This window comes from Pomacea canaliculata, linkage group LG8, assembly GCF_003073045.1.
Source record: "Pomacea canaliculata isolate SZHN2017 linkage group LG8, ASM307304v1, whole genome shotgun sequence".
NCBI classification, from domain to species: Eukaryota; Metazoa; Mollusca; class Gastropoda; order Architaenioglossa; family Ampullariidae; genus Pomacea; species Pomacea canaliculata.
In genome coordinates this window covers 6,417,136-6,637,439 of record NC_037597.1, presented here as the reverse complement: position 1 = coordinate 6,637,439, position 220,304 = coordinate 6,417,136, and the positions used below count along the sequence as shown (strand labels likewise).

At 39.4% G+C, this 220,304-nt stretch overlaps 15 protein-coding genes and 2 long non-coding RNA genes across 23 annotated transcripts in view; 9 read left to right on the top strand and 8 right to left on the bottom strand.

Moving 5' to 3' along the window:
- The first annotated feature begins 19,784 nt into the window (after nt 1–19,784).
- LOC112570338 (cytochrome P450 3A24-like) lies at nt 19,785–28,467 on the top strand. Its single transcript, XM_025248728.1, has 14 exons — nt 19,785–19,849; nt 20,833–20,929; nt 21,716–21,768; nt 22,440–22,515; nt 22,942–23,056; nt 23,593–23,680; nt 24,279–24,430; nt 25,042–25,163; nt 25,465–25,543; nt 25,777–25,934; nt 26,439–26,527; nt 26,801–26,938; nt 27,369–27,525; nt 27,833–28,467. The coding sequence occupies exons 1-14, from the start codon at nt 19,785–19,787 to the stop codon at nt 27,911–27,913; spliced, it is 1,470 nt and encodes a 489-aa protein (XP_025104513.1). The 3' UTR covers nt 27,914–28,467.
- A 7,095-nt stretch (nt 28,468–35,562) lies between these two features.
- On the top strand, nt 35,563–57,368 carry LOC112571315 (cytochrome P450 3A24-like). 3 transcript variants are annotated; one of them, XM_025250226.1, is made up of 15 exons: nt 35,563–35,677; nt 35,875–35,985; nt 45,708–45,804; nt 50,772–50,824; nt 52,514–52,607; nt 52,936–53,061; nt 53,575–53,663; nt 53,859–54,010; nt 54,754–54,875; nt 55,136–55,214; nt 55,464–55,621; nt 55,784–55,872; nt 56,202–56,339; nt 56,854–57,010; nt 57,194–57,368. In XM_025250226.1, the coding sequence occupies exons 2-15, from the start codon at nt 35,921–35,923 to the stop codon at nt 57,272–57,274; spliced, it is 1,500 nt and encodes a 499-aa protein (XP_025106011.1). In that variant the 5' UTR covers nt 35,563–35,677; nt 35,875–35,920; the 3' UTR covers nt 57,275–57,368. The 3 variants fall into 3 exon arrangements, with proteins under 3 accessions (XP_025106011.1, XP_025106014.1, XP_025106012.1); XM_025250229.1 differs by lacking the exons at nt 45,708–45,804; nt 50,772–50,824; nt 52,514–52,607; ... (8 more) ...; nt 56,854–57,010; nt 57,194–57,368 and adding exons at nt 36,236–36,332; nt 36,774–36,826; nt 37,493–37,586; ... (8 more) ...; nt 42,303–42,459; nt 42,686–43,318; XM_025250227.1 differs by lacking the exons at nt 35,563–35,677; nt 35,875–35,985 and adding an exon at nt 45,236–45,543.
- On the bottom strand, nt 54,710–63,777 carry LOC112571319. Its single transcript, XR_003100795.1, has 7 exons — nt 63,671–63,777; nt 62,559–62,718; nt 62,093–62,179; nt 58,886–61,110; nt 56,824–56,960; nt 55,152–55,202; nt 54,710–54,845 (listed from the first exon to the last, which is right to left on the bottom strand). It is a non-coding gene; the product is annotated as an uncharacterized LOC112571319 (long non-coding RNA).
- Nucleotides 60,995–65,836, top strand: LOC112571316 (cytochrome P450 3A19-like). Its single transcript, XM_025250230.1, has 10 exons — nt 60,995–61,113; nt 61,430–61,518; nt 62,139–62,290; nt 62,581–62,702; nt 62,910–62,988; nt 63,361–63,518; nt 63,660–63,748; nt 64,038–64,175; nt 64,408–64,564; nt 64,954–65,836. The coding sequence occupies exons 2-10, from the start codon at nt 61,430–61,432 to the stop codon at nt 65,032–65,034; spliced, it is 1,065 nt and encodes a 354-aa protein (XP_025106015.1). The 5' UTR covers nt 60,995–61,113; the 3' UTR covers nt 65,035–65,836.
- Nucleotides 65,837–67,673: 1,837 nt separating this feature from the next.
- On the top strand, nt 67,674–80,128 carry LOC112570337 (cytochrome P450 3A6-like). The gene is made up of 14 exons (XM_025248725.1): nt 67,674–67,993; nt 71,961–72,057; nt 73,271–73,323; nt 74,030–74,123; nt 74,663–74,788; nt 75,026–75,114; nt 75,520–75,671; nt 75,848–75,969; nt 76,195–76,272; nt 76,729–76,923; nt 77,158–77,246; nt 77,539–77,676; nt 78,228–78,383; nt 79,022–80,128. The coding sequence occupies exons 1-13, from the start codon at nt 67,920–67,922 to the stop codon at nt 78,316–78,318; spliced, it is 1,398 nt and encodes a 465-aa protein (XP_025104510.1). The 5' UTR covers nt 67,674–67,919; the 3' UTR covers nt 78,319–78,383; nt 79,022–80,128.
- A 1,662-nt stretch (nt 80,129–81,790) lies between these two features.
- LOC112571317 (cystatin-like) lies at nt 81,791–85,367 on the top strand. The gene is made up of 3 exons (XM_025250231.1): nt 81,791–82,232; nt 84,787–84,840; nt 85,112–85,367. The coding sequence occupies exons 1-3, from the start codon at nt 82,008–82,010 to the stop codon at nt 85,226–85,228; spliced, it is 396 nt and encodes a 131-aa protein (XP_025106016.1). The 5' UTR covers nt 81,791–82,007; the 3' UTR covers nt 85,229–85,367.
- Nucleotides 85,368–85,714: 347 nt separating this feature from the next.
- On the top strand, nt 85,715–86,603 carry LOC112571318. The gene is made up of 2 exons (XR_003100794.1): nt 85,715–85,841; nt 86,314–86,603. It is a non-coding gene; the product is annotated as an uncharacterized LOC112571318 (long non-coding RNA).
- A 2,500-nt stretch (nt 86,604–89,103) lies between these two features.
- LOC112570112 (cyclic GMP-AMP synthase-like) lies at nt 89,104–106,727 on the bottom strand. Of its 2 annotated transcripts, XR_003100586.1 has the most exons (4): nt 106,112–106,727; nt 90,963–91,167; nt 89,264–90,611; nt 89,104–89,228 (listed from the first exon to the last, which is right to left on the bottom strand). XR_003100586.1 is itself a non-coding variant. In XM_025248352.1 (3 exons), the coding sequence occupies exons 1-3, from the start codon at nt 106,590–106,592 to the stop codon at nt 90,179–90,181; spliced, it is 1,119 nt and encodes a 372-aa protein (XP_025104137.1). In that variant the 5' UTR covers nt 106,593–106,727; the 3' UTR covers nt 89,104–90,178. The 2 variants fall into 2 exon arrangements, 1 of the variants encoding a protein (XP_025104137.1); XM_025248352.1 differs by having other exon boundaries at nt 89,104–90,611.
- On the top strand, nt 106,659–112,545 carry LOC112570114 (protein cornichon homolog 4-like). The gene is given in 6 exon segments (XM_025248354.1): nt 106,659–106,835; nt 106,838–106,857; nt 107,459–107,527; nt 108,177–108,289; nt 108,794–108,934; nt 109,351–112,545. Coding segments are annotated over 6 exon segments (426 nt in total). The 5' UTR covers nt 106,659–106,783; the 3' UTR covers nt 109,382–112,545.
- A 1,349-nt stretch (nt 112,546–113,894) lies between these two features.
- Nucleotides 113,895–130,199, bottom strand: LOC112570115 (WD repeat-containing protein 26-like). Its single transcript, XM_025248355.1, is given in 14 exon segments — nt 113,895–120,553; nt 121,142–121,315; nt 122,571–122,700; nt 122,911–122,989; nt 123,149–123,294; nt 123,888–124,010; nt 125,864–126,004; nt 126,485–126,623; nt 127,089–127,245; nt 127,429–127,526; nt 128,004–128,140; nt 128,298–128,354; nt 129,336–129,435; nt 129,779–130,199. Coding segments are annotated over 14 exon segments (1,707 nt in total). The 5' UTR covers nt 129,973–130,199; the 3' UTR covers nt 113,895–120,521.
- A 1,105-nt stretch (nt 130,200–131,304) lies between these two features.
- On the bottom strand, nt 131,305–137,952 carry LOC112570110 (BTB/POZ domain-containing protein 17-like). The gene is made up of 4 exons (XM_025248350.1): nt 137,433–137,952; nt 137,108–137,182; nt 136,401–136,773; nt 131,305–135,606 (listed from the first exon to the last, which is right to left on the bottom strand). The coding sequence occupies exons 3-4, from the start codon at nt 136,755–136,757 to the stop codon at nt 134,512–134,514; spliced, it is 1,452 nt and encodes a 483-aa protein (XP_025104135.1). The 5' UTR covers nt 136,758–136,773; nt 137,108–137,182; nt 137,433–137,952; the 3' UTR covers nt 131,305–134,511.
- A 137-nt stretch (nt 137,953–138,089) lies between these two features.
- On the bottom strand, nt 138,090–141,199 carry LOC112570111. Its single transcript, XM_025248351.1, has 2 exons — nt 140,223–141,199; nt 138,090–139,963 (listed from the first exon to the last, which is right to left on the bottom strand). Exons 1-2 carry the CDS (start codon nt 140,404–140,406, stop codon nt 138,975–138,977), a joined length of 1,173 nt encoding a protein of 390 aa, XP_025104136.1. The 5' UTR covers nt 140,407–141,199; the 3' UTR covers nt 138,090–138,974.
- A 77-nt stretch (nt 141,200–141,276) lies between these two features.
- On the bottom strand, nt 141,277–145,771 carry LOC112570336 (NADP-dependent oxidoreductase domain-containing protein 1-like). The gene is given in 6 exon segments (XM_025248724.1): nt 141,277–142,072; nt 142,652–142,847; nt 143,159–143,216; nt 143,218–143,495; nt 143,718–143,920; nt 145,070–145,771. Coding segments are annotated over 6 exon segments (1,173 nt in total). The 5' UTR covers nt 145,348–145,771; the 3' UTR covers nt 141,277–141,912.
- A 99-nt stretch (nt 145,772–145,870) lies between these two features.
- Nucleotides 145,871–150,035, top strand: LOC112570113 (protein FAM50A-A-like). The gene is made up of 5 exons (XM_025248353.1): nt 145,871–146,157; nt 146,956–147,095; nt 147,707–147,818; nt 148,504–148,573; nt 148,881–150,035. Exons 1-5 carry the CDS (start codon nt 145,965–145,967, stop codon nt 149,389–149,391), a joined length of 1,026 nt encoding a protein of 341 aa, XP_025104138.1. The 5' UTR covers nt 145,871–145,964; the 3' UTR covers nt 149,392–150,035.
- Nucleotides 150,036–150,777: 742 nt separating this feature from the next.
- LOC112570109 (phosphofurin acidic cluster sorting protein 2-like) lies at nt 150,778–200,038 on the bottom strand. Of its 4 annotated transcripts, none has more exons than XM_025248345.1 (23): nt 199,917–200,038; nt 198,610–198,697; nt 197,160–197,252; nt 192,165–192,290; nt 176,893–177,046; nt 173,972–174,135; nt 173,631–173,690; nt 173,159–173,316; nt 172,796–172,850; nt 172,113–172,190; nt 169,928–170,170; nt 166,210–166,314; nt 165,678–165,781; nt 165,110–165,264; nt 164,801–164,911; nt 164,116–164,218; nt 163,297–163,339; nt 162,196–162,241; nt 161,402–161,540; nt 160,886–161,059; nt 160,437–160,561; nt 159,902–160,009; nt 150,778–158,895 (listed from the first exon to the last, which is right to left on the bottom strand). In XM_025248345.1, the coding sequence occupies exons 1-23, from the start codon at nt 200,021–200,023 to the stop codon at nt 158,780–158,782; spliced, it is 2,655 nt and encodes an 884-aa protein (XP_025104130.1). In that variant the 5' UTR covers nt 200,024–200,038; the 3' UTR covers nt 150,778–158,779. The 4 variants fall into 4 exon arrangements, with proteins under 4 accessions (XP_025104130.1, XP_025104131.1, XP_025104132.1 ...); XM_025248346.1 differs by having other exon boundaries at nt 197,160–197,249; XM_025248347.1 differs by lacking the exon at nt 169,928–170,170.
- A 9,723-nt stretch (nt 200,039–209,761) lies between these two features.
- On the bottom strand, nt 209,762–216,609 carry LOC112570876 (2-aminoethylphosphonate--pyruvate transaminase-like). The gene is made up of 8 exons (XM_025249560.1): nt 215,942–216,609; nt 215,195–215,332; nt 214,704–214,804; nt 213,520–213,760; nt 212,691–212,855; nt 212,261–212,420; nt 211,686–211,846; nt 209,762–211,016 (listed from the first exon to the last, which is right to left on the bottom strand). Exons 1-8 carry the CDS (start codon nt 216,120–216,122, stop codon nt 210,865–210,867), a joined length of 1,299 nt encoding a protein of 432 aa, XP_025105345.1. The 5' UTR covers nt 216,123–216,609; the 3' UTR covers nt 209,762–210,864.
- A 1,773-nt stretch (nt 216,610–218,382) lies between these two features.
- LOC112570870 overlaps nt 218,383–220,304 on the top strand; it is a 7,476-nt gene continuing 5,554 nt past the window's right edge. Inside the window, exons 1-3 of the mRNA XM_025249547.1 lie at nt 218,383–219,016; nt 219,644–219,771; nt 220,110–220,251. Of these exons, the coding sequence (XP_025105332.1) occupies nt 218,914–219,016; nt 219,644–219,771; nt 220,110–220,251 (373 nt within the window). The 5' untranslated portion in view covers nt 218,383–218,913. The remainder of the gene's footprint in view (nt 219,017–219,643; nt 219,772–220,109; nt 220,252–220,304) is intronic.

Sequence of the window (220,304 nt, the reverse complement as noted above, 5' to 3'; positions counted from 1 at the left end):
ACACAAGAAGCATCGAGCTCCTCCTTCACGTGACCAGTGAATGCGATATACTAGCAGTTGCCTTCCTGTTTAGTAAGCTTCAGACTCCTTTCAGATTCAAGAAAGAAGAGGCCCTGCTTGCAAGAATAGAAGCAGAAGAAAAAAAATGAAGTTCCTTCACGCCTTACCCACGCGAGAGCTACAGAGATAAGGGGAGGTAAAAGGCAATCATGCGCCTGAGGCCTCCGATCATGTGAGAGGATTCCGTAAACAAAGCGCTTCAGACAATATACTCGAATGCCGAGTATGTTACAACAAATAATTCGCAACCAAAAAACTGTAATAAATGGAATTTCATGTTGGCAAGGAATGCTGAACATAACGTGTGAAATTCCTTACTTTGACATTAAAGCAGTGGCAAACTTATCCACCCATATTTTTACCCGTTGCTCTTCCCATCTACAGACCACAACCTGACATATCTGTTCACAAAGTACATTCCCTGAATGATAATGGAAATTCATTAACGAGCAGCATCACGACCAAGATAGATGGGACTGTCTGTGCAGACCAATAATGATGCAGGAAAGTAAACAATGAGGTACGTATAGACCACTCAACAACATAAAGATGAGACTTGAGAGTAGAACGTACAGCAGTGGATGAAGGTATGAAGGGATGTAGATACTATGAACAGTGTCAGATGGAAGTGTTGCATGATGGTGGGCATGGCAAAGAGTATTGCCAGGGAGTTAAGAATAGTAATTCAGTGAAAGTAATCTTGCGCTCAGATATGTTTTCAGAGAAGGTTTGAATGTAGCCTTGTAGTCCGAGTGGCGAATGTGATGAGGAGGAGAGCTCCACTGCTCAGCAGCACAGAGGCAGGACATCCGTTGTCCGTGTCTGGCTGTCTTTGTGGGAGGGAGGATCGAATGCAGGAGGGGAAGGTGGAGAGGTAGCACTGGAAAGCTCGGCACAGCACTTAGGTGGCCCTCATGCTAAAAGTTATAGAAAAAGACAAGACCTTCCGCCGAATATTCCATTACCCAAAAACCTTTACAGTCCGATAGTTTTTATCAGGTCATAGTCAGGCTTGGTTTGGTCTGTAGGTGAGAGGGCGCTTGGGGAAAAAAAAAAACCCTGAGTGGATAAGTTTGCCATTGCTTTTGTGTGGAAAGAAGGAATGTCACAAAAAATTGTTCTTTAGGGATCTTCGGGCATTGTCGCTTGACTTTCCGAAAGACTGCTAAATGTTTGGGCTGCGTGTGTACTCGGGCATGTCAAACCGGCGGCTGGGGCATTACACAATGGGTAAATATTATCAGGCATTGTCTGGGTAGCTTCGTCTCTCTAATCTGTGATTAAATAGTAGAGTTACCAACATCACTAATAAAAAGTAAGAAAACGTCAGCAGCTAGCTGTTAAAATTATTTTATTTATTATGCTAGTTTATATAAAAAAAAACAAGACACTTTACTGAAACGTTCGCAAAATAATAATAATAATTAACGTACTAAGAATATAGCTTTTTTAAATTCATTAGCTTTTATGTTTATCACACGTGACCTCCACAATCAAGGATTCGTACCCAACGAATTACAAAACTCAGTTGCACAACACATTCCTAATTTGAATTTCTTCTAAGTATCAAATGTATTGAGGTAGTCAGTTTAATGAAAAACAGTTTACAACACAATTTTACAGCTGTGTGAGATAAAACTGTTTGAAATAAGACACAATTTGGAGCGAGTAGGTACGTTTTCCTTAAAAATTGGTGCATTCACTATTAAAATAATAAGATGCACAACTGCACGATGTCCCAGCCCTGTCCACGCGGCGATGGGCTGCTGCAAGGTCGGGGTGGGTGGGTCGGACTGGCTGTACCACCGGGCAAGAGCACCACCACGGCTGCAAGCAGGGTGGGTGGGTCACGTGGGTGGTCACGTGCCCAGGACATGCACCCACGTCACGAGCCACTGAAATTAAGTTTTATATCTGTCCAGCCTGTCGGCCTTGCACGAATTTAACATCAATATAGAAAGAGATTGAAAAGCATGAACACATGCACTTCAGGTGGCTTAATTATGGAATATTTGAATGTTTTGTTTACCGCCATTAGTGTCTACAAACAAACAAAGGTGTGCATAATTTCAGACCTTTACCCTCATTACCATGGTGATACCTTTGATTAGTGTCTGTGTATGGGAATTAGTCTTCTGGAACTCAGTCTTGTTGAATGGTTACCTGAGGTTTATAATCAGTGGCATATAGATGTGTGGATCGTGTGAATTGTTCGATGAAAACAATAAAATTCGAAAAAATTAATGAAATTATTCAATGTCTTATTGCGTTTGATGTGTTTATTTACATTGGACGAAAGTGCACGTGTGTGTATATATATATAAATGCAAGGAGAATGTTTATATGATTTTGTTTGCTGCAGAAAGAACTCAGAATCAATTTCCCTGAAAACTATCCATCTTTCTGTCGAGAGTAGTATCACTGTGTAGTATGGTATACAGTATACAGTGTCAACTATCAGGAATTGGCTGTGCTGCCCATAATATGTACACAGCGCCATACAAACTGCTGCAGACTGTCTACCAACAGACATGGAATCAATAATATGAACATTTATTATTACGAATGTGATGAGGAAGAGAGCTCCACTGCTCAGCAGCACTGAGGCAGGACGTCCGTTGTCCGTGTGTGGCTGTCTTTGTGGGAGGGAGGATGGAATGCAGGAGGGGAAGGTGGAGAGGTAGCACTAGAAAGCTCGGCACAGCACTTAGGTGGTCCAGATGCTCACATTTATAGAAAAAGACAAGACCTTCCGCCGACTAGTCCATTACGCAAATTGAACCTTTACAGTCCAATGGTTTTTATCAGGTCATAGTCAGGTGGTGGGGTCTGTAGGTGGGAGAGCACTTGGAAAAAATCCTGAGTGGATAAGTTTGCTATTGCTTTTGTGTGGAAGGAAGGAATGTCACAAAGTTCTTTACGGATCTTTGGGCATTGTCGCTTGACTTTCCGAAAGACTGCTGAATGTTTGGGATGCGTGCGAGCTCGGGGATGTCAGTCCAGGGGCTGGGGCAATACAAAGTGGGTAAATATTATCAGGCATTGTCTGGGTAGCTTCGTCTCTCTAATCTGTGATTAAATTGTAGAGTTACCAACATCACTAATGAAAAGTAACAAAACGTCAGCAGCTAGCTGTTAAAATTTTTTTATTTATCATGCCAGTTTATAAAAACAAAAAACAAGACACTTTACTGAAGCGTTCTCAAAATAATTAAGTTTGAAGACATACTGTTTTTTTTTTAATCCATTAGCTTTTATTGTAAATTTGTTTATTTCTAAATTTCCTTCTTTAGAACAGTTGTAAGTTTTAGAAACACGCTGTCCACCCAGCCTCACCCACATATACATATGGTCCGTTAGTGGCCACAACAAGGTACAGGGCGATAAAAGTAAATGTCTCTTCGACTCTTGTTAATCTCTATTTCTTATTAAGGTATAATCAGAAATATTGTACGGCGGTATATGCATCATCGCATAGATTAAATCTCCTCTAACACCCTTCACTTCAGACCCCGTGTGGAGAGTCAGATCGGTCACCGGCTTCCTCCCAGCCCATGATGGCACAGTCTTACCAATGAGAGGAGGGACTGATGGAAAGGGGGGGCATAAAGGCAGGGCTGGGGATTCTGGCATGGCACCGCACCCTCGCCAGGTCCAGAGCACCACCCTGGCTGGAAGGCAGGGCTGGGGATTCTGGCATGGCACCGCACCCTCTCTTGGCTCTTGGCTCTTGGCTCTTGGCTCTTGGCTCTTGGCTCTTGGCTCTTGGCTCTTGGCTCTTGGCTCTTGGCTCTTGGCTCTTGGCTCTTGGCTCTTGGCTCTTGGCTCTTGGCTCTTGGCTCTTGGCTCTTGGCTCTTGGCTCTTGGCTCTTGGCTCTTGGCTCTTGGCTCTTGGCTCTTGGCTCTTGGCTCTTGGCTCTTGGCTCTTGGCTCTTGGCTCTTGGCTCTTGGCTCTTGGCTCTTGGCTCTTGGCTCTTGGCTCTTGGCTCTTGGCTCTTGGCTCTTGGCTCTTGGCTCTTGGCTCTTGGCTCTTGGCTCTTGGCTCTTGGCTCTTGGCTCTTGGCTCTTGGCTCTTGGCTCTTGGCTCTTGGCTCTTGGCTCTTGGCTCTTGGCTCTTGGCTCTTGGCTCTTGGCTCTTGGCTCTTGGCTCTTGGCTCTTGGCTCTTGGCTCTTGGCTCTTGGCTCTTGGCTCTTGGCTCTTGGCTCTTGGCTCTTGGCTCTTGGCTCTTGGCTCTTGGCTCTTTGCTCTTTGCTCTTTGCTCTTTGCTCTTTGCTCTTGGCTCTTGGCTCTTGGCTCTTGGCTCTTGGCTCTTGCTCTTGGCTCTTGGCTCTTGGCTCTTGGCTCTTGGCTCTTGGCTCTTGGCTCTTGGCTCTTGGCTCTTGGCTCTTGGCTCTTGGCTCTTGGCTCTTGGCTCTTGGCTCTTGGCTCTTGGCTCTTGGCTCTTGGCTCTTGGCTCTTGGCTCTTGGCTCTTGGCTCTTGGCTCTTGGCTCTTGGCTCTTGGCTCTTGGCTCTTGGCTCTTGGCTCTTGGCTCTTGGCTCTTGGCTCTTGGCTCTTGGCTCTTGGCTCTTGGCTCTTGGCTCTTGGCTCTTGGCTCTTGGCTCTTCGCTCTTCGCTCTTCGCTCTTCAACAACACATTATCATCATCAACACATCACAACCATCATCATTACCAACATCAATAAACATCAACACATTATCAACATCATGAACACATCATCATCATCACAACCGTCACCATCACCACCATCAACAATCATCAACACATCATCATCAACACATCACAGCCATCACCATCACCATCGCCATCACCATCACCATCATCGCCACCACCACCACCACCATCACTACCACCATCACCATCCCCATCATCAACATCAACGAACATCAACGTCATCATTATCATCATTACATGAACACATCAACAGCATATCAGTGTCATAGGGGATTTTCAACTCCTCCTTTATTCAATTTAGTTAATCAACTGTTAATTCAATATTTCCCCAAATTCTCAATAATGTTTAGGATTCTGTTCTGTGAGGTTCACACCAACACACAAATCTACACTTCCTTGAATATTCCTCCTTGAAAGCTCTCCTAAGCTTTGGGCCGCTGGGGTTGACGAGGGTAACACCCACTTCCCTCGGCTGACCAAGGTACGATATAACACATAATAATTATCATCTCATAGCATGTCATCAGTTAAAGCATATATCTACTTTCAATACAGAATTGCAGTCAATGTTTCAAAACAGTTTGTCAAACCTTTTTATCTTTAAACTCCAATCAAAACCAGAGCATAAATCACAGAAATATTCAAATTGTTTTAAGTTCAGACCAAACATCATAACACAGCAAAAAAATTAGTGAAAGCCCCAAAACTTTTTTCATAAAAGATAGGATCCACTGCTTCCGGTTACTATATACACTTTCAGACACAGAGGAAAGAGTTATGAACGAAAGACAAGACTCAACAGTAGAAACATTCTGAGGAGTGAACTATACAATCTCCACAGACCTGTAAAGCTGGAGACGGGGTATGCTGCACACAGCCCCCACAAACTTTAAACTTTTTAAACTTAACTAACTTGCTACACCAGGGATGAACATATATACTACAAGCCCAATGGCAGATGGCAGCACATCATCATCAACATATCATTATCAACACAGCATCAATACCATCATCAACACCATGATCATATCATCATCACCAACACCATCATCATGAACACATCACTATCATCATCACAATCATCACCACATCAACTACCTCACAACCATCACCATCAACACCACACCACCATCAACACAATCATCAGCATCAACAAACATCACGAACAAACATCATCAACAATCATCAAGATCATCCTCAACACATAAACACATCAACAGTATATCAATGTCATAGGTGACTTTCAACTTCTCCGTCATTCAGTATAGCACATAATAATTATCATCTCATAGCATGGCATCAGTTAAAGCATATACTACTTTCCAGACAGAATTGCAGTCAATGTTTCAAAACAGTTTGTCAAACCTTTTTATCTTTACATTCCAGTCAAAACCAGAGCATAACTCACAGAAATATTCAAATTGTTCTAAGTTCAGACCAAACATCATAATATAGCAAAGAAAATTAGTGAAAGCCCCCCAACAAAGGGGCAACAAAGTTTACATAACTTACTTCAAAACACATACATTATTGTAAACCAAAAATAACATATCAGTGACATAGATGACTTTCAATTTCTTCGTCAGTCAGTTTAGTTAGACAGCTGTTATTTTAATAGTTACCAAAATTCTTACTTACGGTTTGGATTCTGTCCAGGGAGGTTCACAGGTACACACACATCTGCACTTCCTTGAATAATCTTTCTTGAAACTTCCTTGAATATTCTTCCTTGAAAACTCTCCTAAGCTGGGGCCGCTGGGTTTGACGAGGCCAACACCCCCTTCCCAGGCTGATGATGTCGTTTCCCCAGAGCAGCGAGTGTCGACGAGGTGGACACGCCCGTTTACGAGATACACACTGGCAAACTCCTGAACAGGGATGGCTGACGAGGCAGACATACCTGACTGCTGACGATACACTTCAGTATCTCCGAACCGCAGGTGATGACTAGGCAGATACACCCGGCTGGCGACGATACACTTCAATAACCAGGAACAGCGGGTGCTTGCTGGGCAGATACACCTAGCTGCCGATGATACTCTTCCAATCGTCGTTCTTTCCTCGTTAATACCTTGTCCTAGGTAACTCCTCTCCTGGGTAATTCCTCATCCTAGGAAATTCATCTCCTGGGTAATTCCTGAAATGCTTACTTGGCTAATGAATATTCGTCTTGCACTTAATCATTTTTACAATAACAACCACAACACTCTTTCCGTTATCATCACTTATACACACCACTTATAAACACTTATAAATACCAAATAATTCTACTTAGACAACTCGCACAAAGAAAACTCGATGCTAACTAACTATACCCTATCGCTATTCTCAGTTCCACGCTAAGAATGTAAAGTTTCTTATACTTACGTCTGTCTACTTGCTGATCATAATGGGATGACATCATTGAACTATGTCCGATGACTAGTGGCCACACTGAAAAATTAAAGAAAGTCGAAGATAACACTTACAATTTCCGTCAGTCCGTGGTCTCCCGATATACGATACTCTCACAAGAAATGTTCTTTCCCACCCAGTCACTGCTAGGCAGGTGCGCGGACACACTAACAATTATACTAACACTGCACTGCACATATTGCCATGGAAACACTAGTGCTGGTAGACACTTCCAGACTCTTTGGCCAGGACATTAGTGGAAACGTCGACAGGATGCTCGATTCCTAGGCGACCGACAAGGGAAGAAACTGTAGGGCTACCCGGATCGGTTCGAGCTAACCATTCCCCCCCTCCACCCCTGGGTGGGTGGTGTAGGTAAAAGGCTCTCAGGCCCTCCTATAGTTAGGGATCCGTCTCAGAGGGTCCTCCTTAACCATTCCTCCATATTAATTCTTGTAACTTAATTACTAATGAGACTCTACCATTCAGGGCTACTATTAGTCTACCTCGTGTTAAACTCATCACGTGATTTCTTATTGAACGTTAAGATTTTTCTCATTAAACAATTTAACAATACTTTTTCCGTGATATCAGAATTTAGAATTCATGACTATATAAAAGCATATTGGTTTACCTTACCTGGGCAAGGAACTGAAAGCACAGATTCCCCTGTCTGTATTCACACCTGCACAGGTAGGACCAACCGTCTCGGCGGCTGCGTTGGGAATGTCACACACTGTTCACTGAGCGAAAAACCTGGAGGTGAGTTGTCGTTACTAGTGTCACGTGTCATCAGTGATGCTCCTGCACGGGGTTTACGAATTAGACCTTTTTTTCTGTTATTCTCACGCGGTACACACACTCGCGAACTACGCTTACAAGGGAACTAAGACATTTCCCTGACACACAACATGATCCTTACCTTGTAATCATCTTGTAACTATCACTTGTTTTGCTTAGTTTTTTTCTACTCTTTTGTTTATTTTTGTATGTGAACACACTTGTTAGTATCTCTGCAAGATAAAAAGCGTTTGAAGCATGTTGTCATTCCAAAATACAGCCTGTCTCTGGTGTATGGTCTGGGTGGTTCTAGGCTCCAGTTGTCTCATTCTTGTAAAGCTTTAAAGTTTATTTCTTGTTGTTGTCACTTATATCTCTGTCTTTCTCTTCATTAAATATTAATAATCAGATTTGTAAAACAAATAATTTGTGTGGAGGTGATCTCAATGCGCTGAGCACAAACGAATAAACAGCAATCAACCATACAACAAACAAATTTTTGTGTGAAATTTATACCAGTCTCTTTGATAACGTTTTCAAAGGTCCACCTGAATCAAAATTTTGTTCAATTAACTTATTTAAGCTATTAAAATAGTACTCAAGCTAATAACCTGAGCATTTTGACGATGTGCCCCACTAAACAACTCATTCCAACTGGCAGACGATCAACTAATCAAAGGGACGTAAGACATGAAAAAAGGTTTCGATTGTTATCTCCCATTCTTCAGTGTTTTGTTTACCTGATCGGCGCTGAAAAATTGTTTTCTCAAGGTATATAAATATAATTGTTACATTGTTATACTCAGATCGCATCGTCTTCGTCATCTATAAACGGAAATAATATGCAGCGACAAAGAATGTATAGAAGAAGTATAGAAGAAGATTTTCAGTTTGGTTTTTAGAATTGTTAACAGACTTTGCATGCAGATTCCAGATTCCAGATTCCAGACTCCAATTTTTATTGAATATTCCTGAGCCCATATCAAGGGGAACAACCGCAGCCATCATAATTAACATTTTTGTAAACTGTAGTGTGGAAAAAAAACCAATTAGCTTTCGATAGTACAAATATGTAAGAAGTACAACAACATTACTATTTTATATCCCAACATGAAAGTAACCGAAATTAATTATGTTCACATATCTACATAAACTAAATGGATAAAAAAAAAAATGTAGAATTCAACTAGGGCAAATGAAAATTTGAGGCTGCGTTGCATGTGAGGTCCTAAGTAGGACTTAACATCAAGACCAAACATTTTGGCTTAATTTCCAAAAAACCTCTGTTTACTAATGTGCGTGTGATAGCGTGAGAACATGAGTCTCGTCACCAGGTCTTAAGTGGGAAGTTCAAAGTTCACATTAAAAAGCGAGGCTGACTTGCAGGTAAGAACGTCAATTTAAGATATTTTCCAGAAGTTACATCCAATCCAGCCCCAGGGTGTGCGACTAGAGATTTGTGGAATTCACGAGGTTCTGAAATCCTTGTGTCAGCTTGCGTGAACGCTTATTGGCTGTGCTTGTAAAAGTTCTTACATTAATTGTTAATTGACGGTCAATTCTAAAAGTTTAATACAGCACAGAGAATGATCCACGTGTTTCTGAAATTATTATTCAACAAAATGCAAAGAGTCCGCTCGAGATGACAGTGTGTACACTACAGGGTCAAGTACACAGTTCACGTGCAGCTCGTCTCAGGTATGGGTTCCTCGTGTCGGCGACAGTCGGTCACGTGTCAAGTACAGTGGGCTGAAAGGTACTCAACGGAGACGAAAAACTTGCTTTATACGTTAAAATGTATTTCTCTATCATCTTTGCATTAAAAAAAGCATTGACTTATGAGAGAAACCTGTTTCTGGTTAGCCGATAGCCGAGTGGTTTCAAAACTGTCGACCGACCGGTTCGATGCTGTGTACTTCCTTCTGTTAACTCAGCTGTTGTAAGAGTACCTGACTTGTTAAAATGAAGGAGGAGAGACAGGTACCACCCTCCTGAAAAGCTGGCCCCGAGAAAAATTTTCCCAATTTGGCCATGTGCGTGCACAGTAAGATTAACCCCAACTAACCCTAACCCCAAACGACACTGTTGTGCGGGCACTGGGCTGGAGTAATAAGCCGTTGATGTAACTGTTATTCCACGAGAAAATGGTGATAGAACTGATAAATATCTTTCACTGAACAGCTGCATGAAAGCTTCAACAAGAAGCCATGAAACTAGTTGGAAATCAGTCAACTCTCGACAGCCACGTGTTTCTTGCTCATCGGCTAGAAGTGGTGATTTTTGGAATTAATTTCTCTAATGTGTATATCAATGTTATGGGCTGACTAATTTGTCTACTGTACCACTCTAGTTGTTCACTGCTGCTAAGTACACAGGCAGGGAGTTAACTGTGGCGTGGAGTTTCCATGTCGGAGGTTTCGGTCAAAGGTCAATCCTAGGAAGAAGATTAGTAGGCAGTGTTCTGTATCCCCAGGAACTTGTGGATGTTCAGATCATGTCTTGTGTGCTTGAGAAAAACAGGCTAGGTTGACAGTTATTGTTAGAGCACGCACGTTGTCAAACAAACCGAACTTTGTAGAATATACTCATGCATATAACAAAAAAATAGGAAGCGCAAAGCACTTCTTGTGAATAGAATGCAGGCTGACATTTGTTTTGTCGCTTTCATTATCTGATGACACATTGATGGAACATGATGTTAAGTTACCGCCGTCTGCACAACCACCGCCTAGAAAAATAACAGTTGATGGCAGCTCATTTTTCTCCTTTATTCTGTTTTCTCCCAACCTTCATTTATGAGGTGATGCGCTTGTTCTTGTGAAACAGCCTCACAACGAGATTCTAGTGGTTAGTAATGCGAGCCCGAAACCATCTATGTCTCTAACGGTTTTTTATTTCTTCTACCAACTTGTCTACCCGTTCCTTTTTTTCTTTCTTTCTCTTTTTTTCTTCTTTCTTTCTTTTCTACTGCTCTATCTTTTCTTTCTTTTCTCCTTTCTTCTTTACTTTTTCTCTTTTTTTTACATTGCTTTTATTTTCTTTCCCTTTTTCCTTTCTTACTTTTTTCTTTTTATTTTCTTACATTTGTTCTTTCGTTTTCTTTTCATTTTCCTTTCACTTCGTTTTTTTTTTCCTTCCTTCTGTCTGTTTTCTCTCTATTTTTACCATCCTTTCTTCCTTTCATTTATTAATCCCTTCATTTATTCTTTCTCATTGCATCATTCTCACAAATAACACTTTTTCAGTGACACCCCCCCCCCCCCAGTGTAAATAACGGTTATTTTGTGCTTCTTTATTTTGATGCCTGTTTAAAATACCCAGCAGAGCTCGCGAGTACACAAAAGCGTGCGTGAACGTGCCGTGTGTGAGGTGCACTGCCGTGGGAGAGGGAATATGAATGAGGGTGCAATGGGGAGGAAAATTGACTCTGTGTGTGAGAGAGAGAGAGTGCAAGTGAGTGGGAGATGGTCTTAGAGCGAGAGGGAGGAAAGGTCGGTCAGACGTGGGTTGAAAGACAAAAATAATGACGAGGAACTCAAGAGACAAAGGGACGATGGGATTGAAGGACGTTGTGTTTTTTTTTCTTTAAGAAATTACGATGAAGGGGACGGAACTGATGAAATATGGAGACGGGGAGATAACCACTTTCTGGAGCTTGCACGCTTCCTCTTTGCGCTGGTGCAGCAGCACAATATGGCCGCCTTCTGGCCGCGGTCATGTGCGCTTAGTTACGTTTTCCCCAACAGTCTCGCCGCCATCATCATCATCATTGCCAGGCGTCTTTGTTACAGACGATTTCCTCTTTACCTTTGTTGTCAGCGCTGTACCTTGTTGTCAGTGTTGTCATACTCAGTGTGACTGAATTCCCGTGTCGGAGCTAACATCGCCTGCTTCACGAACAACAATGACAGTCTCTTAAATCACGTGACTGACAGTACCTCGTAGCCGACCAATTGCACGTTACTAAGCAGACTTCACTGTCTCCTTCAGGTTTACGTGCAGCCACAGTATACTTAACACATTCAGCACTTCTTTCTCTGATCTTTATTTTCCTGAATATCAGCAGATTATGGCCGCAGATGGCTGATTATGGCCTATTATGAACGATTATGGCCGCGGATGATAATCGACCATCGTCGGCCATAATCGTCTATAATCGGCCGTCCGCGGCCATAATCGGTCATAATAGGCCATAATCGGCGGCCATAATAAGTTATAATCGGCCTACGTATTAGACCCTTTTATTCTTTTATTCTCACTCGGTACACACACTCGCACACACTCGCGAACACGCTTGCACGGGAAATGAGTCATTTCCCTGACACACAGCATGATCCTTACCTTGTAATCATCTTGTAACTAGCACTTGTTTTGCTTAGTTTATTTTCTACTCTTTTGTTTATTTTTGGATGTGAGCACACTTGTTAGTATCTCTGCAAGATATAAAGCGTTTGAAGCATGTTGTCATTCCAAAATACAGCCTGTCTCTGGTTTGTGGCTTCCTCTTAGCACTGGTGCAGCAGCACAATATGGCCGCCTTCTGGCCGCGGTTATTTTCGCTTCATTACGTTTTCCCCAACAGTCTCGCCGCCATCATCATCATTGCCAGGCGTCTTTGTTACAGACGATTTCCTCTTTACCTTTGTTGTCAGCGCTGTACCTTGTTTTCAGTGTTGTCATGTTCAATGTGAGCTACCATTGCCTGCGTCACGAAAAACGAGTACGGTCTCTGAAATCACGTGACTGACAGCACCTCGTAGCCACCAATAGCACGTTACTGAGCAGACTTCACTGTCTCCTTCAGGTTTACGTGCAGCCACAATATACTTAACACATTCTGCACTTCTTTCTCTGACCTTTATTTTCCTGAATATCAGCAGAATGCCAATCACAATAACATTTATCTCAGAAAATAAACATGGAGTATCGCGTTTAAAGATAGACAACTTAGCAGGAAGTTTTCCACGCCTACTCAAACAAACTTCATCCCCACTGATCACAAACGAACTCATTTCCCCTCATCTATCCCTATCCCCACAAAATATCTTAACTTCACCTCCATTCCCTCTGTTTGTTAGTTTGATATTCACCTCTACTTAACTAGCAAAACGCGCGTGGAGAGTTGACAGTGCAGCAACCCAGTCCACTAGATGTCATTGGCCCTCAGTATGGCTTCTTGCGATGTTAATGTTCCGTCGACACGTTGTGAAAGTAGTTGGAACTTGCTCGGCTCTGTCGTCGTAGATGAACCTTCAAGGAATGGGAGTGGAGACGAGACTTTGCAGAGTGTTCACTGCACGCCGGTGCTAAACAGAAAGGCGGCAGATGTTTGCGGAGTTGGGAGGGGGACGCAGCTAAATACGAATTATTTATCTCGCTAGAAAAGATATTTGTTGCGAACTTCCGAGGTCAACCAATTTGCACACGTCACATTCTGCCGACTAACGCATCCCTGTTCTAACGTCTCTCACACGTCACCCTTCTCTCTAAACGTCACTCGTCGCGCAACACAGGAATTTCTACTTCCCCCTAGTCTGATAGTGTGACTTTCTATTCAATTAGCTAATTGTTATGACTGACATACAGTTGTTATAATCCTTCACTCCATCTTTGTACATCTGATGTTCTGCTTGCAATGACACGCTCTCTAATGGGAAGGGGGTAAGTGAAGAAAAGTGCAGAAGATGTGATTATGTTCTCCATTACACACAGAGCCAAAATCAATGTTTGTGGTTCATGTGATCAGGTAATTGGTATTTTGCACACTCGGAAGTAGGGAGGTTACAAACAACAACAAAGAGAGGCAACATGAACGGACTACAACCAAATAAAGTTTTAATTATCATACAGAATTCATGTCGAGCCTTCAATTGAGACTGGTCATGTCGATATCCCCAGTTTATCGATTCTTTTATCGATTCTTGTATGGGCACATCTTTCGCATCCTTTACAAGATCATCATATGTGTGTGTTGTTTTTTTTTTAATCTTCACACAGATAAATAGGAAATGGGCATCCTTGTTTTCCTAGTCCACGTCAACAATGGCAGAAAATCGAGAAAGTTGCTGGTGGTGTCTTTGTCAATAGTCCTACTCCCTTTTCACTTGGAGTGCTGTCCAATATACACAGACGCTTTCTTTTCCCTTGAGAACAACGATTTCTGCCGGCCTTCGCACTGAGTTTCGACCTCTGACTGGTAGCCCCTGTTCTATCCGCATAGTCTCTCGAGCTTTACGACAGCTGGAAGTTCGTTGTCACCGACTGGTCCCTTCTGTCAGGGTCCTCTGACCCAATCCTTACCGAGTCTTTACCTTGCTGGCTTAAGTCTCAGTCTGGAAGAAAAATCACTTGCAGTGAAAAAGCTTTAAACTCTTTAAATTAAAATAATTTAGTATCTAGTCTAGTCGTTTGGTCACTTCAGAATATTAAGAATATACCTTTCTTTTAAAAATCTGAACACGCCTATGAGGTAAAATAAACCAGTTAATGTGAGTGTGAACATATGTTTGTCTAGTCGTTTGGCTTCTGACAGTAGAAGATAATGATCTAAATATCTTGTTAGTAAATTCATGAAGCTGTAGAGTTTATGATACATAAGTACATAAATATTAATATACAACTGGGAAGTTGGCACAAACAAAAATAATGTCACGGTTCACTTCGCGTTGTAAGCAAGTCAGTGATAATACAAGAATATATAAGATACATATAAAGTATAAATGAATAAGCGGTAGAATGTATCTATCTCACAAAAATCACAAAAATCAGTATTCCTGACTGAAATTTTGACGATGGCGATGACTAGCTTTTTTAATCCTAGTGGGCAGTGTGCTCACACTTACAAAAGAAGCGCTAGATACAAGAAAAAGATGAGCGGAAGAAAAGAATAAGGTTTTGTTTTGTACTAAACTTAAAAACATTAAAATTTGCCGATCACAAAAGGAAACTAAATCCATCTGACATAAATTATTTTAGTTTTTACACTGACAACGCGGATCAAAGTGTTCTTATCATGGACAGAATACGGAACCAGCACACACAAAAAAGATAAAAGACTTTCAATGAATGGATAATAATAAACGTTTCAAGATTACTCGAATAACTGTTCATCTTGTATATGAGGTATACTCTTTGCTGTCCACGTTTAGCGATATGTTTACTATTTACATCTCATCTCATCAGGCTATTAAAATCAGCGCCTGAGTACCTAAAGTTGTCAACAATCGCAACAGATGTATCGTCTATTGCGCTGGAAAACAACAGCATTTTTACCTTTCCTAATTAGCACTTATCGGAAGCGGAACACTGGTATATTTTAAAGTGTTGTAAAATTGCACATTGGACGGAGCAACCGGTCAGTAATCGACTTGGTTTCATTATTCTCCAACCCCAACTTCACTTGTACAAAGAGACCGAGTCTCTGGCCAAGAGTGCAAGACTCGGGAGGAAGGACACTTGGGTTCGAGAACCTTGGTGAAGGGTATGAGTCAGGGACAAGGGTCTGTCGGAGACTGACGGGCACCTAAGGAGGAAAGTTGTCGGCGCGTCGTAGGTTTACAGCTGTAAAAGGTGTTGAAACACCACATACAACTGAATAGCATAGTAATGCAGGACACGCCCACATATTCCATCTGAATCCTGTGCTCTGTTCACCCGTGTCAATGATTTCGCTAAACAGATGTGAGAGATTACGATGTCGTTATCAGAAACAAGTCACTTCCTTGACTTTGCCACCAAAATTATAGTGTACAAAAATTATTCAAAACATTTTACGAGTTTTGATCACTTACACCATTATGTCTGTCTGATTATTTTACTCATAGGGTATACTTTTAGATGAAAGAAAAACATTGACTTTATCGCATGCCAGACATAAAGTCTCCAACACAGTAATATAATTCTCTCTCATGTTAATTTTATATTTTTTGCTCTTTTGCAAAGGTAGTAATCACTTTGGGGTGAATGCAAACTACTAGGAGTCAAAAAGTCTTACGATACTCTTACAAGACATAAGATTCATTATGGCGAGATACAAGAGGCTGTCAGTCAATGGGGACAATAGACCATAGAACTAGGAAGACCGCACACAATGAAAAAAATGTGTGAAATAAAAGTGACGAAACTCACAATAGGTCAACGGAGACAACCACAACTTTTGTCCATCTTAAGCCGATAAATCGAATAGACATCACCTTGTGAGACTGATGAGAAAACTTTGAACCTGCTTTTCTCAAAATGGCCGCTGTGATTACTGGCATAAGTAATTCCCTTAATTCTGGGACTATCAGAACAAAGCTGGAATCAAATGAAAGATATAATCCTGTGAATGTTATAACTATAACATCTGAGATTTCCAAGCTATGAACATTTTGTGGTGGCGAGTCACATATGGCAGTAAAGCTTATGGATTCATGGAAAGATTTTATTACTTATTGCTATTACATCGTGTTATTTACTACACAGGAAACAGGTCTTCAGCTCTCGACGAAAGCGGGACGACATCGTGATGTAGACGAAGAAATTCACTGATGAATTCAACGTGGTTATCGCCAGGCCCACCCCGTGTGTTCCGAAAAACACGCTGCTGTATAAACCCTTCGCACTGAACTCTGGGAACGAAAATCGTGTCAAAGCCAGGGAGACATTAGGTGCCGTGCACAGGACGTAGAGGCAGGAGACCATCACCAACGTTTTCATCAACACTGACTGGCCTTTCAGGTAGGAGCTGCTGCTGTCAACACAACAAAAACATTGCCTAAAACAATAAAAACTGTGTTAAGGCTAGTTAAATTAAAAACTGGTTTCAAAGGATTTGTTTAATATCTTTCTTAATTAGCTTCAATGTATATTAGTATGTGACAGGGTGTATCTACTAATTCTTGTTTCGATTAAGCAAGTTTGTTTCTTTGTCATAACTTTCCTCTCGACCATACTATTCAAATTTTATGTCGAGTAGTGATACTACTCCTACTACTACTCCTACTACCAATCTCTAATCCTAAGGGCAAGCTCAAGGCACTTCACAAAAATAGTATTGTAACTATAAAGTTTTTACAATAAAAAATGTTATAAAAATAAAGAACATCCATTAAAGATTCATATAAAAGTGTTAAAAATTATATTCGACAAAATTATACAGCACATTAGCGAGATTAAAGAATTAGCTGGCATACAATAGCATTACATATATTAAGAATTGAACATTACTAAAGTTATTTTAACATTATTTAATTAACAAACCAATAAAAAAAATGTTTTACGCGCAATACTTTAATGTAAATGCATGTAGAGTGTACATATATTTTCCAGCTATCTTATAATATAATGCCAAACCGCAATAGTAATATTCAGGAAAATTTTTGTTAACAATAGTATACAAGTATTCTTCTTTTATATGGCAGATGTGATTATAAGTTATTGGTGCTGACCTGGCTGTTAGTTTTCTCCAAGTTAAGGCAGCTCGCAGTTTGATTACAGTCGTGACAGTCGCTAAAAATACTACAGTAAAAGTCACGAAAGAGATGACTGATAAGACGATGTTTTCAACGATGCTAAAAAAGCTGTTACTAAGGTACAGGTCTGTGAGGATTAGAAAATACTCTCCAGTAGCTGGGTCCTTCGTGGGTGAAACCCGTTCTTTGATAAGGTATACGCCACATAGACCTTGAATGAGTAAAACTGTTGCCGAAATAATTATCGCCATAGTTTTTGTAGTGATGAGTGTGGCGGCCTTCATGGGAAACATCACACACACGCACCGCTCAACGGCGATGATCATCGTCAGACACCCGGACAAGTAGGCGAAACCATAAGCAAAATTTACTGTATGCTTCATCATCAATATTTTCCACAACTGCTCTTCTCCAGGTGTGTATAGTCGTACAAAGCAGTAGGTGGAGGAGAGAAAAGTGACTGTGCCATACGACAGGTCGGTGAAGGCGAGACAGAAGAGACAGAGGTTCATCCGGTCTCGCAGTCCCTGACGATAGAACACGATCATAGACACGATGTTGGCCGGAGTTCCAAGAAAGAAAAGTAGTGGTATTATGTTACAGAATACTGTCTCTGAGATGAGTTTCAATGTTTTGGAACCAGTAACACTGTCCCCACTGCTCAGTGGGTTGTACGCCACAGACACATTTATCTTTGAAGTCATGTGACCCACACTGAAATTCATCGTCGGGTTCTTGAACGATCTTATTTTAAGTTCATTCAACTCGAAAAATTAGCAAAAACGTAAACACCCAATGTGTTTTAAATTTGTCTCAAAGGTATTTAGTGTAAAACATTAGTAGTAGTACTGTGGTTTGCACCCACGCCATCAGTGTAAACACATGACTGCAGACTGAATGAAGAAGAACGGGCTTTTATTTGTTCTTTGCTGCACACGATAATTCGTTAGTGTGGTAGGCGTGTATACATGTATTGTTTTACAAGGAAATTGGTATGAGCAATTTTGTCTTTTCCTACAGCGTGTGAATGTGTGTATGCGTGCATGTATGTGTGTATAAGAGTGAAGACAGAAAATATTTGTGTGTGGTACGATAAAAACATTTTGTGTATTTGTGTACGTTTGTGCATGTGTGTGTGTGTGTCATGTATGTTCGTGAATGAAATAATATTTGAGTGTGGTTTAGAGAAACTATTTCTTATCAAATTTAATGAGATATCTGGATACAATTTATGTAACGTCATTGCAATTGATGGTACCGTATATAATGAACATTAATGATCGATATGACAAAAACGCGAAAGGTCTCTCTCTCTATATATATATATATCATACACAGGGAAACTAAATAAAAAACAAAAATATTACAAGAGAAATGATCTGAGATACAAAGAAATTTTCATAATAGTAATTTTAAAGGAAAAAAATGACTCCTTTGTAAACGCCCTTAAAAGAGAAATGTAAATGATTTTATGAATTATTTAATACTCCCGTAAAAGCAAATGACATGGCTTAAATTTAATGTATTATGCAAACATAAAAATATTTTTCCTACAGTGTTTTTTTCTTGCCATGCTGTGGGTTAAATATATATATATACACATTAGGCTAATTAGATTAATATTTATTACAGAATTAGTAATATTAATTTGGTTGAACAGTGAATAACTGAGTCCTAAGCTTGAAGAGGTCACAAGAAGACTTCCGCCTGTATTGTCGGTTCTGGACAGTCCAGTTTAATTTAAATTACTACTGTATATAGAACAGACACAGAGGTAAGTCATGGTAGGTAACTGTCAAAACTACAGAAACACCTACGGTTATTTCCCTTTAAACAACCCTCCCTTTATTCATTTTCTTTTAAGGAGAAAAAATGAGCAATTCGTATGCAAGATGCATATTCTACAGCATCACTCCTCTCTGAAATTCTAGGGTCATGCAAGTGAAAGGTGAACTGCCCTGTCCTACTTGTAAAAGTGCAGAAATCGGTTAGAGTACAGCTGTACCCAACGTCTATGCACCCTGCATCCAACCAACTGCGATTAGCTGCTTCTATAATTATTAGGAGGGAGCATACTGGAGCAAGGTTGGTGTAGCATGAAGGTTGACGTGTCCTGTGCTATATAAGCCTTAAGCTCCCCTATAGACACTAGACCTCAGCTGAACTTTCATCCAGCAGACGAGGTTCGTTTTCCAGCTCAGTTAAGCTCAGCTCTTGCTTGCGTGGAAGCTTTTGCATAAATGTTTTTGTCCTATTTCACATTTTGAGGGCGCCAAGGCATTGTTGTGCAATGAAAGGAACTGCGGAGGTTACATGAAGGCAGAAGCCCGAGTACGAAATAGCAGAAAGTTTACTATGTTTTTTAAAAAAACTTTTTCAGGGCAAAGTGATTACTGCGAGGCTCACATGACAACTTGCACAAGATGGAAATAACGGACTGGATTGTGGCTATTGGGATGGTTCTAGTGATCCTTGTGCTTCTGTACATGTAAGTAGCAAAGTCATGACAATTATGTACATTTACATTTTTCGAAACATTACCTACTATTTAATTTTCTTGGACTATTAAGTTCTATATGTATGCAGCCGGCACTTCTAATCAAGAAAGTGTCTGCCTCTGTGTATGTGCGTGTGTCACGGACCAGTCTGTTAGGAACAGGGGATTGTTGCCCCTGTCTTTTGTTTGTCAGAGATTATTGCCCTTACCAGTATCGGAGAGTGTTTTTGGTTGCGTCGTGTTTAGCGTCAGAACAGACGTCATTTTATGACGTAGTTTTAGATTGTGGGGAGAGTGAAAATTTTTGGAAGAAGCAGACGACGGGACAGGCGTGAAAGTGGTCTGACTGTACGTGTGGAACAGGGACCGGTAAGAAGTAAATTAGTTGCTTGCCCAGTCAAGGAACTACGAAGGGACTCATTGGGAGTGTGGAATCCCAACGTAACCGCCGGAGAGGTGATGAGAAGCGGACGGAGAAGATTTTTGGAGAGAGAGAGAGAACGGACGGAAAACTGAGGAACTGTCTGACTGTACGTGTGGATACAGAGACGGTTGGGAGAAAGGACGAGTAGCGGACTAGAGTGTATGGATTGTCCGTTTTGGGGAACTTGTGCATGTGCAATTCAAGGAGGATTTCATTTTGGGTGTGAGTAACAAAGACTAACGATTTATTCAAAACATACGACAGTTTGGAGTTACAGGTCGCTGTGTGGAAGACCTACGGACTTTGTGTATATTTAGTTAATGTTGATTGATTTAAAGTTTCGTTGCCCTCGACAAATCTTTGTGATATGTGATTGAAAGAACACGCAAGGGGACGCGTGTGTGTAGTGAGTGAAAGTGTGATCTAAAACAGCGTTTCCCTGACAGCGTGTAGGGAGACGGGGGTTTATTAAAATGGTAATAAATGTTGTGCACTCTGACGGACGGTAACATTTATGATTTGCACGCATCGTTTCAACTATTTGCCTCAGGTATGGCACGTGGACATTTTCTTACTTTTCTAACCTCGACATCACAGGACCTAAGCCTGTTCCCTTTTTTGGAAACGCCCTGGAGATATGGAGGAAGGTAAGACCTAATATAGTAGTAACAGAAAATATTGTCATGGCTCTAGTATTGAAAATCGATAAGACCGAGACCGAGAAACAGAGAGAGAAATCAATAAGCTGGCAACATAATTTGTATCACTCTATCCCTCAAATGTGTGTGACTGCCACGAGCAGTTAACCTGATTAGGGTACATCAGGAAGAGAACATTTTAATACACTGCGTCCAGGAAATGGTTAGCGACACAAAAAATTAGACGAGTGAAGCTTCTTCTAGTTGTTATTGTTGTTGTTATTATTATTATAACAGTTAGCGGCAGAAAGTAAACCATTTACCCTGGTAAGTTATTATATAGCAAACAAAGCCGTCGTTGTAGTTTCCTCATTACATTATCAACCCATCTCTGCTCTCTTTTACTTGTCAATAGTTCTAGTTGTCTTTACCATCTTTCGACAGTGAAATCATATAAACACGAGATGGTTGATGTGAATTAAACAGGACTAATAATACTTCGACGATTTTACACGAATCTCTAAGCCTTTAAATGTCAAGCATTATTACACAGCCCTTCGCAGTTCACCTGCTGGACCTATGGGCAACTTTATCAATGAAAAGAATCGGGACACTGACTACCCGACAAGACAGAGTGTCCCCTGTAGCTTGCTCTGTCCTTCTCTTACACTTAAGTGTGTGCAGGTCTAGGGTCAGAAAATGCAAAGTGATCTGTAAGAGCTAGACATACAAAATGTGAAATCTGGTTTATCTCAGACTGATTTGTAATGATATCTCAGTGACACATGTTTACAGGGATTATTCGAAGTTTCACGAGACTGGCAGAGACAGTACGGGAAGATCTTTGGGTAAGTTTTTTTTTTTCGCAGTTTTTTTGTATTTTTCAGCGAAATCATAAATGCATCGATATGTTAATCTAATATTGGACGATATTAATATAATATTAAAATCATGTTGATCCAACATCATAATGCAGATGCACAGTCTTATGTAGGCAGGCTCTGTCGTCACAGCTCACTAGTCACATATCATCAGCTGTCATCAGGCAGTGAACTGACCGACAAACGGATGTTAAACGTTTGTCAACCATTTACGAGGTCTGCCGTCTGATGTTAATAAGGGTTAACGGTGTCCTATAATAAGTGAGTCAGGGCTGGTATTTTCACCTTGTACAAGATCCCAGATTCCTTAGGCACTTGTTCTCGAATGTCTTGATTTTCACATTTCACAACCGTAAAGCAGAATTGGAACTACGACGGATTTGTACAGATTTCTTTGCTGATATAAAATACTCTTGAGTGAACCTCCATTTACCAACACGATCACTAATGGTGTTGCATGTGTCGTTAAACTAAATGATCTTTAACATGTGTCAGTGAAGACCATCACAGGACTGTTACAAGTGTAATTCATGATGTAATAAACTTGGTGGAAAACTTGGTTTACTTGTCCTCTAGTATGCTCTTCAGTTCTTATCTGTATATCATTCTGCTTTCAAAGTGTTCTATTTTATGAGGAGACCAATCATACTCACAACTGACCTAGACATTGTGAAGGAAGTGTTCCTGAAAGACTTCACCAACTTTACAAACAGGGTAATGAAAACATTTCAGATCGCTTCCTTTAGGGCAACCTGTGATTAAAAAAAGCGTACATGTACTCAGTACTGTGTTGATGGATTGGCTAGATAGTGCAACAATGAATGTTGATTTGACAGAATTTTACAGAGATGTAAGTCTTTGTTATTTAAAAAAAGTAATGTACTTTCATGGATTTCTGTTAAATCAAGACAATACTGCGTTAATCTAATAGATAATAGATAATAACAAGTACAGTAGATGGTGTCCGGTCACTTAATCCCCAGACACTTCATCCCCGACACTTCATCCCCGACACTTCATCCCCTAGACTTTTAATCCCCAGACACTTCATCCAAATAATAGCTTGATGAATGCAAGGAGCAACATTACTTCCATACCTAACTAGCTTTCTACAATGTGCTGAAAAAAATCTGTAACCAGGGGAATGTTTCCAAGAGAGCAAAACCGTACCCAATGGAGTTCAGTCTGGCATTTGCAGAAGATGCAGACACATGGCGACGGTTGCGCCACACTATGACCCCGACATTCAGCACTGGCAAGTTGAGACTGGTCAGCAACTCACTGATAACTCTCTAATGAAAAATAGGATTCCTTGTATTGATGTGTGCAGCCTGTTTCCCCACCCATGGTTGCATCTGGGAACTTTTAACATAAACGGATAGAGTCACCTTGCGCGTACAAGTGCGTGAGTGTAATAGATATATACAGTATTTCATAGAGAAGGAAGGGTAGAGCGAGAGAATTAGAGATGTGTGATGTCATCTAGAACAATGATATCTATAGATATTATATCCAAGATAATTATATTATTCTTTTGTGTTTGTTGCACTGATGCAATCTGACTAAAACACGTCCCACAAATATGATATTTATTTATTAACATACCATTCTGACTACTTACAGATGGTCTTTACTTAGTAACTCACTATACTGACTGTACTGACAGATGGTCTTTACTTACTTATTCACTATACTGACTACTGACAGATGGTCTTTACTTAGTAACTCACTATACTGACTGTACTGACAGATGGTCTTTACTTACTTATTCACTACATTGACTACTTACAGATGGATCACATATCAGCCGGTGTTGTGAGGGCCTGTCTCACTTTCTGCAGAGGCTGACAGAGAAAGGAGAGCTTGTCGATGTCAAAAGGTCTGTGAAAGTATGCACATGGTGTGAAAAAGAAAACAGACAGACAGACAGGACAGACTATTTAAAGGGTGGAGGACTGGCGTTGACCTCACAAAGATGTTGACCCCTAGAAACGTAGGCAATACAACAACCTGACTGCTCAACATGTACCAATTACCGTTACCAAGAGACATGTTTTTCCCTGATCTTGCCATTCGCTTTAAAATTATAGATATGCATATTCGTCATTAAACAGTTGACTAAATTTTTTAATCCTAAACTCTAAGGCCATGAAGGTCGTGAAGTCGACATTACTAATTGGATTATTGTCTCATGCAAATCTTAAAACTTATTTGTGACAAACTTAATCATTTACGTTCCTGTTTTCATGTTTAGTCATCTATTATATCATGGGTCTAAGGCAACAAAGCTGTAAACTTGTAAACATTATGCTAGCATACCTTTAAGTTTTTGCTAGTAGACCTTTAACATTAGGCTAGAATACCTAAACATTGAACTAGAACACCTTTACATTCTGCTGGGAAACCTTTAACATTATGCCAGTGGACCTTTACCTAAAGTGAAGTCATCACTGACCACGGATCTCTGTGTCCACTAGGGTATTTGTAGCCTACACTATAGATGTCATTGCCGGAACAGCCTTTGGCATGGAAACGGACTTTTTGAAGAATGAGAATGATGCTTTCTTGCAAGCGGCTATGAACATGTTAAGAAAAGCGAGTACTTTTGGATTTCTTGAAGGCTTTTTAAGTGAGTAAAAAATTATGCAAATACTTGTGTGCATTTATTTATGCATGTCAAAAGTTTCTGATAAAGACTTCATGAGTGTTCTTCATTGGTTCTCCGATGGACTGTCAGGCTAAAAGCTTCTGTGGTACAGCTACATAACTAAATACGAGACAAATTCTTAAATTCTACAGGGCTTCTGCTAAGGCTAAATTCTTTGGGGTCCCAGGGACCCCTTCTTCAGATTTTTAGGGGTCCCTGTTCTTCGCCCAAATTTGAATGGGACCCCATTGACGAAAATTGAAGGGGTCCTCCGAACTTTTAATGCGTACTGTACGCAATTTTTTGCGTAAGCAGAAGCCCTGATTCCATAATTATTATTTTGAAGAATTAAGTCGCAGATTTTAGTGCGTAATAGAATAATAAACTGTCATAATCAATGATTAAAAATAAGCATCTCTGTACATGTATGTATTATTGACGTGATAGGTGACACCTTCCTGAGGTTCTACACGAAAAACAAATTTTCCTAACCAAAAGTCAAATTACAGCCATGGTTTTCATTGAAAGAACGAAAGATCTTATGGTGGTGCTATTTTACCAGTCTGCACTCACCCAATGTTATCTTATTGCAGTGATTTTTCCGTTCCTTCTGCCAGTCTTTTCATTTTTCGGGGGGACCAGCGTTTCAGCAGGAAAGGACCTTGCTCAGATAATTGAAAATCATCTAGAGGACAGAAGGAAGAACGGCGCAAACGTAAGTCACGTGACCGCTAACGTAATCCGGGAGTCGTAGCAGTCATTAGCTATTCTAGTGGATGTTTGACACTTTAATTTCCTTGAATTTGCGCATTTGTAATGCGCAGCATCAAGACCCAAATATTGTTATTGCAATCTCTACGCTGATATCGCTCTCCTCCTTGCTGAGGAAACTGGACCTTCACATTGTACCCTACGCTGTGTGAATATTTCATGATGCTGGCTAGAGGTTACTTCCTCTGTACTTAGTTCAGTGAAAGAAAAAGTAGAAGCTACTGTAATAAGATGTATTATTACAGGTGAAAGTGGACTTCCTGCAGCTGATGCTGGATGCAGAAGCATCAAAAGCCGAGGTAGCCGCCAGGCCTCAAGACAAACGTGAGTAGTCAGAGATTAATTAGAAAGATAAAAAGCGATAATGCAAGGCATATGTAAAAAAAAAAAGTACGGTGTCTGATCTGAGGACTGAAAATGATTGTAAATAATTGTGACAAGAAACGGCTGCTCTCATACACTATCTTTGTGTTACAGTAACACACCCCAGCGCACAAAACTTATTACACATCTTAATTTCCAGGTGCCTCAGAATATATATAATGTATGATTAACAGATATGACGAAGGTTGAAATCATCGCTCAGGGTATCACTATTTTACTGGCTGGCTACGACACGACGGCGGCGACCTTACAGTACATGGTCTACTTACTGGCCCTCAATCCCGACAAGCAGGAAAAACTATACAAAGAGATCATCGCAGCTATTGGTGACGTAAGTGCACGTGACTCCCACAGGAACTGACTAGAAATATCCGCTTCACACGATTTATTCCAAGCACTTAAACGGTCTTTTAGTGTCCATAAAACAATCTTTAATAAAGAATATCAACACGTGATAAGAAATAGCAGATATCAGAAACGTTTTCCTCTAAGAAATTTACAATACAGCAAATGTAAGACTATTAATTAATATTGATAGACTGTTTTATGAGCCGTTTCGTGACATACGAACAGAAGAAAATTAATGTGACAAAGGTGTCAAACCATCATAATATTTGACCTTCAGGCGACTGGCATAGACTTTGTCCAGTTTCCATCCAGAACACTTCTTTGATATACAAATAGCTGTCTGTTGACTACGTGTCTAATATATATATACACACTTGTGTCTGATATAGCTGTACATTGTATAAGGCTAGAGACCCCAATAAAAAATCAGTTTGCGGAAATGCTGCAAAAACACAAAACTAGCAAAAAGACGATAATTATGTTCCAGGCTCCACCTACCTATGAGAACGTGATGGGCATCAAGTACCTGGACAATACTCTTCGGGAGACGTTGCGGTGTTTTCCCCCTGCTGTCCTGTGAGATCTTTATGATTATACCTTATTGTCACCTTGTCGTTTCGTTCAGTTTCCAACCCACCCAATAGTTACTCATATCCCGCCATTTTCAAGTTATTGCTGACGAGTCACTTTACTACACGGTTGATGTCTCTGTAATGGCTTCACTCTACCGATAGCTCATCGACTTTCTCCCCCACAGGACACAGTGAAACGAAGCGTGAAATTCCTGTTTATGTTGATAAATCTAGGTACGTCTTTTAAGTTACTCTAAAAGTTGAACACTTCTTCCAGGGTTGCTCGTCAGGCAGCGGAGACAAGAACTATCAAAGGTGTTGTTATTCCAGCTGGAAGCGTTATTGCTGTTAATATCTATGGCGTTATGCAAGACGAGGATATCTTTCCTGAACATCACAAGTTCATCCCAGAGAGGTGGGGAGAACAAATAAAAGACTAGCAATGGCATTCATCAGATGCTGCTGTCACTCAGTTTTGCTCCCCTCACTAAGAATTCTGGTTAAAAAAGGAATGACAGGATTCGCACTTACAACTCTCGAATCAGCTTTGTGAATATGAAGCTCTTCATAAATATTTGTATTATATACTAGTTAACTAAAGAGTATACACTTGTTTGCAGTTAGATGTCTAGCAAAGAAGCTGTCAAATGGGTAAGCAGTGTTGGTTACTTGACTGACCGATTGACTGACCGATTGATCGATTTCAGAAGGTTACTGAGTCATCTCATAATTATTGTGATTATTAAAAACGTTAAATGGATTATAGAGATTTGTAGAACGAAAAACACTTTAAAAAATCAGAAACTATTCATTCCTGTCTTCCTCATCATCTGCTGTTTTCTAAGGTTCGACGATGAGAACATCTCGACTCTGTTACGAGAGTTGGCTTTCGGGGCGGGTCCCCGTCAGTGTATCGGCATGCGACTGGCGCTGTACGAGGCCAAGATGGCGGCTGTAACGATCATACGACGGTTCAAGTTCATTAAAGTTCCGGAAACAATAGTAAGTAATTAATGTGCGCTGAAAGAACGTGTGATTTCGACTTCGAATGTGTGTTGGTGAAAGTGGAAACAATTGTCTCGTTGTGTTCAGAAGTCTAAGAATTCTTGATCGCCTCTGTGGCCTTTAGTTATGCAGGTGAATGAAAAGTAATTGTCGACAAAGGACACAAATAAAAAAACAAATCCTTCTATAACTATAGACGAAGGGCGCCCACAAATACTTGTGTGTTTACTAGTCACAGCTATTTTAATTTTTCCTCCGAATATTACATAAAAATTACTAAAGATTTCTATGAACTCGTTCTTAGGAAACCATCTCTTTCAAGAAGTCGTCGATGGTGTCCTCGCCTATCAAGCCTATCCTAGTGGGAGCGGAACTACGCCAGTAACCAGTAAACCTCCCATCTCCGGAAACCTGACGCAACCAGTCAACCTTCTGAGCTGTCTGAGACTTTCAGTAACCGGCAAACACTTCAACCTCTTTTGTATCTTGTAGAAAACAGTAATCCTTGCACCACTTTGCAGACATACGTAGGCCAGGAAGCATTCTTAGCTTTGGGAAACCTTAAATAACCAGAAAACTCTTGAGTTCTCTAGAGATATACAATAGAAAAAACAGCACACAGCAGTCTGGTATCCAACGGAATGCACACATTCGCTTCACACCGCAGTTAATCAGACGAAAACCACGCAGTTGCTTGTGATAAGTTGAAGAAGGTAAATTCAGCAAACAGCCGTTAAACACAAGTCAGGTGAAAACCACTCATTGCTTCCCACAGTAGTTAAGAGCTAGCGAGAAAAGAACCCCGCACAGTCGCCATAAGAAATTATAACATTCATTTTCGTATCAACTGAACAAGATTGTTTAACTTTACAGCATAAACTTTTAGTATTTAATATCAAGTATCTGACATAATAAACAATTAATGAGTGACTCGTTCTCACAGAGGTTTTTCATCACCAGAGGTAAAAGTGAAGCACATGTTTAGCGCGCACAAGTTTGAATGAGAGTATGAAGGAAGAAGAGAAGGAGAAACGATGCCAGCATGGGTGTGTTTAAAGTAAAGAAAATTTTTTTCTAGGAGGTAGAAATTGAGGCCAGTGCTTGCCAGAGTCGTGTAGCATCGCCCTGTGCATTTCCACGAGCTGCAGACTGGCTGTCAACACTCACTAGGTCATAGCCACCGAGAAAAGGCGAGCAAAAACATTTGTTCCTCCTTGTAAAGGGCGACTTGTACCACTAAACAACTCGCTTACAATACAACCAAACTGTAAATGAAGCTGTGTAAAGTCGAGGGCACACCGTGGACTAGACAAGGACTAGGTTGTAATGTACCACGAGTTTAACGGCTGCGGCTGTACATTTGCATAATTGAAAGGGCGGAGACTGTTTCGTGTACAGACTTGCGTTGAGGAGCAATGCTTATAAACAAATGTCTTTTAGTGCCAGTCTTAAGGATTCGAGGATTTGGTAAATGGCGAATATGGAAGGGAAAGAGGTTTCACGGTATTGCAGCACACTAACTACAAATATGGTGACCCTATGTGAAAGAAGATGAAATCGTAAAAGAAAACTCGTATAAAAAAATTCACGATGCCGCATACAGCACAGATACCGTTAAGATGCTGCACAGGTGAAAATGAGTTCACATCAAAACCGGAAGAGGACAAACTATTTTTTCTATTTGTGTGTGTGTTGGGGGGGGGGGGTTCATGGCAAATTCTCATGCCGGATCATGCAAGAGTAGAGGATAATTGAATGCTGTCCCCGTTAGGTCTTACACTTGTGCCAGTACATAGCTCGGTGAGGGTAAAATTGTACCGGGCCAGGTAACCCCGGGCGACTGACCAAGTGATTAACACGATAAATGTGTGATTTGAATAACACATACGCTCGTAAGGAAAGTGCTCTTCACACTTTAGAGAACAGCGAGATACAGACAACATACAAAGAACGGAGAGATAAACAACTGTGCTGATGACTGACAAAAGACAAATAGAAGGGAAAAAGAGCCGAAAGTATTGAGATTCTACAGAAGCAAACGAGCAAGGAAGTAGCCAGTAGACTAAAGAAAAGTGTGTGTGTGTAGGAGGTTGGGGTGAAGACTAGCAATGAGTGGACTGTTGTTGGGAGAAATTCTGAAGGAAGAGATAAGTCTTTAGCACACTTTCAAAGGATTCAATGGTAGGTGGCGCATATGGAAGAGGACCATATATTGTTGTTCTGGTGACAAGAATAGTTAGGATAAAGTCATCAGACGGAGAGCACAGTTTTCTGGTTGATACGTAGGGTAAGGGAAGTTTAGAGAAATACTTCAGAAGCCTGCAAAGTAATTTAAAAACACCAGCACAGACAGTTTGTACTGAATGCAACTGCGGATGGGTAGCCAGTGGGGAGGTGTGAGATGGTCTCGTTTCCGAGCTCTAAGCACCAATCGAACAGCACAGTTCTGTACTTGTGGAGTTTATGAACGATACATGAGCGAGCAAAGAGTTGCAGTAATCAAGCTCAGTAAGAGCAAACGCACAGACAAGAGTGTTGGGAGCGCGTGTACAGAGAATGCCCATCTGGGTGTTATCAGATATGAGTTGAATCATGCTAGTGCGGATCCAGAAATCCAGTAGGGGATGTGGAATATTTGAAGGAGCAGACAGTGGTCGAAAGTGTCGAATGAAGCAAAGGGTCAAGTAAAGTTCTTGTAGAAACATCACCACTGTCGAGGGAAGATATGTCTAGCACAAACCTGGACAAGGGGCTGCCCGCAGGCCGGATCCGGCCCGCCTCCTGTCTCTGACCGGCCAGCCCGCTTGGCCCGCCCGCCAGTATATATACTATATATACAGTATTGGGTAAAACTGAGTTAACTATATTAGTCCGGCCCTCTAAAACCCTCCCAATTTCTCATGCCGTCCCTTGGGAAAATTAATTGCCCACTCCTGAAGTAGAGGCAAAATTCCGAGTGAATGCGGTCCTTCAGTTGTCCAACCCAGACTTTTATTCAGCAGATAATTTATCAAAGTAGGTACGTCTCGAATATAGATAAATATGACTAAGATCGCGTTTTATCTATTTCAACAGAAGCAAACATAGTTTTCCTTTTAAAATGTTGGATACAAACTGTTCTGGTGGTTGTTTGTAGCTCAATTTGCTAAAGCGCCTGCTAGTGAGAATCGTATCTCAGCTCCGATGCACCTGTTTCTAAACGTGACACCTGTTTACCGGCTGACTTTCGGTGGTTTTCTACGGATAATTCCTTACCCATGCGTGTATACTTTTCCCTATAATTACTGGTTGTGTTTTTACTGTCACTATGTCCAGGTCAGCTGCAAGGGCAGGTGCTTCCATTCAAATCGCTCCACTACCTCTACACTAAACTGGCAGTGCCCAATAGCTCTAGAACAAATAAAATAATTGTGCTTCTACCCGTATTGTTTATGTACGTATTTCGGTCTTTTTCATCTACAGCACAGGTGCCATTTTAGGACTGTTAAGTCCCAGGCATTACAAAATTGTAGTAGAAGCTTTCCAAAAGATGAAGCAGTTTGATTTTCCTTTTCTTAATGTTTGTACAAGTCTCAAAGAACAGCAATATCATTATCAACTTCTTTGTCAAATCATGCAGAATTATAGTTTTCCGTTGTAGCCGTAAAATCACCACCAAGTAGGTACCAGCAGTGTCTCTCAAAACTACAGATACAATGTAGAATGCACTGTTCAACAAGGCAGGTATTCGATTTGACCTGAATATCATACAGTGGCCCATAAACGCCACAAAACACATCTCTATCACTACCAAAATCTACTTTATCAAACTTCAATAAAACCAAATCGTCGACCGTACATAGCAGTCAATGTACAAACTCACTAAATAGATTTTTTAAACTCAAACAAGGATACCTCCAGAAGCTCGTCCTCTAGAGGTTAGTTTAGAAGTAGGACTGAAGTATTGTTCAGTCAGAGAAACACTCCAGCCTACTGCTAAATTAAAAAAAAGTCTCTGTACAATATACAATGTCATACCCGTGTACAAAATCAGGATTGTTTATGTTCCAGTTCAAGATATGAACGATTCTTACGGGTAAGTCCGGTGTTGTGTCCTGTTGAACGAAGCCACTGTCCGAAACTAGCGGATGCCACCAAGAGCCAAAACTAGGCATTGTACCTGTCTCATTTATAGTAAGGTCAACATGTGCCAAATGAAAGCCATTATTTTAAGTGTTTAAGACTTGCTGGCGCGACATCATGCTGGATAAACTAACGTTCAGTAGCTTTATTATTATTTTCTATTTATTTATGCTTACCTTGATTTGGTCTCTTTTATGAGTCAATGGAACTAATACTTCACGAAATATTCCTACTCATTTTATTTTTGTAGCTTAAAAAGTGTTTTAAATGAGATCGCGGTGCTGCTTACTACGCCGGAACATCATCTTTAGTTCGTGACGAAAGCGAGACGACATGGTGAGGTAGACGAAGAAGTTGACCGATGGGTTGACCATGGCTATAGCAAGACCCACTGTGTTGGTTGCGAAGAACAGGTTGCCGTAAAGACCATCTGCGCGGAACTCTGGGACAGCGAAGCGAGTCAAGACCAGGAGCATGTTAGGCGCCGTGCACAGAATGTAGAGACAAGATACTATAACCAGCATCCTCATCAACACCGACTGACCTTTAAAGTAGAAGCGACCGCTGTGGCTACACAAAGGAAAATGACAAAACATAACAAACGAAATATTGTTGCAATGAAGGCGAAATTCAGTATATTTTGTCTTTAGATTGCCAAGAAAAGTAAAATTACTATTTGCTTTAAATTGTTCACACGTTTCAGATTTGTGAAATATGCTTTACAAATATTAGACAACTTGATGCACTTCTGGATTAAATTTTTATATTTGTGCAAAGCGTAGCAACGTACAGAAAAAAGAAAAGAAAGATGTGGCTAACGAGGTAGGCCACGAACTTGTCTTACTGGACTGCTGGCAGACGATTTTTCCCCCCACTTAACTTCTAAACCGAGGTTGGTGTGTGCAAAGCTTCCGGTTTATTCACATTTCAGATTAACTACTAAAACGAGGCAGGTGTGTACAAAACTTCCGGTCTAGTCACATTCATTGTTGAAGCTCGCCGAGACTAGAAGCAGAGAACTTCGCAAGAGGCTAAGGCTTGGTCTCGGCAGATAGCAATCCACCTATACACGTCCGTGGTTAGTTTTTACGTGATCCATGTTTGTCGACCACCGTGGAAATATTGATACAAATACATAAAAGTGTAGAATGTTTCCCTAATGCAACAAGATAGGGGACTGCTCTACAGGAATATCTTGAAAGAGTCCTTTTTACCTGGGTTTTACAAGGGTTCATTGAAATGCATCTTTCTGATGCCATACGACTTTTTCAATGTGGACAACAATCTGAGTTACGACTTTACCATGAACAGACAAATGTATATCCACATTTATTCATCGAAATAACGTATTTCTGCATTAAGGTGAGAAATGTGATTACTGACCTGGTTGTTAGTTTTCTCCATTTCAAAGCGATTCGTAGTTTGATTACTGTCATAAATGTCGATAAAAATATCGCGGTGAAAGTCAAGAAAGAAACAACTGACAAGACGATACTTTCGACAATTCTGAAAAAAAACTGTTGGTAAGGTACAGGTCCGTTAAAACTAGAAAATATTCTCCAGTGATCGGATCTGCCACGGATGAAATGCTCTCCTTGACGATGTATACACCGCACAGACCTTGTATCAGTAACAGTGTTCCCGAAATGATTATCGCCATCGTCTTCGTGCTGATGAGTGTGGCGGCCTTCATGGGAAACATCACACACACGCACCTCTCTACGGCGATGATCATCGTCAGACAACCGGACGAGTAGGCAAACCCATAGGCAAAATTTGATGTGTGTTTAAAGACTAACATTTTCCACAACTGCTCTCCTCCAGGTGTAAGTACACGCACTAAGCAGTGGGAGACACCTATTAGCAGTGCTGCTACATACAGGAGGTCGACGAAGGCGAGACAGAAAAGACAGAGGTTCATCCGGTCTCGGAGTCCCTGACCATAGAAGATGAACATGCTGAGGATGTTGGTGGGTGCCCCGATAAAGAAAAGTAGTGGAATGATGCGACAATGTACGGTTTTTGCAATCAGTTGATATGTCTCATAATCAATGATACTACCACTGCTCTTCGGAGTGAGGTTCGTTGGGGTCACATTTATGTGCGAAGTCACATGATCCGTAATACAGCACATAGTTCGGTTATTCGAGAAATTGATTTTTTTTATTCTGTGAAAATAATTGTATGTCGCTACAAACAAAGTAAAGGGATAATTATGAGTTGTCAGAGACACAGTTAGTCTAGAGAGTAATGATACAACTCTGTGTACAGAATAGAAAAGCTTTGGCTTATATTTGCTTTCTACAAAAAAAAAAAAAAAAAAAAAAGTCGGGGTGGGTGGAGATAGGCGTGTGTATATCTATCAGGATACGAAGTTTGGCGAATCCATGTGTGTCTCTGTATGTATGCATGCGTGCGTGTATGTGTGCGAAACTGCGTAAGTATATATGTTTCTGTATACGGATGTGTGGGTGTGGTGTAGTAAAAAATGTGTCTTTTATTAAAGAAAATATCCATAATACGACTACCACAAGTACACTCAACATTTGATTTTTAAAAAAATTTCATTAAAAATAAAAAAAGATAAAGATTTTATACATTTTTTATTCTAAAATTTCCTTGGAAAATTATATTTCAATGTCAGTGCGGAAATTGGATTTCATAGGAGCTTTTATTTTTAATGCAATGACCTGACAATGAGTATTATAACGTGTGTCTGTAATTTACTTTGTATATGAGTGAGTCGGTTGTAGAACCAAGCGGGCTTAATGTGTCATTGTCTTTATAATTAGTGTAGAAGGGCTCGGTTGGATGGTGTTTTGTTGCCGATACTCTCAGAACAAGGCGGCACTCGGAAAAAATACAAATGTTGAATCTCTGCAGGCAAAAGTCTATGTGATCAATTAAAATATTTTTAAAAGTTTAAACCCTATAGGTTGTACCGCATATTCTTATATTCGTACCTACGTACTCTACACCTAAAGAATTTATTAGAAAGTTCATCATCATCATCATCCACTCCTTAACGGGTACTATCTTATCACTAGTTACTCCAGTGCAGGTCGTTTGGGAGACACAACAGCAGCCATTGCGCGCCACCTGCGACGATCTTGCCCAGTGTTTGATAAAGAATACAATTATCATTTACTCATTTTACTGACTCACTTTTCCCCTGAACGAAACTACCTTTTTAAATAAACCAATCACAGCCAGCCATGCAGAGAGTTTGAAAACAGCAAAGACAAAACCGCAATAACTACAACAGCAGGTTCTGATCAGCTGAAAAGCTAAAATGTGAAAATCCTTAAAGTATGAGTTCATGCTATAAAATATTGTCGGTTCTGGACAGTCCAGTTTAATTTAAATTACTACTGTATACAGAACACACACAGAGGTAAGTTATGGTAGGTAACTGTCAAAACTACAGAAACACCCACGGTTATTTCCCTTTAAACAACCCTCCCTTTATTCATTTTCTTTTAACGGACAAAATGAGCAATTCGTATGCAAGATGGAAATTCTACAGCATCACTCCTCTCTGAAATTCTAGAGGTCTGCTGCTAATATTCACGACTACCATTTAGAAAATTCACGAAGAAATAACAAGGCTGCGCTTTGAAACCAACTTTTGTTGAGTGTAGTCAGCGAACAATCTATTTACAGAAAACAGACGCTGCTGAGATGCTGCTCAGATTTGGCCGACATCAAAACCTACGGAGGTCAAAGGTCAAGCTCACGTTTTGGAGGCGTGGAGGGTCATGAATAATTATCCAGCAGGATCATGCAAGTGAAAGGTGAACTGCCGTGTCCTACTTGTACCAATGCAGAAATCGGTTAGAGTACAGCTGTACCCAACGTCTATGCACCCTGCATCCAACAAACTGCGATTAGCTGCTTCTATAATTATTAGAGAGGGAGCATACTGGAGCAAGGTTGGTGTAGCATGAAGGTTGGTGTCCTGTGCTATATAAGCCTTACGCTCCCCTCAGACACTAGACCTTAGCTGAACTTTCATCCAGCAGACGAGGTTAGTTTTCCAGCTCAGTTAAGCTCAGCTCTTGCTGCGTGGAAGGTTTTGACATGAATGTTATTGTCCTATTTGATATTCTGAGCATGCCAAGCACTGCTGTGCAATGAAAGAAACTGCGGAGGTTACATGAAGGCAGAAGCCCGAGTACGAAATAGCAGAAAGTTGACTTTGTTTTTTTTAAAAAACTTTTTCAGGGCAAAGTGATTACTGCGAGGCTCACATGACAGGGACTTGCACAAGATGGAAATAACGGACTGGATTGTGCCTATTGGGATGGTTCTAGTGATCATTGTGCTTGTGTACATGTAAGTAGCAAAGTGATGACAATTATGTACATTTACATTTTTCGAAACATGACCTACTGTTTAATTTTCTTGGACTTTAAATTCTATATGCATGTAGCCGGCACTTCTAATCAAGTAAGAAAATATCTGCCTCTGTGTATGTGCGTGTAGGGGGGAGGCGGGGGTTTATTAAAATGTTAATAAATGTTGTTCACTCTGACGGACGGTAACATTTATGATTTGCACGCATCGTTTCAACCATTTGCCTCAGGTATGGCACGTGGACATTTTCTCACTTTTCTAACCGTGACATCCCTGGACCTAAGCCTGTTCCCTTTTTCGGAAACACTCTGGAGATATGGAGGAAGGTGAGACCAAAGATAGTAGTAACAGAAAATATTGCCATAGCTCTAGTATTGAAAATCGATAAGACCGAGACCGAGAAACAGAGAGAGAAATCAATAAGTTGGCAACATAATTTGTATCACTCTATCCCTCAAATGTGTGTGACTGCCACGAGCAGTTAACCTGATTAGGGTATATCAGGAATAAAAAAAATTAATACACTGCGTCCTGGAAATGGTTATACACAAATAATTAGACGAGTGAAGCCTTGTACCATGTTTTTTAAAAAATTATTATTATAACAGCTAGCGGCAGAAAATAAGCCGTTTGTCCTGGGTAGTTATTACATAGCAAACAAAGCCGTCGTTGTAGTTTCAAAGTGATCATACAGACATACAAACTGTAGAATCTGGTTTATCTCAGGTTGTGATTTGTAATGATATCTCAGTGACACATGTTCGCAGGGAATATTCGAAGTTGCACGAGACTGGCAGAGGCAGTACGGGAAGATCTTTGGGTAAGTTTTTTTTCGCAGGTTTTTATCTTTTTCAGCGAAATCATAAATGCATTTGATATATTAATCTAATAATGGATTACACTAATATAATATTAAAAGCATGTTGATCCAACATCATAATGCAGATGGAGCATCTGCACATGCACAGTCTTATAGGCTCACTAGTCACATATCATCAGCTGTCATCAGGCAGTGAACTGACCGACAAACGGATGTCAAACGTTTGTCAACCGTTTACGAGGTCTGCCTTCTGCTGTTAATAAGGGTTAACGGTGTCCTATAATAAGTGAGTCAGGGTTGGTATTTTGACCCTGTACAAGATCCCAGATTCCTTAGGCACTTGTTCTCGAGTGTCTTGATTTTCTTCGACGCACCGGCAAACAGAGTTCACATTTCACAACCGTAAAGCAGGATTGGAACTACGACGGATTTGTACAGATTGCTTTGCTGATATAAAATACCCTTGAGTGAACCTCCATTTACCAACACGATCACTAATGGTGTTGCATGTGTCGTTAAACTAAATGATCTTCAACGTGTGTCAGTGAAGACCATCACAGGACTGTTACAAGTGTAATTCATGATGTAATAAACTTGGTGGAAAACTTGGTTTACTTGTCCTCTAGTATGCTCTTCAGTTATCTGTATATCATTCTGCTTTCAAAGTGTCTATTTTATGAGGAGTCCAGTCATACTCACAACTGACCTAGACATTGTGAAGGAAGTGTTCCTGAAAGACTTCACCAACTTTACAAACAGGGTAATGAAAACATTTCAGATCGCTTCCTTTAAGGCAACCTGTGATTAAAAAAGCGTACATGTACTCAGTACTGTGTTGATGGATTGGCTAGATAGTGCAACAATGAAATTTTGATTTGACAGAATTTTACAGCCATGTAAGTCTTTGTTATTTAAAAAAAGTAATGTACTTTCATGGATTTCTGTTAAATCAAGACAATACTGCGTTAATCTAATAGATAATAGATAATAAATAGTACAGTAGATGACAGATAATAGCTTGATGAATTAAAGGAGCCACATTACTTCTATACCTAACTAGCTTTCTACAATGTGCTGAAAAAAATCTGTAACCAGGGGGAGGTTTCCAAGAGAGCAAAACCGTACCCAATGAACTTCAGTCTGGCATTTGCAGAAGATGACACATGGCGACGGTTGCGCCACACTATGACCCCGACATTCAGCACTGGCAAGTTGAGACTGGTCAGCAACTCACTGATAACTCTCTAATGGAAAATAGGATTCCTTGTATTGATGTGTGCAGCCTGTTTCCCCACCCATGGTTGCATCTGGGTACTTTTAACATAAACGGATAGAGTCACCTTGCGCGTACAAGTGCGTGTGTGTAATAGATATATACAGTATTTCATAGAGAAGGAAGGGTAGAGCGAGAGAATTAGAGATGTGTGATGTCATCTAGAGCAATGATATCTATAGATATTATATCCAAGATAATTATATTAGTCTTTTGTTTTTGTTGCACTCAAGCAATCTGACTAAAACACGTTTCACAAATATGATATTTATTTATTAACACACTATGTTGACTATTTACAGATGGTTTGTATATAGTAACCTATTATGTTGACTACTTACAGATGACCTTTACTTTGTAACTCTTATACTGACTGCGTACAGATGGTCTTTACTTACTTATTCACTACACCGACTACTTACAGATGGTCTTTACTTAGTAACTCACTATACTGACTACTTACAGATGGTCTTTACTTAGTAACTCACTATACTGACTATACTGACAGATGGTCTTTACTTACTTATTCACTATACTGACTACTTACAGATGGATCCATATATCAGCCGGTGTTGTGAGGGCCTGTCTCACTTTCTGCAGAGGCTGACTGAGAAAGGAGAGCTTGTCGATGTCAAAAGGTCTGTGAAAGTATGCACATTGTGTGAAAAAGACAGACAGACAGACAGACAGACAGACAGACAGGAAGACTATTTAAAAGGTGGAGGACTGGGGTTGACCTCACAAAGATGCTGACCCCGAGAAACGTAGGGAATACAACAACCTGACTGCTCATAATATACGTTACCGTTACCAGGAGACATGTTTTTCCCTGATCTTGCCATTCGCTTAAAAATTATAGACAGGCATATTCGTCATTAAACAGCTGACTAAATTTTTTAATCCTAAACTCTAAGGCCGTGATGATTGTGAAGTCGACATTACTAATGGGGTTATTTTCTCATACATATCTTAAAACTTATTTGTGACAAACTTAATCATTTACGTTCCTGTTTTCATGTTTAGTCATCTATTATATCATAGGTCTAAGGCAACAAAGCTGCTGAACAACTTGAAGTTCCATTACCCCGCCCATCTATGTGACAGATTTGTAAACATTATGCTAGCACACCTTTAAGTTTTTGCTAGTAGACCTTTAACTTTAGGCTAGAATACCTAAACATTGAACTAGAACACCTTTACATTCTGCTGGGAAACCTTTAACATTATGCCAATGGACCTTTACCTCAAGTGAAGTCATCACTGACCACGGCTGTCTGTGTCCACTAGGGTATTTGGAGCCTACACTATAGATGTCATTGCCGGAACAGCCTTTGGCCTGGAAACGGACTTTCTGAAGAATGAGAATGATGCTTTCTTGCATGCGGCTATGAACATGATAAGAAAATCGTCTACTTTTGGATTTCTTGAAGGCATTTCAAGTGAGTAAAAAAAATATGCAAATACTTGCGTGCATTTATTTATGCATGTCAAAAGTTTCTGATAAAGACTTCAGGAGTGTTCTTCATTGGTTCTCCGTAGAACTGTCCGGCTAAAAGCTTCTGTGGTACATCTACGTAACTGAATACGTGACAAATTCTTAAATTCTATAATTATTCTTTTAAAGAATTAAGTCGCAGGATTTTAGTGCGTAAGAGAACGATAAACTGTCATAATTAATGATTAAAACTAAGCATCTCTGTACATGTATGTCTTATTGACGTGATAGGTCAATCAACTCTCCTGAGGTTCTACACGAAAAAACAAATTTTCCTAACTAAAAGTCAAATAACAGCCTCCGTTTTCATTGAAAGAACGAAGGATCTTATGGTGGTGCTATTTTACCAGTCTGCACTTATCCAATGTTATCTTATTGCAGTGATTTTTCCGTTCCTTCGGCCAGTCTTTTCATTTTTCTGGAGGACCAGCTTTTCAGCAGGAAAGGACCTTGCTCAGATAATTGAAAATCTTCTACAGGACAGAAGGAAGAACGGCGCAAACGTAAGTCACGTGACCGCTAACGTAATCCGGGAGTCGTAGCAGTCATTAGCTGTTCTAGTGGATGTTTGACTCTTTAATTTCATTGAATTTGGGCACTTGTAATGCGCAGCATCAAGACCCAAATATTGTTGTTGCAATCTCTACGCTGATATCGCTCTCCTCCTTGCTTAGGAAACTGGACCTTCACAATTGTACCCTAGGCTGTGTGAATATTTCATGATACTGGCTAGAGGTTACTTCCTCTGTACTTAGTTCAGTGAAAGAAAAAGTAGAAGCTACTGTAATAAGATGTATTATTACAGGTGAAAGTAGACTTCCTGCAGCTGATGCTGGATGCAGAAGCATCAGAAGCTGAGGTAGCCGCAAGGCCTCAAGACAAACGTGAGTAGTTAGAGGTTAATTAGTAAGATAAAAAGTGATAATGTGAGGAATAGGTAAAAAAATACTGTGTCTGATCTGAGGATTGAGAATGATTGTGAATACTTGTGACAAGAAACCGGTTGCTCTCATACACTGTCTTCGTGTTACAGTAACACACACCAGCGCACAAAACTTAATCTTAATTTCCAGGTGCCTCAGATATATATATGTATGATTACCACAGATATGACAAAGGTTGAAATCATCGCTCAGGGTATCACTATTTTACTTGGTGGCTACGACACGACGGCGACGACCTTACAGTACATGGTCTACTTACTGGCCCTCAATCCCGACACGCAGGAAAAACTATACAACGAGATCATCGCAGCTATTGGTGACGTAAGTGCACGTGACTCTCACAGGAACTGACTAGAAATATCCGCTTCACACGATTTATTCCAAGCACTTAAACGGTCTTTTAGTGTCCATAAAACAGTCTGTATTAAAAATATCAACACGTGATAAGAAATACCAGATATGATCAGAAACGTTTTCCTCTCAGAAATTTTCAATGCATCAAATGTAATACTATTAATTAATTGATATTGATAGACGATTTTATGAGCCGTTTCGTGACATACGAACAGAGGAAAATTAGTGTGACAAAGGTGTCAAACCATCATAATATTTGACATTCATCGACTGGCAAAGACGTTGTCTTCAGTTTCCATCCAGAACACTTCTTTGATATACAAATAGCTTTATGTTGACTACGTGTCTAATATATATATACACACTTGTGTCTGATATATCTGTAAGTTGCATAAGGCTAGAGACCCCAATAAAAATGAGTTTGCGGAAATGATGCAAAAACACAAAACTAGCAAAAAGACAATAATTATTGTTCCAGGCTCCACCTACCTATGAGAATGTGATGGACATCAAGTATCTGGACAATACTCTTCGGGAGACGTTGCGGTGTTTCCCCCCTGCTGTCATGTGAGATCTTTATGATTATACCTTATTGTCACCTTCTTGTCTTTTCGCTCAGTTTCCAACCCACCCAATAGTTACTCATTTCCCGCCATTATCAAGTTATTGTTTTACTACACGGTTGATGTCTCTGTAATGGCTTCACTCTACCGATAGCTCATCGACTTTCTCCCCTACAGGACACAGTGAAACGAAGCGTGAAATTCCTGTTTATGTTGATAAATCTAGGTACGTCTTGTAAGTTACTCTAAAAGTTGAACACTTATTCCAGGGTTGCTCGTCAGGCAGCGGAGACGAGAACTATCAAGGGTGTTGTTATTCCAGCTGGAAGAGGGATTGCTGTTAATATCTATGGCGTTATGCAAGACGAGGATATCTTTCCTGAACATCACAAGTTCATCCCAGAGAGGTAGGGAGAACAAATAAAAGACTAGCAATGGCATTCATCAGATGCTGCTGTCACTCAGTTTTGCTCCCCTCACTAAGAATTCTGGTGACCAAAGGAATGACAGGATTCGCACTTACAACTCTCGAATCAGCTTTGCGATTATGAAGCTCTTCATAAATATTTATATTATATACTAGTCAGCAGTTAAATGTCTAAAGTGTATACATTAGTTTGCAGTTTGGTGTCTAGGAAAGAAGCTGTCAAGTGGGTAAGCAGTGTTGGTTACTTGACTAACCGATTGACTGACCGATTGATCGATTTCAGAAGGTTACTGAGTCATCTCATCATTATTGTGATTATTAAAAACGTTAAATGGATTATAGAGATTTGTAGAACGAAAAACACTTAAAAAATCAGAAACTATTTATTCCTGTCTTCCTCATCATCTACTGTTTTCTAAGGTTCGACGATGAGAACATCTCGACTCTGTTACGAGAGTTGGCTTTCGGGGCGGGTCCCCGTCAGTGTATCGGCATGCGACTGGCGCTGTACGAGGCCAAGATGGCGGCTGTAACGATCATACGACGGTTCAAGTTCATTAAAGTTCCGGAAACAATAGTAAGTAATTAAGCTAAGAATTCTTGATCGCCTCTGTGGCCTTTAGTTATGCAGGTGAATGAAAAGTAATTGTCGACAAAGGACACAAATAAAAAAACAAATCCTTCTATAACTATAGACGAAGGGCGCCCACAAATACTTGTGTATTTACTAGTCACAGCTATTTTAATTTTTCTTAAGAATATTTCATAAGAATTACTAAAGATTTCTATGAACTCGTTCTTAGGAAACCATCTCTTTCAAGAAGTCGTCGGTGTTGTCCTCGCCTATCAAGCCTATCCTAGTGGGAGCGGAACTACGCTAGTAACCAGTGAACCCTTCATCTCCGGAGACCTGTTGCAACCAGCCAACCTTCTGAGCTGTCTGAGACTTTCAGTAACCGGCAAACACTTAAACTTCTTTTGTATCTTGTAGAAACCAGTAATCCTTGCACCACTTTGCAGACATACGTAGGCCAGGAAGCATTCTTAGCTTTGGGAAACCTTAAATAACCAGAAAACTCTTGAGTTCTCTAGAGATATACAATAGAAAAAACAGCAGTCTGGTATCCAACGGAATGCACACAGTCGCTTCACACCGCAGTTAATCAGACGAAAACCACGCAGTTGCTTGTGATAAGTTGAAGAAGGTAAATTCAGCACACAGCCGTTAAACACAAGTCAGGTGAAAACCACTCATTGCTTCCCACAGTAGTTAAGAGCTAGCGAGAAAAGAACCCCGCACAGTCGCCATAAGTAATTATAACATTCAGTTTCGTATCAACTGAACAGGATTGTGTAACTTTACAGCATAAACTTTTAGTATTTAATCAATGTCATTTTATATCAAGTATCTGACATAATAAACCATTAATGAGTGACTGGTTTTCACAGAGGTTTTTCATCACCAGAGGTAAAAGTGAAGCACATGCTTAGCGCGCACAAGGTTGAATGAGAGTATGAAGGAAGAAGAGAAGAAGAAACGATGCCAGCATGGGTGTGTTTAAAGTAAAGCAAACAAGTTTTTTTTCTAGGAGGTAGCATCGCCCTGTGCATGGCCACGAGCTGCAGACTGGCTGTCAACACTCACTAGGTCATAGCCACCGAGAAAGGCGAGCAAAAACATTTGTTCCTCCTTGTAAAGGGCGACTTGTACCACTAAACAACTCGCTTACAATACAACCAAACTGTAAATGAAGCTGTGTAAAGTCGAGGGCACACCGTGGACTAGGACAAAGGACTAGGTTGTAATGTACCACGAGTTTAACGGCTGCGGCTGTACATTTGCATAATTGAAAGGGGCGGAGACTGTTTCGTGTACAGACTTGTGTTAGGAGCAATGCTTATAAACAAATGTCTTTAAGTGCCAGTCTTAAGGATTCGAGGATTGGTAAATGGCGAATATGGAAGGGAAGAGGGTTTCACGGTATTGCAGCACACTAATTACAAATATGGTGACCCTATGTGAAAGAAGATGAAATCGTAAAAGAAACTCGTATAAAAAATGTCACGATGCCGCATACAGCACAGATACCGTTAAGATGCTGCACAGGTGAAAATGAGTTCACATCAAAACCGGAAGAGGACAAACTATTTTTTCTGGAGGGGGGGGGGGTCGTGGCAAATTCTCATGCCGGATCATGCAAGAGCAGAGGATAATTGAATGCTGTCCCCGTTAGGTCTTACACTTGTGCCAGTGCAGAGCTCGGTGAGGGTAAAACTGTACCGGGCCAGGGTAACCCCGGGCGACTTGACCCAGCGACTAACACGATAAATGTGTGATTTAAATAACACATACGCTCGTAAGGAAAGTGCTCTTCACACTTTAGAGAACAGCGAGATACAGACAACATACGAAGGACGGAGAGATAAACAAATGTACTGATGAGTGATGAAAGACAAATAAAAGAGAAAAAGAACTGAAAGTATTGTGATTCTACAGAAGCAGACGAGCAAGGAAGTAGCGAAAAGTGTGTGTGTGTAGGGGGTTGGAGTGAAGACAGACTAGCAATGAGTGGACTGTTGTTGGGTGAAATGCTGAAGGAAGAGATAAGTCTTTAGTAAACTTTCAAAGAATTCAATGGTAGGTGGCGGATATGGAACATGAGAACTGCACAGTCGCTGAAAATCCTGTGACCATATATTGTTGTTCTGGTGACAGGAATAGTTAGGAGAATAGTTAGTCATCAGACGGAGAGCACAGTTTTCTGGCTGATACGTAGGGTAAGGGAAGATCAGAGAAATACTTCAGAAGACTGCAAAGTAATTTAAAAACACCAGCACAGACAGTTTGTACTGAATGCAACTGCGGATGGGTAGCCAGTGGGGAGGTGTGAGAAGGTCTCGGTTCCGAGCTCTAGGCACCAATCGAACAACACAGTTCTGTACTTGTGGAGTTTATGAACGATACATGAGCGAGCAAAGAGTTGCAGTAATCAAGCTTAGAAAGAGCAAACGCACAGACAAGAGTGTTGGGAGCGCGTGTACAGAGAATGCCTATCTGGGTGTTATCAGTTAGATATGAGTTGAATCATGCTAGTGCGGATCCAGAAATCCAGTAGGGGATGTGGAATATTTGAAGGAGCAGACAGTGGTCGAAAGTGTCGAATGAAGCAAAGGGTCAAGTAAAGTTCTTGTAGAAATACCACCACTGTCGAGGGCAGATATGTCTAGCACAGACCTGGGCAAGGGGCGGCCCGCAGGCCGGATCCGGCCCGCCTCCTGTCTCTGACCGGCCCGCCCGCTGGCCAGCCCGCATATATATATATACAGTATTGGGTAAAACTGAGTTAACTATATTAGTCCGGCCCTCTAAAACAATCCCAATTTCTCATGCGGCCCCTTGGGAAAATTAATTGCCCACCCCTGGTCTAGCAAACACTGCGATAGGCTGTTTGCTATGATTATTACAGTGAGAGGGTACCAGAACGAGGTCGCTAAATGGTATGGGCGGGTTCCTTGTCTCTATATAAACATTCGATCCCGTCGAGCACCAGGCCTAATCTGAACTTTCAGTCAGGAGATACAGGGACTTGCACAAGATGGAAGTGACGGACTGGAGTGTGGCTGTTGGGATAGTTGTCATGATCCTGGTACTTTTGTACATGTAAGTACAAAGTGATGACAAATATGTACAATTATTCCAAATATCATTTACATGTCTTCGAATTTCCATTTCCCTTGTATGCAGTTGGCGCTTCTAATTAAATAAGAACGTGTGTAGGGGGGAGAAGAAGTTAATAAAATGATGTGCACTATCATTTGCCTCAGGTATGGCACGTGGACATTCTCTCACTTTTCTGACCGTGACATCCCAGGACCACAGCCTGTTCCCTTTTTCGGAAACACCCTGGAAATTTGGAGGAAGGTAAGATCTAAGACATTATTAATTGGAAATATTTATTGCCATGTCTTAAGTATTGAAATAGGTAATTGATACAGACAGTCTGTACAACAGACACTATTTCTACTACCCTTGGCTAGACTCTCGGTGGGAGGTAAAGACAAGCTTGCCTCCTAAACGACTAACGGAAAGGCAGATTTGCGCTGGCGAAGCCTCATCTCTCCCCTCACTTCACTTTGCTCTTGTTATTGGAAGATATATATGTGGGTATAGATTGCTCTAAAGCAGCGGTTCTCAACCTGTGGGTCGCGACCCCCTGGGGGGTCGCGACGTGCCTACAAGGGTCGCGAAGGTGGTCATTTTTTAAAAAAAGTTCTTATACTGGTATTAGTGAAATAGTTTACATTGTGTAACCGAGTGTGCGGGGGCTCAAACTCCAAATCTCTTCTCCCTATTCAAGTACACTGTCTCGGCATGCAGTGACTTCTCACTTCCAAAACTCAAAACACAATCCCTCTCAACAATTAAGTCTCCAATCTCCCCTCTCACCTTTTGCCCTCTCTCTCTCCCCAATCTCTCATCGCTGACTACCCTCTCCCTCTCCAGTCACACCTCTCTCTTTGTTTTTAAACATCTAAAAGGCACGCATTCAGGAAACGTCCATCATTCACACCCTTTCATTCGCACGTGCTCAGTCCTAGTACTCGATAGGTCCCTGACAGAAGGCCATGACCAGACAATGCGCTGCGACTGGATAAAGACAGCAGTTTTAATCAAAATTTTGGATGCAAGTACACGTGTTTGTCCTGAAGAAGATAGCCATGGATAAATTTGTGCTGCGAAAAGGAACTGATTGCGGTGGTTTTTTGAAAAGAAAAAGTGAAGAAACGAGCGATGTGCAAGTTTTGGGTGCTGGAGCCGATGAAAAACCAGAAAGGCCTGCTACGAAAGTAAGAAAGTATGACAATGAATACTTGAAAACGGGTTTTACAAACATTATTGTTGATGGTAAAGAACGGCCACAGTGTGTTGTTTGCCTCGCAATATTAGCTCCAGAGAGTATGAAGCCAAACAAACTACGGCGCCATTTGGAAACTCAGCATGCGGAATTAGCTTGCAAACCTCTCGAATTTTGAACGAAAATTGCAAGAATACAAAAGAGACAAAAAACATTTGTCTCACATACATCAATTCCTAAGAAAGCTTTGATGGCTTCGTATCAAGTTTCCTATCGCATTGCTCAAAACAAAAAAGCACATACGATCGGAGAGTCATTAATATTGCCTGCAGCAATGGACATTGTAGGGACCATGATAGGAGAAGATGCTGCTACGCAACTGCAAGCCATTCCTTTGTCAAATGACACAGTTCGCCGAAGAATAACTGAGATATCTGAAGACGTGTCTGATCAGTTGATCAGTCGTATAAAAAGCAAAAATTTTGCTTTGCAGTTAGATGAAGCTACTGACACTGCAGGTGACTCACATTTGATTGCTTACATTCGTTACGTGTGGGAAAATAATCTTCTGGAAGACTTTTTATTTTGCAAGAAAATTGAACGCAGAGCAACAGCCCAAGATTTTTTTGGGATTGTCGATGACTTCCTTAAGGACCAAGGCATTTCCTGGAGTTCCTGAGTCGGCTTGTGCCCCTGCAATGGCTGGAAAGAAACAAGGGTTGCAATCTCTTATTAAAAAGGTTGCTCCAGATGTAGTTTGGACTCACTGCATGATCCACCGTGAAGTTCTAGCTTCCAAAGATTTGAGTGTTGAGTTGAACACAGTGCTAACAGATGTCATAAAAATGTTGAACTTTGTGAAGAACAGTTCTGCCAGATCTCGCCTGTTTTCTCTGATATGTCAAGACATGGGAGCCGACTATGACGCCTTGCTCTATTACTGCGAATCAAGGTGGTTGTCGCGTGGAAAAGCTGTCGCAAGAGTCTTTGAATTGCGGGAAGAATTGTGGGTGTTTCTGAAGGAGAACTCTTTCAACAAGGCTGACCTGCTTAAGAACGACCGATGGCTGCTGCTAATGGCATATTTATCGACATATTTGAGAAGCTGAACGTTTGAATACTTCTATGCAAGGAAGGACACCACCATATTAAAACAACTGACAAGATGAATGCTTTCGTCCGAAAAATTTCGTTGTGGACGCAAAAGATACGCAAGGAAATATTTTTGATATGTTTCCGTGCTGGTGTAAGTGCAAGGCTGACAACTTGAATCTTGATCAGGTGAAGAAGGTAATTATTGCCCATCTAAACGGACTGCAAGAAAGGTTTCAGCATTATTTCGCTGAATTGATGTGACTAAATACGATTGGATTCGTAATCCATTTCTGGCTGATCCTAGCACAAGCGGGTTGTCCACGCAAGAAGAAGAGCAGCTCATCGACCTTTCGAGTGACCAATCCCTGAAAATGGTCTTCAAACAACACCAGTGCCAACATTCTGGATTAGCATCAACGGTGAATATCCTCTCCTTTCTGAGAAAGCAATGAAAGTTCTGCTGCCATTTTCAACTCGTATATGTGTGAGCAAGGATTTTCAGCATTGGCAGCACTGAAGTCGAAATACAGAAATCGTGTGGACGCAGAGGCTGAGCTGCGAATAGCAGTGGGTACGAACATCGCACACAGGTTCGCTTCTCTGTGCAACAGCAAGCAGGCTCAACCTTCTCATTAATCAAAGTGAGTGTCCAATAAAATAATATTTATTAGCTTTAGTAAAATTTCATTAACAGTTATACTTCTTGCAGATACGAACTTTGCTCTTCCGTTGTTGAATTGCATTGATTTCCTCGACGCGGCGTTCGAGGTTAGCTAAAGCTGCCCCCCCCCCCCGCTCTTCCACGACCTAGCCGGCTAAGGGGGGTCGCGGACGTACCGGTGTTCGTCAGGGGGGTCGCCACATGTAAAAGGTTGAGAACCGCTGCTCTAAAGTGTATTTACTTTTCATTATCCATGCTTGCCTTTATCGCCTCATGTACTTGAAGAGGCAAGTCTATGCCTCAGTAGTTCTTTGTTCTACTCCTAAACAAGTCTTAACAAACTCATCTGTATTACTTCTCTATACATATTTCCTTCTCTTTAACTCCACACTCGAATGTCTATCTCACATCGATTATCTCAACTTCGCCAACTACGTCTGACCGATTCGATCATTTCGCCACACATTAGATCGTTGACAATGCCAGAAATAAAACATAAATGTAGAATAAAATAAGTAGAGAATAGGTTTATGTATGTTACCTTGGCTAGGCCGAAGATTACTTCTTAAACGTCGACTTCTAAGCGTATTCCGTTAACACACAAGTCAGCTTCCTTCAGCCGTCATGTCAGCCAGTGTCGTCTGCTTCTTCTATTTTCACTAGAGTGAACTCCCCTTGTCCAATGTTTATTTCGACGTCCGCGCTTTTTATCCTAGTCATAAACAGTCGCATATGCAGCCAAACCTGACAATACGCTATACAAATCTTTTATTATTATTATTATTATTATTATTATTATTATTATTATTATTATTATTATTATTATTGCTGCTTTAAGATTTTACTTCTGGTTCCACCTCAAACTATGCTACGAAACTACGAAATAACCGACTACGTGATATACTTTTGGACTTCATATTTTGAAAGCATTCTACGATAGAAGAGAAACTGAGAATGTCAGAAAGAAGAAGGAAAAATAAAAACTAGCGACATAATTTGCATAATTTCTTCACTGAAATATTTGTGAGTGCTATGAAGTGTCAACCCGATAAAGGTACCTCAGGTGCACAAAATTTCACTACAGTCAAATCTCCCTACTATGCCACCTACCGGGACCGAGCAAAAGTGGCATAGTAGCGAGAGTGGCATAATACGGAGGGTTCGTAAAAACGGCTTTATTTGCTTAAGTTACCCGTCGGTCCAAAGCTCTCAAGAATCGTCGGCTGGCGCTAGCTATCTCCTCTCATTCTCCCCCTCACCTCTTCATCCTCTACCCCTCCCAACCACATCCACGCACCTGAATCCTGTCGCTAGTCGACCCCCTTCCGCTCTCCCTCTGTCACGTGACTGTCACCCGGCCAGCGACCACCCCCCATCGCCAGCCTCCACCCTCCCTGTGTGCTATGTTCCATCCCCACTAACTGCGATGTCCCACACTACCATACAGTATAGTAATCGAGCACTGCGCGGAATTTCACAACTTGTGTCTTTTAACAGTCACAAAAAAGTGGCATAGTAGCGAGAGTCTGGGGCGGCATAGTAAATTTTTTTTTACATTGAATTTATAGTCGGGACCGAGCAAAAGTGGCATAGTACCGAGAGTGGCATAGTAGCGGGGTGGCATAGTAGAGAGATTTGACTGTATTTTGCTACACTGCCGGCGGGCATGAATACACTGAACTCGGCGAAGTGTTAGATCAAATGTTGAGACAAATATTACAGCTGGAAAAGGTTAGCAATACAAACAAGGCGAGATTGTTAATTATTATTATTAGAACACTTGGTAACAGAAAGCTAACTGGGTAGGCTGGGTAGTTGTTATAAAGCAAACAAAGTCGATGTAAAAGTTTCCTCAATAGTTGTCACTGTATCAGCCCATCAGTGCTCCCTTTGAGTCGTCCATAATTCGTGTTTTTTCTCATCTTTCAAAAGCATAATGATACAGCCGAAGATCGATGTGCATTAAAACGATCTATTGATACACCGAAGATTTTGCACGAATATCTAAGTATTCACATGTAAAACATTTTGTATTCAGCCTTTTGTTACTAATTTGCTAGACCTATGGGCATTTTTATGAATGAAAAGACACGAGGTACTATGCACACCCATCAAGACAGAGTTGTCCACTGTAGCTCGGTCTGTCATTCTCCTAAATATAAGTGTGTAGGTCTAAGCTCAGAAATCACAAAGTAATCTGAAAGAGACACAAACTATAAAATCTGGTTTATCTGAGAATGTTATCTGTAATAAGTTGTCGGTGGAACATGATTACAGGGCGTGATCGAAGTTGCACGAGACTGGCATAGACAGTACGGGAAAACCATTGGGTAAGCTTTTTTTTTTCACAGGCTTGAGTCTTTTACATAAGTGTGGATATTAAAATAATTCTCTGACTGGATATTAAACTAACGCTAAGGGCATTTTCATTCCTCATCATAGTGCCCATGGAGACTTTACACGTGCACGGTCTCTAAAATAGTCCCTTTGGTCACGGCTCACTAGTCACATATCAATAGTTGTGATCAGCCAATGAATTAACCGACAAACGGATGTCAAACGTTTTCAACCACTTAGGCGGTCTGCTGTCTGCTGTACGCGCACCTTGAAGGTGTTGTCCAGCTCGTCTACCAGATGTGACTGTCAGTTAACATCAGTTGACAGCCGAAAGTTTCACGCTTTAACGACATTGAAGTGAAATTGAAGAAGTACTCCTTAAACGGATCTAGATCATTTATCATGAGAGGAGAAAAACCAGATGGAAAGACGACTCTTAACCATAATGGCCAACATGGTTTAAGACTTTCTGTTTATACATTACAAAGAAAAAGCTCTCTTCGTCCTTTTACTGGTAGTAGTCGTTGTGGGGAGTACATGGATAAATGCCCCAGGTGACAGGGTCCCCACTCAGGTGTCTTAATTGGGTGATAGCAGGTGCACCACGTGACGATCAGCCCACTCCTTCAGTTCGTCCTCTGGCCACCGCAACGTTCAGCTCCTTTCAAGACAGTCCTCGGCAGAGTGTTGTGGAGGGTCACATGACCAAATCAAATTAGCTTACTTTGCTTTATTGTCGCAAATAATGGCTTATGGCAGCGGTTCTCAACCTTTCACTTGTGACGCCCCCTGACGAACAAAGGGACGTTTGAGAACCGCGGCTTTATGGTGTCCTATAAATGTGTCAGTCATGCTTTGTCCCATGTAATTTGTCTTTTCTCTCAGTACGAGATACTAAACACATTCCCCAGGCTAAGGTGACCAGATGTCCCGCTTTTGACCTCGTGTCCCGCCTGCTCATAAAATGTCCGGGCGGGACTCCCAATGTCCCGCTTTCTGGCAAGTCTCTCAAATGCCCCGCATGTCTTTAAAAATCTGATTACCGTACACTGATTCGCATCCACGCCTTTGGTTTTGGTGTTGTCTTGTTGATCCCGATTTACTTTTCGTTGCTCTGCGGGCTCCGGTGTTTGACCCGTGACGATAATGACCTGATGGCCGACATCTTATTGCACGCGCCGCTGGTACATCGCCGGTGGTCGTCTGCTCGTTCCTCTTAAGGTGTCAGCTTCTTTGGTTGCGGTTGTCCGAGTTGAAATGATTCATACAATAAATATATATGTATTTCCCTACAGGATTTCCACATTTCTGACAGATAATTCATGGGAGTGGGTTACATTCGTAAATAAATCACGGAACTTTGTGTTTCAAACATCGAGAACTCAAGTGACGATCACCCTTTTGCAGGTTTCATATGATAACATTTTTTCATACTCTCAGGATTACTCAATATCTTCCCATTATTCTCCTGATATCACTGACCTTATTGTCTGGAGTCGTTACCGTTACATCTACAGTGATGATGATATTATTATTATTATTATTATTATTATTATTATTATTATTATTATTATTATTATTATTATTATTATTATTATTATTATTATTATTATTATGTGCATAATGCTTCTTTATTTGGTATGCTCTGAAGTTCCAATCTGTATTTAATTCTGTTGCCAAAGCGTCTACTTCATGAGCAATCCAGTCCTATTCACAACAGACATAGAAATTATGAAGGAGGTGTTCGTCAAAGATTTCACCAACTTTACAAACAGGGTAATGTAAACATTTCACATCGCTTATTGTTAGCTAGGCTGGGCGGTATACATTTAAAATTAAATATAGTATGAAGAAAAGGTGTGGATGTGGGAGTAAAATAAAATCTGGAAAAGAAATACCAGTTTTTAGAAGTAAACACAAAAAGTGTAAGTAATTTCATGGCTTTCTGTTAAGAAGACTCCACAAAACGAGGACAACGAAGAACTCAGTGTTGTATTAATCTGATAAATAAAAGATAAAGACGATGAATGCAAGGAGTCATGTGACTTCTATAATACTTTTAACAGCTTTCAATAATATGTGTTTTAAAAAAATCTGTGAGCAGGGAGATATTCCCAATAGAGAAAAACCGTACCCAATGGAGTTCAGTCTGGCATTTGCAAAAGATGACACATGGCGGCGGTTACGCCACACTATGACCCCGACATTCAGCACTGGCAAGTTGAGACTGGTCAGCAACTCACTGATAACTCTCTAATGAAAAATAGGACTTGTTGTTTGATGTTTGTAGTTTGTTTACCCACCACTGACTGCATCTGGGCACTTCTAATATAAGCCGATAGAGTCAAGTGCGTGTGTGTGTGTGAGAGATAGAAAGAGAGAGACTAATACAAAGCATTTGATAGAGAGGGAAGGGTAGAGCGAGAAAACGAGAGATGTGAAGTGAACTATAGCAATATCTCTTGATATTATATGCAAGATAATTATATTTGTCTAATTCTTGTGTTTATTGCACTCGGCGAATTTGACTAAATCACCTCCGACAAAGATTTTTTTTATTTATAGATATTTATGTATTTATTTATTAACCTACTATTCTTCTTGTTTCTAATCACCCTGAGTGGATCATAGAGCCGCAACTACTAACCTACTAGGATAACTACTTACAGATGGCTTGTACTTAGTAATTCACTATACTGCCTACTTACAGATGGTCTTTACTTACTCACTATACTACTTACAGATGGATCCACACATCAGCCGGTGTTGCGAGGGCCTGTCTCGCTTTCTGCAGAGGCTGACTGAGAAAGGAGAGCTTGTCGATGTCAAAAGGTCTGTGAAAGTCATCTTTTTTATTTTTTTTAATTCTCTTTTCTGTCTGATCTTGGATTATCTGAGGCAAGAGAGCAGCTGAACCAAAGTGAGATCTCCATCGTCGCACCTTTATATAATAGCTTTGTTACTGGTGCTAGTAGACATTTAACTTCAGTGAAACCTTCACTGACCACGGCTGTCTGTGTCCACTAGGGTATTTGGAGCCTACACTATAGATGTCATTGCCGGAACAGCCTTTGGCATGGAAACAGACTTTCTGACGAATGAGAATGATGCTTTCTTGCATGCGGCTATGAACATGATAAGAAAATCGACTACTTTTGGATTTCTTGAAGGCTTTTTACGTGAGTAGAGAATATTTTAGTAAATAAGCCCCTGTCCTTACTCCTTTGAATGCACATGTGTGCGCGTGAATGTACACGTGTTCATGTTTTTTTAAATTTATATTAAAAGAGAACTCAAATGGTTCTGATAAACAATTTATTCCTGTTCTACATTGATTTTCCAACATTATACTTTGGATTGTCATGCTAAAAGCTTACGATAACAAAACAAACCATTGTTTGAAAGAAATGAATAACTACGAAATGAAAAAAAAATTATGAAACGAAATAAAATGAAGTAAAAATTATTGAATTTTATAATATTTTAAAACCTTGTCACAGCCTTTTGTGCGCAATAAGCTTGAAATCTTTTAAAGCGAGTGATTTATGATTAAAACTAATCTTCTCTGTATTCAAAGTATGCACCTGTGGAAGTGTTAGGCGACTCTGTCCAGTAGTTTCACATGAAGAAATGTTTCATTGAAAACTCCATATAAAAAACGTTGGATCTCACGGTAGTGTTTTTATAACCCAGTCTGTAACAAACCCCCATATCACTCATAAGTACGGGTCTAATGTTATTACACAGATTCCTTTCAGTGGTTTTACATGAAAGGCAATCTTGGCCTCCATTTACAGAACGGAGGATGTCATGGTGGTGCCTTTTTATCACAGTGTGAACACACCCACCAACACATCCGTGTGTCACATTCTTAGACTGTGTTCTCCTTCCACACATATCACACAGTGTCCTCTCATTGCAGTGATTTTTCCGATCCTTCGGCCAGCCTTTTCGTTTCTTGGGGTGACCAGCTCTTCAGGAGGAAAACACCTTGCTCAGTTGATTGAAAATCTTCTACAGGAAACAAAGAGCAAGGGCGAAGAGGTTAGTCATGTAACTACTGATGTAATCAAAAGGTCGTACCCGTCTTTTGTACAATTTTCTAGGAAATGTTTGACAGTTTCTCAGGAAAGGGAACCTTCGCAAATTTACTCTAAACTATGTGAAAATGTAATGATGCTAGCTAAAAACCTATTTGTCTGTACTTCACTAAGTAAACGAGAATAGTGGAAACTAGTTTAAATCTTGTATCTACCAGAGGAAAAGGAATATTATTACAAGGGAATCTACTTTAACTATTACAGGTGAAAGCAGACTTACTGCAGCTGATGCTGGATGCAGAAGCATCAGAAGCCGAGGTAGCCGCAAGGCCTCAAGACAAACGTGAGTAGTTAAAGGTTAATTAGTAAGATAAAAAGCATTTGTGTAGGACCTAGAAGCGAAAACAACGGTATCCCATCTAGGGATGAGAATTATTGCAAAAACTTGTGAAAAAGACACTGGCTGCTCTCGAACGCTTATTATTCGAACAGTTTAGCTCACAAAATTGGATACATTCTCAATTTCTAGGTTTTCAGATATATATATAGTTGATGACGTACCTCATATATATAAAATGTATGATTACCACAGATATGACAAAGACGGAAATCATCGCTCAAGGTATCATTATTTTACTGGCTGGCTATGAAACGACGGCGACGACCTTACAGTACATGGTCTACTTATTGGCCACCAATCCCGATAAGCAGGAAAAACTCTACAACGAGATCATCGCAGCTATTGGTGACGTAAGTGCACGTGACTCCCACTTAAACCGTCTTTTAATGTGCATCTGTTCATCTTGATTCGAAATACCAACACTTCATAAAACAATATCAGATATGAGCAAAACTGTTTTCCTTAAGTAAGAAAACAACAGTTACAGCATAAAAACAGACTTATTGTTCCAGGCTCCACCTACCTACGAGAATGTGATGGGCATCAAGTACCTGGACAATGCTCTTCGGGAGGCGCTGCGGTGTTTCCCCCCTGTTGTCCTGTGAGATCGTGTTTTATCTCTTACGATTATACCTTATTTGCCATCTTGTCTTCTGGCGTTTTTAATCAGTTCGCCATACACCCAAAAATCTCAGTTACTCATATTCCCTGTTATCAAGTTATTAATGAGGAATCATGTTGCCAGACGTTTTACGTTTTATGTCTCTGTTAAATGTTTGAACATAGCGATAGCTTACCCCTATCTTCGTCCACCCTGTTTCCCCGCATGTTTCCAGGGCACCCTAAGCCTAAGGGTGAAATTCATGTTTATTTTTATAAACCTGGATACTTTTTTCAAAATTACCCTCAAATTCTGAGCACTTCTTGCAGGTTTAGCCGTCAGGCAGCGGAAACGAGAACTATCAAAGGTGTTGCTATTCCAGCTGGATGTGAAATTGCTGTCAACATCTATGCTGTTATGCAAGACGAGGATTTCTTTTCCGAACCTCACAAGTTCATTCCAGAGAGGTGGGGGAAATTTTTTTTAAATAGCAAGAGCATGCTTCAAATATGCTGTCACTTAGTTTTGATCCCCTGCGGCCGTAGTTATAAACTGAGGATAATTGGATGCCCTGAGTAGAAATGGGACAACCAAAGGCAAACGAAGTTTATCTCCGAAGTTTTCAAGAGAGGGTCCAAAGTAGTAATAAAGTCCCATGGAGGCTTCTGGGTCTGGACTCAGCTTTGCAACCACTAAGACAAGATGCCTACCCCTGATTTACCCACTTTTGTCCCGCAACAACTTATTCTTGCTTTCTCACTACGATGTTTGCATTGTTAGTCGATTGATCGACCAATTTATTGATTAATTGACTGATTAATTGATCAATTGATTGAGTGATGTCCTGAAACACTCAGCATCAATGTGACTATTTAAAACACGTAATGGATTACAAGAGATTTGCATATATCTTAAAACACTAAAAAGGTCAGAAACAGTATTTATTCCTACCTTTCTCATTATCGTTTGCTGTTTTCCAAGGTTCGACGATAAAAACATCTCGACTCTGTTACGAGAGTTGGCTTTCGGGGCGGGTCCTCGTCAGTGTATCGGCATGCGACTGGCGCTGTACGAGGCCAAGATGGCGGCTGTAACGATCGTACGACGGTTCAAGTTCATTAAAGTTCCAGAAACAGTAGTAAGTAATTAGATAATATGGAAGAATGCGTGATTCGACTTGAAATGCGTGTTGGAAAAGGTGCTTTGCTTTGCAGAAGTAACTGTCTAGCTGTATACGTGAGTGATTGACAGAATGCTGGACTAGTTCTGTAGATGGGCAAATATAAAAGATTACTAAAGATTTCTATGAACTCGTTCTCAGGAAACCATCTCTTTCAAGAAGTCGGCTATGATGTCCTCGCCTATCAAGCCTATCCTCGTGGGAGCGGAACTACGCAAGTAACCAGCGAACCTCCCATCTCCGGAGACCTGGTGTAACCAGCCAACCTTCTGAGCTGCGTCCATAATGTTTACTACAAAACTATGGAAGCAAAAAAGCACGAACACCAGTCATATGGCTGGATAAATCACATTCGAAAAGAGTTACATCCCTGAGTATAGAAACAGAAACAATGCAGGTTTACAGATTTAAATTTTTCAAAAACGATAGAGGTACGAGTACACAGGCAAAGTTTGCTAGCAATTTTTCATTATTTTAGAGCCTGTTTCTGACAAATAAGTTTTTATTCTTCATCATAAAATGTGGTATTTTTTTCTTTGTTCATTCTTGCACGATGTATAAGCATTAAAATCCACCAAATCTCATATCACAGTGATGATCAATTGTGCGTAAGCCTGCTTACAAGTGTTCCTTTTGGAAATATGATTTCATATACTTAATCTCATTTGGATTTAGAAGAATGTGCAATTTCAAAGTGAAAAATGGTGGAAACAGTTTCTTTCTCTTAACTTTAATAATAGTTTTGATACTAGGACTAACTGCATAATCAGTTTGTAAACTTTATCCTTAATAAAAGATTTTTGTACTCTTCAAAGTAGTCCTGTAATACATTCAAGACTCTGTTTAATCAGTGCTGATTTATTACCAAAACTCACGTTTCCAAGCAGCAAATACACTATTTTAAGATTAAAAAACATCGTTGTAGCTACGTCTAGAGGTAGGTAAGGGTAGGCACGACCTTGCAGACGTAAGGAAGTAAGGTGACAGAGCCCTCGCTAGTCTCCGAGAAAGGATTATCGCCTCTTGCTTGCTGCCTATCCTTCTCCAACCCTCTGTGTTATCTATTATGTCTATTTTCATTTGGCAAGCCCTCCTAACGACCCTCTTCACACCTTATGCCGATGCACTACACGACACAAGTCAATATTTTCAGGAACGGAAATATATCAATGCAGCTTCCGCCATTCAAAACACGAACCATTTGCTGACAAACCAGATGCAGGTCAAATTGATTGACCTTTCTCTACCATCTTCCCGCTCGTAACACATAAAGGCGATTCTGTGGTGTTCATTTTCTGTTTTTCATGTCATCGTGTCATGAGATTTAATAAACTACTTTCGTTTAACTTCAATAATCGATTTTACGAAAATATAAACCTCGTTTGGAAGTGCAATGATCACAGTCTTTGCTTTACAAATTTTCGTCAAGTTTTTTCGCTGACAGTTACTACGCAGCGCGATACATTGGATGCCCTGACTTAAACTTTTGAACTTTAAAGAGCGGTATTGCATGAACATAAGCTTATTCATTCCTTTCATAATTATCTGCAACCTTTATGTACACATGTTTGCGGAGATTGCAGTTATCACCTTTCAAAAATAACCCCTCTTTATATTAAAATAAAAATAGAAAAAGTGACTGCTGAAATACAAAGTAAGTGCAACGATTGGAAATGTACTAAGAGTTCAGCAACCGGTAGCAATAGTAGTTTTTTTTTAGTCATTGTGCAGTCAAACAATGGAACTCTCTCCCTTTCCATAGCCGCCACCTACCCACCATTGAATCCTATAATCATGCACTGAAAACACACCTCTTCCGTAAACATTACTTACCTACGTGCAAAGGAAGGAAACCAGTGCCGGAGTGTTCGCTATTTGTATTCATGCAGCGAACCCTGTTTAACCGAGACTGGGCAAGCTGTGGCTGGCAGACATATCACTTTCATCCTATTAGTTTACGACAGACATCAAATTATGACTAAGGTCAAACACCTCTGTATAAATTCTAAATTATTGATTTACTAAATACTACGTGGCAAACGTGTAGCTCAGTTTAAAAATTACTGAAGTTTAATATAGGAAGCAACAAGTACTTGCTGTCTACTTCATGTCTGAATTTGGCTAAAACAAAGTACAAGAGTACGAGTGGAGGACTTCAAGCAAAGGACAGAGGGGTCTGTGCCTCCGTTAGAAAGTCAGCTTATGCACGTCCATTTGACAACAACCTCACAAACGGTCAGGCAAGAGGTTTAACTTGCACGAGCTGTGTCAGACCTTTGACCTCGCTGTGAACTACATCAGGAAAGAGGGACTGCTGCTAGACACACCTGACAAAATCATACACAAGATGGACATAATGGATTTGGTTGTGCCTGCCGGACTTGTTTTGCTGAGCCTCGTGCTTCTGTACATGTAAATATACAAATGACATGGTTAATGTTTTAGGTATATGGTAACAAGTATAAAATAGCAATTATCCATATGGTAGATGATAGTGATAATTAAGTATATGATAACTGCCATATATAGTAACAAGTAGGTAAATAGTAGTAGGTATATAATAACAATTTGGGAGATGGTAACATGTATATAGTGATTTACAGCATAAGCTAATACTTGGTTTCTGTTTATACTAAACATAGTTTGACATAGAAGGCAGTGACATCTTGAGTATTATGTAACTTTCATTGTCCACCAATTGTTTTCCTCCCTTGCCTCAGGTATGGCACGTGGACATACTCCCATTTTTCGAACTGTAACATCCCAGGACCACGACCTGTTCCATTTTTCGGAAACACTCTGGCGATATGGAGGAAGGCAGGTGTCTCTTAACTTTTGAAGACTAAATGTCACCGTTTGTTGTCATGTTCTCGCCCTTTGATCATATAATGTTTTTACAAACACTAAATTACAAATAAACTCACCTACATTCCTACAGGGCATCTTCGAGATAACTCGAGACTGGCATAGACAGTACGGGAAAACTTTCGGGTAAGTTGTTTCAAGAAAAATTTTTTGCATGTTTGAAAAAATGTTTAAATTGATTACATCTAAATAAATAGTGATGTATTTGATGCATGAATTTGATTGAATAACAACATTTGTAATTTACTCTGCTGTCCGTGAAGATATTGTGCATCGTCCCTCTCAGTTGTGATAGCACTAAGTAGCATCAGATGAAAATTTACACTTTAACAAGATCGAACTCAACTCTTACGTAGTCCACAAAATGTAGATACTTTATTTCTATGTTGCAAACAGCAGGTGAGATGCGGACAATTCATCGAAGCCTTAAATAATCTCATCAAAAATGTGCACATCCAATGATAATCCCTGTATTTCTTTTCTTGGTGCATCTCTATAACGAGGACACGAACACTGTGTCGTTGAGGGAAGTGTTTTGATGTGACTTGGAAGATTGAGTTGAAAAGTAGAACTGGTGAAATAATTGATTGCAACAAAATAGTAGAAACTAACTACAATGAGAGAGTATATATATATATCACAAAACACAAACAAATAAGATGTATGTCTATAATATAACAGTCAATTTTCAGTAGTTAAGCCCAGCCTGTGTTTGGTTGTACTTGTCCATTAAGCTCAGACCTTTATACTGTTTGTTTTCAAAGCTCTACTTCATGAGAAGTCCGATCTTAGTCACAGCAGACTTAGACATTGTAAAGGAGGTGTTCATAAAAGGACTTCAACAACTTCAGGAACAGGGTAATAAATCAATTTCTGAGCATTTTTCATTATCAATCCGAGACTGATAACAGCTAAAGATAATCTGATGGATTGGTGAACATTATATTTTAACCTAAAACACAATCCGAAAAGGGAAAAGGGAGTAACTTTTAACAAGGAAATTTTTTCACTGCTAATCATAAATTATATTGTTCTCTATGACCTATGCTTTCTAAATTTTTCTGTGAGCAGGGGAGTGCTCTTCTAGTTCAACCGCCATACCCGTTAAACTATAGCGTGGCTTTCACGGATGACTACACCTGGCAACGGTTACGACAGACTATGACGTCGGCATTCAACCCCGCAAGCTGAAACTGGTCAGAAAAAACTGCCATGGTTTATAAAGACAGTAGAGGATTTATTGTGTGCATACTTGTAATCTGTTGTTGTAATATTAGTCTCTGTGTGTGTGTGAGGGAGAGAGCAGAGATACAAAAGAGAGATAATGGGTTGATGTGTCTAAATATATATATATGCTTGTGCTGAAGAGAGAGGTGCGCGATGTTAATTACAATAGATGGAAATTACAAATGAAATAATCTTTTCCCAGCTTTATGTAGGATTTCCTTTTCGTCTCTACGTTTATTTCACTCGTGCATAGCAGTTCACACGAAGATTGGTTTTTATTTACAGATGGATCGACATGTCAACCGGTGTTGTGGCGCTGTATCTCGCTACCTGCAGAGACTAACTGACGAAGGACAACTCGTCCATGTCAAGCAGTTTGTAAACTGTCTTAAAGCGCGCGCGCGTGCGTGTGTGTGTGAGAGAGAGAAAGAGCTTGTATACTGTCTTTAAGCGTGTGCGCACGTTTGTGAGAGTGAGAGACTTTCCTTAACTGTAGTCGTATAAGACATCTGATTTTCACAGACATTTCCAGACATGGAAAGCAGTAAAAATGTAATGTAACTATGGAGGATACACAGTCGGTTGGATCAAACCTCTGACCATGTATGCCGTGTATCCTACATTTTGTTAAACCTGCAGAACCGATAAATTATTGTATCATATGTCTGTAAGTACTTTTCACTTTTTTTCAAGCCCAAAAATTTATATTCGAATTTTTGAATTTTCTGATATGTCTCTAAAGAATCTCTTGGCTTCTCCTATGCCTGCTTCGGACACAGAATGTAAACTGTTCTCTACGGCCATATCTCAGGTCGAGGGCAACGGAGGCGCTAAACCTCTTGCTGTAAACTCAGCTATGATGTATGTCTCTATAATAACTCTGTCACTCAGCAGATGGTGAATTCGAGTAAAGAATAATGGAGACTGAAAATGATCCACATAACAGACCTTGATTGAAGTCCTCGCTGGCTACTTTCCCTTGTCTGTCCACCAGGGTCTTTGGGGCCTACAGCTTAGATGTGATTGCTGGAACAGCTTTTGGCATGGAAACAGACTTTCTAACCAATCAAAACGACGCTATCTTGCAAGCTGCTTTGAATATTTCAGGGAAACAGTCTCATCTTGACATTCTTCAAGGATTTTTAAGTGAGTAAAATTTTTCCCATCTTTAAGCATCCGTGTGTCTGCATGAATGCGTTGGTCTGTCTGTAAGTTTGCTAGTGTGTGCGTCTCATATTTGATATTTAGTGCGTTTAAACAAAAGAAACTCAACTGAATGATTCTGAAATAACATGTCTGACATGTTTATATTGGTTTCCAACATTAGCCATTTGCATGCCAGACTAAGAGGTTCCGAGCGGGAAAAAAAAAAAAAATAAAGCTGCTGTGTGGCTACCTTATGAAATATACCTACACAACAGTGTATCTCATTGCAGTGGTGTTCCCGATCCTTCGACCACTCTTTTCATTTCTCAGCGTGAACGAGTCTTCAGCAGTGAAGGATGTCATTGGGCTGATTGAAAGCCTCATTCACGACCGGAAGAACAACAGCCAAAGCGTAAGTCACGTGGCCGCTAGCATGCAGAAAATAAACAAATATCGGCAAATTATTGAATTTTCTAAGAAAATGCACCTATCCACATTTAGAAAGAAATGCTTGTATAAAATGAGCGTGACTAAAAATGTTTTTTAAATGTTCATTACTTAGTACAAGAAAATTGTAAAATCTACTTTAAACGTGTAAATATTTAGGTTATTATTGCAGGAAAGAGCTGATTTCCTACAGCTTATGTTGGACGCAGAGGCATCAGAAGCAGAGGTAGCCGCAAGACCTCAAGATAAACGTGAGTAACATTGGGTTTCTTGCCATCTGAGGACAATTGTGTAAGTGTGATGTTCTCTCAAGCAGGAATGAAACGATCGGAAAGACGCACGTCCTAATGTCTTCGCCAAAATTATTTACACTCGCAATTTACAGATTCGCGAAGCAAACGATACAAATTTGTTTTTCTAAACAACTGCTCAAAGAGAAGTGACATTTTTTTTTTTGTATTTTCAGTCTATTCCATTTTTTATTACGGTGAAATATATTCTTTATTACAAAGCCATACTTTACGAAAATGAATCTGAGTATTGTTACTACGAAATAAAATACTGTTTTAATGGTCTTCATACGTTTGCGAGCTTTTAATCATAGATTGCATGGTGTGCCTCAGATATGACGAAGGTTGAAATCATCGCACAAGGTATCACCATTTTACTTGGTGGCTACGATACGACGGCGACGACCTTACAGTACCTGACCTACTTACTGGCCCTCAATCCCGACAGGCAGGAAAAACTATACCACGAGATCATCGCAGCTATTGGCCATGTAAGCACAAGTTTTTCAAATAACTGTACATACTAATTCTTTGTCTTGGAAAGCCCACTGGACATCAGTTTGCGAAATTGGCATAAAACACAAAGACTATTATATTTATTAGTATTTTTCAAATCAGACTTACTGTTCCAGGCCGCACCTACCTATAATAATGTGATGAGCATCAAGTATTTGGACAACTGTGTTTGGGAGGCGCTGCGCTGTTTCCCTCCTGCTGTCACGTGAGATTATAGTTTATCTCAAATGATTGCATTTTCTCGTCAGTTTGTCTTCTTGCTTATTCTCTCGTTGCTCTGTCATTCCATGCCATTTTGAAGGTGATGTAAAAGTTATTTTACCAGATAAAACTGAACAAAAAAAAAATATTTCGTGGAAACAGATGTTTTAATTCAGCTGTACCCTACCTCCCTGGACCTTCATTACCTGCCGTATATACTTCTCTACTTACTATATACTTACCTGTATACATCTATATACTTCCCTTACTTATTTGGCAATAACGTCTTTCAGGATTATTCGTGTGGCAGCAGAGACGAGAACCATCAAAGGCGTGCTCATTCCAGCTGGAATCTGCATTGCTGCTCTTTTGTATGTCATTATGCAAGACGAAGAGAACTTTCCAGAACCTCACAGGTTCATTCCAGAGAGGTAGGAACACCAAACAACAAGATACAGGCGAGAACAAGCTTGCCTTTTCGCGTGCAAACGTCATAAAGACAGAATGATACCGCCCTTGTCAATCTTGTACGAGCAGTCAGCGAAGGTGCTCTGTAAATACCTAGCAAACAAATTAGCATTCAGACAATGTATCTGCTAGCTATAAGTCAACATGCTTGTTTGAGGAAAAGCTGCGAAGCAGTGTATGTTTGTATTTTCTCAGATTCGATGACAACAGCATCCCGACTCTGTTGCGGGAGTTGGCCTTCGGGGCGGGGCCTCGTCAGTGTCTTTGCATGCGACTGGCGCTGTACGAGGCTAAGATGGTGGCCGTCACACTCATTCGACGGTTCAGGTTCATTAAAGTGCCTGAGACACCCGTGAGTACTTTTAAGCACAACAATAATGTGTGGTGTCGCATGTCAATGATAGCCCTATGTATCAGATGACTAAAACAGCAAGGGACCACATGGGTAGCTTAGCCAGACAAACAACCTGAGTCATGTTAGAAATATTTCCATCGACTCATCAGCTTCTGTTTTGTTTGTGCTAGACTTTTGTCTAAATCTTTCTACGGTATAGAAAAACTAATATATGTTTTACATTTGTCTGAGAGTCAGTGAATGAGTTAGACAGTGAATAAGTCGTTATAAACAGATTCTGTAAGAAATCACCAACCTAATGAATGAAAGAATACACGCTAACAGTTACACAATCTTATTTAAAACACTATTTTTGTGATTATAAAAACTTAAATTTTTTTTCTTAGGAGACTATTTCTTTGAACAAGTTTTCATGGATGTCCTTCCCTGACAAGCCCATCTTCGTGCGGGCGGAAGCACGGAACTAACCAGGAAACCTCAGCTCTCTCGAGACTTACAATAACTAGAAAGCCTATAGAATTTTCCTGAATCATACAGTAATCAGTAAACCTTCACCATTCTCTTAACTAAGGAATTATATATTTTTAAAATCTAACGATTGAAAATCTGCGGATGACAAATACGAGATGCATGTCATATTAGTAGTAGCACGAATTTATCAAGTGTATTTCCCCATGTAGACGCAGGCTTAAATCCATACCACACCTGTAATCCTTTGCACTTGGCTCTCACGCAGTGTGATAACAGGCATACCATGCAATTAAAAACATTTATAAATAATTTCTAGATAAAGTTTTTCTGTCACACCCACAAATTGTAAACATGTTTTTCATTGACTTGTTTTCTATAAAAGTATCCTTACTGTCATCAATATTTCGCTACACATGTCAAATATTTGTTCTTCTTAATCATTTGTGTTTTGGAAAATTTCGAGGGACTTTGTTTTATTCAAGTAATAACACTTTTATTTCTCAAGAAATCTTCACCTATAATTTGTCGAAGAAAACAATAAACTACCAGAGATAAAGGAAGAAGTACAGTATATGTTTTTCGCAGGCAACACTGAATAATTTTAAGGCTGACAGGGCATTCTTGGTTTTGTAAGTCCTGCACGGTATGACATTGAGAAGACATAGGCAAGAACCGAATTTTCTTTTATTTCATTCACTTTGTAAGAGAGCAAACATCAATGAAATTATTTACCTTAAGTGGCGACATAATTAACCTGTAGCCGACCTCCCAGACTTGCAGACCTTCGTTAAGTATACTTGCCCAGTATCCATGACTACCAAACGTGAAATTTGTTTCCTGTTTGTAAAACAGATGTACAACAGGCGATAACAAGCAATTGTGTCTGCATGAACAATTTTACGTTTCAGTCTATGTCGCTTTGTGCTAAGTACTACAAGGCTGCATAACTCACATGCCAGTTGGAGCAATAATATTAGGCACACCAACACCATAAGTTCTGACTGTACAAGTCTTTTGTTTATAAATCTCCTCCATGTGTTCGACACAAAACAAAAACCCCAAACGAACTATCGTGACATTCGTGACCAAAAGTCTAACGAAGCGGCATCGAATTTTCTGCCGAGAACAAAAGACAAATGACTACATAGTAAAGGTGGTTACCTCCCTTACGGTTCTCGTAAACCTCCTTCTCACAAAAATAACAGTGCAACCTTGTCTAGTTTGGGTATGTGACCTAGCACAAATCTCTAACACCCTCCTTCAAGTCTCACTAAGTTTCGGACCACTTACCATGGAACAATCTCCCATGTAACGCAGCAAACTGTTACAGGGTAGGGCATCAAACATTATTTTAGGACCTTCCTTTGCCTCCAAAATGCCTATAAAATGACGATGAGAGGTCAAAAGAATTGACTCAAAAATTTGCTACCTGTTCAGCATTATTTAGTTAAACACCTTAAAATTACATTAAAACTACAATGGCAACAACACCAGTGGATTACTTTGTTCAAAGATCTACATACACAGACCTCTGCTTTGTTCAAATGTGCCAAGCAAACTTCGTCCCCACACCCTACTCAAGAATTTGCTCAAAACATTTCAAAATCGACTGTTCTCCAGTCACTTACACAGTACAAGCGAGTCCTGGACTTTCAATAGAAAGAAGAGATCTTCCTACATCAGTGCCAGCTATACAAAAAGCACGAACTGTTAAAACCAACTACGACTGCTGGTAAAAAGTTTAAACAAAGATCAAGCACCAGATTTACAACATCGACGCTTTCTACACCCTTCTACTCGACAAAAAACATCGTGACACGGTGACAAAACAACATAGTCGTATCATTATCTAGCACAATGATAGCAAGAACTGACAGTGTGAGGTCCCCGTTAATGTGCAAGTTTCAAACAGCTAAAAAATAATTGAGGGTGACCAACAAATGACGAACTTAATTGGGAATACGTACGTGTATCAGCAAGTAAATATCAATTTTGCAAGCAGCTAGACGAAGAAGAAATAAGTTTTTACGTAGATAAATATGTACAGTATCAAATTATTATGTTATCTTTTTATGTAAAAAGTCTTTATCTGCAGTCAGCTATAAAATAAAAATGCAATGCTTGGAATTAACAAACTATCAAATAAAAAATTATAGGAGCTTATTAAACGCACATTTAAAATGTGTTTATATTTTATTAACAATAACACACGTGAAAGATTTGAGTTAGATCGCCAGTGTTGTCCATAGGAATGTTATTACCATGGGAATCCCATGGGAATTATTATTTTTTTAAATGAGCTAAACACGATCATAAAGAAAAAATTGCTGGACTCGGTTTGTCCTTTCAGAGCTTCAAACAGACCCGTTACGAGTGTGACTTTGTGATATACAAATCTTGTGTTTATGATCTACATTTTTCAACTAAGGACAACAATAATAAAAGGTTTATACTTAGCTCCGAAGCCAAATGCTTTCATTCCAAAGACGGTCCGGTCGAATACGAAACGATTGCAGCGCATGTCATTGGATTAAAAAATAGTTTATATATATATATTTTATCTCTGCATTGGCCATTGTGAAGCTATTGTAAAAGGAAATCCATTTTGTGGAGGAACAGCGGTCATTCAAAAATAAAAGTAGGCGGTCTGTCGAGCCTTGCCTCGTTCCTGCATTTCACTGAGGTGTGGGTCAGACGCCACGCGCGGAACGTCAGACGCCAGCGAGCCGCAGGACGAGGTACAGAGGCAGTTAGACTGACCCTGACTGAAGCTAATCACATATTGCACTGCAGCACAACGAGTGTTTTATCATCCTCACAGAGCACTAGAGAGTTTACATCTTGTGTTAAACTCGTGTAAACTGCTTTAAGTGACTGTCAAATGGAGATCAGCTGTGCCATGGACTGGCTTTTGCCTGCCTCTTTATTCTTGCTGGTTGTCCTGCTCGCATATATGTAAGTATACACACGTATCTTCTTTTTCTCTATCCTATGAATAATCTGAGTCTAATTCCTTGCATTTTTTTAGAGGACTCCAGACGGAGGGAAAAAATGTAGAAGCATAAAAAATGCACAAGGGTGTGGTTAGCACTTGTATATTGTGTAAGGCTGTTCTGAAGAGATCTTCTGAACCTGTGCTGCAGAAAAAGCTGACAATGCGACATCCAAATCGCACCATACTGTCCTACAAACACATTCCAAAATCGGAGAACTACTTAACGCAGTAGTCTGTGGTGCTGCGGCAGGTGACTCGTACAAACCCTGACATATATTGTAAGCCACATATTGCACTACTCCCGTAGATTATTTTAGAGATAAATAAAGTGTGCCCCAAACAAGCATGCACACACTCATACACTGTGCCTAAAACTAAGCCGCTATCGGCAGTTCAATACAAATTCACAATTGTTGAAATTATTCCTACTTTTGACAGTAAATTATTTTAATTCATGCCTGTACTGACGACATATTTTAGCCTATCGCCATCTTGTAGCAGAAGTGACTGATGTACCCATGGTGTACCCATGGAGTGCTGTCACAGATCTGGTCCGAGTGCTAGGACTAAGCGCGGCCCTGCGTACCGTAACGCGGGCGCTCACCGCGGATGCCCGCGGGCGCTCACTCACGCCCTAGAGAGCCTGTGATAAAAAATGGCGGCTGACAGCGAAGTAGAAAATCTAATTTTGTTTATGGCATATTTGACGGAATTAATAGAAGCAATCTATTGCAGCGCCAAACAATATACTTTTAGTGGCATTCATTTGAACTAAAAGGAAAAAATCCATGAGAATTAAAGATTATGTGGAAAGAACAATGCGGTAGTCAAGCATATCACGTAAAAACAAACGACGAGCAGACTTTCTGTTGTTGTCGTCCCGATTCGAAGTTTCAAGGTCGAAGGCAAATTCATTCTACCATCTCTAGAAAGACATGACGATGAAATCTGAACTTTAAATATCCTTCTTTGTCGTTGCATATATCTATCTATTGCAAAATACTTATTTATTAGAAGATCCACCGTGAATATCATCTACACGTCTAAACTTACAACCATGGCGGCCATCTTTGCGCCGTGCGTAGTACCTCTCAGCTACGCGTGCGCCCGCGTGCGCTCACTCAAATTTCGCTGCGGTCCGGCCCGCCGTCGTAGGCGCCCGCGGGCGCACGCGTGCGCCCGCGTTGCGGTACGCAGGCCGGGTTCAAGGACGAAAGAGCGTGAATGACGTCAGTTTTCTGAATGCGTGTGTCGATGACGTAAAAAAAGAGATGTGACGAGTGGGGTAGAGAGCAGTTGGGAGAGCAATGGCGAGAGGACGTGAAGCTGGATGTTTAATTGTGTGTGGACGATATTTCTCGTGTTACTTGAAGTGAAGAGCCATTGCCGGGACAGTGTGCTGACACTGGTTTATACAGGACCGAAGAAACGCTTTGCAGTTGGTGGTGGCGTTACTTGAAGTGAAGAACCATTGCCGAGACAGTGTGTCTAAAGCAGGGGTCTCAACACGCGGCCCGCGGCCGAAGTGCGGCCCTCGATATGTATGTTGTGCTTGGTGATTAATTCCGCAGTGAAAATTACCCCCGTTATTAGTACAGAGACAACGTCAACTTATTTTAATAAACTAAACTGCCTGTGCATGTAATAAACTACACTAAATGTAATTAATAATTATAAAAATTTATTTTAGCATTTAACTGCAGTGACAGTAGTGTTCGTAAAATTTAATGAAAAACATTTCTTTTCGTGGTGCGGCCCGCTGACTGGCTGTTACTTTCCACTGCGGCCCACAGGCTAATATGAGTTTGAGACCCCTGGTCTAAAGGAATATTACCGTCCGCGTTGTGTTATTTCAACGTATCAATGGTCAGCCATTACGTTATTCACTGCTACATTAAGGAAATATAACATTGTTAGGACTTTTTATTTACGTAATTTTGTTTTTGTTTAGTAAAAGTATGCAAATTCTTCAGACAAGCCATTTTATTTTTTTGTTGTTGAAAGAACACCTGTTTATATGGCCCCGTGAGTGTGCTCGAAAGGGAGTGAGCGAGAGGCACACTTCGGGGTGTCATGACATGCACTGAGCTGCAAGGTTACTTGCATATCACAGACACCGAGAGACACGGACTTCGGAATGTAAGGGGACTCATATCTCCTATCTTCAAGGTTACAAGGTCCTTGCAGTTTCGGCTACGATCAGCTAAAAAACTCTTTTTGCAACATTGTAGGATTACTAAACAGATTGAAGAAAGCTATCCTTGCCTTAGAATTAACAAGTACATGTACTTTATTTTTCCGATGTAAGACTATTTTGTCGACAGTCATGAAGGATTTAATCAACTGGATAGTTCCTGTTGCCTTGGCGTTTTAATTCTCGTTCTTCTGTATGTGTAAATATACACAACAACAAAACAAAGGTTTTTTTTCCATATTTCATATTACGCTTGTTGTTTGTTATGTTTCATCTTTTTTATCACAGCTCTCAATTACAGAACTATTTCTCTAAGATACTTTTATGTTGGTATTGTACCATTAGCTTACCCTACGGTGTTGTGATAAACATTTTGATGCCGGTATCTTTATGGTGCCAGTCTGTGTGTTATGCCATGTCACTAACTTGTACAATGTAAGATTCTAGACCACGATATTCCACGTTTTATCGTACATTTAACTATGTGTCGCATAGTTTCTTTTTTCCGTTTCGTAAAGTGTCCTGTACTTTGGACCAGCTAAATAATAGAAAAAAACGCCAAGCAAGCAAAACGGGCAAGCTGGGATATTTATATTTTTCAAGCGCAGCCTTTGTGAGTTATAAAAATTAACTCTTACAAAAGGTTGTTCAGAAAGGTTTGAATGAGACTTTACAGCGCAAGTTATATAAATGCATAACGTGTGTGTAGTACACATATAATTTTGTTGACTGAGGATGACTGAATGAGGCTTAACACGATGAGTTCAATCCACTAAGACACGTGACCTATTTTGTTTAATCTCTCCTTTAAAAATTGCACTGCACACCAATACAACATCATGGTAGTCAGCAGTGTACGTCTATACAGTGTTTTACAATGTTTAGCGTTTTCCCGTCAAACGCGATACCTTGGCTCGGGAATCTCGACATCATGGCGAAAATTAACATAGCACCGCAGAGAGACATGAAATTTTCCCACTATCATTCAATTAAAATAACAACAATCAGCTCGCGAACCCCCCAACCTTTTCCTTCCTGAAAAAAGTACTTAGCGACGTGCGAAGTAAAGTACAAAAATGAGTTAATAAACATTAAAGCAACACAAAATACATACATTCAACCAATCATCAAATATGCAGAGTGAAATATAAGGCTTAAAGCCGCGAAAGTCACCTCGACACTTTCACAAACACCACTGTCTCCCCCCGAAGAGTTTTTAAGTGCTTGTTGACTGTAAACGAGTGTCTAGATAAAAGCTGTGGGAGACTTTCCTGTCCCCCTACCCCACAGAAAAGGTAACCCATTACATGAGTGTTGATAATTTCTTAAGCAAAGGGAGCTTCCATAGGGACATCCTCACTCTTTATTGAATACGTGACTGCTTGGCTTTACCCTGGTTGATTTCTACCACTGACTTTTCCAACTGTGATGTTATTGTAAATTGTTGATCTGCGGATAATTTGAGTTAAGTTTGTGCATGCATGGCATCAGTGCAGCCCAGTAGTGAAACACTTGTACAGGTCATGTCCCTTTGCTAACTCGACAGCTCATGTTCAGCAACAGGTGCGCTTAAAGATCCCTCGCTTTCTTCTCTTTCCTTGTTCCCTCTCTCACTCTCCTTCTCCCACCTGTACTGAGGAATGTCCTTTGGACATTTAGTAAAGTATGTAGTGCATGTGATATTTTTACATCCGCAATCGTTTATACATTTACATGATTTCTTCTGGCCTTAGATATGGCACGTGGACATTTTCAACCTTTACCAGGAACGAGATTCCAGGACCACCCCCTCTCCCATTCTTCGGACATGTGCTGGAATTTCGGAGAAAGGTAGGATAGAAAACGTTGTAGACGCCATTTCGTCGTAATATTCATATGAATAGATATATCTGATGTTTTCCTGTGTCAAGCTTGGCTTACAAGGCAAAAGGTTTCAATGAAATAATACAAAATGAAGTCTAGACTCATTATCTCAACACAATCCTTTCAATATACATTAGAGGCTGGGGTATACAGCACTCTTACTGACATAACGAAGAAATCGTGAATCGTTGTGTGCCTTCATCCTAATGATGTCCCTCCGTATTCCTCCCGCCACTGTTACCGTCAGCAACTAGCCACGACAAACAATTTGAGAGCTCGGAGTTTCTTTTCTCTTTCTCTTAGAAGGAATTTTGTTCTTGTGACTAACCATATTATTTTCTTAATGTCTGAAGAAGTAACGTAGAAGGTGTGAATCCTTCCTCTCAACAACCCTCCCCCTTTCAGCCAGCTAGCTTTTTGAAGACCTGCCCATGTGTGGGAAGTCCTGGTTTTTCACCCTGACAGTGTTAATAGTGTATTTTACTAGAGTGCAGCGGCCTTCGCTAGCAGGATCCCGAAGGTCACGCTTGAGTACGCTCTAGGTGCACTATGGGTACATATACAACCCTTAACCTATGTATCCATAATGATTATTGATCCTGATTTTCCCCGTCCTGGAAACTCTGGCTACTATATCTTGTGGAATGTCGATACTGCAGTCTAACTCCAAACACCCAGAAGCAGTTTTGAGATGAAATCCTTGCTGACACTTATTTAACGACTAGGGTAGACGAAGAAATATTCTGATAACCAGTTCCGGTACTACTGTTAGGCGAACCCTGTGACTCCAGCCTCGTCGCCTTCCAGTTGGCGGTTGTAATAAAGCAGATTACAAGACAGTAAGTAGCACAAGCATCTACGGTTGGAACAGTTTGACAAACCGGTTCTTCCTCTGTTCGCCCGACCTTTAAGGTACCCATAGACAGACAGTCGTGCCTGGTTATGTGGCCGAACCAGACAAGCTTGCGCCACAGACTGTCGCGAGAAATGGTTCCTGGTGATGCGAGGCTACCCACCGTGTTCTGTACAGTGTAACTGGTTTAATATGAGCTGGACACAGTAGGAACCATAAACACTGGGAACAACTGATAAAAAAAAAATTATGACATTCAGCAAACACGCAGTAGCAATGCCACCAATTTCTGAGAGAAATCTTAATCTGTTTTTAATAACTTTCCAGGGTATCTTTGATTGTGTTCGAACCTGGAGAAAAAAGTATGGGAAGAGCTTCGGGTAAGATTCGTGACAAATAATGTGTGTCAGCATGATGCTGTGTGTAGTAATAGCTCATACTTTTTGAATATTGAAAAATTGCTAGACTATTTGACTTGAAAAATATTGCTAGACGATTTGATTGCATCATAATTCAGATTAGTGATCACTTGTTTTGTGGTAGTCACCAAATAACTACCCAGTCAAAAAACTTAAAACGCTTCTTGATACAAAGACTGAAAAAATCATTGACTAGTGGCACATCTTTCTAATGTTTTAGGCCTCAAATCTATTAAGATAATCATTTTTTTAAGAAACAGCATATTTTAGATATTTTAGAAACAAGAATTGTTCTTATAATAATAAAAGTAAAACTGTTGTAGCCAAATGTTTGTTGCTGTCAGTACAATTACTCTTATATGAGTGTGTACATATCAAAGGCATAGTACACGTTTTTTAAATAATGTATAAATTTGCTTTTTTAGAAGAGTTTTAAGTTTTAGAAATATGTGCAAATAACCCCAGAACAGAAAAAAAATATACCATCATTGTTCTTTCTCGTGGCAGCTGTTATACTCTGCATGTTCTCTATCTTGACATAATTCTTTGTGCTGACTACATACAATGTCAAACAATCCGAAATTTTGACAAATGTAACTCGCTGAATTTGCGAGGAAAACTCTCGAATATCATGTTCATCTCTTTATATTTTATTGTTAATTTTAAGAATCTACATGATGAGACAACCACTGCTGCTCACCTGTGATTTGGACATCGCGAAGGAAGTTTTTATCAAAGACTTCGCAAACTTTACAAATCGGGTAAATCACGAAAAGCTTTAATTTACATTGTTATAACAAAACTGACAAATTTTATTGTCTTCCCTTCGTTCTTTAGGTACAGTTCTGTAGAATTATGCTAAAAATAGTTTGAAGTTTGTGACTGAGATATTGCTCCACTGTTAAATATCAGATGGACTAAAGAAGCTATGTTGTCATCGTGGCACGTAGCTTCTGTAAACTGTTGTTAACTCTGAATTTAAACACTGTTTAGCTCAGAGAAGTGGAATCAATTTTTTTTTACCTCTCTTATTTCTCTATTGTAATGTTACGTGAGGAGCTGTCACTTTCAAGTAATAAACTCTGTTTACTGCAGTCAGATTATTCTTAACATTTAAAAGTATTTAAAACTGAGATAATAGGGAACTTATAGTCCTTTACTGTAAATGTACTTTCTCTTTGCTTTTTATCCTAATTTATAATGTTCAGAGCCTTACATTATATAAGAAGATAATTGTGCACATATAGAAAGAGTTAACCGAAAATAGGGCACATACATGGAGACCGTTTTTTGTGTACAGGGGAATAAGAGGGCAGACACTTTTACCTACCCGTTGAACCTCAGCCTGCCTTTTACTGAGGATAACACATGGAGGCGGTTACGCCACACCATGACACCGACATTCAGCACCGGCAAGTTAAAACTGGTCAGCAACACTTTTATTCATTAGTTAAGTATGACTAACAGGTTGATTTGTAGAACAGCCATCAGGGCTTTACTTTAGTTGATATTTTTCTTCTTATGATAGCACATCTTGTTAAGGATCGGATGAGAGTTTATTTGCATTTTATTGTCTGTGTAGCGTGTTATTACTAACCTAATGAAAAGTGGTTTATATTAAGATTGCGGTTACTTTTAAATTAACACCTAGGTACGTTTACAGATGGCTCCCTGCATCGCTCGATGTTGTGAAAATCTGTCACGTGCTCTGCTCAGAATAACTGAGAAGCAAGAACTTGTGGATGTCAAAAGGTTCGTTCATTTGAACTATACCATATTACATTACACAAGCACGAACAATGTGGGAACGCGCGTAAGCTCTCTCTTTCACACACACACAACACTATATATATATATGTAAGCACGCGAAGAAATTAATATACATACATATGTGCATATGCACACAAAGGGAGTAGAAAAACTGGGTGCTAAAAATTTTGTATATTGAGTAATGTTATTTTCATTATTTTTTGAATGAAAATAACATTACTGTCGCGAAAAACTTTCGACAAACCATTTGTTTTTGTGTTTTTTTTACAATAAGCATCAAGCAAATAAAAATGCAATAAGGAACGACTTTTGAGCTATTCCTAGAGCTCTTGGTATATCACCTCTGGCATGTAAGTGTTTTCTTATTTGTGTCTGTTCTGTTTACAGGGTTTTTGGGGCCTACACCATAGATGTCATTGCCGGAACCGCATTCGGGCTGGAGACAGATATGCTGACCAATGAGAATGAGGCCTTTGTGCAGTGTGCCATGCAGATGATAAGAAAACAATCCTCTCTTGGCTTGCGAATAGCATTTTTCAGTGAGTAGACAAAGTGTTCATGAAAACATTTTTATGTGGGCAAAGAAGATTGTAACTAATGCATGTTTTGCGTTTGTCTGAGAGTGAGAGAGTGAGTGAGTATGTGGCTATAGATCATAATATGTATTTTAAAATAACAAGCACAAAATAACAAAAAGAACATGCTCTCATTTCAGTGCTTTTTCCGTTCATCGGACGATTCCTAAGGTTCGCAGGTCTAACAAAATCTTCCTCAGAAGATCACATGATCCATTTTATTGACAAAATCATACAAGAAAGGAGGAATAACGGCGGCAGTGTAAGTATGGTATTGTATCATGTATTGCATTATGTATAGTGTATTGTACATTGTATTATGTCACAAAAAGTGCTGCAGAATTACTTCGTCTGGAGATTTTTCACAAACATATTCTCGAAACCGTATAAACATTAATCATCTATATCAATTTTTTTCTATTTTAAGATCAGCTGAGCTGACAAAGATGTTGTGGAGCAGCTTAATACACTAACAGTATAATTTCAGGACCGAAATGACTTCATTCAGCTTCTTCTTGAAGCGGAGGCCTCAGAAAAGGACATTGCGCTAATCCTCAAGATAGACGTTAGTACCTGTGCAGTGTAAAACTTTACAAGTGTATTCTAATATTTTAGCTTTGCATTGAGAATAGTATGGTTTGTAGTATTTCAAATGTTTTGTAGCATGTTGTGAGGGATGTTATAGACAGATGTAAAATTTACACTATACATAAATACGAATTTAGATTATCACCATAGCGGCGATGTAAGCGATGACTTATCGTCATAGAAGATAAATTTAGGAAGGAGAATCAAGTTCAAATAACTATAAAGCGCTTGCACAAGGGAGACAAAAGCGAAATTATCAATGTTTGTCTTGAGACGGAGTGTAAAACAATATAGCAAAATTATATAAAAGTATGTTTTGTTGAAAATGTATTTCCTTGCAACCGGCAAGTTCGTTATACTGGAAAGTTAAGTTCAATGGAAATCTCGTACGTATAAAGTATGCAGAAGACTAAAACATTTGTGGTCTTTATAGTGCACGCAAATACTGATTGATCGCCATTCTTTGTCAGAAATGACGAAGGATGAAATTATCGCACAAGGTGTGACCATCATCAATGCAGGCTACGAGACGACGGCAACAACTCTACACTTTATGGTGTACTTGCTGGCACTCAATCCTGACAAACAGGAAAAACTCTACGACGAGATCATGAAAGCTATCGGCAACGTAAGTGCATGTAGCCATCTTTGGTAATTTACCCAAGCAAATGAGTATGCACATGATCTTTTAAAAAATCAGTAGGTTTGTAAAAGAATGTTCATGAAAAAATAATTTCTCTTCATTGTTTGCGATGCAGCTGACATCTGGTGTCACACAGATTTCTTCTAGCACTGATAGGATCACCTTTTACTGTGTTGTAGGTAGATATAAAAAAAAATAAAACCTAAATTTGATTTTCAGGACACACCTACCTATGACAATGTGATGGGCATCAAGTACCTGGACGACACTCTCAGAGAGACGCTTCGCATGTTTCCACCTACTCCTATGTAGGCTTACAAAATATGTACATTTATCTGTTTGTGGACTTACAGTATTTTCCATTTCTTCCTCCCTTCCTACAGAAGGATCCAACAAATCTCAAACTGACCTCAAGTATGCTCAAGTCCAACATCAGTTTTCAGCATTAACCTCTAACAGCTAGCTGTTCACTGCCTAAGACACGAGAGAGAGCCTTACACTGCTGCTGATTTCACTTACAGTGCTAACATCAATACGAATGACAACACCCTGAAAGTTAAGCTAATTAGCATCACTCAGTGTTCCCATTGTTTGTTTTAGGCTTACCCGCAGTGCTCTCGAAACCCGAACAATAAAAGGCTTGACCATAGAGGCCGGAAGCACCGTTGGCGTTGCCTCTGCTGCCTTCATGCAGGATGAAGAGATCTTTCCTGAACCTGACAAGTTCATACCAGAGAGGTAAAACAAACGGATCCCATTAACTGCTATATAACAGTGACACTGACATCGCTAAACTTCTTCATTTACCAGTACTTTCTTGTGTATTCATATTTCCCGAGAGATGTCTGTAAACACGCTCTCAATTCGCCTCATAGTCATCTGACCTCAACGACTCCGTACAGTCATCTGAGGAAGGCAGCTGCTAAGTTTGGTGCAGAACAACTGGACTAGCCACACATCACCCGCTGTCATGTCAGACATATCGTATCACTCAAACTTATGAATACCTACGTGTGTGTTTGTTTGTTTGTTTGTTTGTTTTTTTAGTCATGTTGTTGGGTCACTATCATCTGGTTGGTGCAGCTCTTATCTGTCCACATAATTTTATTCAGTGAATGAGTTCGCTAGCGCACGTTACTTTGTGGCTCAACATCGCTGTTCTAGCAAGTAAATATACTATCCCTAGATAACTATGAACAATGCTAGCATTCATTGTGCACTCACTAAATTGAGTGGGACAATCTTTGTCAGCGAATGTATCATCTTGCTTTTGAATGTGTTTTCACCAGATTTGACGACGACAACATTCCGACCATAGTACGCGAGTTGGCCTTCGGGATGGGCCCTCGTCAGTGTATCGGCATGAGACTGGCGCTGTAAGAGGCCAAGATGGCCGCCGTCACCATCATCCGACGTTTTAGTTCCTTAAAGTACCAGAGACACTTGTAAGTGTTTAGCACACATTAAGTGCCATGTGCATGTGCACGTGTTTAAGTGTGTGTGTGTGAGTGGACTTGTTACTGGACACTTATTCTCAAATGCGGGAGTGTGTCTAGTCAAACAGCAGTGTAATAAATCTAATATGTCTGATAGTATATAACTATGTTCACATAGTAACAATCAAGCCAACGACAGCTTCAGAGAAAACACTCTTACCTAATATCTACAGTTCCGAGGTATCAATGTCGTCGCAGTTGTATTACCGTGAAGTGAAATCGGTGTGCAGTGATGAGTTTTCGAGAAAGCAATGAACAATCTACTAGTGATAGAACAATACAGGTTGTGGTCTACACATTCATATTATAACGCAGTTGACTGTATGCCTTACGCTCCCAATAGTAACAACAAAGTCTGGGAGAAGGGAAAAACTGAAAAAGGGTTACGATAGCCTTTAACCCAAAATGTATCAGATTTACTACCAGGCAAAGTTTTTTCTTAACAGAAATACTTATAGATCGCAGTGCTTAGGCTCAAGAAAATATATTCTTATGTAAGAATTGTAAGAGACTAGTAATAGACAAAAAAACTGGGGTTTTTTTACCTGTTCAAGTGTAAGGCCCTGACGATTCTATTCTCTTTGCAGGACACGATTGTACTAAACAACACCGCAGGGCTAGCCACCCCTGTCAAGCCTATCTTTGTGAAGACGGAGCTTCGCAGCAACCACTAAACCTGTCAAAGAGACAACAGACACGAAAGAAATCCTGCTCAAAGCTCTCTGTATCAAGAGAAAAGAACATCAATATCAAGTTTTCTAATGCCTTTAGCAGATCCATTGACTTTTTTGAAATGTTCAAACAGAGGCGTGTCATCAGTACTCAAAACAAAAATTAGTTTATGTTACACCAGAATATTAAATTCTAATTATCTTTTCAGTTTTACACTTTTTATATACCCAGAGAAACTAAAAGTATCATCATCGTCAACAACAGCATCAGCAGTCATTATAAAGCGTATATTCAAAATGTACGAGGCTCATCTACTCAGATATGTTATCATGTGCCTACATTATTTCACTTTCCTCTTCATTGGTGTCACATAGTATTTCCACTAATCACTCTTGTCACAGGGTTTGATAATGTGTACATGGAACGAATTCCTTACCTTCGTCTGGAGTGCGTATTTAAATTACATAAGTATGCAAAGTGAATCCTGGTTACTCGGATTCCATAAACTATTTTTGTACTTTTATTACTAAAACCAAACGTCGCACAGGACATTCCTTGACTTACATGTTTACTCAAATAAGTGTTTTACTTTTCTCAGCATATTCAAAAAAGATACTTTACTATATGTGTGTGTGAGTTTGCTTATTATTCTTTGAAATGTTGATAAACTTTACACCTGGCGCAAAGGTGATATTTTTAGCCTAGTCGCTATTAAAAGTGAAAGGACAAGCTGCGTCTAGGTACACGAACATGAGGCAGTTATAATAACCCTGACTGAAGCAAATCGCATGTTCCACTTGTAGTCTGAACCAGTTTGCAGCAGAACGAGTATGTTCTCGCCCTCACATAGTGCTAGAGAGTTTACATCTTGTCTTATACTTGTGTCAACTGCTTTGAGTGACAGTCAAATGGAGATCAATTTTTGCCTGCCTCTTTATTCTTGCTGATTGGCTTGCTCGTGTAAATTAAAGTATACACACATAATATAAAAGCAATTAAATTTATTAACTTAATTAACTTAATTCTAACAGGTTTTCTTGTTTCTTTCGTGTTAGAAGCTGCAGTACTTGTTTTTTAACCCGACGGAAAATAATTATATTGTCTGTCTAATGTATTGGGACCATTCTGAAACTAATTTCTGCTGCAGCTTCTTGGCATATCGAAGTGTATTTTAGAGAAACACATCAGTATACTAATTATCGTTCATTTTGTCATAAAATACTGCAGTCCCCTGCACGAGCAATGTTCCTTCTGTCACCCCATGGCCCCAACTACTGTCCACAGCAAAATGGTACATAGGACATGAACAACACCTACCAGTCTCTAGAATCCACTGCGGGATAACGTTTCAACACTTCGCGCACCTCTAAGTATACCATTCTGGAATAGTCACCATTCCAAGAATATACTCTGTGCAGAGGCTTGACATCGACCAGCCTAATCAGCCTCTCTTTACGACTTGACCCTTGACCCAGGTAGCAAAGCTTCCGTCTAGGACCTGGTACGAATTTCAATCTGTGTCCCCATGATTCTCTTCACTCGCGATCGTTCAAGAGTACCACACACACACGCAGACCATTTCGCTATGACAATCACTACAGAGGTAGTACGGGACAGATACGTAGCCATTCTGTCTTTCCACTGTTCATAGCACCCACTTTTTTCCCCTCCTACAACCTGTTAACAAGAGCAAGAGGCGCCACAAAGCCCTCTAGCAAGGCTATAATTAAGAGCGATAAACCGGCCTCACACGTTTCAAACCCTTAAATTAAAAAGGGCTAACCAGGGTGTTTTCAACTCAAACATTTTTTAAAAATTTCATAGGTCAAAATCAGACTATCGAGATCGTCAGCGCAAGCAATTATTTTTCTATCAACCTCTCCCAGAGGTAAAAAGGGGTGTAGGACACTTTTTGACTAAAATTGGATTGTCCTTCAGCGGTACACTCGGTACACTTGTTTACTGCGAGCTGTTTGACAGTCGAACAGAGGAACTCCAACACTACCTGTCGTAAATATGCTTTATTGGGGATTTAGAATGACCCACCCCTTCATACATCCACCTCCACGAACACACCACACTTTTTCTCTTGGCCAGTGGTTTCAAAATGAACAAGTTATCATCAAGAATTTTTTAACCAATATCAAGATTATAAGAAGTCAAACTGCTTAATTACTGACTCACTGGTGCTGTTGTATAATTGATTGAGAACATGAGATCATCCCTTCACTGTCTTGCAGTATTTTTCTCTGCAATGATGTGTCATTTTCTGAGGATGAAGTATATCTAGTGTAGTCTCTTTTGGTCATAATTGTACTTCTTACAATGACTGGTTAACTGCTTGACTGTTATGACAGGGGAGAATGATATGTTTCACGCCGAGCCAGCAGTGAAGGCAACATCACGGCAAAGCAACCAGCTCTGTAAACAGATGCCACATGCAGAAAAGGGCAGCATGCCTAAGACGAGATCTGAACCCACGACATCTAATCCTCACTGTATTGGTGACAGCTGCCCGCCAGACCGCACGTGCGTGCGTGCGAGAGACATGTGTTTGACATAATTAGAGATTTTTCTTTTTTAAAAAGACGAGGCGAAAAGAAAGTCACCTTTGTGCATTCTGTATTAAATGCAACTGTACTAATGAGCAGATTAATGTAACAAACTATAATATGAAATAACTGTTGTGTTGTTTTTTTTTAAAGCTGACTGGCCTGTTACCAACTCAAACATTCATCTCATTCTCCCAGCCGACGTCTAAGCTGGAAGGAAAATGCGCAACCCTCCATTGAAGTGAGATCGCTGCATACATAAAGACTTTCTACCAGGCCCGCCCTGACAGCCACCTCACTTGAGTTTCGGCAGAGGAAGGTGTAAGGCCGACATTACAAGTCCAACAAAATGGCGACGTCGCAGCTTCTGGTCTGTGCGGTGGCTGCAGTCATCTTGGCCGTGGTTTCTGGTCAGCTGGCTGGCGGGATAAGCAACGTGAATTTGTCTATGGACGCTGAACCTGTGACCTTTGCTGTGGACGCCATCAACCTGAAGTTTTCAGCCCTCGCTGCCTCTACGAATGACACCTACACTCCACGACAGCTCGTTGCCATCATTAACGCTCAGCAGCAGGTGAGTTAGTTAAACATTTTGGTAATTCGAAGTGGCTCGCATGTGTGTGTCTGTGTGTTAATTTATTTCACTGACGTGTTAAACATAATTTTACAATGATGAACAATACAATTCGTTATTTTAATATCAGTTTAGGACATGAGCAAGCATTTTTCTGTGGACTGTTCTATTTTCCTCCTGTGAACGTGTCAATAATGTCACCCTCGCTGCTTTTTATTTCTAAAGTAATGCGAGTTTCGAAAGAAACTGCCTCAGAGCCGAGTGACCTGACTTTTGTCAAGAATAAAGGCCCGGCAGTGAAAGGATCCAGGTTTTGTGAATGTTATTTCGCAATCTCTCTCATTCACACACACAAACACACCGCACACAAGTACGTGTTCCACTTATCGGTTTTCAATAACAGGTCTTTGGATGAGCAGCTTGTGAAGCTAACAAATAGGTGAGTCGACGAGTATTTCAGAGAAAGGGGGGTCAAAATAGAAATATATTTATTTAAAAGCACCATGTAAGTTTTAAAAACTCTGCACATACATAATAGAAAGAACAAATATCGTCCAGAAATGATTCATAAAAGAGATTACAGCTTATAAAACCCTTGTGTATAAAAATACATTTTTGAAAACATTTTCACTTTTCTGTCTGTTATTTCAATCTTCAAATTTATTTGAGAACTGCGAGATATTTAACAAAAGACAAACGAAAGGCACATAAGGACTTGGATATTTTGGAGAAAGGAATAGTTTGCATAGGTCTCAATGCTTAGACTCCATAAAATAAAGTCAATATGGGATATTATTTTTCAATAATGGACGTCTGTGTCCATTAAAAAGAAATAGCGAAATGAGAATATTGTACAGTGGTTTCGAGAGGCTAAGCAAGTAGGGCAAGTAAACAGTGATCTCACCTTAGCAAGTAAAGCAAGCGAACATTCATCACACCTTGCTTACTTTAAATGTAGAAAGTGCAAAAGTCTAAGAACATGGTAAATACTAGCTCCCATGGCAAGTGCTAATATTTTGAAACAAATGTCTGACATCATACGCGAGAAATTAGTGCACGAACGCCACAGCTTCCACAAACCAGCTAACTGTGCTAAACAGCTAAAAGGATATTGTATGGTTTGTGCAAGTTCACAAGACTGCAAAAACCGTTAGGATCACTGTCAGGAACGCTGTTTTTGATCTCACTTTCACTCACTACACTCACGCGTCCCCTTGCGTGTTCTTTCAATCACATATCACAAAGATTTGTCGAGGGCAACGAAACTTTAAATCAATTAACATTAACTAAATATACACAAAGTCCGTAGGTCTTCCACACAGCGACCTGTAACTGCAAACTGTCGTATGTTTTGAACAAATCGTTAGTCTTAGTTACTCACACCCAAAATGAAGTCCTCCTTGAATTGCACATACACAAGTTCCCCAAAACGGACAATCCACACACTCTAGTCCGCTACTCATCCTTTCTCCCAACCGTCTCTGTATCCACACGTACAGTCAGACAGCTCCTCCGTTTTCACCGTTCTCCCTCTCTCTCTCCATAAATTCTTCCCTCCCCTCTCCCGTCTAAAACTACGTCATAAAAATGACGTCATAAAACTACGTCATAAAAATGACGTCGGGTTCTGACGCTAAACCACGACGCAGCAAAAACACTCATATACTGACTGGTAAGGGCGATAACCTCTGAAATCTCTAAACAAAAGACAGGGGCAACAACCCCCTGTTCCTAACAATCACACTATTGACATGTCGCTCACCAATGTTATCAGACTCGACCATCGAGAAGAATGACAAAAAAGATTGTGTGGCAGTTTTGCAACCCCTGTTTCGTTATTACAACGGTCTGATATCTTCTGAGGATTAAAGGGAAAAAACACTGAATGCGAAAATGAAAAGCTTACCTTCATACTGAGACATTTTTTCCGCTGACAAGGTATTTCTGTTTTGCAGGTTAGCTGTGCAAAATAGAACTCTTCTCCTGAGAATAATGTCCATGGTGAACTTTGCTGGCTTTTATGGTCTTCAGATTTGCGTATGCTTCACGAAAAAATGTCTTGTAAAGCATTTTAAAGTTTCAGAACAAGTAGCATACATTTGTAGCTCCCGCCATGGCGAGCCCAGCCCTAGCCTGCGCCATCTTGCATTTGTCTGGAGAAGCAGACGATGTGACGTAGCTTTGAGTGACAGCGTCTTGTCAGTTTCACTGCCTTCCATTGTGAATCTTTGTTTTGCTTCGGCGACTAGCAGCTCCCTGCATTCTGCGACTAAACTCGTTTCCTTGAATATTTTTAGAATGAAGAGACACGTAGGAGACACACGCTTGACACTTTCATTAACTGACGATAACTAACCCCTCGCCGCCCCACACATTTCTCATTCGGTCTATCGTCTAGTAAAGCTGACAGTACCAATCAACTGGTGAGGATGACAAGTGTGTGGGAGTGTGCCTGCGTTTATGTGTCTGTCAAGTGTGCACGTTCATTCTAACAGGTGCACCAATGCTTAAAAACTCTGTAAGTTAAAACAAAGATAACATTCCATTGTTGCAGGTGGTCAGCGGTATGAACTACATCCTCACTCTTCTTGTGGCAGCAGGGCCTCAGGTGAGTGCTAGTACATAAATGTACTGATGACGTCAGAAGAGTCCTTGTACTAAAACTGGTATGATACCGGAGTGCTGGGGTCAGGTAAGATATCTGGTATGTATCGACAGGTAACAGAGATGTCTTTCTTGTAGATTCTCGACAAAGACCAAGCTAAAATATTTGAAGGGATATCGATGTATGCGTTTAATTAGCTATTTTTCTTGATGATAAGACTGAATAATTTAATGAAGCGGCATCCTCACAGATCAAAGTAAACTCTTTTACGTAGGAGTATGTTTGCAACGCCACCGTGTGGTCCCGAGTATGGCTGAGTGGACCGGAGCGACTGAGCATCACCAACGGACCTGAGTGTTCCCGCCAGCACCACGATTATCAACAATCCTGATCCTACGACGACAGCGACGACGACGCAGCCCCTCCGTTGATGCAAGGCACCCTAAAGGCTCTTGAGTCTGCAGTTAACAAGCTTAACGACGGCGAGTACTCGTACAAACTCCACGACCTGGCCAACATCAAGGTGACTCAAAGGTAAGTAGAAAAAAATGGTTATTACTTCTGATCACAAACTTGTATTACTGGACTGGTGGCAGACGATTTTTGTATGAGGTATTGTTGGTGAGATTACTAATAAGCCGCAGAAACCCGGAGAAGATCCGCGACGACCAGCTTTGTGACCAGGCATCACATCCAGAGAAAAAAAAGTGTCCCGATATGACATCTGAACCTAGCATATTACGATCTTGTGGCGACAAGCCATTGTTACTGATGTGCTAGCGGGCCTCTCACTCCAGCGCAGATGATGCATGTGTTGAATATTGTCAACATGTTTTAGCTACTTAAGGAACATCACCCACTTGATGCAATGTGTTTCAGGTGACCTCGTCAAAGACATTCTTTTACTTTTGGGACTTGCAGCTTGAGAAGTATGAATGTTCTCTCTTATCTCGCTTCCTGGCGATTATGTCCAGAGATTACAACTGCTTCCTCGGCAAACCACGGTATGAAGCTACAGCTATGCTACCTTAGTCACATGATCAGGTCAGAAATCATAGCACAGATGGATCAGGATTTATTCTGATGACGAGTTTAAGATAGCTCATGTTACTCAGACCATAGATACCTGTATTCAGGCAACTGTCCTCGTGATACCTTTTTGATTACGACGGTCAACATTTCAAATTGTTTATTTAGTTTGAAAGTTATAGACCTACGGTTATTATTTTTCGTATGTTTTCTAAAACAAAGTAAAAATATTTAAAGCAAATTTTCTGTTACTTAATTTCACCTGTTGCTGCCATAAAATTGTTGACAGAATGTCCATATTGGTTTATTAAAACGTTTTTTAAAATTTATTTTTGGTCTGTTTCTACTACACGCAGCCACTCTTACCATTACCTACATATTTCTAACTGTGATGATGGCCTTCTGTGTCATTTTTTTTTTTTTTGACTTTTTAAAATTATGTTGCAGGTCCTCACTTGCTCCCTGAAGGTATCGCGACAGATAGTCTGGTTTTTCCCAGTGTATGAGGTTGTCTACTTTTCCTGCTAAATGATGGTCAAAGGCGATGGATCTGTCCAGCAGCATCGGATTTACTTTAATATTTGTTGTATAGACTTTATGTTCACGTGTTCCACGAGTTATGGCTTATTTCAATCCTCGATGATAACTACTCGTTTTATTTCACAAGTTATTTCTATATTCAGAAATAATAAAATTTGACGATTGGCAGAGATTTAATTAAAAACGTGGAAACAAAACTTAAAGACTTAGAAATGTTGTGTGCTATCAGTTCTTGTGAATTATCACCGACTATATCAATCTCATAGAATGTGCTAAATGTTCTGCAAAGCTGCAATGACCAAACACCAAGTACGAGAACTCGTGACGGATAAGATCTTGCACAGGTTATCTCCCATTCAGCTATGGCAAGCGTGCAACATGTGACGATGCATTCATATTGCAGCCTATATTTGTCTTTCAATACTCTAGTAATACTTTAGTTGTACGTTTTAATACGAACGTCTGTAGCTTTCTCTTTTTATGACCACTTGTTTTCTCAAACTGATAAGTCAAGAATGAAAGAGAAGAGTCTGGACAAAATCTTTTATTTATGTAGCAAAATAACAAACTTAGAAACAAAAGCAAAATAAGTGAAATAGAAATATGTGAGATGGACCTAGTGCGCTATGCTTGAGGTCTTTCTTCTCATCCCGACCACGTGGCAAAGCAAAAAGCTTGGCGTCGGGTGTGAACATGGGTGAGTCAGCACCGGAAGAAACGTAAACAGCTAGTGACCGTAAAGGGCCCACGTGCGCACGAGCGTGTGACAAGTTTGCTTTTTTAAATATTGAAAGTTCTAGCAGGGGTAGCAGGGCGCAAAAAAATTCAGACCATCTGGCGAGTTCTCTCACTTCCTGGCGAGATAGACAAGTCTACCATGTGTAGGGAATGAGGAAAGGTTTGAATGGCGATCGCTCCCAACGCCCGAACATACAGATACAAAGTAAAATCCACAATAATATTTACATATCTCAAAACATATTTCCGGTCGCTACCCTAGTAGCTCTTGTAAAAGATAAGGTTTTGGCCAGTCGAAAGCCTGAACTGCCCTTCAGTTGCACCTTCATTTGCCCAGCTCTGATCACCCAGTCGATAATTAGATTGGCCGAGTTCCTGACCGTTTTCCGGGTAGCCTGGCGCTACCCGTTGTAGCCGGCGATGAGTCATAAATCGACCTTACCATGACCGCCCGCCGGCTGTCAAGGAAATTATATGGAATTGCCCTTTGACACAATTTTCTTATCTGGTTTTTTTTTTTCAAGCTTTTTTTTTGTGTACTTCTTGGACCCTGACCACTATCTTAATATTTCCAGCCGTACGGAAAGGCTCTTCTTGTTGTTTGTTTACAGATCGTCGCTTTCTGACCACATCGCGAACGGGACCTCTTCACAGATTACAGTAAAGGCGACTTTGCCTGCTTAGTGATGATGTCGAGGGTACCTCAGTGTGCGCTCTATAGACTTTGTGTTCATCAGTGACAGTATGCTACCATGGGATACTTATATTTCAGGTGTCATTTCAGTCACTAGTCCTACTTGAACGATGTAACATTTTTTTTACATACAATTAATAATAAAATTAAATGATCTATGTGGTATTCAAAATGAAAATAAACTCATTTATGACTTTAAACTGGCTCTATACTACCAGTTCTTGCACATTATTCACCGAGTATATCAGTGCTTCAAAGCAGGTGCTAAATGTTCTGTTAAGGTGCAGCAGCCACGACAACTCGTGATGAGTAAGATCACAAATTATCTCCCATATAGCTAAGGCAAGTGCACAGCATGTGACAATGCAGCCCCTTAATAAACACCTTGAAGCTTATGATGGCTTCTTTTCTCTAAAATTAAAGCGAAAAAATTTCGGATAACGGGAAAGTCATAGTCGTTCTTAAACTATTTGTTGTGCTTTATTGATAATCCTCCAAAGAAGATTAAGAGCAATAACATTATGTGATGTCTCTCCTAGCTACAATTTATTATTCCTATTGCTGCCACACCAATTAAAAATTTTATTTTTAAAGTCTTTCATATAGCTAAAGATGCCAGCAAGAAAATATTGATTCTTTAGAAAGTAAATAATTGTCAGCTTACTGAGAGTCGTTAAAATCTTTACTTACGAACGTCTGTCTTTAGATATCTACAACTTGAGACACCTCGGATTTATGCTCCTTAAAACCGATAATTCTTCTCAAATATCTGTCCTCAGACTTGTTAAAAACTAGGCAATTACCTACAAAGTGATATATCAACTGAACGTTGAAGCATGGTAGATATGATAATCCATTTTGAATGTAACTTCAGTAGTTTCGTTTTATCCCTGTTCTTTGTGGCTTTGATTTTTGTAAGTAAAACGAGGCATTTTTATTTGGTGCCAGACAGCTTCTCTAATACCTGTTAAAGCTCAATGCTGGTTATCTGGGCTGTAGGTATTAGGTCATCAGGTCAGCGACCTTCTGGTCATAGACTCCATCATCTTGTACACACCCTGGGTGAGATGCATGAACCCAGATAATGATTTCTTGACGAAACAAACAACAGTTGTGTGTATGGCACCAAACTTTAAAAAAAATTAAACGCGTTTTTCTGAGGTTTACTGTGAGTATAATGCTCTTAAAGAAATCATTAAATACTGCAGTGAATTTAGTGCAGCCTGAAAATAACAAAACACTACAAACAAACAGAAAACAACAGCGAGAAAAACGACTATTTACTTCATAGCGTGAACTGAGACAATGTTTTTTGTCACTCAGCCACAGCCAATCAAAAATGTGCAAACACAGAGCAAAGCCCTTCTACATCCATATAAGTTAATGTGACCTCTGATACTTTCACACATTCCATTGCTGTGAGACCTCCGAAACTTTCACACATTCCATTGCTGTGAGACCTCCGAAACTTTCACATACACACATACCACTGCTCTGAGATCTCGATACTTTCACACAGCCACACCTTCATTCGAAACCTGAATGATACTTCAGTGAGACCAGGGAAAATGACACGTGTACACTTACAAATAAAATGGCTGAAGAAGAAGCATACTGTAGCAAAGAATGTTTGGACAAACAATGTTATGAACATCTAAGAACATTCCGCGAACACTAATCACATTTGATGATACAAACAAGCCGCGACTTAGGGAGGAAACTTACATTTCGTTTTGTTTTGTTGTTTTTTTTTGTGCCAAGAATATAATTCTGCGAGTGTTAATTGTTATAAGCACTCGTTAACAAGGGCTTTATTGGACTAGACAGAGCGACAAGGGGCAGAGGTTGGTTTCGTCCTATTCTATCCTTCTGTATTTGCATGCATACAGCGCACATCAAACCTCTGTTTTCTCAGAATGTAAGTGCAGAACCCAGTAATGGTGATGTAACCGTGTGCACATTTACTAGGGTGTGGACACACACATACGCACTCACACACACAGCTACCTGTCTATAATACTATTGAATATGACAAGATGCCCGCGATTATGGACTGTATGCAAACAGTCATACCTCCTAAAACATTTCTCACCATTACTCTTCCTGAAGCCCTGAGAGAGTTTCTATCCGAATATTTGCCTGTCTGTGTTGTGTGTTTGCGAGAGAGTGATTCTCGCGAAGCCACCCAGCTACCTCATTGGGCGAACCTCCGTAAATGCACCCGTACGACGGAGAAAGTACATATCGCCGCCCATACCATCTCAAACCTTCTTTGCCCGCTTCCACCCCACCCCACCATAACCCCAAATCCTTTTTTGTTGTTGTTTTTTTAAAATGTCATCAGCACTGCAGACGAATGCTCTGCTCCGGTGCCAGACAGAACTCGTTGTGGATGTCCCGAAGGCGTGCGGCGGCCTCCAGGCATTGCTGCGGGGTGTAGTGGGCCAGCAGGTTGCACGAGGGGACGAAGAAGTGACGCAGCTCGCGCTGCTCCAGCGCGTGGACGAGCCAGCACAGCACGGCCAGCAAGCGCTCCCCCAGGCGGGCAGCTGTCCAGCTGCAAGGGTCGGGCCACTCGCGCCAGGCGTGCAGCACGGCCGTCGTCAGGTGGTACGCCGACAGGGGGCGGAAGGCGTCTGCATCTGACGTCCGCAGCATCCGCAGCACGCGATCCACTTGCTTCATGACGCCTTGCGGCGAATCGATAAAGCTGTACGACAGCAGGTATTTCTCCGCCCGTTGAAACGAGATCCTCCACAGGGTCTCCTCCTGGCTGAACCCAGGCAAAAATTAGCATGGATTACAAGAAATGGCCAGAAAAGACCCACACACAAAGACCTCCATAGTAGTTACCTTTGAAACTCTTATCTCTAAACTGTTCAAGTCTGTAAAATTCACATTTCAACTGAATTTTGCGAAAAATAAACAAGCACTCCACTGACCCCAAAACTTTTCTTTTAGGGTATGTTTCAAGGACGGATGACTTTATTTTTAATCTAATTTTAGCTATTGGTCATGCTACACTGATTAAAGATATTAAATACTCTTCAACTTTACAAAAAAAAAAAAAAAAAAAAAAAAAAAAAAGGCAATAAGTCTGAAACCGCGTTTCTTTGCACGAGACCTGTAAGGACACTTTTGAGGAACGGCGAAGAATCCCATGTGACGGCAGTGTGACGTCACTTCCGGCGTCAGCCAGGATGTGGTGGCATCTTCTTGACCCCATGCGTTGGCACAGTATGGCCACATGTTGTGGAAATAGATAGCCGGCACCAGCTGAACAAAGTAGGTGTCGTGGAATCGAACGATCTTCACCTGAGTGTAAGGATCTGCGACAGAGAGCACAAAGTATGTTTGAAGACATTTCATAAAAGCTGGACAACTAACGCCCTCAGTTCGTTTTCTGTTGGCCTCAGCGACGACCGACTTCCACTTTCCCTTGCAGGGGTCTTAATTAAATTAGCATTCTTAATAGGAACGATTAGCTACTACGCAGTGTTTGAGCCCATGCCGTGCATCTGTTTCGAATGTGGCAGACTTCAGTCAGCCCTCGTGTTCACAGGCTATACTTCCCTGGTTTTCATTTATTTTTGGTTTTGTCATCAATAATTAAATGTGAACTTATTTCCGTTTTGAGGCCTTTTGCAGAAAATCGCAGAAGACATGAGTAGAAAAAAAAACAACCTAAAAGCAAACGCACAAAGTATTTTATTTTTATCATTCACTACCATAAATATGTTCCACAATTTATATTTAGTGAAAAAAATTCAGTGCAATGACGAACTGTATTAATATGTTTAGGGAGCCCCCCAAGCTTTTCTGCATTAGTCGACCCCCCTGAGTGTATTAAATCATAAAACATACACATGCCTATTAAGTGCATTGCTTTCTATTTGCGTGAGTTAATTATGGTCAACAGCATGTTAATGTTCTGGGGGCCTAAAGCTATTAGCGGGGTCAAGCCACCGAGGCCGACTGTAATTATTCAGTGCAACATGCTACAGCAGCATTTTGTTAACGGGACCACTGCACCTGCACCCACAGCCAGCGGTTACAGATAAATGCGGTTAGCGGGACTGCAGGTGGGGTGTGTGTGTGGGGGGGTGACAGCCTTGAGGAGGGCGGAGTAGGCGGAGGTTACTTCGCACATAAACGTGTTTGTGTCTAGGGTGCTTCTTGGCGGCAGTGTCTCTGCAAACGGCACGCACTCACACGCCAGCTCGCCCACCGCACTCGACATCTTGCTCAGGTCATGGTCAGGGTCAAGGGCAAGGAAAGTGCCGTGACCCCCGCAAACCGTAAACAAGTCTGTACTGACATGACTCGCCGTTGGGAAACTGCTGAAACGTGTGTGTGTGTGGAGGGTGGAGTTCGGGGATAAGAAAGAGAAACCGAGGGATGATAATAAATATACATTCGTACAGCGCTCGGCTGTGACACGAGGGTCATGTCTAAACCCTCGACATAGGCAACATGAACAGTAAAACTTGCGCAACAAATGAAAAGTGAAGCTGTAAATATGACATGGAAAACAAATCTTGTGGCTTCAAATGTCCCTACTTAAAATGTCCTTGCAAATGTCCCTTAAGAACAAGTTTAAATGAATAATTTATGTCTGCTTGTGAAAGAGGGAGCACGATTCCAACAAGCAGATGTTGAACGAGGGAGCATTCTTTCATTTCACATAAATAGAAACAATTAAAGAGTGTCTTGCAGAAGTATGATTGGAATTTGATAATTTATGGAGAAAGAGCAGAGCCTATAAAGAAGCAAACAGTGCAACCAGTATACAGCCTGTACAGGGTGTCGAGGAGAAAACAAAGAAAACATTTTGCACGATGTCCTTGGCGTGCCTCAAGCAGGGGGTCGTGATTCCGAGTTTGGGATAATGAGGTACAGAGGACAGCCAGACAAGGACAGAATTACAGACAGTAGCCCTGTCATCTGATACACCTCACACTTCTCTATCCGACATTCAGATATTGCACACCACTTCAGTCTGTAAAACCCCATCTTTTCCTATCTGTGAACTCGTGATGTTGAGTGTAAATTAAACGTTTTATTTTTTCATCTGCCATTCACATTAAATTGTATGAGCTGATCGGTGGTGTGGTGGTGAAGCCGTGTACACGTCTTATGGATTGGGTACACACTTTCCCCATGATGCAATAGGGAATAAAACACCTGTTGGAACCCAACCTTAGTGTGCACACCAGAACCTATACAACACTGCGCCTGACAATCAATGCAATCAATGTGCTGATTACTTAGAGTGCATATATATATATACACACAATATATTCACACATCTGACAGTCAGAACTCATTGTGCTGAGCACGCACCACAACATAAGAAAGAATCAACAGTCAATAATGTCAAGGTTTCTTTTGTCCTGCTCTCCTCTGTTGTTTTACAACCACCAGTTACTTCCGCTCAAGCTAATCCAAGGCGCAAAGGACAGAATCGACGACGGGTGACGACTGTAGTAACGCACGCCTTGTGCAAACACTCGTCTCGCGGAAACTCAGCCTCGTCAGCTGCTGCAACGTCATCGAGCGAACGTTGGGAGGTGAGCAGAGACGAGCGCACGAACACCAAGACATCGACTCTTGCCTTTCCAACACTCCGCACTGGTCGTAAAGGGTAAAGGTGGTTTCCTATTCTTTATACCTATTGGGAGGCGGGGATGGCGGGAGTAAGCTGTTAGAGACACAGTTTTCTCGGGGACCAGCTTTTTTTTGTGTGAGGATGGTGCTCATTTCTTTTACCTCCATTTACCTTTTACCTCAGGATCACCAATAATTAAGTCGACAGCACCCACACGGGTTTTGAACCGCTTCGTCATCGGGTTAGGACGCCAGTACTTTGACCCTCTGCTTTCCCTGCACTGTTCGTTCTCCAGCTGATGGCACTCAAAGCCGTTCTGAACCGGGCGTCTGGTAATCAAGTGACTAGGGCAATTTTTTAAAGATGAATTTCCTTTGTAAACACCATCCAAATATTAGCGCAAATTCCAAAATATGTGTCGTGTTAAAGACCTATATTTCAAACTATATTTCTTTCACCTGTTAATCTCTCTTTCACTCTTTCTGTGTGTGTGTGTGTGGGTGGGGGCAGGCCTGCATGTTTGTGTCTGTTGTGTGTGTTGAGTCTGTTTCGAAATTTCTAATTTCCAGTAAGCCGCAAAAAAAATTTTCTGGGGCTTAACACATCTTGATCGACGGGCAAAAATCGCTCAATATATTCAGGTCGCATCCCCCAGAAACCTCCCCCTCAGACACACACACTTCTGGCCCCAGCCCCGCTCACTCTTCCCGCGATCTTTCCCCAACAACGTCGACCACTGCACTCCAGAGACGCGCACGCGCGGATGCCTTGACGACAGAGCACCACGACCTCCATGCGACTACCTGTTGGGATGGCGACTCCCGAGGAGATGCCGAGTGCTTCCCCTCTCGTCTACCCCCTGCATGGAGGACGGCCCTGTGTGCGGTCGATGACTGCGACAACGTGTTTACCGCGTAGTTGAGGCCCATCCTGGCTCACCCACAACCGCTCCCTGGCTCACCCACCACCGCTCCCTTGGCTCACCCCCCCCCCCCGCTCCCTGGCTCACCCACCCCCGCTCCCTGGCTCACCCACCACCGCTCCCTGGCTTACAACTGGCCTTTGACTTTCGCTTTTAATTGACAAGGTTGGAGTTCAGGTCAACAAATTATGTTTTCAGAGCACATATAATATTTTAAATAAATATATAAAATAATATATAATATATATACAATATATGCCCAATAATTGTGGTCAACAGTATTTTAAATCGTAGACAAGTAACGCCACTTATGTCAGATACATTCCCTGTGTGTGTGTTCTTAACAGTTTTAAATACTTTAGAGCCACCCTTTCCAAAATTGGTGGCTGCCGGCGGACATTCGCATCAGGATCGCAGCAGCAATGGATGGACTGGAGAGGATCTGGGAAACAACACGAGGTTTACTACCTAGGACAGGCTGTACAACTCCTGCTGTGTGGCCACCAGACGTGGACTTTGCTTGGTGCTACTGGAAGACGAGTCCAGGCATCATCTACCTCTACCTCTCATTCAAAGCTACAACCCCAGGTGGAAATTTACAACGGTGTTGATATAAGGTACACAGGCCCAGGTAACAGCCATCTTTACAGGTAAAAGCAAGGTCTTCACGAGCTTGCCGGGGGCAAAATGCTGGTTGCTGCTGATATTGTTTACTAGAACTCGATAGCTAGTGCAGAAAGAACTCAAAGGAGAGTCAAGCTCAGTGAAGTGTCCGTAACTTTCCTTTTGACATCCTGTAAACAAATCCCTAGTCACTGTATGCGTGTTTGTAACACAGCCCCTGCCCCCAGACTTTAGCCACAAGAGAGAGAGAGAGAGAAAAAAAAGTAAAAGTGTGCAGGGAATAGCCAGCAGGCTGGTGAACACCACCACAACCTTTATGATGGTAACGCTACATGATGTTGATCATTATGCTTATTATTATATAATCGAGAAAATCCTTTTAACAGACTAAATGAATCTCCTCAATTAAAAGCTATTGAATACCTGATGTTATGTCTGAAATGGAGCAAAAAATATGTCAGACATGAGCATACCGATGTCAGATGGTAGAGGGTGGAGTGAGTGACCTTTCTAGGGCGCATTCCTCCTCCACCCCACTATGCCCCTATTAATTCTGTCTCGCCGATAAAAGCAAATCACGCTCAGAAATTCGTTTTCTTATCTCGTATAAACCAAACATGTATCCTCAGGTATGACAGGACTGCGATAAGTAGCCCAGTAGTCTGTCGTGACGGACACATACAGGACTCTATCATCCATTGCTCTGTAGTTTCGGAGGCTTTCGCCTTCACCAGACAACCTGGCCTGCACACCCGACATGCAAATGAGTGACAATGTCAATGTTTATACTGCTATTCCCACATGCCATCACCACGATACAATGATAAAGGTATTACCACCAGGTAAACACAACGAGTATGATCTAAAAAAAAAAATAATGGTGACAGGTGTTGGGAGAGGGGGAGGGTGTTTTACATTGTCAGCAACCTAGGTACTGTCACAGCAACTGGCCAGACATTGGTGCCACAATAATTTTATGATGATATTATTATTACTTACAAAGCCATTATAAATCGCATTTCCCTGCATGGCAATGACATCAATGTTCTTGAAAAATAAGCACCACAAGAAAAAGTTTGCAAAAAGGATGCAGGTGAGGGTTAGACAGTGGGACAGCGGGAGGCAGCTACTGAAGAGTGTCGGCCAATTTTTCATAGCTGCGAAAAATGGTCATTGTGCAATGCAACAGTGACAGAACACTTCGTGAGACGGAGATGAAAACCAAATCCTTTAGCCACACCTCCTCATCGTCTGACTGATGTGTCCGCTTTGACAGTAGTTTTGTCCGGGTATACGTGTACTCTCTGGCTGTGACACCCGTCTACAGCGTATTTGAATGAGGAGAATGTATTTCCGGTTTAGTTCCCTGCATCTATCTTACTATCGACACCCGCACCCTCCAATCTACTAGGTGGCAGCACGTTCTCCTGACACCAGACTATCATGTGCAGGATAAAGAAATAACGAGGAAAGGGTCACGTGACGCCTTGCTCGATGGCAATAATGTGGCTGTGATCTGGACACTAATAAACTAATTAACTGATGGAAGTGGGGTGGGGGAGTTGGAGGAGAAACCCGATGTAGAATACGATGAAACTTGCGACAACTTACAGAAAATAGTTCGAAGTAAAACTGATGGTCGCCGTCCCTAGGGTGATGTCTACTGCTTTCAAGAGGATGACGAGCGTAACGGCTACATTCAAAAAACATTCTCACAAAAGTAGAAACGGAGAAAACCGTAGAGGGAATAGGAAATTGTGTGCAGCGGAGTGAAATTAAAAACTCTCGCGCGTCTTTCAAACTTCTATCTATTGCTAATCTTTGCAAAGTCAGTAGCAGATAAACATTTAATTAATGACAGCTGTTAGTCTGTGTGTGTGCGCGCGCGCGTGCACGTTCTTTATGTGTGTATGTATATGTTTCAATGTCTGCACAATCTGCATACTTTTCGCAGGCATTTTAATTTGCTCAAGTAGTTTAGTCCCTTACAATCTTTGAAATAAGTTTTCCTTCACCTTCTTGAAACACAAATTTCAGAGAGAATCTGTTAATACTTAGAGACCAACAAGTGGCGATACAGAGTTTAGTTCTACTATGTTAATACCACTTCTCAAGCTTTTCTCTCTAAACACTGCGAACTACTTACTCCTAACTTTCCCTCTCTTGTTTCTGCGCATTGTTTACTCCTCACTGTCACTCTGTAAGCCCAAGGTGAGGAAGTAAACAAACAAATGGCGGCCAGATCCGACGTCATCAGAAGATTAAGGAGGAGAATGTTCCTGGGTGAGCGCGTGATATAAACACACACAAAATCGTGACACCCAAACATATATCTATCTTCAACATGTTTTGCGTACCTTTGCCTCCTCCTACTCGCCTTCAAATCTCTGCATCTGTTATGCGATCTGACTGAGAAGCGGTCTATATTCGGGCAAGAGACACTCCGGTAAGGTGTAACTACGCTGGGTGTTCACATGCACCAAGACTGGGTGTACACAGGTACCAAGACTGGGTGTACACATGCACCAAGACTGGGTGTACACAGGTACCACCAAGACCGGAGATATTCTTTGTATGCAGCGCGCGACGCACACGAGCATGTCCGATACGCATGACAGAAAACCTAGACACTGTGAAAGATAAGCAGCTTAATGCCTGATGAAGGTAATCATCTCTCTTGTTGAGAAATAGGAAATCTCTTTAGTGAAGCTGTCAGCACGCTCTGTTTATGGCACGAGTGATGGTGTTGATCCCTGTGACAGTGCAAGATTTGTTGCCCCATAAATACACCAGGCAGTACAGGCAGTACAAGCAGTACAGGCAGTACAAGCAGTACAAGGACCACGAATATACCAGTCCGAGTGACAGTCAAACGGTTTGTAGTAACCAACGCGGGGACTAGTTTGTTCTGCTATTTATTATAATGTCTAAGTTGTTTTATGGTATTTTCAATTAGTTTACTAATCACACTAGCTTTTTGCTGCTGCAGACCATCACCATCATCGTTTTCATCATCAAAAACACCAACACATCTTTCAGATGTGAAAAAAAATGCTTATGAGTGAATCATTAGGAAAAACTTCAGCCCTCTTCACAACAAATAAATAATTAATGTTAATCAAATCACATTCTTCCGTAAAAATCCAATCCCATGGGGAAATTTGCATGTCGACTCGCCATTAGAACCACAGAGAGAGAGAGAGGGGATTATTGGGGACAAAGGAGTGGGGCAGATAATAGTCCGCCGCTGCACACAATGGCCAATGGCTGCAATCAATCAAGCCAGGGGCGACTTTACCGACTTTCTACCGCCCACGACCAGTCGACCTGACGGCAGCTTCGTGACTGTCGTCTACTGCCTGCCACTTCTCACTGATGACCCAACAACATGTGAGTCTGTGTGAGGGAGATAAAGAAAAAAAAAAAAAGAAAGAAATATACATGTCTAGTCTTTACTGTACACCAGCCTCTCCACGCACACAAATCATCTACTTCTGACACAGCTCATTTCTCCGCGGCCTTGCGAAATTCCTTTTCTCTGATGCTTTCAAGATACGCTGGAATCTGATCTTGCATAAATAAATTCTCGCAAGGTTTTCTGCCTCATCCATCGCGATGTAAGAGTCAACAGATAAACACATCGCGGATCGTACAAACTGTTTAGACAACACTGATGCACACTGCCTGAGTGTAGCGAGAGTTATTACAAGCCCCGCACCTTGGACCTACGGACTTCAAAACTAAGGAGATATCCGACCTCAGCTGACCTTAATCAATAGTTATTGAATTAATTGTCACCGTGCCCCAGTCAGGAAAGGAAGAAGGAATTCCTGAAGAAAACAGATCGATTTGGCGTTTCTTCGCTAAATGCGGGTACAGTATCATTGCCGTTTCTCGAGGTAGCGGAAGTGGGAGGTTGGGTTTCCTCCCATCCTAGGAGTCTGTCGGCTGTCTCTTTGTGTGTGTGTGTTGTTGTTGTTGTTGTTGTTGTTGTTGTTGTTGTTGTTGTTGTCAACCTTTTAGGGGAAAAGTGCTTCCACCTACAAGCGATTTCGCACCTCTGAGGGGAAAGGGGTGGAAGAGTCGAGGTAGGAAGGTGATGCCATAGATGTGGGTTGTTGCTGTTGTTGGTGGTTCTTTCAGTAGTTGTTCTTTGCTCTCACTGTCCAAACAGCCAGCCAGAGTTCGCAGTGATGGTGTACTATATCGGTTTCCAGATTGTCCTCGGAGCACGCTGACACCCAAGTGATATAACTGGAGACAGTGAGCCGGGTGCTGCGCACAAAATGGCGTTCTGTGCCCCAAGCCGATGCGTGCCCAGAAACATAACTTTTCAAGTTTTACTGGAGCTAAAAATATTAAGCATTCTGTCCGTTTATGTGTCAGTACGTGTGCACGTTTGTGTGTCTCCCACATCTCAAGCAGAAGGAAAAACGAGACAAAAGAGCTCACACCACCGGTAAGCTGCTGTGCAACAAACCTGTCACACTGACTTCACAAGAACAAGCTTTCTAAACGCCTGCTTCTACCAGCTCAACGTTTACTGCCTCCATAAAAAGCAAAGGTGGCCAACCCCTAAACTGGAACACTTTTACCTGTCCGTGGTACAAACCACTGACAACTTTTTTTGCTGCAGCTTCAAGAACTTACCTCGCTGAACACCTTTTGTGGAACTTGTGATTGTTATGTTATAGAACCGCAAGTACTAGTCGCCATAGTCAAATTTTGGGCAAAGTGTGCGGTTAAGAAGACTGTACAGAGACTTATGCCGGAACGTAAGCGACTCCCGGTGGAATCCCGTTTTCCACGGAGCAGGCTGTCCCTGAAAGTACGTGACGGCACCGGAAAAAAACGTAAAGAGGTGACGACGTGTTGGATGTGCGGAGCACTTCATGGCGATCTGCCAGATCAATAACCGCCTGCATGCCGCATCCACAGGAACCTCCTGCACAGTCTGCACATGCGTGTGTGTGTACGTACGTGCGGTAGCCATATGGATGGCTATGCAGGCCACGATCAACGGCCGGCCACCTCACACACCACCGACAATGTTTTCCTTGAACCTGATCTCACAAACAACAGACACAACCTTCACAAACAACACACCCTACACCCTGAACAGCTTGTGTCTGTTACCTGCAACCTTAACATTTCAACCAAGCCACAATCAGTCCCAGCTGACCCTCAACCAGCCCTCAAAATCTAGACCGTGCACCCTGGCGACAGTGTGACGTACACTGTTCGCGACAGGACAGCGTGACATACCCTCGTACTGACGTGCCTGTAACCGATGGCGGCTGGGCTTTAAACAACAACGGCTCACCCTCTCTGTCCTCTTCTTGTTCTTCCACAATCAACCTTCATAGTCGATTAACCTTAAATGATAAGAGGTCACAGCGACAAACAAAACACCGTTGGCCTTGTCCGGTATTTGTGATGACACATCTGATGTTATCTACATTTTTCTCACTACAAGCGTATTTTTCGCAAATAAGTGTGGATTTTTTTAAACTTAAACGGGAAATGGAGATAAACCCAGCAGTAAATAAGTAAACAGATAAATAAGAAGTCTTGTCAGCGCCATCAACATTGTATCTGTCAAACCGCTGTAGTCTCCTGACAACCCTACCCAGGGAGGAAAAAAAGAATATTCTAGCAGTAAGACAAATATGTCAAGGAGAATAAAAACAAAAGAAAAAAACGTGCTGGTGGAATCGATTGAGTGATTGGTCGGAAGAGAGGAAGGAAGTCTCTGGCCTCCAACGTGACAGGCACGGGAAGGAAACGAGGAAGGGAGGGTGAAGGAAGAGTGGGTGGGTGAAGGAAGAGTGGGTGGGTGAAGAAAGAGTGGGTGGCGCAAGGCCATCGGTGTCAAGGTCGATCTGCTCTCCCTCAGCACCCAGCAGATTCTGGGCATCTCCGGGGTGAACGACTGCGAGCTGATTGCGCATGTCGAACAACTTAAAGTGCACGAGCTGGGTAGGTTTTTTTAATTGGTGACGCAAGCACCCAAGACCGAGTTACCCTCCGAACAAAATAAAAAAAAAATGTCAAAATGTTTTTGCAAAGGTTGCAGCAATCGAACGGCCGACGACTTTCCTCTTCCTTTTTCTTCCTGCTAAGGTCGAAACTTTTTCTTTCATAAAAAAAAAAAAAGAAAGAAAGGAAGGTATTCCCTAGTCTGAATATTGCATTAATGTCTGCCTGCACTCAACAAAAGTGCTTATTGACCAAGACACCGCGCCACGGATGGCCATGGACGAAAAACGTTCTGTCGATAAAATTCTTGTAACTTCGGCGCTGAATGTCGTCTGCTCCTGTTTACGAAAATCTGCGAACCTTGTTGCCTTCTTTGATTGATTCCCTTCTTGCCATTTTGTTTTCAAAGAGAACTGACAAAATGTCTGGCGATTGTTGAATAGATGGTGAGCAGTGCAACATCCTCCACCAACCACTGTTCACAAAGTCGCGTGCAACTCACGAACAAATGAATTCCTCGAATTACACACCATCAAAAGGATGCAAATGTCTCAACTGGCAATACATATGCAGAATGGCAGAAATTATAATAAGTTTGGGTAGCTATATAAATATGTTGCCTCGATTCTTTAAACTGCGGTGAGCATCGACAGAAAAGTGTAAGAAGGAAGGAGAAAAAGGAGATGATGGAGGAGGATCTCTTGTATTAGTAGTAATTACTTCTGTCCCTTTTCTTTAACGCTGCCTTCAGAGTTGGTGGTAGCAGTCTGAATACTATCATGCATTATGCATCAGTTTGGTCACTCGAATCCACCCACTCCCAACCCTCAACGCATGGGGCTGACGTGCGTGAGGTCATACCACCCACACGCTACCCGGATCTAACCCCTAACGACTAGGTAGAGGTTCCAGGTCAATCGATGTGTTGGCAGGTCAATGAAGGATGGAGTAAGGGAGAGTGTAGATGGAGGTGAGGAAGGGTGGGTAGGAGTTGCAGTTGCAGAATGTAAGTAGCCTGGGCGAGGTAGAAGGCGCTAGGCATTTTGTCTTTATATGTTGTGATCGAGCTCAAACCCATACCCTTACCCCTAAACCTCACCTAACTAATGTAATAATAGATGTACACTTCTCGATCTAACGAACTTTAAAAAAATGAAAAACATCATAATTTCAGTTCAGTTTGTCTCAAAATGGCTGAGGAGCTCTGATGGAGCGCACCCGTGGTGAACTTCCGTCAGCTGGCGGTCTTCCACCCGCTTGACAAGGTTCCCCCAATTAACAACCTGCCCACTCCTTCATAGTTTAGACATGTATTGATAAAATGAAGAATAACTGTGATGGGCATCGAAACTATGACTTTAACAAGATTTGTTCTTGTCACTCTGACATTAAAGCAAATTTTAAAACAATAACTGTACAGTTGTCGGCAAGTCACCCAACCCTGTCACTGCACGTGTACCCTTGATCATGAAGTCGTCCAGCCTGAACTGGATAACTCAGAAATATGTTCATTGTACCTCAGGGAAGCTGTAAATATGTGTGGTCTGCAATGTACTTCCAGACCCACATTTGCTTACACCACAGAACTGAAATAAATTCTCTCTAGGTTCTTCTGATACCGGAGAACATGCGGATGGAAGGCGGCTGGCTGCAAGCGACCTCTATCGGTCTCCAACATACATTAATTGCTCACAAGCAATTTTTCAAAGTGTAAATGTGCATGTTATCGTGGGATTTGTCTTCATCACTTCAACTGCGGATACTGGCGGAGATACGGTCGAGCTCAAGCTGGAGGTTGGGGAAAGTGTGGTAGGAGCGGGTTGGGTGGGTGGCATGGGTGTCTGCGCGACACGGTCTGTAATAATATGGCATCTGAATCTGGGTAAGGCTATAATTAGATAATCGCATGGCACAAAGCATGCTTAGGTATGTGAATTTACAAGGCCGGACGAGTGAGGATGTGGCCAGGAACAGGAGCACGCGCTGAAAACAGGTCAAACATAACCGCTGTTCACTGCGCCTGTCTTTGTGTCAGATGATATTACCACAATACTAGGCTTTTTTATTTATAACTTTGTATAATTATAACTATGTGTAAGAGTATGTCACGATAGAGGTGACCATGTTTATCTGACCTGTGTTTGCAATCCGATGTGTACACAAAACTTTTTCCCCAGATTTCATTTGTAATATTATCAAGTCACAGTGTATTATATAGCCACCCTGAGTAGACTGCAGCATGCTTACTGTAGCCTATGTGCATGAAGCAATAAACTATATCATGCCTGAGCCTGCTCACCTATTATTAAGAGCATAAACATGACTAAACATGGCGGTGAACACTTGCTATCCTCAGCTGGATGGCAGCTGTGCTGTGTAATTGTTTGGGTTGGTTGGTGTGCGGACCGGTGCTTATCAGCATTGTTTACCCACTGCCGATGGGATCCTTATTCAGCAAAATATATTTCAGTATCCTGTACTGAAAACCAGTCTTTACGGTTTACCTGCCATCATTTTAAAATCAGATTACAGAAATGGTCGATTTGATTTGTTTTTATTATTTATCTGTAACAGGAAACAAATGCAAAGGTGAGAAAAAAAATAGAGACTTAAAAAATCACGTGTTAAAAAATGTTTTTCTGTATTTTTCCTCAGAAAAAAATATGTAAAGTAAATGGCACTGGGAGCAGCCCTACGAGCTGGATGTGTTCACATATTGCAAGTCGCTTCGAAATAGCCCAAGAAATGCACAGAAACTTCCAGAAAACAATGCATAACTATATCAAATAACTGATACCCTAGAAAAACCTGCTGCCTCCGAAGTGAAACCCTAAATGCGGCCACACTGTGCCCTTGAGATTTTGAACGACGACGACGACCCTGCACACGACGACAAGGAAGTCCAGGAAACATGGACGAAGAAAGATTAGCAGAAAGACTGGCGGTGTGTTCGCGTGCTTTTGCGAAATATTCTGCTATCGAAGCCAACAATTTATCCCCATTTGGAGGTCAGCAAAACCATTCCCATTTCCTTTGCGTGATAAACCAAAGCAGCTGGTGGGGTGGAAAACATTCTTTTAACACAACTCCAGGCCTGTTGGTCATAGATAATAGTATTACAAAAATCTGATTCTGCGATTGCTGAGTGTAAGACTTTGGAAAAGCCCTTGTTTAAATTATTCCTGAATTAATTACGCCAAGCAATGGAGCTGAAATTACAACAACGACTATTTGAAGTCCATGTATTATCCTATGCACATGAACAGGATGACTCACGTTTAAACTGACAAAAAGTTGACATAACTCGGGCATTTATGTGAGTTATGCACATGCATCGGACGGGTGGGGTCTTTTGGGGGAAAGGGCATATTTCTTTTAAGAAGAAGGAAAGATTTTCCGGCTAACATAAAAGTTGTTTTCACAACATTAAAACAGAAAACGGGATATGAGAGAAGAAGAGAAACATACTTTATCGTTAAATTTAGCTGGCAGACAAGTGGCGAAATACCTTATAACTGAGTTTCACTAGCAAATAGTGGCGAAATACCACATTATCACTATCAGACGACTGACTCTCACTGGCAGATGGGTGGCAAATTACATTACCAGACGGTACAGATCACATACAGGTCCTCCGCCAAAACATCTTAAGTTGACAAATGACGGTCGCCCTTCCCTTTCCTCCAGAAATCGATTCCCGTTCATCGCGCTGCCAGTCGCCGACGCCGGAATAGTCCGACACAAAATTTAGGCAGGTGCTCATGAAAAAGAGTGAAAGACACTGAAACACGAAACTGAGAGTGCACAAAAGAGGGCCTTCTAGTCGATTCCCACCCACCCACCCCTCATAAACCACATTTCCGTTCTTATTCAAGCCTGCCGACTACAGAGGGCGGCACGAGCTGTGGTTTAAGTGGCTCTGCCTAGTCCAGCCTTGCGACTTACAGCAAACATACATCGAAGAAAGTCGAATGATTAAAAGAAAAAATCACCAATATCACAATCCTCCTTTCTCATCATGATCATCACATTTTCGTGCTTCTAAATCAAAGCAATCAACAACTGCACAAAATTAGCAGCGGTTTGCTTGTCAGGGCCCAAGCTGTGGGTTACTAAATATTTATATGTTGTTTTTTGTACCATGTCACAAGCTACGAACGTAGCAAGCCCATTTAACGGAATTAACCTGTGATAACTGTAATTTGCAAGACAGAGAAAGTTAGTAAATAGAGAGACTGCATGGTGGGATTAGTAAGTTGAGAGACAGCTGGTTCTCGTCTAACCAGAAACATAATAATAATGGATACTTATAACACGCAGCATCACGACCAAGATAGATCGCACTCTCTGCCAATGATGAATCTGATTTTAGCTTGAGGAAAGTTGAGGGTATTCTCTATCTTTTTCATTTGCTACTGAGCAGGTGTGTGATTAAGTGGTTTGAGTGAGGAAATAAGTGACTAAGTATGCTTTTTTTTTTGACAGGTGGTACACTGATTTCCTGTTATCATACCTTTGCTTAATGATTGTCGCAGTAGCTATGCCCGTTACAGGTCACTGGTTGTAACAGTCAGTAATGAGAACGAGGACTAGGACTGAGCCCATGGGAAGTCATGCGGTCCAAAAGTGTCCTGCGATCGTTGGTCTACGATGTGCAAAGTGCAGGCCTAAAACTGCGACTTAAACTTCGTCATACCGACATTGGTGATACATTGCTTTGGACAGTTCACGCGATGTGCTCCGTTTGAATTAAAAGATCGAAGACATGGTCTTAGAGAGCGTGGTCATTGGTCAGCAGCCTTCTCCACTGTTTTGTCAGTCTTCGATGATCACTATCCGATCAACAGGTTCCATCATACGGCCCTCCCTGTTTGTGTTTTTGTTCCCAGGACGGATTGCCGTTTCCCCTCCATCTGTCCACGAATGCATTTCAACATCCTAGCCATCGTCCATTTAAGTCTTGACCCGAAAATTAAAAACTACGAGTCCGAACAGCGAGTACGCAAACCGACCACTTGAGACGACAGTCGTAGTAAGGGGCGGGGCAGTCTCACGCATACAAAGGTCGTAGTATATGTGTGGTCTACTTGAACCTACAGCAGGTGCTCAAAAGAAACAATGAAAAAAAAATTCTACCAACCTTTAAATCTAACTTGAACAGTGGCATCCTGAAACGCAGTAATGGTAGCCGCTTTGGCAACAGTTTGCGCAAAATGCTCGCGTACTTTCGCGGCGGAGAGCACTTTGTGCTGACCCGCGGTGTTGGCTGTACACAAATCGTCCAAGCTGAGGCCCGAACACTCCTGCACCAGGACCTGGCCGTAACACGCCAAAGATGGGTTCGTTTCGGCGAGGTCGTTGAAGGTTTTGATTGCAGCCAAATGTTCTAAAACAACTAAAAGTTCGAATTCGTTGCCGGCCGATACTTTCAAGGCTTCGAAATTGGTCTCCGTTGGCATCGGCGCATAACATTTGAAACGCACATCGAAGGCTTCGAGTCTCGACAACAGAGGCTGGATAACAGCGCTCATGCAAAACGCGATGATGTCGCGAGAAACCAGCCGTGACGCTTCCACGACTTCTATGCTGAACCGCTGTAACACCGGCGTCAGCTCGTCCATGTTGAATGGTGTTTTCACCCCTGCCGACACTGTGTTTTGGGGAGTAAACAAACTGCCCTCGCCACTCGCCTGGCACCTCGCCGCCAAGCTGCTGCAGTTACGGTTCTTGCCTCGACTTCTCCAGAGTAGCGGTCCTTGGCTGGATGCTACCCTCCTGAGGAAAGGAACGACGATATTTCAAACGATACGAAATGGGGCCCGATGGTTTGCTGTTCATTTTCTGCCTGATTGATGAAGCAGCCCTTCTTTTTTAGCTGTTTACTTTGTATCCTTTTGGAGAACTGTTAGTACGTGGGTATTTTTTGCGCGTTGGGTTGCTGTCGTCTTCATTTCGGTTCGTCTTGGCTGCTTGGTAACTCCGTGTTCTTTGATTTGGGGCGAACAAATCCAGCCTCGTCTCACGTTGTCATCTCCAGTCTCTTCTCTCCTTGTAAAACTTTAAACAAAATTTAGTAGGAACAAATTCCTATTCACTTAACCTGGAACTCGCCTGAAGAATATAATAGCTGCACATGTAATAGGTGAAAAAAAATTACAGTTTATGGCTTTCTGTAAACGACCTTTTACTTTTAAAAAAAGACTTCTTGAGCTGTCTCCACTAATTTAGAAATTAAAACAACTATTTTGTTTCAACTCTCATTCAAATAATTATTAACTGACGACAAGTAGAATTCTAATACTAAATCACTATACTGAATATTCACGCCGATCTTATTACTGCCCAACATCAACAGTTATTTTTTTAAGCTTAGAAAATTGGTAATAAATTTCGTACTTTTTGTCATTTTAAACCAGAATGATCTCCTTCATTCACTACCATGTAGCCCAGTTTTTGAAATAATTTTAGAATCCTTGACACATTTAAGGTTATAACTTTGTCAGATCTTGAATGTGACTATCTAAATGCAAGGACATGCTGTGAAAGACTCAATTTCGTAAGTTTTATGCTTTGTGATTGTTCAGAAATATAACCAATACTTTTGAGTTTGAACTGTTTCATGGTGATGATGTTTGAAACTAGGGACAATGTATTCATGACTTCATAGCATCATCATTAAAATTTTGTTTTAATCATCCCCAGGGTTTTTGATCATGTAGAAATTTATGTAAATTACATAAAGAATATTTTTCAAGGCATGGGGGAGTTTGGAAAATTTGTCATAGGAGGGCTAAGAAATGTAAAAGAGTTCAGGTTGATGGTCTTACATGACACAAAAGGTGATATTTTATCAATATTTGTGATCAAATGTAACAAAGTTTTATATACATAAAAACATGACATCAGAGATAAAGATAAGGAGAAATCCATTCCTGTATTTATTTTTGAAACTATGATAGGACCCTCAATATCTTTATTTTGGGGAGGAGATGGGGCTAAGAAAGGATGCTAAAACTCTCAACAGTTTTAACTGGGAATCTAAAACCAATAAAGTTACTAAGTGATGTACTATACTGACACGGGCAATAAAGAATGGCTAAAATTAACATTAGTGTTCTTAGAACTCAAAATAACATCCAGTTAATTTTCGCATGACGAAATCTGATGCTTGAGAAAAAGTTAAGATATATAAATTTTTGTTTCAGTGGGTGTTACCAGAGATTATTGCTCACGACTTGCTGGTGATATTTTTGCTCATAACATGGCACTGGTTCCTTTTTCTACTCTATGCACCACTTGGGCTCTGGCTTACTTACAAGTAAGCCTGTCTTCAGTAATTTCACTGACTAACCAGGATGTGTAGAGAACTAGATGAACTGAATTTGAGGGGCTGAGTAATATATTAGAAGGGAGAGTGGGGAGGGTATGAGAGAGAAAAATTTTGAACGGAAAAGAGAGAAAAGAAATGAGTTGTAAGCACTTAAATCCATGTGTGGTGTTTTAATGGATGGTGACTGTAACTAGAAAGAATCATTCATACTGCATGTATTAAAAATGACAATTTAAAAGTTTGCTGAAATCTGTATTAAAAGAAATGAGGATGTTAATCTTGTAAATGTTCTACTTCATTCAAGGCAATCTTTCATGTTTGCTGGTGCTTAAAGTAATAGATTTTCTTGCTGATGTAGATTTCTGAAGCAGTAGTAATTCCTTGACTTGTGTTGCCTGAACTTATTGCATTCTGCAGACAATATCTAGGCTCTCACTGTGATAGCTTAGAAAAAGGATGCTATATAATATCATGTTCTCATAATTGTCACAGGTTCGTGAAGAAACCATCAGGAGACATTGGGCTCTTTGACCCAGCTGAAATTCACAACCGGCAGCAGCTTAAAAACTACATGCGAGAAAGTCTCATTCGATTGGGTGTACATTTAATCTTCTTCTTCATCTATTTATACTTGTGAGTAAGATTTCTATTTCTTTCCCTTCCCTTCCCTTTCCTTCCCCTTCCTTCCCCTGCGTTAGTTTGTCTGTGTAAGGAAAAATAAAGCCTCGAAGCTGATTGAAATCACAGGTCTTCCATTCTTTGGTGTCTTTACTTCATTTGCAGTTTTTTCCCGAAGAAGATAAAGCTGCTGAAAAAGAGGAGCATGAAAGTCCACTGCATAATTTTAAATGTTTCAAGCTTCCCATTAATTTCTTTTTGTAAAATCTGACTTTGTGACCAGTAAATTATTTTGCAAAAAGCAAATTTTATTGCATGTTCCTTTTCCTTTCTTTGCTTGATTTATGTAAGTATTTATCCCTGTAAAACTACTAAGTAATTTATCAGCTGGTATTTGTTTTAAAAAAATTGTTTAAATATTTTTTTTTCAGTATGATATATTCTCTGGTGAAAGGAGATTAAAGGAAACTGGAAGGTAATGCATTTTTGTGTTTTGACTGATGTTTGCTAGCCTTTTTTGCAAATCCATTTTTAAGCTGTCAGGCTTAGTGCACTAGCTCTGGTTATCAACATGCAATCTTTTATCACTGCCTATTAGTGCAATTGAGCAGTAAAATTCTTTGGTTTTGTGTGTTCAGTAATCACTTTAGATCAGAAATGAGGTGTGATTATCATTTTTTGAGTGAATGGCAACTGGCATCACAATTTTTGTAACAAAATCAGTTGATTCCTTCCAAATTCATTTTATGGATACTTTATAGCCAGTAAGCTCTGTGCTTTAGTATTAATTTTTTCCTTTATTTGTAAATTTTAATTTAAAAAAATTTCAAGCAGCTTTTGTCTTTTGTCATTGACATCTTGAACATCAGATAATAAATGGTGCTATTTGACACTAGCATGTTAAAATGCAGTGTCTTAATTACTGCAGATAAGTTGATCATGCTTGTATGAATGTGATCATAAAAGACCTAAAGACCTACTCAGTGTGACTTAGATAACATAATGTACATTTCCCTGAAATTAATGGTGTGCAGTGCCATTTTTATGAAAGTGTTGTTTTATTCTGTGACATCTTGAGAGTGTCTCCCCTGCTTCCCCAAATTGTCAATCTTCAGAAAAGAGAGTTTTTGGTTTCCCATCTGCATTGTTTATATGGTATAAACTGCAGTGTTGTAGCTCACATATTTTTCTCATTAAAGTGAACGAGTACTTCATTTCTTTTTATAATGTTTTTCTTTTTTTTTAATGAGGATTATTGTAAATATTATTATCAGAAAGCATATTTGTTTATTTGACTGATTTTATCTGTTTCTTGCTATTGTAATAGTTGTCATATTACAATATACAGAGCTGGCATGGCATAAAACACAATCATATTGTGTACAGAAAGAAATCTTGGGGAGTGAAAAATGTTAACAGTTGAGAATTTTTCCTTTTACCAAAAGCATAATTATTATTATTTGGTTGAAAGGTGTGAAACGTCTGTTTCCAAGTGTCAACAATCTAATGCACATTTCTTAAAAATGAATTAGTAGAAAAGCATTTAGGAGAAATTTTATCTTTTCCTAAAATGTAAAGGTTAACCCATGCCAGACATGAACATTAGAGTTTAGGGCAAGGGAACATGGTTACAAAAATTTGTTACAAAAATATAAAAAATGGTGAATGTTTCTTTAACCATACATGGATTTATTTGAACTCTGACCATTGATATTACTGACTTCTTACCTCATTCTATAACTAAAATGAGAACCGATGTTTAAAGGCTTAAGATCAAGAAGGGAACAAGCTTTTCGCTCAGGTTTTATGAATGAGTGTCTTAAAATTAATTGAGCCCACTAATTTAAAAAAAATACTGTTGGGCTGGGCTTTATGAACATTTATTTTCTTTCTCTGTGGATGTAGGGGGAGCATGCTAAGTCACTTAGTTTTTTTAATGTGGAACATCATCTGTCCATAAACATTGTCAACACCATCAATTAGCAGTCATAATAAATGGAGATATTAATGGCATATTGTATAAAGCATCTTGTGATTAATATTGTTTATTAAAGCTAGATTTTAAAAAACAATTAAAGTAAATTTCTTGTGATCAGATGTATTGATTGTGCATATTTTGACAATATCAAAGGATAGTTAAAAATTTTTGAGAGCTTTAAATGGAGGTTTCCATTTCACAGATTTTTCCTATTGTTGCCATCCTCTAATGTTATACACTAGTGCTGATGTTTATATCAGAATGAATTTTATGGATTGATTTTGAAAGTATGCACTCTCACTCTCTCTCACCTGCTCATGCACACAACAATTTTTTGTGCAAATTATTGCTCCTTAAAATGGAATGTCAGATTTGTCCTTCACCCTGCTATTTTTACCTCACCTGTTGCTATATTATAAGTAATTTCTAGAATGGCAAAACATTGAGCCTTCAGTTTCTTTTAAATTAAAGCACAAGTGATGGATTCTGTGTAGCTGAATATTATTATCATTTTTTTTAAGCTAGACAGAGTATACAAGTACTTAATGCATTTGTTTCATTTTCTGTTTTTTTTTTATTCTCTCCCCCCCCCCCCACCTTAATATTGCATTTTAGTGAATGATCACCCCTTTTGTCAATGGGAGGAGCAGGTAGCCTAGCAGTTAGAGCAGCAATGTCCAAACCTAAAGACTTGCATTGTCAGTTCAATAATTGTGTGATGGTGCATACTTCTAGTTGACCTCACTGTGGAATGGGTGCCTGACTCCCTAGAAGTTGGGAAGCAAGGGAGAGGACATGGGCACCATCTTCACAAAAGCTGGCCCCAAAATACCTCACTCCTCTACAACAGCAAGATCAAGGGCCTGTTTTTTCTTTATCTTTTCATCAATTTGTAAAATATACAAAGCCTCATTGTCTTGTTACTTCAAATTTTTTTCGTCGTCTTGTTTCATGGATATATGCCCATAGTTAAGTTCAAAGCACAGAAGTTAGAGTGTTTGCCTTGAATTGATCAAAGTTTTTAGTTTGTAAGGTAATTTTTACACAGTTAGGGTACAGACTTTGTTTTACACATATTCTGCATTATTATAAATTATTTTTCATGTAGAATTGTGAAGAAAGCCTGTTAAGCAGCTGAAGAGCAATGTGCAACATCAACAAAAGCAGTAGTGGGCATATCAAAAGGAAGAGGTCATAGAACTTGTTCAGCAATGTTTGTACTTAGTTATAGGATGGTTACTGTCATATTTCAACATCCTTGAATATTGCATTTGTATCTTTTACACTAAAATAGCTGACTTTTCAAATTTTTGTACTATGCTTTTGAAACATAAAATATTACCTAATAATGATTTGTATTTATAAAATTACAAGTGAAATCGTAATATGTAATAGTTGGTCTCATTTTACATGCTGTCAGCACTCTTTTTTCCTCTTTTCTGTTAGTGGTGCAAAGGCAACAGTTTTGGAATGATGTACAAGAAATGAAAGTATTTTTTACACTAGCAAGAAATACCAGTTACCAACTACTTATTGGTTACAAATACAAATGCAAGTTATACAAAGGTTTAAAAATGATTTAATTTTCATAGCCGTTGATGTTTTTATATGTACCAATGCTTCAGAGTAATAAATCTTGTGTCCATTACCAACTTGTTTCTTATGCTGTTGTGTAAACATTAGGCGTTTGTGACATGGATAAGTTCATTGCAAAACAATCCATTCCACACAGAGAATAAGGGTAAAAACAGTTCTTTAATTTTGTAAAAAAATAGAAAAATATTCTTTAAAATTACCTTTGACGTATTGCCAGGCAACAACATAAAATTAAAAGCAAAATTTTACATGCATTGGAAAGGCGTTAATTCTAAGGTCTATATGCATGGGTTGCCTGGTAGTAAAGACACTCCTTGTCACCACTGGAGTGATAGGCCCAGGGGTCGTCTCGTCTTGGGACATTTTCTTGACACGTTTGCAGGGCCACTCACTGAGGCTTTTCTCTGGGTACTCCAATTTCATCCTTCCCCTTGTTCCATTGTTAAATCACCTCAAGATGGATATACTTTGCTAATAAACCAAGCACGTCTATGTGTATAGACTCACATGCACAGAGATTTGTGTAAGTGGACCACTTTAAATACCTCTATGTAATACAATTTTAAGTAATGAAAATTTGCCCTCTCCCATTCGTTTCACTCTATGAAACAAGGGCAAACCTTTAAGCAAATTGTAAAATATAGTAATATGCAGATGTTAAATATTGTACCCATGATATTGATGATAAACAGAATTATGAAAAGGCATCTGTAGAAGGAATTTCAGTTGGGGATTGTAGTTTTCTAAGAATTTTGTAGGTATGGTTGAATTTACATTATGCAAATTTATGTAAATCAAGAACTGTCCGTTTATCTATATATACTACTAGCATGCACATTTGTGTTAGTAATGAACATTATGCTTTTCTGGCATGTAAGGCCATGACAAAGGTTCTCCACTTATTTCTGTCTTGAACCTGTTTTGTGGACTTGATTCCTATAAATGAGGACATCAACCAATCGAAGGACCATAGGGCAAACCATGAACCAGCAGTCCTTCACAGCCTACATAAAGACAGCTGACCGAGCAGCAATAATCCCATAAAGATCAAGCAATGATCACATTTCAAAAACAAGATCTGTTTATTTGAATTACAGATTTAAATATTTTGTATTATTTCACATAATAGTGCTTAGAATATGGTATTACCATCACTATCCCTTTTGTACCCATGTAAATACCATGCATCCAAGCCAGTAATTTTCATAAAAGCAGACTCAGGAAAAACCCATGATTCCAGATTTCATGTGAGACAGACATGAATGAATAAGAAAAGTTCTTGTGATGAATACAGTAACTGTGAAATAACATTTTAAACTGCACCATGAGCAGGCAAGCACACAAGTTGGTCAGATATCTCACAATCTCTCATGTCTCACAAACATTAACAGCAGACCATTAAACATTGTAAACAGGTTTATTTTTTAGAAGAAATGTAAAAGATAGTGCCTTCCATACTTTAAACACAAAAAAAAAATGGTAAATCTCTTTATTTTTATATCTTAAAAACTGCTAGGCAAGTATGAAATGACAGAGCCTGACAGTGAAAAAAGTGATTAGGGTCAAAGATGGTATGAATCTGTTACCGATACCACACAACACACTCATGTAGAAGTTGCATAAACACACACATACTGTTAAGCACCCACTTACCCACACAAGAGTTTCAAATGTAGAAAGCCAAAGTTTCTGGATACAGGGTTTACTTTATCATGTTAGATCACTCATGCTAGATTCTTAAAAGTTGAGAACTTACAGCAGCCAGTCATATCATAACACGTGTATGCTCTTCTACAAATATACATGCAAAATATTTCTTCTTAATTCCAGACATCCAAAACTACACATTTTACAAGACATCGCATATGTTATGTGGGCATTAGTTGACGACGAGAAGTTTCAAGGTTCCCTATTTTTACCTTTTTGTTGATAGTGTATGAAACAAATGTTTGAGCATAGCCATAGAGCAAAAGGTGTAAGCTGCTCTACATACCAGAAAATTTAACTGAATACAATGATGTACGACTACACGAAAAAATTGGTAAAAGCTCCGCTGTCAGCCCCACCCACCCAAAAGCACCTAATCTTGCTCTGTAATTTTCACCTCTCTGGAGACTTTACAGATGTCATCTGTGAAAAAAAAAGGATATGATAAGGTTATTAATGGTGGTGATAGAAGGGGTGAAGGACAGAGTTCAGGATGTGGACAGGTACAAGAAGGATCAAAGGGCCTTGTTCTCACCAGCACAAAGCTACTCAAGTGATTACATTACACACACAAAAAATAAAAAGAATACAAATTCTATCTAGTTCTCTTAGGAGCATGTGCAAACAATTCTAGAACAATGGATGTTACATAAACTCTGGGTAATTGAAAATGTTCAATCTCTCTTGGATGCTAAATGTGCCAAACAAAATCTGGACAAAAAAAAAAAATGCAAAGTCTACTTCATGAGAAGTGTGTTTTGTTTATTCATTTCTACCTTCATGAACTAAATTTTGACTGTTCACATTTTACATGGCCTTATCTACAATTCTGTGGAAGACCATCTACACATAGCAACTGTTTTGCATCAGTTTTTGGTAAGGACATTCTTAATTGCTCGCCAGCAATGGAGATTTTTGCAACTGGGTTAAGTACCTTTTAACAACTCCTCTGATTTGTACTTTATGATGCTACACTGTAACAGCTGCATTACTGAACCAGCTATATGCTGTTAACATGATTCAGCCATGCAAATTACAACATAAGAGAAGCCACACAGCAGAGCCCAAATCTAGGTGAAAACCTCCACCCCATTCTTTCTGTTCTCAAGATACAAATATGACCATGCATAGAAAAAGATCAATGATACAAGATGTCAGGATTGTGCATGAATCACTTATGCTGCAAAGGCCTCGGCCAATGACACCTGGGTTCAATGAGATTTATTTGTGTACAAATATTACATCATAATTCTGACCTGCTCACACTGATGTTTGTAGACATGTTTCTGCAAAAGAAGGGATGTAGTCACCCAGATGTTGGGAAATATTCTCTTATACTAAGCTTCACCCAATTATTAAAAAATAGTTTTGCAACATTAAACCCACTATCATGTTTTACAGCCTGTCACTGTCATGTAGACTTTACACTCTCACAATCAGATGCCGAAAATAAGCCGTGACATTAATCATCTAGGCCAGTGGTTCTCAAAGTATTTCGGACCGCGGACTACTTTACTTAAGTAAAAAATATGGCGGACCACCAAGGCCAAAAAATCACTCTGTATATGAATTTCAAATTTAAATTGAGGCATTTGTTTCATTACAACTTCAAAACTAAATGTCTTTTGTGACAGTAGTATAGTAATAAGTTGACATAGAACTACGTATACCTCGTTCTTTGTAATTCAAATGTTAAAGCGAGGAATGCATCATTTTAAACATCACTTTGCTGACATGACGACTTTCAGCCGCGGACCACACTTTGAGAACCACTGACCTAGGCACAAAGGGGCCAAACAGATGATTCTGGCTCGTTGCTGATGCAGTCTTATTCATGAAGCCAACAGCTACATCACTTACTTGAACAGGACCAGCCAACCACAGAACATAATTAACAAGAGATTATGCTTAAGACCAACATAAACTGTGCTTGTAGTAATCTGACTTGCGCTATAAACCTCCTGCTCGCCATGGCAGGCTTGACAGATATCCCGTACCAATGTCCACTGGAATACATCAGTGCATACTTAACTTGCTGAACATTACACTTTTTAAGATTTGTTTCACTTAAGATCATCAAAAATGTGCATTATCCTGTAAAGATCTCTGCTTTCTGAATGGAGGAAGGTGGGAGGTTTCCATGCGAACACAATAAGAGGTTGTTTAGGCAAGGGAGCAAATTAATGAGTTATAATTTTATTTCGAACACAAAATAATGAGGTATAGGATATTTTGTTATATTGTTTATGTTCAGTATGGACATTAAGGAATCCTAACTGTCCTGCAATGAAAGAAGCTGCTCCAGGCAGTAAACTTTCGTCATATCAACCTTCGGTGACAGCCAGAGCAAGTGTAATAATGGAAAGGTTCCCCCTCCCCCATTCCATCAATATTTCATTCAAACTGCCATGCAAACAATACTTTGAACATTCTTGCAGGATCAATTAAGATTATGCTTTGAGAAAATTCTATTCTTGCTTCATCAACTACGGTTACTCGACAGAGACAACACACTACCTGCTGGTCATGTAAAACTGTAAATCTGTTAAGAATAAAGTGCAAAGCACTAGAACTGATATACTAAGACATCCATAAATGGAAAAAGTGATGCATATAGGCCAACACCTTCCCTTGAAGAAAGCAAGTTTAGGATACTGATGCTGCTACAAGATAGCATTATCTCACATACAACTCCACCAAATAGTACACAAAGCTTTTGTCCATGTAAACACTTACTACTGACTAGCTGAGCAATTTTTTTTTTACTTAAATCATTCGTCCCCAAAAGCTTTGCCATCCTGCAGACAGGCTTTTACTCTGGACATACTATTCACAGATATGCTAGGGAAATAGAATATGTCTTGTCTATATATAAGTTTATACAAATAATATTTACTACCATTTTATTACAGAACCACAAGGCAATGCGCTCACATCTGGACATTACCAAGAGCTCATGCTGAAAATTTCAGCTTTCATTTTACTTTTTATTTTAACGAAGAGCTATCCAATACTTTATGCAGATCTTTTGTGGAAGGGTTTTGTATTAAGCCTCAATATACAAAACAAACAAACAAAAAAAAAAAAAGACTTGTAGTTGCTCAAGAATCTTGAACTACAAAACATGCATTACCATGTTGGCACTAGGAATTACAACCTATAAAGATATGCTAATCCTTAGAGTTCTCAGATCCTTGTCAAAGTGCTAGCTGGCCTCTCAATAAATAAACTTTTCCCGCATTAGTGGACCCTACACTGTTATAAATAAACACCATACACCACAGTGAACTCACTACTCATGAGACCATCACCATATCATTTTTACATTTCTAAAAAATGAAGACCAGGCCAGCAAAAACAAAACAAAACAAAAAAAAATCTATCTACTGTATGTTTACAAGTCTTTAAAAAACCAGCATATTTTTAAGTCACTGACATAATTTTTAATTTCCTTTCTTTAAACACTTTGACAGGAACATATGCTGCTCCCATGATCAGTCAGATCAACCCTTGCAAAAAGAGCTGCACAACATTTACAAGGTTGCTCTAGCAGCTTCACCTGCATAGGAAGAGTTCTGCTAAAACTGGGTGGTAGCTGATGAAAGCCAGCAATAAACGAACTTCTTCAGGAGGAATTTTCACAGGCCACTTCTTAGAATGCTCTAAACACACAGCTCTCAACGTGCATACATGTCATTGCAGTATGGTCTCAAATCAGCATCCAGGAAAAAAAATACATTGTAAGCTTTACCAAGTGCTTTCAATTCAAAGGAAGGTGTATATTAGTTTTAACAACCAAGGACTGGCAAGACATAACAAAAGTTCATGCATGATATACACAAGCGAATGTAATCCCCTTCCTAAGTTTTGGATCCCATCTTTTTAATCACATACATTTTGTAGTGCTGGCTATTTCCTTCCTTTTTTTGGCAGAACTTATATTTTCTATACTTTCATCATATATATGTTTTTTATACAGGTACACTTTCAGGCAATACTGCTCAAGTACAGTGCAAAATGGTGTCTAGAAAAACCATCAACTCTCTAACAGCTAGTAATTTTGCCATCACATCACGTAAGAATCAAAACTATACTGTTACCCACACACAATCTCTCCAACTACTACTCTCCCTCAGTCCCTATTTTCTGTAAGACCTTCGGATTAAATCAGCATCTGCAATATCTCCCAAAGATAACTTTACTATATTCTTACAAATCCAATAAAATGTTTCATTCATGTCTGCATCTTTAAAAAGTTACAAAAATGTCACCACTGTGGACACCTAAAAAAAGTTCATTCACTACGTGCGATTCAGATATCAAGGGAAGTTCACACTCTACTAAAAATTTAGTTATTATTTCTATTTCAAAGTATATTATTTTTTAATAAATGTTATCTTCAGTGCAAGATTAATGTAAATTTTTCTTTTTTAAAGTTAAAAAAAGCACATTTTTCCCAGCTAAAATATTACTACTGACTTTATGAGTGAGAAGAATATTGTAAGACTGAATATCACTCAAGACTTATTAATGTCCTAATAAATAAACTTAAGCTCAATTGCTGTTAATAAGATGTGAACACTGGAAGTAAAACTCATGATTTCAGCAAGACCTAAATTTATGAAGCCGTCGGCTTTGGCTTTTTTGAAGGGCACATCTTTGTTATGACCCTGTCTCTCCTACTGGCAAGTCTTTCACCTGTACTTATGGGCCTAGCCAACATCTCTGCCATAACAATGACTTCTACATAATTCCTCTACAAAAAAGACATTTCTTTTACTTGTCAAGCGATAATAAAAAGCAAGCTTTTCTTGAATCAAAAAAAAATATCTAACAAAGGAAAATGGGTGTTAAGACAGAAAAGTAGGAGAACCAACAAACAACAACAAAATTATTTAAAAATCCTTCAGTCAGCCAATGTGAATAGGTGAAAAGTAACCAAAATTATTCAAGTTTTTGCAGGGAATAACAATGCGCAGAGTAATATATTTGTCCTGCCCTTCTCTATTGCCTTTGCACCCTTGCCTTACCCAATATCCCACTAGTCAGTTCCGTGTAGCACATATCCATATACACATCCTTAGAGGCTCAAAACATTAATGAATGCCTTATGACAATACCATTTTTTTAGGCCAATAAAGCTGTCAAGCTGCCACATCTGAGGAACAAAATGTCGCTCTTTCTTGCCACCATCAAGCCATTAATTTTGACTACGCTACCCAAATTCTCTTTTCTTCTTCTTCTCCCTATGAAGTGGTGATCCTAATTATAAAATTCATCCTTCAGTTTACAGGAAGTGCAGGTCTACCTTGTTTAGACGCCAGCCATGTGCAAAAACAAACAAAAATTACTCTCTCAATCCTAAGTTTCCTAGCTTGAGGAGTCATGGAAAAAGAGCAAGAAGAAAGCAAAAGATTATGCCAGTTTTGTAAGCAATGTCATATAGATGTTCAAAAGCACTGAAGCAAGCATGAAGAACTAAATCATCTTTACATACACCAATCAGAACAACTGCAGTACATCCTCTTCCCTACCCATCAGACACATTCTATCACAGAGGCCCCATACTATCACCCTCCACAACAGTATCAAAACAACTCGCAAACAGTTATGTTGTAACACCCATCTGACATCCTTTGAAATATGACCAACTCTTCTATGCACTCTGAAATTTTCTTAATGATTTAATCAGAAGGCAAAGTAAACCCACGTGGAGTCCAGTTTATGACTGTGTGCATCAAACACCTACCACATAAGTTACAACTGTGAATAGGTGACCTCTCTCTCACCCTCTACTACCCCGTCTCCCACTCATCACAGCAAGATGCCGAGGTTCAATTTTCTTTTTTTTAATTCACACTCATGATTGTACTGGATTGTACCGTTATTGGTCTAGCTGGGGTTTTTTCCTGCTCAAGAATCATCCACAAAAATGTTCTCCATCACAGTCCACATTACCATCATCAAATGAGATGTCATAGCATCCAGCAACTCTTAACACAAAAATCCCGACAGCATCAACACAAAACTCCTGCTCCAAGAAAACACTCCCCCACCAATCCAGGGAGAAGGATGGGTTTTTTTGCATGCTCCAGCATTTTTTCTTTTTTTTTTTGAGGGAGGGTGGAAGGTGGTCATGTGAATGTGGGTGGACAGCAATGTTTTTTCTGCTCCATTGCTGCAGTTTGGAAACAGATCCTTTCAGTCGAGTGTGGTTGCCTTCAAAACCATCAGGTGGAGACATGGTCAGAGGAAGTGCATGAGATGACATCAGGATGACGTATAGGATGGAAGCTGCTACACACAATAGCACCCACGCTGTCATACTGGTGTACTACGGCCAGATTCGCTGTCTGCAATTAAACAGGTAAGAAGGTGCAGACAGAAACAGTAATCCGAAATTCTTACTGGCAGATATGATTCTTAAACTTTGTAAATGTACATAAAGGAATAAAGGACTAGCACATGCATGGCACTCTGTTGTACTCAATACAAACTTTTCACATCTACGAAACATCACTTCTTATGGTTTTATACAAACATAAATGTTTAAGAGTCTCAAGTGGCATGCTTCCATTGTGTTAAATGACTTCTAATTAGCATTATAAGTATTTTCTGTTTAAAGCTGTTCTAATAAAGCTAGACACAGTGTGTTCAATTTAACTTTAAAAAAAAATCAACTTATTTCCTTCCACTTCAAAAAATGTTTTTTAATTACGACAGGTATTTTAACATGGTGGAACTCTCACAAGTACATAATAGCTGTTCTTTTGCTCCCTAACCAATGACTCATTTCTCTCTTGAAATCATACAGCAAACTCTTAATTCAAGCTGACTATTCAAAGCATGCAAACAGCAGTTTCTCTGGTAAACAACCTCCACCAAGAAACAATATTCATATATAAATATCCACACATATTTAAATCTAAATTGCCTCTGACCTTGCCGTACTTTAGACAGAGGCCCCCAGATGCGAATAGTCCCATCGTCAGAAGCTGATGCAAGCATGCTTGGCTGTTTGGGGTTCCAATGGACACAGTTAACTGTGCGTGTGTGACCCTCTAATACCACCACTGGCTGATCACGCTTAATGTGCCAGATGTATACCTTATGATCTGTGAAAAGGATTAATCAAAGGTCATTTGGACTTTAACTTATTTCAAAGTGCTGTAACTAACATAAAAGCATCTTTCTTATCAAGAAATGATGAAAAGAATAAATCAGCAGATCTATATGGCAAAGTTCATGTATCTCCCAGCTTTTTATATCCAACCTTCTTTCTGGTTAAATCATTTCAAGAAAAAGAAGCACACCCATGAGATTTTATCATTTCTCTCAGGCAGCTACAACCAAACATGAAAAAATATAAACCTCGCAAGTCAGGAAATCAAGCAAGTTTGGTAAACAGTCACTGGTATGAAGCTATGAAGTTAGAGAGCCAGAGAAAACTTTGAAAGCAATGATCTTGTAAACCTGGTAATGCTACATGGGTAAAGATATGTGCATGATTATAAAGGCTTGATTTCTTCTTCAAGTCGAATATCTTCTTTCTTTTTTCCCACTGAACGCTCAGACAATAGCTTCAGATGCCCTGACAAAGTCTGCTCTGTGCTGTAGACACCGTAGGGATCCAAAGATATGTTTATTGAGGCCATGTCTCTGCTCATAGATTCTGGTGGGTTGGGCAGTCCTGCAGGAAATGGGCCATCATCATTGGAGCCATGCCACAGGAGTACTCTGGAGACTCTCCAATATGAAATTTGATGAACATATGGTGTCCCAGAGTGACACGCTCTCAGTCTTATAATTTCCATCTCTTTTTTTTTTTACTCTCTCTCTCCTGTCAAGTGGGTCTTGACTGCAACTGGAGCCCTTTTTCTTTTGCTTGCCTTTAATTATGTTCTTGGCATCAGTAAAGCTGACTGGGGGTCTCCTGGACCAGCCTCTCTAACTCCTTTGCCAGTCTGCTAGCTGCCTCATTGTCAAGGATATTGCACCGTAAGACTGTTCTGTGGATTGTTGTGGAATCCTCAAATCTGAATGCAAGGGCATTCAGTTCCATGTTCTGCCATGTTCTGGCTGTTTAAGAGGGCTTCCAAGACTGAGAAAGCATCAGTAAAGATGATGACTTGGTTGTGAATCTGTTCTATGTTGTCATGAAGTCAGAGGTTATAGCCACTCTGCCAGTCCAATAAAGCGGACCTACAAAAATTTATGTGCCAGTGACTGGATCTAAACTGTCTATCAATGATCCTCGCAGTCTTTCCACTTTACTACCACTCACAACAGAAATGGCATGTGCCGCTGCCCGCACACACGCATGCACACATGCAATCATCTTTAGACGGCCTGAAAGAAAGACAATAAAACCTTCACTGCCGCTGGCAATAAAGTCCTGATTGAGGCCACCAAAGCATGAGAAGATAGTATAGTAGCCTTGTGTCACTCCCTGAAACTTCCGTACCAACACTCTGTCTTTGATATCCCATAAATGTACTCCCTGTAAAAGAAACAGCATAGAATGTTGAAAGCAACCCACGCTTACAAATCTTGTTTACATTACTTCTATAAGAAATAGGTTTATCTTTACTACTGCAAGACTGTTGCTATGAAGGTAAAGTAGAATCTGTTAAAGACAATGATCTAGCTACTTTCCTGAATAAGAAATACCTTTTCATTTTAAATACAGCCAAGTATATAGCACACTGACCTGAGTGGCTACATTTAGTAATGCTAGCCTCCCTGTGTCATTAATTGAGAAAGACATAATAGGGTGGTCCTCTTGCAATCTGAAGCAAAACATTTCAACATAAAAATTAATAAGCCCAATATATTAGGCAAGATTAAAATTCATTTTTTAAAAAAGTAAACATTCTAATATAAAATGATCCTTTCTAACAGCTTTCAGAAACATTCTGTCATTTAGCAATTTCAGATGTATGACTTACATATGAAAGTCTGTTAAATCGTCAAAATTGTATCCCCTGATACGATGATGGGTGTCTGCAGCAAGAACTATCTTGCTGTCTGGTTGACAAACAAGGCACTGTACACGAACACCCTCCCAGTTATCTAAGACATTGCCATCTAAATCCTGTATAGAAACATGCAAGAGAGAAATCAAATATAAGACCTTTTTTGGTATGGAAACTGTAACACGCAGAGAAGCTTTTAGGAATAAAAAAAAATCCAACTTTTCCTATGCAATTTTATTTTTACGTATATATATTAAAAATGCTCTCATCAAACACTTTTTTATTATCATAAACAATACAAGGGGCACAAGTATAAGTTACACAAAACCTACAATAGCATTTTTAATAAATTGCTTTTTTTTGGAGGGGAGGGGGTTGGTGGTGAATATTTATCCTACATGGTGAGCAAAGTGAAATTTTTTTTGAAACATAGCAATAGCACTGGCAAAGATACTGTTACAAGGTCCATGTTCTTGTATAGTTTTAATATGACACTTTATACACTGACAGTCAATGCATTCTTTGTATACAAATCCATTTATGAAACAAAATACTTCTAATGTTGTGTCCAAGATGTAGCTATAGCCAAGTAATCTGCTCCATGCATCCTTTTATCAAATAATAACAAAGATATAAGACAGAGAGTTCAGTTAATGTTTTACTTACAATTGTGGCATATATAAATTCATCGACTATACAGACAGGATACAACTTACACAAATGTAAACTGGCCTCGCGTGCCACCTGCTATAAATTTACGACCATCAGGCTGCCAGGTAGCACTCGTCAAACTGTCTTCTGGGGAATGGCTGAGCTTCTGTCTGAGATCACCTGTCTGCACATGGACATTATGTTCACAGATGATCAAGTATTCAAACCAGTGCTTAACCAGTGCTTTCTATATGCAATTAACTTATTTGCAAATCAAGATGTAGAAAACAGATTTTTACTTTTAGCGCAAAGTTTGTTTAGAGTTTAGACCACTAACAGTGCACTGGTCATGTTATCACCACTCCTATTAATCAGGATGAAAGAATTTTCATGGCGGGGGCCATAAATTGTGACCAGTGGCACCGGACACGCTGACCTGAACACATGGGAGCAGAGTGGAAAGTTTGAGTACCTGCTAACTTTCTGAATTGCTCTGAGATCAAGGAGTGACCAGAGACACCAAACATGCTGAGGGGCAACTCAGCCTCAGACAAATAGAAACTTGTCACTTTTCCGAATCTGCATGCTGACAAGCGAAGGTCCGCCTACAGAAGACATTCCGTTGTGAGAAGCAAACTTGTGTGGATCAAGTTCATGGGAGTATAGATTCCCAAAGGACGGTGGATTATATATATATAAACTGAAATTATATATGCAAGCTGTGCATGATACACGTGAAATGTGAATTATACTTGCGGACTGCGGATGATAAGAGCAAACTGTGGAATGTTGACTGTTCAGTTCCTGTGGAACTTTAGCGTCATCAAGAGTGAAAGAATATCGCCAACAAGCTAAGGAGCCGAGTATCAATAGCTAGCAATGGTGTTGAAATAATTGTTGTTTATGTATATATGATTTATATGTTCCTTTTGCTTAATTATATCTTCTTTTTATATATACATGTACATATCTACTTTATTGATAGTGTGAATGCACATGTGTTGTAACGAAGTAGTTGAGTGTTGTAATTAGGTGCAGTTGAATGCTGATCAGATTAAGTATCCATTGCACAACAGAGGACCCAACCTTTACACAAGAATATGATGAGATAATTACCCTGGAATGCACAAGAATACCCTGTTTTCAAAAGAAAAAACTAAATGAGATAAAAGAACAATAAGACATGTAAGCAGAAAATAAGCGGGCATCAATTGTTCCTATCTCGAGCAATCATAAAGTGCAGTTTTTTGTAAATCAAAATGGAATGAGATACAGCCAATGAGATTGTAAGTCTTTTACACAAATGGTTATGTAGACTGTGTCACCCTCTGATAGTTGATTTTTGCAGGCAGTAGACTTACACAGTCACATCTCAAATAGAAATAAGGGCTTATAACTCATGGTTATCAAAATAAATATAAAATTGCATTTATGAGGAACCAATTTTTGCAGTTTAGCATTTTACTTTTGAACTGGTTACCAGAGCTATTTCCATGAAGAAAAGAATGCGGTGACAGAAATTTCTTAACTTTCTCATCAAAGTCATTTCCTTTACGGTCTAATGCAAATAGCTGGGTTTGGAAATGTTTCATCTAGCACAACTATTGATTTTTTTTCCAGATCCATAATGCTTGTGTAAAAGTACAGGCCAAGGGAAACGGGTGTTTATTTCCTGACTGTTCTTAGTATAAAAGCCTAACTGATCTATTATCTGAATTCCTTTTCTCAACAGCAAAAAAACAACCTAAGCTGCTTTTTCTTGTAACCTTCTTTAACTCAACCTACAGTACACTTCAATTTTTATTTTTCCTTCTCTTCAACCAGCCCCCCTAAATTCACATTCATGAGCATTTGTGTAAATGAGCTTGCAAAGGCTGATTCATTTTCAGGATAACAGAACTTTGAAAATACATTTTAACAGGCTTTCACTAAACCAAAATGAAAATATTCTACATTACAGCAAAAAAACAAAAGGCATTCAGAGCTCAAGACCCAAGAAATATCAATGAGACATTTGCTGCTTAGTACTTAACTCACATTCACATTCCATATCCAAAGCTCTGCACAGTCATCTGGTCCACAAGCAATAACGTGTGAGCTGTCAGGACTCCAAGCTATGAATGCTATGCCATATGAATGGTTGTCAAGTGTCTTTCTTGTCCGAACTTCATGTGTTTCCTAACAGAGATAAAAAATAGTTTGGCTTATGTTGTTAAGAGTTATGCAGACTAAGATCACAATCATAATCCAAAATTATGGATATTTTAAAACACATCCATCATCTTGTAAAGTGATTTTCACCTATGACAAGCATACACTACCTGGGGCCATTTAACAAGACTCTTTATCTAAATCTAAACGGATGATGCCTGACAAACTACAAAAAAAAACAAACCAAGAAAACCCCAGATTCTTCTACCTACTTTTTAGCAAAATATTTACCATAAAATGTGCTTCTACTAAAAAACTATTGCCACTGTTGCTAGTACTGCTGAAGTACTTTTTTTGCTATGAAAGAAACTACTTAAAATGTGTACACAGTACTATAAAATGTAGACAAAACAAGTACTTATGGATCTTCAAGATGAAGACCACCTGAGACCCTGGCTCAAAAGGTTACCATTGTTTTATGCCTATGATACAATTCAGTTTGCTTACCAAATCTACATCCCATATAATTAAAGTGCCATCTTTAGAACCCGAGGCCAATTTTGTACCATCAGGTGAAAAGCGGCAGAACCACACTTCATCACAATGATCGTGCAAAATCTGTGTTGTGAAACATGGAAATTGATCTCTGCAAATACAAAAAAAAGATTACCACATTTCCTGTGAAGCATAGGTTGCCAAAATAATTTATAATGAAAACTCTCTTCAAAGCTCAAGCTCCAAAAATAGCGGTCTTATGCATATCTTATTTATAAACACACACAAAAGTAAATTAAATAACATGTTATAATTCTGGAGACATATATTATCAGGGCTTCTGATTACGCAAAAAATTGCGTACAGTACGCATTAAAAGTTCTTCATTTTCGTCAAATTTAAAGTTGGGCGAATTCAAAGAATCCTTTGATTCTCACTGATAATAAAAATTCAAACTTTCCCCATTACTGATCTATACTGAGACAGTTAAAGGAGACTTTAACTAAATACTATTTTAAAAATGTAGTCAAAAGATGAGTAATACTTAAAAAAAAAATTGTTTTAATTCAGGTATTATTCAATAGTTTTAATTATGATATACAATCGTAAGACGAACTTGCTGCAAGCGTGGTCAATCAGGAGGCATACAGATGAGGGGTCATTGTCGAGGCGTGTGTTGTGAAAGGGACAGCGCTCACGTTGCTGATCAACAGCCTGGTTAAGAAGTGTCAGCAGTCGGCGTGGAGGCAACATGACACTTGGTGGCAAAAACACTACAGCAAAGAAAACAGTTCTATCAAATCAAAATTTTTGTACACCATTTCTTCTTTCCCCACTCTTAAATACCCGCTCCCCATAATACCTCCCCCATCTACTCCTAATGTGCTAAAAACATGCACAGCAATTATAAAGAAGTTCCAAAGAAATTTCCACCATCATTCAAGGCAGCATCTCACTTTGAAGTTTCTCCACCAGTTTTTGTCGAGATTCTGGGCCTTTCCCTTCCCATGATGCTGTTTCACGAAGATCCTCAGGATTGCTACACATCATGTACCTGATAAAAATATCAAAAGTATGACACAAAGTTAGGAGTTGCCCTGGTAGGTTAGATTAAAATGTGATTTTAGAAAAATAATTTTCATTGCTACATTAACAACCTGCATTGATGAGGGTGATCTCATATACAAGCATGACATGATCCAGGTCCCCCGAGTTTGTGGTCTCACAAAGTGTAGCCCTCTACTCTTTAAACTCTAGTAAATACCTAATAAAAGATAATATATATATATGCACTCTTGTAAATTACACAAGCCTTTTACTTTGTTTCATTCAAAAGGAAGCTGACTTGCCTTTAAACATTTTCTCAAGTACAAAGACACTATAAAATCAAAGTTCAGTTGGTTGACTAGACTTGTTGTGATTACCGAATCTGCATTTACAAACTTTGGCGTTTATTTACACCAAACTCATAAAAGTGAGCAAATGCCAAAATTTGATCTCAGAAAATACTTAAGCTTAGCCAGACACTCACGTGCTGAGGGCATGGACACGTTCTGTGTTGTATTTCAAAGGTGTGAGCTCATGGCGTAGGCAATGCAGTGCTTCCATGACTCGCCCATCCTCTAGGTATTCTAAGTACTTCTGTTCCAAGATAAGGAACTTCATTTTCTGAAAATAGAGTGTCTTGGTTACACATTTAGATGTCGAAGAACAGTTTTCAGTAGCTTATCAAAGACCAAAAGATGTTTATAAGTTTATAGCAGCCTTCAAGTAAAATGAGGTACTTGGCATGTCATTGGTGCTTTGAAGATACTCATCAACTTACCAGGGTTCCTTGTGAGCACTCCACCATGTTCTTCAACTCACTTAGGTCATGATCAGCCTGAAGTAAAAAAGTAATCATACTCACACTAAATTATGAATAACAAAAGCAGTTTCAGACACAAACGTACAGCTCTCTGTTTCTTAAGCACATCCACAGGTGCTGTTACTTTTATCTATTTTTCAACCAATTTACTGGTTACTTATTCTCCAGGCATAAATCCTATTATCATTACTATTATTAAAAGCCATTATTATTATTACTACACTGTGTTCTCAGTTTCATCATTTGGCCAGTAAAATTAACACATAAGTCTTGCTGCACTTTGTGTGTGGAACTGGATGTAATACTGTACATGGTAATGATTATCAACATTTGAAAATTACAGATAAAATGTTGACAGTCTTAAATCATTCAAACTTTTTACTACTGAACCATTAGCAAGCAGTAATACAAAAAATACTTGCATTTACTAATGTCAATATACATATTACTTAATTCACTCTTTTGTTCAAATAAAAAAAGTACAGAGCTAAGTCTGACCTGATTTCAGATGACCTCATTCTGCATTTTGGGTCAGGTATTTTTTACCACAATATAAACAATAAACTTTTGTAACACTCATTATAGTCAGTGATGTTTTGCAAATAAAATGTAACCAACAGAAAAATATGTTCATTATATTTAAATATATTTGTCTTTGTATTTCCAGACATACAGATGGGTCATGTGACATGCAAATCATACAGCTGATCTGAAAATAGCACACAGCTCACTATGGTTGCCATCAGCTCTTCAATATCAGCTAGAACCTAAAAAAAAAATAACACTGCTTCTGAACAGGTACAAAAGCCTAACTTTCAATACTGAGAAAGTACTTTTAATCACACGTGATCACATAACACAAAAATAACTCTAGTGATATTTAAACTATTCGAGATCTAGTCTTATAGCATGTATTCAATTTCAAAGAGACGCATATTCTGGAATATAAATAAGATCTAGTGCTGACAATACACGCTTTAAACTGGTGTTTTCTACCTTCTCCCAGTCACCCTCCATGACGTGAGTCCTGAATTTTGCTGCTGATGGGTGTTCCAGCATGCATCCCGACTCTGCGATGAGTTGCTCTGCTGTTTGGCTGAAATTAGGGAGATTGTCTCCAGTGATTATTTACTTGTGTTTAAATCTTAAAATCAATCCAAAACTAAGCACTGGATGCAAATGAAATTGCCAAAATCCATTTGGCATCGATTTTTAAGCTCACAACTGCCACTCTCTGGTAACTACGATTTACTGTAGCAGTCTGCTTGAACAATGCAGAATTGTTTTCGACTAAAAAATAGCTACATAACTGTTAAAGAGGGGAGTGGAAACTTGTATTTTATTTCATTCAAAGTGTAAGCAACCCGCAAAATATGACAGTATTTAGTTTTAGAACTCCATGCAGCTGCAACTTTAATCCTGTGTAACAATCCGCTTACTTCAGTCCAAGGCCTCGCAAATGCTGGCCGATGAGACGAACAATGTCTTGGTCAGTTCTCGACAAGGCCTTCATTGACGAAGATTTTGAATTTTCGATTATATCTCCGTTCGCAGCAGGACACAATCCGTTCTGTTGCGATGTCGTCGCCTCCTCGCTCTCTCCATTGTGCTGTGGGCAGCCATTGGCCTGCATGTTACCACAAGAGATGCGTAGCTTTTTGCGCGGTGGGGGCGAAACACCACCGTCTTCGGAACCTGAAGACGATGCCAGTATTGCTTCACTGCTTAACTATGGTTTGTATTGGTCGGGAAACACAAACCATAGTCAGCACACAAAGGAAAACAAAGGACACCCGAACTATGGCCAGGGCTCTGCGACCAAATTTGTTTTGCTGTGTGACGTCACGACAAATCGTGGGGATGATGGGAAATACCAGCACAAGGAAACTTTACTTTTCGTTAGGAACAAACTGATGGAGACTGCAACAGTTTTTCAAAGTTCATTAATTTATGAAATTGAATATCGTGTAGAAAAAGCTAAAACTCTAGTTTAACGTATGCTCTGTGTTTACATTTACTTGGCGAAAATAGATATATCCGTATCAATATTGTCTGGAACAGACGACGTACACTTCGGTAGTTAATTACCATTGCTGTTCGTACTAAGATTGCCAGATGAAAACACTATTTTGTTTTCAATAAGTTAAAGATAAACCTCATCTTCGGGCAGCGATGGAGCGATACGGTGAATAATGACACAGCAATTTGTTTTTTTGGTTTTTTTTTTTCATTAGTATGACTAATAACGCTAAAGGAAAAAATACTCAGTTTCACTATTGGCTGATTAATACTATTTTGCTCACATTTTAAATTATTATTTTATTTGCAGATTCCATTTAGCAGGCTATCGTGATTCTGTATACTTTTTACGTGTTTATTCACAAACAAGTTTTGCCTTACAGGAGTCACAAGTGGGGGAAGTAACTGCATTTCATGAGAGAAAAATGATTCAATAATTATCTCCCATAAATGCGGGTTGTACTAACCTTTTGTATAATACAAGAATTGATACTCGTGATGTTCTGAGTTTCGGTTTAACTAGTTATTTCATGTATTGTGACTGACTTGCTCCTGTATTTTGAAGTGTAGAATTTATAACTTTTAACTCTTCAAAAATGAGGTTGTAGATTTTATAGTATATATTTATTTTTACTAAATTAGGAAAACCAGAACTATTCCATATCAACAAAGAATAGACAGGGACCTCAAAATAACAAATTTCTGTGGTGATTTCCTTTTTTTGGGGGGGTCTCCCAAATATGTGTATTCCTCGATCTGTGCTTGACAGCAAACCAGTATTTGCAGATTTCTATCCAACATTATTCTGATACTAATGTGTGTGGATGCAGATAGTACTAGATTTGTATGCTTCCAGGCATACTTTGATCCAGTGTGCAGTATTAGATATGCAAATGTAAAGACATGCATGAAACATTTTTACAACAAAGCAATAAAAACTTGCTTCTCCAAGAAAAAGTATTTATTAACCCATAGAATTTTAAGTATTTTATTTTAGCATCAAATTTTCTTCAAATACATTCTAGCCTCTTATTCACTACCATGTTATCTGCACCAACCAATCTGTCAGTATCAAGCCCTGCTGACCAGTTCTCTTTCTGTAGCTTAACATTCATTAAAATCTTTAAATTACTGTATTTTATATTTGAGAGAAAGATTACTGAAACACATCAAGAAGATTTTGCATCTGATAGTCTTATGTTTATATTAAATGAAAAAAAATGGCATAAATGATCAGGTAAAGTCATGCAATACATAGTTTTAAACACCAATATTAATGTATGAAGACAAATTAGCAAGAACAACTGAAATGTTTTCTTTTTTCCATTTCTTCTTAATTCAACTGACATAGAAATGGTGTTTGAACTGAATTTTACATTATAAAATATTAATGAAAATAAAGGAAAGACTAGAACATGTAAACAAGACAAAATTGAACAGATCAGTAAATTAGAAAATTGGGCTATATGATAGGGGAGATACATTAAACAATAAAAGTTGAGGACTAATCAGCATACCGCCAAGCTGCTTCTGCACATCATTTAGTTTTGTGAACCACTGTTCATTACAGTCATTAGCTTGATGTCCTGCTTAGTTTAAATATTCTCAGCAAGAATCTCACTAACTTTTAATAATGATCAATGATTGTCAAAAATGCAACACGAACTAATCTAATTGCTATTTCTAATAGGGAAAGGATTAAAAGAGATGGAAGAATGACAAATACAAATCAAAAATGAAAGGAAGTAGAAAAGAAGACTAACAAAACAACCCCAATGGCTCTTATATGACAGGCCTTATCTAGCATGGTAAACATTTGCAGATGAGACATGAGCATGTGTGGGAAGCTGATAATCTCTGATTCTTACATGTAAACATGCATGTGCATATTTATGTATTGTTATCCAACATCTTATATGCACACACATAGAAGAAGGTATCCCAAGGGAATAAATTGTGCAAAGATTCTGTTCATGAAATAAAAGGTAAACAGCACACAAGAACACTGATAATTGTTATTTATATACAGTCTTTTGATATGTCACTACCAGATATGAGACAGCATCCCATGTGAGCACAAAGTGTGAAATCTACACAGATCAAATGATTTAAGCACCACAAGAAATATAAATAAATTACGACATAGTGATAGATGATGACGAAAGGTATAACATTTACAATTTAGAAATATTCTTAGAACACCCAACACATTTTCCTTTGATAAGGAAAGAATATAACGAAGAGTAACTGAATAATGATGATTATAATAACAGACCTTTGATTATTTGAAAAGTCAATGGAATGAGTATATATATATAAAACCACTTCACACCCTCGCCCCCCTTTGTTTTGGCAGTTATGCTAAAGCACAACACATTGAGGAAAAAAATATGGAACCAAGAAAAAAAAAAGTAGTACTAATGCACTTATTACAAGTAGCTGTATAAATATGCAGATCCTAAACAGCTGTAATTTACGAACCAAGATCTCAATAAAGAAAACAAAATGAAAAAGAATAGAATTGGGAACAGAAGAAGCATAAAGAGAAACAAATCATGAAACCATTTATGTAATTATATTTCCATAGATCACACAGGAATTTACAGTTTTTGAAAGCAAAAAGTCTAAATGGTAAATGTCTAATAAAGCTCAGCTGAAGCAAGATTGCAGCCCTATGCTCCTCGAGGAGTAACAATAAATAAACTTAACCAAAACAAGATAACATCAAGGTAAACAATGGCTCTACTGGCAGCAAGTGGGTATACGAGGCAGGCTTAGCATTTCTTGGGCACGGCATGTGGAAGGTAGAGCCTAACACCTTTTCTGCCTTTTTTTTTACACTCCCTAATAAACGCATACCTAGAAATGCTAGGTGAGCAAAGGGAATTCTCCAGTCATTGACCTGTGCAAATCTCAAGCCAGCAAGTTTCTATGCCAAGGCAGAGCACACTAGCCACAACACAAGGGTGCTTTCCCTCCAGGGTGGACACATAATAAATTATTTTTAATACATAATTTATGATAATGTAATTCCTGGTGTTAAAAATATAAATGACACATTAAAATATTGCAACGATATCCAAGGCCATATAAAAACTAAAAGCTCAGTGAAATTCAACAAGCACAACACCTGGTGTCTAAAAGTCACCACTGATATGTTTCATTAAACCAAAGGAGACAAAACATATAAATATCTTAAACATAAATAAAAATATGAAATCTATTCAAATTTAAATTTGTTCATGGTACAGTCATAAGGATGACAGAGTTAATGTCTGTGTATATAGATTAAAATATGCACAACAGTAGCTTTACTACAAATCTATGACAGGAAAAAAGTGCTAGTGAAAAGATTAATATTTCTCTTTGTGAGATCCATTTAGCGAGGGTTTCCATGTCAAATAACATGATGACATCAAACAATCAAGACTGAAATTTTAGTCACTTAGCTACAACATTAAAAATAGACTAATACCAAACAATACTAAAGCAGGAATTCAGCAGTAAATGTACACAAAAACAGTCACTAAAGCTGTGTCAAAATTATCTGCAATATACCTTCTGGCCAACTTGTAAATAGAAGTCCATATATCAAGAGAGAAAGCCAAATGATGCACTGTAACTACTTTAGTTTTTAAAATTTTGTTAAATGATTATGTGAGTTACCACCAAAAAATTCATAGGAATATTCAACCTTTTTACTGGCATAAAATCTTAAGATTTCTATTCTCAATACTAATTCAAACTTTCATTGGCACCTTAAATAAAACAAGGAAAAAAGATGTTTAAATGATAAAGCATTCAAATTTACTAAGCAAATTACATGCTTTTAACTTTGTCCAGTTCCTAATAGCTTCTAAATTATACTGTATACAGTTCACTTGACCATGTGTAGAGGTAAAACATCTCAATTTGATAAGCAAGAATCTAAACCATAAGGAGTAAACAGTCTTGAAAGGAAAAGACAAAATATTCAATTTTAGATTATTTTATCTGACCAAAAAATGAAAAAAGAAATGCAAAATTTTTTTCTAGAACTCAAGGACAAAAATAGATACTTTTTTCTTTTCCCTAGATTTTTGGGTCTATGCATTGACTTATTTGACAGACCAAGTAATCAATGCTTTATCAAAAGAAAAAAAATCTTCCCATTTCAGTCAGCTGGTCGGAGAGATATCTGTAATATAAGAGAGTCATTGACAACAAAAGGTGATCCTAGTTCCATCAACTCTGCCACGGTAATTTTTTTGTCCATCTCTGTGTCTGTTGTGTAGCGTGTTTTGGAGAAAGTTTTGCGGCCAGAGACAGACTTCAAAATCTGATGATTGTTGACAATAGAGAGATAGTATTCTACAGGTCGAGGTTGGTCTAGGATCAAGTTAGAATACAAAAGAATTCTAAAGTCATCACTAGTGGAGGAGAACCCTTTAGGATGAACCTTCAGCTCCCATTCCCATGTCTGGGCAGGATATGAAGAAGCCCGTGTTGAAAATCTAAAGCTTACTTCAGCACCTTTCGGATAGGAAGAAAATCTGTGGACAACAAAGCGCTTATCCCACCGAAGGTCACAGTAACTACGTACAAGAAAACTGGATTTTGTAAAATCTTTTATTTTAGCACGGGTTGTGAGAGGCAAGGCAAGAAATTTGTATGCTTGCATGATGTGCTTTTGAAACAGGTGAGGGTAGCTTTCCACTAATGAAGACAATTCCAGCTGGTTGAGCTGATCAGCAGTCATCATTGGAAAGCGAATGTACTCAAGTATATCATCCAGGTTCCCCTCCAGATTGTCAAGGCGTTTTGGATGTGAAGGAGACAGCAGCCAGCGTATCACTGCCTGCCACAGTTCATACTCATCTTTCACCCTTAGATTTGATGACCTTAAAAACTCAATCAGTTGGTCACGATCTAAATTCACCCACTCTTCATGCCATTCTGCGGAGCTCATCAGCTCATCCATCTGGGATGATAAGGCTGTTATGCAAGAAAGTATAAGACCTTCATGGAAACACTTTGTAGCATACTGAAACCAAACATGAAATACATCTTTCAGTTGAAGTTTTGGTATGATGAAGGAGCAGGCAAAATCTATGCACACACTGCGAAGGTCAGTGACGTTGTATTTGTCAGCAAGAATCAACACAGGCAAGGTGGTATCCATGTTCAACTTAACATGGCAGCCATACAGGAACCGCAGGAAGCGAGGGAAGACTTTTGCACACATGCTTTCCTCCACCAAAGTTATTTCCTGCAGTGACGAAGGAAAAAAGTTCAATTAGATCTACAAAGATGATTATAGCAAACTTGGCAGATAACAGCAGCTAACCGTAACCCTAACTTTTAAATTTACTACTATGTAGAGATTGATATGCAGACCTGAAGTGATAATAGAGTCTCTGTAATCAAACAGTAATTGAAAGACGATCGATCTGTGATATAGAAAGGAGCATTTGCAGCCTGGATTACGATTTTTCAAATGAGTTGTGCACATTGGGAGCAGCTTTTCGCTACATATCTTTAATCTCATATGGCATTCTATGTTGCGTGCGTCCGTGTATGACTGTGGGTCTTTTTTCTGTAAAGCACCATGAGCCTGCTTATAGGACCAGGATATGCCTGGGGTTATATAAATTCAATGTAGTATTATTATTATTACATTCCCATGCATATGTCTTAAAGAGCTGTTATATGAAAACATTTGAAATGTTTTGGAATCATAATTTTATTTCTATTTTTAAAATTAGTCAAGACATCTTTCATATTTAGAAAGAAAATTCTATCACGAGCCAAACAAGATTTACACAAACTGGATTTAAAGTTTGTCTTGGGTTGGAAGTGCTTCAGCTATGTGGCAAATTCTGAAAAGGGAACACCTGTTATGTTGGACAGTTTTAAGTTTAACTAGGGGTGTTCCAAGTTTGCAGGTTTTACTGTATTGGTAAAATAAGCTATGGCGACAAATTTAACATCCAAGTTAGCACCTCTGTTTACAATTTCATTTGACAAAACAAATGACAATGGAATATGGTGCATTAAACCTACATGATCTTTGGCCACCGTTGATTCCCACTCGGAGCTGAACATACGCTCAAACACATCACTTGAACGCACAAGAATCAGCTTATGGGCAAAATACCTTTCATTGCCAACCACTAATATAACATCACTCAGCAAAGGACTGTTGCAGAATTTGGCTTGCTCCACAAGTGCCTGGCGTTCATTGCCATGGCAGTCAATACCTTCTGGACTCTCAAGAGCAAGAGAAAGTGAGGCTGGTGACTGAGGAGATGATGAATCCTGGGATGCAGGACTGGTCACATGCTCTAGGTAGTCCTCATCTCCCTCACCCAAAAGCAGTTCCAGGGGAATAACTGGAGCTTGCCGTGGAGGAGATGCCATCTTGTTTGAAATAAGGCTTGAACCAAAAAAAGCAGGAAAAATCCTTTGATAATGAATGTGAAATATAGATCAAAACCAAATAAACAATTTTTGACTGTTTCTTTCAATTCAAGAAACTAAATCATTAACGGTAAAACAGTAATTAAATAGTTTTTTAAAATGAAAATACTACAAAACAACTGCACTGTCAAAGTGCATTTGCATTTTATTTCTCTATGAAAAGCCAAACCCGTTATTATTTTGTGAATGTGACCGTACATAATGAATGTATGACGCCTCACACTTCCATTACAAATGTTTTTCCAGTTCACATATACCTGTGTGCATGAATTAAAATAAAAAGTCTATACCTGGCGTGATTGCAGTGTGTCGAAGGCGTGCCCAGAACTAATAATATGCATTATACGTGTCCAGCGAATCTGCAACTGCATCAAAAATGTACGATGTTAGTAAGTAAATTACCATTACAAATTATCTATGTATACAGCAATATAAGAGATCGATGTTAGCTAGATCCAACTAAAAATTCAGATTCTTGTAGAAGCAGCTGCAATCGTCTAACATCATCTAGCGGTTGAATAAAGGGAAACGTGCGCTGAACGTTTCAATGATAAGAGCACCAAAATAATGCAAACGTGCAAAGAATCAAACACAATCAAAAATACTGGTACTTACAGCATGTACTCGCCTCCAGTTAACACCACTCCCTTATGTTGTATTTACTATGCACGAATGAGATCAGCCTGCATGCTATTTTCGGATTGCGTTTTCAGCTGTTTCTTTCATTAACTTAACAAATCTTCTTTCCAAAGATCGTCGTAGGGGAGTTAATTGAATAGAACTGCCGTCGAGGACAATCTCCCGTGCAAAGCGCATTCAAAAATCAGAGGTTTGCACTTAAACAAATAAATTTAAAAAGCTATAACTGTACTTTAGTAAAGCTCACGATATCATGACATTTTTTTTACAAACTGGAAAAAATAGGCTAGAAACAGTGATTTACGATTATAGCTGTTGGATAGGGTAAAGAGTTCTCCCCTCCCAGTTTTATGCCTCAATGTCAATGCGTCGTAGTGATTCCTAAAGTTTTCCCTGAAAAGAAAGCCCTCTAATCAGTTTTAATTAGTATGATTTTATGCATGCTTAGATTAGAATCCCGTTACTTTTCAAGACGATTTGAGCAGACGTGTGTGTGTGTGAGAGAGAGAGGAAGACAGATTATGCAAGTAGTAATTCGTTTGCAAAATTATTTCACACGTCAGCCAAACAGCCCTTTTCATAATCACAGAAAAACTTGACACCTGACAGACACAAAATAAAGAAAAGAGCATATTAACTGTTTGGCTCTCTCATTTGAACAATGCACTGCCAGGTTGCCATGCATGTTTTTTGCATGATTCGACTTCAGCAACCCCAAGTATGTATGATCCTTTGAATTACAATAAATGTATTTCAAGCATATGTCAGCTCTAATGCACAGTTTGATCTCTTCAATAATTTTTGGCACAAATGCACTACAGCCCTACTGTCATTGATTATAAAAAATGGGGATGCAGGTGTGATGTGAGGTCAATATCCAAACCCCACCTACTATAAGCCTATACAAAAAAACCAATCCAAGATAAATAATACTTTCAAATCTCAAGATTGTATCTGACTAGAGTACTAGAGAGCTTCTCTGACATCATGCAACAGTAGGGTTATGCTGCTTTTGTGGTAATTCGGTTCTATAATTTTTTTTATAGGCAAGTTTTTACTTTTTTGTCAACAGTGTTACAATCTGATAGGCGTAACCATCTTGCAACAACTATGATGAAGTTAATATCAACAAATAATTTCTATTTAATAATAAAATTATGTTCTTTTTAACTCTGAAATCAAAAACAATGGTTTGTGTTAATAATCTGATATAACATAATGGTACAAAGGTATATGTAAACTGTCACACAGGCTATATAGTGGTTTTCTTATTATAAGACAGACCTTAGCAAATTTTGAACTGGTAAAATCTATAAAATAAAAAACCTACAGTCAAAAGAAAGGAAATCCTTAAAAGTAATTAAGATTTAATGTATAATCTCAGAGCTTTATGTTTATAACTAATATTTTTATTATAAATAGATGATCAAGAAAAAAATCAAGTTTTGCAGCAGTCAGAAAATAGACACACATACTTTTAAGGTGGAAATCTTTTATGTCTGACACTAACTTTCACATTTATTTAGAAGAATTAAGTTCTTCACAAGAAAGAATCTCCTTCAACAACAGCAGATCTTGGATCTTTTGTGGTACATTAATCATCTTCAGATATGACGACAACCTTGGTCCCATATGGCATCGCAAAACATCTCGACAAATAATCAGCAATGCCTGTGGCTCACAGCAAAAGTTTCTTATAAAGTCTTTCATGTCTTTGTTTCCAGTTGGATAACTTTCACTCTCAATCCACTCCATATCCTCATTAATATTGTAACCTGACAGCATGAGGATCTTTGCCAGTTCAAAATGGCCCTCCTCAACTGCAATATATAACCCTGAGCCAAAGAGACAAGGTGGTGCTCTTGGGTGGTCATAAGCCAGAAGGGTTTTCACAGCATCAGTCTCACCTCTAAGAAGGGCTAGCCACAGGGGTGTGAGTTCGTATTCAGAAGACAAACATGAGACAAAAGGCTTTTTGGTGTCCCTGTGTGTTTCTAAACTCTTCTTCTGGCATACATCCAACAGCTTTTGAAGGAGGCGATCTTCTCCTTTGTAGGCTGCTAGGTGGATAGCATTAACACTGACATCACAAACGGAGCAAGCTCCTATTCTGGAGCTTCTCCAGAAAGATCCTACAGACATCTGCTGACAATCTGCTCCGGCTGACAGAAGAATGTCTGTGATGACCTGTCTTTTGAGCATGATGGCACATAATAAAGGCGAGACAGATTGTCCACAGCCTTTGGAAAAGATGAAACGATCCTTGTCCCCAACAGTCTGGTTGACTTGGTCACCATACCCTTGCATAGAGAGGTCAGTGGAGACAAAAGCACCAAATTTGGGCATGCCTTGGTCATTGACATCTGCTCCAAAAGTTATTAAGATCTGGACAACTTCTGGCCAGTCTAGAGTGGCAGCAGTAATCAACGCTGAACATCCATCCAAGTCCAGATTGGAATTAAAGTCAACTCCACTCTCACCAAGAACTTGGAACAGCTCTACTAACTCTGAGAAACATATGACAAACAATATTATCAGCTAAATCACCTGCTAAAGATTGATAAGCTGGTAATACTAATGTTCATTTTACTTGTGTATAAAAAACAAATGACTTATGCTAAAGTAGCACATATTTTGATTCACTGCTTTCTGGCTTTGAAGTAAACAAGTAAAACTAAAGTATGATGCCAAAATAATTATAAAGGCAATAACAGCTTAGAATCGTTGTGTGGCTGAATGTATCTGAGCTCTCATTTTCTAACCTACCTTTAGTTTCAGGTGTGTTTGCAAAGGCATGGTATATAACATTTTTCCCTTGCTTGTCGCGAGCCGAGGTGGTTGCTCCTTCTCTAAATAGCTTTCTGAGAAGTCTAACATTACACTCTGAAGCAGCCATCATCAGTTCATTGATATTCTCTTGATTACATGACTTCGACAATCGGCGGGTCATCTTCACACAGACGCAACGATTCGATCGTCTCTTTAAATTTTATACTCGCTGCATTGTGATATGCTTCTTGCTACTTAACTCGCTTATGAAGATATATTTATGAAAAAACTACAAAGTATAGCCACAAGTTCGTTTCAAAAAGAATGAGTAAAACGTAATATTACAAGAACCAAGTATAGTACGTATATCAAATGACACCAAAACAAACGGCCGATCCTCTGACCAAAGGCAAATATACAGACATCTGTTTCGAAGTGACTTATACCCCAAGAAGAAAATTGAAGTAATCAAGTTTGTAAGCACTTTTTTCTTGCTATTCATGATCTGTGCTATACTTTGGTCGCAGACTCGCAGGTGAAGTCTGGACAATAGCTACAAGCATTACTGCCCAAGCGATATCATCACCATGGGAGACAGTTAACAGTTAATCAGGGGAAGCTACTCCGATTTTAAGCCAAGAAACGCTATAGTTAGATCTACCTTGCGATTTTTTAATTGCGCGTTTTCTTAAATGTATTTTATTTAAACGATTTTTTATACTGTGTGTCACACCCAGCGTTTATAGAAACAGGAATAGCATTACTTTGGAAGGTCCAATCGCTCATTGACATAAGTCATACACACTGGGAAAAAAAAAAAAAACCCTCAAGCTTAAACCCACACCGGTATAGTTAAGCACGGTTTCATTGCTAGATGCTCAATCAAATTAGTTCATCAGATTTAAAAATTACTTCGAGGTCTAATTAGTGGGCCAATTAACTCAATGCTTGCCGATTCGACCACACAAGTCGATTAGACTACAACATTACGATGTAAATAAAACATGCATCTCAGCCTTCGTCTTTTTCACCGTAGAGACTGCCGGTGGTTTCCATGAAATATAAAATTTTATTTTTATTTAGCTCAAGCATAGTTTTTCATGCAAGCAAACCCAATAGCTCCTCACGAACAACTGTGAATGCACATGAAAGCTCATAAATATATAATATTAATTAATAATAATTAATAATAATAAACGCAAAATTTGTAAAGCATATACTCACACTCAAGGAGCATATGCTCTTATCGCTCAAGAACAAGAACAGATATACAGAAATTTATTTACCGGTGAAAAAAAAAGAATTTTTCAAATATATTATGTACAAATATATACTAAAGCAAATGCATAAAAACACACTTTACAGGAATAGTCTACATAGTATAGTTTATTGAGCAACTATAATCCTGATATTCAAACTCTTCTTCATGTGTCTTAGTAAGTTCACTCAATGCCCACATTTGCTAAATTGATCAAAACAACTCACATTTATTCAGATCATTTATGTCATCTATGCATAGGGCAATATAAAAACCACAGATTTGTTTTCAAGAAGCGATCAATCCATGATCTGATCACATTAATTTTTAACACGCACCACAAACAAGACAGCATTACTCTATACAAATGTTGTAAATTTTGAAAGGAATTATAATTTCAAAGATCTAGCCCGATGCTGAGAAAATGATTTATTCTAAATGTCCATAAAATTGTGCATGTAAGTATTCTTCAAAGACACGCCAATATTGCTTGATGAATGTCTGTTGAAGATGCTTGCTCTTCTGTAGTTTTTGCATTACATAAGATTCATTTTCATAAATCTCAATAAGGTCAAAGTAGGGAAAGCACCTGCAATCAAATCATCATAAACAATTCATTGGAAGCAGCAATTATAAACATCAAGAAATATATAATCTAATTGATGAGAAAAACATTAAGGAAATACTGTGTTTTCATGTTTCATTTAATTATATTAAGCTTTTGACAGATGACTGTACAATCTGGAGATTACAACTGTGACCAGTCAACATATCTTAGTCTAATTTCTTACAGAATGTGGCCTGAGAACAGCACCATGGACTTGACCATAGGGCCAACACTATATAACTTAATAATATTATTATTTACATATTCAATTGTCTCATTAATGATTACTAAAGTCTGCTTTGTTTCTCCTTTGTTATATAGCTACCTTAATAAAGATACCGTTTAAAGGACTTTTTGTCTTCAGAAAAACTTCTTGAACAACAGTCTACACTCGATTGTTTTTTTATGGTATGGCTTGAGCAGCTTGTGCTACAATAAATTGTTATCTCTATTCTTATCGAATGCTATCTGCATGCAAATACAAAACAAATATCACAAGGAAAAAAAAAAATTGAGAAACATCCACTAGCACATTAATATCACCTATAAGTTTACACTTACTCAGACATATTGCCTCTTCCTCCGAAATCTGTTACTGTCAGCTTGTCTTCTGATGGGCTCTGTTCGTTCTCTCCAAATACTGTCATGTGTACAGCCTGCAAAGTCTCCTGCTTTGTTAGACCTTGTTCAGAACACATGTTGACAAAGGCATACACCATGGCCACTGCAAGGTTTGGATTTACTTGCACTAACTGATCTGCTGACAGGAAAAATAATTGCAATTTACTTGTTATTTTTTTAGCATGACTTTACAAAACTTGTCTGACCATTAAATTCCAGATCACTCTTGATTCAATATAAAAGGAGAGAAAATTTGTAGGGTCCTTTCCTCAAATTATTTAGAATCAAAATAGTTATTTAGTGTTAGTAATGTTGAATAATCCCAATGTCACTTAAGCAGGAGGTATAAATTTTTTTCAGCATCTTTGCAAGTTTATTGTTAAAAAGTCATGTTATTCAAAATATTTTCCAACAGATATTTATCAACGTTGTAGTAACCTGAACTACCTGTATTACTGATAGGACATGTCTTTTCAACGATGGATTTATTTTCAAGTGCCATACTTGATGCTGGTGTGGTAGTTCCAATCTTTATCATGATTTCTCTCTGGGAAGGTGAACTCTGGACTTAGAATGCTGGATGTGTTTAACATTTGTTTCAGTCTCCTGAGTGAAATGCCGCTTGTAAAAACAAATGCAATAGTAGATGGTTGTATATGACTTTTTACTTCCTCAGCTACAGCTGTCAGCTGAGATGGAAGAACACAGAAAAAGATAACATGGACTGAACTGACAAGCTTGATGTTATCACAATAACAATCAACACCTTGTTGCTGAAAGTGATCTGCAATCATAGCAAAATATTCATTTAAAATGTATGGAGGTTTTTAAAAAAGTTTGAAAATCTTCACTCATCTTCAAAACATGACAGGTGCAAAGACAAAGACATTCACATAAAATATAAATGTCACCAATTTTTGACAGGAGAAATGTATAAGCTCATAAAAAAACATATAATTAGATTTAGAGATATTTAAAATTAGCTTAAAGAACTTGCAAAACTCACCAAGTATTTCTGGTCTTCGTGTGGAAATCTGAATGTTTGCGGGACTGATTTTTCCGTAAGTTAGCAAACATTGTACTATCTGACTCCCAAGGCGACCACATCCCAAGATTCCAACAAGCAAAGGGTCTTTATTAGATCTGTCATTTTGCAAGATTCTGGTAGTTCTTTTGACACTGGGATTTTTTAGTTGACTTTTTAACTCCCTGTGGAAATAAATATAAAGGTTTAAGTACACATCACACTCGTACTTTTAATTGTACTTGAAAAAAATGTCATGAAGTTTGATTCCTTTTTTTTCATTTTTGTTAGATCTATAATCTTTTTTGGCATCTATTGGTTAGATCTGTGCTCTGTGATGAATATGCTTTCCGGTTTGTTTATCCTCACTTTAACAAATTTCTCCTCCATGTTCTTTAATGTTACTTGGAATATTTATTGTGCATTATTGCCTGATTGTGATGCCCTTCTCTAATCATATGGCATTACTACCTAAAGCCCTTTACATCTTTAATAAGGCGCATTGACTTTGACTCCATGTGGGAAGCATGAACATTTTTGCTGTTCAGTTATTTGCTTGCATTTGGAGTCCACTTTTGTTAACTGCTTGTTCTTCAGCTATGGCTTAGACGAAAGGACTTATTTGCCTACAATTTCTTGAACTGTTTGACCTCTCTTGTGCCATAGTCCTATCAAACAGGCATCTTTGCATCAGTTTCAAATGCTTGATGAGGTATCAAGGAGGATACAGTTACATTGACCACTGATGTGATACTCAAACAAGAAGTTGTGTTGATAGTACAAATTTTTCTGCCCATGAAAATTGTGCACCAACCTGGGCATAGAATGAGCTTTTTGCTTTTGATACCTGTTCATATTATTATTTATTGCTATTTTGTAAAGCCCTTTGGATCTGTCCTTTGAATAGTATGAAGATTTATATATCAAAATTATTATTATTTACTTCTCCATTCTTTAAATGTTGCTGGTGGCTTCAAATGAATGGCGGGAGGGGAAATCCATTACACAATGAAATTGTGACATACCTCTTCCCAAAAGACAAACTTGGGCATTGTTGAGATGGTATCTATCAGAGAGAGAGAGGGATGGAAAGAGAGGAGGGGGACTGTTTTCCTCATCTCCCACCATCTTCAAACCATATGCTGTATATAGTCTGGTCCAATCAAGTGATGGAATGTTTTATCTTCTTGACTTATAATGTCGGGACCCCTTCTACTTCCTTTTTACCCAAACTGCCAACCTAAGTGAATGTTGACCATAAAATCACAGGAACGTTCGCGGGACGCAATATACCCGTACCCCTGCTGGTAATAGAAATATGTAAATGTCCTCACCTGAGTTGATGCAAAACATTAGAAAAATAAGTTGCTTGAGCACACTGATAAACAGAAAGAGCATGTGATTTTGCTCTTAAATGCAACAATTGTTTTTCTTCTTCTGTAAGTACACTTTCAAACTGTAAAGATCTCAAATGTGACGTGATATCGTTTGTACTAGCTTCTGAGGATTTCAAACGCGTCATAAGCGCCATTTTGTTTCTAAGCGCAACGGGCATGCGTAATGCCTGAAAGTCTGCTACTTTATTCTGCTTCCGGTCAATCAGCTGTTTCATCTTTAAAACTTCACTAGTTTGTGTATTTCAGCATAATATGGCTCATTATAAGGGCGCGGCCTCGGAGGGAGGCCGAGCAGCAAATCTCATAAGGAAACGCCAAAAAGAACTGGAAGAGATTGAAGTGAAAATGAGAAAAATAGAAGAAGAAATGAAGGTTGGCAGCATTTCAAACAAATTTGCTGCTCATTACGATGCTGTCGAGCAAAGTCTTAAATCGAGTACGATAGGTAAGTTATATTTTGAATATAAACCCAGCCAATAATATACTGCAATCAATAACTGCGATAGATACAGCATCCACATTTCTTCCAAACTTTGATGAACTGTTCTCGTCTAGGTTTGTAGCAATTACATTACATGGTTGAACACCTAACAGCATTAATGGTGCAATGTTGGACAGTTTAACCACGACTTTGTGGTTTGCCAACAAGCAATTGTGGACACGAACCTAACCTTTGTATGTCTGCGTCGTAATGCAGACGAAATAAACCGAGACATGCGCACTGCATGTGTGCATTTGCTTCCGCTTGCTTTTTGTTTCCGGTCTGAGGTTACTTCTAGAATCTAGAAGCTCTAGTACAACTATATTGCATAACGCACTTTACTACTTAAAGATGGCACAGTATAAAGGGGCAGCATCAGAAGGAGGTCGAGCAGCAAATCTTATTAAGAAGCGACAAAAAGAACTTGAAGAGATCGAAGCTAAAAAGAGAAAAATTGAAGAGGAGATGAAGATAGGCAGTATTACAAATAAATTTGCAGCCCACTATGACGCTATAGAACAAAGTTTAAAATCAAGCACAATTGGTAAGTTACATTTCATTCAAAAACAGTATGCTGTCTTGTAATTAAGAAATGGTTAAGACAAGTGAAAAATCATCTAAAACGTCATTTCCGTACTGGAACCGAAGACTTAGACAATATTCAAGTGGAGATGTAAAATAGGTTTCGAGGCCTAGGTAAATGATAGCCAGTCCGTGCTATTACGAAATTGGTTTCGTATTAAGTATTTGCTTGTGATGTTTGTTGTTAATTGTAATTGATCATCATTAAAATTATTATACACTGAAATATAAAGCCAATGTTTATATTTCATTATTTGACAATGTTTCTATTAATTTGAAGTACTTATGTTTTGCAATAAAAATATGCATTACCCCAGTTGTAAAGAGCAGAGTAGTCAAAGAAATTGGGGTATACGATTCTAAAGAGTTAATAATGGCTAGATTGAAATTGAAAGTAATCAAATCCATAATTTACTGTCAGAAAAGAGTGTGTGTGTGAAAGAGAGAGAGAAATGGGAGAGAGGGACAGAGAAAGAGAGCAAGAGTTGAGGACATATAGGAGTTTACAAAACATATTTGTGTAGTAAATTTTCAGAGAACAATGCACTTTAGGAAGACCTAGGACATCATAATACTTTTTTTCCTTTACAAACCAGATAAAGAGGGTTAGAATTTAGGTTAGGCATTTTTTGGGGGGAAGGGGAATCAGTATGTACATCATGCATCCATAGCAACCAATATTAATGCATGATGGGCTGGCCCAGAGTTGTTTCAATCTGCATTAAATTTGACTATATAATAAATACTTTCTTGCCTACAGGTCTTGTCACATTGGATGAAATGAAAGCAAAACAAGAACACGTTGTGAAAGAACGAGAAAAACAGCTTGCTCATAAAAAGGCAGAAGGAAAGAGCAAAGAAAAACAACAGGAAGATAAGAAAAAAAAGGATCAGAAAAAGGTTTTCAAATTAATAGTTTTATTTTTGTGTGTGTGAAGAGGAAATGTAGTGTAGTGAGAGCATGCATATGCTAATTAGTTTTTGGTGATATTATAATAATAATACTGATTTATATAGTGCATACTCATGCTTGTAAGTAGCGTGCTTTTAGCACTTGGTACAAGAATGAGATATGGACAACATTTGAAGGAACAACAGTACTGATGACTAATTAAAGACAAATTTAGAAAACGCGAAGAGAAATCAGTTATCAAGAACTAAGAGTGTTTTGATTCAGCAGAGGAAGATGAGTGGGGAAGAAGTGATAAATAGCAAAGGGTTGATGGGGGGAATTGAAAAAGGAGTAGTATTCTGGGGACTGTTGGAGTAATGCTCAAAGTAAGTGCAGATGTAGATTTATTGTTAGAATATGATCACTGTATGACAATAGATTTGGCACAATAATAACTTTGATTTTATTGGATAGTAATGGTACCGTGCCCATCTCTTTGTGTTAGCTGTTTGTCTTTATTTCAGAACATCTTTTTTGCAGCATAGTTATAACAATGGATCAAAGCTGCCGAAATTCTTAGTACAGTAGTTTATTATATGTTATGTTGCTTGAATTACAGATAAATATGCTTTCCTTTGATCTTGAAGAAGATTGTGAAGAAGGAAAAAATAAAGAAGAACATGAAAGGGAAGAAGCCAAAAAAATTAAAAAGCAGAAGAAAAAAAGATTTGGTAAGACCAGCATTAAAGCTAAATGTCAAACTTCATTTTGCTGCCTGCACTTTTTAATACTTAATATTATAAAATACAAAAGTGCATGTTTAAAGATAATGTCAGTGTTAGGGATGGAAGTTCAAATATATTTGAAGGTCTAAATCTATTAATCTATTGGTATTTAGTATCAAAATTAATTTTTTTTTTTTTTACTTTAAATTTGAAAATGCTGCAAATAAACAGTGACAAATGTATTTAAGTTCACCTGATTACATATATACAGTGAAGGACCATTAAGCTGCAGGGATTAGTGTCCAAACTGCTTAACCACAGCTTAGTGGTCCAAGGCTTAAATACATAGTAATAGTTATTTTATTGTTTATTGATAAATGAAAGACTAATCTTCTATAAATACCTCTTTGAGGTTATAAGCCAGCATTTAAATATTTAATCCGCAATAGTGCATAGCATGTCAATCACAGACATTCGAAATGCCAAAATGACAGTTGTCAACGCCCCCTTGAGTGAGAGGCCATATTCAGGTCTGTAGGATCCATAGTGTAAAAAAAATTGGGATCCAAGCATTTTGCGTGGCTTCAGCAAATTTGCATATTACTGGACCGCGGCTTAATGGCCCTACACTGTATTGTGTAATTATTTTTGTTTTGAAAGCATTTTTTTATCTCTGCTGCTCTTTTTGAAGGAATGAATCCAGAAGTAGACACAAGTTTTCTGCCAGATAGAGATCGAGATGAGGAAGAAAATAAATTAAGGTAAGGTGCTGCGTAAGATCAATATAAGTCCGCTTTATGTACCCAGAATCATTTTGAGCAGTGATTTTCAGATGTTTAGCTCCTACTTATTGTCGTTCAGGTACTAATTATTTAATTTCTGATAACATCAAATAAGCATGTTCTACTTTGATACAAAATGTAAGACTATATCCTGTGAATTACCTCCCGGTCCCTTTTTGTTTATCCTATTTTTTAACAAATATACATTGATTTGGCAAGAAAAGACATCAGGGCTTAATGGGATTTTAAAAAAGAGTCACTTTGCTAACATGTGCCAAATTTGCAGGGAACAACTTCGGCAGGATTGGGAAGAAAAGCAAGAGAAAGTAAAAGCAGAGGAGATAAACATCACCTACAGCTACTGGGATGGTTCTGGTCATCGTCGTCAGTTGCGTCTAAAGAAGGGCAACACCATCCAGCAGTTCTTGCATCGAGCCTTGGAGTCCCTGAGGAAGGAGTTCAATGACCTCAAGCCTGTGGGTGTTGACCAGCTGATGTATGTGAAAGAGGACCTTATCATCCCCCACCACTATTCTTTCTATGACTTTATTGTCACGAAGGCCCGTGGTAAATCTGGACCTCTCTTTAGTTTTGACGTTTATGATGACATTCGAATGACCAACGATGCAAAAATAGAGAAAGACGAGTCACATGCAGGCAAGGTGTGTTTAAGGAGCTGGTATGAGAGGAACAAACACATCTTCCCAGCCAGCCGCTGGGAGCCATATGATCCAGAGAAAAAGTGGGACAATTACACAATTTCTGATAAGAATGCTGCCAAGATAACAGTGAAATAGGCGGGCACATCTTGTTTATGAGCTTGCAGACACTTTTCTGGGTTGTTAATATTGAAGAATAGCATCTTGAAATAACTGTAATTTAGTGGATAAAGGAGGTTGAAAAGCTTTGGGGTGTTGTAGGATACTGACCTGCTTTAATCACAGTCATGATAGGTGGAAGATATGTGGGAGAAATTTATACAGGCGGTCCTGGGGTTCAGTCAGTCTCGAGTTACGATGTTTTGTGGTTACGACACATTTCCCATTTACTGTATTTCGACTTATTTCTGTGCACGGCGGAAGAATACACGGTTATGCAGTTGGGGACCAAGGAGGACAGGGTCACCCCAGTCGCATTGTACTCCACTTTAGCTTGCTTCTACATCATTCTCTCTCACGTGTGCACGTGTGTTTGATTTTGTGAATTTATGTACAGTATATACGTATGTTCTGACTTACATTGAAAATCGGTTTACGATGCGACGTGGGAACGTAACGTCGTAAGTCAAAGACCGCCTGTGTATACGATTGAGATAAATTGAGGCTGCACTGTTCTCATTTCATTGATGTAAGCATGGAGGATAAAAGTTTGCCTGTTAGTCATTTATGTTGGCATCTCATCAGTAATTAAAATGAAGACTTTGCTGAAGTCTGCCAGCATCCTTTGATTTGTTGAGTGATGGTGCATCATGGGTGTGCCTTTGTATATGCTGTACATATAAGTATATACTTGTGGCAAGTGACTCATCTAGAAAAGTTTAATCACGGCAGGTCCGTATGATTTAAGGATACTTTTCTGATAAAATGTTGAACCCTATTTGCATAGTATGCATCTTGCAAAAGTTTATGAAAAGTGATGGCATTAAATGGCAACCCAATGATAAAGTTTTATGTATCAAGCATATTTTCTATGGAATGGTGATTTTTATTTTCAAGAAAAAAGAAACTGTTTGCTGATGAGAGTAACCACCAGAATGTTAGCTTGCATAACTATTTCCCCTTCTCAAAAGCCTTTTGTAAACCACCTCCCCAAAACTGGAGTAAAATTTATTTTATGCATATAGAGCAAACTGAAAATGTCCTTAAGATTTTGCATAGATATGGTTATATATTTACAGATAGGAGAGACCTTTGCATTCTTAAAAATAAATTGAAGAAAAATGATGGGGTTCAACAGTGGTGTAAAACCTATTTATATTTTATGGAACATCACATGGACAAAAATCTAAATGCACACTTGCATGCATATTGGTGTATTAAGACATGCAAACACCAGAACTTATATACATATTCATGCATATTCACACGTTATACAGTTAAAACAAAAGTACAAACAAATCAGCAATAACACATCTCAAATAGTCAAGCTGGTCTCACTCGAAACATAAAGAAAAGTCTTATAAGTTTACATATACCTGGCCTTTATTAGCTATGATGAACAAATGGGTTGTAAGTCTTGAAACCCTAAGTAAGCATACATCTACATTTTCTTTGCATGCATCTGAGCATACAGGAACATGCTAGCACTCAGGTGCATGCATGCCTGTGCATAAACACGTATGTACACACACACTGGCATACAGACGCTATCATTTAGAAAGAAATTTTACAGTTTGAAAAATCGCTGCATGTTTAAACCCTGTGACAAGAGCATTTTTTTTAATACTTGACAAGAAAGGCAAATGAAGATGCGAATGGGACTAAATATAATTTTGTGAGAGGTGTATGCTTGAGAAAGCATGAAAACAGACTGAACAATGCCCCCACTGCATGACAAAAACACACTGACAAAACATGGTCATATTGCTAAGGGCAAGGCAATATACTGGCCATTAGATATTCATTTCTAAAGCATATGGTTTGCAACCCACAGAACATCTACATCTTAACCTGCAATACAAAAAGCGCCACTGGACAAAGTGCCAGACATTCTGGCCTTAACATGTGGCAAGAGGGGCTGAAGACATGCGTAATGTCTATATCATGAATAATTAAACCAATTTCTGGTATAAACCCAGTTCCGAATAAATTATAATGAATTACTGATTAAAACATGCAAGTAAAACTTACCTTTTTTGATTTACAAATTTTTTATAGAAATCAAAGAACTATGTATGTTAACTAACCATTTGCCAATAGAAACATAGCTGATCATGCAAACAGCCTATTCTCCATCATTCCCTGAACATGCTCTGTTGATAGATTCCATTTTAAGTTGACTTGCTAAAGTAAAACTTGATTCATTTCACACCAATGTTTTACTCCAATGAATGCCTCAAACTCGCCCAATGATTAGTGAATGGCCCCATAGTTTAAGAGGAACAACACTTTCTCATAGAAAAAAAAAATTATTGCAATGAGCAAAGACAGCAAACAAGCCTGCATCAGTAACATTTATGCTTTGTGGGTGGAGTATCGTTTCCGCCAAAGAAAATAAAAGACACCGCAAGATGTATCATTAGCTTTATGAATAGTGACATCATTTTTATAAATTTTTTTATGAAGCACTAAATTGACTGCAGACCACATCGAGTACATCCTTGGTAGCTTTCTATGAATTGCCAGGGAGAAAAAGGAAATAGGCTGCTCATGCTAAAGCTTCAGACTAATCAAAACATGCACTAGTACATGTACAATACATCAAGTAATTTGATGAACACATCTCAGGTACATGCATCCATAATTTTATTTTGAGTAATTAAGGTCTGAGTGAACAGAAACTGAACGGAAGACAGCGGAATCTTTTTGTGTGGCCAATTTATGACCTGTCTTGTAGTTCTTAAATCACTGAGAAAATCCAAATTTGCTCAAGACAATTTATTGAAAATACATTTTCATTTACTTCACTTTCAAGATTGTTATTCTTAAACTGTATTTCAGAGTTAAAATTTATTCAAGCCCAACACTTTTTTATGAAGATTTTATTATTTTATGCAAATAATATTCAATCTTCAAGGAGAATCAAAATGGGCATTCATCCTACCCTTATGATCTTTAACAAAAGCATTTTGTCACTGCAGTCTGGACTGATTAGCCAGGCGTGTAGACATTGAATTAAATGTCCTAAAGTCTGTCAATGGGAGGAATTAAAATTTTTAAGTTTAAGTGTTCCTTACTCCTGATCAATATGCCAAAAAAAATAAAATTCAGCCCAGTTCAGTTGACTGCACAGTACAACTAAAGATGGCATGTATCAACTACTACAATAAATGGGTGCTGCATTTTACATCACTTGCCATCAAAGTTAAATATTCTTAGCTTTTTAGAACAATAAATATTCCTACAGACAATCCTTGTGGTGAGAATGTTTTAACATTTAACAGCACATTCTGTACATAATCAAGTTTTTGTACACACGGAGGGAAGGGTACATACAAATGAGAGGCCTTATCCTGTCAAACTTTGTGTTTTGTTCACTTGAGGTGAAGAAAACCCCAAAATGCTTTAATTTCAAGTTCAACAGAGTTAAATATGTACATCCAACTGTTCTTCAAGCAATGAAATGGCACCATCATGTACGATTGTTACTTCCCCTGCTGTTGTGTAAGCACATCTGACAAAACTGACCAACAGGGTCCTGCGAATATGAAATATAAATATCAAGACTCAAGTGAATATTTCATTCATCTACTAGAACATGCCAATCTGTACTATATCCCAAGCCCCCATGGCGGGCCTCTGAAAGGCCACATTGAAAGCGCAACTACACATTAGTCCAGTGATAAATTTGGATTCTGCACCTATTCTCTTTCGACAATAAATAAGTCTCCAATCAAGGATTAAAAAAAAAAAATGACTTTGAAAATCTCAGTTCATGTAAATCTCACATGCTTACAGACACATACTGCTTCGCAGTTAGTTTCTCCAAACATCTTCATACACATGAGAGAGACTGAAAATACTGAGGCTTGTAATTTTTTTTTAAGCTCCTTGTGTTTTTATGTCACCTTCTACTTGTTCCTGCATGATAATAAAAATAACAAGGGTGCCCTTAAAGAGTAGAAAAAAAACAACCCCAAAAAAATTCTTCACAAAAATAAAATGTGTTTATTGTTAAAAGACCTGCTCAGTTTCTTTTGCAAAAAGCACACTTTCATTAATCTAAAAAGTCTAAATAGTTTAGAGTACATTAGGAAGCATTTTTAATATGCTAATTTACAGAGGAATATCACCTTAATACCTTTCAATAACAACATTTTATGCTTGGCCTGTTAACACTAATGCGTAGCTTTCTACCATCAAGTAAAAAGGCATTAAAAGGAGTGCCATGCTGTTGTGTCCTTCATCAGGTCAGGCCCTCTTTATGAATGCATGTGCTGACTTAAAGATATTAACCTTGAGAACAATTTCTCCACACAAGCGTTTTGACTTATGCTGCAATCTCTCACATCAAAATCAGCCAATAAAGGCAACAAATCTCCAGTCCTCCATTTCTTTCCAGCACAGATAGCTTGAACAAAACATTTATCACACATCAATAAATGAGCAAGACTTATCATGAAATATGTGAACACAAAAGAACATAACAGACATGCAGTCACTTTATAAATTACATATGATACAAAACTTTTACACTTGGTCATCTGAGTATGAGAACGAAACCATCAAATGATATTCAAAGTTTCATATCAGACAAAGAAAAACATTCACAAAATGCATCCCATATTAAACGGCCTATAAAGCAAGGGCTCGTTTGATTATCATTGCACTAAAAGATTTAAAAAAAAAGAAAGATTATCAAGAAAATGACACAGTGGAGCAGAGATGGATATAAAATGATGGATTTAAGTAAAACCCAAGGAGAGACCATGAGTATGTTGTGTGGGAAATGCCCCAACAGATTCACCAATACTGATGGCAAAGATACAAACTTAGAAAATATTTTCATATACACATTATCACAAAAAGTCTAAATTGGTTAAAAGCACCCCAGAAAAAGATTACTACCTATAACTGATTCAAGATCATAACCATTCTGACTTTATGTTGATTTTAAAATTAACAAATGCCCTCAATTCATTACAACATTACACTTATTATTAATTTGAACTTTTTAAGGGTAACTATACACCTTTTGCACTGACGTCTGTAAGCAGGTGCTAATAAACATTTCCGATTCCAAGGGTACGCTCATCAGATGTCATTTCTTCAAATGCAAAAGCAAGGCAAAGTACAACAACTCTGTCATTAACACTTACAAAAAACTAGTCATTTGGGAATCTGCATGCTGCATTTCAGCAGAGATATGACTGCATCAAACAGCAAACCACTAATATTAGTCCTTAGGGTATGACAATCGATCTTTAGCACAAAGTCTTCATCTAGATCCCCATATGAAATAAAAAAAAATCTGCTATTTAGTCAACCTGATGTATTAAATAAGCTTGTTAGCTTGTAAACTAACAGTATGTGCTAATCACCTGAAGAAACACATGTAAACTCAATACCTGGACCTGTTGTTTTTTATTCATAGTCACCAACTACTGTATTCACCCTCCAACCTCAAACAAAAATTATACCTGCACACAATTATGTCATAAGCTGCATAAAGATGCCATACACAGTTAATAATAGCAAGTTTCCCCCCTATTATTCTCATAACATCTCTCTTTCCTCCTTTTTTAAAGCATATAAATGCACTTGTATCCTGCAACTGCTTCCTCTGAAAAAATGTATGAAAATTTTTTAATGACAAGCTTGTCACCAATGACTCCGTAAGCTGAGTACTATCTGTTCTCCCAAGACTGAGCTTCACCTCGTTTTTTCTTACCCCATAATTCTTTCTGTTTGTAAAAAAAAAAAAAAAAAAAAATAGTTAAGTACAAATAAAAGTTTCATATAACTAAGAAGTTTAAATGACACTATTCTGAACTGAAAATGGTCTAAAGATACCAAGATACAGATGTTCTGAAACAGTGGTGGCCATACATCAGTTCACATGTATATTTCTTCATCCAAACAATTACTACCTATTTGTGTGCCACTCTAGCATATTCCCTGCGCCCTATCTTCTATTTTGTGACTATTATGCATATCTGACAATAAGGTAATAAGGTTTTATGACTCTGCATAAAAGTATTCTTGTTTGATTTTCAAAGTCATCAATTTAATCTTCATTTCTCAAAATTCTGCAATGAAGCAAATAGTTCCCCAAGTGTTTGGTACTCAAAGCGACCTACTTCTCTTATGTCCAGCAATGTGACAATTTTTCGACTTTTCTAATGTAAAGATGTTCTAAGCATGATAGGTAGTAACATCAATCTATGTTGTAGGTCACAGGTCAATAGTAATTTATAAAATTGTCAATCTATTATAACAAGCAGCAAGTAACAGCTGAACTGTCAGTCTTCAGTAACAGGTAACATACCAATTCTATGTACAGTATTATCTCTGCTATTAACAGCTGGTATGTAAATCTAACTTGGAAAAGCTGCCTGATGACAAAATACTCACTTCTATTAACAAGCAAGAAAAAAAGCAGCACCCAAAGAAACTGATGCAATTTAACTTGTACACAACATATGGCACACATTCTAATTCATAGTCCTTCATCTTAAAAATGAACAAATTTCACAATTATATACACTCGTAAATTAAAACAGGCAGCAAAGGGATAAACAAGACAACTGTACTTATTCATGGCAAGAAGTTTGTGTACAACATAGGCCGGGCTCAGTGAAGAGCTATTTATAAAAACCAGCTAATGCTCTGCTAAAGAGATGGATCTGGGGCCAGCTGCATATTTCTAATTTTAAATACTTTTAAACCTATTTAAATGATCAATTTTATAGAAACACAGTGTAACAATACAATTTTATAACTTTTAAAATAGAGTATTTAAAAAAAAATAAGATAAAACTGCTTGAGCCAGACTTTCATTCCTGTTAGCACATTTTTTTAAGTGCTTGTCCAATGCATCTAAATAGCACAGGAGAGGTTTTGAATAGGAGGAGTTTTTAAATCTGCTCCTTTAAAACAAATTTAAGTTTTAGAAACATGTTGTGCAACTAACCCCAACTACTGTGTTCTTTTGTTTGTTACTAAAATTACAGTGATCTTCCTATGCTGCTACTCAGATTACTTAACCTGAACTGTTGCTCATGATTATTATACAAAAGTGCACAACAAATGGTTCAGGAATAAATACAAACACATACAGCAGGGGCTTGAAGTAGTCTAAAATGACTTAAAAATGATCATTTGTAACAGTAACTGATTAAAAAGGATGAGTGAATCTGCACCTGTTCATTTGCATTTAGATTAAAATAATGTACACATGCTCATTTCAGTTTCTTGTTTATGCTGAGAGATTTTCAAGGGTTTTTTCCTTATTGATTTTAATCTTTTTTTAATAACAGCTGTCATGACTAAAAGCCTTCGTGTCATTAAGGTCATTTGAAGCACAATCTTCCCTTATAAAAGGAATACCCAAACACTTTGCATCTACCTAAAAACATTTTAAACTAATATTTTAAATCAACAATGTCAAACTATTTATGATTTCTGGTACTAAAATAAAATGCATGCCATATTGTGCGAGGACTATAGTTAACTGTTTTCTAACCCTGCAAGACAGCAGATAGTCAAAAGGATCATTTGTAACCTGATGAAACTCAAATGCTACTATATATTTTAGCTCTAACAGAAGCACAACAGTTAAGATCTGATTAAACAATGGCAAACAGTCTTTAGGAAAGTAGAGATTTTTTCTGTGAGCTATAGATTGCTAAGCACTACCTACAATTTTTGAAAAAACGCTCTTAAAATAAATTGTAGGGGGAGGGTATCAACTAAGATGATAATCCACATCCAGCCCTCCTTCATTGCAGTCTTTAGGAGTCTTGAGCAACACTAGCATGCAGTCACACTAAATGGATTAAGCATTACCTCATATATAATTCAAACAAATCAAAAACATGCTTCATCAAACAATTTTTCAACTCACAATCCCCCATCACAGAAGTCATATTTCCAGACATCTTTCAGCCTGAAAATCTTTTCCAAGATCTGGCCAAAGCAATATTTACACACAATAATGATGCTGAAACATCATCACGGCTGTGTCCCATCAACAATTCCAAATTTGAATTCTCTATGCCCATCTCTTTGCAGAGTCCTGTCGTCGCTACTCCACTGGTGGTTTCAACCATTTGTATGTTTCCAAAGGCTGTAGATGTTTCTTTAACCCTCCACAGAGGGAGCTATGTAGCAGATAAATCATAATAAGACTGGCTTTGCTTGAACAATGCACAAGTATTTCACAGTACACAAGAAACCTGTCTCCAGAAGTCGCCAAGAGGCACTGTCATGAAGCTTTCTTAAACGGTAAGAACAAGCTGTAACATGGCATTCGTGAAGCCATGCTATGTATGCATGCGACAAAAGGTACAAAGATCTATCCATGTCCTTAGAGGTGACTGCATCAACCAGGAAAGAACTTCCAATGGCTGCATAAGTGCTGTAAAAGCTGTGAAAATAGGGGGTAGGGGTTGAGATGTACATGAAGAACTGGCAGTCACAAGCATGGAGAAAGCATGGAAGTAAATGTAAAATGTCTTTGGTCTGCATGAAAAATACACACTGACATATAGCTTTTTAAATTTCACCGCCATCTGAAAGTTCCACCATATATGGCAGTCATAATTGCCTTGAGGCACACAACCAGTTTGTTCAAGAGAAAATATGGAAGAATCTACATATGTCAATTGTCAATGTGTCATAATTTACATCAAAATTACAAACCAAAGCAAAGTTAATACAAGCAAACAAGAATGGCTGTAAGCAAAGCATCCATCTCTACTATGGTGACATCATCCATCTCTACTAAGGTGACATTATTCAATTTTTTTCAAGTTCTTTAAGCCCATTTTATATGGTGCATTAAAGATTATTCAGTTGACTAGAGTATTCACTTTTGCATGGAGGTAATTCATAAATCTATTCTTTTACAGGTTTTAGACTTTTTTTTTGGTAATATACACAACTTTAGAAAAATGGAAATATGCACAAAAATGTAATGAACAAAAGATCTGTCTCAAAGTCAGACTCCTTTTGTCTTGCATGTGCACACACATGCATGAGTCATATATACAGGCATGTGCAAATGAATGCACAGACACATACATACACACGCAGGCACACACACATTTTCTCACAATTCCAATCAAACTTACAGACACATCTCAGGAATGCTCAGAACTGACTAGCTTGTGAGATGTCTGCTGGCTGTGAGGCAGAATAGTCTGCTTGTAATTTTTGAGAGCTTTCAGCTGACCCTAAAAATGAAAAGGCAAAAAGAACCAGTTTCAGTTGAAGCATTTTGCTCTCCCACTGAACTGTGCAGCACAAGGTTCCAACATTAATGGGAATAACATCGCCTCCAGCGACTTTAGTAGACTGACACCACTCAGAAAGAGTCCATAGAAGTAAAAATGGCTACTGGGAAGTTTTTCATATGAGTCTGCCACTGAGAGGACAGCTGGAAAAACTTGACTCCATGCCATTCCACCCCATCAACAACCACTGAAAAAATTGTAAAACATATAATGAAAGGTTATAAACAATGTTAACAAGAATGACATATAACTAAACTATAAAAACACAAGCCATAAGACAAAAAGGCAGTAAAATGTTTAGAATTTGTTTCTGCTCTGGTAAAAAGTGGACTACTGATCTGCTTCAAGACTGTATCATGCTGATGTTTGATTTTCACCTCTCATCAATTTATGCTTGCTGAGCAACAAGACTGATGAGTTGCTTCACTGCTGAGATTCACACAGGACTACTGATCTGCTTCAGTCATGTGTTTTTAATGAAGAATGCTTGTAACATGAAAAGTCATATGCAACTGTGACCCCCACCTTGGCTTCAATGTCTTCAAATCAAGAAGCCAATGGTGGGCAGGATGGGGCAGTGTGTGCTATCTGGTGACTAGAAGGTAGTGTGTTGTGGCCACTGTCATCTAGCAATCATGCTTGAGGATACTTGACTATCAGCTGTAGGCCTTTTAATTAACTGTAAGAGTGTTTTTTTTTTTTTTTTTTTTTGCTACGTCCATCCAGAATAAAATATTTCATATACTGTTAATGAGTGCAAGTGCAAGTGCAAGTCATTTGAGGCTGCATGCCCACCTAGAATTGTTTTTGTCATCGGTGACTTTCATCAAGGTTACATATGAAACATCAATTTTGATCGATTTAAAATGGTTGTGTTGTGAATGAATTTTGTATGGGAGTCATCTGACTTATGGTGTAATATTATCACACAATCATATGCTCTGCATGTGACTGAAATAAAGTCAAAATTTAATCTAAATAAAGCTACATATCTCTGCAAAAAAAAAAAAAAAAAGTCACTGTCGTCATTTCATTTACCTCATCTTTTTAGTTAGTTTTTTTTTTTTTTACATAATTTAAATGTCTTTTTTAAAAGACAAATTCCCTTCTCACATAATATTCAGAACCTACTTGATATTGATGACTAAAAGAACAAGACTAGTCAGGATGTCTTTAAGAAATATTTCTCTTACCTGTCAAAGTGACATTCTGGCTTTTGGTTGTACACACCATGCGGTTAATACCATCAATCACCTGGCTTTTAGACTCCAGTTCTTTTGCCTTCTTGCCAATACGCATAACTGCATAAAGGTAAAAACTTTCAATCAACATGACAGCTGTCTCAAATAAGGTAGTATTATAAAAGCCAGAAGTATGTTGTCTGCTGCCTCACATGATCTTAAGATTTCATCAACAGTCAGAATGTTGCAACAATTCTGCTGTCAAGATAAATCCTACTGTTCATTCTGTCTTCATCTGTTTAAAATATTTTACATGCTAGCATTATAACAGTCTGTGGTGGTGTCTCCTACAATGTTGTTTTATAATAATTAAAAACTGATGGTCAACATCTATGTTGATTTACTGATTTACCAAAACTAAAGCTGTTGAGAAGAAAAACACTCTTTTTTTTATTTTAAAAAAATGCAACATTATGACAACTAAAGTTTTAGTGGCTGTTGCCAAACAATTCTGAAAATGAGGTTCAGTTTTAACAATTTCACTCACTTTTCTGCTTTTTCTCCTTTGTAACAACAACCATCGAGAATGCCGGGGGTGGAGGGCCTGGTGAACCTAATGTTGACAATGCTCCTGTGCCCATGGATGGTGGCATTCGTGACACAAGCAAAGATCTGAAAAAAATCCATCAACAATGAATGGTGTATTTTTATTTTTAGCTGACCTTGGGGAACATGGCAAAACAAGCCACTTAAATGCAAATTATTGTGAGAATGAAATAGCATATAAAGACGCTGAACAGGAGAGAAATGTTTAAGAAAACCTTTCTTTACAAGGCACAAGGCTTTCTTTTTTTTTTTTTTTTTGCTATTTTTGTTTTCTTTGTAAGCATCAGTGTTTTTATGTATGCATACATTTTGTCATGTTGTTTGCACATATAAATATGAGACAGACTTTGATACAATTTAGTACAAGGTACCATTGGGAAGAAAGCTCACCTAAAGGCAGTCTTGAGAGAGCACTTGCTACTGGTGTCCCGTTTGTCCTTCTTATCTTTCTCACGATCAGAGCTCTCTGGCTTCAGCGAAGTGTACCAATAGTCAACCTGTAGGTCCATATATTCCCCAGTGCTATTGGATAACACAGCTGCATTTCCAGATCCTGGCAAGTTGCTACAAATGAAATGTAACCAACATTTCATAATTGCATGTCATGGATATAGCATACAAGTATGTAAATAAGACAGTGCAACTAGTTGATTTGTTATGCTAAAAACTGCAATTATTATTACAGAACTTTTTTTACAACAGATGTAATAATCACAGAGAATGTGCTGAAACCTATGTGTTGTGTACACATTCAACAATGTACTGAAACATAAAACATATCTACATACCTCTCTATATCTTTATAAGTGTAAATGTATACACTTTTTCAGGCATTCATTTTATTAGAAAATAAGGTCTCTGAAAATTGTTAAATAATCATTCTGACATCATAAAAAGAATGACTACCTTGATGAAGGGGACATGGTGCTGATATTGGGAGAGTTTGGTGGAGTATGGGATTCGCGGGTCTTCTCCACTGTAGGTGTAGTAGTTGGAGGAGAGCTTGATGGTCCCGATGAGGTCATTAAGCTATCATCGATCTCAACTGAAATAAGCACATCAAAGCAGTTTATTCTCTTGTCTAAGAATCTAAAATGCATTCCAACATATAAGGAGTTTCATATGACACCATTTCCTATAAAATACATCAATGTTTCAAGTTTTAAAAAGGCCTCATGTATTACAAGGGCAAGAATACCACCAAGATAAAAGAGAAGTTTTTATCTTTCTACACTGCCAATGGTTTATTGTGAGCTCTTTTTCTTAGAGTACTAATTTAGGTGCAAAATGTAAACAACATACAGTGCATTTTTTTTAAAGAGGCTGAAAACTTGTGATGCTGACTCGGCTAAAAGCTATCACCAAGAATGAAAAAGGAGAAACTTGGCTATTAAGAAAATAGTACAATTAGAAAAAGATAATCTGGGGGTTTATGGCAGGATATCCTTTGTCACAAGGAATGCCGCACATTGTACAAAAATGTTTTTTAAAAAATCTTTATAAAGGAAGCATTTGAGAAGTATAAGCTTTTGGCAGTTTCAGAGGCTGTAGAGTTATTGATGGTCACCTGACTAAAGCAGATTGTAGACATACTGGTGCTTTGACAGATTTGAAATTATAGGGAATTGGTACAAGAACAAACACCTTATGATGAGATGATCTCAAATGTAAACATACTGTAATAGAATGTAATAACATACCTGAAGTAGATGTATTCAAGCCTTCCAAAGTGCCAATTCTCACTTCCTGTTGGCCAAAAAGAAAAAAAAAACCAAAAAAACAGGTAACTTCCTGCTACAAAAACAATGACTACCTTTTACTTTCACAGCTTTTATACTGTAGCATTTTAATGCTTAACAAACACCTAGATGGCATAAAATTCAATATTAAGTAATGATACATGCAAACAGGGCTTCTGCTTAGGCTAAATTCTTTGGGGTCACAGGGACCCCTTCATCAGATTTTTAAGGGGTCCCTGTTCTTCGCCCAAATTTGAAGGGGACCCCTTTGACGAAAATTGAAGGGGTCCTCCGAACTTTTAATGCGTACTGTACGCATTTTTTTGCGTAAGCAGAAGCCCTGCATGCAAAGAAACCTTGACAATGGAACTGTAGCAATTTATCATCTTATAAGTTCTTTAGAAGATGTTTTTAATCTTAAGAAACCAATAAAAGCAACTGAAAAGAAACAAGCATTACGAAAATATGCTTTCCCAAGATGGAATGATAAAAAATATATTCCTTTTGTCCACACTCTGTGCTGGCATTATGACCTCATAATTTAGAAAAATAAAACTTAATCTTCACGTATCTAATTTTAGAGTTAGAAATGGCCGCAATTTCATGATCTGTCACCAAACTACACTAGTACAATGGACTTTGTAGCAAGAGATTTCTGGTGTTATGTATGGTAATCAAATGTTACATCACATTATAAGAAATAAAACACACAAGTTTGTGAAAATGATCCCAACAAGTATGATCACAATGATTTATTTAAGAAAGTATCTAATCTTCAATGCAATGACAAAGTCCTTTTATTTTCCCCTTTAATCACAGCTTCTTAACTTTCTGCAGTTCAGTCGAACAAGTATGTTAAAAAAAATCACATCAAACTATGTAGCTAAGAAAGTAACCATAAACTATAAAAGAGTTAAATACTGTTCTATCAGTCTTTATGTTTTAAATGAGGTCTATATGAGACCACAACAAAGTGGCAAATAAAGCATGCATCCAGTATAATATAAAAGGATGTGAAGTGTGGCAGAAAAGAAATTATGACATGAATCTGATATCACTTACACTTATAAATGGAATAAACACTTGGGCTGAACTATCATCAGTCCTGGAGATAGGAAAAAAGTTCTCATAAAAGCCATAAAAACATATATATCATGTAGTTCTCAGGGAGTAACTTATGGTCAAGAATATGAAATGTCTGGTTTTTGACAGCCCTAAAGGACTTTGTAAATATTTTCCTTCAAATTTTGCTACAAAAAATATGATATTTATATCAAAAGGTGCCCCAACGAATTATGGAACAAATTCTTGTAGTCCACCTATTAAAGCATTTTGATGCACAGCCCTAGTTGTTCTCATCATATTCTTTTCACTGTGTGTATGTGTATATGAATGTAAGAAAGGTGTATGTTTCACAAAGCTAACAGATGTTCTTTCTAATTGTAAATATAACCTCTCATAATATTTCCACCAAAGGCTCAAAACTACCACTGGTGTTTAGAAATAGCAATAACTTTCACTCATGATGCATTCAGCAGATTCATTCCAAACTGCTAGTCTGTGAAGATATACATATCAAGACCAGCAGCATTACTTTAGATCATCATGAGCAATATGTATTATCTCCGCATGAAATTACCCCGGTTATTAGCACAGAGACAACGTTTTACTAAACTGCCTGTGCATGTAATAAACTACACTAATGTTTTAATAAACTTATTTAGCCAAACATCAAAATTAATGACCTCTTTACCTGCTGATGATTTTATCAAATATTTATTACAAAAAAAAACTTCTACAATTGAAATTTTTCTCATATTTACAGAGGTTTTGTTATAATATTCCATGTTCCACACAATAATAGAAAGAAAAGGTCCTGACCCTTTTGTCTTGCACATGATGAGCGCTTCGGCAATGGGTACGTGATGTACGGAGTTGGCTCCATTAACATACAGTGAAACACGATTTCCAATCTCTTCAGTATCTAAAACAACCCATGGTATTACACTGGTCACTATGTATCTACAGACATGCTTTCCTGTTACCTATTTGCTGATGCGTTTCTTCACTGTATGCATAACTGAAGCTTATAGTCTTTCATGCACTGCACACTGACCTCCATTTACAGGAGGAAATAAGATCTACAAATTCTGTTATTATTGTGTTGTTGATGTTTCAAACATACATGTCTGATAAACATTTCCTAGAGCACGTTCAGCTGTTTTGAAAAAATATACCTGTAACAACTACCACAAAATTAATCACCTTTTTACATGAACTGCTTCTAAGTAATAAGTACACTCATGTTTGCATGCTGGCAGTAGCGGTGAAAGATTGGTCTAGACACATTTATCAAACTGACAGATGGAAATTAAAGAAGCTGACTAGAGAAAAACTTTCAGTAAAAACTGGTATGGACCAATAAACATGGAAAAAAACTGTTCAAGCATTTTTGAAATGGATTCATATAATCCTCTGTGAGAAAATAAAGCAAGATTCTTGAACAACTGGATAAAAAGACATGAATGAAACAGTCAAAATGTTCTTAAAAAAGATCTTCCTGTACCTAATTTTGGAGAATCTGGCTTGTCAAACATGTCACGCCAGTGTGTGTCCCAAAAGAGAGAGCTATAGGTGCTGTCCAAACTGCCCAGGTACTTGGCTATTGCACTGGCACCTAGAAGGGTGACAGTTCCAATGTACTGGCTGAGCATTCTGTCTTGTCGAAGATTTTTATATATATAAATTGATATACACATAATGTGAACAAAATTTTGTTCAACAAGCATAGACATATCCAAATCAATCAGATTATCATAATTTCTCAAGTTAAAACCATCAAGTGTGCAACATTGAATCTATTTTGAATACTTACCAAAAGGAATAAGAAGGAACTTGATGAAGGTTTGCCAATCTGGTGTTTTGGCTGAAAAATGTTCAACATAGGGCCGCAAGACTGTGTTTATGTATGCATCACCTCCCATAATGCCAACTTTGATTGTCATTGGAGTCCTTGCATTACTGTTGCAGCTAAAATTGAAAAAAAGAACATCAGAAAAAGCATTTTAAACTTTTAAGAAAGTACTAATCAATTAAATAGCTATTCAAAAGCAAAGCATTAACTTCAAAAGCAAACTTGAAAGCACAGAGAAGTTGTCTATTAATTTTAGTTTCACTTACTGCATTGCATAATTAAGTATGCTGCTCCACTCACTGTTCACTCACCATTCACTTAGTTAATGTTTGCCACAGTGTCACCCATTTGTTGACACTTATGTTATGGTGTGGTTGACTGTTGGTTTGTTTTGTAGTGTTTTGTGTGCAGGGTATTGAGCATCCACATTGAGAACTGCACTTACAAATTCAATTATTATTATATTTGCATCAATATTTAAAAATATCCGAAATGAAGAAACAGAATAGTTTCTGATTAATCTACTTACAACTTCTGTATCTTTCCTACAAGGAATGCAACAGATGCTTTAACATCTGCTTCAGTGCAGGTTTTAATCAGCTGGAATCGATCCTGGAGTCTCTGAGCTAAGAACTGCACAAACAAATGGCATTTCAACTGCATCATTCTAGAAAAAAGAAAAGGGGTTTCAGGCCTAGCTAGTCTAGCAAAGTCCAAAAATTAGTTCAAAAGAATTAAGCCCTAAATAAATCTGTAATCTAGCTAGGAGAAATTCTACCAAAATTATCGTCAGATGCCTAATGAAGCTACATCTATACTGCTATAAGTAAAAGCACTTAGAAAAAGGAAATGCACATCTCACAAATGCTTGAAGACTGTCCTTTATGGTAATTATGCTTAACTCATGCATGGCACTTTGCTGGCTTTGTTTGTTTGTGTTTAACGCCATGCCAGCAACTAAGGTTTGCTTTATAAAATACTGAGGCCGGATGCAAGTTAAGAAACACTCTCTGGAGTTGTTCAGAAGTCAACAGTCAGAAAAAGATAACAAAAAGATCTACCTGCCCCTGCCATTCAGCACAATTAATGAGAAATATGCTCTCAGGTATTTTGTCATCTGGCAAGTCCAAAACCTTCATCAGTTGTTCCAGCAATGCCTTTCCTGGCTGCACACAAAAGAAGAACATTATGACACAAATCTCTTTAGTACCACAGGTGAATTGATGCGGTTCTTTTTTCCCAGAGTCCAAAAAGTCCTTGTAAACAATGGCACACTACATGCTACAATCCTAAAGTATCAGAGATGCTGACTGTTTCTATAACAGCTTAATTGCAAGTGTTGGCAAAACAAAGCAAGTCTAATAATCAACCATAAGTCTGCAATGGCTGTGACTTTCGCTAATGCCAAAAACAGCTACTGAAAAGTGACAGAATTCAACAAAGCTGTATAAAAGCACGCAGCATATTGATGCTGGTGCAAAGTAACATATACAATAACAATATTCTATGACTGATTAAAATATTTAAATATCACACTGCCCATAGGTCGTCCTCTGCAAGCATGTACGCACATGCATAGTCAAGAATGCATCCAATGCAGCAAACTCTCTCTCTCACACACACAGAGGAAGAGTATGAAAGACTGGGGCACATAATGCACATCAAAATCAAGTTATAAAACACTAGAGCCAGCTATGTGCCAAATGGCAAGTCGCCATTTACCTGATGATTTGTTCTGTTGATGGGGATCTAATGAAAGTAAGCTTATGATCTGACATTTTAAAACTGTCAAATGCCACTAAAACATCTCACCAAATATTAACATCACTTGATTCACTATCTACATTTTGTAGATTATAAAGAACAGAGAAATGATTGCCAGTAGCAAGCACAAGGCATTCAAAAGCAACATTTGCAAAGATTCAAAGGTTAGACACTCTTCTAAAGAAAATAATTGTACAACTGTACATCATGTACAATGCACAACACAAAATAACCGACAAAGGAGCCCATAAAATAGCAAGCAGTCTGACATACTAAAATATTGCTTTAAGTATAAGCAATTCTTTGTAATATATAGACAGGCTCCATCATATACGTGGACTTCTATTAAATTTTATAAAAGAATTAAAAACTGTGCCAATTTGCTATTACTTGCAGAGTACGATACTAATATGGAGACCTTTTCCTTCCTCTTGGCTTACATTTTTAACATTAATTTAAATTATATATTGGCATTATCAATTAAACTTTCTTCTAGACTTAGCATCTAGGCTAGATTCTGTGAAAAATGCCAAGTTAAGCAAAAATGCTTCCTTTGTGAAATTTTATAAAATGAAAAATTACAAACTTTATTAATAGATAATTATTACTTGGGAAGTGTTCTCAGTTACAAAAAAAAAAAAAAAGATATTATCCTGTAAGTGAACATATTTCCAAAAGGTCATTTTATCATAATGTTCTAAAGCAAAACTTCCAGTTGTCTGAGATAAAGAAAATGTACCAGACTTACAAGATATGGACATATAATGCAGAGACAGGACAGGTAAAACTTTATGTGCAAAAGATTCTTATAAAAACCTTTAAAGACTAACCAGAGGGAAAATTATTTGTGTATGACTGAATTTAGCTTGATACAATGTATGTGTATTAATTCTTAAAATCTGATCAAACAACTATTCTTTTCACAAGATACAAAACCTGAACATCAGAACTCTCCATTGCATTTGAAAAGAGACCCAGACTCACTTCCTGCAACAAGGCAGTTGCCATTTTGGCAATATTTCAATGTACTACAAGCTCTTGGACTGGCTGCAGCCTTCAGTGATGTTAAAATCTAGGTGAATAATGTGTGCATGCATGAATGAATGTGTATCAGTTCACAAGTCCATGTCCATGCATCTGATTCACAAGATACATGCACAGCAGTCCAAAGGCTGTAAGTGTGCATTAAGAATTATCAAGAATATTCTATAATTATATGGAATGATATGTCAAAGAAATCAAGCAAGTTTAATCTGGGGGTTAACCATTTTGCTGTGCCAAGGCAGATCACAATGAGGAAGACAGTTTTCACAGCTGCACAGGAAGAGGACCGGTCTAATGCTTATGATCAAGATGGTCCCCGGTAGTGTAGTGGTTAAAACACTCGCTTGTCACCACTACAGTGAGCGGCTCAGGATTCAGGTCTCGTCTCGGGACACTCTGTTCTCAGGCCTGGGAATCAGGGGTTTTCTCTGGATACTCTGGTTTCTTTCCCCCTTCCTCTTCCCCCAAAGTGTGAAAGCACTGCAAGGTGGAAGCACTTTCCTACTAAATAAACCAACCAACCAATGATCAAGATGGCAAAAAGGCCAAGACAAAATCTCACGAGTATGAAGGAACTGAACTGTAAGTGGTTTACTTTGTCTAAGGCCTGGCACATGGAAGGGCCAGCCAAAACTCTCTTTCTGCAGCTTTTAACCTTTCCTGATAAATTAGATACCCATTCATGGTAGATGCCATTTTCAAGGTTTTGGCCAGAGCCAGTCTCAGCTCTCTAATCTTATTCTCCAATGCAAGCTACAGAATCTACTTAATGATTCACATACAGAGTCCTTGAAAAGAAAAGAAACAGAAAAGAAAATCTGTAAGATCAAGAAAAGCTACAACACTCTAATGACAAAATTGAGTGTACCAAAATGTTTAGAACTTCAATATCAAGAAAACAGATTGAGAAAAAGTAAATATGTAATATTTTCAAAAGTACAGACCAAATCAGATGCAATGCAAAACATAAAACAAGATAAGGCAGTATCAAAATATGTAATTTTTCCTAACATGTACATGTTAACACCAAAATATACTTAAATATATACAATCATTGCAGAGCATAAAAGCATGTTTCAAAAAAGAGATTTTTCCCTTTATCTCTTACTTACCACTTAGATAAACTTGTAACATGAAGACTGAACAAACAATGAAATAGCTACACTAAGAGGGTTGATGACTAAAGTAAATAAAAAAATAGATTTTCTGGGGACAAAATGGTTTTCAAGTGAAGCGCATTGTTGATTTAAGAGCTGTCAAAATTTCAACATTATTACAAAATTATTACAAAAGGTAAGTGGAGAGAGCTTGGATGATATACACAGTCACATTACAATGTCCAAACATCATGTCTGGGGTATGTGATTTTATGTTGTACAAATATATACAGATATATATAAGTATATAGGAACATGCAAGTGAATACAAAACAGCAGCATGTGGCAAGCAAGGTAAGCTTTCCTATTAATAAGTTAAGCACAAATCTCACGAGTAACATTACTAAGGGTGAGATCAGTTGAAGCTGAAAACTGCCACGCCAAAGTTAATAGTTGTCTCCAAACTAAAAAGCATTCAGTTGTTATTAAATCATGGCCATGCACAGAACTGTTAAGAAAGTCGACCCTTCTCATGCTGTCAGTGGGAAATATTTGTCTCCACCTACTCTGCCTTCCTCTTTTAAGTGACCCACCAGACAAGTGCAGGCACGGCATTGAAGCACATGCACTGGGGGACAGTCCACACATCGAAAAATGCTGAAAACTAGATCTGGAGATTGTGGGCAAGTCCAAAATGGTTTTTCTGTGAAGGCATGACAAGGGTTCCTTTTAGTTTGCAAACACCGTCCACTAGTGAGCACAGAGCGATGTGATGATGAAATTTAGATGAAGAACCAAGTCCTGGAGAGACAGAGGTCACAGAAAGCAGCGTGGAGGTTAGAAGAGAGCTGTGTGCACCTACAGAATCACTAACCACATTTTCAGCTCCGCCGTAACTGTGCCGTCTTGGCGGTTTGCTTTCCTTTCTACTCTTTTTCTCCCTGTATGAAGTGCTGCGCTCACGCTGAAAACGTTTGGGTTTGGGGAAGGAGGGCGACTTTGATCGCGCTGGAGGTGGTGAAGTTGAGTAAGCTGGAACTGCTGTCGTAGCTGCTGCAGGATGGGGTGGGGCCATCCCATGTACACTCAGAGTATGGCTGAGCTCTGTTTCGAGTTCCTGGGGTGATGGCCATACCAAATGTACAAAATATGAGCATGCAGGGCTGAAAGATACTGACTAAACTTCTAAACTTTAAGCAAACAATAATTCATGCACTGGTTAATTACCTGCCAAGGAATTCTACATTCTAGTTTTAAGGTGTCAAAAATATAAAAACCTAAACGACTCTGAATACTGAAATTCTTTTCCCTCCCTCTTCCTCCCACCAAAAAATCTGAATTTTCACAATGGATAAATACCTTTGAAATATCAGAACTAGTATTCTGCAGGATAAAAAAATAAATGAAATGGGTGCTCACAGAATAATAACAGGATGGAAAAGTCAAGAAAAATAAATTTCTGTTTAAGAAGCTTGAAGAACAATGTATGAGATCACAAAGTAAAGGAGTGGAAAGGAAGTAAACGCACTCATAGCAGTTCTTGGTTACCGCTAAGGGAACAGCTGCAACAGTTGGGCATGCAGTAGAAGCAAGCCTCCTCTTACTGACTGAACATGCTGTTATTGGATGGTATGACTAAATTTTAGAAATATAAGTGGGCAAGAGATGATCACAGTTTGTTTTTCTTTACTTCTTTGAATTTTATTTGTAATTTATATTATTTACATGTAAAATCACACTTTCCATTTCTTGGTCTAAGGAGATGCAATGGTATGGCGGGAAAAATAATCACATTTTTCTTTCATCAGTCAGTGCAGCTGTAAGATATACGTAGCACACAGCTACGCGTCTGTTACTTGGATAGTCAACATTTGCTGTTTGTCACAATCCATGACCATTCTTTCTAGAGTATGTGTATAGAAAGCGTCTAAGAAAGTTAATCTGTGTCTACTAAATACCATTCCCCACTTACCACTTAAACATAACAGAAAGAAAAGATACACAAGATAATGCACAAAAGAGTTTTCATAATAACAGTTTTTGGTTTGTTTTTATTCTACTAAGCAGGGCAACACTTCTGTCATACTATTCAGATGTGAAGTTTTAATGGGAATAAATAATAACAGGTACATTAAACACTGCACAGTTTTTATAAATGTCATTTACAATTAAATTGCTACTTTTATGTGTGCTTCATTTATACGTTTTAATATATTAAATTTGCTACATAAATGTTAAACTTTTGAAATATTCACTTCATGTCAGCTTCTGTCTGCATTCTGTCAAACAGAAAGACTTTGTAATAATGACCAGCAAGGATGTCACAGTTCTGCTTTGTGGACAAAACCACCTGCAACTGTCAACCCATGGAAGCACAATACTTCACAAACCACAAGATGACCTTGGGCTTCGCTTCCAAAACGTAAGGTGCCAGATGTTCCTCAAAAAGATGCAAGATGACTTCTGTAGCTAACATAGGATATATCTGTAATACATTCAGTGCATTTTTCTCTAGGCCTTATTGTAGGTCATGTCACAGTGTGGACTGGGAGCTATCTGAAAACTAGCTCCTTGACAGTTCCTACACCATACACAAGGCTGGTCCTTAAAAACATCTCCACCTGTAAGTAAACCCTCTTGTACAAGAAACTAAAACAAACCACAGCTGAGGCTGGTGACCTAGTGACTAGGCACACATTCTAGTTGACACTTTATCTGAAAGAAAGGAATCATGGTGAACACACTAGAGCTTTAAGGATGAGACACATCTACATGGTATTAAGGGTGTCCCAGTCCTGTCATGAACTGCACCAAGGTAAAGCAGATCATATAAATTTAAAGACATGCATCATGTGACAGCTGTGGATAGCATTCAGTTCACCATTTACTTACACGCTGTCGAAAACTGTAATAAAGATAACAAAGCAAATAATATACCTTCCATCAATATTTTACTTTCAGGTATTGACTCTTTGTTTTTCAGCTCGATGCCTTGGACAAATAACTGCAATATTTCATTAACAAATGCAATGAAACAGATAATATCCAAAAAAACTCACTGTGTGACAGTCTGAGTCACTTCGCTTCACTGTAGCTTCATTATCATTTGAGGACTTAGGCGTAGGAGTGACAGCATCCTGAAAAATGCAAGCATGATGGAAATGATTTACTGTCAATCAAATTATCACCTGATAAATATGAATTCAACACTGACCAAACTGTCAACCAACAAATTTTAAAACATGATCAACTAAAAGTAGTATGTACTAATAAATATTTTCTCTATGTGTGTGCATGTTTGAGAGAGAGATGGCCAAGCATGAATGTACAATAAAAATGGCAAAGCACACATATATCTGAAGTATTATGGATTTACTCCCAGTTTACTGCACTTTGATATGTCTGTATCTGTTTATTTACATTTGTTTTAATAGCTTCTTATATTGATTCAAGGATATTAAAATGTCATGAACTAATAAAAAAAAAAATCAGATAACAAAGACAAAACAGTTCTAATCAGTCTTCTTGGTTGTTAAGGAAAAACTACAAGGTCAGCTAATGAATGAAGCTTTGTACTCTAAACCAACCAAGATAACTCTGCCTTTAGTGGTTGGAGTAGATGACACCTCTGCTCCATGAGTTCCACACAGCAATACTATATCTAGCAGCAAAGACTTTCCTTTTCCCCTGAGTTTTCCGTGTCTTTTGAATTTCTTTTTAAAAGAGAGAGAGATGAACTTACATGTTTGGATGAAGTCTCAATCTCAGGTGTAGTACTTCTTCCAGTAAAAAAAGGCCTGAAGTCAAAGTAAAGGTAACTTGATTAGGAAAAAAACCTGCTTTCCTCACATACAATCTTTTAGAAGTACTCATCAAGAATCCAATAACTACTATGTGGTAGTGTACTGTTAGTATGCATGGCTGCATGTGGTAGTGTACACAGTGCACACATGGTGGTGTACATTATATGAGTGTGCGTGGAGGGATGGAAACGTGGGGAGTGCATGAACAATTTTGTAAGGGTAAAAAACAGTCATTATATTTGACATCCTAACACTTTTTTCATCAGTATATTACAAAGCCAAAAAAACCAAACAAAAATCACCTTAAACGTGGTTTTGGTGTAGACATAACACTGATTGTATCAATCTCTGGTCCACTATCACTGAGATCCTCCAACTCATCCAACATTTCATCGATGTCTGGAGGATTTGTGTCAGGGTCATTTAAGTCGTGGTCTGCTTCTGAATCCAACTCCAGTTGCTGAAACAAAATACACTGTGCTAAACATGAAAAGAAATTAAAAGACAGTCATGAAAACTACAGAAGCCTAAAGAATGGTACTGGAAAATGGGTTCAAAACCATACTAGTCTAAAAGAATGGTAATAAAAACTAGTTCAAAAACAAAAGTGCTAAGAACTATTCGTTGTGGCTCTTCCTGTTTCCAATTCTCTTCCACCATCATGACCTGAACTGTTCAGTAAACACTGTGAAATTCAATATGAACATGTTACCTACCTAACCAAATGCCTATTATTCAATAACTGAAGTACTGTACCCCTTAAGCTGACCTTACCTCTTCTGTCAGTCTAAATTTCTTTATCAATGCTCGAAATTTCTGCTTGAAATTTCTTTGCTGCAACAACATAAAAGGCATTTATAAAACTTATATGTTATAGACTTTTGACAGCATATGAAATTGTTTTTTTTAACAAATTTTAAAATGTTCAGACCATACTTCATTAAAAGGCCAGTACAAATAGACATACAAATCAAATCACTCTCACAGACTTACACAATATATCATTTGTTATATTATTTGCAAGGAGTATCTATGCAAGGCAAGGACGGACACAAGCCTCAGTACCATTGTGTTCAAGCCTGTTTTCTACTGTCATGCCACAAACTGGAACTCACCCTGGAGGTTGCAGGACGAGTCTTGTTGCGACCAGCAGTTCGTGGGCGTGGATGGTCATCTATCATCATTGGCTCACTGTCACTCATCTCATCATTTGATGAGAACTCATTATAGTCTTGTACTTCATCCTCATCACTGTCATTGTCTACATCAGGTGATCGATCTTAAAAAAAAAAAAAGGTGAGTATAAACACAAACAGGGTACTAAAATTAATGATATTAAACAAAAATCATCTCAAAGCAAATTTACAAAGCATTTATTATATGAATTCATCTGGATGTTGGAACAAGATCTCCCCCCACCCATCAACCTAGATGCATTCATCCCCAAAGAAACGTAGAACAAGTTAAATATATATAGCGGATGAATATGAAGTGTGCCATAAAAAATTTAAATTTATTACTAAAACGCATATAGGCACAGAGAAAGAAATAAAATAGAAAAAATGCATAAAAAATATGACAGGACGAACAGGTTCTAGGCATGCCAGTTCTGTGTAATGTATGCTTCTTATGTGCTTGTGTACTCCCAATTCCACTCTTCTCCGCCTCTCCTCCCACCCCCTGACACACAAATGCATATGGGAATGATGACATGACAGACAATGGCAATTCTTTGTTTACAGGGGAGGTAGGAGAAGCAAAACAGTTTCTCTGCATGCATCGCTCACCCTACAATGGAGAAGAGTATGTTAAATTGCCTGTCTACTACAATAACACATTGGTATGACATGAAATGATGATGGAGGTTTATTTACAAAGTTAGTAATTAGCTCACATTCATAGGATGTTCCTGGAACCAGGAAGTATCTACCAACAGCTTTATGGTATTAACAAATTTACGTCGGAGGTTTAAGTTTTTGAATTGGCTCGTGAAATTCATGCATGTGACCTACAGATATTCAAGGAACAAGAATCTGAGGAGAAAAAAATTATTTTGTTCCAACAATGGAACGTGAGATAAAATGGGTTAATTCTTTATGCAAGTTCAATACGAGTTAAGTTCGCCAATGCAGGATATGAGGCCTTAGCAAATGTCTCACATACAAAGAGGTGCAGACGGATGAAGGGAGATGAAGGGAAATGCATGGAAATTAATGTGGAAGGTGAGCTGCAAAAGCCAGCTGCTTGTCAAGCAGGCGCGCTCTACAAGCTGCGACCTGACAACACCAGGTGACCGATGTACATTCATTGCCACTGAGAGGCGGGGGTCCCTTTCTCATCCCCATGCATGTCCATGCCACCTAACCGTTCCCTGCTGCGACGGTCTGCAGTCCTGTCACGGCGTTCTAAACGCCATCAAGTCTAGAACAGCCTGTGGGTCTGGCTACCTCCCACCTCCCCCTGCTTCAACTTCCAATCACCCCAACATCCCTTCGAGACCTGATTCGCTCTTTTTCTTTAAGAGAAAAGTATGTTGTGGCATTTGATCGATGATGCCACGGTTGCTAAAACCCGAACAAGAAGCGCGGTTTTCTGGGTCTTTCAAACACGTGTTTTCAATCTACTGCCAGGGGCTTGGAATCGCGCCTTGAATGTTGACAAAACATCCCACGACTACGAAGGTGAGGGGAAAGCGTCAAAATTCTGAGCTTTGCGGCAGCCGCTCTGCTCCTCCACCTACCCCACACCCTTCCGACCCCTGGCGCCACACATTCCCTTCAAGCCGAGATAAACGCTACACCGGACAAGACCGGCAGCGCTGAAATCCAGCACTCTTGTTTGGAAACCATTTTGGTGCAAAACCGAGGCTTCCACAATTTTGATTGTTAAAAACAATCACGATGAAAAAGGAGGGAAGCAAACATCAGAAGCTGCGCATGGCTGTGTGTGCGAGAGTGAGAGAGTGCAAGACGCACCCAGATAAGGTGTGTCATTTCCCTTTCAAAGGAACGATAGGATCGGCCATATGTCACAAAGAAATGGTATACCAACTCAATAAACTGTATTTGATCAAGTGGTTACTTCCTTTATCCCCTCCTCGACTCTGTTGCTCTGGCCCTATTTCATTTGCTTAATACCCCTAAATGCCAACTGCCTGGCGGTTAGCCCGTCCTGTAATTGTAGTATATCGTGGACGATCAGCGTGCTGAAGACCCACGTTTAACGGTTTCTGTGCGTATTTCAGACACTGCGCTGAGTTACAGCGAGCACACCGACATACCCCACCATCGACCTCATGAATATTCATAAAGCCCAGACTTGCAAAAGCAGAATTTCAGAACTGGTCCTAAGAGAAAGAAGGCAGACACGTTGAAAGTTTAAAGGTCATACTACGTATGACGAAGTCGCTAGAGAGTTGAGTCTTACTTCAGGGAATTCTCAGGTTACCTGTCATTTCATTGCAACCCTCGCTACTACGACTTCATAAGTTGTAATAAATTGGCAACAAAATTTGCCAGGCCAGCAATAAACAAACACAACCTCTAGCATGCACTATCATCCTGAATGCAATATCCCAATGATTACGGTACAAAAGTCTCCTGGAAATAATGTCTTGTTTTTGTAAACTTTCTTTGAGATCTTTTCACTTTCCGGTATGGCTTTTATGGCTGATTCCCACTTTAGAGAGAAAGGGGACTTCTATTTTATAAAATTACCACAGAACCTGAACGGCCAATTTAGCAATTTTTAATCCCATCCATCAACTTTGCTGACATTTATCAAAGCATCGAGAGAAAAAATTTATTTTAAGTTATTTTAATGAAGGAGGGGAGAGAGAAACGATAAGCCCCATAATCTATAATCAAGTTCACACAGTATGAGAAATATAATTAGCAGCTAGGAGTATCTAGTAATGAAATGGAACAAAGCTTCCCCAGTAATAAATCACACAAAGACGAAAATGTTCCTACCCTCCCGCTTCCTACAAGACGTTTTGGCGAGTGTGTTTGCCATGAGAAAACCCAAGACCACTGACCAACATCCGAAGACGCCTGCTTGCGATGGCCGTTGTCTTCGTGGTCCACTGGCTGACTGGACAGGCCGGAGACGGCGAGCTGAGCCACTGGGTTGGTGCGTTCCTTGGCGTTGCTGTACAGCGACAGGGCGCTGTCCACAGACCTCTGCAGCACCTGCAAGAGCAAAGTACACCAGCCAGGTGTAAAAGCTCATGGAGTTTATACCAGGTGCTCATTGTTGATCCTCTTTCTCTCTCGCGCGTTTGCTTTTGCAACAGTCATAATAAATTAACACATCAACAGTCATAATAAATAAATCAACACATCGCCCCACACGAAATGCGTGTTGGTTGTAAAAATCTATGCAAACAGTTCACAGGACATATCGATGAAATGTGCCCGAGTCTGATTCCCGGTTTGGTAGGCGATTATTTTAATTTGCACTTTCTGCATCTCCCCCACCCCAACACCATCGTGGGCAACCCACTCCCCACTTCTTCCACACACACAAACACGCGTGCACACAACTCGAGTCCTCTACACACTGTGCTGAGGCATCTGCAATAAGATCACTCAATGAGTATTTTTATTCTTAAACACTGGCCAACGGTATGGGTGTGATAGAAAGATGGGAAAGGAGATAAGACGATGAAATTATAAAACAAAACTACGGAAAATCTGTCAACCACAAAAAATAAATAAAAAAATAAAAAAAGATGGTGTGGCGACTGTCCAGTCTGTTTACAGTCTCGGGTGCTTATGGACAAAATGCTGCCGACTCATCTGTCAGCTGCGCCGATTGACACGTCCAAATTTAGGACAATAAAAGCAACATAATCAGGTTGTTTCCCACTTGAAGCACCAAAAGTAAATAATTATACACAGTTTGCCTTGTGCATGGACATGCTACGGTTGACGTGCATGTTTCACGTACATATCCTGTCTGTGGAGAATTGAGGGGAAAAAATGGAAAGTACCGAAGCAAGGACCATGTTCCAAATCACATTTGCATCGGCAGTAATTAGTCTAAAATTAGGCCGCCTGGATTTTTTTTCCTTTTTATTTCTCATGCTGGAAAAAACGCATCACGAAAATAAACGCTTAGTGCACGAGGTGTGTGTGTGCTCACATAAATGGAAAAAAACGCGCATCGATTGTCACACGACAGACACGTGGCTCGCGATGACGATCTGATTCCGCAATGTGCAGTCCACCTGCGCCGCTTTCATTTCCAGGGCCGAGAATATTCTGACCACCACCCCGAATACGACACCACAATGATTACAGCACAAAAATCATAGCTACACTACAAAAACTCCTCCTGTCAACATCCAAAATGTTAATGCCAAACGCAGAAACTCGACAAAACCTTGGCTCGAGGTGTGTCGTGAGGTCGGTTGTGATTTACATAATCACTCAAATCAGCGGCGATGATGTTGCCGTGTCGCCCAGGCACAGCACGCAATCCTCCTTAACTCCGAGTTACGACCTAGGTTATCATAAAGTCTAGTGTTTCAGCAGTTTCAAAATCGACAAAGAAGATATTAAAATCTTGTCCTTAAAATAATAAATAAAGGTATCTGGAGGAAGTTTATTTGTTTGTTTTTGTTTTGTATTGGAGGAGGGCACTGGATTTTAGTTACCGATCTAGCTAATAAAAACTTTCTAGTTTATGAAAAACTTAAGGTTTGCGCTTTTCTTATATTTCGTACAATGAATTCCCGTTTAAATGCGAAAATCGTGAGTTCTGGACACTCCAGACGAAGTTACCGGAGGGTTAAAAAACTCACTGAGGCAGAAACCAGTGACTTTACAAAACGAATCCGCTTTTCCGCATCAACAGATGTAATCCCTTTCTGTTCTGCACTAAAATCGCTTTTTTTCTACCGATTTTACGGTTCAAGGTATTTGTTACACTTACAATGGCTTAAACCAAAGAAAAAAGAATAAATTTAGCATGCATTGCTATGGATCTAATTACACGACCTCGGAGTTCATAAAACACTGATGTACAAAACTAAAAAGACATCGATGTTGTAACTCAAGGGTACATTTAGCTTTTCTTTGTCGGTCGTTCAGTGAACAACGACAAGCATCGTCACTGACTAGTGACAGTCCAGCGGCGCCGATCAAACAGCTTCCTGCAAACCACCGCACCAAGCATCCCTCCCCCCCTCAAGCAACGATCCTCCACAAGAAGCTATGGGGGGTGTGGTTGGAGGGAGGAGGGTACGGAAATTCGGGCAGCAAGAATAAGTCTGCTAGCCTGGACGGCTGAGCGCCGCAGAATTTACACACGCAAGAACGCACTAACAGACTTGACGGCGAAGGACTCAGCAGTTGATGAGCGCGCTCTAGCGAAATATTTTGAAGGCTTGCATGTGGTCGCCAATCCACAAAGCAATATATATCTAACCATATTATTACTGGGGGAAAAAGCTTCAGGGATGCACAGCCATTCTTTCACTCCTCCACTTTCAGAGACAGATATATATATTTCTTCGGAGCTCAATTTCCGATGTGTCCTTTTGTGTGTCGTTTGCTCTCACGAGTTTAAATAAAGGAAAGACACCACAACCAGCTCCGGCACCTGATGATTTCTCCTCACTGCGGTCAGCCGATTGTCAAGTGAGTGATTATCGCGATTGCATATCGCAACGTGTCTGGAACGTCTGAACGCGGAGACGCTAAGGGCAGAGGTCACAGGGTAGCGCGAGAAATCACAAAGCTCTGTCTGAAAACAGGCGACCAGAATATCGTCTTGCATTCCCATTTCGTGCACAGCAGTAGGGGTGAAACGGTAACTGCTGTCGATCCATCTACAAACATGTCTCTTCTTTCTAGTGATGAATCGCTGTGTCTGGGTTAAGATGCTAATCCTAAAAATAATTTAAAGGCTGGCGTTGTTCAAGACACTGAATGGGATGAAATCGTTGAAATGTATGTAAACAAGGACTTGAGAAATGCAAGAGAAGAAGCAAGCGTCTTGCCAGAGTTATTTGTTTTCATTTTTCTTTGGGGTGGAGAAGGTTTGGAGTTAAAAAAAAATGAAGTCCGATAAGAAGATGAGGAAAAGTGCAACAGGAACCACGATTATCAAGGTCTGGAGATTATACCGTCAGGCGCAACTGGTCACCAAGGTATCTATCAAGAGAGGATAACAAACCCTGACCTATGGCGCAAGACTGATAAGATAATGCCTCTTGGGAGAGAGAAAGCCCCTCTCTTGTCCCCCACAATCGATGCGGCGCGTCTTGAAAACGAGGCTGAGGCCGCCTTCAAGAATCCTTGACCTCCTCGTCGCGAGATGCTGCAACGGCGCCCCCTGCAGTGAGAGCCGCAAGCTGCGGTGCTGTAATCCCACTGTGCTCACACTTTTTCAAGTGTTTTTGTGGTAAAATTAAACGCAAAAAGCTGATATCTAGCATGCATACAAAAAAGTCAACTCAGCTCAACGTGTCAACGCTTTCAGATTTTTTTGGGAAGAAACGCAGGAAAGCCTCATAAAAATATCAAGCACGATTTCCGCTGATCATGCAGCTTAATTATCGGCAAGATGAGATGATTAGAGAGTGTTCTCATCATCAAAGCTATAATTTCCAGCTAGGGGTCTAATCTCGTCTGTATGTAATACCACACGGTATGTCTTGATTTTTGCTCAGGCTTCTGGTGAAGACAATATTAGGAAGACGCCCTGGCAAAGGCTGTCTTCATGGATGACCTACAATGCTTACGATTTTGTATAATAATACAGTCACGATATTTTCAAAGCTGGCTAACACAAAACATAAATAACCTAGTATGTATCCAATAAAGCTCTCGTCGATTTTTCAACATCTGCTTTCTCGGTGAAATAGATATGGTAGTTTAATCTACCCGAAAGATTCGCTGCACCAAGGTAAACATGAGCCTTGACAGCACTTATAAAACCTCTGCAGACGCCATACCAACTCCCGATATCTGGTAATATCATAAAAAAATCATGCGCATTGAAAACATGTTTAAAATGTAAGACAAACGTTCTTTACTGTTCTCTCCAAGTGCAAGTACCTACTATCCTGAGCCTAGTACATTGCCTACTAGAGTCAAAGTAAGCAGCCAAGCAACACTCCGCGCTGACCTCTCGTGTCACTCTGGGTGGATCACTCAACACCAGCTACTATATCAAAATGTAGTAGTACTTCAAAAGATTAACTGGAGTTTGTCTTGACTGAAGCTACTATAGTGAAGTGGGAAAGGCGAATGGCTTTAATACGAGTTTGATTTTTGTTTCGGACACTGGGGCGGTGGTTATGAAGCGAGGGCAAGTCGTCGTTGCCGAGGGGCAACATGGGAAACTCAAGGACAAGCGTCTTGTTTCCAAAATTATGAAGCGATGACCAAACCTCGCAGATGTTGTTTTACCCTGAAGCCATAGTTGTAAAATGGAGGCAAAAGTGCCCTGTGATAAGAAACACGAAGCAGTGTCCGAGGCGTCTAGACAAGTTTACAACTTCGGAAACAAGACGCTTTTCTTTGAGTTCCCCATTTTTCCCTGGGGAAACGACTTTCTCTCGCTTCATAACTACCGCCCCTGGTGTTTAGTTTAGGCTTAGGGTTTGGGGTAGGGTTTAGGTGTAGGTTTGTGTTTTGACCGAATGAATGAACAGAAAACAACGCACGGTTGAGGTCAAGGTTTGAGTATCAGCAATCGCGTTAGGGTGATCGCGCATGCGTAGAACAGGTCAGTGCCAGAACTTGGTCGCTAACCGGAAGGACATTCCCATCTTCTACGTGCCTTTAAACACTGCTTTCTACAAGACTGCAATAAAAAATTTCCAGAATAAAATGTTTCATTATCAGGTCACCTCTCGCCTCCTCATCTCACATCCTTTTCGTTCTCTTTTATTTCTTTATTTAACCCAGAAGTTAAATCCTATCAAAGATACGTACAGTAGATGACTAGTTCGATATGAACAACAAACCATAAATATTAGTACTTTGGTTCGTTTCTCCCACGCCCACGTCCATCCCCTGCGATTCTGAAAAACGATCAGCGAGTGCACCACATGCTGCTGTTGTTCTGCACAGTCATCGACAAGTCTGCGGGATCCACGTCAGCAGTAATCCGTTTTACTTTAGCGTCGATCGCACATGACCTGTAGGTCAGCGACTGAATGAGAGAAGCAGCCAGGCCATCGTGTTCGTGGACGCGTGAATGCGTCATCTGCTCCAATAATACAAAGGGCATTATCATTATTTCTCGCTCCTTTTTCTTCCTTGTTCCGTGTTTGTCTGACTGTACTTAAGCATACACGAAGGAGGAGAAGATGTACTGACCATAAAAGACATCAGTTGTCCATAAAAGTTGACCAGTGCACAAAGCCGTGCTTCCAGTGAGTCCCCACCCACGGCCACATACACATACCCGGAATGGACAAGAGCAAAGTCATGGTGAGCGCCAACGGCAACAACAGAGATTACATGAACGGAATACAGCGTCAGGAGGTGAACAATTTTGGAAGCCACCCTTTCCTAAAGGGAAGCTTATTTCAGCCATCAGAATCAGGATTGCAGCAGCAACAGCGGCAATGGCCAGGCTGACGCAGCAACAGGATGAGGTTAGATACCATGTCCAAGCCTCTAGTAATTCCTATCTTACTGAGTGGATGTGAGAGGTGGACTCTTGCTTGCAGATACGGAGAGAAGAATCCAGGCATTAAGTAACAAGTGTCAGAAAAAGCTGCTCCGAATATACTACCTGAAACGGAAAAACAAAGACTTTGTATGAAGCACGGTAGCCACTTAACGAAAAATACCAAAAGTTCCTTTCTCGCAACGGTCAAGTGGCACAAGCTGCTCTGGTTAGGCCATGTGACCCGGCATGACACTCCAAGACTTATTCAGGGTATCTTGGAGAGATGTCGATGCCGAGGTGGGCAGAGGAAGACATTACTTCTGATCATTACATGCAAAATCTCATCTCCACTTCTCACGACAAACCAAACCGGCCACAGCCTTGCCAGCCTCTGCGTCTGTCCAGTTGTTTCTCCCGATGACCAGCACTGGCGAACCACAGCAAAACCGCTCGTCAACTGGCACCAGTCGAGGGATGATTGGCACATGCCAAATATGATCCGCGGCGATCAAGTCCTCTCTCACACCAAAAAAATCTTTTCACACCGTTAATGAACTACTGTCCTCTACGATGACAGACCCCGGCGAGCCACACAATCACCTAAAAAACAGATTTAACGAGACGTCTTTCGTCATGCGAGAACTGACGAGAACACTGATGCTGCCAACAGGGGCAGAGGTCGCTGCTGATGCTGTAAAGGCAGCTCAGATCTCTTGTATGTGTATCACCGCAGATAAACTCTCTCACTAAGCCCGCCGACATACAACACCTGCCCAACCTGGTGCAGGTGGAAAGAGCGGAAAGAGGCAGTGGAAGGGAAGGAGAGAAGAGAGGTTTACCAACGCCACGTGTGCTGACTGCACTGTTGACCTCGAAGCACTGGAGGGCTTGCGCAGGTAGATAATAAATATGGCGGGCGAATGCCACACACTATTTGTCACTACTCACCTCTTTCAATGTGCAGACGTCTACGTTTGGCTAATCCGCTTATCCATTGTTTTTATCTTTTTCGTTTTTTTAATTATGATTATCACTCTTGTTCTTAAGCCGTGTGATCTCTGTTCTCCTCGTCATCGTAACAGTCATTAATCAGAATGTCGCTATAGATATGATAACCAAAGTACGAGCAGACGAAAATATGCATCATAGCGATGTACGCGGTGGGTGGGGAAACAGAGAGAGAAAGACAGGATGGAGGCGTGGGGAGGTCGTCCTCTTTGCCCGCGGTTTTGAGCAGAAGTGGATTTGTTCGAGCACTCCGATTGGTCCAAGCACTACTTATAAGGACTTAACGCCTCTCTCTCTCACACACACACACAAATTCTAATGGACGAAAGTGTCGAGCTGAAGTACATCCGAAGCATGTACTACATGCTAAAATCATGCTGATGCTAAAGCTTCGTAATATATTGTATCGACAAAACTCTTGCGTGAGGCAAGCACACGATACGTATCGCTTCTCTTGAAGATGACATCTTCGATTCCTGTGAGACTAGCTTTGACACCAGAAATGATGGACAGCATTTCAGAGTCAAACAATCGAAAAAGCTAGGCTTTCAGTGTAGAGAGAGATGGTGATGATGATGATGAGAGGATGGTAGCCACCCTGCGAGCAGGAAGGACGATAAACATTCCTAGAAAAGCACTCCCGACCAGATTTTTCACCCCAGCCGACATAGGCCTCCTCATTCGCACGGCTGCTCCCCAATCTTATGGGGAGCTTGTAATAAATCCCGCTGGAGCCGTGACTAGCTTTATGAACAGCTTTGGTTGACGCCGGTCTTCGCAAAGTTCTGTCACACTGAATGAAAAAAGCGCCCCTGAATCGTCTGCAACAATAATTTCATCTAATTTCGGTTAAAAGGCTCTTTCTCTATTCCCCAACACACGCACACACCTCTTCACCGCCACAGCAGAAGAAATGTCTGAACGATTTTTTTTTAAAACATTGTAGATGACTAATCTAGTTGTTGACCCCTAATTTGACTTTAGTCCTTTGACCAGCCCCGCGTGAGGCCCTGTAAAGGGCAGGACGAAATGCTGAATGTGACAAGAAAAATGAAAAGCACTGCTATTCTCTCTTAATGTCCGAAGTTAGAAATACGTGCTGGTGGGCAGTTAACTACTGCTTTGAACTGACTTCTGTAGGCAATGACACGAGTAACCCCGGTAACGGTGTGTATAAGCCCTAGCGTGCACGTGAGTCTTCGTGCCAGCGTGCGCCCAATCCTTGAATGGGATGGGCGAGGCAACGGTACCGAATAAAGGATTTCTGGCATAACCTTCAATATGTACTCACGCACGCACGCAACCAGAAGGCGCGCGCACACGCACACACACACATTCTCTCTCTCATCCATTTATTCACACACTCTCACACACACACACTTCGATCGTCCCTCTCTGACAATCCACTAGGCTTTTTTTTGCGGCCACAAAACAGCACAATCCACTGAGCAGCACGCCATTATGGCCTGCCAGACACCTTGCTCCAGGCTGGTCTCCCTATTTGCTTGGTGTGCGCGTGGTGGAGAACTGTCTAATGAATGGCCGAGAACGGCGAGGCATCTATGGCCACACCACCCAGGCGGCCTCGGCGTGGTGCTTAATTATCCACAAAAGTCATCCCGTGAGAGCAGCTCACCCCTGCACGGAGATGCTGCGCAGCGCTTCCTGAATACATTGATGAGTATTACCAGCCGAGCATCGAGAAGTCACGATCGTCAGCTTACTCCATCCTCTCCATCCCCCCGCCATTTGTATCCCCATCCCCTCTCATCCTCCGTTTCGCCGATCTCAGCAGCGATCGATGTGTTCAAACACGGAAAGCAAATCCTATTCGGATGTGCGGCTTTCTCTCCCACTTAATATCTAGTTTGGCATGCCTGATGGTTCATTCACGAAGTTATGTTATGGATGCGCCTAATTAGCATATGCTTCCTGCTCTTTAATTTCCCGTAGTCTTGAACCTGTCCACATCCTATTGTAACGAGCTTTTGTAGTCACTCATGAATTGTGGGGGGAGAGGGTGACGTACCGTTAACGAACAAAGCCCAGTGTTTTAATCCAACAGGTACTCTGATAATCCATTAAGAATGAGGTGTGTCGCTCTGTCGCTCCAGTATCAGAGGTGTTAAGACTCCGTTCTCACCTCACCCTACACCAACTGACCCCTTCGAACTGTAGTTGTGTCACATCGAAGGACTCCGTCTTGCAAAGGTCAAATTATTTTGTCACGCTCGAGGTAAAGGCGACAAGCAGCTGAGGTCTGCGTCGTTTCCATCGATCATTTATCTCACGAAAAGTGTTGCAGACGGCATTATTTTGGCGGATCCTAGAAGTTCTACAGAGGGGTACTAGAATCTAAGGACTAGCATCCTCCGACTCCTCTGCTGAGCGTGCAAGCGTACGTTCGAGCGACACACTTTATGATTCACACTACACATCTGCAAACCTCTGCCTTCATTTCTGTACAAATCGTTCTTCTGGTCGAACTGGGGTGGAGGGTCGTCCGACCACCACAAATCTCCAGGTTTCCAAGCATTACACAGTCGAAGGGAGAGTTCGGACGACATCGCATTTCGAGGGTTCGACAACAGCGATCCTTTGCGACAGCGCAATGATTGCTGGGTGTGGCACGTTAACTCACTTGTGGAATACCTTTCTATGAAAAAAAAAATCCATCCTCTAGACCTGTTTTTCGCCATTCTTTATGAAACTCTTAGGACAATATACTCTTTTATAATTTAAAGAACACAAACGCATTGTAGATAGAAAACGATGCCATACTTTTTTTTCTCTATTCTTACACTCTCTCACACTTTCTCTTCCCCCTCTCCCCTTGTATAAATGACATGATCAGAAAATTGTGATACGCGTACTTGCTGTATATATTACAAAGTTTTATATTACTAATCATGTCATTTACACGTATAAATAAAACATGTATACTCCGTTGACATAGCACCCCTTCGTGAAGGCGACACCGCTGACATTCTCTCATATGTATGGTTTGCTTTGTTAACTATTTAGCTTTTTTTCAGCTGCGCAATCCCACACCACGCCGATAAAGCTGATATTACAGAAACAATAAGATACAGGTCGGGGCGACTGGAACTCGACCTCGCTGTTACCGTGTGACACAGACCTTCCACACTAACGCCAGGCTGTTAGATGCGGGTGCCGGGTGGCCGCCAGGGTTACATTTAAGACTCAGGTAAAAATGACAGTTATTCATCTGCCTCTGCCGCTGTGCCTATTTCTAACAAACATCAAATAAGACTGAAAGGATGGAGACAACAGATATCACCGCAGTACTCAAATATGCAAAACAAATATGGGGAAATGCCAGCGAATGTCACCGCACTGGTAACAGAGTCGGCAGACAGAGATGTTGCCTTTTCAAAAGGGTACTATGTCAACGGAGAAACTTTTTTTGTAATTATGAAAGTCGAGCATGAAAATACCAGGGGTGGAATGCGTCAGTCCCGTAAGCGGCGTGACAAGAGGTGCGGGGCGCGCCCATTCTTGAAGGACTTTCTCTTCTTCCTACAGCCACCCGACTCTGAATGTGTTGATGCAGCCCTCAGGCCCTTTCAAGCTGGGCAAATACCGCCGAATGTTTGACCTATGTTTGGCAAGTGCGTGAAGGTCACAGGAAACCAATGGTTCTGAGGCAAATATTCGGGACGACGAAATATTGGCCAACAAGTAGAACCAAGTTCCAAGCTGCCTGCCAACACATTGTTGTCAATACAATGAGATTTTATGGCAAGTCGCAGGTCTGACACTTTGGCACTTTGCTCGGTTAAGAACGACTTTCAGACACTAACCATCCTTACGAGCCAACTGCGCTCCTGTCTTGGCTTGAACTCATCAGCGGCAAGTGAAATGGTCGGTAGCAAGAACTACACCTCCCTACCACTACGGATTCAGACTATGGAACTATGGCCGTGTGTTTAACAACCTAGGATTTTCTGGAACCCAAACTGGAAAAGAACGTAAGCTAGCAATGAGGACACCAGTACAAGAAGACAAGGTGGACAGCCTGGATAGTGCAGTTTTGAAAGCACCAATTGAGCGCCAAAAGGATATGAAGGGAATGTCAAGAGGCTGGGTCTATACACGCTTTGATGTCCTTCCGACTGAGCAGGATTGTACCCGGGGGTTCGTTCTAGACAGCAAGGCGATATCAAAGGCTTGCACTGAGGGCCATCGCTAATTGACGTGTCATTCAGCATGAACGTTCTCTAAAATGGAACCTACAGGGCAATATTAATTGCAGCTTGAAAAAAAAATAATAAGTATTTTTACAAATGTGTGTTGTCATTTACTTCGACAGACTGAAAACTACTGACAGTGATTGTCAGGGTTGTCCATGGGACATATTTTTCTATCCCGTCCCATCCCATCCCATGGCAATTTATGCCTGTCCCATCCCGTCCCATCCCACGGGATGTTTCCCATGGGATTCCCATGGTATTAACAATCCTATGGACAACACTTTATAATGCTGCTTCACATACAATAGATGATTCAGAGGAAAGATTTAGATGAATGAGTCTGACGACGTTTATTTATCCCAGAAGGCAACTAGCAACAGCTCTATGAGGAAGCAAGGGTTAAAACAACAACAGCACAACATCGACAATCAACCATACCATCTCTAATTCATACCCGCCACACCAAAGAAAACCCATGCAATCACAGTTCAGACCCGCTTATGATCACAATTCACTTACACACGGTAACGTTCGCAAGTCACACAACAAAAGACAGCCTCAAACTGTTGGTCCTTCATGCAAGCACACAGAATCGGCATCCCGGTGGAGCTCACAGAACTCTTAAAGTAAGACATCATCACCTAGAATTGCAGACATTTTTGAAAATGTCCTTTCTTACACAGAGTCTGAAGGTCCTTTTACGCCTCCCAAATAACTTCTGAGCAAGTGTACACAACACAATGCAATGTTCTTGTTTTCGGAACGGGAATGTTTGTGATGAATTTGGGAGATAGGCAGATGTGCAAGAACGCATGTGTTAAAAAGGTTTGGAAATGGGTATTTTTTTTTAATCCATCCCTTTATCTTTTCTTTTGTGATTTGTTTTGTTTCCCTCCCCACCCACAATCCCCACCTCCAATGAAGTGCTGGAGAGAGAGAAAGGGAACTAGGAAGGAAGACCTAGGCAAGATCTGTAAGGGAGCGACTGGCGCGCGCGCTAGACCAGGCCAGAAGAAAGGGGCTACCCCGGTGAAATGACGAGAGTAGGAGTAGAGGTTGGGAGGTGATACCAAACTGCACGAGGTGTGTCTCTGTCAGCGCCTTGTTTATCTCCTGTACGCCCGCCAGTGCCAGCCTTTGCCGTGCATACCCGTCGCAGGTCAACAGGTGAAGACGCGCACTAGCAGGCAGCAGAAAACAAAACAAGAGCAGAATAAACGAGAAAAGGAATCCCACGTAAACAGACCTGACGTCACGTGATTCGTGATCGTGTCACCGCACTGCGAGAAAAGAAAACAGTCTTCACAAACAAGGCAAGACAGACGGTTCTTCCTCATTTGCAGTTTACGAGTCTTGGTAAATGAATCTGCTGTTCAAACCTCGACTCACATAATACTGTATATCTTCTATCTCCACGGATGGCTTCGACAAATCAAACATTTCACGATTTCTAGGGAAAAGTCCACAAGGAAGAGAATTTTATCTTCCATTGGCCGCCTTACAAACCAGAAGTTATAAACATGTTTTTTTTTTTAAACTCTAGACATTGCAGGAACACGTGATACTGTTTAGCCAGATTATGAAAGATATTCGGTTTTTCAGGAAGATACTGCGTAAATACACATTCTCACCCGGCCCCACCACAATTCTCTCTCTCTCTCACACACACACACAGACGTGTGCACGCCAAGGGGGACGGAATCAAAAGTGAAAGACATTCACGTGCACGAACATACACTTCTGTACTTGTACAAACACCGCACGTTGGCATATTCAAACATAAATCAGTACAAAAATGTTACACCTTCTCCTTCCTCCCTCTCTCTCGCCACTTGTTCATTTATAAGGTGGGTGAGAATCGCACAAGTGGAATCTCCATCCCGCAGTAAATCTCGCGCACCCCCAGATCCCCAAAGCCCTTTCAGAACCGAGCAGAATAAAAAGCAGTCTGCTCGTCAGGCCAGACATTCCAGCAGTGCTGCAGCCGCATTCCTCTCCAACGGTCGTTGTGCAGCGGCTTTGATCAAATGCCACCGACCTGCAAGCAGTGCCTGGCACCGACGCTACAATCAATGCTGCGGATAAGCCGCGGAGAGCAGCACTCCGGCCTCTCCATGCCAGACTTCCTCTTCCAGCACAGTTCACCAACACATGCCCCAGCCTCACTTTTCTGACTTTATATTTCCTTCTTACCCTAGGTATGGATGCACTCTTTAAAGGTCTACTCGGATGCAATTATTTTTTCTCTCGTGATTGGGTAGCGCTCAGTGTAAGATATTCCCCCAAATCAGGATGAATTCCCCACCCCCGCCTTTTTTTTTTCGGTTCTCGAAAACATTAAGATGCAGGGGTCATGGTCAACAACACAGACCTCGCGATGTTTACGTGAAGGCCACTGTCAGTGGAAGAGGTGTTTATTAGGCTTGTAATATCTATTCTTTTTATAGCGCGCCTTCCTTCCGCGGGTGTTTTGTGAGGTCGCCATTTTGACCTCTTTCTGTGTATGGCCTTACTAGGTGCTCAAATTTTTTTTTTAATAGTACAGTACCTAACTAGTCCTCTATACTGGACACGGTGTGGGGAACAGAATGGTGTTTTACAACTACGGTTACATCAGGGTTAGGGTTGCCACAAGTACAGAAAGAATAGCGTGTCCGAGACGAGAGCTGAACCCAGGACAGCCAACCCTCACTGAATTGGTGACAGGCGCTAACCGTTGCGACGCCGGACCGCCCCATACTGGATACGGGAGATTAGTGAAAGTACTTCTGACTGCTGTTTGGTTAACTTCAATGACCGACATGACGACTTTAGTCGCGTGCCAGGCCCAGTGTGCTAGCCTCTCGAGTCTGAGTGCAACTGCCTTTATTCTACAGATGTTTTCACCTGTTTCCCGAGACAGGACTGGGCACGGGAAGGGTATTAATTATTTAATTTTATTAGCTTTGACCACCTGACCCACGTGTCACTTCGCATCAAGCTTTTATCGATGAAGTCAGCGCGAATTCCGTCTTCAGCGTTAGAGAAACTGAATTCATGATCAGGCAAGCCATAGCTTCAACATTCCATGTCCCAATCATCATCATCATCATCATCATCCTCATCATCATCACCAATATCTTCGTCGTCATCGTTCTGTAACAGTTGTGTCTGTCTTCTCGTCCACAAAGTCATTGTCCACCCCATTGCATGTCGTCTCGTGAGGCTAGCATTGCCAAAAGCAGGGTTCACCTCTTTGTGATGGAGCAACAAAGCAAGAGCCTCACCCAGCAAAACGCAGACGCTATTTCCGGGAATGCATCGGTTAGGCGATGCACGCATTTTTGTGCGCATAGGCAGCGTGCATGGTCGGCCTACGAGGCTTGGCGAGTGCCGAGGCTCTGCGCTGAAGCAGCAGTTTCTTCGTTACCGACAGGCATCCATGCAGGACGTCTGCAGGAAGCGGCACAACAGCAATGACCTGGTCATGAATATTCATGACAGTCGCGCCGACTCGTCGCGGATCACACGATGCCGCAGCCTTCTTAACTGTAATTGTTAACTAGTTCGCGATGGTCCTTCTGTGCGGCAAGAATTTACCTGGGGATGAACGAAGTACTTAAAAAGCTGAGAACCATGCAATACAATGTATGCCGCGGTTTCACTAGAGTGGTGTGCAGGTGTGTACATGGTATTTGCACTGGCGCAGAGAGAGAGAGGAAAAATAACGCAAGGCAAAAGAGAATCTGGGAGTGATTGATCAGCAAAAGGTTACTGTGGTGCAGCCGTACACAATATCTGCTGCTCTTTTCATAATGGGGACAAGCGATACTGCAGAAAGAAAAAAAAATGATGAGAGGAAATGGGTGGGTGGGAAAGGAAAGAAGACACGAAGAAAAAAAAAATCAAGATTACGAAGAGGAGAGGCAGGGGGATGGAGCAGAGGTCGTTCAGTGCAAGTAAACTCTACAAATTGTCGTCTCTTTTCATACCTCTCGTTTCTATCCACCACATATGACAAGTGATGCTATCGCAACTAGTCACATCCCTAGGAGAGAATCCCCAAATGAATTTAAGCGGATGTCCGTGGTCCACAACAGCCAAAATCCCTTCCCTTCGTTGGCTATCACTTGCAAAAAGACCACCAAAGCTTTGCATGTATAATCCCACAAAAACCAAAATATCCCACGGAGAACGCCATAAAAAATATAATGCTGCACACAGTTCACCACAAATACGACGCGAGCAACACACCACCAAAACCTTACGCGCTGAACGTTATGAAAACGTCACAGGCAAAAAAACTTCGATAAACTGGAAAGCGCTAAATGTCACATGCAGGACGTCACTGAAACGCTTCATCATGCAGTTCACCACAAAGACGACACAGGAAGCCCACCACCAAACCGTTACACGCTGAACGTCACACACAAACCGTCACCACCACGTGCATCATAAGAAGGCATCTACATACCTGAGACATGTTGACGTGTCCGATGGCCAGAGTCTTGAAGCCCAGGATGGTGCGGTTCTTATACTTTTTCCGTCGCTGAAGCATGACCAACAGCTTGTTTCCGTCACGCTTCAAAAAGTGTGGGTACTGGAAACAGAAATAATAGGATTGATGCCGTTTATAAGGACAACTGACGAGGTTCTGCTCAAATGAGCACTACTACAACCACTGGAAATTTTTTTTTTAAATCATTGGCGGAAAGGCGTAAAAATGGGTTTATATATTTAAGAGTGAAGCATAGCCAATTGTATGGTGTGTGGATGTGACTGCATGTTGTTTATTGCTTGAGAGTTTTCTATATCTGCTGCAAACATAGACATAGACAGTAAAGATGTATTGCTTTGTATTTGTGGAGCGGGTTACTACAAGTTTCATCTTTAACATCATTTGTCCCATTTACTGACCACTCACGTGTAAACAACTTTATGTTCAAGCAGTGATGTAGATTCTAGTGCACTTGTTCTAATGTTTGCAATCTATATCACGTTACTGAATGAAATGTAGATCATGACAATCGAATTGAAAGCACATTATGATATACTAGGAAAATAATTTACGATAACAATTACAAGGGGCCCGGACAGGTCGTCTACCCCGGTGCCCGCGCTGGCTCTCGGCGGCCCTGGATATCACGCTGTGTGGAAGGTTGCTTCAGTGGGGCTTCATTGCACGAAGTGATAAATAATAAAACAATAATAATAAAAATATATAACGGATATCGTGCTTGCCGGTGAACTCAATAAACCTGGACAAAAGAACACGAAGATAGACAAATACAGTAGTCCAGGTGCAAGGTGCAAAAAACAAAAGAGGGGGGAGAGGGAGGGAGATATGGAGAAGGGGGGAAGAAGGCACCAACGAAAAAAGGCAGGTCATAAGGCCGGCCATGAAATCTCCAAGTGCGAAAGTACAAGCGAGTAACTCCCAACATTTAGCCTCATTCTCTCATCAAGTGACTGTCGCTAAAAGAAGTCTACCAACAAGACATGTCTAGTACAGCTCTACCTCTACGATCAGTGACGTTCCTGTTCCGCCAGGCTTGAGTGTTGAAAGGAAGAGAGGAAACAGTTTCCTGGGTTCGCACCCCGTCTGATAGGATGTGCGCCCCAACTTCGGATAAACCTGACAGCCCTCTAAGTCAAGTTTAATCAACGGGAGGGGCGGGGGCAACTAGTCGTTCACTTTATGATAATCTGACAGGTGACGGTGCGAAAGGAAAAACTTGTAGTCTCTCCACACAAGTGCATGCCGAACACAGCGTTGTGTCCAGACTTTTATTTCTACGTAGCAGGCGCATGACCTGTGGAGCTCGCCTAGTGAGTAAGAAATGTGCCCTTGGCCCCCTGTACCGTCCGAGAAAATGTATTTACGCAGCGCGAAGTTGCTGGGAAGTACCACCGTAGGCGCGCTGGTAAGTGGTGCTGCCACTTGCTAATCGCTTTGGCCTGGATACATCCTCTTGGATCAAATGCATGAAGTCTTACAGTCCATCTCAACAGTCCTGTTTACAAGCTGTCTGATTTGCAGTGATATAGCCTTAACTGCCTCAACAGTCGAAAGTTTCTCTCAAACAACTACAGAATTAGCAACAATAAAACAACAACACAATTTACATTGTTCACTCCAAGACGTTCTTCTCTATATATATATCAAAGTGAGACAGTAAAAAAATTAAAAAATAAAAAAGACGGCAGGTGATACCTTTCCACCGATTCCACGGGCTACTGCACAACATGTTTCTAAAACTTAGAACTGTTCTAATGTAGCACATTTAGGAACGTTTGTCAACAATCGCTCCTATGCCATTAAGATGCGCTGCACAAGCATACAAAAAAATGTGCTGAAGGGAACGAAAGTCCATATCAAACAGTTTTACCTCACTTAAAACAATTTTTAGTTTTAAAATTCTAAAATTGAGTTGCGCAAGGTGTTTTATAAAAGTGGTTATCTCAATAGATTTGAGGCATAAGAATTATAAATGTCCCATGCAACGATAGCTTAAATAAGCACGAGCCACAACTACCTCTCCTCTCCCCTTCCCCCATCTTATTTCTATTTCTTTCACATACACATATATATGGAGGTCAAGGAATATTAACCAACAAAAAAGTCGTGTACGTAAAACGAACTAATCCCCACCCCGCCGGTTGTACAGGTAGGTTCGACACATTGCGTTGATGAGAAGCGCCACTGTTTCTGTCGAATCCCTAACCTCATCGCAGCAATCGCGATCACCCGTACTGTCCCACAGTGAGACAGCCGCTCGAGCACGTGTCCCCAACAACATTTCTGATATTTCCTGGCTATCGAATCGGGACGACGGATGGTGGAGGCCTGCGTCATCAAACACATTAACAGCGCCGATTACCGTGATGAAAGATCGATGTCGCATGTTAACGCACGAGCTTAACCCTTTTCAATTTGGTTCAGAGATAAGGGAATATAGATCTTCTGCGACAGGCCTTTGCGGTCCTTTTTTAACACCATGTTTGCTTTCGTAGGGATGAAATTCTGTCTCCAGCGCGCGCGCACAGGCACAGTTCGGGAGCAAAGTATTGCAAGAATTTTCTGTCTCCATTCAATGGGCTTTAAATGAAAATGACTGAGATATTATTCAGCCATTAATTCCATCAATACCCATGGTTATAAAAATACCGCTTACAACCCTATCACAATACAACATGGCAAAGTAGCACATCCTGCAGTCAAGATACAAAGAATTCTCATTCTTGATTATTACAATGGAGTGCCACTTCAGGTAAGTAGTTACCAGTCTTTTAATTTATCGACTTCGATCGAAGTACAGAAGGCAGCTGAGAGGTTTGGTTTTATTGGCGCAGCGGTTTCTGTAGGCACCTGAAGCACCGCCAGCCGTTTCTTTGATCAGTGTGAAAAAGGTTTTAGCATTAATTACGAGCTTAATCACTGCATTTGCGGACAATGATCACATGCGAAAAAGCACTCACAGCTTCTTTGTGCTCCTTCAAACACTTTCGACGAGCCGACTAATCACTGGCTAGCAGCAGTACAAAATATTCTGCGAGACAGAATGCACACATTCGAGATAAAATGACAATGCCAGAGCTTTCCAACGGAACACACGCTAAAAGTTTCGCAAACAACTTATTTGACAAGCTAACTACGACCCGCGCGACTTGGTGACACACGCTGAAGACATGTATACTGGCGCCATAGTATGAATGGGCACACAATGGAAGGTGGGAAAGGCCCACCTGGAGGAGGCACAACATAACCCTCTCCCCAAAGCAGCCACCGCTCCTACTGCCCCATTCATCTCAAAAAGTCGTTTTCTCATTTTGTTTCAAACCTGCCCGGCTCGTTTTGATTTTCGACCTGTCTGTGCAATAACGCGCTAGCACCGCCGCCCCTTCGTGAATAATATAACTGTTCAGGACAGCGGTAGGCTGGTGGTTTGTGCGTTCAAAAGGGTGCAAAAGCGTTTCTGGATTGAGACCAGCTCAGGCATGTGGCTGGAATACTTCCCCACGAAGTCCACTCACCGGCTGTCTGGTTTAAATGAGCACCTGTGGGTAAAAGCGGTAGAAGGGAGAGGGTTGGGGTGAACCACTTACGATATCCTACTCAGCCGACTGGCTATGGAACTCTACCTTTCTTAAACAAAATTTCTTTTAATACAACTGCGAATCGGGGTGTGCAGATGTGCACTCAGACTTTTGCTGTAAGTTGGTAAAAATAAAAAAACTGGTTAAAAATATGTGAAGATGACGATGAAAACGATTATTGTCGCATCACTGTTGCATGCCTTTTATTTATAGGATTCTCCAAAGTATGGTGCAGCGTGAGGAGTGTACAGTTCGGTACCGCTATGAGCCGGAAGATTACAAGCACGTGATGTGTCCTGTTACCGGCAAGACCAAGGCTACAGACTCAAAATATTGTAGACAACTAGCGCCACACAGCTACAGCTGCTTATGATGACATTGTATAGTTTGTTTGCTTAGTTTCAAGTTACCCAAGTATAACTGTCGAGAGACTAAAGCTTTATCAGGTCTGCACACTGCTCACCGCAGGTCATAGGGAAGTCTTCTGAGTTCACCGTCTCCTTCCTGACAACATAGACTTTTATAACATCACACTAGCTCCCCTTCAAAGGGCAAGCTAAACAGAGGCGTCACTATACACTTCCGCAAGCATTTCGGATGCGACAAACAGCGTGAGCCCACCGCGTTTGGCGGTTCCTGAATGTTGCAGAAACACGGGGGAAACAAAACGACAGCAACATTTGCTTGAAAACACGGCTGTTTCAATATGCTGAAAAAAAATTCTGAGAGCTAAGACAAAGTTTCCTGAAACTTTACTGGTAAAGACAACAAAACAACAGCTGCTTGAAAAAGTGGCTGTCTTGACCGGTCCAGCCATTTGCAGGTTACAAACAGATCTCTGGGAGATTTAACAAGAGGGTTACTTCCTTTGATACATAAAGCTTTAATTCCACAGACCCACTTCCCCACTTTGTGACATTAAAGATACTTGAACTAGTTCCAAAATGATGCTTTGTGTAATGCTAATAGTGTCTAGTACATCCAGTGTTGCTGTACTGTGCACCAATCCACAAGAACCTGCATCCTGTTCTGACACTGTCACTACTAGTTTTGTCCTTCTCACCGGAATACGTAGTATGTCCATATGTATAATACAGGTAACTATATCTCAAGGCATCTTTAGTCTTCAGAAAATGCTGGTCTTCAGTGATGACAACCCACAGTAAACAAAGCCTTTATATCACTATTACACACTACTCCTCACAGACTGAGAAATTAGCAGCATAACTTTGCAAAGTAACACAAATTTAAAATTTTATACTATGAATAGTGGCTAAATCTTCAGCTATTCTGTACTTCATATAAACATCATAGAGATAGTTATTGAGAAGTTAAAAATTAGAAAGAAGCCCAACAATTAATAGGATAATACCTGTAAAGAAAAGGACAAATCCAAGCCAGTGTCGAAGATACCACCAGGAGGAACTGTGATCTCATTGGATCTAAGAATACGCTTGGAGTTCTGCTAGACAGAAAGCATACTAAAGTCAATAGAGCGTACAAATACATTGCAAAGCCATTAAAATATGAATAAGCATGAAACTTCTTATCCTTTCTGACAAGTCTAAAATGTGAATGCCAGTATAAACGCAGTGATGCTGGATTTAGAGGTATCCAAAGTTTGTTTCATATAACTGTCATTTTTTGTAAATGTTTTATTTAAATGTTATGATCACACTTTCAGTAATTGATCTATGCTAACACACCACTATGTACACTCAAATAATGCTTTGACTGCTCATAAAAAGTCTTCTTTATTGGTACATGTTATAAAATACACGATTTTCAATTAAATACAACTGATTCTTTCTGAAACTAACCCCTACTACAACCACTGCCACCTGTGTATAACTCTGTCTATTAAAGTACCTCATTGTTCTGACTGTCCCTGAAAGACAAAGTTAAACTAAAGTCAGCCTTCTGGGCACTGAATATTCTCAACAACACAGCCGGCACTGTCACTGTGAACATACTCCAGTCAACAAAGTGACTAATGAGAACTGCATAAGTAAAAGGGAAGCCACAACTCTTGCACTCCATAGGTGTCCATTATTGTGCTGCTGCAAAGTGCCAAGAGCAAATTATCTGTCTCTCCAGAGTTTACGTCTGTTTAATTAATCATGGATGCTAATGCTCTTTAGCCTTTTTTTTTTATAATATTGCCCAAGATTTTCTATCCACCTTTTACATCTTTTAATGTAGTATTACATTACAAACAAATGTCACTTGTTTAATTAGATCTTTTGTCTGCACTGACTCTCTTAAAACCTTTTCAGTTTGTTACACTTGTGTTAAGGTAACAAAACTTTGGGGAAATGGATGGCCAAATGAGTACAGCACCCACATCAAAGGCTGGTAGAGCACACACCCAGTGGTTTGATACCCCAACAAAGCAGAACACTTTTATCAGCAGAAGCAACTGCTGAGTGGGTAAAAAGCAGCAAAGGAGAAGAGATGGAGAATACTGCCCTACATCCTGTAAGTGCAGTCTCTAACACCTCATTCCAAAGGACTGAAAGGTCACAGGAACTACCGTTACATTTTCAACACATTCTCCAAAAGAACACCCATCCAAAACAACTAAATTAGAACACCATCCTCTAAATTTACATGTACTATTTTACATTAAATACTATAATGTGCTAAATGTGTTATAATGTCTAAAGTAATTAGGGTTACAAAAAGATTCTTTGACTAGAGCTAGTAAATAACCTTTTTGGAACCATGATTATGCAAAAATAGTGCCATACTTTCTAATATCTTTCAACTAGCACATTATAGCATTCTAAATAACCTTCTAAGTTAAAAGTAAATGGACATACCTGCATCTTTACTGCCACAACAATTGATGTAAGTTCATTTTCAAGGGGCTTTAAAACATGCAGTCGTGTCATTGTCATTGTACATAATCTGTATAAAACAGAGAAACAACAACGATAAATGAATGCGCATGCACACGCACACACAATGTATTATACATACACACACTTCTGGACCGTTTATTTATAATGCTGAAAAAGTACTTAAATAATGAAAATTATTCTCTAAAATTAATTGTTCTTTTGATATAATCTATCGCTAAATTAACTTTAGCTGGCTTTGCACCAGCTGATGGTATTGAGATACAGGTTTTTTTTGAAAATAACAGTAGAAGTGAGGGAAACTTTTAATAACTTTGAGTCTTTTCAAAACATGTTTTGTAATCCAAAGGAAGACAACAAATCAATGTTTGTATAAAGTTTCCACCTTAAATGTTCTTCAACAATCATCTAATAGCTATATATATATATCCAGCTAGCTTTTTGTTACTTTTTAACACAAAGGTTTGTTCAGCCATAAAACCACTGCATAATAACAAAGATTTTTTAAGCCTACTTTAAAAATGAACCATCCTTAACATTGAAAATAGCAAAATATAATGCCTGTATAGAAATACATCATAAATCACACACTATACCAACAAGTTTAACGTAAGCTATTAATATAACAAATAACACCTCATTTTCACATAAATTTATTGCTAAATGAATATGTTGACACTTTCATCAAAATGCCTCTGAGACCGCAGTAGGCCACATAAAAGATCAATAGCTCATAAGAAGGTAGAATATGTTTCACTGGGGTTTTGTTTTGTTTTTATTATGAGTCTTACATTGTCTTTATTTACAGTTAAGTTGCTTAAATAGAAGACTAATATTACGATATTGTCTACTAATAGTAGAACATATAATATAAACAACAAATTATAACTCTTAAGTCATCCTTTCAATAAGTTTCATTGCCCTTCTAGCTAGCAGACGCCACTCCCTATCTTAAGATTTCACGATTGATACGCATTGCTGACAGCATATTACGCATCCTGTCTTTATAACTTCTCACTGACGCATTATGTTTCAGCTTCTTTTCTTCTGACTAAAGTAAATAAATTGTTAATATTCGTTTAATAAAAACCCTATTTTTTTCAATAGTAGACGAAAACTTGAATTCGATGAGCGGCTACACTCAGCGAGAATCGCTGTATCGACAGCAGAAGATAACTACCGACAAAAACGTGATTGAGTACGATCCAATCGGCTGAAGGTTCTTGTGCAGGAAAACAAGCGAAATAAAATAAAAGCAATACTCTCACCTTGGTATGCAGTTCGGAGACGATTTCTCTACTTCCCATGTCGCAAATAATTTCATGGGGACAGGCTGGTCGCCCGAGCCTACACTTCGGGCAGCCTTATCCGCCATCTTTATGAAAATGCCACAGCGCATGCGCAGTGCCCCTCAGCCTATTCATTCATTAAATGGCCGGAAATCAAGCGTGACGTTGTTGCAGACGACTCTTTGTTGCAGACGACTTTGCAAAGACACAGAAACGAAGAATAACAAGAGATGATTGTCGAATTAACAAATGATATTTGATCAGCGACAGCCAAAAGAATATATACAGAAATAAACCTCGAACTGCAGCGATCGAGGAACTCGAGTTAAAGCAAAAGCTTTTTATTCCATCAATTCGTGAAAATGTGGATCAGCCATGCAAATCATTAGTCTGGGACATTTCAAGGTAATGGTAGACTATAATTATAATAGCTGCAGGTGAAACGTACAGCCATCAAACCGTTTTATAGCCTGCGGGATTGCCCTATTTCGCACGGTCTCAGTTGTCACGATGTGATATATTTTAATTGGCACAGCATTTATGTAATCGGTCGATGGTGTGGCTGCTGTACTGTATTTTCGTCAAGTGTGACGGTTTTAATTCCAGGTTTTCTGCGGATGGCTGCCTTTTGATTATCACTTGTCTCAAGGCTTGTGACATTATACTCAGAATGGGTGGAAGGAAGGATTAACACTATATGTGAATGTCCTTGAGATTTAATGACAATGATGACAATGATACTTTTTTTTTATTGGTCCCAGTGGGCAATTTAAACATGGGAAGGTGCTCTAGTTACAGTAAGTTAAAAATAAAAGTAGAACAAGCTAGTCCACTGAAAGGTGTAGCGTTAAGATGTACATTAGCATACGAAGGAACGCAAATTATAAATATATATACTATAAAACAAACAACAACTTAATTTGCATTAAGATTAATCATGTGTGCATCTACATCACACACATGCACACCACTGACGTACACTTCATCTGGGGCTGGACCGCAGATGGCACAAACGATTTCAGGTGTTGTCACTTTTGCAGGGTGAGAATTATTGAGATTGAACTATAGAAGGATGTGTTTTTGTTTTCCAGCTAAATTCACCGTTTGTCTACAGACCGTACGGCTACGACAGCGTGTGCTTTTAATTGTTTGTGCGTTCCGCAACTCAGGCACGTAATGAGGCTCACGAGACGAATACCATTGAACGCACCTCCACCGTTTGTCACGTCTCTGACAATGACTGTCAGTCTATATACTTCACGAAATATACGACACACTGACAACAATTAATGCACGTCTCTAGCGCCATCTTTTCCTTTATCACAGGAGTTCATATAGCATGTAGGTTAAGGCAGTCTTGATAAACTTCTGGCTGCAAATAATAACAATAGGTTGTTGTTTTGGCACATTTTGCTCTCGTAATGTACTGTACAAATGCTATCGACCTATATCTAAGTTTCTAAGTTTGTTTCTTCGTTTGTTGTATGAATGAAATTCTATAAACATTTTAAAGAAGGTCACACAACTTGTACAGCAGTGTTATGTTTCATGCGGTGTTTAGGTTTTGTTTCAGCCTTGCCATTAAGCCTTTCACTGGCCATTCGGTGTGATTATAAGGCTAACACATCCTTGATGAACTTAAACGGGAATTAAGACTTGTTATACTGAAAGAGTCTTCAAAGGTAAGCCTTGCACCGTGAAGATTATTATCATAAATTCAGATTTAAAAGTCCTTTATTTAATAACACACACACACACGTACGAACAAATAGTGATGTTTCATAGTAATTGTTAAGTTTATTTAATTTATACATGAAATGAGCAGAAAAAAAAACACTCCAATAATTGGCTGTGATCACCTCTGATTTTGATGAAACTGCCCCTCACAAAGACCCTATAAAATAAATAATCAGTCTGAATGTTGACTTCAGGTCCTGATGCATCGACCTTATCTCGTCTTGCCATCAGCGTAAAAAGCTATGAATATTTTCATACTTATTTATTTATCCTCGACAATCATTCTGAAGGTTTTTCATGTCATTTCTTCCACATGTCTTCTATGACATTGTGCAGAATGGTAAGTTTATGGGTAATGTGGTCTGCAGGGCGACGTATTTTAACAAATTCTGTTCAGACGATCGAGTGACTTAAGTGATTATTCGCACAATCCTTTAGAATGTATGTTCTTATTAGAGCCGTGTCATACGTTTGTGTTGCCTGTTTTTAATCAGTTTTTCAGTAAGAACCATGTGATGTCATATTTTGTTGGAATCTTTTCGAAGTAGTCGATATGTTAATCTTTCTGTAATCTCTCTGCTGCTGACAGGTGTAAACCGATCACACTTTTGCGATCAATGTCGAAACGCGCTCGACAAATATGTGGCCATCTGCAATCTAGTTTTAACCAAAGGTAAATCCACAAACAGAGCCATAAGCCCTTTTCTTTTTCGTGTGTTATGGGGCATATATTATGGTCATTTTAATGTGCTCTGGATTTTTTTGTTGTATCAAAGTGCATTTTAAACATTCGTATCAGATCGGAGTTATTGGATCATTCACTGCCGGATTCATGTTCCATTTATATTAATGTCCTGAAATTTATCTAGAAACTGTCCATCTTTTGCATGTGCGCACGAAAGCTTATGAGCGAAAGCTATAAACGTTTTTGCCGTGCACAAATTAAGCGCCTGACAGATGATTGGAACCACCCATTCATAAGCGGTTGTCAAATATTTCTAAAACTTTGAATTGGGCCTTACTACAAACATGTGTTTTTCATGGATAATTAAGCTTGCCCATGCCCCGTTATCCATATTATGTGTTTAGGTTGTTTCAGAGATTCATTAAATTGTTGTAACTGTTTCATCATCCTGCAGAGTGAAGAACAACGGATCAGGCTATATTATTTACTGTTGCTTGTTGCTTCACATTCATGTATTACCTGATCTTTTCTAAATCATCTTACTTTTAAATTTTTTAAAAGGAAAAAAATCAATTTCTCACACACACACACACACACACACACACACACACACACACACACACACACACACACACACACACACACACACACACACACACACACACACACACACACAATTAAAATAAAATCTGAAAACCTTAGTAGTTTTATGCTTCGCTGACAAAAATGTTATTATCGATATCTGTCTGTGATGGTATCCTGGAAGCAGCTGATGCTAGCAATAGAGTCAAGTACACAGTTGTATATGTACATTTGATGTAACAAGCAAAGCTTTGGAGAGACTGAGATTGCATTCTCTGAGATGCTAGAATTTTCGGACCAGCCTTCAAAGACGGATATTGTGAGAGGCTTTACACAGGTGCAGCAACTGGAAATTGGTTTTGTAGACCGTCTGTATAAACGATCTTCGTGACAGTCATGGAAGAAAATGAGTTCCTGGAGCACCTAGCTCTGTGGAACACATACGTCACTGAAAGCTTACAGGGAAGTCCAATATCCCGTGACTCAAGTCAGCCGATTGTTGGTGTGTAGGTAGCCTCGTTGCTTGATGACTAAAATATTCGATTTATGCACACGGACCCCTAGGACGGCGTCGGGTTAGACAATGTACCAAAATATTTCCCTCGCGTGGAGGTATTTGTATAGTTTCTCTTTCGATGCAGAGATTAGCGCCTGCTGAGAACAAAGAAATACTAATTCTAATCATGGCTCGCGCTTTCAGTTCCTTGACAAAAGAACATTGCCCCAATTATCTCTCGCTCTCTAGTCAGTTCATTTGTCCATATCTCTCCATACCACCTTGCCATAGCTTTTAATATAGTGCTCTTTATGCCTGAACAACATTTATTAGTCACATTGGTAAGAGGCGGACTTTATAGAAAAATTAAGCTCTATCTTTTTTTAGTGATGTTCACAATGACCCTCAAATTTGTTCATTATTTTTGTACACGTTTTTATACTGTCCTGTTAAAGCTCAGAACCCAAACTGATTTTATATCTTGAGCTGCTATGCTATATTTGCGTGCTGTTAGAGAAAATCCTCTGCATCGCCAGTGATAACTATTTTCACCTCAACACAACACACCCAGGTCATATCGACATACTGTACATTAGACTTTCAAAATGATAAAATTTCTGTATCCGCGAAAAACTTGTTTTGGATTTTGAATGCTGCTCCGATGCACTCATTCAAAATAAGTATTTCTGGCATAACCTTTTGACCTAACGTGTTGACGTTGCATCGGCTGCAGGTAGAGAGGAGAAGAGATAAGTAGGGGGGATGTTTGGTGGCATCTGGTTATGAAATGCTGTTATCTCCAGCAGCTTTGCTGTCAGTGCTCTTGAAAACTGAAGTATACACCTGGAGATACGAATGAAACGATTTTTATGTTTGTGGGGACGGCTCTACTTAGTCACAGATTCGCGTCATAGCCTCTGTGCTTGGCACAAGTTCCGATCGCAGCTTTTATTTTATGAATGGTCCTCTTGTCTGCTTATGTCATGACCTTTTCTGTAAAAGTCTACCCAGCCTATTTCCCACTTACCCTCCCACCTTCTAACACACACAGTCCAGGCTATGTTCTGAACTCCATGACATTATCACAAAGCAGTCAGTTCGCACCACATTGCCCATATATATTCTATGAAAGCCTTAGGGTTACTGACCTTTTCCCTAATATGGCCTCTTTGGTTTGTCTATACTTCACTTCTGGAAAGTGCTTGATTTGAAACGAACTGGACAAGAAGGAAAGTCTTTCAAGAACTTTGAATATTTGTTCCAAAGATTGACCTCAACTCTAAAACGTTGTTTGCACACTTCCATATGTGAGACTTGTGGCCTCTAGCACGAAGTTCGGAAGGTATGCAGGTATCAAGAAGTACAAGCCATTTGTTATGCTCCGAAAGATTACCCCTCACTCTATACATAGGGCATGTCAACATCACTTCCTTAAGTCTATCTGCATACTCAAGACCGGCAAACTATGGTACTAGTTTATTTCTCTACGCTGCCAGTTCTTCAGTAACATGACATCTTTGACAATGTTGACCAAACTACGCACGAATCTCTTATAAAAGGTAAAGAACGATTGTAGTCAATGTAGTCGGAGAGTGCTTAATGAGACCAAACAAGTGGGCAGAATTGTTGAGCACTTTTACACAATGAGACAATTTCAAAGTTGGGTCTACACAGACACTGTCCTTCTCACTCAAATTTTCTGCACTGATTATCTAAAACTGTCAGTCATGTGGTAAATGAGCATACTGTTGCTGTTTTATTGTTGTTTTATTTCTCAAATGTAAAATTTTATATTTGTGGTAAAACTCTTGAAGGGCATCCATATCCGCCCCGAAGCTTCTGACTGTCCTCTTCTAGCTGACTGCGGTAACGATCTTCATGTCCATCCGCAGACATTCGGATAAGGCTTTGACTACATCCGGCTTGTCGTTCAAGGTGCAAACGAACAGCATTGATTATCAGATACTTCCCTAGGGAATCCCACTAAGAACATCTTTCTATACGAGTCGACACCATCAATCATCACGCGCTATGTTTGATTCACATGGAAGTCCTTGATTCAACCCACAACATGGTTTCAGATTCAATATCCCTCCAGATTTTTTTCTACATTTGAAGACGTGGAACGTCATCAAACGCTTTGAGTATCTAATAGACGATGTCGATAGCATTGTTAAAGTCGAGCTTGGTATGTGGCGGCCCTTGGTGAATCCATGCTAGCAAGGTGACAAATAAGGTTTCTTGTGGGCGATAAATATTTCTTGTTACAATGCTCTTGAAATCTCGTTAACGTCTCAGAAGATCAGTCCACCTATACGATAGTCTATCTTGAAGGAATAGCAGAGCTTACTTTCTATCCCGTTTTGCGGACGAAGGTCTCATCGTAAGAAAATCCTTTAACACCACGAGATTACAATCTAAAGAATGGATAAGAAAGGACAAGAGAAAAGTTATTTTTAAACTCACCTTCAATGCTCGCCCCGATGTGCAAGTTAATGTGATCAATCCTACTGCGCAGTATTTGCAGTTAATGTGGATGATCCGTTTTCAAGGTAGTTAAGCACCTTGGCGTTCAAAGAAACTTCACCTCAATAGGCTGTAAACTTTTTAAATTCTACTTGTCCATTAAAACGCTTTTGAAAAAATGCTTGCTTGGCAGGAGAAACGTGTGCTATCCGTCACGGACAGAGCAGATAATGATGCCCTCAGTACAACCAAGTAATGGTGCCACGCTCCTCTTGCCCCCACTTTGATCTTTCCGTTTTTTAACTGACAAGACATGAAGACTCAATAGTGTTGAAGATCAGTAAAAGATTCAGGCCAGCCATTACTTTGGTCTTGCCCTCTAGTTTTCGTAACAGCTTTTTTGAAGTAATTTTGTCTAATTAATGTTTTCGTTCAGTGTATAAACTACCTGTATTTGGGGTGAGATGTGTGTGTGTGTGTGCGGTTTTTGATATATATAGATATCATTTCCAGTTAGGACGATATTTAGGTTTACACTGCATGGTAGATATATATCGCAATTTGCTCTGCGTGCTTCATTTTTTCTTTAATTCAAAGCCACTAACAACTTTTTAGAACGTCGAACATTAACATTAAAAATACATTGAAGACGGTCGGTCGGGACTTTCCTGTAAACAACAACAACAACAACAACAACAACAACAACAACAACAACAACAACACAACAACAACAACAACAACAACAACAACAACAAATTTATGCCAAAGTTGGTCAGGATCGCACAAAAGGTGGGTTTGTTTTATGGTATTATTCAATTATAGACCACAACAACAAAACAAACACTGCCACGCTATTGGTTTAAATGATGTAAAAATAAATGCTTTTTGTTGCCTGTTAATTTTATTTATACCTAAAAAAGTTTTGTCCTACTTTTTTAAGTTCCTACTCAAAATTAATCTGGAATAACTAATCTTCTATACTGGGCATACAAGGTACCCATGCACCTGTCTTGTCGTATCTTTGCTTTGTTTAGATTTCTACTACGCTTAGGCTAAGAAAATTAAAGATCGATCTGCTGTAAATTTGTGACAATTAATGTTAAAATATAGGCAAGGCAATGTCTACAAGCACAACTGTGTGAACAGGCTTCCTTGATCAGTTGTTTTTGTTGTTTTTGGTTTTAATGCGCGGTCTCGTCAAAGCCACATCCCCTTGCCCTCCACACACTTAAAAGTGTTCCAGGGCATGATAACTATCGGTGAAACACCTACATGGGGCACTTATGCCCTTCCCTTGATTCCCTAAGCGCGTGTTTATGCTGCAGTTTTTGGCTTTATTAGCTATTTCTCTGCACATGTTTGCTAAGTATTCAGTTTCTGTTACTATATATTACACCATCAAAACAGCTACTCCTGTTCAGTTATAACTAAAAATTCGTAAAGTCACAGGTTTCATAATTCTGTTGCCCCACACGTCGCAGTCACTGCTGTGGTGTAATGTTTGTACATAGACGAATACCTGCATACCTGGTCTACTTGATCGCTGTGAGAACGACCCCTTGCAGTGTATGCTCCATATTCACTAACTATAGGCAGTGCGTGTGCGCGCTTTTATTACGCGATAGTATACGCGGGAGGGGAAAGGGTGGGTGATGGAGGGAAGCGGGGCACATAGTTAATGTTGATTACCTATAAGCTGTTATTGTTCATTGTTAAATGCTATACGGAAGCAGTCGAGTGGAGAATTTGCGATCCAATGTCATAAATGGGTACCTGACTCCATAAAGGTTGGGAAAGGTAAGGCAGCGAGGGAGAAAAAAAAACATATATATAATGTCTCTAATCTAACATTAACAACGAAAAAGGGGTGAGACAGCTTTTATTTTCAATGTCATACGTTGAATGCTGTATGATTAGTATGAATATTTCTTTTTGGAGCATTAGTTACTAGGCAGGATACCTAAAGTAGCGCGAGTGAAATTCCATCTCCTGACAGTCAATGCACAATGCATTCCACTAAGGAGATTGAACAAAGGAGTGAGGTAAGAGACACTGATGGCTGTTTGCAGTGAGTGAGGAGATAAAAACAGTGGTGGTGCCAGCCGCGCTCCTCCCTTTTCTATCTCAATTTACACATATTTGTTTTATGTGAATCTGTACTGATCACATACTTTACATAGAAGTATTTTTGCACCCACTTTTGCTGACTTTCCCCACCAGTAACAGCTTTTTCAATCCACCCATCCTTGTCTGACCAAGCATGCTATACAACCTGCTCAGCAGTGAGCAGTCTGCCATGTTGTGAATTATGAAAAAGAATTGTAGTGACATAATATTTATATTGGCATTGCCAGTTAGATATTTTGCACAGCAATGCAACTTCAAATAATGCTGGCAAAGTGACAAAAATAATTTTATCTTGAAAGTAATAAAATATTTGTTCAGAAAAACATCAAGCTGTAAATTATTTTCTTAAACTTCACTGATCTAAAAATTCCTTTTCAACTGATATTAGCATAAACTGAAGAAATCAGCAAAGAAAAAGACACAAAAATAAATAAATCAGTAATACGCCAACAATTGTTATAAAATAGAAGAATTTTTCTTTTGTGTGGGTCTTCAGATATGAATTAAATAAATCATGAGGATGAACATATTTTGTCTGACACCATCTGTATATACTGTCAGATGTTCTCTTGTATGAAAATGTGAATTATAGGCTGCAACATAAAAAAAATGAATATCTGTACCGTTGCATTTCTCCTGCTATGGCACAGGAGAATGCAGGTACACCTTGCAGATTTTATCTGCAAAGTTGTTTAGAAAATTTATTTGACTGGCCTCTACAGCTAGTCATTTTAGTGGAACTGCACCAAAACTTCTCACAGCATCTACCAAGTAGATAGTACTTGCACACACCAAGGGAGGAAAGCATGAAATAAGTGAGGGCAATCCACCTGCACACCTGACAAACCCAGGAAATGTATCAAAATCAAGATCTTGTCACTCATCTTTTAAATGTTCTATATGACAGCTATGTCGCCTTAAGATATGTATAAACACTTTTTTTAAATTACTGTTTCCTACGCCGAATGTCTATGTACATAAAAAAAAACCCATTGGCATCGTCAAGTTCTCATTATCCCCCTTTACCTTCATATGTTTACATCCCTTCACTATGCGCTGGTCTGTTGGTGTTGGTTGTCGTGGGGAACAAGTAGCCATTGATCCAAAGGAATTTAGAATTATAATGTTAAGCTCACATGTGCAATATGTTAACAATAAATTGACAGTTACCTACCTAGTGCAAGAGTTTTTACAATCTTTCCCGCTTCCTTTACAGGGTTGAACATATCAGAACTTGTTTCACAATGGACGATACTGACGAGGATGAAACTATTTTCTTTGAGAATTTCAGAGACAGTCTTCCATATGATATGGGAGGGAAGGTACATCAAAGTTTTTGCCCTTTCTCTTGCCATATATGCTACATTTTTGCAGAATGAGAACCTAACTTTAGCAGACATTAGTTTAGTCGACCTTTGAGGTTACTCTGTGGGAAATGTGTTCAAACAATTCAGGCCAGCGGCAGCGCGGCAGTGGGGCCTCTTCCACAGCCTCGCAGGTACATCAGTCTTCCCTGACCCTCGTCAGGCCTGAGAAGCGGTGTCTTTTATTATAAAACCCTGATTGACAATTTCTTGTTTTTAATGGAACCTGAAAACATTTCAGATTTTAATCTTTCTTCTCTAAAATGATTCTGGTTCTCCTACTACTTTTTCTTATGCCACTAATTCTCTCCCTCACTCACTTGCTTTCCCATGGTGACTGTCTTCACTTGCCAAAAATGAAAAATTGTTCAAAGTTTATGCATGTACTTTGGTATAGTACATCGTCTTTAATTGCAAAAGCTTTTGTAATTATACAGTTATGAAGACTTCTGTGCAATATAAATTAAAGCGACAAGAAATCCTAAAAAATACAAAGAATGTTGGTAAGATGACAGAAATAATATAACTTATCAAAGTCTAACCTCAGATCTTTGGGACACTTTTCCTTCACTTCTACCCCAGGCAAGTGGAACTTGCTGTCCACTGAGCTGAGAAATGGACACAGACTTGCCAGTTCAAATCTCCGCTGAAAACATATTTCTGTCTGGCTTTTCCTTAAATAATTCTCCATTTGCTTGTTCTACATATAAATTTATACGTTCTTGCTGTAAGGTTATATTTGTTTGAATCAGAGAGACAGGGATTATACGTATGCATTTAATTTTATGTATGCTTGTATCGCTTTGTGATTGCCTTTGCGCATTTTCTGGGAAAAGGTATGTATCATGACTGTAAAACCCACTACACCTTAGTGGGAATAGAGCTATTTAAAAGTGCATCATCATCATTGTCAGGAAAGCAATAGAATGGTTGGTCTGAAAGACATCAAGGTGTACATAATGGTCCAGAATTACATATATTATTCCATTATATATTAACATAGGCTGCATAGATCAAATATTCAGATGGACATGCAAATAAGTAAATCATCAATTGCTTTAGCAATTGTTATAAATAAGAAAAACATTTTCTGTAACTCAAATGTGAATTATAGAAATTATATTTAGCCTTATGTGCAATGATACAATAATAAAGACAAAAGTGAGTAATATATTTTACCCTTATGACTGTTCCCTCAATGCAAAAAACAACAAAAGAAAACCCACTTTATTGTTACACACACATTATCTGCTCATTCAAAAAGTGACTCATCACATCCAACATTTCTCATTCCTAATTTCATTGTAGAAAATACCGGATTCTGACCCAATGTGAGGAACTTATGGTGGTGGCAGTCATATTGCAAAATAGAAAAAAATTCAACGTTTGAAAAAAAAACAAATTCAAGAAAAGCCTTACAGGTTTAATCCTATATGAAAACAGGATTTGTGTCTGTGATGAAAATAAGACTCAATTTCTGACAGGAATTCTCATCTTCATATCATGACACACTTCTTCTATACATTGAATCAATCTTCGCATGTCTTCTGGAAAGAGGTGGCCAATGTTACCAATGCGAAAACAGTCTGTATCAAGTGTTTTTCCTGGATAGATGACCTGATCTGAAAATTCAAAGAAAACATAGATTTTTACAGTTTAAACATACAAGAATTTACAAATCAGGCAATAAATAATGAAATGTAACTGATGCCCATACATTCATTTTCAAAGTGCACAAATATGCTTGCAGGCATCTACTAAGCACACATAAACACATCCTCTCCCCTCTTTTGTGTCCAGACTACACATAACATACATCCAGAATAGGGATTAAGATGATGAAAGAGATGTTAAAGTTAATAATGTTCATGCTTTAAAATCTATGGTTTAAAGCAAAAATTCTTAAACGTTGTAGGGTTAATAATGATATTTATAAACAACAGCTCTTTTTCAGTGATATATTTCATTTACATCAAGGCGGCAAAACTTTCAATCAATAAAGAACAAGTGTGAAACCAGCTGCCGGCAGAGTGCAACAGTCTCATTCAGTCATATGCCCCGAGTTTATCTCAGGGTGGTGTGCACTGAATAAGTTGGTCACTCAACTTATATGTTGCCAATGAGGGCATGCAGATACATGCTGAAACCTTCGGTGAGTACTACTTTTTTCTTGAGTGTAAAGGTTTATTTTCTTCTACCATTACTATACTTCTGAAAATATCTAGCCTGTAAGTATAACATGTTTCTGTCATCATTTCACTATCAATATCTTTTTACAGTTTTCACAGTACCTTTATCATTCAGTCTATTGTAGAACTCTGTAAAGTTGAAGTTTGGATCAGAGGGATAATAATAAGAAGTAATTATGTATCCCTGCACTGATGGCTCCAGCAATTCTTTGAACCCCAAACGTCTCATACCTTCTGCAATAATTCTTTGGTTCTCTTTGTATCTGAAAATGGAAGCATATCTTTCTTTTAAACTGTCATATTTATAAATGTTTTACAAATACTCATGGTAATAATCTAGCTCATGAATGCATAAAAGTTTCAGTTTCTTGGTAGATTAGAAATGAGAATGCTAGAAAGGACAGTGTCATCTACAATTACCAAATATGCAAGATATCTTGTGAAAAAAAAAAACTCTTGACATATGGACACCATAATTAAATTTGAATCACTGTAGTTAAAATGAATGCATATATATATAATCTACCCTCACTTCTAACATTTTGAAGTTTCATTTTCAAAATACAAATGTAAAGAAGGAATACAGCAAATAAGATTCATATAAACTTGACTTGTCTCAAAAAATTTTGTTCACTCCAAGAAAGTATATATAGAACTAAAGAAATATGCAACATTACCTTCTGGCACGCCCAGCCACACCTCCCTCTTCCTCAAATTCACTCAGGGCTTGCTGGAAGGCAAGCATAGCATGGGTAGCTGGAGTGAATCGGAACTGACCAGATTTATCAAGTCCTTCATTCTGGTCATATAAATCAAGAGTATAGCTTCTAGCATTGCCTGCAACAAAAAGATCCAAGAAAGTTTATCACAAGCATCAACATTTATACATGTATCTGTAAAAATCTGTAGTAGTTATCTGGTAGTTTTACTGAACGGATCTTTCTGATGATTTCGATTATCTTTTATTTAAAAACTCCATGTATGTAGAATCTACCCTCAATCCAAAGGTTCTTTTACAAAAGAGTCATGTTTTTAAGACTTCCCATCAAGAAGATGTAAATAAATTTAAAGTAAAGTTGACAATAATAATAAAAAAATCAGCTGTACCTTTGCATTTCTCCAGGGCACTTTTGCGTGCTATGGCATAGGAGAATCCAGGTACACCTTGCAGACATTTATTTGCAGAACTGACAAGAAAATCTATTTGACTGGCCTCTACATCTAGTGGAACTGCACCAAAACTGCTCATAGCATCTACAAAGTAGACAGTGCCTGCACATGTCAAGGTGGAAAGCAAGAAATAAGTGAGCCTGGGCAACCATGTACATCCTGCATATCTGGGGAAAAAGTAACAAAATGAGTCATCTCTTTCGCCTTTCGGATGTCATCTATGACAGGGTTACTTCACCTCTAATATATGACTAATAATTGTTCTTTACAACATTATTTTGCACAATTGTATAGCTGTGTAGTAGTAGTAGTAATAATAATAATGTATTTTATAAAGCGCATGCTTCAAGTAAACTGCTTTCACAACAGACAATCAAAAAATCATGTAAGACAAGAAAATAATAGTTCAAAACTATAAAAAGAAGTTTAACAAAGTAGTATGCCCAAAAGAAAAATAATAAACCAACAGACAGGAAGAATAATCACTGTACTGATAAGACACCAGAGTCCAAATATGGTATTCCAATAGAGTGCTGTAAGAAATGGAGGAGAACAGTACAGGCTTAATCCGGAAAAGGGTTACATCAGTAATATATGTGCATGTAAAATATTTCTGGTGCAGGTTGCCTCCCCTTGACCATTCACAAAATGACCAGTTTACCAGCACCTAGCTGTTCATCTTGTGTCACTGTCCACAGTTAAAGGTTTTTAGAATAATGCAATAAACTCCCAAAGTGCAGCTCACTAATGATAAGGTGACACTTACCTGGTGCAAGAGTCTTAACAATTTTTCCCACTTCTTCTACAGGGTTGAAGACCCCAGAACTCGTCTCACAATGGACGATGCTGACATGAGTGAAGCTGCTATTTTCTTTCAGAATTTCAGACACTCGACTTGGTTCCACAATAGAATTTTCTGGAAAGTCTTCCATATGATATGGAATGGAAGCTACATCACAGATTTTACCCATTCTCTTACCATATGCTCCATTTTGCAGAATGAGAACCTTTAACAAAATAATTTCATGAGAAAAATTCAGTATGTCTATCTGCACTTAAGCGTTTGACAAACACAAACAACAATAATATTGAAAAATAAGAAACACTATCATAAAGTTATAATTATTTAGAACCTCCAAAATGTCTAATGATGAAAAGCCATATTTGGAAAAGAACTTATAGAAATATTGTCTAGTGCACATTATTTGTCCCAGAACTGATTTATCCTGAAAATTCTTTCAACAATGATTTTATATTCAAATATCCTTTGAATTACTTAATTTGAGTCAAGCATTCATACACAGGCACATGCACACACCCACACCTACATATGCGTATGCACAATCCTGCACTAGGCTTTATTTCTACCCTTTTATGTAAGATAATAAATAGAATTTGTATTTGAAAAACAGAAGATTTCCCTTCCTCAGATTAAACAAATCTTATAATAACTTTTAATATAATAAATATTATAACTGGCTGGCAGTCGCCAATTGTACACTCTACAAACTTTCCACTCTGACTTATTTCTCTGTTTCTGGGACTGGTCCTTGGTACCTCTCCAAACTTTCTCCCATCTAGACACACACACAACTTCTTTGCTCCTCTTCTGATACCAAGCTTCTTTGTATCTCACTAGCTAAGACAAAGATGTATGGCCAGAACTGTTCTCCTACCTAGCCCCATCAACTTGGAACAGATTAACCGTCACTCTGATTCTCTTACCACCTTTAGAACAAGAAGCTTTTTTTCAGAACAGAGACTCCATTACAGCCCTGTCCTGACCATGACTGGATAACATGTATTTACCTTATGTATGAATAGATGTGTGTGTGTTGTAGCAGTGAATGTGTCTGTTTTATGTCTGTCCATCACTTTTGTAAAGCACTGAGCAAATCATTGGAGAAGTGTTATAAAAATGTTCATTATTATTAATTCTTATTAACTTACTTTGCTGCTTTTTCGAGGAACACTTGTCTGAAGCACAGCTTCGACTGCAAAAGTTCCACTCCCTTGAATTGGTACACATGTGAAGGTCTTTTCTGTGACACCTGTGTACATATTATTGAGGTAAGATTTAAACTGGATTTAAAATTCTCAAAGCCCAAACCTAAAAGTTAAACCAAACAGTAGTAAGTCAGTCAAGCGTGCACAAAGAAAATGAACAGAGGCAAATGAGTACTGTAAGTGTGAAAATACTAATGCTGGCCACTAACGACAGCCACTAAATTGAAAAAATCAACCATAACCATCTGCACCTTACCCCACCCTACTAAAAAAATAACTTCAGCTAAATGCTATACAATATGCTCTCAACCAGTGTAAATAGTGCAGCTGGCAGCAACTAAGTTGCTTCAGACAAATGAACACACAAGTACACAAGCATATAAACACATTTCTACTTGATATTAATTTGATGTGAAATATTCACTATATCCAACCTGCAATCTGGAGGAGATGAGAACGAATAGATTTGACTGTATTGACGAACTCTGTGTCTCTTGAACCCAGATCTCTTAACATGGCCTCTTTTACTGTCAATGACACCTGTAGTGGGCCTGGGGTAAACAGCTTTTTGTCTGAAAAAATAGTGGACATTAAAAATCTGCTTCTGGCATTTAATTGAATGCCATGAGGTTGAGACTTTTAGTCTGTACCTGATGTTGCAGTAGTGATCACATTGAATAACATAAGTGTGCAATATGTTAAAATTGTTTAAGCCAAGGTTAAAAAAGTTTGCATATTCCCATTTGCCAGTCAAACATTTTTGAAATTCTGCCAAAAGTACTCATCTCTTCTAGTGTAAATAAAAAAAATGCAGGATGACATCAAAAATACCTGATTGCAATGTGAGTACTAGCAGACATATTTCATATCTGGCTGATTCAAAGGGCTGTCATGACACACACATTACATATTTTCTTTCAAACAATGTTCGTGTAGCGCGTGTATGGGGCGTACATTATTTCTGGGACAATAGAGATTCGTACACTTGAACAATCCAGCAAACTCAATTCAAAGCACGCTAATTAACAACAGATGTTGATGATCAGTTTACTAACTACAAACTAGCAACAACAGCCATGCAAATATTAATATTAAAAAACAATATTGAACTGATCATATAACGGAGCAGCATTTATGGTGGTGGTGGCTACTGTAGACGTGTCCTGCACTCGTGTACCAACCTGCAACTCGCGATGTTGCCGACACTGAATATAGGGCCGAAGCCTGGCGTCCCCAGGTCAACCGCATTTCTTGTGTTGTCTTGGAAACCTGCGCACATGCTGTGCAAGTTGATTTCAAATTCCTTGCAAGTGCAGCACGAGTTTCCAGCAAGCCCACTGTTGTCACAGCCGACAGCATCATTTTGGCCGTTACCGAAGCTTTGAGTAGCAGGAAGAGAGACAGCAGCCTCGGTCAAAACCTTTATATATCTCCACCAAGATAAAAGGCCCTCAACCTCGGTTCACAGATAATACTGCTTGTTTCACTATTCTTCGTGAGAGGCTATCTGCGAGGTCAAAGGAGCAAAGGAGTTGAAAAGGTCACCGGACAACGTGGCCGTCGACACAAATCTAAAATATAGCTCAACCGCTACCAGGAGCAAAAGTCAGCCACGCTCAAAGGACGACTCCACCACAACTAAGTAGGGACAGCTTGATTGACGACCGAAGACAAAAGCTACCGAGTCAGCCATTGCCGAACAAACGATGCTTTGTTTCAGCAAATAAAAAAAGTGCTGAGGATGAATTTATCGATCACTACCGATTATTCATTGCGGAACACGGACGTATAAATACAGCTTCGTGATTGGACGCACCTGTGAGTGTCATCACAACAGCGCTGGGTTTAAAACCGACCAAATGAGTCTCGTGTGTGATTACTCGGGTACCTTTGATCCGATCGATGAAGTTTCCCCTCTCCGTACACAAAACGGGCAAAGCAATAAACAGATCGAGATCCCAAGATCGTTCTTGTAGACGGATTTCTCTTTTATTACTATTGTTTGTACTTAATCTTTTTTTATTTTAATTGTTGTTGCTATGGTTGTGGTGATGGTGGTGGTACCAGTTGACTGCGATTGTGAACATCGGGTTCAAATGTCAGACTTATGATAAGGAGGAAGACCCATGTCGCTGAACACAGACCTGTAATGATCAACTTTTGTACCTTCTTAAATACGAGAGCTCTTGAATCGTCGTCTGCTCTTTCGTGGGTTTTTGTTCTCTTTTGTGTTTTTGTGTTTTTGAATAGTTAGCCCATAAACAGTTTTCTACATATTAAACGCTTTTCTGTATGGATTATTTTTGGACAGTCGGCACGTGACATCGTGAAAGTCCGTCGCTGTGCGATGTTGACTGTCGATGTAATTAGCAGAAGAGGCCTTAGGAGCCTAGCTATATATATATTAAGCTAAGCACTGTTTGTTTTTGCAATCTACAAAGCAGCTTAGATCATTTATCTCAGAGATCACTTAGTAAGCAGCTTTATAAGGAAACAGTTGTAACTAACAGTCAAGAACCGCACAGCACAACATCATATTCAACGACCAGTCACACCATATCACACATTCATACCTGTACCGTCACACTTACCTGACACCCGCACAATCACAGTTCATTCACAAACTAGCATTTAGAAGAATGAACGAAGAAGAGCGTCCTCCTATTGGCCCTGCATGCAAGAACAAGGGAAAAGTAGCCCGAAGAAATCTGTGGAAGACAGAAAAACTTCGATAGCCTCAGATCGAGTTGCTATACCCTCCGAAGTGTCGACAATGTCTACGTCCTCATAGTGGATAACATTTATGACCTTTGGTGGAAATTTTAAGCATTATCTTTGCTCTTGCTGATATTTGTAATCGCAAATCTTTAAGACTGTCATCACCCAGGGTGCACAATGACCCGCAGAAAAGAGTAAGCACTGTAGTTTCACTGGAGAATTTCACGAAATATTGTCCGTCGTGGTTACTACGGCATCTGTTGATATCTATATATGATTTTAAAAAAGCGGGGATAAGCAGGCAAATTAAGAAGTCAGAGGCATATCATGCCAGAGATCATCCGAAGTCGGTATATGTTGAAAAGCGGTACGTGGCGATCCAAGACTTGAAGGGTCGATCGATAGCTCGATCTACAACTTGACTAAAAGTGTTGCTTATCACACTGTCATGTATCTTAGACCTCAGAGAATTAAATAGTATTTGTCGCAGTATATTTCTTATTGTCAATGACACCATCACCCCTTCACTATATTTGCTTCTTTTTTTATAAAGTCCGGATACTCTCTCACTCTCGATCGATCTGCGTACGTGCGTGTGTGAGTCTGTCGATTATCCTAAACAAGTATATATATACTTCTATCATGCGCCTTTAATTCATGTTTGTGTGTAAAGAGTTTTGAACCCGGTTTTGATCCTAAAGAAGAACCTCGATCACACACACGGAGTATTATCATTATTGTTGAAAACAAGAGAATGAGCTCTCGCGTTGATGGGGGTGTAAATGTAAACTTTTACAGGTCTGCACTTAGTCACACATGCGAGGAAATAAATAATAAAACAACAACAAAAAACTATATAGCGCAGGAGTAAATGTTTCTGCACATCGCCAGATCAATCGTTTCTATTTTAATGCCCTGCTTTTCATAAATGTATGAACTAGAGCATGTCTTTGATTGCCTGACATTCACACGTACAACATTTATTATGTTTGGTACAGTGGCTGAGCTTAATCACGTGACAAATTCATCTCGAAGACAATGGTTTCTCAAACTGTTTACACACTATACTCGATAAACGTGTGATTTGGTAGGCAGTCGTTGAAGTGACTACAGATAACTATCTGTCGGTCTTCAAATCATGAGCTGATCATCTTTAAATCAGTGGTCGATTTGATCAGGTCTTGGCAGTGTTCGATTTGACCCCGGAGCCTGTGACGGAATAGAGTATTAATTGGGGTTTACTTCTGTGCATGTTTTGTTTCTACACCTTCAGATTAAAACATTAAGGTCGTTCACATCATAATTAAGAATCATTTCTTTTACATGCTTTCTTAGTGGAAAGGTAGGTTTAATTATTTATATACACGTGTGTACACACCAAAACTTGGAGCATCCTTTGTTTGATAACCTGATCAGTGATTGATCATTATTCACCATGGACCTCAATCAAGCTAAGGAAGCATTTGAACTGTTGCTGCACAGTGTGCGACCAGGGGCAACCCGGCAGTTTATTGCATGGCTTGAAGACCGAATTGAAGGTACTCCACAAAAGTGTGTGGGTCTGTACGTGCTGTGGGTTTTAAGAATGTATCACAAGTATTCATTTTTACTCGGCAGATTCACTTCTTTCCTGTTAAAAAAATACACCAATTACTGAACACAATAATGTATTTCTCCCATTATTTTTGCAAGGCAGGTACTTGGAATATCACTTGGAGGCCTTTATGAACTATATGAACTAAAGATCATCTCCTATATGATATGCTACAGGAAGATTCATTATATCTCTTACAAAGATATATTATCCCCAATGAAGTTGTAAAATTCACGGAGAATGGCAGTACACTTAGATGGCCAGATCTGGTTGACAGGCTGTTAATAATTGTGAAAATTTAAGGGACTAATGATGATGACAATGTGCTGGTCCTTGCATCCTCGGGTAAAAAATGTTTGGTTGCAGCAACTGGCAACAATTTAATGACTTTTTGATATTCCGGTCAAGACTGGGTTACAAGAGGATTTTTGTCATTTTTCTCTGTGTAAGGGTGCTTGTGGATTTTGTTTGCCCTCAGATATTTTAGCAACCCCATAAAACCTTGCTTAGCTGAAGCACCTGTGACAACCTTACCTAAAGCATATTTTAATGTAGGATTCTTCATAACCAGATGAACAACTGATGATGGAAAAGGAATGGAGCAGACAGGATAAAATACTTGACAGCATAAGGGAGGATATAAGGGGAAAATTACCACTAACAGCCATGTCGGATACAGAAACCATCCACATTCCACAGGTAAATAACTGGTTTAGTCGCCATTGGATGATAGAAGTATATGAAATAAGATTGGGGTAGGGGGCACATCTCACGTGACTATGTAGTGTAAAGAACATTAAATGGATGAAAGGGTAATAATTATTTTGATCATAGAATGAAGCTGTCTTAGCAAATTTCATATTTTTGTGTCTTGTTAATGTAAGTTAATTGAATTTATATAAGTCTGCACCATGATCGAGTTGTTTTGATGGATCACCAGTGGCAGAAGAGTGATTGTAATCTTTATAACCCATACGATTAAAGTGTAAAGAAAACTATGGATAAAGGAATTGATTGTTATCCTCACCTTGTTTCAGTACAAGAATCTCAACCCTAAGACAACAGTCCATGTTGATGCATTCTTGTATGATGATGATTTCGTAGAAAGGCTGTGTGAAGAGGGAAAAATGAGCCGAAATGTCTGCACCCAGTGTGGTTCCCATGACACTCAGCCTTTGAGTAAGTGGATTTAAAAAGACAAATAATTTCTTGGAATTTGTAATGCAGCCTAT

Coding starts and splice junctions, on each gene's coding strand:
- LOC112570338 (XM_025248728.1), top strand. CDS start 19,785: ATGGAAATAACGGACTGGATTGTGGCTATTGGGATGGTTCTAGTGATC. Junction 19,850..20,832: donor ATCCTTGTGCTTCTGTACAT/GTAAGTAGCAAA, acceptor TATTTGCCTCAG/GTATGGCACGTGGACATTTT. Junction 23,681..24,278: donor GAGCTTGTCGATGTCAAAAG/GTCTGTGAAAGT, acceptor TGTGTCCACTAG/GGTATTTGTAGCCTACACTA.
- LOC112571315 (XM_025250226.1), top strand. CDS start 35,921: ATGGAAATAACGGACTGGATTGTGCCTATTGGGATGGTTCTAGTGATC. Junction 55,873..56,201: donor TGTTTCCCCCCTGTTGTCCT/GTGAGATCGTGT, acceptor CACTTCTTGCAG/GTTTAGCCGTCAGGCAGCGG. Junction 56,340..56,853: donor CACAAGTTCATTCCAGAGAG/GTGGGGGAAATT, acceptor CTGTTTTCCAAG/GTTCGACGATAAAAACATCT.
- LOC112571316 (XM_025250230.1), top strand. CDS start 61,430: ATGGATCGACATGTCAACCGGTGTTGTGGCGCTGTATCTCGCTACCTG. Junction 61,519..62,138: donor CAACTCGTCCATGTCAAGCA/GTTTGTAAACTG, acceptor TCTGTCCACCAG/GGTCTTTGGGGCCTACAGCT. Junction 63,749..64,037: donor TGTTTCCCTCCTGCTGTCAC/GTGAGATTATAG, acceptor AACGTCTTTCAG/GATTATTCGTGTGGCAGCAG.
- LOC112570337 (XM_025248725.1), top strand. CDS start 67,920: ATGGAGATCAGCTGTGCCATGGACTGGCTTTTGCCTGCCTCTTTATTC. Junction 75,970..76,194: donor GGAGGAATAACGGCGGCAGT/GTAAGTATGGTA, acceptor GTATAATTTCAG/GACCGAAATGACTTCATTCA. Junction 76,924..77,157: donor TCATGAAAGCTATCGGCAAC/GTAAGTGCATGT, acceptor TTTGATTTTCAG/GACACACCTACCTATGACAA.
- LOC112571317 (XM_025250231.1), top strand. CDS start 82,008: ATGGCGACGTCGCAGCTTCTGGTCTGTGCGGTGGCTGCAGTCATCTTG. Junction 82,233..84,786: donor TCATTAACGCTCAGCAGCAG/GTGAGTTAGTTA, acceptor CCATTGTTGCAG/GTGGTCAGCGGTATGAACTA. Junction 84,841..85,111: donor TTGTGGCAGCAGGGCCTCAG/GTGAGTGCTAGT, acceptor TCTTTTACGTAG/GAGTATGTTTGCAACGCCAC.
- LOC112570112 (XM_025248352.1), bottom strand. CDS start 106,592: ATGGACGAGCTGACGCCGGTGTTACAGCGGTTCAGCATAGAAGTCGTG. Junction 91,168..106,111: donor TGTTCAAGTTAGATTTAAAG/GTTGGTAGAATT, acceptor TCTCTGTCGCAG/ATCCTTACACTCAGGTGAAG. Junction 90,612..90,962: donor CCTCAAAAGTGTCCTTACAG/GTCTCGTGCAAA, acceptor GCCTGGGTTCAG/CCAGGAGGAGACCCTGTGGA.
- LOC112570110 (XM_025248350.1), bottom strand. CDS start 136,757: ATGGCATCTCCTCCACGGCAAGCTCCAGTTATTCCCCTGGAACTGCTT. Junction 135,607..136,400: donor CAACGGTGGCCAAAGATCAT/GTAGGTTTAATG, acceptor TCGTCACTGCAG/GAAATAACTTTGGTGGAGGA.
- LOC112570111 (XM_025248351.1), bottom strand. CDS start 140,406: ATGACCCGCCGATTGTCGAAGTCATGTAATCAAGAGAATATCAATGAA. Junction 139,964..140,222: donor AAACACACCTGAAACTAAAG/GTAGGTTAGAAA, acceptor TATGTTTCTCAG/AGTTAGTAGAGCTGTTCCAA.
- LOC112570113 (XM_025248353.1), top strand. CDS start 145,965: ATGGCACAGTATAAAGGGGCAGCATCAGAAGGAGGTCGAGCAGCAAAT. Junction 146,158..146,955: donor TTTAAAATCAAGCACAATTG/GTAAGTTACATT, acceptor TCTTGCCTACAG/GTCTTGTCACATTGGATGAA. Junction 148,574..148,880: donor GAGGAAGAAAATAAATTAAG/GTAAGGTGCTGC, acceptor CCAAATTTGCAG/GGAACAACTTCGGCAGGATT.
- LOC112570109 (XM_025248345.1), bottom strand. CDS start 200,023: ATGGCGGATAAGGCTGCCCGAAGTGTAGGCTCGGGCGACCAGCCTGTC. Junction 173,317..173,630: donor AATTTAGACTGACAGAAGAG/GTAAGGTCAGCT, acceptor ATTTTGTTTCAG/CAACTGGAGTTGGATTCAGA. Junction 172,191..172,795: donor TTGAGACTTCATCCAAACAT/GTAAGTTCATCT, acceptor TGCATTTTTCAG/GATGCTGTCACTCCTACGCC.
- LOC112570876 (XM_025249560.1), bottom strand. CDS start 216,122: ATGATGCTGTCGGCTGTGACAACAGTGGGCTTGCTGGAAACTCGTGCT. Junction 211,847..212,260: donor GTGGCTGGGCGTGCCAGAAG/GTAATGTTGCAT, acceptor TTCCATTTTCAG/ATACAAAGAGAACCAAAGAA. Junction 211,017..211,685: donor CAATAGACTGAATGATAAAG/GTACTGTGAAAA, acceptor TTGAATTTTCAG/ATCAGGTCATCTATCCAGGA.